We start from the raw sequence: 288358 nt of genomic DNA, 5'->3' as shown, positions 1-288358 counted from the left end.
CTCTCCCACTGGTTGTTTTTGTCAGGCATCTGCACTTTATGGGAGCCTTGGCTAGCTGTTCCCTCTGCCTTCTCTAATGCTGTGTTTTGATCCATTCCAGGTTTTCTGGTTGGTTTCAGCAGGGAGGGCAGCCAGATATGTGGGAAAATGTTGTAGCTGTCTCCCCAGAAAATGTGTGTTCTCTGCCACTATCCCGGGAAAGAACTGAGGGAGTTGGTCAGCGTTAATGGTGAAGGAACCAGCTAGCTGGAAAGTATGAGCACTCCCAGTAACTATGCAGATGTACCTCTTGAATGTTGTTCAGAAAGAATGTATTGATTGCAAAACCGGGAATGGTTGTGCAGTAGTAGAATTGTGTAGTAGGGTTTGTGTTGGGGAACAAAAAAAGCACAATGGAATGTAAGATTTTAAGAGAAACAATTTTAAATAGGCATAAAATTTACCTAAAGAAAAATTTGACTTTGCTTTAGTGTACTTATGTACTGGCTGGTGCACAGTATACTAGGTTAGTAATTTTTTTTTCTACTAACTCCTCTCCTATCCTAGAATCCTGCTAGTAATTAAATAATTTACTTAACAGGTACATGACTTGCTAAGGCACAGGCCTAGCAAGCTAACAAACCTTTTTGTTTAGACAAATGCAGGCTGTGTGTCAGAATTTATTCATTCCATATATTGTGCAACAAGCGTAATTTCCGAACCTTGATTCTCCTTAAGATGATGCTAAGATTTTTGATTCACTGACAAAAAGTTTTAAACTATTTATGAAAACCAAAATACAGATAATTCCTATCTGGAGTCAACTGTAGTTGAGCTAAGACATACATGCTCCAGAATAATGGAATTTGTGAAAAAATGTTAAACTTCTCTTTTTTTTTTTTTTGATTGCTCCAGTAGTGAATAAAAATACACAAGGAAAGAGAAACTTGGAAATTCTCTGATGGTATTTTTCATCATCTGCAACGAAAAATTATTCACCTACAAACATTAAGTTTTGTGCTTCCTTAACTGCTATTATAGTAAACAGTGGTATTTCCTGAAATATGATGCTACGTGTTCACTTACTTCCTAACTTCTGAAAAGCAACTCCAGCAAATACCATATGATCTGGAGTGACATACTTCTTAAGTGCAATATAGTAGGAAGTGAGAGAAGCAAATGTTACTGACAGTGATCACTTGCATTGAATGATACATTTGGGAAATTTGTACAGTAAATGTAGCATCTTTAAGAACATATCTCAACGGAGACAAATTCTTAAAATGTGAGAGAGAGACATTTTCTTGAATTGTTTTGACTGTCTGTTTGCTACCATGCATCTATACACCAAAGTGAACTTAAGTTTGTGTTTGTAAAGATTTACTTAGTTGACAATTTAAAAAAAAAAGGGGGTAATGGGGTGGGTGCAACCTGCCAGCAGTGTGATTGCAGTAATCTCATGTAGCTCCTTTGACTGAAAAGACTTTTCAACCTTACACAGCATCTCTTAATAATACCTTAATGTGATATTTTAATTCTTCTGTCTTACTGTTTAAAAATGTATGCAGACTTTCCATGAGAAATCTATTTAGTCTATGTTTAACTTTGTAGGCATTTTATAGAACTCACATGATCCTTGCTTAAATTATTAATTTAAATGAAAAAAAATCACATTTGTACAGCATTTTGGAGATTCACAGAACTATGGAGGCGGTTCATATGCTAACCATATCACTGATATTTACCACGTAACATTTAAAAACAGTTCAAATAACTCACACATTTCTTTTATTTGTCATTGTTGATTAAATGGCCTGTCTTAGCCTGATTTTCATGAATGGCTGCATCCCATTCTGTCATTCCCTAGGTGCAGGACACTATAAAAAGATGCTTGCGCTGCAGAGACAAAGGAGTGAGAAATGCATAGTAAAGTAACTGGAGCACATAATCTGTATTCGAAACAGTTACCAGTTCACATACAGCAAGTGAGATTTCAGTGGAAGTGACTTTGATTTGTGTTTCCATTTGTGACTTCTCATAGTTTGGTTAATGGTTGGAATGTTCTTCATTTGAATGTTGAGAGTAATTCAGGATATTCAATGTTCAGATTAGTGTTTATGTTTGTAGAAAACCTGCAGATTGTTCTTGTGTGTATATATAGGATAGTCTGTTTTCTAGCAGACCTTGTGCGTCGATTGTCTGAGTTCCAAGGCATTTTGTCCTGCGAGTTTAAGGATAAGACTGATGCTTCGTCTGTTTATCCCAGAAGACCATTTCATTCCTTTCTCTTGTCTTAGTTTCTCTAGCTGATGTTAACAGTAGTGACTGCCTTTCATTCTCCTGCTTCAGATGTGAAGAATTGGGTGATAGAAAGGTCTGGAATGGAACCCGGGTGTTCAAGTTTCTTTCTTGATACTTAGCGTAGGCCTGAAAAATCAAGCCAACAACTATATGATAGCACAGAGGAGAATAGCTTTTTAAATATAAATCTCCCACATGCCAATACATTTGCTTTCAGCTGGTAAATTCTTTCATTGCATCTGAAAAGAAAGTGAGAATGGTGATCTGTGTTCTGCTGTGCTTAGAATATCTGCACGTGACTGTTGCAAGAACTAATCAATGGCATTAATTCAGTGTTATACAAATATCCCTTGTAATGTTTGTGTGCAAGAAAATTACATGGGTGAGGGAAGAAGGGGGTAAGGGAAGAAATTGGGGAAATCAGTGCCAAAAGCAAGAAGAGAAGGAGGGAGCTTCTGTCGGCTGGGAGTGACTGATATATCTTGTCACCTTTCAGATATATCTGTTGGATGGCTCAGCAGTTCCTGGCAGATCTGGCCTTTTCTGCTCCACTTCCCCAGACTGCCCACCAGTACTTCTCGATGCTGTTTCCTTTTTCTGGGCACTCTCTGGGGTACATTATAAATACAGCCTTCCAGCAGCTCCCCATGAATAACCTGTACTTACACAGTGTGTTTTGTTTTCTAGTGGGCCCAAGCGCTATGACTGGACCGGACGGAATTGGGTGTATTCTCATGACAGAGTATCCCTTCATGAACTACTATCGAAAGAGTTTTCAACAGCGTTAAAAACTCACTTGGATTTGTCCTGCTTAATATATTCTGGGAAAGAAGACACTTGATGATATTCTACCTCATGGAAGTTTAAAGACTTTAACCACAAGCCAAGCCCTTCCTTGGTTTCTGAAGTACCTGAGCTTAATTCTGTTGTTTCTTTTCTTGACATCGCTATGTTGTGCAACAAAAATGAAAATAATACATTTTTCTCTAGTGCTCTTTGAGTTTCTGTGTCACTGCTTGAATCTGTGTCCATGTGGTACAGGTGGTTGAGGTCTCCCTTGCTGTCACTGCATTTCATACTTTCTCACTGCAGAGGTAAGTCATGAATTCTTACTGTCTGTAGTCTGTTTGGATGTAAGGACTGACTCACCTGGTGACTTCTGACCAGCGCACAAATGCTAAACTTCCTTTGGTGAGATACTCACCTAAAACGAGAAATGCCTGCGAATCGCCTTGACATAAGTTGTGGTACTGTTAATGCATTGCATTACAGTTTGTGGCTATTGCAAGTGAGTAATGCTTCACAGTCAAACTGAACGTGTCATAAACAATGTGACTGTGGCAGGTAGAAACTTTTCTTTTTGTGTAATGTATGTAATAAGAGTTTTTCTCTCAGTATTGCAGAACTTGCTCTTTTGTCCAAATTCTAAATTCTAGTTTTTTTCACATTCAGATTTTTTTTGAGCTAAACTTTAAATTACTTAGAGGTCTGTGTGGCTGTAAGCATCATATGGAACTGGAAAGGCTGGTACATGATGTTTAAGCTGTGCAGCAATATCTCTGCAAACACTTCATTCTGTTACTGTGTATTTCTCCTTCTGTTCCCTTTTGTTCTTCAAAGAGTAAAAATACATAATTTATTGACTATTTTTTTGTTAGTTGAGCAAAATTAAGATTCTCTTATGATAGCAAAAATTTGCACTAATTTTGTTCTGCCACATTTCTTAAGTGGGCTTAGATTATCTTTTTTCACCATGATTCAACAAGGCTCCCTTTAGTACCGTGCTGATGCAGAAACTTCTGCCTTTTTGCTTCTTAGAATTGAGTATGGTACTTAGGCTGATGAAGCTGTCTGTTTCAGGCTGTTAAAAAATTAGAATGAAATAAATTATATAGTCTGGATCTTAAACCAAAAAACTTTAAAAGAAATCATGAACTGCAAGAACACTTCCACACTTGCACTGTTGTTTTATTACCAGTGGTGGTTTTTAATTGCCATGAAATGGAAGCACAAAGTTGTTGACTAATTCTTGAGGAAACAGTTATGCCATACTCTTACAAATTGTTTATCAATGTATGAAAAGATGTTCAGTGCAAACTTTTTCTTCTTGGTTCCTCTGATGCTTGTGGTTAGTTTGGCATGATTCTCTGGCTAGCTAGAGTTACTACAGATGTGATTAATTTTGTCATTGAAAAACAATAGCTATATAGTATTGTTGCCCAGTATTTGCATTTAAAGTAAAAGTGTTGTTACCTGCTTTTTCCCACTGTTAAGCAGAGAGTAACATTTCACTGGAAGTAGCTCTTGGTTAATTGTGCACGCTGTTCACATGTTTTCCAATCAAGATAAAAAATATGACAATTATCTGAAATTTCAACTCTACCAGATGAAGTAAATACAATGACTATCAACTCATATGAGTATGAGAGTAAAAGATTTTTTTTTAACAAAGGAAAGCTAAAAATATAGTATCTTTTTACTGTTTTGAATTTAGAACACTGAAAATAATTTGCAGCATATAGAAAACTATAGCGTTTAGCTCAGTCTCCTAGTAGTTCAGATACCTATTTAAACACATTTGTATAGATGTTAATGACTTGATATTTGAATCAAGGATACTTCCTCCTGGTTCTTGGTTTGCCTGATGACGTATAGCTTGTGTAATTATTTTCCTGATTGACTTTTACAAAAATTGTTTTCTTAAGTAATTTGCATGCAACGTATTCACTAACATCTATCTGATTCGTATTTGGAGGTTCGTTCTCCATTCCCTTACTACATCTTGTGCAAATGTTTATACCAAAATGAAGTTGCATGTAGAACTCTTAATTCATTATGTAAAGGTGTGATTTCAGGCTATGATGATAAAGCTAAAGACCACAGACGTGTATTGTTTTGCATTCTTTGTGTTTCTTAAAACACTGGAAAGATTCTGTTCAAAATTTGGCCAGTTGGGGTGGATTTTGTAAGAGCACTTCAGCTTTCACATTTGAGGTGCCTTGCCGTTCATCTATAATGCTACTGCTATTTATGCAAACTATTTTCCAGTTTTAGGTAGCTGAGTAACAAAGGGATTTAATCTAACTGGTGAAGATAAATAGCATCAGCAAGTTAGAATGAGTTTTATCTCTGTCTACAAAATGAATCATAGGATGTGACTCATTTTTTGCTCTAATATGTGCATCAAATTGTAAGTAAGGGCAAGGACTCTGTCAGCCATCGTGCTCGTACAGCGGAGGCAGAGGATGAGGTCTGATCCTAATGTCAGACTTTGCATATTGCCCCAAGACAAATAACTCTTCCATACTATTTTTCACTTCTGTAACTTACTCGAATAAGCAGATCATTCTATGGTTACACACCTGACATCATGTCGATAGTTTATTGCTTCACCTCTTCCAAAAGAAATAGCTGATGGAAAATCCTTTGATAGATATTACAGACAGTTAGTATCGATAAGAACCGTCATGTTACCGGCAGCCTTTTTCCCACAAGACAGTTGTTCCATCTTCAGTGAAGGAAAACACACAGAGTACTTTTGAAAGACAGTATTGGCATTTGTAGCTGTATGGGATGCTCAGACTCAGCAGAGAAAGTGGGGTATGTTGGGGTTTTCTAGGTATATCGGAGTCTTCACCAATAGCGAATCACTCTTTCTGATGATTCTCTTTTTCTGCTTCTGGCCTACAGTCTAAAAGACCTAGCATGTCTAACCTTGCTAAAATTCATTGTTTCCTGTGTGCCAGTGAGTTCTGGAAGTCTTGACCGATTCATGTAGTCAAGCTTACTGCAACTGCTCGCAGTCTGTATCGGTCACAAAATACTGTGTTTGTTTCACAGGAGTTACGTGCCAAAATGCTTGTCTGGTGTTTGTTGGTTCATTTTCCTTTCCGCTTGTGGTAATTCTTAAGAAGCATTACCTCTTCCCTGCAAGACTGTTCCATGTGATAAAATCATCCCATCTTGTTTCCTTGAAATTCCCCATGTCTTTTAGCAGCTTCAGTAAATGGGATAAAGACCTGTCCTGAAGAGGTGGCAGCCGAATAAGGGAAGGGGGATTCGCAGGGAGGTTTGTGTTTGATTAGTTTTAGTGTCTGGTTAATGGTTGAACTCTGTGATTGTGCTAACCAGCTCTGGAATGCGTGGGAGTCCTGGGCAGGAAGGCGGAGGCTTGCCAAAATACCTGGAAGAGCATTCAAAATAGAAAAGGAAGCATGGGAGGGGCAGAAGCAAAGGCTATCGGGAGGAGATTAACATTACCCAACGGCTGATGTCGTTGGCAGGGCAAGGAAAGACTAGGGGCAAGCTGCATCATGTTGTGGCCACTTAGGGGATGGTATTTTAAACCTACTGCACACCACTATTTATAATCGTAACCAATCAAACACGTTCCAGTCCATTTTGCTATTGAGATTTTGTTTTTTAAACTCCTGTTTAAAGAGAATAAAAAGTTGTTTGGAGTTAACGTCCCCCTCTGTCCCAAATTGTCTTTTATGTAAATTGTACTGTTGCCAGTCACAGAACAAAGACAAGATTCATGACCTCTAGCAAAGGAGATAGCCAGCTGGGGGTGGAATAAACAGAGCTATGAACAAATAAAGTTCTTGAAACAGTTATTAATTACAAACTTTTTTTGGAGTTCAGGTTAAGGGAAGACAGACAAGTTTAGATAAGGAAACAATAGATCTTTAAACCAAGCCATATAATGTTGCTGCCCTCTCCAATTTGCTAAATTGTTTTAAAAATTGTTTGTGTCATGGTAATTATGCTAAGTGATCAGTATTACAACGAGTAATTTTGTAAGCATTGTTAGTTTCCAGATGTAGGCCCTTCTGCTAGCCATCAATGTTCTCTACTGTTCTCCTAAAAAAATTTAGGAATATGTTAAATATGTCAATAGTACTACTCCTCTTCGCAGCATTTTAGAACCATTAGCCAAGCATCATAAGGCCACTACTACAAAAGTAGCTTCAGAAAAAGGAAAACATTTAGAGGACTAACAGACTAAGTTTTTAAACATTCATTAAGGAAACAGACCCCCAGCACAGTGTAAACCAAATAATCTGACACGTATCTGGAAGTAAGACTCGATTTCCACTCCTCATGCCTTGATTCTGCCTGAATGCAGTATTGTATCACGTACTGATCGCTGAGTCTGTCTACAGCTGACAGAAAACCTCAAGTTACTGAAATAGTATTTCCCCCTTGGTTTTGCTGTTCGGAGCTTTTAGACTGCAGCAGTCACTTGAAGACTACTGCATGCGCATGCATGTTAATTATTAGCTATAGCTACAAGCAGGCTTTTTCAATACAATGTCTGAATGCAGTTCGTATTTGCTGTCAATAAAACAGGCCTTTCAGTGCCTCCTTCCAAAGTCCAGCACCTTCATGAAGAACACTGTTTGCCTTCTTTATCGTAATCTCTGTATGAGGCATACTGCACAAACATCACCTGCACCTAACGAGGAAGAAACCAATCTGCATTACGAATGCTGTGGGAACCGAGAATGTTTAGCATCTGCTGAAAAATCATCTGCCCTTTCTCACCGGCAACTAGCAACAAACCAGAAAAGTTGTAAGTAGATTTGGTTTCACAGGCCTGATACCGGGGGAGCACACTGTTTAATTTTAGAGGGTCTTGCACTGGGTCTAACCGCCCAAGAGAGCAGATAAGGAATTCCTGGTGACATTTAGTGCTTTGCAATGCAGAAGAAATACGACTCCAAAGAATCCTGTCAGGGCTGTTTGGCCTTGCCTTGCTCATTTCGGCTGCAGGACATCACTGATGCTGGAAAGCTGATACCTGTGGAATGCCAGCAGTTCCCTGTTGGTAAGTTAAGGTTTCGGGAACAGTATTGGTACGGCTCGCAGAGTGACGCTGCGTGTTCTGGCCTGGAAATGGAGCTGCGCTGCTTCTGCTAATCTTGGGTGTCTCAGCTGTGAGTGATGATGTGAACACCCAGCTCCTCAGAGCTGCCAGAGCACACACCACTAAAGCGGAGGGAAGCTGGCCGCAGCCCTTCCGTGGTAAAAGGCAGGGGGAAAGCAGGTTCAGAAGCGTAGGTGGAACACTGCACCGCGGCTTTAAAAGCTGTTCCAGAGATCTTCCAGTTAGAAAAGTTTAGGCGGGCAATGATCCTAACGAAATGTTGATGTGAAAGGAACAAACGCAGAAACGCAGGGCTGCCTGACAGCGCACCCCGAGAGCCGCGGCGGCGAAAGGGCTCCGCCAGCCCCGCCCCGGCCCCCAGCAGCCGGCACCGGCCGCGGGAGCTGCTGCGGCCGCCAGCAGGTCGGCGCTCCGCCGCGGGGGCAATACGGGGCGGCCAAGGCAGGCGGGGGCAGAGCCGGGGCCCCGCTCCCGGCAGACGGGACCGGCTGAGAAAAGCCGGGAGGGCGAGGCCGCCGTGGCGGCCCCGCCGCGGTGACTCAGCGGCGGGGAGTACCGGGCCGCAACCGGTATTTCCTGTTCCCCTGCCCGCCGCCGCGCGTGTGTGTGCGTGTGACCGCGGGCCGGGGACAGCCGGGCTGTCCGGGGGCCGGGGACAGCTGCCACCCCTGAACCTGGGGGGGCGGCAGCAGGGGGTACCCGTGCCGGGGTGGCGGGGGGGGCAGCAGGTGTACCCGCGCCTGCGGAGGGGGCGCGCTGCCCGCCGCCCGCCCCGTCCGGCCGCCGCCCCTCCTCTTCCCTCCCTGCCCTCCCTCCCCTCCCCTCCGCCGCCCCACCTGGGGGCGAGGCCGGCACCTGCGGCGGGAGCCTGCCCCGGTGCGGCCGCGCTGCCCCGCCCGCAGGAAATCGCCCGACGCGGCGGGAGCAGCCGCAGCCGACCCGGACCCGCACCCGGTCTCGGCCTCGGCGCCGCCCTCGCACCCGGACTCCGACTCGGCGCCGCCGTCGCAGCCCGCTCCGGGCGGCGGGGCAGGGCGGAGGGCGGGGTGGGGCGCGCAGTCCCAGCGCCGGGCCGCCTCCCGGGACCTCTGCGCCCGCAGCCGGACGCCGCCGCCGCACCGGGGCTGCCTCCGCGAGCAGGCGAGTATCCCCGCGGGGGGCGGGCTGGGCTGGGCCGGGCTGCCGCCGCCTCCCCGCTGCTCCCCTCTCCTCGGGCAGGTGCGGCGCTCCACCGCCCGCCGCCGCCCGCCGCCGCCCCCCCGTCCGGCGCCGCCGCTGCCTCCGCCGCCCGCGCCAGGGGCCGCGCTGCGGGGAAGAGCGGCGCGGCTTCTCCCTGCCCCTCCTTCGTGCGCTTTGGGTCCCCCCCCGCGGTCCTCGGGCGCACTTTGCCGCCTTTGTCCGCGGGGGCTGCGCTCCCGCCGCGGGGGACCCCCGGCCCGGCCCGGCCCGGCCCCGCCGCCGCGCACCTGGGGCGCGCGAGCAGCCGGGGTCGGGTCGGGGATCGGCTTTTCCCTAACGGGATTAAGCGGCTCTCGGTGACTTTTTCCGTGCTAAGTACTTTCCGGGAGAGTGCGATACTACGTGGGAAGCGGGAGAGATGTCGGCGATGAATCAGGGGTTTGTTTACCCGGGTTTCTTCCCCTTGGGAGGGGCGGGTCGCCCGACGGGCGCACGCCTCTGACGGCGGGGGCTTGAGCTGCCTTTGTTACACACAGAATTCCTGAAATCTTTATGTTGGCACATCCCGAGCGGATTCCAGCCGTGCCTTGGGCTTTGGCTAACTGGGTCAGGGGAAGTTTCAAGTTAACAAGGGAGCTGTAAAACAAAGGAACAGGCAGTTCCAGGAGCCAAATGCTTGATGGCCCTGTTAAAGTGCCTTGGCGTCGGCCTTGTTTGCGGTGCTGGAGCCCAGGTACATTAGATCTGCATCGTGGTGTGTCAAGGTTGATCTACCAGTGGCATGCGCTTGCTTTATTAGACAGCTCTGCCCTTGCTTTCCCCCTCCTTGAAAGCTGTTTCCTCTGCATTTTTTTCCAGGATGAAAAAGTACGTGCTGTCTGAACATGCTTGTGTAAGAGTCATATACTCACCTTTCAGATTAGTTAGCTGAAAACTTCCATACCTCCAATGTTGCTTTCTAATAGTTACTCACTTAAAACAGCTGGAATCTCTGAATAATCTGCTCCTTAGTTTGGATTTATAAACCGGTTGTCCCGTCCAGTCCCTCACACTGGTGTCAAATCCAACAGCTAGGACAGTATTTGAAAGCTCTCAGCCCCACAGCTGGGCTCCAGCAGAGGCCACCAAAGGTATGCTTTGTTTTAACCTTTGGGTGTAATTGTCAAGGTGGGATGGTTTGAAACAAAATGACTTACCTTTTCTTTTGCTCAGCAGAGTTTTATTTTAAAGGTTTAGGACTGTATTTCAGCTGTGGCTCAGAGAAAAGAAAAGAAAACAAACATGTCCTATGACTGGTAGAATTGCTTCCTTTGTTTCTGAAGCGTTCATACTCTAAGGATCCATCTGTAAGCTCTTCCAAGCAATGACCCTTGTCAGGATCCCTGAGGTCTGCATGGCAAGGATCAGGTACTGGAAAGCATGGGAAGTTTGCTTGTGTGTTCATTGATAGATCATTAGGCTGCCTGAAGAGACTTGGAAATGCTTTGCATGTAGTAAGCATGTGTGTGCCATTTAGACGTGGTCAGTAAGATTTATACTTGGTATAACCTAGTGCTTATGAGGGCTTTAATCAGGCTTCTGAGGAAGCTTTCTGCACGTGTTTGACTTTTAGGTGAGTTTACTGTTATAATTGCTTCCAGACTGTCACATGCAAACATCTTCTTACGCCCTAAACATTGCATTCAAGTAGCGGCAGTGACTCCTCTTCCCTTTGCAAAAGGAAGTCGCTATGGATTGGAGAAACTGCGTCTAACTTTAATTGCGTTCTGCATTGCCCTGTATCGCAATATCAGTAGCTGCTGCTGTGCTCAGTGCCACTATCCTGGATTTTTGTGAGGCTAAAGATGAGTACTGGGAATTATGCAGTGGGGCTAGGATGATCCCCATACTTTGCATGAACTATAATCTCAACAGAGCTCTTCAGAATGAAGCATCAAAGTAATTAAGTGTCTGATACTTTTTTGATTGCTTAATCCCCCCTTTCCTGGTTCAGTGTCTTCTAAGGACAACCAGGAAATCTTCCTTAGCGATTAAAATAATGTTTAGGCACTGAGATGGTTCACAAAATGGGATGTGTTTTACCTTTTTAAAACCTAGATGCTTAAAAGCGTCAGAAAGTTCCTGGATCATAGTAATCCTCAACTGGGGAATGGCCTAATATTCCAGGGCTACTTCAAAGCTGCATTTAACTTAGAGCAGATTTAGATGATAGCATTTGTATGTGTGTTTTAACAGTTACCAACATTGTCTGTCTCCAGAACTTCCTTGTAGGGTAAAGGAAATCTCTTGTTACAAGACTGTTCTCTTTTAATTGCTGAAATAACAGTATTTACATTCTCAAGGACAGTGTAACTTTTGTCATGCCTTGGCTGCATCAGTTTCATCCTATTGTAGTAATCCTGGAACCAGTCATTCTGATAACAGGGGAAAGAAAGCACCGACATGGTGTAACAGCTACAGTTTGAGGTTAGAGATTTTTCATGTCTGGTTTGTTTTCAAACAAGTATGAAAATACTCATTGCTGGGAAAAAAGGAATTTATTAAATCTGACAACTGATCCTTGACATCAGCTGCATAAGGCCTGTGAATCTTAATCCCAAATTGCAGTGAATTTCTGTGAACTTTAGAAGACTCCTCAAAAATGGGATGATCTATTTGTAAAACAAACATTTATGGCAATAAGGATATAGGGCATAATTTTTAGGCCTATCTTCTAATATATGGATCTTGCCATAGTGAAGAATGTTTGCAAATGGTGACTTACCTACAAAGATTGCAGCACCAAAGTGAGTATGACTGGTTTTGCATGGCCATGCTGACATATGCACACCGGTGCATGTCGTCCTTCACAGTTAAAGGTTTGGTTTCAGTCCTGTGACCAAGTACTCTAAGTTGTTTGGGAATCCGCAGAGAAGTACTCGGTTTAATTTCTACACAGATTTCTCTCCCAGATGCTTTTGTCGTAATAGAGCTGTTCGACCACGGGGTGGTTTTCTCAATTATTCGAACCTATCCTCTTCCTCAGGAAGAGCAGCACTGAGTTAGTTCCTTATGTCTGCTCCCTTGTAAAGTGTGCTTACTTCTTGTCCCCAGAGTGTGTGGAGCCTTCTGTTGCCCTTTGACGGTCTTCTACCAGTACTAGGGCTATCCTGGTCCCACTTCAGAAAGTAATTTTTTTTTTTCCCCCCAAACATGTAAATTGTGATTTAGAACTTGCCACAATTTTTTTTTTTTTAACCAAACAAAGCCTGCATTTAACAGTAGAGGACTGACGTTATTTTTTACTTAAATATTACATAATTAACACAGGTACTGAGTGCAGGATGGGAGTTAATCAGCTTCATCCAGTAGCGAAGATACTCCAGGTCACTTCACAACTTAAACTATTAATGTTTGGGTTGTTTTTTAGTTGTTTTGTTATTGTTGGTTTTTGTTTTCTTTTAAATCAGATTATTGCTTTTTGAAAGTGCATGTTTCTAGGGAGTATTGTAGATTTCTGTTTCAAATGAGAATGCAGACTGTGGCAACTTCTTTCTGTCCAGCGTTAGATGACTCTTGTAGTTGTGAACGTATTTAGGATGTTTATGATCCAAGCCTAGTAATGACAGAGCGAGCTGTGGGAGCTCTGGTCTGGTATCTTGTACGGCATCTGCTCTGGTGTGTATTCATCAGCTGCAGGCTTTGTTTTTAGGAAACATGAGCTACCCAAGTCTTCCTGAATTTAGGTCAGCATTGTCATTGTGTATCTGAGTGTTGACCTCAGATGCCCATGGTTCCTAATCTAGGAAGAAAATGAAACTCATTAGTGCTGTATTTTCATATGTATAACATGAAAATGACAGACAAAAAAATACTGTGTGATGCAATAGTAGGGCCAGTAAGAAGTGTGCAAGGAAAAATACAACTCCCTTTTTGTTCTGATTTTTCCCAATGCCCGCTCCCTTTCCATGCTGTTGTCTTTGCTTCTGTTCTGCACCAGCAATCCAGAACTGCTTTTGAGAAATTTCTTTTTATTTCTTAAAGGTATGCAGATTATCTCGGGTGTGGTCTTTATACGTGTGAAATGTCAGATTTAGGATGTCTAGTTAGGTGTGGGTATGTTTTCATTAAGCTAGGCGTGAGTTCAGATATTTTGGACCACTTTGTTTTTTCCCTCAGATTGGCTCAATAACACCTCTCCCAAAAGAGTTTTGTTATCATTACTCTGTCATACCAAACTAATTATTTAACATCAGCCTGAATTGTATTGATAAACTGCCTGTACTCAACAATGTTCGACTTCATCTAAACCAAGATTTCACATATTTGTTCAAGTTATTTGTTATTTGCTTTGCCTTGTTAGTCTTCCCCCTGGCCCCCCAGCCCCAGCATTAGAGAAAACCCATAAATCTCTCCTGCACGTCACTGTTAACAGCAAGGCTGTCTGTAGTCCGGGTTGCTCTCTCTATTCTAACATCTGCTTCATCATCTAGCTGTGCTTAATAGCCAGCAGATTTGACTGCTGGTGTCTCTAGCCTCCTTAGCACAACTTTGTGTAAGCTGATTCTGAGAATCTCCAGGAACATATGGACTGTTCAGGCAAGGGCCGATCTCTAAGGAGGGGCCAAAAGCAACTGCGATCCATGAAGCTGCGTGAAAGAATTTTCCAGGTCCTCCTCTTCTCCTTCCACAAAACCATTCCCGCCACCAATCTGATCCTTGATGCTCCTTTGCCTCAAGATTGTTTCAACAGATCAAGCTTTACATACGCATTGATTGTTTTTCAAGCTATTTCTTAGCTATATCGTCTAAACAAAGCACACGTATGTTCTGGAAGTTAACAACTGTCTGTCATAGTTACTCTTGTCACCCGAGAAAAAGCATGTAGTAAGAGACCTTTGTTTGTTTGCTCTCTTCATGAGAGAATTCTTTGGTCTGTAGGTGTTACAGAGATTTTTGTTGAGAGATGAGAAAGAAAATAATTTTGTCTCTTTCCAAAGATGGAAAGTAATTTGTGGCTACGTTGGGCAGTGGTTTTCTCCTTTGTAGTTGGGTCTGACGTGACTGAAGATGTGATCGTGCTTCTGTCATCAGTTTTTACATGAAGTATGCTCTACATCTAATTAAGGGAATATGACTCTGTTTTCATCTGTCAAGGATTAGAGCAAAAGGAAGCTTTCACTTTGATCTCATAAATGTTTCTTTAATGCTGAAAAGAGCTTCTGTCATTCTTTCTTCATTCCCTGAAATACGTCTTTCCAAACCATCCACTGCAATTGAGTCTACAGTTTTTACGATGTGAATGAAAATAAGAAAACTTCAGAACTGCTTTTGCAAAAGTCATTTGTAGAATTTCAGCCAGGTTGAAATCACTGCCCCAAGACTGAAACACCCCCCCGTTTCAGCTAAGGAAGCACAGAAAAGAGTAGGGGACTTTGGAACAGATAAAGAAAAGCTGACAGTTTTCTTGGAGTCCTCTTTCCTTATAGACACTGTAGCTTGGTAACGCTATGACAAGTGCTCCAAGCCTTTTGGTACATTGCCAGAATGCACTATATCAGTTTGATAGAAATGCATGTTATTGGATTTTCTTTGTTTTGTAAGCTGATTAGTAATTAATGTGAGAGATCCGAAGGGAGAAGGTTAGCAGAAAATGCAAGTATAGTGAATAAGCAACGAATCTTTTTAGCTGAACTGTGAGGCAGTTTCTTGCTGTTATCTTTTTGGATACGGTTGAGGAACATGAGTTCCTGAAGTTGACGCAAATATTTTTTTTAGCAGCTTAATTCTTAGATTATGTTTGTTCACTTGTGTGTTCCCAGTTAGGAAAATTGCGCTTTGTTCTTTCCAATAAAACTTGGTGTTTGTTCTTCCTGAAAAAAATAAAAAGCCAGAAGAGGGGAGTGGATGATAATTCCCCAACAGGAAACAATGGATGAAGGAATGTTTTAGACCTTTTGTTTGCTCTGCAAAAGCCATCCTTCACTAACAATGGATGTACTAGCAGCTTTGAATTTCTTTTTTCAAATAAAGTTGAAGGAAGTTTATCAACTGAGTCAGTTTTACTCCCTCTAGATATCCAGAGATTTAATGAACCATTTAGCCAAAAGCAGTACTTGGGAGTAACTTGTGCTTACTGTGTGAGCTTGGCTTCTCTGTGTATGAGGCTAGCTGCGGGTCACCTGTTCTAGTCAGAATTAATTGTCTTTGCCCAAAGAGACAAAAGATGGACCAGAGCTGTGCTAAATGTTTTTTAGACTTTGCATAGGACTCTGGCTTTGAAAAGCACTTTTGTGAAGTTTTTGTAAGAACTGTTTCTTAGATCTATAAGGGGAAAATGTAGGGTTAAAAAGTGTTAAGGGGCAGACAGAAAGAAGTACCAAAACTTGATAGGAGAAACTGTAGCAATACTGATGTTGCTAACAAAGCTGACTTTGAGGGAAGACTGGATTTTATCAAAATGTTTCTGCATTTAAGTAAAATTGAATATTGTCATGGACTGCTACAGTCAGAAGGTTCTTAAAAACTGGAATATTCAAAAAACTGCACGCTTCTTATCTTGTCTTTGCTAGTCAGTACTGCCTTTGCAATAGAGCTGCCAAAGCTATCAGAAGTCAGGATGCATGCAGGCTTAATGACATTAGCTGTGCTTGGAAGCTTCTAGTAGTACTTTGCTTTCCTAAGCTTCTTAATACTTTGTATACAGATGTTTGAAGTTGTAGTTAAGACCTGGATAAGTAATTATTTGCTTAATTTAATTTCTGTGGTTTTAATATATTAATTAATTTCCTTAATACATCACAAACTTTCAGACTACATATTCCTTACGTATCCACATGCAACTAAGGTAGGTGAAAACTAAATTTTTCCCTCTGACAGTTGTTTGTAGTGGTATTCCCTCAATCTAAAAAATGCTTAATTTTATTTTGCTCTTCTAAGATCAGTCCTACGGATTACTGTTTAGTAATAACTTGAGAGACTTCAGTGTGTTCATGTGTTAACCTACAAATTTGGCTGAATATTAAATACCAAATATGGGTAACACAGGATTGTAATACAGCACCTGGCAATGGTTATATGAATCTTGTTGTAAAATATTCAGCTCTTAACAGTATAAGTAATGAAAGCTTGTGGTTCTAAATAAGTAGCATGCAATACGAAGTCACCCCAACAGAAAGACAGACATGTCTAATAATACTAAGGAATAACTAAAATGTGCAGTTTACAGAGGAAGTCGTAGCTGAAGTCTTCAGTCTTCCTGCCCCATCTGTTCTTTTTACATTTTCATATTACTGCATAAATACATAGTATTTATATATAATTCTATATAAAACTTTCATATCTTACTATCTTAGTATCTAAGTAGCATTACAACAGCATTTCCTTAGTCTTTTTGCAATCAAGTACATCTTTTTTAATACTGCAATTTGGCAGTGCTGCAGCACGTCCAAAATGTCACTGTTACTTCAACATGTACCTCTGTCTCCACCTTTGTAGTTAATACCTGAGGTCTTTGGCATGCAGCTACTTAACCTGATGGCTAGAACAATTTTGACATGGAAAGTGGCTCCTGACATTGTGTGAGGCACATTTGAATGACTAGTAGGTATCATAATGGGACTCTTCAGCTTTCTTAATTCCATACAAGTCATGTAAGGAAATATTTCTCCATGCCTTTACGAACAGATCAGATAAATCCCTTATAACACTTCAAATATACAGAGCTTTCTGGTGCTGAGAGGAAAAGTTGAAGCAAAAGCTATTTTTGTCTGTCACAGTGTCTAAAACAGTCTCAAGTTTACTGTGGAGATCTCTCTTATTCCCTGGATGGATTTGACAGAGAACTTACCTAGTGCTCCATTAGTACTTGAAAGATTATAGACAGCAGAGATTTAGCAAAGGATTAGTCAATTGGAGAGTGTGCATTATCCGGCCAGGCTTAGAACCGTGATTGTCTCTTCAATCATTTTCATTAGTGTCTTATTCAAAGATCGAATTATGTAACAATGACGTTTCAGGGGAATCTGGTAGGAGTTTTTCTTTTCTCTCTCCTGCTAACTCTTCAAGCCTGGGAGAGGGGAAAAAGCATTATTTTTACGCTTCAAACTCACAGCATGTTTTGAAAAGCAGCAGTTCAGATAAGTGAAGAGGCATGGCTTCAGTTGCAGCATCTGTGTTTGGATGGTAATTTAGCGTGGTGGAACTCTTGAGAGGCAGGATGCGGTACAAGAAATATATAACTATTTTAGAAGCAGCGATAGGTATTACTCCCCTTAACAAGAGGGAGCTGCTTCCTGAGGGTAGACATGCAAATCTGTGGCAACATCCAGGGTAAGTGTTAAAAAGCAATCAGTGAGTAACTGTGGGAAAACCTGTGCTCACCTTGAATCATGCAATTTTAAAACTTGTTATCAGAAAAGGGGAGAGTCATTCATAAAACAGGTAATCTTTTTTTTTGTACCTTCCAAATGGTGTACCTTCTGCAGTTGTAGTTAAACTTTGTGGTTTCATTAGAGATTTCTGTGTACTACTTGTCCTTGGCTAGTAGAATAAGTAGGAGAAGGTGTTATTTCTAAATCAGGAGTTTGCTGAAGGACAGAGAGGATAAACAGGTGTATACTCATCAGAATGAAAATTAAGTGGTTGGTTTGTGTTTATTTTGACTACTAAGCTGATGTGCCTATGTTTGTGTTCCCCCTCCCCCCATTTAAAAATATACATATTTTAGTTTTATCCATGAGAGAACTAGCAGCTTCTAAAAGTCGAAAAGAAAAACACTTTTCTCTGTGTGTGCAACTTTCCTTGTCTGCTAGGAAGCAAGGGTTCATCATACTTAGGAATACTGTTTCCCTGAAGGAAAGTTTAGTTATTAAAAGAGAAGGCAATTAAGGCTATTAATGTTAAAAATTTGAAATAATGAGCATTCTGGTTTTGTTAAAAACAATCCAGGCTGCTTTTCTGTACCACACAACTTGGGTATTAGGCTTCAGAAAATACTTTCTGCTCATAACTGTTTCCCTCAAAAACTTACGGTGTGTGTGAAAGGGGATTGTCGTTCTCTCCCACCTTCCCCTATACGAGTATCATCAATGGATAGGTGTCTTCACAGCCCTTTACTTTCTCCTGTTTTTGTTACACATTAGAGTGCTGTCACTTTGTTTCAGACATTGCAGAGGAGTGCAAAATGTGAGCGGCTTTTGTTCAAGAGCAATTAATATGTTTGTACTGGTTTGGAATAGTTTTGTGTAAGCAAGACTTCAAAGAAAAGCTTGGAGTAAAACTGTGACTGTTTGGCTATACCTGAACTCAGATTTATCCCCTAATTTTTCCACAAGAGCACATCCTCCAATGGTGGTAGCAACAGTAAAAGCAATTAAAATACAGTGCACCATATGATATTTTGTTGTTGTTGTTGTTGCATCACCAAAACCACACGAACTTGTCTAGAAAATATGCTGATGCCAACAGTTTCCAGCCTCTTATCAACATAAGTATTCTTCAAGTTGGTCCTAAGTTTCTGGTATCGTGTTAATGAGTGCTTGTAGGGCTTTTTGTTAAAAATCTGCTCATTAAAAGGGGTTCTCAGTACAATGTATCTGGACACAGCACAGTGGAGTGTCCTAGACTGTGACTTCCTTTGATTGTTTCATCTAAGTTGTCTATGTGCCAATCTCTTTGAATTTTGCGGCGATTCTTTACATGTTGATAAAACAGTGCATGATTGCTCTTGATACTTTGAGAAGCTGCATTGGAAAGTAATGGTACATTCTTGCAGAATTCCTCTTTGTTTTCAAGTAGATTTGTTTGGCCAGAGTCACAGCTTGAAACAAGCCATCTAAATATGAAACTTGCTAACTTTAGAATCCATTATTTTTTGTTTTGTGGCTGGGACTGCTTGGCTTTCATCTACCTAAACACAATCTGAGTGTTAATCAGTATCAAAGTGCAAAAGACACTACCCTGTTAATATTTGTTTTTATTTCCAGCATTCTTAATCGGGCATCTCCCTCCTTTCAGGGAGAGGTTTAGTTGATGCGATTGTTGTACACGCTTGGAATTCCAAACTGGTTAAGATGTATTTGGATTATGTTTGGATTTGCCATTCCAACAGTTTCATAAAAGCAGAAAAGCTGTTGTCATTGGACTGTAATAGGGATCCCATTTATGTTTTCATTAAAACTTTCAGGGAGCTAAAGGTTGCTAACCAGCAATTGTGGCAAAGTGAACTGTGAGTTGAAGAAAAAAGCGCTGTTCTTTTTGTAGCTGCAGACTGCTTATTCTGTCCAACTGGCATAAGCAAATCAATACCTCACTTTGCTAACATCAGCTTATCACTCAACTTCTAGAGGTACCCTGTCACATCCTTATAAAAAAGGTGTTTTAAAAGTGTGTGTGTGTATATAGTGGGGGAAAAAAATCACCATAATGAGACGTTTTCCAAAACCTGGTACTGACTGTAGGATATAGAGGTCCTCATCTGTTGTCTCCTCACTGCACAAAATCAGGTGCATGCTTGACTCAAATACTTCCTTTATTTATCTTAATCATCTCCTAAAATAAAAATTAGCATTCGAGTGTGATGCCAGCTCCAATGCCATCACTTGAAAGTTGTGAAAATCCTGATTAAAAACCCAGACTGAGGTGCAAAAGAAAGTGGGAAAGGTAAATATGCTATCTTGTTAAGGCATTCATTTACATTTCCATATCAAAGGCATTATAATGTATGTTTTTCTACTTCCATTTTTGCTTGGAAGAGTGATGTGATTTCTGTGACAGATCGATTTTTATAACTTCTGGCATCTTCATGCAGAGGCAAAATGATGACAGCGGTGGTAGTTTGGGTTTAGCTTGCTTCTGTAACTTCCTTGCAGCCTCCGGAATAGTATTCTGTGCACAACGTGGAACAATAAAGCTGATGTTTGTTCATAATGCACAGCATAGCTCCTTGCTGCTCTTTGGTGATCACAGAAATTCATATTAAGCATCCTTTTGTTCTGTGACTTCAGAAACCATGCCTTGATCTAAAACGGTAGTTTATTACTTTTAGAAGGATGCTTTTATGCTGGTAGAATCATCAGAGAGGGAAAAGGACTTTCTAGTTTCACAATGTGATGTCTGGCAGGTGCTTCTATTTTTGAAGTTTTTAAGAAGTTAATCTGAGACCAAATGTATTTTTTAAATATCTTAGAAGTTTTAAATTTGCTTTTTTGAACCTGGCACCTCATTATGATTGTGCTCAGGAAAAAGTTGATGCCACACACAAGACACATCCATAAAATGTGGGGTAGACTTGCATAATTGGGGAAGTTCTGCAGAATTCTTTCAGTATCTCTTTCTCATGGCTCTCCTGCTATTTAGAAATGGCTAATGGAGTATTAACCAGAATTTTAAAAAACCATATACATTGGAGAGGAAAAAAAAAAAAACCACAAACCCAAACCTGTTAGAAGTATGGATAAGATATTATTCTAGGGAAGTCTGGCTATATCCTTCTTTGAAGATGGAACACTTTGGAAAGATGCACTTTGAGAGGAATTAAGATGATCAAGATGTGTGTTGGTTTTCATTTAAAATAAAACCCAACCAACACACCCTAACCACTGGCTTCTGTTTCTATTTCTGTCAAAAGTTCCTCCTTCATCTTAGTTAAACCATTCATTTTCTGTTTTCCTACACAGGATAATCAAGCGCTAGGACATGGGGTGGGGGAGAGGAGGAGCCCTCTGACAGGGATGCTGAACAGAAGCTAACATACTGCTTGTGCAGAAGTGGGGTAGCTGAGTCCTGTTGAGCAGGGGAAAGAGTAGAAAATGACATTGGGAATCGTTTCTTTTCTGTCATTTGGCAACTGTAGTTGTTAAGTTACCAATTTAAATAACTGGAGCACATGTATCTGATTGTTCTTACTGAGCTTATGCTTACGATACAATGCTCTTACTGGCTTAACTTTGTACAATCTTGTGCAAACTAAGCTATCAGACTAAGACTAAATTAAAACAAAAAGCCCAAATGCCTTGTGGAGAGGACCAGTGCAACAAAGGGAATATAAGCATGCTTCCTGTCTGTACCCTATTTAGCTTGCAAAAATGCATTGTTGCCTTGTGTGCAGGCTTGCGTGGATGCCTGATGAGGGACAGTGCTTGAATTGAAGTTTGCAGTGTTGCTGCAAGTGTAAATATTGCCAACTATCTCCTTTATTCAAGCACTGTTTCCACTCGATTGCCAGGGAAGCTAGAGCATGCCAAACTAACCAGGGGAATATATTTTATATCCTCTTTATCTCTAGGACTTCAGTGTCCCAGGCTTCACAGTCACTCCTTTGTAATTATGCATGACTTAAATGAAACTTTGTTTTTCAGGGAGCAAACTACTGCACTGCCATCTCCTTGTGAGTGGGACTGGGAGCACAGCTGTGTATCAAGCCCAAAGCATCTCACAGCAAGTAGACAGAGACACTCAAAAATCATCATTCCTCACAAGGTACTAGTCAAGTTGCAACAGTTAGAACTGGCCATTAGTTTAAAATGACAGATTCTTGTCATGTGCTAGCTATAATGTTCATTCTTTTAGCTGTGTTTTTAAAACGTTTTAAGAAACTGTACTTAAGAGCAATACGTTGAAATCAGAACTAGTTCTTTTGGATTCCCAAAGCAACTTAGAATGAGCACACGCACATTTGCTGAAAGGTTGATGATATACAACAGGCCTCCAGAAGAGGAGAGACTTCTGCAGTGAACTCAATATTCTGCTAAAGTTATACAAATAATAATGCACAGGCCTGTACTAGTTCATGTCTTAGCTAAACATTGGTAAAGAGTGGATTTAATCTATGGTGATGTCTTCAGCAAATATAAATATTTAGCATGGGTTTGGGACTTAAGCACAGAGGGTAATATTAATGGGAATTGCTTAGTGAGTCAGTAGAGTCCTGGGAAACAGAATAGCCACACACAGGGAGAGTTGTTTTGCTGCATATTTTCTTGTAGTACATCATTAAGGTAAATATAATCCTTTTGGCATCTTAACCTTGCTTTTGAAACCTTTTCTCTAGTGCTTCCAGAGAGAATATAAAATGCGTCCTTAGTCTTATGTGTCAATCAAACATGCTTGGCTTGTTTTTGTAAGTCATTAACAGATGACAATTTTAAGAGAGCAAAGGTTTTTTATGCTGGTGAGTCACAAAACTATAATTGACTTATCTTTCATTCTTGAGAGGTGAATAGCTATTGCTGCTTTAGTAATTTACTTGGAAATGTGGGTGTCAGTTGTCCTGTGTTTCTAATTTGTGATATACTTAACCAAAGCTACTCATCTATTAGTTTAATGTTCTGGGAGTTAGGGGGGGAGGATGCTAGTTATTAAGACTCTAAAGACATGATAGCAGAGCAAAAAAAAAAAAAAGGGAGACATTGACATTATATAAAATAACAAACAAGCAAGCCCTGTTCACTTAGGGCACTGTGTGGCGGAAAATATGATACGAGAATATCAGTGAAGCATAGCTAGGCAGGAATGTCCCAGTTGAGGTCTCAGGCAGACTCTAGCATTTTCCTCAAAAAACTTTCAAGAATATGGTATGGTATGCAAACCTTACAGCAGGGAACGTGGGTACTTGCAAGCCCAACTCTTAGTGAAAGAAACTCCAGAACCATGTATCCACTAGAGAAAGACGCCTCAGAAGCTGCATCCAGCCACATTGCCTGTGGGCTCCCAGGAGTTGTGGAACTGGCAAGTGAATGACTGGGGAGGCTGTGTCCATCTGCTTTGTCCCTGATGACTGTTCTCATGATTCTCCCTTGCTGCCTTGGACTCTAACCAGCTCATTTCAGTCCTTCCTGAAGAGCAGCACCCAAAAGTGAGCATAGTACCTTCACTGGGACCTTACTGAATAGAGCTATTACAGAATAGAGCTGCAGAACTGCTTTATTTCTTAATGAGCTCGTCAGCCGGAGGTTTGCCAGTATAAATGGGATGGGGAGAGGCAGAGCTTTGAAGCATGGTTTTAGTGCTCTAAAGGACTAACTTGGCTGAAGAACTGCTATCTGGAGCTTTATTTTTTAAATTAACCTCTGTATCAGAAAAAAATTAACAATAAAGTTTTGTGTATGTTACGTCTTGTACATTCTGCATATTCTTTTGCTTGTTCTTAATAAGTATAATGATCTCCATGCGAATGGGATCTTTGTTTTCTTTACTGTCTTGTCCTAATTAATTTGAGCCCTAAGAGTTGATTACCATGGTAAACTTTTTGATGTTGTAGGGCTTGATTTGTAGTGAGGGAAGGCAGATAAATTGCTAAAAGCAGACGATTGTTTCACAGCCTTGCAAGGAATAGTCAAGAAACATGGAGAAGAGAGGAAGGAAATGAGATGTAAGCAAAATGCATGTTCAAACAGAATGTGCTCAATGTGGCGCCTTCTATTTAAAATGAACAAGTTGGGGGTGGGGAAGAGATTTCCTTTCACATGTTGATACACACTTTTGTATGGTATTTGAGAAGAAAAAGAGTACACACTTGTGTGGCTTGGATCTGTTTAAACTACTTCGTTATTTCATTCTTTAGAATAACAGTACTAGCTTTTGTAGCTTCTTAAATTAATAGAGGTCAAAGTGCTTATGCCAAAGAAAGTTGCTTCAATGTGCATAGTCCGTAGAGGAAGAGGGGGGTGTGTGTGTTTTCAGGTAGAGTCACTCTTCAGTCCCTGTTTCACTCTCTAGCAATAGGTCACACTATTTCATTTGCTTGCCTTACCAGTGTAATTTTCAAGACACTGCAGTGCAGTTTAAAACATTGCACAGATGAAAATGTGTTTAGAATAAATAGACTGTCTGTCTTTATTCTCCCCACTATAATTTTCTGTTGACTGTTATCAAACACCTTTGCATATTTTCATGCTGCTTTTTATCTATTCTGTGAAACATGCTATATGTCTATATTTTCTAATTCGCATGTTCTTTGCAAAGATGTAGCAACAAACAAAACAAGCAGTCTTGTGCTGTTTTTCAGCAGAATAAACCTGTGATGTGTGAGATCTAGTAGAACTGATGGTTAATATTTCAAAACTGATGAGAAAAGTATGCTATATTACTGTATTTCATACTGTTAATATCTCTAGCGCTGTTCCTAGTTGTTCAGCATATAACAGTGTTTGTCACAGTAAATTTTTTTTTTCATTTTTGTTAACTTGAAATTGAGTTTATAAATGGCTTAGAGCAGTGCTGCTTCTTGCTTTAAATCTTTACCTATGTGTTTTAAATTTTGTTGATTTGAAGCATCTAGGTAAATCTGTATGTCTAAAAAAAGAAAAATCCTCACCATGAGAAGGTCCAAATAAGTGGCCAGGTGAGCCACAGAGGATTTTGTACTGTTGATTACCCCAGAAGAAGTATGTATGAAGTGTGGGATGCTGTTTATGTTGGGCTCTGTGTTCCTTCCAGGGACATCTGTGCTTTCTAAAATAATAGCCTTCAAATTGCTGCTTTGAAACCTGGAAAGTGTGCAGAGCTGTGCATCCTTACACTAGACCAGAGATGGCAAACGTACCAGACCCTGCAAGCTGCATGCCAAAATCTTTATGCTGCATAATCACAAGCTGTACTTTGGAAGCAGAGACAAGGGGGAGGATAATGAAGGTGTTGCTCTGCTTTAAGCTAGCACTTGAGTCATGCAGTAACCCAGGAATTATAGGTTCCTGCATAGGTTAGGTTCTGGAGGCGCCTAAGGGGGAAGGGGGAAGAAGCCAGAGATGGAAAGGGGCCTCAGGAGGTTTCTAGCCCAACCTCTTGCCCAAACCAGGGTCAGCTGTGAGATCAGAATAGGTTGCTTGGGGCTTTACCCCGTTGGGGTTTGAAAACCTCCAAGGACAGAGATGGTACAGTCTCTCTGTGCCCTGGGTCCATGGCTTGGCTGCCCTCATGGGGAAAATTTTTCTCCTTGTATCCATCTGAACCTCTCTTGTTTGAACTTTTGCGCATGATCTTCTACCCTCCCACCCCACACCACTGTTAAGAACCTGCCTGCATCTCCTCCATCTCCTCCTGTTGGCACCAGTGCTGTTAGGTGTCCTGAAGCCATCCTTCATCCAGGCTGAACAAGTCCAGCTGCCACAGCCTCCTCTTGCAGGGCCAGTGCTTCAGCCCCCACCATCCTGGTGGCCCTCCATTGGATTCACTGCTACACATGGTAACAAGTGCCAAGATAGTATTCATGGCTCCTCTTCTCCAGTTCCCTCAAGATGGAGATTAAGATTACTGTGCTATACATGTGACTTAACCCAAGTGTAGAGCTGTGTGTTTGAACCACATGTAGCTCCTGAGCAGTTTAAGAGTCAGAGGTCGGCTACCTACACATCCTCTAATCCTGCAGGTTGAATCTGTTAGGGCCCAGCTTACTGTATAAAGAAGCAGACATAATTGGATTTATGAATCATTTAAGTAGGACTGGGCTGACTGACTTGTGTGATTTTGCAGGCTGATGACAAACAGCAGTCTAAAGAGATTGCCTGGAAAGGAAGGGGGGAAAGGCTGTTTGGCAACATGGTATTTTTAGAAACTTCTACAGTGCCTTTCATCGGAGGATCATGAACACTTGCTTGAAAACAAAAGCAAAACTGACATCTCTGTTCAGACAGTTCAACAACTGGACTAGCAGCCTACATTCCCAATATCTCTCGCTGAAATCAGTTCCCAGTTCTTTAAGGAGGTTACCTGTTTGCTATGCTGTCCAGCAGCATAACTACCTAGTGTTGAACTCTTAACATTTAAAAAAAAAAAAAAAAGAACTGGTTGTAAGAGGGGCCCCTGAAAAGGCTTGACAGTGGGGAGGAGGCAAGAGAGAACCTGAATCACAACGTGGTAACTGATCTTGGTTGCTGCAGGCAAGTTGCTGAATAGCCTTACTTGGTTGGCAGGAGCAACTGTGAGAGGCAGCTGCTTCTTCCAAATTTGCATCCTGTAGTGTAGTGTTAAATGGGTGTTCCCTCTGCTGATGCTGGAAGTAGCACAACTGCTTCATTCACAGTAGCATTAGATAATTTATGGAATACATCCTAGGTTTTGCATGACTCAAGCTACAGCAAGTGATCTCTCTAAATTAGTGCTACACAGACGGTAGATTCAATCTGATTGTAGGCAAACAATGTCTGCCTTGATTACTTAAACTGAAAATCTCAATGGGAAATGTGGTCATTTGAAGTTATTTGCATGTTTCTCATAGAGTTAATACCAATTAATCTTTCCATGGAAGTTAATTTTAAAATCTCTACACGCCTACATAACATTTCGTGAAATCCCCTGCACGTGATTCTGCTTTGTACAGTTATTGCACATGCAAAATAGCTGGTCCTAAACACTGCAGAGGACAGAGCTGCACATTTATAGCCCAATTCATGTGATTTTGACATGGTGTTGGTACCCAGCCTTTACTTTTCATGATGCAGTATCCTTTCCAGGACTGACTACAACTGTACCTGCACCTCCCGTTTCAAAGGGAGACAATGAGTGAAAAGTGCATGCAGCCATGCTTCCAAACACTCTGAAGCACACATAGACAGAACAGACCATTTTGCTGGGTCTCCTGTCCCTCTTCTGCTTGTGCTGCTGTCCCAGGTCAGTTTTGGCTAGTTTGTAGGTATTCTGTATAGTCACTCATGATGCACAATGGAGAGTCTTGTGGCATTTAAGAGAAGCTGAGTCAGGAGGAGGAGTTGTGTCTAATTATACACTTAAAGATACGCTCCTTTGAGCTGCGGTTTAGGGGTTTGGTTTTGTTTTCCTTTGGCTTACAGGGAAAGAGAATAGGGATGCTGTCCTCCCATGGAATAGCTGTTAGGTGTATTGGGTGCTTTAAGTACCTATTCTCCCTTTTCCTGCCATGGGAGGCAGGAACTTGTGGTGCCGGAGGAGTTCCTGCAGCTCTTGTCACTGGTTGCACTGCTATCTTGTATCCTTCCATTTTTAGTTTAGGTGGCATCACCCTCCCCTCATAAGGCCTACCTACATATCCACCTTGGGAGGATAGCTCAGTCAAAGGGCAGAAAGTACCTAGGAAGGCCTGAAGGTCTATTCTCTGCAGTTGAATTGCAGGATAAGTAACTTGTAAATTGTGATTACGTTGATAGTTACATCAGTCCATGCCATCAGTATGGGCATCTGGGCACTTGGCCAAGCTCTAGCGTGAGGATGAGCGCTAGAGGTCACTTACTGCTCACATTTGCAGGCTGGCATGGGATGATTTATCTGCCTATTGTGGCAGAGTAGCTGTTTGGTTTGAGAAAAGAAATAAGAAAGCAGGAAAAGAGATGTATCCTCTGTAGTCTTACAAGTGAGAAACTTTATGAACAAACATGGGAAATACTTTGATAAGCCCAAATGGATTGTTTTCCATTCTGTTTTTGCAGGAAACTGAATGAGACAAACTGATAGGCCCTTCCCAGGTGATGATGATTTGTGGTAAGGGATTGAAAGCCAGCCTATTTTGCTTGCATAAGGGTGGTCAGTTCCTCCATCTGTGTTGCACTTACCTCAGGCTAGCTAAGTGTGTTAACCTTGGTTGCTGCCCTACAGCTCAGGGAAGTACAGCCTGATAACCCCACTGTTAGTGATAGCACCGCGTGGCTTTGTAAGTCACAGAACATGCCAAAACGAGGCTTTAGACCAAGCCACAGCTTTTGTCTGCAAGAAGTAATCCTCCTTGGCCTTGGAAAGGATAGGCAGACCCTTACATTGCTCTGACTGGCACTGCCTGCACTCCCCAACAGGCTGTGTCTAGTGGGGGAATCAGAAATGCTACCCCTTCATCTTCTGCCAGAGCCTGCATGGAGGGAGGTGGCTGCAGGAGGCTGGTGCTCTACCTTATGCTGCCACAAACTTGATACGTGTGTTAAGAGACTGTAGTCACAGGGATCTAGTGGCTTTTCCTTTCTCTGTCCTACCTTATGTCTGACAGTTGCTCTCTTTGAAGAAGTATATTGCCATCTGCCTAAAACAAAAAATTGATCTTTCATCTAAAACTACATAGTAATCTGCAGCAAAATCCTGCCATATCTTATCAAAGCAAAAACCAGCTCATGTTGTTTTCATTGTGTCTTGGCATTTCAAGGAGGTATTATTGGACAGTGGCTTTCTCTGCTGATGCCGTGGCATAATATCCTATGCAGATGTTGCCAGCCAGTGTTAGCTCTTTGGAAAGTTGGTTGCAGATTGCAGAGATGTGCAGAAACGCTCAGCAGTGCTGAGAGGGGCAGCTGTTTTGCCCTGCCCTGCTGTGCCTCACAGAGAAATTCTTGATGCCAGATGCTATCACAGAACTCCATATGCACAAGGAGCCTGGCCCCTGTGCTTCATTTTTCCAAGCGGTCTTGACTTTGGTCGTGTACCAGACTGCTAGTGTTGCAACAAAAGTTGGACGGTGTCACTCGCTTGTAAAACTGAGAGGAGGGACCAGATGAAAGAAGAGCAAAGTTCATGCTTTGGCATTTTTCTGCCTTTTCTCTCCAAATTTGAGGCTAGGCCATACAAAGTAACATGCTGTTTGCATTCTTCTTTTAAAGCGTTGGCTTAAGAAAGCTCTTCCCTTACAGTTTGTCCTCATTCTTAGTTTCTTCCTTCCAAGAGTTGATTCAAGTATTGACTCACTCACTGAAAATAATGTAACTCCAGGAAGGCAGTAGCACTGGGAAATCAATCTTTATTTCTGAATACAAGTGTGGTTGAACTTCTGCCAGTCTTCTCCTCCTTAGTGCTTTTAGTGACCAGTCATTTCTTCAAGCTTTTGAGAATAGTTACCTCAAGAACATGCTTTTTAAAAATATGTAATTATGGCCTCAAAACTGAGCAATTCAGCCTCTGAATTAATAGCAGCAGTGTTGACTTTGAGATAGATGTGGAAGGGCTGCTGGGCAGTGGGAAGGAAACCCCACCGAGGGGTTTGGATCAGGTGCTTGAGGGCCTCCTAAAAACACAACAGAAAGGTCAGAAATGACCGGTGCATTCCTGTTTGACAAAACAGGGCTGTGGATACTGTCCGAAAGCCTCATGTCAGAATTGCTGCCCGGGCTTGGACCTCGGAGCCTCTCTCTCCCTTTTACCCTGTGACAGGCGTCAGCTACTGGCTGCTGCCAAGGCAAGAATACAAGAAATATTTTTGTAAATGGAGAATAACAATTCCTTTCTTCCCAGGGAGAACGAAAATGTTTCTTCGCCTCCCCGAGGCGTTTGCAGGCTTGATTGGCTGGCGGCGGAGGGCGGCTGGGCCCCGGCAGTACAAAGTCGCTCTGTGGCGGGCTCCTCAGTGCCGGCTTTGTCCCTGGCGGGCTCCGGCCGCCCCCGCCGCCGCGCCGCTCGGGCCTCCGGGGCAGCCCCTCGCCCGCGCCGCTCCCGCCAGGGGCTCGACCGGTTTCCTCCGGCCTTTCCCGGGCAGCGGGGCCGAGGCGGGAGAGAAGCGTGCCCGGGGCTGGCGGATTTGACCGCTAGCGGCCGGCGGGGCCGGCGATGTTACCATGGGAGCGACGCAGGGCTCTGCCGGGAGCGAACCACGGGAGCCCGCAGGGGGGGCGGAGCAGGTCAGTAGCCTCCCCCGCGCCCACCGCGCTCCTCCTCCTGCCGAGCTCGCCCGCCGGCACCCCCCCGCCCCGGCCGTGGTAGTGTCCCCCCGGCCGGGACCCCGCCGCGGCAGGGGGCGGAGAAGGGGCTCCGCGGCGGGGCTGGCGCCGGCCGCGGGGCGGGGGCTGTGAGGTGGGCCGCTTGCGGCGGGTGCACCTGCGGGAGCGTGTGCGTGTATGTAACGCTCGCTTATAGGTGTTAACTTAACCCGTATTCCAAACCCGCTTAACGTACCCGTGGCCGCTGAGGCGGCGCCGCCCGCGAGCGGCCGGGACCACCCGCCCTTCACGGCGGCGAAGCCGCTCGTATGAGGGGGAGGGCTTCGGGTTTGCTCCGTTCATCCCCGCCGCCTCGGGCTGGCCGGCGGCACTGCTGGGGCCGAAGGACGGTGGAAGTCCCGTGTTTTTTCAGTTAAATCGGAGCGGGGAGCTTCGGGCCGGCGAGCAGGAGCAGAGGGGCGTTCAGCTCTCGGGTGCGTGGACTTGCCTCTCTGTAATGCTGGCCTGTTTCTTACGTCTGGAACGCCGGAAGACAAAACGTAATTTTATATTTTAAATACTGGTTGTGCTCAGGATGCAGGTTAGTGTTTTAACAGAAAATACCCCCGTTTCTGTGGAGAAACAAACTCCCAAGTTTGAAAAAGAAAATCCTATTCTCCCTGGCCCTGCTTTGGCTTTTTGTTTTTGTTTTTTTTTTAAAGACTGTTCCGTTCTTATGCGAAGACGTGTTTTCCTACACCTACTGCTGAACTGCAGTAATCAATATCGCTACGAAGCCCCTGGAGGTAGCAAGCAGCACCTGTCGGGACCGGAGAGGCTGTGTGGTGTGCGTGTTGCCGTGCAGGAAGCTGAATTTATCTGTAGTCATCTCCCCCACCCCCGCTAAAACGTGGATGGAAGTCATATACAGAACTTATTTATGCCTCATAGTTTGTTTTGTGGCTTGTAGAATAGTCAGTACTGTAAGCATCCTTCTTGTGTATGGAGTCTGTGTGTGTTAGCCAGTATCCCATATTGCACGTTACGGGTATTTATTTGCCATCAGTGAACTACCAGTTGATACTTACTTTTATGTGATTATTTACGAACTACCAGTTGATACTTACTTTTATGTGATTATTTCTAGAGTGTGTGTTTTGGGGTTGGTTTTTTTGTTTGGGGGGGGGGTGTTTGTCTTTGGTTGGTTGGTTGTTTTGGGTTGTATTTTTTTCAGTAAATCACAAAGGTTGATCTGTGTAACTGTCCCTCTCTTACTCCACTCTTTCTTCTGTTATCTTCATCATTTCCTGTATTTGTCTGTTTCATCTCTTCTGAGTCCATCTTGTAAACTCTTTGACACAGATCCCATTGTATTTGACACTTCTGTTGCCGCAAGTAGGTGTAAGTAAGTGTAATCGTCTGCTGATGGTTCTGCTGAGAGAAACATAAATATCCATGACAAAGTGCGGGTGACCTGCCTTGCCGGCGTCTCTTGGGGATGAGGTTTAAATGTGTTGACCTGAGATGGATGGAAAGCCTGACTTGTGAGCTACAGCAGTTACAGAGCTTTTATTTACAGATGTATACTTTAGATGTACACTTTATATGGCTATTGCTTAAATACTTCATTTAAACAAAATCATAGTGAGTATGGACTGGTTCCTGAAGTAAGAGACCTTGCAGTATATTTCAGTAAATGGTGTACTGGTAGACTCTGCTGTCAGTCTGCTCCCACTTGTCTCAAATAGCAACATTTTTTGGACCTGCTTTTATCGATATTGGTGGAATCCTTGCCCTTTTGAAGTTAATGGCGACACTTCTGTTGGCTTGATAAAAACTGTGGGCTGTCAGGTCTCTACTAAGTGTATGGGGTTTCTTCAAACTGTTTTAGGGTCTGCCTTCATGTAAAGAAATAAACATTGAATTGTTTGGATACAGCTTCTTTTTGTTTCACAGCTGTGAGTCCATGCAGTATGGAAGTAGGCTGTGTTGGCTATGAATGCAGTGGCAGCTTCTCTGTCAGCAAAAAGGGAGCTTTGGCTGATCTTTCCTCCTGCCTGTTGTTTGAGACTATGAGAAAGCTTATGTTTCTTATGTGTACTGAACTTAAGTAGGGAAAAATAGTCAGTGTGGCTCCTGCAATGGTTATATTCCTTACATTACAGTTCTTAATAGGACCACAATACTGTTTCTTCTATAAAGACAACAGTTTGTTCATTATTTTGTAGAAGACGACAGAAAAATAATCTGGAGAGGTACTACAGCTATGATTTCTAGTTTCCTCTTTATTTTTTCTTAATAAAGGTATGCAAACAATATAAAATTTATGACTGTACTAGGAATTCTATTTTTCACAGCTCGTGATTATTACAAGTATAAGACAAATGAAGATTCAACTGACATAGGAAACATTTTTTGAGTCCTTTGTGTAACAGAAAGTGGTAAGTTGCAGTATTTTCTTAGGAAGCTGTCATTGATGGTGCAGGAATCTCTTTTGAGTGACCTGAACTGTATATGGTTTATGAGCCAAATAGTATAGTGTAATTAATGACTGTGTTACAATTGCAATTATGTAAAATCACTTTGTATTTTAAAATTGTATTTGGAATGTATTTCTTACCATCAACATGAAGAACTTGCCAAGAATTTTGTGTGATCTGTGGTGATAAGGCAGACATGTACTGCAAATACCAGCCTTAAGGCAGAACTGTGTTCCTGAATCATCTTAGCTGGAACGTGCAGTGGAAACTAATATATACATGCAATTATTCTTGATGCTGTGTAAGAATAAAACATCATCTAACTTACTAAACAGCAGGAGAGATGCCTTCATGAACCCTCCAAGGCATCTGTATCCAGTAACTTAGAAATACAGTAAAGATTAAAATGCTCCTTCAAGGCTGACAGTGGTAGCAGTTAACTAAGCAGGCAGATGATCGTCAGCAGCTTTCCAGGTGTTTGTGCCTTGTGTTGTGCTCTGTTAGATAATCAGAGATCAATATCTCTTTACGTATTCTGCTGCCCGAGTCTCTAGATCTGATTAACAATACTGCATTAGTGTTTCACAACTGAATTTTGGATAAATGATTCTTGTTAAAAAACCCACAATATCAAAAAAGAAAAAAATATTGCAAAAAACCCAGCTGTGATCTAACTGCTTCTTTATATAGCTACAAGAAATGATACTCCTATCCATTATTTATTTATTACTTAATAATGTATGTACTCAGCCTGCCATATCTTTCCCTTGCACATGCATGCCTATTCTGTGATGGGAAAACATTTCGGATGCTTACCCCTTATGATTCTTAGTCAGTATGAGCTTTTCGGAGAGAATGCAGGATGTCCAGCTAGGCTGTCATTCCAGGCTCCACAAACAAAACTGTGAGAGGCAAATTGTTGGCCTTTGACTGAACTGAGCAGCTTGCTGCCAGGGTCAGCACTTGGCACTGATTGCTCTTCTTTCTATGTTCCAACACTGCAAAAATCTGCTGGATAATGTGGGTTTCTTCTAGTGGCCAGGGCTGAGGATTCTTCTGTCCAGTCAGTGTTTCAGAAGCTTTCTGAAGAGTTGCAGAACAGGATGAAGAACAATTTACCTTTTTGATTAGTTTGTTTTCCTAAGTAATTTTTATTCCAGAAGTAAAAAGTGGTCAATGGTTTTGGTTATTCTGTTCATAGAGTTAAGTTGATATATTTTTAAAGCAATTGAAATGCTGATTGGTAGCATGCATGTGCGTGCTCCTTAGATGATGCCATCAGAACTCCTGTTTCTGTGTAGAATTGTACTTGCATTGTTTTGTCTGTGGACTACGTAGTGGTTACAGTTTGGCTGTAAATTTTTATTTTCTAGCACTTAGTGTCCTGAAAGTCTTGCAGTTTAGTGTCCAAGTAAGGATGTTGTTCCTGACCCAGTACTTTGGCAGGAGCTCATTTTCAGTTGCTGACAGTTCACAAATACTTGTATGTGCTTTACCTTGGTAGGATGTGTTACAGTAGGTCAGCTTGCAAAAACCCTGGGGCCAGACTTTTAAAGGCATAATGTTGATTACAGATGGGTGCCTACTGGCATTTCCAGTAGCTGCTATGCACTCAGTTCCCCTTCGGCAGTTATGCTTCCCTAGCTATTTGTGCGCAGTGCCCAGTGCACCTAAAAGGTTTAAGGATAGGTTAAGACAGGGGAAGAAGGTGGGGACATCTTCAGTCATGTGCCTCAGACACACTTGTCAAGCCATTGGTAAAATGTCAAAAGTCCTGTACCAGAGTACTGTTGGTACATCAGTCTTTGCTGTCCCTTCGATGTATGTGAAATACTTATAATCTAGTCTGACATATGGGAATGCCTTGAATCTGTTTTGTCATTTTCTGTGTGGCTTTTCATTTGATAGGTTATTATGATGCCTTCTTAATTTTAACGTTGCTATGGTGTTAAACTATAGAATTTCATTCATTAAATTTCATCCATTAACTTTGTTGCCTGTTGTAATAATTTGACTTAATTTTCCATTCTTTTCCAAGCTTTCTTTTCCTGATTGATCTTGTAGAAGCCAGTAGATGTGTTCCTAATGTCTTCTGCAGCAATAAGGATGGACTAAAAACTCTTGGATCATAATGATTTGAAAAGGGATTAAATTTTTCTTATATTTTTGTAAGGTTTGTTTGTCTATAGGCAGGTACATTACTTCTTTTTCTTCCAGATGGGAAAAAAGCAGAACACTTTGTCATGGTTTGCTTCTGCTTTGTGTGTCAGAAGGTCCTTGAAGTGTATAATGTTCTTTTATGTGGCTCAGACCACAAGAAGAAAACTTTCTGTTCCAAATCTCAGCTGAGAATGAACTTTCAGTTGCTACTAAAGTGAGCTTTGCTCTGGGTGGTAACTTAATGGAAGCATTTCTAAACCTTAATGATTCTGAGATGTTTAATTTCCTTTTAGCCACCTATGCAAAAGGATCCTCTTGTTTTTCTTTCCCAGTTCTTTTCAAAGCCTCATGTGGTTTATGAAGGTGACTAATAGCTGCAAAAGGAGGAATAAAATTTATTCTGTCACTTGCTGATCTTGTTCTGGTCAGCTTATTCTTTGTGTACTTCAGATTGTATTTCAGTGGAAATGGCACTACCTCATAGGGATGTGTCAGTTTGGTTTCATTTAATGGTTGGAGCAAAGTCTGAAGTTCCTTACATTGACGCTATATGCATTTGAAGTGTTGACTTGGTAGAAAGATTGCGTCAAGGGTCCTAGTTTCAAATTGTTCTGCTGGCATCCTTTCAAGTGAAGGAGGAAGAATGTCTGCAGATAGACTCGGATTAATGCTTTGGGAATGAATCAGCGAAGTGAAAGTTACTATCGTGATACTAAAGAAAAGGGGCAGCTGACTTCACCCCCCTACCCCTTGTGTTGATTTATTGGTTATTGGTTGACTGCTGCCATTACACTATTGGTAGGAATAATTTCTACGTAAGTTGGGTGGTGTTTGAAATGTTCTTTATAACAACATGTTCAGATGTTAGTGAAGTCATGCGCTAGTACATAACTGCATTGTATACTTCAACTTCACATCCAACTTTGCAAAAGGATTGAGGAGAAGGAATGGAGAATACTTGAATTTTACTGCTGTCATCTGCCCTTCTGTTGTTTTCTTACCTCAAAGTATTTTAGCAGCGTCAGCAGGTATGGAGTGAGTTTCAGTGTAACACAACTGTATAGTGGATGATAGGTTGCTGGTGATGCTGTCCCAGAAAAATTCAGAGCTGTGGGGAGCATTTACACTTAGTTTTATTGTTTGAAAAAGCAATTATACTCCTTTGGAGGCCCTGAGGAGGAAACTTTGCTGTGAGCAAAGGGATTCTGAATGTGTTTTACTGAAGCAGGTGCCGCTGGCTTAATCAACTATCTCATAGTAATTGAAATGTTGGGAGGAGCTTGGTGATTTTTTGTTTGTTTGCTTGTTTCCTCTTCTTCCAAACGTACTGGGAGGAGTATTAGTATAAGACATACGGACCTAAACCCTTCAGATGCGATCCCCAGATTTTCATTTGCATCCACGCATCCCACTGTATGGATGACAGAACTACTGAACTCCCTTTTGCACCTGATTTTGCTTTCGTTTTAGATATGTGAAAGACACATTAAAGTTTAGGGGTGGACTTCAGCAATGCTTTCTGGCGTGACTGAGTAGGTGGTTGAGACATCTTGAGAGGGAGAGGTGAGTTGCTTAAGACCTTTAAGGCAGGAGTATGGTGGTAGAAGGAAAGGAATGCAGAGAGGCATGACTAGTGTGACTAGAAAACAGCTAGGAGTTTGCTAATAAATCAGGCTGGCTGTTGTGGCATGTATTTGAATGATGCTGAACATGACTTCAAGCTCAAAACAGCTTGATTTTACAGAGATTTGGTATCTTTTGAATTGTCGATTTTGAACTTGTTTTTTAACAGAAATTTGAATTAGGTTCTTATTGTTACGGATGTTTAAATGCATTTGAAGCTTTTGTTTCTCTATCTTGTGTATCAGTGACCAGTTTGACGTTTATGTTTTGTGAGGGAGGTGATATGGCATTGATAGTTGTATGAAATGCATTGTATTGTGTAAATTTTATGGGGTTTTAGTCTTAGGTGTGGTCAAATGTACCATTAAAATTTATGCATTATACAGAACTGTATTCAGGTTTATTTCCATCAGCCAAGAAAAGAAAGCTAATGTGGCAATAGGCAATCTTACTGCCACAGGAATGCTCGAACAAAAGTGAAATGCTTCCAAGAATACGGCATATCATTCTTCTATTAATAGTTAGAACAAAGGATACTAGAAACCTTAATAGGCAAAGAAAATCTAGTTTGGTTTAGGACTAAGCTCAGAAACTAACAATTGTACCATTGTTTGAATTGTCTTGCATTGTGACTGGATGATTAAATATAAATGCTGACCTGATTGGATTGTGTCTCAGCAATGAAATGGCCTTTTAAAAACCAGTTACAGGAGCAGTAGGCAGGTACCCAGCTTGTTTTTCTCAAATTCAGGAGCTGTAGTTGTTGAATAACAAAGTTTATGCAATCAGAGAGTCTGTAAGGACCATGGAATAGCAGAAATGCAGTTTCTTACCAGTAGTCGCTTGATGCTGGAGTTGGTCACTTATACTGCTTGGTTTGCTATTTGAATATGGGTGCAGGAAGCCGAAACATTTAAAAACAGTGCAGTAGAAGGTGTATCACTGAAGTTGAATACAATTGTAATCAGTGCTTTGGACCATGTAATGCATATGGTGCTTTGGGTTTTTTCTTTCAATTTTTTATTTTAAGATGCTACAAGAGCAAAAGCTGTGCTTTGGTTGCAGAGAATAACTGATTCTGAAATGAGACACTGAAGGAATGGCAGCTGCACTTACATTTTCACAGTTAACTTAAATTTTTTTTATTAGTTTATCTAGCATAATGAAATTGATTATGCACACCTAGTGAGTTTAATTTACCTCCCCATCAAATCCTGATACTGCAAGTACATCAGAACAAACTTTTTTTTTTTATGATGCCAAGCAAAAAGTAGCTTGTGTCTATAAGCTTGAACTTAGCTTATGTACAAACTGCTTGAGCACTTTGATTCTCAGACTTCATTTGCATGAGCATCTTAAGGAGCAGAAGGTACAGAAACAGTGACTGGAAAGAGACGCATTAGGCTTTAGAGTTAAAGTGAATGGAGGTGGTTAAGTCAGAGATAGCCTTTAAAGCTGGCGCTGTATTAGGTGAACTGAAAGTTTAGCGTCCCTTCAGTAGCGTTACCTTCTTGTAGTGTATACAAAAAAACTTATTGGCAGCTTAGTCTGTGTGACAAGGTGAAAGTCTAGGAAAACCATTGGGGAAAATGTAACAGCAAATAAACTCTCTTCACTTTCTAGTGTGTATATCCGTATGCTACATACACAAGTATAATTGATCTGTCAGCCTTTTACCTAGATTAATTTTGATCTTCAGTTGAAATGGCTTGGCTTCCAGGTTTTTATCTCCTGAAGCCTTGCTGTTTTTGAAAAAGGGGTGGTGAGGAAGTCTACTTTATTGCAAGATTGGGCACATGCCTTGCCCTAAGATGTGAGGTTTGTTCTTCTCTTTAGAATCCCCTTCAATACCTATGGGAAACTCAATTAGCATTTCCAAGGCTCCTACGCTGGACTGGTGCTGCATGTCCCAGAACACTTGGGAAAAACAGCTTCTGGTTTTCCTCTGTGAAGCAATGTGTGAAAAGGAAGAAAATTTTGGTGAAAAAAATGTTAGTTCCCAGAGTTATTTCTCAAGAGGCAGAAATTGTTTTCTAAAAAAATAAAATAACTTAAAACATTTCTGCCTTTTTGGGGGGAAATGGGGTCTGTTTTCTTCTCCAAAATGGCAGTTTCATTTTTCAATTGAAGCTGTTCCCTCACAAATTTTGAACAATTGGTTGCTTCCTGTTGGGGGAAGCACTGGAACAATTGCAGTGTAATTTCACCAGGGTAATGACAGTACTGTTGGGCAAAAGGTAGTGGAGGGAACTTGCTCCTGAAGTAGATCTAAGCTTTATTTTTATGAGTTTTAGGTTTTCAGTAGGTAAGACCTGTGTATCTTGCAGCTGTGTTTTGGATACAGTCAGTTTCTTTTTTTTTTTTCTCCCCATCTTGAATAGGCTTTTGTTTAGTTTGTAATGGGATATTGTACTGGTTTTTGATGATGCATATGTATGCATCTAAGCTCAGTAGAATTCAGCTGTAACAAGTGTAAACTACGCTGCTCGTGTCTTCCATCCCATCCTGGAAAAGTTTAGAAGTTTTGCATGTGTATTTTGAATTTGTATAGCATGCAAAGGTTGTAAATTGATGTTGAGTTTCATGTTCTCAATTTGTTACACTCTGCTGGGTAAATCCTGCCTTTGATGCTTCTCACCATTCCCCCCTCTCCACCCCCGATAATGGTAAATGAGGACCTGCTCCTGGTAGCATACCATCAAAGCAGTTCAGGTGGCTGCTTTTGCATTTACCCTCTTCCAATAGTTAGAGAGGGAACAGGCAGATGTTAAAAAGCTAGTTGTTCAATAAGCATCATAGTTTTAAAAAGGCACCACACAATCCAAAGTAATTTCTGGGCACTGAATTGAAGTTATTAACTGTTGTTCTTACTGGCAGAGATCACAAGTGAAATACAAGTGAATGAATTTTAGAAAATTCCAATGTGTGTGTGTTGCTTGACTTCTCTGGTGTGATGAGAAATGATGCCTTCATGTCAGCAAAATCAGGACCTTAAAGGACCTCATGGTACTTCTTGAAAGTATAAACTTCTTATGTTCAGGTTAAAAGTAGCCTGGAAGAAAAAGCTTCACTCCAAAAATGTAACTATAATCTCCTTCTTATTGTTAGTGCTAAAACGTAGCATTTCTAACTTCAGGTGCAACTGTCATGTAGTATTGGTTCAAAATCTCGTTGAGAATTTTTCAGCTACCCATTTCCATGGTGTCTTGGTGTGACTGATGAGTAATATGCATGGTTTATCTCTGGAGTACCAGATGTTTCTCCCTTTTCAGAACATAAAACTGCTTGGGGAATATGTTTATTTCCTTTGTATAAACAGTGCAATTAATTCTTGAAATAATTGCAGTGGAAAGGCACTTAATAAAGCTGGATTTTTTTTTTTTTTTTAAAAGAACAGTCTTTTGGCTGACGATAGCATATGTGCTTGAGATAAAAGAAACAAACCAAAAAACACCTAACACCTTGTTTTAACATCACATATCCTGCCATTTTTAGTCTGAAAGAAAAGTTTTGAAATAGGATTTTGGCCTAACAAGATGTTAGGCATTTCTCTGAATTTTTTAACTTAGACAAATTGTATTTATGAAAATCACTCAAATGCCAACGTATTTGAGAAAGAAATAAACGAAGATACTGTGTAATATTGAGTCTAATTCTTCAGAGCAATAATACCATGCTGTGTGCCAAAGCAGTAGCCTGAAGTTGTATTTCTAAAACTCGAAAGAAATGCTGGATTTAACATCTTTATATGGGGCAGGGAAGCGGTGCGTGCCTCGGTTGCAGCATCACTGCCCCACCTAGTGTCTCTCTGGGTTAGTTGTGAGTCGCACACCTTGAATGTCGGCTCTGAGTTTTGCTGGCTTGCATGGATTGCCTGCATTGTGCAAAAACAATTTGTCAAAAACCTGGTGGGTTTCTTCTGGAATATGAGGTTTCCTACTTGTTTTGTTGGTCTGCTCTAGACTTCTCAGTGGCCTGCAAATTCAGTAGAAGATGGAAATGCAGCTCCTGGTGTTTGTATGCATTTTTAATATGCAGCATGAAGGGGAAAAAGAAGCTGCCTTTCTTTCTATTAATCTATGCTACAGGGGCAGATATATTTAAATAATAAAAATATATTTTTATTACTATATCTTAATATATTTATATATCAGATTATATCCTAGTATTACATTAATACCTACAAATTCTTAATAAATATTTCTCCTAGAATATCAGCAAACAGACAAGATACACAACTTGTTAATGGCTATCAGGATATGCTAGGGTAAAGGATATGCATGAGGGTAGTAACCTGTTGTTTTATCAAAGGTGGATTAAAAAGCAGGAGAGAATATATTTACTCATAGTCTTAAGTACCTTTAAAGCCACTCAGGAACTTTCATTTTCCTCTCTTTTCCATTAAAAGTTTTTTCTGTGTTACATTTATTTCCCTGCTCCTGGCTGGATGGCCAGGCTCAAAGAGTTGTGGTGAATGGAGTAAACTCCAGTTGGCGGCTGGTCACAAGTGGTGTTCCCCAGGGCTCAGTACTGGGGCCAGTTCTGTTTAATATCTGTATCAATGATCTGGCCAAGGGGATCGAGTGCACCCTCAGTAAGTTTGCAGACAACACCAAGTTGTGCGGGAGTGTTGATGTGCTTGAGGGGAGGAAGGCTCTGCAGAGGGACCTGGACAGGCTGGATCAATGGGCCGAGGCCAACCGTATGAGATTTAACAAGGCCAAGTGCCGGGTCCTGCCCTTGGGTCACAACAACCCCATGCAACGCTACAGGCTTGGGGAAGAGCGTCTGGAAAGCTGCCTGGCGGAAAAGGACCTGGGGGTGTTGGTTGACAGCCGGCTGAATATGAGCTGGCAGTGTGCCCAGGTGGCCAAGACGACCAATAGCATCCTGGCTTGTATGAGAAATAGTGTGGCCAGCAGGACCAGGGAAGTGATCGTCCCCCTGTACTCAGCACTGGTGAGGCCACATCTCAAATACTGTGTTCAGTTTTGGGCCCCTCACTACAAGAAAGACATTGAGGGGCTGGAGCGTGTCCAGAGAAGGGCCACAAAGCTGGTGAAGGGTCTAGAGCACAAGTCTGATGAGGAGTGGCTGAGGGAACTGGGGTTGTTTAGTCTGGACAAGCAGAGGCTGAGGGGAGACCTTATCGCTCTCTACAACTACCTGAAAGGAGGTTGTAGCGAGGTGGGTATCGGTCTCTTTTCCCAAGTAACAAGTGACAGGACAAGAGGCAATGGCCTCAAGTTGTGCCAGGGGAGGTTTAGATTGGATATTAGGAAAAATTTCTTTATGGAAAGGGTTGTCAAGCATTGGAACAGGCTGCCCAGGGAAGTGGTTGAGTGACTGTCCTTGGAGATGCTTAAAAGGCCTGTAGATGTGGTGCTTAGGGGCATGGCTTAGTGGTGGACTTGGCAGTCCTAGGTTGGACTTGATGATCTTAAGGGTCTTTTCCAACCTAAATGATTCTATGATTAAATATTTAATCTGTCCCTTTAATAAAATCTAGCTTTCCTACCCTGGTGCATTCTTGAAAGCGAAGCTTCATCTGATGGCTGAGTTGATCTTAGGTGCAGAGTTCTAACATTCCTTCTGCTTCATCTCCTGGTATTTAGCTGGTCCTTGGCAAGCCAGTTCAGCTCACAGAAATGGCAATAGAGTAATCCAGTGGGAAAAAATGAGCAGCTTTTTGATGCTTTAGGAAGCTGTTTTGGCTTACTTTGAAGAGCCAAACAGCAGAATTCATGGAGTGAGTCAAGGGGCCGCATGTAAATGAGCAAGAGGAGTGTGGAAATTGTTATGGTCAAAAGGAGGTTGTTGTTTAGGTCATATCTTGTGAAACTGTACCCTGCCTATGAGGCAGATGCATATTTGGGAAGACAAACCTGCATTGCCGACGTTGAAAAGGAGTGGTGTTCTTCTGTGAACCTTCCAAAGGTGCTCATTTCTAGAGGCGAGGAAACCTTAATGAGCCTGTGAAGAAGAAAGCATCTAGAAAGCAAACAAACAAACAAACAAAACCCACCTTGGATCTTTATTAGCTATTTCTAAGGTGAATTGTGACTTTAACTCAAGATGTTTTAACAAAATCCTGATTCTCCCCTTTCTTTCTTTCAAAGTGCTTGTCTTGCTTTCTGAAAGTCTTCAATATAATTGGTAAATGTTTGCCTTTAAATATACAGGAAACACAGTTTTCCTAGGCAGTATCTCACTGGCATGAACAGATAAAAATTTCCCTGAAAAACAGTTGTGTTGGGGTTTTTTTGTTTGTTTGTTTTTTTCAAAAGAGACTAGTGTATGCATTAGTCAGATATTTATACGTACAGCCTCCCCAGTTTTATTTAGGTGTTTCTTGAATACAGAGTTGAAACAATTAAAACTATTCAGAGATTATATGCTTTACTCGGTAATCCAGCAAAAGGATGCCTAATGCCACATTCTTTACTAGCTTCTTTTCAGTGTCCAGGTTACTTGTTATTCCCTTTATTTTTTTGAATTGCAGAATAATATTTGCAAAACTCAGATCCCATGCCTCTATCTTGATGTGTCCTTTCCTGTGCTTGGGCAAATTTCTGCAAAAATTCTTTTAACTGAGGATGCTATTTCATCACTGTGAATCATTCGAATAATGCTAGTTCAGGGACTGCTATTACGGGCAGATTGTGTGATATCCTTCATTACGTTTAAGCATCGTTTGTCATTGACATGCTGTGAGCTGGATTATGTGATATATTTTCAATTAAAAAGCACACAACTTGTCAAAGCTCCAGATCAGCGGAGATGTTCTGCATGTAGGCAAATTTTTTTCCATCTCCTTTGGCTTATTTTTTAAAAAATGTTTGTACACTACAAAATCTGGGGTGTTATGCTGTGAACGTTAGTAACAGGGCTACAATACAAATAAGACCTAGATGTATCTGTCAATTAGTATTCTCAGTCTAGTGAACAGTGCTGTTGCCCTTCATCTCCTCAGTTCTGCATAGGACTGGATTCTAGTTCAGTTTGCAGTCTGGAAAGCATTTGGAGTGTCAGTGCAATGAGCGGTAGAAAGGAATGCAAGTTCTGCCACCCTGGAATTTTTCCCCATCTGTTAGCTGGCTCAGACTCCCCCAATGGGAGAAGGTTGACCCCTGTCTTCCTATTGCAGGGGCTGTTTTGGTGTGAGACTTCTGTTTGACAGAAATGGAGGAAATCTGTGTGTTTGCTTCCTTGCATAACACATTTCAGTGGATCGGCTACTTGACTTGAAGTCAAGAAGCCTGAATTATGCTCTTGGCTCTGCAGCTGACAGCTTTGGACTGGGTATTTTTAAGAAGGAGTAGTTTTGCTAACTGGAAGCAAAATTCATAGTGAAGTAGCGCTGAGCACAGTGTCAAGTAATGACTGTGGGCATGGTCATCATGCTGGATTCAAACTGTTCCTGAAAGAAGTAAACAAAAAAACCTTAATTGTTGTCAAGTAAACAGTTCTCATTTGATGGTTTTAAAAGTTTTCATGCAACTTAAGAAGTAAAGACTGGTCTTTGAATGCCTGGAATAGGCATGTTGTACTGATGTAGCATTTGCCAGTGCTGTTGTAGATAGAATTTACAAATTAATAGCAAGTGAATAGTGTAATTTTTAAGTGAATATGATTAAGAAAGGTTTTTGACATCGTCACTTCTTTTGCATTAAAAACCATTCTGTTTGTGTTTCTGTATAATGACATGCAACTTATCAAGTCTGTGAAGAACAAATTGTTAGAAACGTTATGCTCAATTTATGTTTTCTTTAAATAGGTCTTTTTAGACAACCGTTACCTTGAGATTACTGATTCTAAATGCATTTTGGAAAAAAATGTTTCTCGCACAAAATCTGATAATACGTGACGACTGTGCTTGTTACAAGCAAAATACCTTTGCTTTGTTAGCAAGGTGTTTGTTCTTGTCAAGTAATTTGGGAGAAAGCAAAGGCTCTATCTAACTGATAATTATCCATTGGGGGGAAGGGGAAGAAAGGATTATCTACACAGCTCATTTCTACATGAAATTTTTTTTCTCCTTCAAAAGTTGTCATTCCAGTGCAGAGGTATACTTACTTGTACAGTATGTGACTTTTTAAAAACTTCCTGCATCCTGATAATATAACCATCTTGATGTTAACAACCATTTTGATTTTACTTGAGTGTGAAAGTAGAACTAATGATCTCTTAACATTGAGTTGTCACTTGTGTGTGTTTCTCCTTCATGACCCTACGAGGAGAGGAAAAAAAAAAAAGTGTTTCTGGCCTGTTGAAGAGCAATTGTATGTTACTCCTAGTGGGTATCTCTTGCAAACCATTTTTAATCACTTCTCTTCCTTTAATATTAGGCATTCATAATTCTGTTTCTTCAGGACGATCTGTTGCTCTTCTGAGGGTTGCTGTATTGGTGCAGGAGCCTACACAAAAAGTAGGAAATGCTTCTCTGAATTAGAGCATTTATTGGTAGAAAACAAGGTACCTCCTTTTTGTGACATGTTGGCTGTATTGTAAAAGATCCACTGGTAAATAGTTTTTCCTCATCCTCCTAGATCCTAATCAAAGATCTGCTGTACCATATGCAGATACTTCATGAAAACACTTCAGTCAGAGCCTTCTAACTTCAAAGTGGCTTGAACATCTTTCCTTACTGCAGGGAAAAGACCTGGTAAAGGTCCTGTTCCTCTTCAGTCGTTTTTCACTATGTTAATTAAGAATGCTTTGCAGGCTTTGGATATGCAGCTTGTGTTACGTGATCATCTTTTCATAGTCATCTTTAATAGCCTGGTAGGCTACAGCCTACAGCTGAAAAAGAGGAGGTGTGGACCTTTACACCACACACTGATGTACAGATTGCTTCTCATTTCACTCAGCTTCCACTGTCTGTTGAAGGGATCTCTTTGGGATCCTCCAGAAATTTAAGTGGATCAGCATCTTTGAATGCCTATAAATCTGTGGCCATCCAATTTTGTCTGTCATAATTGCCTTTATGCAGGCAGGTGACACGTGAGGACAGTTTCTGAATCCTCTGATAATATATCTGGTCTTTGAGACCAGGTATGCTGCCGACACCTTGATGCAGCTCTGGAGTCCCTCTACTTGGCTGCTCCTACCAGTGGTTAGAAGAGGCTCTGCACCCATCCTTTACAGATGGGTGACTTTCAGTTAAACTTGAAGTTCTTGATCATCTTCAGTATAGGAGTCTGTCTTTAGGGAATACCTGGACTCAGCTTTCAAGGTTTTTATGCTTAAGTCCATGGTAGCAGATGAAGGGATGGGGGGCGGGGGGGGGGAGATGGACCTCTTTCTTGTGTCACTTCTGTAACGGAGACAACAAGACCATTTCAGGTTTCCCTTCTGTTTACTTACACAGCCTTGTCTAGATTATGTGTGAGGAAACACCCTTTTTCTTCACTGGTTAGAGAGGAAGAGATCAAAACAGACAGTGATAGGTGTAAGACTTCTAGTTAGCTTTTCTGCTGGGGAGACCACGCCGAGGTAAGGAAGTTCTTCCTTCACCAAGGTGAGTGGAGGGATGCTGCCTTCTGCTATAAGACTTTGTTGTGACATTCTGAGGTTGCTCTGTTGAGTTTTCTGGGAGCTCTGCTTTTCTGTCACAGTCCTAGTTTATAGAACAGATCATCATGCTTAGGTTTCAATTTATTTTTCCCCAGATGATTCACAAACATTTTATTGTCGGGATAGACTCCCACAAAGAACCAAGGTGTGTGTGTCTCATTGGAGTTGAGCTTGCTTTCAAAAAGAGTTTCAGTTTTAAATGTGTGTGGATAATAGATGTCAAATAGGTGTGAAATGTGGAAGGCTTGTAATTGTGTCTGTAACCTTGTGCTGGGCATGAAGTTAGGTTTTAGTTTCCTTTACACTTTGTAAAGAGGCATGTAGGTAAGGTCAAAAGACAGTGTCTGGGACAGTGCTTGTTTGTTAGTTTGAAAAAAAAAAAATTCCATCTCACTTAAAAAAATTGAATAGAGGAATTCCTATCCTGGAGAAATTGTTTTCCTCCAAAATGAAATATCCAAATGCAAAAGCCTTCATCTTTCTGTTAACTCATCAGTCTCTTCACAGCTCCTGTTCTGACTGTGCAAGAAAATTTGCAGTAACATTCCTAGACTTCCTGATTTTTTTATTTATTTTTTACTAAATTTCTTTTTAGGTTGCTTTTAAATTTTGGTGGAGTCAATACATCCGTCTTTCTCATTTTCCTTTAGAGAAAAGACAGTCCAAAACCAAGGAATAAGAGTCCTTGCTGTTATAACCACTACAGCTCATGGACAATGTTTCGCCATTTTTGTTCTCCATGTCATCACAGTCTTTTTTTGGTGATATTTCTCCATTTGGAGTGCTGTTGAAGCTTTGTCAGAGCAAGGAGGAGGAGAGCTAAGACAGGGCTAGAGAAGTCTCAAATACATCTTTACATTTGTTTCTGCTTCCTGCTGGTTTTGTAAACATAAATTTAAAACACAGTTTTGGAAGCTGTGAATGGAGTCTGTTCAGAGGAATGAGTTTTTTCTTTAGAAGTGTTGATGGAGATTCTAAACTATTTTGACCAAACTCTAATGACAGTCTTAAACTACTTACATCCAAACATGTGCTCTGGAATGGGAAGCCCTAGTCAGAGGCTGGTGTCAGTACACTTCTCCTGGACCCTCTCGGTGCAGGCTGAACGGTGTTCACCCTCGGCAGCTCAGCACTGAAGGTGCAAGCCTGTGTTCATTCTACTTCTGCTGGCTAGTGCAGAGATAGGTTCACAGTCGAAACACAGGACATTGAATTCAGTCTTGATTTTAAATGGAAAAACCTAAAACACCCCCCCAAAAAAAACCAAAAAGCCCTCCACATTTTCCACTGCTGTCTGAATTCTTACTCTTCAGCAGTTAAAATTGTTCCACTAATGAAAAATGCAATCTGCAGATGGAGGTTTTGGTTAGCATTGTGTACTGAACTTGGCATGTGTTCCTATCTGTTCACTGCCTGTGAAACTTACATAAAGTCTAGGGGAAAAGTTCACTTAAGGCTTAAATTTCACAGCATTCATGCAGCATAGATGGAACTGATAGCTTGACCTATTTTCCAATAAAGTAATCTGTTTTGCTGTATGATTAGCTTATCATTCTTAAAATATCTTACTAAATGTTTGAGGAGAGGGAGTGTCTGTTATTTGTGGCAATTATAATTTTGTTTCTCTCTCCCTTTTTGCTTGCTGGAGCCCAGTCCACAGTTCTGCAAGTGTTTATATGTAATTTTACATGTGCAGTTGAAGGGATTACTCACATGTATACAGTCATTTCTGCATAAGGACTTCCTGGATTCAGCAGTTAAATTGTTAAGACTTGATAGAGGCTACTAAACCAGAGCATTACTCAAGATAATGGAGTCCAGTGGTAATTTTTACTATAAAATATTATAGTCAGAATATGAATTTTCAAATAATCTGCACTCTGCTTCTTAAGCCTTTTTTCTTTAAAGTTTCAAGTAGGTTCCTGGTGGGACAAACCCATATGTGCTTGGAAGAAGAATTACTTGCTACGTATCGATCTGGTTTTGGCGCTTTACTTTTTTAAAAAAATGTAAGATTACAGTACCGCTTTTTCCTGGGGTCTTTTAAAGTGAGAGTTAGTTAAACTCCTGGTAGGTTTCCCTACTGTGGTTTTGATGTGTTTCTGTGTGAAACTGATGGCAGGATTTGTTTGAGTATGTAGGCCACTATTGTATTAGAATTACATAACCATGTTGAGTGGTGGAAACAGATGAAAAGACGGGGATGTACTGCGTCCCCTCACAGATTATATCCTGCAACAATGAAGGCAGCTCAAGCTCTGCAGAGAATGTGGTCACATGCAGTCAAAAAGTTGGGGATTTTGAAAGGGCACGTGAGTTGCTTTTTGTTGCATCTTGCTGCAAGTCTTTTCTCTCCCCCGCCCCTTCCCCCCCCCCCCTCCCCCAACTCACTTTTATAGCCAGATTACTGTTGTGGCAGGTCTTCTGGTTTTGTTCTTCTTTCAGTGTGAATGAAGTTGTCTTTGGTGATCTCTCAGTAGCAAGTAATTGCATAAATCTCTGATGACTGTCAGTGAGAGTTGCAACAGCTGCCTGTTCGTAGCACACAGACGATTTTAGCACTTCAACTAGTTTCCTGCCAAAGATTCTGTTAAGCAGTTTATTTGGGGTATGTAGAAAGCACCTGTCATTTTGGTATATGAGCATTAGGCAGATTTAAGCAAATCCTGACTACAGTGTTCTAATTAGAAGTGGACTGACTTTAGTCACTAATGAATTTAGACTAGCTAATTACAATAATTTGCATTTACTGCAGGTAGCCTGCTATCTTTGTGAAACCTGTGTAGATTTGCAAAACAGTTACTATTAGTAGCTGGAGGTGGGGGTTCTTAACCATTTTGCCTGCCTTTCTCTCTCCAGTGTTGTGGTGTGCAATCTTGCAGTGAAATTGCGATCCTGTAAGGGATGCACAGGCTGCTCAGGATCCCTTTGTGTTTCCTTACAGATGAAGTACGAAGAAATTGGCAAGGTGATGGAGGCTTTTTGTAACCCATCACTTGATGCATTCTGAGGAGAGTCATGTTATTAGACGTAGGGTACAGGAATTTTGTGATTGTGGTTGAGACTTCAATCCTAGTTTTGATCAAGTCCTCAGCTGATGATTTATAACATTTGTAGTCTCTCCCTCCCTCTCAATCTTCTCTTCTCCATTAATCTGTCAGTATGGGTTAGCATTGTGGCAATGGCAAGCAGCAGTACATTTTATAATGTTAAAGAGATTATTGCTTAGAGATTTGAGGGAGTATAGATGTGTTTTGTGCCGTAATGGGCTTCCAAGGTGACCATTCAGTTCTCTGAACTGTGTTACAGAGCCTGCAAAGCTTTATCAGTATGGCAGAACTAGTCCTGTTGTCTTGGTAATTATGTTGCACAAATCAGCTTTGCAAGTACATAGTGTACTTTCCTTCACTAATATAGCATACAGCAAATGGGAGACAGTTTTCCAAGGAGCAATTTCTAAAAATGTGTGACTTTAACAAATACTTAGGAATTTGAAAAATGAATTATTTAATTAGATTTTGTTTAATGTTCAGTAACAGTTTCAAGCTAAAAATAAACCCCCAAAATTTACACAGAAAGTACCTGATACAGTCACTGATACTATGAGGAACTTTCTCTAGGCACAGATGAGATCATACTGTAGGCTCAACATCTTGCAAGACCTTAATTGTAGTGTCTGTAGGCAGTAGTTTCTCTTCCATTCTTATTACTTATTTTTGTGACCAGATACCATGAGACTTATTTGTCAGAGCAAAATAAACTTAACCCTCTTAGTTTACAGTGCTTTGATTTACTACACAATGCGTGTCGCCAATTGTGCATAAGGTACTTGTGCCACTGCTCATGGGAGGCCTAGTTTTCTGGAAGGAAATTCCTGTAAGCTTACCTGTTTCATACCCATAAATCTGTCCCAAATATCTTTACTGTGCTTTCCTCAGTCCTTTTTTCTGCAGTCTTGTACTGAATAAGCAGTCATTTCCCAGGCCTTCCTTTAGTAGATAGTGTATTGAAAGACCTGGTGTTAGGAGTTTCTGGAAGAGAAGGCATCTGTGCTGCTCTTTGTCTCTACGGGTAGTAAGCTCTTGTCGATTGTGTCCTGCCTGCCTTGCTATTTTGCTTACGCAGAGCTGGACTCAGTATTCTAGGCTGGGAGGTAGTGTTGGTAAGAACTGCATACAGTGCAAATGGAATTTAAGTGATGTTCTTGTTACATGTGTCAGTTGTTGAGGCTTTCATACAGTGAGAAGGATGGAAAAGATTTTCCGTCTCCCCTGCTTCTACAAAATTTGAACCCACCTGCTTGTCCTTCAGATTTTACCCATCATTTGATACTGTCTTTCATTTCTAAAACTTTCTTCAGTGAAGCCAACTGGAATTTAAATGACACTGAGGCCCTTCTTTAGCACAGACTGGTTTTCTGCAAAGCTTAAAAATATCATATGGAAAAGCAGGACAGTGATGGTGTAGTGTCGTGGTTTAACCCCAGTCGGCATCTAAGCACCATGCAGCCGCTCGCTCACCCTCCCCTCTCCTGGTGGGATGGGGGAGAGAATCTGAAAAGCACAAGTAAGAAAACCCATAGGCTGAGATAAGAACAGTTTAATAATTGAAATAAAATAATAATAATAAATTGTAAATGAAAAGGAAAATAACAAGACAGAGAGAGGAACAAAACCCAGGGGAAAACAAAAAAAACCAAGCAATGCAACTGCTCACCAGCCGCCAACCGATGCGCAGCCCATGCCTGAGCAGAGCAGTGGTCGCTGCTCCCCGGCCAGCTCCCCCCAGTTTATATACTGAGCATGATGCCATATGGTATGGAATAGCCATATGGTATGGAATAGCCCTTTGGCCACTTTGGGTCAGCTGTCCTGGCTGTGCCCCCTCCCAGCTTCTTGTGCACCTGGGAAGCTGAAAAGTCTGTGCATGGGAAGCTGAAAAGTCCTTGACTGGTGTAAGCACTGCTTAGCAACAGCCAAAACATCAGTGTGTTATCAACATTATTCTCATACTAAATCCAAAACACAGCACTATACCAGCTACTAGGAAGAAAATTAACTCTGTCCCAGCTGAAACCAGGACTTGAAGCCAAGGTCAGTAGCAGGTAAACTGTTTTCATACACGCCAGACAAGCAAGCCTAGCCACTTCTATTTATCACAGCAGCTCAGAAAAAGTGCTTAGTTAAAGATAAATTTTTTACTTGTGGAAGGTTCTCTGTGTAATGGAATATATGTAGTGAGACAGTTCAGTGTCAGCTAGTTGAAGGGTTAGAGATGTCAGCTGATTAAATGGCAATATCAGATAAAATAATTTCACTATATGCTTCAGCAGAGTAATTCACTGACCCAAGACACATAGGTTTTAATATTATCAGTTGTAAATGCTGCTCATTCTTGTCTGATCTAGACGAGTAGAAATTTAGATATACTTACTTGTATTATTTTTAATATAAGCCATCCTCTGCTCCAGCTATTTTATATTAATTTTTTAATTAGACCCAAAAGATTCTGGAAACTGGAGAGCATTGTTCATTTTCTGGGAGGACAGTGGAAATTTAACACTGTTCAGTGTTGTAAAATTCCTGGTAAGAATGCTGAATGTTTTGTGTATTCCCTCAGGAACTCTGAGCAGGACTTACATTTTAAGTTTGTTTTTCAGTACAGTAAATGTGCAATGCAAAAAGTAAACCTAGTTCCTTTCTGGGGAGCTCGGAATCCACTGGAAGAATACATCATGGGGTTCTTTGCATTCAAGAAAGAGCATCCATAGCTTGCTAAACAGTTGTGTGCTGCCAGAAGACTTTTACTCTGGAAGTACGGGGGATGCTTTAAAGTACAGGCATGTACTTTGTGTCACTTCTTGTGTCACTTCTCTGTCTATGTTTTGGACTTTAGTTGCCAGTAATCCCTTTAATGCCTTTAAAAAGACTGTTAACTCAAAACTGAGCTTCTGTCTGTCTGAACTTCAGTTTCTGAGCAAACTCTTAACTTCCCAAGAAAGAAGACCACCTTTAGCAGTAAAAGCAGATAAACCTATGGCTTGAGTATGTGCATGCACGTACTCATGTGATGCGTGGATTTTTCTTCTGCAATGGATGCTTTGCATTTTGAAGTGGTTGCAGTGCATCAAATATTGTGGCTCACTTTTCTCCTTATTTTACAGGGCAGGCTCTGAAGGGTCTGGCTGTGTACTATATGATGCATCACAGCTGGGTGATTATTCTGTATTATATTTTAAGCTGTGATGTTGGAAAGATTTCAGGTTATATGATGTAAGATAACTGATCAGTTCAGGATCAGTTTTAACTGGAAATGTGGAAAAAAAAAATATTTCTGAGAAGTGTCACAGAAATGGATATACCGGTGCTGCATAGTGATACACTGTGTTTTCCTGTAAAATTTAATTTCTTGAGGGGAACCTAAATGCTCAGTTATGTAATTCATAGTGGATGAAACATTTTGTTAAATCCACATGAGCAAGAAGCAAAAGATCTGAAGGCTAGTTCGTTTTGAAAACCTCAGTTTCAACTGCTAATCTTATTGCATACTGGATTGGAGATGTCTTCCTTAAGTATTTTGTGTGTTACTTGAACCAGGGCTGTATAATGCTAGCATGATCTGAATTAAATGCTTTTACTGAATGAAGCTTTTCCAGAAAATCAGAACGAGCTATTAAATCAGTAAAATATGAAGGGATTTTACCACCCCAGACCTATTAATATTTTTTGCCTTTTTAAGGAAAAATCATCATTAATTGAAACACATACATTTCATACTAACCCAATCAAATTATTAGAATATCCATATTATTTTTATACCTGTGTTTTAATGGAGTATTTCACATTTTAATTTAGATAGTTGAATGCTTTCTGTTTTACTAATTGGTTTCTGTGCGCAACAGGCCCCAGGCATGGAAGAGCTGATATGGGAACAGTACACTGTGACCTTACAAAAGGTGAGTGAGTGCCTGTTATATTTTTAGTTTTCAAATATTCAAGCACTGGTTTAGTCTAAATATGTTTTATGATAGATGTTATTAGTATATCTGAGTCTAGAATAGGATTAATTTGTGGTCCAAATCAGATATGTTTTCCATTTTAAAGCTTAATTGCTAGTTACTCATACAACAGTGTGACTCTTTAATGTTAAGAGTCAATTAAATTAACAATTTAAGTGTTCTATTTGCTATTGTTTGGTCTTTGTAATGACAGTATAATATACCACATGCCAGCCACATCGCTAAATTCATCATTGAATAACCTTAAAAACAAAGCAGATGGTTCTATCAAGCAGTTGTGGTTAATGTCCAGGCTTTATAATAATCACTGAACATGATTCCACTTATTTTTTTTTTTCTTTTTTAATACTTTAATATCTACCAGTGTAGAATCTAGTGGAAAACTACTGTCGTCAAAATTTCTAAAATACATGAACTATAGATGTCACATTTAACGGTTCTAAGAACAGAGGAAGTATCTCATTATGTAGAGTCCTTTTGAGTTAAAGAAAGTAGACCACTTTTTTGAGTTCTCTAATGGCTAGGCTGCCACACCATGGTACAGGATGTGCGCTTTGGTGGCAGTGGTGGTCTTCCCAGCTGTGCTGATGATCTGGGTTCAGTGAGCAGCCTGTCCTGCACTGCTTACGGTTTTTTACATGTTCTGCAATGAACTCAACTTGATGACTCAAGGTAAAATAGCAATCTTTCCTACACAGCCTGTTTTATGTGCTGAATTGTTGAGAAAGGGTTGTTTTTCACGTTACAGAGGTGGACAGGAGAAACATTGCAGAAGCAGACCTTAGTACCTGTAGCTTCCAACTTTTCAGATCTTGAATACTGTGTAAATGAGCATTACTTCTTTGCCTCAGAGACAGGCTTATACTACTGAAGTGGCAAAGGGCTATTGGACCTGCTGCATCAGCCACTACCAATGAATTTTACCGTTATTTTGAATTCTGTATTGTTTTGGCTTGAAGCATCAAACTGCTTCCTGTAAAACTAAGGTGCAGTAAGTGAAGTGCTGTTTAAAAAAAAAAAAAAATCACTTTTTTTCTCCTCAAAGAAATAACGACTTAATATTGACATTAATGGTACACGAGCTGGCATGTGATGAACTACACACGTTGAGTGTGAGTTGGGGGAAGACCACCACTTTAATTTGGTGTATTACTTTACCACTATGTTGAAACATTTTGTTTAAATGTAGCATAATTTTTATTTTATAGTGATAGGCGGTGTATGTTAAATGGCTGATAAAATTAAACCTGTGTGTTTAACAAAATGTATGGGTTTGTGCACACCTTTTTGTCTGCAGTTCAGTTATGCTAACAGTTCTCAGGTCTAGTGTTATAGACATGCTTCCTTAGCACCCTATTAAGTATTTCCCTGATTTTACAAATGCCATCTTAGGGCTTTTATGGATCTGATATTTCTATGACAACAGGTTTGACATAAATTACATATTTAAAGTAGTTGATTGGGAGAGAGGATAATTATAGAGAATTCACAAGTTCACTGCTTGCTTTTTGTAATCAGCCATGATCTTGTTTAGTTTGATTGAGGAGTAAGTAGTTATTACAAAGTAAATAGCAATCATAATGAAGATGAGATCCTGGAAAAGCTGTTCCAGTTTCCCAAGCATCACTAACAAAATAGATTTACCTAATAAATGGTTATTCATGGTGGAGCAAAATGTGAGCTCCGTTAGTGAGTCCTTTGCTTAATTACTAACCATCGCAAGGCTGTAGACTGAGGTTTGGAACTCAGGAACATGTCGTCCTGTTACATGGGTTGGTAAACCCGTTCCTTTTTAAATCTAGAGGTGCTATGTATTTCTGCAACTCTGCACACAACTATCGTATTTTAGCTAATATCTAGGTAGAGCACCACAGGAACATTCATGTTACTCTTCTTTCTCCCTATCAAAATTACTACGGATGGAATTGAGTTTTATTGTATTTGTTTTTTGTTGTAAAGGATTCAAAACGAGGATTTGGGATTGCAGTTTCTGGCGGCAGAGATAACCCTCATTTTGAAAATGGTGAAACATCGATAGTCATTTCAGATGTTCTCCCAGGTGGTCCAGCAGATGGATTACTTCAGTAAGTGATTTCTTATTTCTCTGTCTGGCATAATTTGAGGGACATGGCTGTAGAATAGGTAAAACCTTCAAACAGGCTTGGTTGAAATCCTGGTGATTTGATGCCCTCTTGAAAACCTAGATGTCAGTTTTAAATTAAAAAAACCCCAAACAACCAGAAAACCCCCACAAACAAACAACAAAACAAACAAACTCCACCTGGAGATTTTTTTATTCCCTATTTTGTAAGAAATTAAATTTCAGTGGTGTTGAAAAGCTTTTATAGTTAAGTATGTTTCTCTTAAGATTGCATTTCTTTTAAAGAAACAGCAGAAATACTTGGTATCTTAAAACATTCTCCCTGTTCTTCCTCTAGGAAACACATTTAGTGATCAATTGTTAGTTTTAATGTCTGGCTTATGTCAGTCCAAACAAGGATCTTCACTCCTAAGGTGTCAGGAGCAATAATGGGGGAAGGAAGAGAAGCAAAAGTGTTTGCTAAATATTTATTTTATATTTGAAAGAAAAAAATGGAAATAAAGTGTTTCTGTAGTCTTGCTAACATCATCCTTGGTGAGGCGACATCTATCATGGACAAGTAATTTTAAATCTGTAGGCTGAGGTAAACAGTTTCTAGCCCACTGCTGATCCATTTTTCATCCTTGACCTGGAATACCTGATGAGGACTAGACAATCTGGAAGAATGCCAAAGTTGTGCAGTAATAGTAATTCAAAAGAGTAGGTTCTGGCCATTTTGCCAAACATTAATTTTTGGTGAGGTAATGAAAAGGCTGTCATGGGAGTAGTTATTGAAGGACTGGATAAAAGGATTATTGTGAAGCACGTAACAAACCATTCTGAACATAAACATACAAAACCTTCATTTTATAGCAGTGATCCCTGCACAACACCAGTATCATCCATCCTGTTCCATAATCGCCTGTGATTTGGGAATAAAATCATGTCCACAAATTATGTAAGATCCTAGGTAAATTGATGATGACAAGGCAATACCAAGCAATTTGGGTACATTCAGGCAAAAAACATTCTGAAGAAAACTGAATGCAAAGCCGTTCCTCCAATGAACCGAGGAATATAGGCCTAACCTTCAGAGTGTGGGGGAATTACAATCCTGCAATCCTTTTTAGGGTGGAGTGAGCATAAATAGGTGGGAGCTGTTGATGTAGCGTTAACAACATTAAGTTTGATACAGTCTTTGGATGTATGGACTGTGAAGAGAGCTATTTTAACTCTCACATAAAGCCCGGATGAAACTGATAACTGGAATATAGCATGCGGTTCTGGCATACTCATTCCATAAAAGGAATTGGAAGGGTATGAAAAGAGGCACAAAATCATTCAGGAGTTAGAGAAAGTGACTTACAAAGAGAGGCTTAAAGTATGTAATCTACTTATTTAAAAAGAAGATTGTGATGTGACTTGATTACAGTGAAGAGAAAATAATGGGTACTAAAGATTTCTTTTATCTAGCAGAAAATGGCACGGTAACCAGTAATTGGTTGAGCTAATGCTCTGACTGTAAGGTTAGTAACTGAGTAGTCACCAGAATAAACTAATATGAGGAGTGGTAGATTTTTTTTTTTTTTTTAAAATCTCCTGCACTTCATGCGCTGAAATGCCCTTCTGGAAGATGATGTTTTTTAACTAATCATGTGTTACAAGGCTGTCTCCTGGGGGTGACTGCATTAAGTCTTAATGGTCTATTTGACATGCAGGAGGTCTGAATAGACAAGTTAGTAATCTCTTTTGGCCTGTGTTTTAGGACAGGGAGGACTTTTTGCGTATTATAGTTTGGTTGGTCCGTGTCCACCCCACCCCCCCCACTCCACCCCAATCATCTTACTTAAGAGTAGATGGGACCTAAATACAGTCTTTCAGAAAAGTGTACTAGAGTGATACTTGTCAAGATTTGTCTGAATACTGCTATGGCTGCAGCAATTTGAAGCTCTCTTGAAATTCTTATGTTGGTGTGAAAAGAATCTAGAACTAGGTGTGAAAGACTAGTTCTGAAAGAACTTAAAAAAAAAAAGTTTTTATGGTCATTACAAATATTCTTTAAAAACCAGAATCTTCTCTGACAGTATGGCAAGGTACTTAGCTGCATGTAGTACATGTACAAAGATACGCACCACTGCCCGAAGTCTAATTTTTAAACATACTGAAAGCTTCTTCTAATATTCAAGTATTGTAGCATTTGTATAACTAACACAGGTTTTTAAGCAAAACTCCCTGTTAAAGTAAATGAAATCCATAGTTTCCTCCTGGAAAAAAAGAAGAAATTTTGTTCTGGTGTTTTCATGAAGACTCCTCTTAAATCCTTTTTTTCTCTTTTTCCCGCCCCCCTCCCCCCCTCTTCCAGAGAAAATGACCGGGTGGTCATAGTTAATGGGACCCCAATGGAAAATGTTCCACATTCTTTTGCAGTCCAACAGCTTAGGAAAAGTGGAAAAGTGGCCACCATTGTAAGTAAATTACCAGTGTATTCACTCTAAAATGGTATGTATCTGTGTAACCAGTCAAGATCTTGGTTTTCTTCTAGGAAATGTACTATAAATTCATAAAGCAAAGCACACCTTTGCCCAATAGAATGTACAAAGTAAATAAAACAAAGCAAAGACATAGTTTCTACAGGTAAAACAAATGGAAATTAAACAACAGTGTCACGAAGTTATCCTGTTGAAAAACTGGAAATAAAATGTATGTCCTTGATCTTTAATTTTACTGAATAATGAGTGGTAGTTGGAAAAAAACAAAGTTATGTGAGGCAATCGATGTTCGGCATACACAGACCTTGTCCAAGGATTTGCTGTCCAGATAGGCTTCCATAGTTGAGAGAGGAATCTGCAACTCTCTCTTTTGGGGGCTTGTCACATTTTTCTTTTTCTAGATGACTTCTAAAAAAAAGTATTCATTACTCACACTCTTGCAGAGGTAAAAGAATGTGGTTGCTAATCTGATTTTTTTTTTTTTAAAAATTCTCCTACTGTTCTTTATCCTCCCAATTAGTAAGTATTTCTTCTGCACGTCTAAATAATCTAATTTACTGGTTGTTCTATAAATAGAACATTGTGTCTTGTGTGTGTGTGTCCCTTTGAAGTGTGAAGAATATTCATGTGTTGAATTTAACATTCTGACCACTGGAGGGGTTTTTTGTTTGTTTCGTATTGCACTGAACAGGTAGTGAAAAGACCAAGAAAAGTGCAGGCTGCTGCGCTGAAGAGAAGCCCCTCCCTTGACTATGAGGACAGAGCTTTAGATGTAATGGATGACCATGCCGAATTTGATGGGAGAAGTGCTCAAAGTGGATATAGCAACAGAAGCTGGCATAGTGGTAATGGAGGGCGCAGCCAAAGCTGGGGAAACAGCCTGGATCAGAGCTATAGAGATGAACAAGACAGAGGGCGTAACCGAAGCAGAGACCGTGATAGGGAATGCAGCTACAGCCGTGATCGAAGTCGTGGTAGAAGCGTTGACAGGAGCTTGGATCGAGACTATAGAAGAGATCGGAGCAGAGGAAGGAGCATCGACAGGGATGGTGGCTATGAACGGGAATACAGAGGAGACTACAGCCCACCCAGTTATAGTCATGGATCTCAAGCTGATCCTAGATATGGGAGGGAAATGAGGAGTCGAAGTCAGGACAGGCTTTGTTCCCGAAGTCCTTCGCCTGAAATACACCATCAACATGAGTACCTAGGACCGCAGGATCAGAATGGACCAATCAGTGTTCTCTTAACAAAAGGCAGACATAATGAAGGTAGGTATAGTAGGAGAGGAGAGGAACTGACTTTTAATACAGCATGTTATGTTGGTGGGGGAGGGAGAGGAGCTGAATATTCTCTGCTTTTACAGGTTAAATGTTGGGTTTTCTAACTGATTGCTTAAGTTGTTCTTTCATTCTTCCTGGCTGGTTTGGGTTGCTTTTTCCCCCAGCGCCTTGAACTTTACCTTTGAACAAAGAACTGTTCACCCACATCATTTCAGTCTTTTCAAGCCACTGTGTCCTTTGGTTTTCCATTTTCTCTGCCCTATTCTTCTGGTTCTGGTGGGAAACATGGATCTGATCATGATTCATATTACACTTGGCACATCTACAAAAGGGTCAGCTACACAGGGTGAAGCGTAGACTCTGCCTTTAATAGCACCCTTACTTCTTTCCTTCAGTATAGTTAAATTAGTTCCAAGGATTGTTTGGTTCTGAATACTTCAGAACGTAGTTAAAGAATACTGAAATAGCAACAGCTGAAACTGCCTTTCCTTGCGGAGTACTGGAGTGTGTAAATGAAAGCCAAAAGCCTGATCTTTCCTGTGCTGTGAAATAAAGACTCTTCTGCTAAAAAGCATATCTGAGATTAGGTTATGCATTCTTTTCTGTTTGGGTTTTTTCAGGGGAGTGTGGTGGTTTCTTTGTGGTGATTTTGTGGGTTGTTAGTTTTTTCTAATCAGTCCTGTTGTGATTTGTAAGAATTTTCTGCTCATGTAAGCTTTGTATGCAGGAGCTAACCTCTTTTTTCATTGACTCTGGCAAGGATCCTTTTCCCTTCTTCCTCTTCTTCCCCTGCATATAATGTTTCCACTTGTAAAGATAATGCAGATAGGTATACAAATAAGGAGAAATTTAAGGTGTCTGTTAAGTTTTGTATGTAGTTAGTAATTCCGTAATAATTCCTGCCATTCATATGGATACTTTGCAGACTCACTCAGATGTGATGATTTTTTAAAGCAGATAACTGTTTCTTTCCTTTTCCATTGTTCTAGGATGTGCGTGTTTTAAGAGTGTTGCCTTTCTTTTTACATAGCAAATATGCTGATCCAAGTAACATGGATCAAAGGGGAAAAAAGGCAGGGGGGGATCCTTTGCCTGAAACAGAGACACTGGGGTACAGATAGGACAGGGTCAGCATGCAGCAACTGGTAAAAAACCCAGCTCTTCTGTTAGCGCTTTTTGACCCTTTTCCCTCTCTATGCCATGCAAAATATGATACAGAGCGAGAATCTAGTCCAGCATGTTAATAAGCACCTCCAGAACAAAGGCGTTGTTTTGCTGTTGAACGTGCAGACTAATCATCCATCTGTGATTTGGTTTTGGACTGCTATTTGTTCTTAGTGTGGTGACAGCACAGATATAGGAGTTAGCTTAGGGTTAAGCGGCTTTACTAGGTCCATGTTTTTTTAATTTTTGTTTTCTCATGGTGTAATGGGGTGTGCTGCATGTACACTGTGTAGTTTTTAAAAAAATGCATCCTCGCTCATCTTCTAAACTACAGTCGATTATTCCCCTGATTCCAGAATATGGTCTCCGGCTTGGAAGTCAGATCTTCATAAAAGAAATGACCCGTACTGGCCTAGCAACCAAAGATGGCAACCTTCATGAAGGGGATATCATTCTCAAGGTCTGTTCTGGTTATAGTGCTGGCAGTTTAGCAGGCACTTGTTACAGTGGTTACTCTGGAGTAAGTTATGTTATAGTCAAGTTTAACTTGAGCACAATATGGACTTGTTTACTTGTAGTGTTATTGTTGCCTTTTTATGTCCAGATCAATGGTACAGTGACAGAGAACATGTCTTTAGCTGATGCCCGAAAATTGATTGAGAAGTCACGGGGGAAGCTCCAGCTGGTTGTCCTCAGGGACAGAAAGCAGACACTGCTCAACATTCCTTCATTGAACGACAGTGACTCAGAAATGGATGGTGAGGTTTAATGTGTATAAAAAGTTTCGGACTCTGTGCCGGAACAGAATGGAGCTTACAGTGTTTTGCTGTGGTAGAGTGGTACTAGGTTCTTTTAAAAACAAACAAACAAAAAAACCAAAACCAAACAAACATAAGTAATAGCCAGTTAAGCATCAAGCCCACATCCTTTAGGTGAAAGAATAATTTTGTAGTAATCATATAATTACATTTTGGGCAGGGGCAGAGATAGAAGAAGCAGTGTTGGTCTGGCAAAATCAATCTTACTTCTCAGAACAAGCAAGTTGGTTGCTTTAATAAAAGACTTCAGTTCTAAAAACAACTGGATTGGACTGGTCTCTCCTTCTGAGGGCATTAACATTAATCACAGCATTCAACGGGAGGGGAAAAAAAATGTCAGGACAAGAGGAAATTAAGTCCCCCTGGACAACGGGTTTCTATTCCAGCATCTATTCTGTACAAATGATCTCTCACAGCGTATGAGCTATTATCTCTCAACATAATCTTGTTTTGGGAAGAGCTCAGGATGTTTGAGGGAGCAGGGTGTTACATTATTTAGTGCAAGATATTTGCTTCTCTGATGTCAGAATACTGGGTGCAACTTTTTGTAGGTTTTACTGTGAAGACTGAGATACAGTTCAAGTCTGAGGGCTACTCTGTTTCTTTTGTCAGTGAAAAGCAATGATGTGAGGACTGTTGATGTGAAGGTGGTCTTCTGTTTGGGGAACCTCCATGAGACCTCAAATAAAGGGCTGCTAACACTAGTTAATGAGTCTATGGTACATTCAAAGTAGTTGTGTGATGTGAGTGTGTTTCCTAAAAGTTGTGTGAAACCTTCCTGAAATATTTTTAGGGGGAGGGGGGTGTCTGGGGGAGGGGTGGAAGCACTAAAAAGGCATACAGCACTTTTTGAATCCTAGTCAAATCCAACTTGGAACAGGAGTAGGCTTAAAGGTTCAGCATATCTTATATGTGAAAGCTTTGTAAATAAATGTGGTGATCAGATGTGCAGATAATTTAAACAAATCCTACATTTCTTGATTTGCTGCTCTCTTTACAGACATTTCTGAAATAGAGTCAAACAGATCATTGTCCCCTCAAGATGACAGATTACATCATTCTGATCTAGATTCACATTCATCCAATGAAAAGCTGAAAGAGAAACCGAAGTAAGAAATGGTCTTTTCTAGTCCATTTTTTTCTAATGCTTGTCAAAGAAATTCTTAAAATATGTGGCATTCTTATCTGATTTCACTACGCCTTTTTTCTTTTTTCTTTCCTTTAGTGCAAAAGATGATCCATCCAGTAGGATGTCCAGGATGGGAGCAATGCCTACACCATTCAAATCGACTGGTGACATTGCTACTCCTGCTGTTACAGTTGTAGACACAAACAAAGAACTGAAGTACCAAGATGACCCGGCAGGTCAGAGTTTGAAGTTTTTAGTTGCTTTTTTTTTCCTGGCCACAGAATGTCTACTCCCTCAAATTGTGTTGATATATCTAGTATACTCTTCATGTCAACCCTGTCCTGACACACAGAGAAGAGGTCTGTCTTTGCTTTGTGGTGCAGAGGGAAAGGAAAGACCTGAGATTATTTGAAGGGAGTTGCTTATTAGAATTACCACTTCAAAAAGCAAGTATTCTCCTAGAGCATCCACTGTAGCCTGTTGCCCTAAGCAGCCAAATGAAGCTAATCCTGAAGTCTGATCTGGCTTGCCTGAAAGAGTTGCGTATCCCTCCCTTGATCTTTTTATTCTTTTTCAAGAATTTAAAAAAATAATGGAAGTAAATAAATTCAGTCAGAGATGCTTGACATTTAAATCTGTATTAATCTTTGGCATGGAGGGGTTTGATTGCTATCTGATAGCTAAAAATTGCTACCATTTATAACTTATTTAATAGCTCAGTAACTTCTATTGGCTTTTACATATAGTGTCTCAACCAAAAGCAGTTACAAGAACGATTCTTAAACCCAGCCCTGAAGATGAAGCAATCTATGGGTAAGGCAGCACTTGCTGTGTTCTTTTGCACTCATTGTTCTTCCAGTGACCTGTACCTGGTTCTTGGTTGCATGGGTTTCGGGGTTTTTTGCCCATTTGGAATGATATTCCCTTTATAGCTTAATGCCAAGGAGAGATGACATGGCTTCTAACTGACCTTATTTGAGTTAAACTTAGTTTTAGAAGTATCTGCCTGGAAGGTATAGACTTGCCTTCTACCTGGAAGGTACAGAACACCCTGTGTTTCTGGGCTTGCATGGGAATGTACACAGTGGTATATTTTTATTCTGCTCTGGTTGGCACTTTGAAATAGTATTTGGAGTACTATGTCCATTTTGGGGCTCCCTAGGACAAGAAAGACATTGACACACTGGAGCGAGTCTAGGGAGTCGGTGGCTGCAGCATATGATGTGAGAAAAAACTGAGAAAACTGTCTTGTTAAGCCTTAAGAATAGAGGACTGAAGGGACATCTTACTGCTGTCTGCAATGACCTAATGGGTAGTGGGTGTAGAGGAAACAGAGCCATACTCTTCTTAGAGGGGTACAGTAGTAGGACGAAGAGCAAGGGACACAAGCTGGAATATAGGAAATTCTGACTTGATATCAAGACGACTTTTTATTATGAGTGTGGTTAACCACTGGAACAGCTTTCCCTTGTAGGCTGTGGTATCTCTACCACCAAAGATACTAAAAAACATAACTGATCAAGGCTCTGAACAACCTGCTTTGAGCAGAGGGCCATTCTAACCTGTGCAATTCTATGGAAATGTATTTTACACCTCTTCTGTTATTTTATATGTACACAAAAGACAACCCTCCCCTTCCCCGCAATATTAAGATACAAAGAGAATGTCCTCAATTTGATTTGTAAACAAGCTTGTTGCAAGACAAGGCCAAGCATACGTGTGTTTCTGTACAAGCTGGAAACTTCTATACAGAAATTTGTGTCTTTTCTTCAAATCCAAGCCTGTGCAGTCCATATTGCAGTTCTAGTCTCTGCTTAGAAATGAACAAAATACTGCTTCCAAAGTTTAGGGGGGGGGGAGGGGTTGATTTTTTTAAAGTGGTCAAATGGAACCTGGTCGATTCTTTAACAATTAAGATACTAAAAGCTGGAAACTGTATTAATAGGAAATCAACTTACATGTTTTCTTTTGAGAGTTTCCAAATACAGAAATTGAAGGGAGAGGAGCACTGAGATTTTAAGCAGAAGCCTGAAGATAAGGTTTTGAAGATATTCTGTAGCTTGGAGTATTTTCTCAGATGGATTCTCGTCTCAGATCTTTTCTGGGTTGGACCCTGCATATGTTGTCATTGATGTGCAAAGTAATCAAGTGATTATTTTGTTGAAGGGAAATTCATAATACAGGCTTAGGGTATTACTGAGAAAGGCTGACAGATAAGTACTGTCCTCTGTGTGGAAGGTCACTCGGGCATACAGCTTTTCTGACAGCAAAAAAGTTGAACCTAGTCCAGTAGCCTCTCCCACTGCAATATGAAAGGACTGATTGTTAACATACCAATAGAGTATACTTGGAAATATTTCTCATTACAAGAAAACTTGAAGCATTCTGTCTAACAAACATGTTAAACTGCAAAGAAAAGTGGTATAAATTTAATTCGTATGACAGTTCTCCAAGCATATAGAGGAAAAAACAATGAGTATGATTACTTATAACTCAGGCTGTTTTCACAAAAAACCCAGCTGCTCATCTGAGAGAGTATCCAATAAGTAGGGAACTATCTGGGGACTTCAGGAACAGGGAGTTGTTTTCCTGCTCTGTCAAGTCTGTGTGTGCCACTTGGTCACTCTTCCTAGTTCAGTTTCTACACTGAAAAATACAAATTCTCTGCTTCCTTCCCTCACAGAAGAGTTACCTGGGTAAATACAGCCTATATAGTGAAAGAAAGGGACTAAGAATATTAATATGATTTTGTTGAAAGTGTTGCAGTGTTTTTCTCTTGACAACCTGTTACTGTCATATGCCTAACATCTGGCCTTACTTCCTTTTTCTGCCTGTAAATCTTGTAGTCCTAATACAAAAATGGTGAGATTCAAGAAAGGGGACAGTGTGGGTCTACGACTGGCTGGTGGAAATGATGTAGGGATATTTATCGCTGGAATTCAAGAAGGCACCTCAGCTGATCAGGAGGGACTGCAGGAAGGAGATCAGATTCTTAAGGTATGAGTTACAAGTATGTGGCCCTGAAATGCAAATCACTTGTGTATTTTTTGGTTTGCTTTTTAGTGGAAATATGGAGGAAATTATGATCTGAGGAAGTCAAGTTATTGCTTTGGAAGTGTGTATGTGTGGTGGAGGGATCTTACTGAAATGAGTTTTTGAAGGAGACTTATATATCAAGCTTTAGTTTGTTTAAAGTTCTGTGGAAGGGGTAGGTGGGAGAAATATTAATCAAGAAAAATGCCCCAAGATGGGAGTATAAATGTTCTGTACAATGCTTCTTCCTAGTCTTGGAGGGGAAAAAATTGAGGCCAGCATATTTTTCTTCTTTTATCTTTCTCCGGTTTCCTTGGGTACCAGTGATTTATTTTTCCAGTTTGTGAATTATATCATCTATGCCATTTTGTTCTCTTACATTCTCCTTTTTTTCCTGAAAATTCTAATAGGAGGCTAATGTAATTTTCTCTTCTGCCTCTTTTCTTTTGTGATAGCCTTGATTTTCAAGGCCTTTTGGAGCCTGTTGAAGTAGAAGAAACACTCTAGCAGTGCACATCCAGGACCTTGTTATTTCAGAAAGATTACTGTTAATGGCTGGATTATTTGTGGCAACAGACATCCATATTGACTTAAAAAAAAAGTGTAATAAGGAAAGAGAATATTTAAGATATTTTAGATGAAACAAAAATCTTTGGTTATTCCTTTTATTGTTGATTTTTCAGGTGTTGATTTTTTTTTTTTTTTTTTTTTTTTTGGTACATAGGTAAACACTCAAGACTTCAGAGGCATTGTTCGGGAAGATGCTGTTTTGTATCTCTTAGAAATTCCCAAAGGTGAAACAGTGACAATTTTGGCTCAAAGCAAATATGAAGGTAGGTGCTTTGAACAAAATGTGTGTATATCCATGAAGCTTTTAAGCTCTGTTTTGTTAGTGAAACTACAAATAATCTCCCTTGTGCTTATTCTTGATAGCATTTTAGTTACCCTCCTTTTCAGCAGTTTAGACGATAGCTGTATTCCATACCATGAGGGCCATACAAATGTGCATGTATGATGCATTTTTCAGAGCACTTTTCCATCTCTTTCATTGTTAGCAAATAGCATCTCATCTTAATCCCGAAGAGTGGCAATGTACTGTTTGCTCCTTCTGCTTTTCCATCTGTATCAGCTGGTCCAGGATCTGCTGTTAGCATTCCATTTCTGCTGTGCCTTGGCAGTCATAAGGGGTTCAGTCAGATAGCAGCAAATGGACAGTTTTATTGATGAACGGTTAGGGAGCAAGCAAAGCCTATTGGAGACACAGCCTACTGTAATATTGAAGTACCATTGATGCCTTTTGCGTTCGGAAGGTGTAAGTACCTCCTTCCCTCAGAGCTGTAAGGGCTGTACATGTACAAGTATAGAACACTCTTGGAAATGTGTGTGTAGGGCAATGGATGCGAAGGCTGGTTTTTTGCATCTTTTTGAGTGGAGGGGAAGAATTTCAAAACTATTCTCTAGAATGACAGCTTAATCTTTCTTTCAAGTTTAAAAAAAATAAACTGAAGGGGAGTTCCTGTTTTAGTCTACAGAGACATCATGGCCTGTGGCAGAGGGGATTCATTCTTCATCAGGAGCCACTTTGAGTGTGAAAAAGAGTCACCACAGAGCTTAGCATTCACCAGAGGGGAGATCTTTAGAGTAGTCGATACACTGTATGATGGCAAACTGGGAAACTGGCTGGCTGTGAGAATTGGAAATGAACTGGAAAAGGGCCTCATTCCAAATAAGAGCAGGTAAGGTGGCACCTGTCTTCCTACCCGTTGTTAGAAGTAAGGTTGTTTTTTCCAAATGATTTTTGCTTCCTGTGTCATACCTTTCTTTCTTCCCGCCCCCCACCCCCAAGAATGAATAAATTTTTGTCTTTACTTTCACAACAATTGTGCCTGTAAAGCTGTAGATTTTTAGAACCATGGCATTATGTGAGGAGAGGATGGTGTTACCTACATACTAGATCAGGTATTTGCAACACAGACCTAGAGCTCCTGTCTCAGCAATCAACCAAGCTTTGACCACTAGCTGCTTCAGTTCCTCTTCTAGAAAATGGGTGGAAGGTCCTATTTTTGCTGCTTTTGCCTTTTTTCCCCCATTCCCCCATCCCCTCCAATGAAATCAAACCAACCAACCAAAAAAACAACAACAAAAAACCTCTACACCTTAGGAAGCTCATGACTGTGTGCAAGAATACTCTGATGATTAATTTTTTAAAAGAACTTTAATGCTTGAATTTCTTTTGTATATCCTTATGGAAAATGTTTCAAGAATTTATTCCAAGGCTAATATTTCTTGGTAGCTGTAGTCCTTATTTTTGTGTGAAATACTGAGTGAACCACAGCAATGGTTTTTGCTTAAATATGCTTTCCTAGTCAAAATTCACGTAAGGTAATAAGAAGTGTTCAAATGTGCACAATGAGTAAAAGTATTAAAATTCATCAGCAAAAAAATCAGGGTATTTTTAGACTGTAGCTTTTAAGTTCTTGAGCATGGTTGTGATTTTAAGATGGAGGAAAAAAGCTCACAACTGCATTGTACAGAAGTTCCTGAAATATGCTTCTTATGTGACTCCTCTGCCTCTTTCCTGGTTAGTACATCTGTCCTCTCCATTAGTTGATCTGACCAAACCAGGCTTTGTTTCTATGCTGTAGTAACTTAACTTATTAAGGCCTAATGGAGAAGAGAATAGTGACAGTAATTTCTTAGGCCTTCAGTTCTGAGTTGCACTTGCTCACCACCTCTTTGCAGTTGCATTCTTTTATTTATGCTTGTGTGAGTTACCAGTTTAAGACCTGAGGACTCATTCCTGCTCAGCAATCTTGTAGCTGTGGTGAGTCAGAGCATCATTCTGAAACTGTGTTTGCTCCAAGGCAAAAGAACCTGGACTTCTCTATTCTTTCCGCCAGTCATGGTTGTCTGTCTGGCAAATTACCTGTTGCAAATTCAAAATCTGTTGTACTTCAGTGAAAGCGCTTTTGCCCTCTTTGACTAGTTCTGTACAAATGAACTCTGTGCCTTTTCTGTCAGAGCTGAGCAGATGGCCAGTGTTCAAAATGCCCAAAAAGATGGCTCAAGCGATAGGGCAGACTTCTGGAGAACACGTGGCCAGCGATCTGGAGTGAAGAAGAATCTGAGGAAGAGTCGTGAAGATCTGACATCTATTGTATCTGTGAGCACAAAATTCCCAGCTTATGAGCGAGTTCAGTTGCGTGAGGGTAAGTGAGACTGCTGTGAGCCAGCTGCCCATTTATTGCTGGCTGGTTTAGTGTCCAAATGTTTGGTCAGCTTAGTACGTGATTTTGAACAATGTGGGTTCAATGTTAAATTTGAGCAAGAGGAAGGGATGACGTTTTTCTCAGAATGCAAATTTCTGGATGCTATTAACTATTCTAAGAAAAAAGCTTTTTATGTTTTTAAACTGCTGCTGTTCTCCTTTGCCTCCAAATTACATGTGCCAATTTCAAGGTTTAAAATGAAAAAAAGGAAGAAACAAGCAGGGTTTTCTTGTTTCCTTAGCTTCCCCTTGGCTAGCTCTGAAAGTACAATCCATATGCCTGAGATCAATCACAATCTTTAGCTTGCTCATAAATACCACTTTAACATTACCTTAAGAGCAAATAAAACCCAAGTATTTTCAAAAGGTTGTCCAAATGTAATCAAGGTTGGTGTGGTCCATCTCCGTGACTCTAAACTAACTATATTACGAGTGATGTTGAGCAAGTCAAGATAATTTTCTGGGTATTCACACATGACGGTATTGTGGAAGAAAACAAATAAACCCACTGCGTCAAGGTTCATGCTGTTTTGCTGGATGGAAAGATTACTGAAGATCTGCTGTATGTTTTCAGAATGTAGAGTCCTCTCAATACATTTTCATTAGAAGGAATAAGGAAGCTGTTCTGTTAGAACAATCTCTTTTGCTTTCTCACCTGATAAAAAATAGCTTTCTGTATGGGTGAGGCTGTTGCATGAACTTTTGAGAAATAATTTTTTTTAAATATGTTTTTTAATATATTCAACTTATTCATAACCTTGTATAGTATGTGTCTTATCTGTGCCACTTCACTCATACATAAAATCAGTCTTATCCTACTTATCTTTTCTCCAAATATTTTTCTTTCAGCTGGTTTTAAGAGACCTGTGGTGATATTTGGCCCTATTGCAGATGTCGCTATGGAGAAGTTGTCAAATGATTTGCCTCACCTGTACCAGACAGCAAGTAAGTTGTCCCCCTAGCTTCCTTATCATCCTTAACTGAGAAAAGGGATAACTTAATAATCACAGCTGCCCGGCCACTCTAGCTAAGCTAAAATGTTGTCTTTGCAGAGACAGAACCCAGAGACGCAGGTTCAGAGAAGTCAACTGGGGTAGTGCGCTTGAACACTGTGAGGCAAATCATTGAGCAGGTAGAGTATTTCACTGTGAAAATTTCTGACACTCAAAGGCATGTTGTTTCATTTGTTTGCTCCTAAAACTTGTAGAGTCCTCAGAGCTTCACTGCATCTATTTCTGCAATAAGCAGACTTGTCTTAATGATAGGGCTGTTTTGAAATTGTTCAACAAAAATTTTTATAATTTTGATAGCTGTCCTCCAAGTGGGAGGGTGAACCTGATATTAGAAATTAAATTCTCCTTCCTTAGTCCATTCTAAATTTGAACAGAGGGGCATCTGTGTTTTACTATATGCTTTCTGAATTTGCCATGGAGGCTTTATTGTCATGCAGTGCTCTACTTGCTCTCACTGTCATCAGAAACTTAACGTTCTAGATTGCTTCAGAGTTACTACTGTTGAACTGAACAGGAAGTGACTGTGATAGCTAAGTGGCATCTACTGAGACTGCATTGACTCTTTTTATAATACTGTTTAGAGATCCAGTAAATAGGTGGTAATCAAGAAGCCTAGAAGACTTAGGTGAAAAGAATGTACTCTGCAGCTTATTGCCCTGAGCCCAATTAAGATTGATGTCAGAAGGGCTAGAATGTCACACAGAAGTCTGTTCAGAGCTCAGGCCCCACTGAAGCACACGTTTGAAAATCCCATTCATCTTTGCACTGGAAGTAGCTAAGAAGGAATGTATTAAATGAAAAAAGTGAGATTTGCCTTAGCTAGTAAGCGTAGATAAAAGCTCACAGATAGCACCTGGAATAGTTGTGGTAGTGGAAGCTGTAGTAGAGAGAAAAGCTAGTTAACTTTCACTACCTATTAAAAAAAAAAAGTGGAATAAGTGCATTTTACTTAACATGAGAGTTAGTTAACATAAGAATGTGGACATTCAGGCAAAAGCTGTTCAGAAAAATGGAGCTCAAAGAAAAAGGCTGCCTGCTGTGGCTTCTGAATGGTATAACTGTGGGAAAAAATCCAACAAGTTGTGGTCTTATTTGGACAAAAATATCCTGGTTTTCCTAGGATGCCATATTCCAACCACCTCCTCTTGTTCCCCACAAGCAGCACACTGACTGGGCTTTCTTGTTAATAGGATAAACATGCTCTGTTGGATGTGACTCCTAAAGCAGTGGACCTGCTAAATTATACCCAGTGGTTTCCAATTGTGGTCTTCTTTAACCCAGACAGTAAGCAGGGTGTGAAAACCATGAGACAAAGGCTATGTTCCACATCTAACAAGAGCTCAAGAAAACTTTATGAGCAAGCAAACAAACTGAAGAAAACTTGTTCCCACCTCTTTACAGGTAAGGAAGAATGTGTGTCTAACCTGCTTATCGAGAGAGTAGTGGATGTGACTGTGAGTCTTGAGACATCCACTTATTACCCTGCATATTAACTCATGCAGGCTGGAACTAAAAGGGTGCAAAGGTATGGTCATGAGCAATCTCTCCCTTGACTTTTTTCAAAGTTCCTTGTTCTGCCAAATTCTAATACAAGAGAAATGGTGAATTGGTGTCCTGTCATTAAAAGATAAGTGATTTAATAAGCTTGGGGAATGGACAAACAATAAAATAAAAATACCATGCTTCTGTCAATGACCTAAATGAAATGGCTGTTTAACATTCTCACATAACTAAAACAAAGAGTGTTTAACAGCAAAGACTGGATAAAGTCTTTGCATTTGCTGTGTAGATACACTTTTTCCTTCAATTTTTACAGCCACCATCAATTTGAATTCAGCCAACGATAGCTGGTATGGTAGTCTGAAAGATACAATTCAGCAACAGCAAGGAGAAGCAGTATGGGTATCAGAAGGAAAGGTAAGCTGTCAGTCCATACCGTACTATGGACTATAGTAAAAGTATATACAGATGTATCAAGATATCTCTTGCCAGTAAAAATCGTTCAAAATTTTGTTTGCCAGTGCTGGATAGGTTAGACAAGTAGACAGTTGATGTCTGTCTTGGTAACAAAAAATTACTTCTTATTGTTCTTCCTGTTATACTTTGGCGCTTTCATCACTAATGCTGTGGCTAGGGGAGAATGGTAAGGAAGGATAAACTTTTACAGGACTTTCCTTTATGATTCTGCATTAGACTTTCAGTTCTGCGAAGTCATTCTTAAGGAGTTGTTTGGCATGATGTTGAGACCTAACTAAACTCTAATTCTTATATATTTAATCTTTGTTCCTTAATTCTTACTGACTTTTCTCTAGATGGACGGCATGGAAGATGATGCAGATGATCGTATGTCTTACCTTACTGCAATGGGTGCTGACTATTTGAGTTGTGATAGTCGGCTGATCAGTGACCTAGAGGATACAGATGGAGAAGGAGGTGCATACACTGACAATGAACTTGATGAGCCGTTGGACGAACCAAGGATTTCATCTGTTAGCCGGTCCTCTGAACCTGTGCATCATGAGGAGGTGAGATGATTGGATTTTCAACAAGACTGTACTTTGGACTTTCTGAAAGCCCTGTATGTATGGCTTAAAAATGAGTTTTTTAAACCAGCTTTATCTTACCTGTGATAGTGGTTTAGAGCTACATTGTGTAGAGCAAAAATAGTAATAGCTCTGCTTTTCTGCCTAACTCTGTAAGTTTCCTGATGACGTCTCATCACCTTGAACTTTACAATTACATCTGCAGTGATTGTGGTCAGGTTGCTGACAGTCATTTGACTCCTGGTTACTGTTCCCAAAATAGTAAACTTGAGAGAGAGAAAAAATGATTGAATTTCTGGATACTGCAGTGATTTTATCTCTTATTTTCTCTCATAGAGTTCAAGGGCTCAGTTGAGAAAAGCTGGTAGCAGGGAGATCCTTAGAGAACCAAGTCCACCTCCAGCATTCAAGCCTGAGCCACCTAAGGTAAACTTGTAGAAACAAATCTAAATACAAAGTTCATCTTTCTGGAGAACTCTCCAGGGTGGCACATTAGGAAGAGCAATAGGAAAGATTAGATACTAGAAAACATTGTAAGTGTGGAGAGAAGGAATGACTGAAGGTATTGCAGGATCAAGCAGAGAGAAAAGTTTAAGGATAACAGTTGTCTTCAAGTATGTGTGATCTCTACATGGAATAAGAAAGTAGACTCCTTTTTGTGTCTGCTAACAAATTGAAAGGCACTTTTTTAGCTCAGCAAGAACAAATGTGGGCTAATCATCAGGAAAAGCATATCTGATGGCCTTTATTGTGAAGCACAAAACCAGAATCTACTACCTCTGAAATCAGTCTCCATCACTAGAAACTGATGTTAACTGTTGATTCAAACCTTGCTCAGGAATGATGCAGGGAAAAAAAATTATGACGTTTGGACACCAAATTCTATTTTAGCAATTCCTGATTTTCCCTGAGCCCAAAGTCCTTTCTTTACGAGGATGGGTGCCCACACATACTGCATATATTCAAAATATATTCAAGTATGCCTTGACAATGGAGACTGGGCAGAGTAGGACATGTATAAGGAAAATAAAGATGGAAGATAAAACAGACTTGGGTCCTGTGCAATTCTAAACTCCTGGTAGTGATATTCTACATTAGGTAGTACTGACAAATCATTTGGGAGGTCAGTTTTCTCTGTGCTGTCCCCTAACACACATTGTAGTTCTGGTAATCCTTAACAAATGGGACAAACAAGTCTAAATGTGCTAGTCTTCTATAGGTTGATGTGTAATGTATGAGCGTATGGCCAGAATGTTGCAGCCATTCAAATACCTTTCAAGTGTTACTTCGGATGAAGACTGACACTGTTAAATACATAGGCAAAAAGATTAATTTCGGATTAATGCCTTCATTTGAAATGAAAATTATGAAGTTTCTGATGTAACCTTTGTTTGCGTATTTTGTACTTACAGGGAAAGTTACAAAACAAAGAGGATCTGTATGACTTCCCCAAGAGCTATGACTCCAAATCAAGTAACATTGCTGTCAGCAGTGAGACTTCAACTGTATCAGCTAAAGCAGCACCACCACCTGTTTCTGTGAAACCTGCCTTTGGGCGTCCCATCCTGAGAAACTCTCAGCCAGCAGTCCCACCTGCAGAGGAGGAGGAGGAGGCAAAGTTGGAAGAGGAAGGAAGTGAACAAGAAAATACTCCAAAATCTGTATTGAGGAAAGTAAAAATATTTGAGGAGATGGATCATAAGGCAAGGATGCAAAGAATGCAAGAGCTACAAGAGGCCCAGAATGCCAGGGTATGAAGAGATGCACTCTCCCCCTGCTGTGCTGTCCAGCATATAGAACAGTGTGCGTCCTGAAAATGAAAGTCATGCCCTTGTGTTGCTTCTGGAGGGAGAAGTTTGGAAAACCACATGTACAGACATAACCATTGTGTGAATTTGGATGTGAAAAGAGGACATATTTTAAGGCTTCCTCCTGTAACTATAGAAAGCTGACTTCTAGTAATCCTGTTGCTTTTGGCAATCCATTGTTTTCACGTGCACTTTCAATTACTACTCTAGCAAAAGATTATAGAATTGTAGGAATATGAATAAGATCAGTTATCAATTTGTGCTTTAATTGTTTGAGATGTAACCGTGACCTGCTAGATCTACAGTCTAGGATCCCTAATGGATAGACTTAAAAAGAACAGTTATTTTTCTCCTGTTTTCTTTTAAAGCTTGAAATAGCCCAGAAGCACCCAGATATTTATGCTGTCCCTGTCAAAACACAGAAGTCAGAACAGAACTGGCCCCAGCCTATGAGGTAAGGTGTATCCAGTTTAAAGCATTCTGTCTTGATTGTTTACTTCACCAGCAGGAGAAAAACTGATCTTGCCAGTTTTTATTCATACAAGTAATCCTGCCTTAGTATATTGCTTTGTTGTTTTCTTTCAAAGATTACTGTAAAGGTGGGGCAAAATTTCAGTGAACTCTTCTTGTTTTTCAGGATATTTTTTTCTTTTAGTTCATTCATAGTATTTGAGTTACCTAGGAAGAAACACTATATTCTTTTGCTGAAATATTTGCAGAGGCAATTTTTTGCCCCAATCAGTATTACTCAGAAGCTTTTCTGCATTCATGTCCTCTGATGTCCATTATTCTGGTGCTAGGTACTTGATGACTGTTAGTCTATCCTAACAAATAATTGCTGTTGTAATTACTTAATAACACTCAATTACTTAAATGCTTATTCAGTTACAGATGTATTATGTGGGTGGGGAAACTGAGGATGAAACTTGCTTGAGGTCACCCATCGAGTCTCATGAAAGTAGTAGTCTTTCATTAAAATTAAATGAGTTCTGGACTGGGTCCACATGTGACACGATGGTCACATTTTACCCTACACACTGCATATTTCCATGGCTTGAGCAGCCACCTATGCAAGAGCTAACACACTGTATGATGGATTTTGTTGTCTGCTCTGCAAGACTTTAAATTTTTCTTGCCTCTTAATAATAGCCAATAGAAATGGGACTTTTTTTTCTATTGAATCAAATCGTTTGATGTCATAGTATATAATCTAAAATGCAAAAATGGAAAACATGAAGTGATTATTTTCAAGTTTTCTTGGTGGGTTCAGAAAAGCATACTTTTTTAATATAGCCTTGGATGCTTTTTCAAAGTAGTGAAAAGTAGTATTTAACCACATATGCAGAGTGTTTGCTTACATACAGAAATCAGTGCTGTTGTCTTTTTACAGGAATGTTAATGATTGGCCTAAAAGGCGTGTTTAAGCACTGGGGCAATATGGAAGGAGGATAACGTCTTGTTTTTGCACAATGTGGGATTGCAAAAATCATGGCTTTTGAAACTGAGGAAATGCCCTTCCTTGGGAGATTTTATTTCTATATATCTGCTTAGTGTCACATTAAATGGGTAGCACAACAGTGTATAAAAAGCAAATGCGTGGGTTATTTCTGCCCACTTTTAAGGATGAGACCCCTAGTGAGAGCCTTGAGTGAGGAGAGAAGGCTATCAATTTAAGAAATGTCACATAAGAAGTCTTCAGACTTTGAGACAGGAAATGGGGGGTGCAAAAGAAGAAGCAGGCATAGAAAGAACCTGGTGCAAAAATAATGGAGGAAAATGTCAGTTGGGGTAGCAGCGATGGCTGAAAACGTCTCTGCTCAGGGAATAAAGTACTGTAAAGCTCTTGGTATGTGTGTGCATGTGGAGGGGTGTTTAATAATTTTAAATTTGGCATTCTTCAGGTAGGTTGAGTAGATCAAATCTGAACATGGGGATCAAGCTTGATGGAAATAAAATGCCTCTCCAGATAGGCTTACCATGGCCATGCAATTGTTTGTGGGCTAGAAGGGGTTTAACTTGCTCCATGTGCCTTTCTAGGTTGTACATGGCCATAAGCCAATACTAAGTATAATTATTTTTCAGCTTTTCAGAATGGAAGTAAACATTATCTCTCTCTCCTTCCCTGTCTTGCTGTGTTAGCTCCAGACCTCCAGAACCCCAGAAACCTCCTATTAGACCTTACCTAGAGAACAGTGGCAGCTACGGCAGTGATGCAGAGGAGGAGGAGGAGTACCGTCGGCAGCTATCAGACCACTCTAAGAAGGGGTATTATGGACAGCCATCCAGATACAGAGACACAGAATTGTAGGCTTGCTAGTATGTGCATGTGTAATGCTCTTTTGAGGTTTCTTCCTTCACAGCCAAAGTGGAGCAGTAGTTAGTCTTGAAAAGCTATGTTTTTATTGGGGGTGGTGTTAGAGGGTACGCTACTCAACTTAGACATATCTATACGCTGGAACTGGAAGAGTTCATTTTTGGGGATATTATTTTGTTAGCGTCTAAGAAAAGAAATCACTATTGCCTGAATGCTGTTGCCTGTTTTATAAGGACCAAATCCTGAAAGTTTGTGTTAATTCTTGGTATTTTCATATTTCAACATAAAAAACCCTTTTATCCTTTTATTAATGCTGCCTTTTTGGACTGTTCTGCTGTGTTATGAAAGTATGATCCCAGAGATACACTTATTAATGCAATAGAACTAAATTTGAAAGTGTATTTGAAGAACAGTAAGTGCCTTTAACAAGAAGCATCTTAAACTGTTTGTTTTGACATCTGATACGTGGTGCAAAGCCATAACACACTAAAAGGGGATTTGACTGTTTTACCTTTTTTTATCCATTTCATGGTAACAATTTCCCTTGCATGTTATTTTTCTAAGTTCATGGATGCATATGTAATATTTCATAAATACTGACTGTATATAATAAAGGTGCAATTAACTGGGTTGTTGGAAAAGACCAGGATGTGCTTAAAAAGAGAAAATGATGTAGAAATTCAGTCATGTATTAAAATTTGCACAGACTGCAAATAATAAAAGATATATTCTAGACAAACCTTGTGTATCTTATTTTTCTTTTGAGCAGTATTAGTCTTCTAGAGTCTCTGACTTTGAGTATACTTACAGCAGTACACTGCGCAGTTCAGGGTCTCATCTCCTGCTGTTCAAGTAACTGGGAAACGTCACTGTTGATGTTGCTTCCCAGTGTTCTGAATGTTGTTTTAAAATTTGTTGTGATTTAGAAGAAAACTAACGCAGAACTATGGACTTCCTGCAAGACACTTCTCTTTTAGAGTATTAACTTCTGCCTCCCCATTCCTGCTCTTTATCCTTAATTCTGCTGTATAGAATAAAAATTCTTGAAAGGGTCATAGAGAAATTTATTTTTGCTCATGCTATAGAAAAGATGGTTTTCTAATTCTCTCTTAAAAAGGTAGAGTTTTCTTGTTAAGCAAAGGAATAGATGCATTTCAGATGAGGAAACTTGTGCTGCTCACCATAGATTAGAATCATAGAATAGAATCATTTAGGTTGGAAAAGACCCTTAAGATCATCAAGTCCAACCTAGGACTGCCAAGTCCACCACTAAGCCATGCCCCTAAGCACCACATCTACAGGCCTTTTAAGCATCTCCAAGGACAGTCACTCAACCACTTCCCTGGGCAGCCTGTTCCAATGCTTGACAACCCTTTCCATGAAGAAATTTTTCCTAATATCCAATCTAAACCTCCCCTGGCACAACTTGAGGCCATTGCCTCTTGTCCTATCACTTGTTACCTGGGAAAAGAGACCGACACACCCCTCGCTATGACCTCCTTTCAGGTAGCTGTAGAGAGCGATAAGGTCTCCCCTCAGCCTCCTTTTCTCCAGGCTAAACAACCCCAGCTCCCTCAGCCAATCCTCATCAGACTTGTGCTCTAGACCCTTCACCAGCTTCGTTGCCTTTCTCTGGACACGCTCCAGCACCTCAATGTCTCTCTTGTAGTGAGGGGCCCAAAACTGAACACAGTATTCGAGGTGTGGCCTCACCAGTGCTGAATACACGGGGACGATCACTTCCCTGGTCCTGCTGGCCACACTATTTCTCATACAAGCCAGGATGCTATTGGTCGTCTTGGCCACCTGGGCACACTGCCAGCTCATATTCAGCCGGCTGTCAACCAACACCCCCAGGTCCTTTTCCGCCAGGCAGCTTTCCAGCCGCTCTTCCCCAAGCCTGTAGCGTTGCATGGGGTTGTTGTGACCCAAGTGCAGGACCTGGCACTTGGCCTTGTTGAACCTCATACAACTGGTCCCAGCCCATCGACCCAGCCTGTCCAGGTCCCTCTGCAGAGCCTTCCTACCCTCAAGCACATCAACACTCCCGCACAACTTGGTGTTGTCTGCAAACTTACTGAGGGTGCACTCGATCCCCTTGTCCAGATCATTGAGAGAGAGATTAAAGATACCAATGTAAAATCGATATAAATATATAGAAATATAAATATCTAGAATAGAAATATATCAAAATACATATAGAATATATAAAAATAAGTATCAATATAAAATATTGATATCAATATAAAACTATTGATAAAGATACTACTTTCATTAAGCCTTTTTTCCATTCAGCTGGAGAGAATTTGTTCATGTTAAAACTTTTTCTGTTCCAGCTATGTTTTTAGATATGGGTTCATCTGTACTTCAGTGGCACAACTCTTTATCTTTGAAATTAATAAGTACTGCCTATATTAGAATGTAGTTTATAGTTTGGTTGTGTAATAAGAAAGCTAAAATAAGTGTCATGATCATTAGTTCTTCAGTGTGATTTTCCCCAACACAACCAAAGATCCTTGACTTATTCATTTAATGGACAGTTCTTATGTAGTGGGTAATTATTCTATGTTTTTTTTTCTCCTTGGTAGTCAGTATGTGGATACCCAACCCTTTATCCCCATCAACAAATAGTATTAAAAAGTATACATTTGTTTATTTTCATAATTTCAAACAAAATCCTCAGTGTACTCTAATGTCTCAGTTATCTCTGGAAATCTAGAGGGAAGCATCTATTGAAATACAGTGCTTCCTGATCAAGCTGCTATGTCTTAGTATCTGCTTGCTCCTGAGTACCTCTACAAACATCAGGGAATACACTTTCAGAGCAACTGTGCAGTGTAGGTGACACAAAACTAAGTGTTGATATGAAGCTCATCTGTTTGCTTTCTTTGGCGTAGGAGTGAGAGAAAATAATTTGGGATTGCATCTTTTTTTTCTTTCCCTGCAGAGAAGGAGTGGTCCAGAGGGTTGGTAATAGAGGGGTGGGTTGACTCAAAGTTGATGAGGGAACAAATCAGAAGCAAAGACTGAGCTATTTTTCCCAACCAGTTTCTGAGTCTGTAATCCAGTCTGAAACCATTCTGGTGCTGTGGCTTTGTTTTGCTCAACCAAATCTTTAGGGATAGATGTTGATTCCCTCACTTCAGAAATCTTTTTAAGGTGCCATGTAATGCAGAAAAAGTACTACTCCTTCACAGTCTAACAAAGGAGTTTAAAGGGAAAAATGTTCAGCTTTCATTGCAGTATCAGGGTGTCTGAACTCCGGAAGAATGTTACAGTATTCTGTAGGGTGCTGGGAGTCTACGCAATGTTGCTAATATATCCTCCTTTCCCTCTGAGTCCCAAGGGAAACTGAAATCTCAGCATCCACAGAATAGACTTTAGTCTTGGAATGACCAGCTTTCTCTCTTTGCCCATATGATGCTGAAGACAAAATAGGTCTTTTTTAATTGTCCTATTTTATTGGCTTTTGTACTAGCTAGCAGTTACAATTTGTGACTTATGTTCAATAGATTCAAACTTTTTTTTATGAGCCTGCCCTATTCTTGTGCTGTTTGACATGCATGAGTTCACTGCTGCTATAGAAAAAACAAACAATAAAATCGCACTTCTTCAACCAGCATGGAATTTGCTTTGCTATTTCCCCTTGAAAACGTTTGTAGGCAGTAATTTTACCAGGGGATTTCAACCTTGGTTAATTCCAGAATATGGAATTTAGTACAGAAGCATTATAATTAGGATGCTGCCAAGTCTGTCAGCCCAGCTGTGCCCAGCTCAGGAAAAGCAGTAGCATTTTCACAAGTATTGTGGTGAATATTACTATGGGCCTCAGACTAAAAGAGTGTTGTAGTCAGGTATTTAAATTCTGTCTATCCTTGCTATCCTTTGCTGTGTCAAAATCTAACCTAGAAAATCTAAGCCCTTTCAGAGGACACATATTTTCAAGGACATTTTTATCTCAGCAGTTGCTCTAAAATATCAGAAATTCATTAAAATAAAAGGGATGAGAAAGGTCAGATGATGAACTAGAACATGGTAAATCCTTCAAGATATGAAGCCAGTGACTTTAGAGAAACTTGACTTTGTTTTGCTATAATGCTTGACTCCATCCACCTTTCTACTAGTTAGGTTATCTTTTTGCTGACATTCTTAAATATTCCTTCTTTGTATGTGATTTGACATTCACGTATTTGTGCACTCTTGTCATTGCTTTCCCACAACTACTGCCTGTAGAAGATTGTGTTGACCTCTGAGATAACTATCATGAAGAGTAGTTAGAAGCAGAAATATAAACTGTGAGGATGCAGGGATTTTTCATCAAACAAGTCGTTGGATTGGTTTTGGGGTTTTTTTGGGTTTTTTTTTGCCATGAGCCTAACCACATGTAGTTTTTAATGGTTTAACCCCAGCCAGCAACTAAGCACCACGCAGCCGCTTGCTCACCCTCCCCCCGTGGTGGGATGGGGGAGAGAATCTGAAGAGTAAAAGTGAGAAAACTCATGGGCTGAGATAAGAACAGTTTAATAATTGAAATAAAATAAAATAATAATAATAATAAAAGAATATACAAACCAAGTCATGCGCAGTGCGAGCGCTCACCACCTGCTGACCGATGCCCTGCCAGTCCCCGAGCAGAGCAGTGGTCGCTGCTCCCTGGCCAACTCCCCCCAGTTTCTGTACCGAGCATGACGCCATATGGTATGGAATAGCCCTTTGGCCAGCTGGGGTCAGCTGTCCTGGCTGTGCCCCCTCCCAGCTTCTTCTGCACCTGGCAGAGCATGGGAAGCTGAAAAGTCCTTGACTGGTGTAAGCACTGCTTAGCAACAACTAAAACATCAGTGTGTTATCAACATTAGTCTCATACTAAATCCAAAACATAGCACAATACCAGCTACTAGGAAGAAAATTAACTCTATCCCAGCTGAAACCAGGACATAGGCATGTGTCAGCAGCATTTTAGCTGTGGATTGATACTTTTTGTGGCTTCAAAAAATGATCACTTTTAAAAAAAAAATATGTAAGCAGTCTACTGCTGAGCTAAAAGACTGTATTCTAGCTGTGTGATCTCCACCAGATCCCAGTAAAGATTCCAAATCTTTCTGGAGCTCCTCAGCATACAACTTATTTACTTGGGCTAGACAAACAGATTAAGAAATCATAAATAATCTGAACTTGCTATAGCAGTGGACTTCCAAAGGCCTCTGCTGTCTCAAAGATACTAAAACATGTAGGGAAAAACAGAGCTCCACCAATTTAAATAAACATTCCACTTTTCAAGACAGTGGAATGTTTATTTAAATTGGATTTTATTTTAATAACTGCTCATACTATTTTGCAGATAAAATTAAGACACTTAAAACTTTCTTGGGCTTCTTGAATCACATAAAAAGAGCGATGTGGGGGTTTAGTGTTAAAAAGAGAATAATGTTTATCTGATGTGGCACTGTTACAGGAAAACAAAAACTAAGTTTGCCCTATTTCAATTTGACATGTTTGGTATAACTTGTCATTAAAAAGTTAAAATAGCTGGTGCAATGATGTAGCCACCTGCAAACACTTAACTTCTGATTACCAGCCAGAGATCAGAGGCTAGTCATGCAAACAGTATGCTTATGCTGCCTTAGAAGGTTCAGATGCCAAGTTAAGAGACATCACAGCAGGTAGAGATGATTTATTTTTTAGGTACAGAGGCTCAGTACGTAACATATTCCCAAGCTCCACAAAACTGTTGAAAAGAAGGAAGGAGAAACCTTAGTAGGGAATAAATCTGCCCTGTATGATTCTTACTTTTGATAAGAGCTTGCTCTATTTCCTGATAGACAAACACATAGCACTTTATTCCTTCCAAAACCTTTATAGTAGCTTCAGATATGTATTCTCATGAATTACATCTGATATGAATGTTAATTTCATAATGTCTAGACTGCATCTCAAGAACTTAAAAACAATCTTTTACTTTATTTTTTAGGATGCATGCATTGCAGTAACTGAAGAAAACCATATGTAACTCATCTTAAGAGTGTACAAGGCTTCTCTAGAAATTGCCTTGAAATCACTGTGGATGCTTATAAAACTTCAAGTTGTATGTATTGCAGTAAAATAGCTTGTTCTATGCAAAGCAGATTGCAAGATTATGGTCCGTGATTTTTAAAGGGATGTTCAAATAATGAAAATCCTAAAAAGTTATTACTTGGTTACAACTTTTAATTTAGAGGGTTATGGGCAGTTATCTTGTCCTTGGTTTCGTGATTAAAGATAGCGTCAGCTGAAAATGAAGGTCCCTTATGATATGCCTACAATAGCCAGTAATATGCTCCAACAGGAAAAGAACCTATTACATGCAACTAAATAGTGAGTGAAACCGCAGATTATGGGGACCTGATGTTATTTGATGCATTTCAGCACCATTTTAACCATGGGCTATCCCTAGTTTGGTCCCATGAACTCAATGCCTGTTAGCAGTTGTAGCATTATCTTTGTATGATTTAGTTTCATCTGAAAGGAAACACAGTTCATGCATTCCGAGATGCCTCTGTGACTCCAGTCGGGGACAGGAATCTAGAAAGATGTTTCACTGAGGGCACATCCATTTATTTTGTCCCCATTGTTGGCACTCTTCAGTGATCCAGGAGAATCACTGAGATTCTCATGTGGTTAGTCAGTGAGCTAGACTTCGAGGAGCCTGAATGCGGTTTCTTAAGACTAAGGGAACAGGTACATATTCATAAAAAGGGTGTTCCAGTGTATCTTGCAGTACAGAGCATGTACGTGTGGAGAACATAATTTTTGTAAATAGGGGTTTACATTCAGGACACCATTCAGAATATGAATTTAATAGAACTACAGAACTTTTCAGATTTAACCCATAGTACTTATTGCTCCTATTGTGAAACAGCAAAAATTTGCATTTCAGTACATGCAATACCAGAGGCAGTGTTGTTTGTAAGAGCCTCTAGGATATTTTTCACCTTTTGCAAAGGCTGGATAGTTACTCTGAGAGTTTTAACATGGTTCTAATGATAAGCAACTTTAGTGGTCACCTGCCTTTGTATGGTTTGGCTGCTAAGTTGCCTACGCCTGACTAACTTACTCCAGACAACTTCAGGATCTATGGTATTCAGGGTTGCTCCTGCTGTTTTGACTGATCCCCAAACCGTTCCAAGTTCCCTGACCTACTTCAAGGTAGTAGTGAGCTTGAATTTTCCCAAGCCAGTGAAATTGAATTTGCCTACAGAGAGCACCATTGGTGTATTTTATCCACTGATGGTAAGCCTTTCTTGCTCCAGACTTTCCCTAGGGTCTCAGGGACCTGGGGTTCCTGAAAGCTGGTCTTACCAATAAACACTGAGGAGGGAAGGCATTAAGTATCTTGACCTTTTCCATGTCATTTGTCACCACGTCCCCTGCACCATTCAGCAGCAGGCCCATGTTTTCCCTAGTCTTTATTTTGCTGTTTATGTACTTTTAGAAACCCTTCTTGCTGCTCTTCACATTTCTTGCCAGATTGAACTGAAGGTGAAGTTTTGACCTATACCTTGTTTCTCTTGTAGGGAAGCAGGACTGACTCAGGGAAAGAAGTGGGGTTCACCAGTCCAACACAAGTGTGGATTGGGCAAAATCGGGCTCCTCCCAGTGTAATCGACTTGCAGCAGCAACTAGATCCCACCCAGTGAAAGCAGAGTGTCTCCCCATCCAAACCTACGTCAATGTCTGAGGAAAAGGCGACCTGCCAGAGGGTCTATCTTTGCCAAAGCCACTATGCTCTCATTCTCACCCGTGTTTCCGGCAGAACATCCTTACAGTATCATACATGAAAACAGAACCAACAAAGGGGGTATTCAGACTAGGTGCCAGCAAGGGGACATGCAGGCAGCTGACGGAGGCCCTGTACAAAGGAGGTGGTGGTGTCCTGGAAGGCCAGTCTGTGCACCTGCTGGCAGTGATCTTGAAGGTGACTTCTTCTGTCTTTAAGCAGTGAGAGCTCCTTGTGAACCTGCAGGAGCCTGCTTCAGTGACTGGGTTTGAGCCATCTGGGACTCCTGGCTAAATCCACAGTGAAGCGAAATGCCATGATTCAGGCTTAGAAAAATTTGGCATTTTGCTTTTGTCTCCTGTTCTGTCCCTATTCTTCTGCCCCTGATTTCTGGCAAACCCATGGGAAACTCACTTCACACTCTTCCCCAGCAGTCTCCTTAGGGAGGCATGATGAGATTTAGGGGTGAAGAGAAGGCAAAGAAGAGCTGTGTTCTGTTAACAGACTAATACAAGTTTGCTTGGCACATAGCCCGGAAGCTGCCTGCTGTGGCAAGGTTGACAGAACCTGGAATTCTACGGCTGTTGGGGGAGGCCCAGTCACAGATAAGAATTGCTGGGAATACCACAACTCTCTGGATTTTGTGGACAACCCAGCTCTTCCAGACCTGTCTTTGCCTGCTGTTCAGGAGGACTGAGGTGCCAACAGGGACGGTGTGACAGATGTTTAACTGGTCGTAAAGCTTCCCAAGTGAAACCAGACACATAGTTTTTGGTGACCAAAAGGCATCACTTTTTCCAGGGGATGGAGGACACAGAAACACTCCTCTGTGCACCCAGTCTCTGTTGTTCCAGCTGCCATAGGCTGTACAATGGGCATGTTCAGAAACCTTGCATGTCCCCCTCCCTGATCTGAACGTGCCTGACCTCAGAGAGGACAGGGGTTGAGCACCCTACTGTACTACCCAACCCTGCCATGGGATGTGGCACCAAGACCCACTGGAAAGTGGCAACACAAAAGCTGGTGGGCTAGGTGAGGAAGAGGGAATTCAGGCACGCTGTGCTCAGTTCCTCCTCCTCCTCCTCTTCATCCCTAGCGACCTCCTTTCCATGGCTCACCACCTGCAGCTCACCCAAACCCAGCTATTGCTGAGGGTGCGAGGTTGTGTCATGTCTGCAGAGAGGAATGACCAAAGCTGACTTTGAGGTTGCCTCCTCAGGGGCTTCCCAGCAAATCCTGCCCAACAGAGCCATTTCACTGGGGCAGAGACTGAGGAATGGGGGCCTAGAGTTTCCAGTGGCACAAACCAGCCACAAGCACTACCTCGGGTGCATGTGGACTGGTACTATCCTGGTTGCTGACCATTAACATACCATTTCATGGGCTTTGCTCTATCCAACATCTATATCACAGAGGCCTCAGACAGATACTAGTGTATCACTTCCCCAGGTCTCAGGGCCAGCAGTCAGGAGGAAAGGCAGCTGTGGTTTTATACACTTACTTTAACTTGGCGATGATGAGGGAATCCCTGAAGAGGCAAGTGGCCTCTTCTTACTCTTCAGAGCCTGGATCACCTGCTCACATTCACTCAGGACCAGTTCTGCCTTGCTGGGTTAAACCCAACGTGGCCTGGTGCTGCTCCACAGGACCAGAGGCCGCTCTGCAAAGCAGACAGTGGTGGGCCTGAGAAACACTGCTGCTGTGGAGCCTGGGCTGCTATTCCACAGGCCCCTCAGCCGGAGAGGGAGCACACCCGCAGCAGCAGCAGTTCAACCGGCCCATCTCGCCAAGGCCAAGAGGACTGCCATGGTGTGTGGCTCTCACTGACACCAAGGACAAGGCCCAGCTGGCCTGAGTGAGGCTGAGAAGTGGGGTCCTGGTGCAGGGGCAGCGCTCGTTGGCCAGACCATCCCTCTCCCCAGCACCTCCCTGTGCCGGCATAGTTTCATCCCTGCTGATGCCGGGTCCACGGCCACGGCCAGTGCTGGGTCCCAGGGTGGCACATTGTGGCATGCAGGCTGGAGCACTGAGGAAGCTGTGGGAGAAAAGGGGCCGTCTCCCCGGCACGCAGCTTCCCCCAGCACTGCCAGACGTCTGTCTCTGCTCTCTCCAGGGAGTGGGGGGAGCCAATTGGGCTGCCTGTCACTAAACTGCTCCCTGGGCACTGCGGGTCTTTGCCCCATATGCCCAGCACCCTTTTCTGCAATTAACATGTTTGAAGGAGCTAATTAGACCTGAGGAGTCTGCCATTTAATTCCTGGCCAGTGTCTCATTTTATCTGAATGCTCCCTGAGAAAAGAGGGGAGAAGCAGTCAGTGAGGGAGGATGTAATGCATTCAGTTGTTGGAGTTGGTTTCAATAACCACCCCCAAGCCTTCCCAAAGATCCACATTATCCCAGCATCCTCTGTTCACTAAGTTGTAATGTAAACACTGGCTTTGGAGCATGAAAACAAAGGTATCTTACAGGCCAGGGAGAACGCCTTGAGACCCTGGCGAATGGCGTGGATGTCCATGATTGCAGCTGCACTGCAGCATGCTGTGGGCACACTTCGGCACGCTTGGTGCTCGCTGGGGATTTAGGCCAGGCAGAAATGGTGACTGTGCTGGGCTGTTGCTGAGATCCCAAGCCACTGTGCTGTGAGCACCTGAGACAGTCACCCTGGGGGAACGGATGGGCCATGGGTTTGTGTTGACCCTTGCTCAGTCCATGGGAACAGCTTCACCCTGCATCAGGGCCTGGGCTCTGCTGTTGCCTTTTGGTCAGGAAACTTCTTGGGTTTACTGAAGCCCTTTTGAGCCCCTGATGGGAGGATGCTGTCTGTGTATGAATGCTGGGGAGGTGCCTTCTGGTCTCTGACAGGCTGAGTGTTACCCAAATAGCAGAGGTACTGTGTTTTCTTTTGGTCTGAGCTTGGTGGATCTCCTCTGCTCCCAAAGACTTCTGTCCTGAGCTTGCAGAAAGACAAAGCTGCTGCTGGTCCCCTGCTGGAGAAAGTGACCTGCCCTTCCTCTCCAGAGCTACCTGGAGCTGGGGTGATCTCCTGCTAGCACAAGCTGTCCTGTCCTGAGCTCACAGGGAGATGTGGAGTCTGCTGGACCTGCCTGGGGTCAGTGTGTCTTGTCCTGGGCTTGTAGAAGGATGTAAGGAAAAATGTAGGACACCCCCTCCTGTCTCAGAGTGTCATGCCTTGAGCCTGCAGGGAGATGGTGAGCCCGGGGCATCACCTCGTCCTGGAGCAACCTGCCCCTTGCACACAGAAGGCTGTTGTGACCCCAAATACTGACTACCTGTATTATCTTCATAGGCAGAGAAGATTTACAGAGGGGTTAGAATAGCTGGGGGAGAAATGTGCAGGATTCGTGGGAAAACACCCATAGCCATCCATGCTCACCCCCCCATACATAGCCCTGGATGCCTGACTGCACGCCACAAGGCCCCAAGCAGCCAGGGGAAGTGGAGTGGTGGGGGAGAAGTCCCAAGGGCCCCCTGGTGCCCTGATGTGGGGCACTGGGGCTGGGGCTGCCCCAGGGCGCAGGACAAAACACCCTGCCTATGGAAGAAGATCCCCCTGCTCAGTCATGTGGGGATCTTCTGGTGCAGGGGTGAGAAGCTGGCTGTGAACACCTCGGGTTGTCAGCTTGGAGGAGGGACCAGGAGGGGTGAGGTCCCTGCAGGGAGTCCAGCAGGGCAGCTGATGAGGGTGATGGTGAGCACAAGTCTTCCTGAAGCACCTGGAGGATGAAGCAGTCCACATCCTGGAGTATGGATCTCCTTGGAAGAGTGACCTCCCTGACAAGGGCTGGAAGGCAGGGCAAGGCATGGAGATGCCTTCAAGTGGAGGGGTCAGGGCTGACATCTTAGCACTGGTGCTGGCTAGGCCATACAGGGGTTGTGCAGGGCTGGACCTACTGCTGCCCCTAAGGCAGAAGTGACTGGGGAGGTGATGGTCAGGGGCCACCCAAGCTGCAGTGCCCAGGCTTTCTTCTGGAGTTCATGATCCTGCAGGGAGTGAGGAAGGGAATTAGCAGGTACCCAACACCCTCGGCCTCTCCACGTGTGCCCTGCATCCCCCTGCAATCATGGAGACCCTCCACTGGACTTGCTCCCATGTTTCAGTGTCTGTCCTGTGCTGGGAGCCCAAACTAGGGGATGGTGTTCCAGGAGCAGTCTCACCAGTGTGAAACCACAGGGCAGTATCCCTTCCCTGGGCTTCTGGCTGCACCCTTGCTCATGCAGTCCAGTATGTAGGGACCTTCTTTGCTGCCCAGGTGCACCGCTGCCTTGTGACCACGTTGTCCACAGGACCCAGGACCTTTTCTCCAGAGCTTCTCCCAGCTGTCAGCCCCAGCCTGTCCTGCTGCGTAGCTTTATATGTCCCAGGGGCAGGACTTTGCATTGGCTTTTGTCAAATCAGTGCCCTGAGGTTCCTGTCAGCCCATTTCTCCAGCCTGTTGAGGGAAGCAAATGGGGCCCCACACTGTGTTCACCTCTGTTTAAACAGAAAAGGTGTAGTGGCACACTGCCTGCAAAGGGGAGGACATTAAAGAGTACTTCTTCCTGTACTAATCCCCAAGGGATGCCACTACTTCCTCTCTGCCAGCTGGACTTTGCACCACTCCTTTGCAGCTCTCTGAGCTGACCTGAACCCCAGAATTTTCCACTCACCTTCTTATCCCACCTGTGGAAGAATGTAATGACACTGTGAAGGAGCAATGTCCTGCAAAACGCAACCCATATAGTTCGTTTGTTATTAGGTCAATACTGACAGGATGAGGATTTCCCTGCTGGATAACATAAAGAATGACTACAAAATTACACAGGGCCTGCTATCTTTCTCCCCATGCAGAGTAGGAGTGGGGCTGCTTCCTCAGGGACAGGGACCCAGGAGCCACAGGTGGCCACAGCACTTCCCACACCAAAAGGCACAACTCCACAGCACCAGAAGCAGGAAAAACAAGATGCTCGATGCAGTTGGAGAGCCCTTGCTGTGAAAGGCTCATGGAGGAGCATCCCTGGAGATCTCCCCTCCTTCATCCAGGTTCTCAATAACAGACAGTTCTCTGGGCAGCTTCAATGGCTCCACAAGACTGCTCTCAGCTCATGGCAACTGTGCTGGACACTCTCCAGATAACTTTCCCCAGGTTAGCTGCAAGGAAAATGACAAGAAATGCCACAAAGAGGAAAGAGATCACCCACATGGGAATGGCATGAAGACTTTAACAAGGCCCTTTGTTCCTGCACCTCTTGTATTCATTGCATCTCAAAGCTAGCCTTCACTAAGAAAGGAAGAGGAACGATCACACTCTCCCTTTCATCCTTCTTCACCCATTTGTGCCCACTGCTACTGGCAGGCAATCTCCTGCTACCTCCTGGTAGAAAGAAAACGCTCCTTCTCCTCCCTCACCACCTTTCCCATGACGATTGTGCCAAGGGAAGGAGGATACTGGCAAAAGCCAGGGCCAGTTTGCAAAACTGCACCCACCCCTTCTACTCACAGGTGACAGATCTGCACACATCCTGCAAGGCATCAGACAGGAGGGCACAGAAAGCAGAGAAGATGCCCCCATACCAAACTGCTGGAGTGGGGAGGAGGAGCACCCTCAGTGCCATCGGTCCCCCTTGGTGCCCTGACCCTCCCTGCTCAACCCTGAAACTGCTGGAGGCAGCACCATGGCCCCTTGCTCCAGCTCTGCCCTTCACCACAGCTGCCTCGTGGCACCATTCTGCCTTTGCTTCCAGCAGAGCAAAGTCAACAAGGACAGACGGAAACTTCTCGCCCACCTCGGCAAGACCTCCCTGGCCATTTCAGGTGCTGAGGGCCAGCTGGAGAAGGGCTTGGGGCAGTGGGGCAGCTGGGGGAGTGTGGGACAGGAGGCCCCCAAGGGGAGCTCACTGCCCCGTCTCCTGAATGTGGCCCCTTTAAAATGCCTATGAGGCTGCAGCTCCTTCCCTTTCCTCTCCCAGCTCTCTCTGATCAGCAGCCTGTCTCTGCACTGGCCTCTTCTTACTCCTCCAGCCCAGGCCTCCACCTCCAGGAGCAGACTACCCTGCTTGGCTGCCTTGGACCTTTTCCTCAGGGCACGCCGTCGTGTGTTGGTTACCCTTGTGGTGCCAGAGAAGGGAGAAATCCAACCCTGGCCTTTGAATGCATGCTACCAACCCCTGCCTGTCCTCACCTGCCAAAATGGTCTGAGCCAGCTCCTGCTGCTTGTCTCTGTAACTGAAAACTACAAATGCCTCACATATTTTCCCATTTCCTTATGTATTTGCCTCATATTTTATGTTCATTTTCAGGGTTATATTTATATGCATTTAATTTTTCCCATTTTTGTTTTATATGCTCAAGTATTTTTTATGACCTTTGTCATGGTATTCTCCAAGGCTGCCTTTATACTGTTTAGGTTTCATGAAAGTCACTATTCCCATGCAAACCTATCTTTGAAAATGTCTGGCTTTTTGAGATAAACAGAAGGGTTTGAAAAGCATTTTTGGTTTGCTTTTTTAGTACCTCTGTTTTTTCTCATTATAAAATGAATGTGAGAGATCTTCCATTTTAAAAAGGCAGCTGTCACTCAGAATAGTCTGGTAATTCTTTAGGAATTAACTCATTAAAAAATGAATGCCATGTGTATTCATGAGTTTAAAGTCTGAGCACCCTTTCACAGCAAATGACCATTCAATGGGATAAATCATGTGATATTCCAGCAAAACATCCAAAGAACCTGTCTATGCCCAGTGGTTTTGACAGTTCACATTCACAAGATGTAAAAGCCTCGGTGAGGGCAAAAAGACAGCCCCAGTGTGTGCTGATCTCCAAGTTGTAAATACAAGAAAGTAAATATACTCCCAGGTAATTTAGTTCCCTCCAAAAAGGACTGCAGGTCCTGCTCCTTTTTAAGCAGAAAAAAAGTCCCTGACAATGTTTTTATATGTTTTTATAATTAAGGTAACAAACCTTTAGTAACATAAATGGAAAGAGTAATTTTTTTTACTTCGGTGCTTCTGAAAAGTAGCTTATGATAACACCCCTTTGCTGCTACTTCATTGAGGACTGCTCTGTTAAATTTCTTTTCTGGTAAACTGAATTTGTAGCACTTAGGGGTTTTTTAGTTATTAGTTAATACCCTTATTTGTAAAATTGTACTTCTTGAAACAAAACTTTGGAAAAGCAAGCACGTACTGCACAAATGGTTTCAGTGAATTACTCAGCATAAGATAAAACAGTTATTTGGATTGGGACAGGTCAATGGGATGCCAAGAAATGATCTGCTGAGATGGGAAGGTCACGTAGCTAAGTTAGACCTTAACTTCTTAATGCAGACTGTAATAGCAATTGTGAATGAAATTGTAGCATATGAGCTAAATTAACTGTGCTCTAATCATTCAAAACTGAGTAAGGTATTCGTCTTCATGGCAGATTTTGAAGTAAAAAAAAAATATAAATTTCTTAGCTTTATCCATCCATGTGGAGTGGTTCCGGCTACAGTATTAAACCTGTACTATCCCATTTCTGACCAGTGCATGGGCACTTTTGGCTGCTCCTGCCTTTGCCCATCACAGCACGAGGCTTGCGCCTGGCCAGCCACATGGTCTTAGGATAAGAGCAAAGAATCTAATCTTGCCTGTATTTGAAGTTTTTGCCTGGAAAAAGTAATAACAAAGAAAGAATTTAGATGTATAAGGGAGAGGACTGGCAAGTTATAGCTGTGATGGAAAGCATAATGGAGAAAAACTATTTTCCTTTAACTTGGGCAGTGTCCAAGTTAAGGTGGTGAGGAAGCTATGTTGTGCAGTGACAAGCTGAACCTATTTGGACTCCTTTGTGGCATGCTGACTTACTTGTTAAAATCAGTGTGTTTTGAATGAATTAAAGGAGAAAAGGAACTGGTAGCTAGAGTAGATGAAATGAAGAGGAACTGGTTATTTTGATTTGAGAAAGCTGGTGTAAGGTTATAAGAAGTGATTTAACATGGGGTAGTTATGAAAGGCCGAAAGCACGCTATTTTGCAGGAATGTTCTCTCGCGCTGCTCCACTTGCCAGATATACATAGGCTGAACTATACATAGACTTACCATTTGCCTTAGTGCCTGAGACAAAAGAACCCATGTCATAAGGGACAGTGAATATTCATTTCAATCCCCTGTTGCATTATAAAATAAAATGGAAAACTTCCATTAGGGAAGCAATTTGTGACATTTTAGAAAGACATAAAATTGTGCATATGTTTAGCTCTCATCTTACACTCCTGTAATGAATACATATATAGCTAGATTACCTTTTAAGAGCAGATCTTTCTTGCATGGAATGGAAGATCAGATAATCTTTCTAGAATAATGATCTGTTAGGTCTACTTGGAAATACAGCTGTGCTTTGTAAACTTATTTCCTCTTTTCATTCTAGGTTAGAGTGGTCTGTGCTTCAACCACAGGCAGAGAAATAAACGGCAATATGTGCTGCAACTTCGTATCGCTCAGTTACCTCTTCCAGTCATTACTTTTAATGAGGTGTTTGTTTCTGATTTAAGCAACAAAGATAGATGATTAGGGGGGACCGTGTCCTGAATCATGCAATGTTACTACTATGCTTTGCTCTGTGCAATAATCAAGAAACTGGCTGAGTGGGGAAGAACAATTTGTTGTTGTTAAAAAAAAAAACAAACCAAACAAACAAAAAAAACCCAACCCCAAACCAACAAAAAAACCACCAAAACCTGGTGGACTAAGTCAAATGTAACTGTTCTGTGAGGAATAGTGGACAACTGACCTGTTAACACAGACAAGAGAATAAAACACCTGGACCAGCTCTATCTTTGTAAGAAATCTGGAAGAGATCATCTTCTATTTTTCCCCTTTGTAATGTTTGTGACACCCAGAATGGCATCTCCAACTCTTCACTGAGAGGGAAACATGTAAAAAACTATTTTGCAAGAGGAAAGAAATAACTTGTGTGTCTGGGAGATATAATGAATGTGAAGAAGTTTACCTGTTTAAATCAGTAGAAGGATTAAGCTCATATAATGATTATAGTTTGGAAAAAAATACTTGTGTATAATTTATGGAAATAGCTGTAGCATTATTTAATATCCTTCCTGAACTAAATACATTTTTTATTGATTTCATGATGATTGTAATATGTGTTTACCTTCTACAGCTGTATTTTTGCAAAAGTGATACATCTCCATGGCCATTTTGTATCTAACACAATAATGCACTTCAGGCCAGTTTTTCCAAAGTAATAAACATTCCCACTAAGTGAAAAGATTTGGTCCCATGTTATGCATTTTATTGCCCGCTCTGATTGTTCTTAGTCTTTTTATTTAATACTGTCGCAGGTGATAGGGGATTCATTTTTTCCTCACACTGGCAGTACATCCACTCCAAGGTTGCTTAAGAAACATCAGGGCACCCAAGGAGTTTGCTCATGTGAATAATTGTGCTCAGCTTAATTAATGACTTTTTAAAGCCTCCAAAATACCTATATGCTGAACACAAAGGAAGCCCTAAAATAGTATCATAGATCTGCTCAGATTGACTAGCAGATTGGGAAGGAAGCCAACCACATAGTAATGGGTGCAACAACAGAACAAAAACAGAGAGCCAGGTCTCAGACTAAAAAACAGTTTATCTATCTGACCTCTTCATCAAGACATAATCACCTGCAGAGAATTGCCTTTGCAATGACATATGTTTGCACAGAAGGCTGGGGAGACAGCAAAATGATCATTTAAGACTAGCTTTCATCAAAATAAAATCAAAGAAAGACTGGAGCCAGATTTCCCAATGTACTGTGATAGTCCTAACCTCCTCTATTATATGGCTGATCCTACTTCCAATCTTAATAAAGAGACTTCTGACTCATATATACAAGAAGTGGGTAACGAGTACTATGACCACGGCTGGAGGGGCCCTGCCTCCAGCCAGGTGGAGGAAAGGGACAACTGGCTTTACTGGGCTGTGTGGATTCGATGGCCTGGCACATCAGACCCACAGGAGTATAAGGCTCTAGGGGACACCGGTGCACAGTGTACCCTAACGCCATCAACCTATAAAGGGGCAGAACCCATCTGTATTTCTGGAGTGACAGGGGGATCCCTCCAGTATTGGAGGCCGAGTGAGCCTAACTGGGAATGACTGGCAGAAGCACCCCATTGTGACTGGCCCAGAGGTTCCGTGCATCCTTGGCATAGACTGCCTCAGGAGAGGGTATTTCAAGGACCCAAAAGGGTACCAGTGGGCTTTTGGTATAGCTGCCTTGGAGACAGAGGGTATTAAACAGCTGTCCACCTTGCCTGGTCTCTCGGAGGACCCTTGTGCTGTGGGGTTGCTGAGGGTTGAAGAACAATGGCTGCCGATCACCACCGCAGCAGTGCACTGGCAGCAATATCACACCAACCGAGACTCCCTGATTCTCATCCATAAACTGATTCATCAACTGGAGAGCCAAGGAGTGATCACTGAGACTCGTTCACCTTTTAACAGTCCCACCTGGCCAGTGCGAAAGTCTAATGGAGAGTGGAGACTGACAGTAGACTATCGTGGCCTGAATGAAGTCATGCCACCGCTGAGTGCTGCCATGCTGGACATGCGAGAACTTCAATATGAACTGGATTCAAAAGCAGCCAAATGGTATGCTACAACTGATATTGCTAATGCATTTGTCTCAATCCCTTTGGCAGCAGAGTGCAGGCCACAGTTTGCTTTCACTTGGAGGGGCGTCCAGTACACCTGGAATGGACTGTCCCAGGGCTGGAACCACAGCCCTACCATTTGCCATGGACTGATCCAGACGGCTCCAGAACATCTGCAATACCTTGATGACATCATCGTATGGGCCAACATAAGGGTGTCCATGGCACCTCAGGCCATGAAGGAAGAGATGCAACATATTGACGGGCTCATGATTGAGGGGTGGACTTGACCATGGACACTATTGCCCAGGTTATCCATGAATGTGACACATGCGCTGCAATCAAACAAGCCAAGCGGTTAAAGCCTCTGTGGTATGGAGGGCGATGGCTGAAATACAAATATGGGGAGGCCTGGCAGATCGATTATATCACACTCCCACAAACCCGCCAAGGCAAGCGCCATGTGCTCACAATGGTGGAAGCAACCACTGGATGGCTGGAAACATATCCCGTGCCCCACACCACTGCCTGGAACACTGTCATGGGCCTTGAAAAACAAGTCTGATGGTGACATGGCACGCCAGAAAGAATCGAGTCAGACAACAGGACTCACTTCTGAAACAACCTCATAGACACCTGGGCCAAAGAGCGTGACATTGAGTGGGTATATCACATCCCCTGTCATCCACCAGCCTCTGGGAAAATGGAACGATACAGTGTACTGTTAAAGATGACACTGCAAGCAATGGGTGGTGGGACATTCAAACACTGGGACACACATTAGCAAAGGCCACCTGGTTAGTCAACACTAGGGGATCTGCCAACTGAGGTCGCCCTGCCCAGTCAAAAGTTTTACATACAGTGGAGGGGTAGAAAGTCCCTGTAGTGCACATAAAAAACATGCTGGGGAAGACAGTCTGGGTTTACTCCTGCCTCAGGCAAAGGCAAACCCTTCTGTGGGATTGCTTTTGCTCAAGGACCTGGGTGCACTTGGTGGGTGATGCGGGAGGATGTGGAATTGCGATGTATACCTCAAGGAGATTTGATTTTGGGTGAGAATAGCCAATGAACTGAATGGTATGATGTTAATTGCTATATAGTACTGTATGTCATCACTACTATGGTTGCTACATGCCATCTTAACGGTATTTCAGTAATAATGACCCAGATTAATGAAGAATGAACTTTGATGAGACCAAGCAAAGTGCAGCAGTGATGGAACCAGAAGTGGCTTCAGCATGCAACAATCCAACCCCACACACCACCTCTCCTGCCCTGAAGGACTGTTATGACAGATGGAGCCCAAAGTCATGGACTAAATGAACTCAATGGACATCTTAGAGGGATGACCCATAGACTTAGGGAATGATATCTGTGTGCATATATGAAAGGACAGGAAAGGTGGTGGTGATTAATTGGGATGTATTGGAAAGTGTGGGACCTGGGCATGACGTAGATGGTATAGAATAAGGGGTAGATACTGTCCCGGCTTCAGCTGGGACAGAGTTAATTTTCTTCCTAGTAGCTGATATAGTGCTGTGTTTTGGATTTAGTATGAGAATGATGTTGATAACACACTGATGTTTTAGTTGTTGCCGAGTAGTGCTGACACTGTCTAGGACTTTTCAGCTTCTCACACTGCCCTGCTAGCGAGGAGGCTAGAGGCACACAAGAAGCTGGGAGGGGGCACAGCCAGGACAGCTGACCCAAAGTGGCCAAAGGGCTATGCCATACCATATGATGTCATCCTGAACAAAAAACTGGGGGGAGATGGCCGGGGGGGAGGCAGCCGCTGCTTGGGAAATGCTTGGGCATCGGTCAGCAGGTGGTGAGCAATTGCATTGTGCATCACTTGTTTTGTATATGCTTTTATCATTCTTTTCCCTTCCCTTTCTGTCCTATTAAATTGTTTTTATCTCAGCCCACAGGTTCTACCTTTTTTCTGATTCTCTTCCCCATCCCACTGCAGGTGGGAGTGAGACATTGGCTGTGTGGTGTTCAGCTGTCTGCCAGTTTAAACCATGGCACTAGGGAAAGCAAATGGCTGAATTTTAGAGTAATTTTTGTCTTCTCAGTTCATTCTCTTCCCATTTAACGCCAGAAATCAGAGCTGTGCTCTGCTGGCATTGATATTAATTTTTGCTCAGTTACTCGTATGGGGGAAAAGAGTATTTCGTCCAAGTATCTAACCTGTTCCCATGTGAGTATTTGTATTCGCATGGCACTTACCGTCCCTAAGTGAGATCAAGGCCTCATTTAATCAGCAGTGTGTATGAATTAAAATACTAATACTTATATTAATGCATATACACATTTTTTAATATATATATACACACACATATTTTAATGATATGACATCTGTCCTTTGAGACTAAATGGTCAAGATAAATAAAGGTGAGGAGAAAGAAAATCTTTTCCCTGAATGAAAATAGGTAGAGAAAGCTTAACTGAATTTTGAAAGTATAAATCATGCTGAGGAGACAGGATGGCAGTAGTATTCAGCAGTTCCCTGACCCATCATTGATAGTGTTATTTTATTTCATGTTCTTCCACTGCTAAAATATTAAGAAAATAAGGATATTTCTGTAACTTTTTTCTTTTAAATTCTCATTATACTTAATGTAGAATTTTTGAGGGGAGAAGGAATAGATAATCTAAGATATATATAACATTCTAATATCCAGCTGAAATAAAAAGAAAGTGGCAAAGAAAAAAAAAGACAATGAAGTCATAAAGCAGAAAATGAAAGTGGTAAGTGTCAAAAGCATACACAAGGGGGAAAACCTTAAAAACCAAAAAATGATGAAAGAAAACTTCTCCTACAGAATAATTAAATTTCAAGGTTTTTGAAGAAACGGGAGCCTACGAATGACCTTCAAAGCATCCCAGCCTGTCTCTCAGAATTTATAAACAGGAAAGGAGGAACGTAAGAGCTTATCTTTACCATGAACGCTTTTGGCTTGATACAAATTGGCCTCATACTGTTGTGCACCACCACCATCTCCAGTCTTCAATGCAATCACCTTCCTTTACAGCAAAGAAAAGTGATTGAGAACAGCCTGCAACTTTTGGACAAAATGGGCAAAAAGTTTCCTCAACAATGTCTAAGAGAGAAAATGTCCTTCAGATTTCCTGAGCAGGTTCTAAAGCCCAGACAGAAAGAGACTGTCAAAGTGGCCATTGAAGAGATCTTCCAACACATCTTCTATATCTTTAGCAAAAATCTGACTCTAGCTGCTTGGGATGGGACAGCTTTAGAACAATTCCAAAATGGACTTTATCAGCAAATTGAGCAATTGGAGGCATGTGTAATCAAGAAGCAGACCCACCACTTTCGGAGTAAAGAAGTCAACAGGCTGAAACTGAAAAAGTACTTCCGAAAAATAGACTGCTTTCTTAAAGACAAACAACACAACCTGTGCTCCTGGGAGATCAGCCGTGCAGAAATGCGGAGATGTCTTCAATTGACTGATAAAGTCCTAAGGAAGGTTAACAACTAAGGTACAAACATTTTGACCTGACATAACTTAGCTTTAAAAATATCCATATTTATTATTTGTTCTATGATCCATCTTGTGGCAGTGTTCATTTTCTAGTTCATCTGCTAGTTCATTTTGATTGTATTTAAATAATTGTGTTGCTGAAATTTATTTTGCAAATGTAATGTATTTTTCAATTTAAGTTTTTCCCTTGGTAAGCAAGGTGTCTACACTAGCTATAAATTAATCTATATGACTTTTCAGTGAGGGTTACTCCATAGGAAGGGATTGTAATCTTATGACAAATAGTGTCATCCTATGGTGTTTTCTGCTGAGAAAATGTGCTGCTACTTTCCATCTCTATTTCACCTACACGTAGGGAATCGTATATTTGTGGATGGAGTACACATCCCTCACCTTACAGGAATTGCTAGATTTGTACCGATTGAGAGTGTGTCAAAAATAAAGTAGTATATTGTTTATTTCAGTGGTCCTGGCTTAGGTTGAGACTATTCATTAGTCTTTCAAAGTTTGTATGCTCTTTTCCAAGAACGTTTTGGTTTTTTTTTTTTTTTTTACATTTGTGTCATCCTAATACTTGCTTTGTTCAAAGAGGTAAAGTAATTCTAGAAAGATTTGTCTACATCGGATATTGTTTGCAGTAGCTATGCTTCTGCAATAACTTCTCAGTTGGACATATTGTTACTTTTAATTGAAGTATCTTTGCCTCCTCCAACTATCTGGGGGAAAGGCTTTTTTACCTTCCTGCTGTGTTTCCAATTCACTTTAACTTCTTTCACAAGCTTATTTGAAATAAGTTCTCTACATAAAAGTACGCTAAAGCCACATCTGCCTGTGGCACATCCTACTTGCTCATGGATGTATTTATCCTGGCTACTGCAATCTCAAGCATCACCATTCAGTGCTGTGTTTTATTGCTGCATGAGATTTTCTGCCTCTTTCCCTTTGCTCACAAATTGACCCACAGAAACATATAGCCCTTGGTATTCCAATGAATTTCACCTCCAAACCACATAGCCTTGAGTAATAATTGCAATATAATCAAATTCTTTAAAACACCTTGCAACAAACTGGGCAAAAATCCACTAATTTCTGTGAGATCAAGACTGGATTTTACCCTTGGGGAATTGTCCCTGGGTAACTCCATTTCAAATGGTTGTGTTTTCCCTAGTCACTTGCTGTATGCTAGTAAGGGGGAAAACAGAGTTATAGCCAGGCTCTGTTACCAAATGAATATTGGTAAAAATTTGGTAAAAAACCCAACAACTTAAAAAGCAAGCTATTTATTTCCTGTGGCCAAGGCTGATGTACTTTGGCACAGGCTTCTGGGTCTGGCATAAAGAAGCAGAGGAGAGAGGGCATGGCTGTGGCTTCCAAGAGAGGGTGATGCTAGTCCCAGAGGGTTGAAATTGCTAGAGGTTCGTTTAAGCATCAGGTGAGGAACCACTTTAAAGCTTTCCCTGATCGCCAGCCATTCCGAAGAGTATCATTCAAAGGTTGATAATGAAAAGATACCTCTAAACAAAAAATTGACTGGTAAGAACAATAGCAATGGTACACCAGATCTCAGGTACCATATCTATGACACAGGTCTCTTTTGCAGGGTGTACATACTCTCCTCTCTGCCACTCATGGATGCGAGCTAAAGAAGTGACGAGAGACGTGGGTATCAGGTCTGAAGCTAAAACACCAGAAATAAAACCAGCTAACAACTTCACCGTGATCCAGAACAGCAGAAAAGACCAAAGAAACAGAGCGAACTGTCAGAGCCATTTTTCCGCCTGGTCACACCCTGCCACAAATGTTACAGCAAAATGCGTATTTCTTGGGCTTTGTAACTAACAGCACTTGAAATAGCCTCACTGCAAGACTGTTTCAAATCTTATTTCTGCTGCTTGTTTGGTTTTGCACTTCTTTAAATCTGTACAATAAAAGGACATTCAGACTACTTACCTTTCTGGTTCTGCTATCCTAGACGGCTTCTGCAATGCAGTAAACTGTTATTGAAATGGCCTCATTTTTACTGAAACTTGGAAATAGCATGAAATATTTTCAGCTGCTCTCTCATGAAGGATCCCAGTTTTTATTGCCTCACTCACCTGCAGTGGGAATATGTTAATTCATGGCCCACTAATTGTTCAGAAACTCTCATACCATTAAGCTTTTTTTTTTTTTAGTTCATAAATATCCTTAAAAATCTCATCACCAAATAAAAATATGTTTTGACATATTTCTGTCAACAGAGTACTTTGCAGTGCAGGGAAAAAAAACAGAATGGGCACTAGAGGGCAAAGTGAGATTATAGACAAGTGTAAGAATTGTAGGTGAATGTATATGTATTTTGGCAAGACAGTGTTTCAGCTCTTTATGTGTATGCTTCTTATCAATAAACTGCTATTGGGTTCACATTAGGTAATTGAAAGAAAAATTAACTATTCTTGAAAGAAAGAAGAAGATCTCAGAGCTGATGGACAGGAGCTCATAAACCAGCATTTGTTTTCAATTACTTTTTGGCTAACTGTGAGGTAATAGAAATTATTTGTACTGAGACAATGCCTAGAAGACCCATTTGAAGACGGGGACCCTGGAACAGACATAGTTGCTGAACAAATAAAAAGGAAAAAGAAAACTGCAAACGACTATATCTTTGTTTTATTCTTACTTTTTAATGAAAGGTAAAGAGTTAAAGTAAAGGAAGAAAGCTGAAGAGTCAGAAGAGCCTCTCCCTTCTCCTTGCCACTGTAACGTTTTGGAGCAACCGGTATTTTATCACCATTGTGTTACCAAGTCAGCTGTACGTTATGACCCTGTCTAACTGAAACCCTCTGGTATTTCTTCCAGTTAGTATTTTTCCGGAAGTTAAACAAAGGTAGCAAAATATAATTTTTAACATGCATTATTTTCACATGGAAATGAATAAAATAGTGAATGTGAAATCTCAAATCCTGGTCAAAAATTTAAATGAACAAAATGATGAAACAAAATCCTTCCAAGGTGGGACTGCTTGTAGGCCAAAAAGTTTCTTAAATTTTCTCATAAGACTCATGCACCAGTGCTGTGCAGCACAGGTCCCAGTCACAGTTGCGGCTGTTCTCATGGCTGGTCTCACAGCACCTTGTTTACATGTGCTGTGCTGCACTTTTTGGGAAACTGCACTAGAAGTGGTAGGGTTTCATCTATGTAGAGTCTGATTTCTGGAGTGGATTTATGGGACTGGGGTCAAACGCCGTGTATCCCACATGAAACTTCAGAATAGCTACAGCAGAACTGAAGAATGCTTATTCCAGAGTTTACTCTGGAAAAAAATATTCACAAGCCACAGTCAGCTGCAGCTGTCCAAAGCAATTCTTCCATGGGTTTGGCCTGTCCTGTCAGCTCCGGCTTTACTTCATTTTTAAACTGGGGGGCGGGGGGGAAGCAAACCCAAAACAGAGAAAAAAACCCAAAGCAAAACAGAACAAAAGCCTGTGAAGTAACTTTCCAAATAACCATCCAGGATTAGCCCTTGTTGCTAGGACAGAGAGCTGTGAACTCCTTCAGAGCAGCCACAGGGAAGCTGCAGCGGTGGCCGTGGAGGGGCAGGCGGACAGATGCCGGGATGAGGGCTGTGGGCTGGAGAGGGGGTCAGGAACTGCTCGTGGGGAGACGGCGCCCATGGACTGCTGCGTCCTGCCTGTCCTCACCTCTTCCAGCCCAGCCTGCCCTGTCAGGGGCAGCCCTAAACTGTTTTCCCCCTCCCAGTTGTGGAGGAAGACTGGGTCCTTCCAGGGAGCAACCAGAGGGGAGACTGAGAAATGAGGGTGACAAAGATACAGGATAAATCTTAAAAGAACGTGTCAGTCCTCCGTTTTGACTGACAGAATGAATTCACTTTGCTTTAGAAATGTAATGCAAAGCAAAAAAAAAGGTGCACAAAGCAGGTAAGATTGCATTTGGTACTTTCCAATAAGATGACTGTGCTTTTTAATATCCAAAAATCTTCCTACTAATCCTCATACAGGCCAGGATGAGTCATGTATATCAGTGTTTCCCACACTTCTACTGACATCAAGAAATCCTGGGAAGGTGCAAGGGCTTTTTCAGTGCTGAGGGTTCCTAGAGGAGCAAACTCTGACAGGGAAAGCGAGGACAATCTTTCTTCTCAGCCTGCAGACATGCCAGCGACACAGCCCATTCCGCAAACTGGAGGGCAGCTGCAGTGCTGCCGTGGGGCCTCCCCGCTGCAGCACTGCACCGCCAAGCCCACCTTGCTTCCAAACACAATTTAGGCTCTTCATCACTTGTGTCCTGGATGAATTCCTTTTCTCTCTGTACAACATTAAAATTGAAATCCCCAGCTCACATGAACTGGCAACCCTCTGTTTTAATTTCAGGGGGGCTGAGGATGAAGCAATGGTAAGTGATGAGCAGCTGAGCACAAAGAAATTCATGTCCTGCCTCAGTTCTCTCCTCAGGAGGCTGCAAGGTTGATTCATTTTCTAAGACAACCTTCTTGAGCCCAAGTGCTTGCAATTAGGATCCTAAAAACCACACTTCAGCAATGAACTTACCTTCAGCAATGAAGAATTCAATCTTCTAAACAAGTAGTATAATCTGCTTTTGAAAGTGTGGAAGTAAACACAGTTAACACTCCCCTCTACAAAATAACTGTTAAAACATAGTAATGCATTTGCAAAGTCAAAATCCACATTAAGGAGATTAAATACTGAGATTTCAAATAGCATATTTGCCCCCTGCACACCAGTTACCACCATGTCCACTCACTGCAACTTATTGTTGGCTGTATTCCTCCAGTTTCTTATCTTGGTTGGCCAGAACCTACACAACTTCCTCTGGACTTAGCTGGACTACTGTGTGTTATAGTTCATTTTCCCAGAAAGGAAATATCTTGACAAACATATTTATATAAAACAGAAAGCTTTTCTTCTACAAAGAAAAAAAAGCCTCTTTGACTCAAATATTTTTAAAAACGTTGCTCTCTCTTTAAGCAATTAATATACTTTCTCTTCAAGTCTCTTTTGCTTCGAGGTGGACTCAGTTCTGGTCTCCACTTTTTGGGAAAAGCTCACATTGGCTGTAACAGATCTTTTCCTGTGATTATAATTTTTTAATAGTTAAAAATAAGCTCCTGCTGCTTGTAGTAGAACTGATGCTGTTGTCCTCAGGACAAGCATCAAATCCTGTCACAGCTACTCACGTGTATTTAAAAAGGATTCGTGCTGAACGTGGTTACTGGTCACTGGAAGTACTTCAAGATAGTAAACCCTTCATTTTCTCTCTTTTTTCTTTTTTTTCTGCCTTTTTTTTTTTAAAGAAAAATAGGGCACATCTCCATCTCCCTCCCAGTTCCCCATAGCAGGGTAACGGTCACTATTTGTGCAAACTATTAAACTCCTGGAAAATGTCAGAAGCTATTACCACAACTTCCTTTATGAGTGACTTGGTAATGGCTAACACTTGAAAAAAGGGAAATCTCCCAGCCCATCAAGCAGTAATTCCTCCTTATTATTGTAGTGGCGTATTTGACGGGCCCGTGGGTCTCATCCAGCAATGAAATGGTGTGCGGTGAACTGGGAGGCACAGAGACTGTAGAAGCATGACTCATTTCAGAACTGGGTATGTCTTTGATATTTAGTTAATCCTTTCACCGCCTCCCTAGCAAAACCAGTGAATTTCCCACTCTGCTGAAAAGAGGCTGGTTGGGAATGAGAAGGAAGGAACCTCTACTAAAGGATAAGAATATTTTTTTAAAAATGTAAAATGAGGGATGCTATTTACAACACTCCCTGTAAGAAAAATAAATTGTAAAAAAACTGTTACCCTAAAAAAATACATTATATTGTCCCTGAATATGCAGATTCAGATTCTTTAAGAACAGTAGAACCAGATCATAATAATCAGCCTAAAAAAAAGTCATCCTTTGCATCATAAAAATAAGTTGCTTCCATGTAGAAATAGTTTTAGGAAAAACAGAATTAAGGTGTATTACAGAAACACAATGGTTTGCATTTTTATCCTATGCTGAGAGCATAGTCAGTAGTTTTCCGTTGATTACCTCCACCTGGGGACTGGGGCAATACCTTGTAGTCTGGGAGATCAATGCTTGGAAATAACGAATCCCAAAAATCAACATATTCCTACGGAGTTGTAGGGCTGGTTGCCAGTACAAAGGTCAATCTAGAGGCCAGATGCCCAGGTCCCTCAAACGCTCCCAGGAAGCGACAAGTAAGGAGGGTAAGGCTGTCACATCTCCTCCGAGTGACATTCTGGGAGGTCTGGACAGGAGCTGCCAGGAGAATCTTGTCTGGCTTCCCTCAGCCTTCCTCTTGTTCTGCTCCAGCTGCAGGGCAGTGGCAAGGAAATGCCACCAGCCTGCTTCTTCTGAAATACCCCTGCCTGCATTGGAGCTGAACTGTCCTGAAAGATGGGAAATGCAAAAGATCACTCATAGATGGCCAAAGCCAAACAGACTGGCTGGGAAGTGCTCCAAAAGCATTTCCAAACTTCATCCGTTTTTCACCTGATTAAATTGTAAACCTAAAACTCCTGCCAGCTCTGTATCTGTTTGGTGGACCCCTGTGGCAGAATGCATGCTCACCCAGTACACCTCTCCTCATCCTAAAGCAGCCAGAAACTTCGTCTGGTGTGACTTATTCTGTTAGATGATGCCAGCAAGTCAGCTCCAGTCAGGCAGGACCTGTTTGCAAGCCGGGGTCTCTGCTGAATTTACAAAATTGCCAGGGTGTGAGAGGCCTGAAGCTGGCATGGCTGCTGCTTCCTCTTTTGCCCAGTTTGAGAGTATAGGCAAAAACATTGACACTTTTCCCCGTTACTTGCTTGTGTATGGAGATGACTTTGCTTCCTCTGCTGCCTCTGCAGCCTTCCTTTTCTCACTGGCAGTCTTGTTCACATGACATAAATACCAGCCAGCACTGTGCAAGTACTCCGCCTACTAGTGAGAAAGAAGAGCGTCCAGGACTGCACCACAGCAGCCCCACAGCCCCCAGATAGCCCAGGATTTACTCTTTTACTTTAACTGAAGTCAACAGTACTGGAGTGTGTGCTTCCAATTAAGCACGTGTTTAAGAGCTGTGATTTACCAGTGCTTAAACTAGTGTAATCCACTGGCCAAAACATAGGGTTGAATTCAGGTAGCCAAAAAATCTATTCATGGAGGAAAGGAGACATAAAGTTAACTGTTAGGAACATTGAAAATTAATTTTAAGACACATGGTTTCTTTTCTTAAAACACATCTGCATATTGCTTTTATAGCAAGAATTTGGAAACAAAAGCTATGCATAAAAGGAGCAGATGGTCCTTTATCCTGGTCATGTTTCCTATTTGAAGAGAATGAAAATCTTTCCATATCACATGAAACATTTCAGGGCTGCTGTTAACTTTACGCATAAAGCTTCCCCTTGCAAAGGTTCCTGACATAAGCACCGTGCCCAGACAGAACATGTTTTTCCCACCTCATGACGCAGGGAAACCAAACATGGTTACAATCTGTTTAGATTTTGAGAAATCCAGGAGACTCACACTTAACATGTGCTGAACAGTCCTGGAGCTTGTTTTAAGAGATGCCAGAAGTTATATACAAGTAATTTTGATGCCGGTTAAGTAGTTTCTAGACAGAAGTTTGTCTGCAAGAGAAGTAGCTGGAGTGAAGAAGAAAGTCTATTTTCCAAAAATAAAAGCTACATTTTTTTCCCAGGACTTATTCTAGTCTTCCCATATCTGACTAACATGTGTTTCAATAGTGTCATTTAATATTTGCTTTCATCTGAATGTCTTCGCAGCTTACAAAATCGTTAAGTGTTTTAAGCATAAAAGACTTTCTCCAAACCCTGTACGCCTGGAAGCATTCCCACTTCCATCTAGTCTAATAAGAGCTGTTACCTCTTGTTACTGATCTTCCTTTCTCATATCCTTACGACATCACACTACAAAAACACCACTGCAAATCACACAGCTAAAGAGATCTTACATGCATGTTCAACTGCAAGTTGTAAACAGAAAAAAACTTGTATTTCAGAGAAGGATTTTTCTTGTGAAAGACAGATCCTAAGAGCTAGCATCAGGTCTGATTGGCCAGACCTACTACAACCCACTGGCCGAATTGTATTCTACACCTCCCAAAGAAGAAATTGAATATCCATGTAATAGTGGGTTTATGAGCCCTGTGCTTTGGCTCCACTGCTGCAGTGCATTGCCACTCAAATGGGTGTATTTATAATAGCATTACAGTTCAGGTCAGAAGCACACCTTTGAAGCAATTTTTCTAGTCATTGCCCCTTGCAATGCCTTGTTCCTCATCACAGGGCAGGCTTGGAGTGCACCAACGTCATTCCTTTTGGAGGACAACATCACTCCTTTCGCGTGCCATCACACCAGGAGATTTTTTTCCAGCAAGCAATGGGCATCCAGTCCACAGGGCCAACCTGCTGTCAAAGGAAAGCCCTCAAAATGCTCCAGTGGTGGGCACCACCTCCTCAGCACTGGGTGTTTTGCTCTGCCTGGGGCAGGGTAGCTCTGGCTGGTGCAGAGGCCCCAGCATGGGGCAGAGCCCCCTGCGCAGGGGGCTGCAGGCTGCCAAGACAGCCCCAGCTGCCCCCCTGCCTCTTGCCAGGCTGTGCCAGGGGGTGGCCAGCGCTACGGAAGGGAACCGGTATCCAGCTCGCAAGCTCTTGCAGGTGCCCTTGTCATCTGTGGGAGCTTTAACTTGGCAGCTGCCCACAAGAGGGATTTTCCACATCACAAAGCTAGGTGAGCTTTTACATATTTGCCCGATGTTTGAAAAGAGCTGTTCGTCCTACTGCTGGATCTTGTTACAGCCGTGAGCTCAACTCCTGGCAGTATTAGTCACACCAGTTGTCCTCCCAGAGGCACAAGTGTGGGAGCTGTTTTGCAAGAGCTATGGGTTGAGCCTTTCGTAAGTGCTTAACCCTTTATTTAACGCTGATTTATTATTTCCTCCTGAGAAAGAAATACATTCTTTAGCCTAGACGATGGCTCTTGGAGCAGTGAAAGTGAGCTGCCACACCAGCAGGAAAGCCAGGCATAACTGCGTGTCCCTTCTGCTAAGGTCCCAGATGGGAGACATGACCAGGAAAAACATGGTGTGCCACTGTGTTTGCCAGGAAATCACCCGCTTGCCAGGGAGGCATTTCTCACCTCTCCAGGACACCACAGGGAGTGGAGATGGTCTTGCCAGGAGCTCAACACCACTCGCAATAGTGATGAGACCCAGTAAGGCACATTTTATTCCCCAGACTTTATGTACTTGCACATAACATCCTATGCTCATTATGTCCTTGGTGACTTCTTCAGTCATAACATCAAACTTAAACCTCACTGTAGGATGGGATGTGCTTTCAACATGAGTGCCAGTGGGAGAACTTATTTATTGGCAGAAGGGAGTTTATAAACATGTTATGACATTCTTCTTAATCTGATTTATGCTGAGATATCCCAGACGCTTAAGGGCAGAAGTAAACTAGGATGCATACATACATTTCCTCTGCCAGTAGTGCCCATATTTCACAGGGGCATGAATAAATAGACATTCCGAGATAAGAAGTGGAAAATTCTTTCCTCTGTCTGAAGGAATTTAAAGTACTCCTTTTATGCTATGCTCCCAGCCTTCCTTATCATTTGATAGTGTTGTTAGCATTCTTGTAGTGCTGATTATTTAAACAGAAGAGAAGAATAAATTTTTAATTTTGCATTTCTTCTCTCCAGTAATCCTTCAAAATATTGCTCTGGGTTGAGAGACAAAGTTAGTGGGATTTACAGACTTACTGATACAACAGCAAGAAACCAATTTAGGTTAGGTTAGGCTAGGTTAGGTTAGGTTTCGTTAGGTTAGGTTAGGTTAGGCTAAGCTAGGCTGGGTGAGGAGCAGGGCAAATGGAGTGGAGATATTTGGGGTTAGAAACTCCTTTCTCGGGAAGTGCAGTGTTGTTCCTGCTTAGTACTACATACAGTGACGTCACGGGGTGGGGGAAGAGGAAAGAGGAGGGGTGATCTCCTAACAAACAGCTGTTGCAGCTGTGGAGAGAAAAAAGGAGAAAGATCAGGAGCAGCAGCAGCAATCCGACCCCTGCAACAGGTAATATCTCTTGAGCACAGGTGACCTAGACTACTCAAATGCGAAAAGGAAGGGGGAAAAAAAGTGGCGTGGGATGTGCCTGTGAGAGATAAGTACATCTTTTGTACTTGTTCTCAGCAGCTTTCTTCTTCCTGAGCTATAGCGCTTGCAGCTTGTCACAGGGGTGGGAGGGGGAAGGGGTAGAAGTTCAGACCAATATGACTTAAAAGGAAACCATGTCAGCAGAGGGGCTTTTCTAGCAGACCTTTCCTGCAGAAAAAAAAAAAAAGGAACATTGCTCTCTGGTTTCAGCCTGAAGGTTGCTTCCTCATGTGCAGCCAGCCAGTATGGGCGCAGGGGAAGGCAGCAGGGAGGCAGGCAGCAGGGCACAACAGCTCTGCAGGCAAGGAAGTGCTCAGTGCATGCAGGCCTGGGTGGGACCCCCATGAGAGGGACCTGTGTGTGGCCTTCATCCTGGCACCTTGCAAGGGACACCCAGCCGGACCGAGGGCTGCCCTGAGCTGGGTGCCGCTGCTGTGCTACCTGTCACCTTAGCTCAAGGGGGACATGGTCCTGACCACCTTCAGACACTGAGGGCACCTACCTCCGTACTTACCTCAGAGGACAGCTACCACAGAGACACACTGAAGACCTTCATGCTAAAAATAACAAAATGCAACAATTATACTTACGTGATTTTTCTGCCTGTGGAAATATGTCAGGCTTCGCAAGCTACAACTATTATCACTGGTAAAATCTCTGCTGGTGAATAAAAGGGAAAAGAAGATGTTTGAGACCATGCTGCTGTTGTGTGCTAGTTCTGAGTGGTTTTATGTTTCATCTACTTTCCTAGGTTTTGAGCCCAGAGAGAAAGCAGATAAAGTTTTCCACTAAGTAAGGTTGATCCTAAATATGATAAATGCATCCCATTAATGTAGTTGGTATAAAATCAGCCACATTAAGTAACGTGGAACCAACAACTAAAACAACAGACAGCAAGTCCAGCCTTGTGGGTCTCTCTACTGCAAGACCCACGTGTGTTTCTTTCTCCTGTTACCAACGCAGGCTGAGTGCTGAAATGTGCAGTGCTCCCCCAACGCCTTCAAATGAAAGCAACTTGAAAGTGCTAAAGCACATCACCCTGCAAGGAATAAACGCAGCAGCAGGTCCAGTTTACAAACCAGGCACGAGGGAGGCTAGGTGAGGTTTGTAAGGTCAGCTAAGTCTGGGGCAGGGTCAGGAACTGCACAGCTACCTGGTGGGTTGCTAGTCAGTGCTTGGTCTGCAAGGGTGCTGCAGAAGCAGGCTCTGTGAGGTAAACGTGGAATGATGCCCGCTGTGAACTGAGGGGAGCAGGAAATCTAATTAAAACCCTTCTCTTCTGCCCGTGACCTTTCGAATAGAAGCAGATGGCTGAATTTTGTGTTGTGACACATAACTGTCAGGACACTGAAGCAGGTTATCCTCAGTCTGCTTCTGGTTCTCTAGGTAAAGAGATCAGTTTTTGGATGAGAAAGACCTTAGAGAACAGTTACATTTCAGTTTCCTTTGATTACAGTGAAATCACCTTTTATTTTCTGCAGATTTCTTCACTTCTGTCAAAGGCTTCTGTTTGGTCTTAGGTACCTTTTGTGTGGGGATTAACACAGTAGGATGAAACCCCATTTTGAGATTAGGGTTGTTCCTTCACACAGTGGAGAGCATCACCAAGTGAGGGAGCTGTGCTGCTTGCAGCTCTGGGGCTGGGGTCGGTCCTCTAGGTAACACCGGCACGCTGTCCACCAGCACATCTCTGCACTTCACTGGGAATATGGGGCCCTCCTTAAATGCCATCAGTGTGTACACATTTCAGTTGTTGCCAGCACATTTTTAAGATGATGAATTCTAACATGCAACGGCTGCCGTATTGCCAAAACACTAGTGTGAAGCTGTGTTGGCAAATGTCTTCTTGGTTACGCCCTCTTTAGCCAAGATTAAGCAGTTTAAGAATTGTAAAGACAAAAATTTTCTAGCCAGCCAATGGAGGAAGAGTTCAGAAAATAAGCCCAAATCACTGAAAGACAAGTTCTGAGGATGAGAGGCAGATGTAGCAAACTAGACTCCAGAAGAAGAGAGAAATGGTATGCTCAGATTGCATTCCTGTACAAAGCCCACATGGCAATATCAGACCAAAGAGACTGGCGGAGGTACTGACTGCAACTTTCATACCCATTACAGCAATTGCTATCCATCCATTAATAAGGCTGTTTCTTAAATCAGAACAATGTTCTTCATTTTTTGCCCTTTTGTAATGTACAGTGCCCCATCTTTTTTTCTTACCACAAGAGAGAACAAAGTGTCATTCAGTAATACAGCAGATGGGATTTGGGGTCAATATTTATAGAGCTCACTGGACTTTACTCCAATTCAGTTGTATTATACTTTTTCCAAAAGGAGTGTTTATGGAATGCATTCCTTTGTCTGGGTCCTCATATGTCTTATTTTCATAGTATCAAAGGGCACTGATGCGTCTTGGGAGGTACATTATGCCAACAAATCTTTCTGTGCTTATAGCAGTGACGATATGAAATAGCAGCCATCCTGCATAACAGGAAGAGAGGAAGAAAGGCATTTTCTGTGACCTCCCTAAGATATACTTAGATTAAAAATTTAGAAGATCAGTTTATCTAGATCAATTTACAGAAGTGTGTATTGTTATTTATGGTCTTGGTCCAATGCTGGGAATGAAGAATATGCATTTATTGTATTTAGATATTTCTAAACACAGAAATTCACTGTGTTTGTTAATGTACAGATACAAATGAAACAATTTTGATGGCAGAGGCATACCATGTGAACAAACTGGATCAAAGGGCAACTTAAAGAGATCTTACTACTTATTGGGGCAGGAAATTAATTGGTCAAACACAAGAGATAAATTCTAGTACAAAATTAGCAAATTCATTTCCCAAAAAGGTGGACAGTCCTTTTCATAGCTGGAGGACAGGCAAGCCTCTCTCTCTGGAATAAGTCAGAAGAAAACACATTTATGGGAAAGGGAAATCAAGTATCTCCAGAGCCTATGAAGTTTTGCAAAAAGTCAGATTACCTATGAAAATTAGGTTAGAATAGCTACAAAAGTTAGTCTGCTCCAACAGGAGAAGATTCACTTTATTGAATGCAACTTGAAACACAGGCTGTGCAGAAAGACAAAGACCCTAATTTAATGTTTATCTGGAAAACCTGTAGAGCAAGTCGGTTAAAAAAGGGAAAGACAGATATCCTTCAGACTGCATCAAATAAAAGCAGATTGAAATGTGGCTTTCTTTTCCATTTCTTCACATACATTTTTATAAATACTTACAACTATGCTGTCTGCTGGAGGCACTGCAGATTATTTGCATTGTACTTCAAGCTGTCTTCAGTGCATGCTAGAGGCATGTCTTCTGGGAAGAACAGGATAAACCTCTCCCAGACGCAGAAGTCCTGAGGCTGGCGTCTGCGGGAGTCCAAGACCCTCAGCAGGGCTGCAGCGGGTGCGACCCCAGCAGTCCCTCAAGTCTGGTCACACCCTCAAGGCAGAGCCAAGCCAAGGGGCTCAGGCTTGAATCCAGCACTCAATGGAGTGTCTTTGTTTAGTTACTTTTTCCTGTGGAGGCACAAATTTCACCGTCTGGCCACAGATCAGCCTAATCATGGGTGGACACTCATAAAATTTTTCTGGGCATATCCTAGGTATACCAACAAAGGGAGCCTTTGATCCATTAGGGAGAGTACTGTTCTGTCTCCACTGGCAGACACAGGCAGTTTCCACTGATCAGTTTACATTTCAGCTGTTTTCCTTTGATTTCCTAACATGTCCAAGGAGGGTGCAATTTCTACAGGTCAAAAAGCTTGAACACTGTAGTAAGTCATACAGTTTGCTTTATCATTTTCACCTCCACAGCTTTACCATGAACACCTACCTCTTTGTGTATGACTTAATGCAATTCTGTGGGCATTCCTGGATATTTACAAATATGATCATCAGGTTCATGTCATTTGGAAAAGGTAGGATTCCTTCTATATTTTTCTTAAACATTTTAAGAGGCAGTAACACACAGAAGCATCAAATTAGGGATAAAGTTAGGATTCTGAATGGGTGTACGTCCAATACCAGGGCCTGTAATTTCAATTAGAAAAACATTGTTTTTTCCATTAAAAAGGATGAACAAATTACTGGTACCTATGTTCTGCCTGTATCACATCATGAATGAAGCTCTTGTTTTGCTGGTGAGCTTTAATATTCAGCAGCGTGCTAGTAACATTTGACTTAGACATAGACCTAAATGTGACTAGATCCAGTCATTACGGTGAACATTAATCTTATTGAAGCCACTATGAGGGAACATCTTTGTGGTTATTGCACATGACTATCTCCCAAAACATCACAACGTATTTCTCTTTCCGTTGCGTGGGGTTAAGGTACGAAAACAGAAAACCAGTGACTGGAAATTTAAAATTATTTATAATGGTGGACAATTGTAGGCACATTAAATACCTGCTTTGTGGTCTACTTGTTTTAGGAGGTGCCATGGGTACAGATGCAGGCAGGAACTCAACATCTCCTCATGTTTAGACATTTCTCACATATTTCCTCAACATTTCCTCATATTCAGAAATATCCTAAAGTGGTATCTCTAAACCAACACATCCTGCACGTGTTTGCCAGTGCATCAAGTATAGGGGATCCCATTATTTTCTCAGCTTCCTGCCTCTGTGTCAGAGCCACACACACAGAGGGGACTGCTTCCTCCCCGCCCCAAAGCTTTGCTTCTGCTACCCAAAATTTTGGTACTGTGTGAACTTGTCATCTCCAGTGGTGATAGGGCAAGAGCAAATGCAGTAGTTGGTCCAGACTTTTACTATATAACCACCCTCTAATTTTCCTCTTCACTTTGTCTGTAGACTCATTGGCCGACACATTTTACTCCATAGGACTTGTAATGCGCCTTTGCCAGTTGTTATCTGTATTGGAGATCCTACACATCCTCATTGGCATTGATAAAAGCCGTCTCTTCCCCAGGTTTTTGCAGGTAAGTCTACTTCTCAGGACCCTCCTCCCACGACCTACACGCTTCAGCCATGGCTGCCGCTGGGGACAAGCCCAGGCTGAACTACCCCGAATGGTCCACCTGCACCCTTCCTCAGGGAGCTTGGTCTGCTAATGGTTTGCTAACTGCAGGAACTGAGGCCTCAAAACTGGGCTGGGAAAGAGCTGCTTGCTCAACTTTTTTCTTTTTGAGTGAAACTGAATAGTGAGTGCCCTATGCCCAGCCCACAGCAGCAGGGACCTGGAAGATGCCCTGAGGAACGTCGATCTGCAGAAATGAGGCAGCCCCCATTTCTAAGGCACCACACGTGGCTGAGGATACTACCTCCCCAGCCAACTTGTTTACAGCCAGAAGACAACATTTCAGAGCCTAAGTTTCAGTAGCTAATTCTTTTCCATGCCATTTCCTCACTGGCAAGTGCATATTTATTTTGTAGACAAGCACAACACAAGATTGTGTGAGGTAGCAAAGGAATGGCAGTGAGAAAACCACCTGCGTCAAACCTCCTGAAACAGGGTTTGCTGGCAGTCATGGAGTGTGGAAGGAAAAGAATTGATTAAGAAAGAGAAATTAAGGGACTGAAGAAGAATTAATGCTGGGAGGGGAAATAAAGGAGAATTGTCATATACTTGCTGTAAGGGCCTCTGCCCTCTCAAACCTAGACATGGGCAAACTGTGGCAACATCCAGAGGTTCTGACACTGTTAAGGGGTTTACAGGGTATATGTTCAGCTATAGGCAGAAAGCCAGCCAAAAGATCACATGCTATAGCAGAAAACAAGATGATTCTCTGACGTTTTCCTTACCACACTCTTGTTTTCTGTTGGGAGTTAATCTCAGGTTTTGGTATTTTTCTTAATGCATTGGAAAAAGTAAAAATGTTGAGTTTACCTTCAAACCTTTCCAATCCTTAGTATTTGAATAATGGTGAAACTGGTATTGCTCTCAGCAGTCAGAAGGTAGAAGACTAAGAGTAGTTAGTTATGTTTTTAGTTTTCTGGATAGCCCATTTTTGTCAAATGACATATTGCATGGGTGAAGATGTTCCTCTTTTTAAATGCCCATTAGAAATTGATTGACTAATACAGGTCTCTGTTCTTTATGCTGCTAAGTATGGTAGCAAATTCGTCAAAATGCAATTAACTTTTCTTCCCTGACTAATCGGGGGGGGGGGGGTATCCTATCTAACATGTCCTGTAACAAATCTCATGTCATCTCTGGGAGAGAAGAGCAGCCTGCTAATGGTAGTAGTCATTAAAGCAAGGCTTGTCCTGGCAGAGTTTACACATTCCCCAGCCCTGACATAGTCTGTTCCTTTCCTACCCAGCCGTACAGAAGCAGAGATCAGGGAAGCCTGCACAAACACTGCTCTGTGTTGCTGCAAAAGACACTAAATACAAAATCAATACTCTGAGCAAGAAAATGGTGACCTTTCTTGGGTAGTGCAATTACTGCAGTGCTCTCCAGGGCAGCATGGAGAAGGTGGGTCAGGGAACTATACGGCACCGTGACTCCAAACATTTGCCTCACAACAACAGTATCTTTGGATCTTTACTTGGCTCTTTACCCAAGTGTTCTCTCACCACAAACGCAACTCTCTTGCCTTGATGTTAGCAGTAGTCTCATGCTGTCCAGGCATGGTGTACAAGCTCTTTGGTGCAAACTCTGCTTTCACTTGGGTTGCCCTGCTTTTGCTGTGAGGGTGCAGGTTAAGCAGTTGTGTGCCCACAGTACTCCCATGTGCCTTGCCACACTTTCCTCCCTGCCTTTCAGGAAAGAAAAAAAAAGATATATTTTCCACAATGCACTGGGGAAGGACTGTGAGAGATGCTTGCCTTACTGCAGCCTACTGGAGTACAGTACATAGTCAAGGCACTGGTAAAGCTTTAAGAATTTGATAGCGACTGCCCTGTTCTGCCTTCCCACCACCTGTTCTGACTCTAAGCTTAAAACGTATCCCTAGATGTATCCCCCAGGCCATGCACACGCATGCATATCCACAGTGAAGTTCATCTCAGGCAGTCTCTAGGATGAGAGAGCAGGTGGCTATAGCAATGTCAGGGAAGCACATGGGTGGAGGTAATGCCACCTTGAATAAAACAAGCTCTGAAAGCATCCCTGTGGTGGTTGGTTGTTTTGTAGGCATTATAGCAGAGACAAGATTTAAGCAGAGTCTGAATGAAGGATTTCTGCCTAATATCCCATTTATTGTGGTTTAGTAGCGTTTACAAGGAACGCTTTGAGATATGCATTACAGAGAGTGGAAAAGCAAATTCACAGGTGTTTTCTGGAAAAACCCATCCAGGATGTCCTCATTGAGGGACAAAGTCTCAGGCCACCAGGCACCTGAGAAGGGTTAGGTAGGCCAAGGCCAAGTCGCACCGTGAAAGAAAGATGAGTTCTGTGTGATGGATGCTCTGGAGGAAGAGAAGACAAGGGAGGGTCACAAAGTTGGTGCAAAGGGATGTCTCTCAGGGCATTTGCAGCTTGAATGATTGAGAGGAGGACAGGAGAACATGCCACTGCAATTGCCAAAACAGAGGATAATGAAATTTAGTAGTCTGGCTAGGGAGTAAAGGCTGATGGGACTGGCACTTTAGCAAAGGAGAGAGTAGGAAAGATGTAAGAAAAGACTGGTGTTTTTGTGAAAAAACCCCACCAGTTCTTCATCCTGTGCAAACATGTTTGGATTTACCAGACCAAAAGCAATGTACTATGGCTTTATGACAGGACCATTAATTTTTAACTTAATCTAAATATTTAGTAACACTTTTCTTACTTCTTTTTTTTTAAACGTTCACTAAACTGAAGGGCTATGTAAGGGTTTCAGGTACCAAGTATGATTCTGCACAGTCATGGTTGTTCAAAAATGGAAATGAACGTGCTGCCTGCTCCTGCCCTAACCTCAGCTAGTCTAATTTGCTCTGTTTCACTCAAGTGCTTCAAATGCCCAGGCTGCCTTGCGGAAATTTATGCCATTCTACAGAACTTGCTGCATCCTGTGAGAGACCAGTGCTGGGAGAGGAAGGAAATTCCAGTTTGATTTTAACACAAAGAACAAGAAGAAATGAAAAATGAAACCATTGTATTTATGCTTTGTGAGGTGTCAGTACATACTTCCTTTTTATGAACATGAAAACATAGGACTTCTATTTTGCCTTTTTTTTTTAATCAAGAGAGTAGCAACAGAGAATACCGTATTTTCATTCATGCAAGGACAGAGGATCCATAGAAGAAATGAGCCGTGGCTGAGCAGCAGCACATGCTTTTCATATGTATGTGTATATATGTATGTGTGTATACACATACATGTATGTGTGTATATTAATATATGTAGATGAGTCCATGTATATACGTATACAGACGTGTGTGTATAGGGGCACAATATCAACAGACATTTACTGGAATATCCTCTTCTTCAAGTACCACCCTGCCTTATCACTTGCTGAAAAGGTCCCCAGCCTCTGACTAACCGCTGCATCTACCTTCAATTTGTGTGGGTTACCTAAAGGTGCAAGTGCTATGAAAGAAAAGAGCACAATGTCTTGAAGGGGAATAAAGGCAAGCAGGCAGGCAACCTCCTGACTTAGAGGAAGGAGGTAGGATGCCACTGTCCATGCCACTGAGGCTGAGTGATGCCACAGATGCCACTGAGACTGCAGTCTAACAGGAACAGAAGACCTACAGGGGACCTGCTTTGTGTCAGGTCCAATTCCCTGCTCTTGCAGGTGCTTATAACCTACTTTACACAGTCTAATTACTGACTTCATCATCTGCAACTAGTGAGGCTGAGGGCCTCCACTGCTCCCCTTCCCAAACATCAGTCCTCTGATGGAGGAAACCTGCTGAGCCCCAGCTCGGTGACACTCACTGCCTCTTGCGCATCTCCATGTGCCCTGGGGAGAGAAAGAAATCCACAGCCTCTTCCCCTCCCAGACCATGAGGCTGAATTGTGGGTGTCCATAGCTGCCCTGTCTCATTGGCCAGTGCTCATCCTTTTGAAACTGGGGAAGGTACCTGCCTGTCTGCTTCTTATCCCTTTATCTCACTGAAATGGGATGAGCTCCTGATCACTTGACCCGTGCTGTTTTCTAGCACTGTTCCACCCAGCCACCTCTTGAAGAGCAAGCGACCGTTTGGAAAATCTGCCAGCTCTCACATCTACAAACATGTCAACTTTTTCATTATCATGATAAAGCTTTGATCTCCAGATGAGACAATTCCCTGTGGCAATTCCCTGAAATATCTCTCATATTAACAATGTTGCAGAACTCTCTCTCCACATACCAGTCTGATTTTAGGGTTGCTAACAAAATGCTGACACTACCAATACTGCACCCTTCACCAAAGTTATTTTAACTCAGGTTCTATTTTATTTATTCTTTCCAGCACACAATCCTGTTCAATGCTCACACTGCTTTTACCTTTGTTTTGATTTCCCTCCTGTGATGGTTGTCCCACCATGCTTCTCCTATCTCTGTTGTATCTGGTTTCAGATCCTGCATCAATACTTCCAGTTCCCACATTTTCTTGCCAGGTTCCTCAGCATCAGCGTACAAACACAGGACTTACTACCTCTCACTCTCTGTTTCCTGGCCCCTCTATACAGAAGTCTGTCAACATCTGACCTTCTTAGAAATCAATTCCTCAGTTAGGGACCAATGGGATCAGCAGCATAAGATGACAGTCAGGGCAGGGCGAGAGGCAGCAAAACCATTTTTATCTGTTGTGGCCCCTCAGCGCTTTTCAAGATGAGGAACCAGATCCCTAGGGGATGGACACACTCTCTTTCTGTATGAAAAATTGCTCTCACGTAATTTTGCTGAATAGTGAAGTGATGGCTGCTTTATCCAACAGATGTGGTTTGCAAATAAAGCCTGTAGCCAAAACGTTCCACACACGAGCCAGTAAACATTATACAGCAAAACTGCTGCACAAACTTGCTCAGAGGCCAATTTCTGATTTTGTTTAAGGTAGGAGTAAGGGGAAGGGGGAAATCAGTGAAGAAGAATGACTGCACTTATAAAAACCACCTTGTTCATCTGTTTTCATTTCATGACTTTTCACTGACTTCACATCTTAACCCATAAAATCATTAAACCTAAGGTACCTTATGGAAGAGATGGCAGGTGTAAAAAAAACTGAGTGAAGCTATATTGATTCATATCAACTGAACAGATGCATGTTTTCTCCTTCAACACTTTCAAATAGAGTGTAAATCAGAGTGAACTGGTACCGTTCCGGGAGAGTTTCACAAGCAACTGTTGGCAGTACTGACTACTACAGACGTATTTATTTTACAGAGCAGGCCATGGATACCGATAGGAAACTTGTCCAAGAAAGCTGCAAAAAGACACACTTGTTTTTAATTTCTCGAGCTTTAATATTGCCAAAGTATTTTTTTTAAGCTGGAAACACTGCCTGTTTAATCTACTTTTGTATCTTTGCATTTGTAAAGGCATACCTTGTGGGTCAGATAAGGTTCAATCACTAGAAAAATGTTATGACATAAATATTATGGCAGTAATTCACATAAATGACAAGCTTAAACCCACTTCTCCTAGCCAGGAATAAGGAGGAAAGACAAGCAAGAAATTCCACTTTTCCTCCTCCTTTCTGCAAATCTTACATGAGGGAGATCCCTTGGGGTGCAGATCTCCAAGCTATGGAAAGCAGGGCCGGGACTGTGCAATAAGCACTGTCTGGCACACTACCCACCCAAGGGCCCTTGGTATCCCACAGCCTCCCATGCAGCTGACAGGCAAGGAAGCTACCCCTGTCAGCCCTCCAGGCACCAGGGCGCAGTGGGAGAAGTCCTTGCTCCCATGACCTCAGCCGGCTCATCCCCAGGTTTCCTGGGCTACAAACCCAAGTCATCCCCGTTGGCAAGCAAACCTCCACCCTTCCCATAGCAGATCTATGATGATGCAGCCAACAGTTTCCAGTTCCCCAAGCTGGAGGACAGTGGGGCCTTGAACAAAAGGAGGCCGAGAAGTGAAACATTCACTGGAGCATTTGCGTAAAGCAAACTGGATTCGCTCGTGGCCTCCTATTTTGCCAAAACGGCACAGAAAAGAGGGCTATAGAAGGGGCTACCTGAATTCACAATTCTTTTTTCTTTTCAGATCACTGAGAGAATAATTGTTTTATTTGTCGTGATCAACAGTCAGGAAGAAGTTCAAGGGAAATATGTCGTGTGTGTTTTATTTTTCCTTTGGAATTTATTAGATGTGGTCAGGTAAGCAGTCAATGGCAAAACTATGAGGGGAAAATGGGTCATTCTTGTGAGCAGAAACCCACTTCCACTGTGCTGCAGGCTCATTTCAATTATTTTGAAATTGGTAGAAAAGCTTATTATCCATTTAAAAAAAAGCTTGGACCTTATAAGCTACTTACTGATTTTTACAAAAATCTGCATAGTTGAGAGGCAGAGTGACTTACAGAAGTAAATCACTGCATTAACATTTGTGGTTCAAAGGATGTGACCTTTTAAAAAAAATTTAGAAGGAAATCACAACTACCTCCTGGGGAACAGCAATTTCCAAAACTGATTTACAATCCTATTGCTTTATTATTATTTTTTTTAAACATCTCACTTCAATCCAAGATCGACAGCACAATAAGGCAGCACTGGCAGAACTTCTTACTAAGACAGAAAGACTATTCTGGTTTAATTGCGCTGTGCTTTCCAAAAAGCCAAAAGCTCCTGCTGCAGAGACTGAGAATTTTGGTGTAGTAGGGCATATATCACACCGCAGGGACAATGCACATGAGGCAAAATGGATAGGAATACAATTCAGGATTTTTGTTTCAGAAATTTTGTATGGTAGAAGGTTACCAGTACCTCCCTGTGGTAAAAGTATAATGGTGAAAATTCCACATTACTGACTTTTGCATCAATATCTGAACTCAGTAACATTTCTCAAATGTAACTTAAGCCTCTATGGACCTCAGTTTGTAGACTTACAGCAGGGAAGACATATGAAATTAAGAAGCATTTTAACAAGACACAGCCCTCATGGCAACCTCTGTATGGGAGCAAATTTTTTTCTTAACTTTTTTCTTTCCGCTAAAATAGTTTTCTGCTATTTTAAGTACATTGCTTTGGGGACTGACTGGGGAATATGGATTTAGGCAGCAAATATTATAAAAGAGATCTGAAAAAGGAAAGTGTCGGGATTGATAAGAAAGATTTTAAGTCAGCTTCAGGGTATTTGTACTACATGCGTTAACAAACTACTACTTGTATTAGTTATTTGGATTATTGCTCTACGCCATTTCTTTTTGAAGTTTGTAAAGCTAAAATAGTAGAACCTAATCCCAAATGAAAGGGTTCTGTGCAGCTGGAGAGAGGCCAAAAGTGTAAACAATATCAGCTGTAAAGTCCTGACATCGCCTAACAGTCCTATCAATGCATCGTTGTTTTCTATTGCTGCTAAAAACCACAGTCCAGCATCATAGCAGTAACAGTGGCCATTTAATAGGCAAGATACTGTGGTCTATAGCAGCAAATGACCAATTCAAATAATAATGCATAGTGCAACTCATACAGATTTAGAATTCTTACCTGATGTATTTTACAGCATCTTTGCCATGTCCTAGCATCTCAAAGAAGCCGCCATGTCTAAATGTGTACAGGAATCTATCCAATCCCTTAGCCAACTAGTCTTGAAATATTACAAGTTCTTCCACATAGTTCTTCAGGGACATAAATATCCTGTGCATTATGGCTAACAATATACTGAAAGCAAATTCTGCAAGGTTTTCTATAGCTGATGTTTCCTGCTTATACCATAAACAGCCCAATAAGGTGTATAGAGAGGGAGTAGCTGTTTCCTTTTAGTCTTGGGTTGAGATTATGCCTTAAAAGCAATAATAATAAAAAATGGAGATAATCCTGAGATTGCAGAGGGCAAACTTGAGAGAAGATGGTACATTTATAGCCTATCAAACTCTTCTACAGTCCAGGAATGATGCAAAATTAGTCAAATGAATTAATAAGAAGGGAATACAGAAAGTTTGTTTAATGCTAGTTCCATCAGAAACAGTCCTGGCTCACAGTGGCTTAAAAATTCTTATTTTTGTATCTCTAGTAAGACCACAGGGCAAAAAGCCTTTCAGCTGACCAAAAATGCAATCAGAGCTGTTTCTCTGGTGTTTGGAAAGCTGCTGTACCACTTTTAGATCAAACTAGCTAGAATTAGCTCACCTTTGGAGACTGATGTCCTAGGCATTCTGGTCTCCCAGTGAGCAGCAGTAACAGTCACAGTAAGAATAATACTGCAATACACTGGAGGGCAGCTGCTTTTTTTTTGCACCTACTTCCCCTTCTGAGGTCTAGTGGAAGAGCAGCTGTACTACAGAAGATTAAGTACCTGCGATTATCTTGCTGCTTAGCCTCCTCCCAGCACTGGTTTAGCTGGTTCAGCAGTCATAAATCAGCATTTTCTCAGTCCCAAGCAAGAGTCATATTCTGCCTGCCCCTCTCAGTTGTAACATCCTTATCTGAAATTCATCTTCTGATGGCCCAATATGAAATCATACTGGTTTCTGATAGCCTTCAGGCTGTATTGCTGTCTGCCTGCTCTAGGGTAGCACCACAGACAACCCTTCTGAAACAATGAACCATCTACGTTCAGACATCAATTAGAGCCAGAACAAAACTGTTGCAATATTGCTCCGAAATAGTCTCAGATAGGCAGCTCCAAGCTCTTCTGCAACTCCCTTGGACTTATTAATAACACATCTTTATTTTAAAGACATGATCATTCCCTCTGAGCTCATCTGCTGTTCCTCTTGCTGCAGGTACACTTACAACATGTTAGCAAGGACAGGAATATACTACCTACCACTGACATGGCTCAACTTCTCACTGTGCATCCCACTCTATCCCCTTTCAGTTCTGGCTAAAGGTAAGAAGATGGGAAAGGTACCAATGACTTGCTTCCTTAATCTTCTTCAGTAAAATTGTATCAGTTCAATTGTCATTTGTGTTTAAGATACTTCGTGTTGCCAAAGTAGTCATAAATGTTTATGTACTCTCATATTAACCTGTATGTCACCTATCTTTCTCTTTTCTATGCTTTTTTCCTTAATAAGGGTTCTCTAGGTTTTGCCTGTTTTTTTTTTTTTAATTTTGTTTTTTAACAGTGTGGGAAAACATCCATTTTTCTGGGTAAAGCAGGAAAATACCCCCACAAAAGACACACAGATTCCCCCACTCCAGACTGACCACATTAGACAGCAAGTCCGAAAGCTGCTTTATCCCCGACTAAGGCTGACTTTACTGGCTCAGACCATACTTAGCAGCTTATCATACTTACACCAGGAAATGTGCCCACTGAGATCATATTGAAAGCAGTGCAACCTCAGGTTGCAATATTATATTATATTATATTATATTATATTATATTATATTATATTATATTATGTTATATTATATTATATTATATCATTTTATTTATTATTTATAAATAATATAAAATTTTATTTATTATATTATATTTATATTATTTTATATTATATTTATTTTATATTATTTATATTAGCAATACTTGCTAATTCTAGTATTAAGAGCAATTAGTACCTCAGACCTACAAAACTGAACTCAAGGAGAAAACAACATGTGCATATGCATACGAATGACATGGTAAATTCAGCATATAATATAGCTATCTGTGCCTTAAAGGTAACTGACTTTTACATGAAGCTTTTTGATGATCTTCCACCTCCTTTTGACTAAAGATTTACCATGTTATTTTACAGCATTTGCAATTTGTGTATCACTGCCTTATTTTGAATCCTTTGGCACATATTCCATCAAGCTACCATTTCCATTCGCCTTCTCAATCTACTTCCCCTATGTTCTGAAAATGTACCTGCTAGTGCTGTTTATAGGTAAGTATCTCATCTTCCAGAAAGCTGGGTCTCAACATAACTGGGATGCCTATGGCAAGAAAAAAATCAAATCAGTATACCTCCTTTCACAAACTCTAACTCTCTCTGCCACATCTCCTGCAGACTACTGCAGGGAAGTTCATCACCAGCTGTTTTGATTTCCCATGTCTTTCAATACAAATAATTGAATTTGGAAGAGACATTGTGTGTGTGAGGCACAAAAATACAAAACAAAAATACAAAAATTGCTTCAATGACCCTGGCCTTACAGCTACTTACTGAAGTTGCCTTTTTTTTTTTCTAAATCAATTCCCATTTGATCGTACTCTCATTCTGTGCAACCCCTCCTCACTCATTCCTCCTAGGTGGTATGAGAAGTTATATCTAAATTGAGACTTTTACAGCTCAATTATCCAAAGGGAAGAAAAAAAGAGCCCACCCCAAAACCTGCATGTAAACAGACCCCTTCTTCTCCAGAAAATACTTTTGAAAAATTTGAACGGAATTTGGCTACATTACAGCCAAGTCTTCATTCTGTCATTGGCTTTAACACTAATTTGAAGGATCTCGTCTTTGTGATGCAGTGTTCTGTTCCTAAGTTCATGGAAGGAACTGTGCAAGGTTGCCAGATGAAGGCTCATACTGTTCCTTCTAAATGAACTGAAGACACTTTGGACTCTACTCCCTTGTTCTTACGTAATTTTGTGTTTTGATTCAGGTATGTGCTTTATCATCCAGAACCTCTTCTCCGAAAGGAAGGCACACCTAGGGACAGGAAACATCAAAAAGAAAAGAAGCTAAGTTGATCATCTGTTTGGAAATAAGAAATATATTCCCAGTGAGCTGCTGCATATCATAGGTTAAAAAGAAATTAGACAAAGATTTTCAATGCAAAACTCCTGTCTGCATGTACATTATCTGGCTGTGTAGAATTTTCAGAAAAGGCAGGTCTCTCTAATGCACCTCAAAAATGGAGCAGCTCAAAATAACTAGTTACTTTTGAAAGTTTTGACTTCAAATGGCAGGAGTTTTAAAAATGAATATTTTTTTTCTAACATATATTAGAGAACTCTGAAAAAAAATTGAAGAGTGCCTCCACTCACAATCACACTAACAACCCTTATTTTGGTGTTAATTCTTGCCTCAGCAACAGATACTCTGTAATTACAATATCATTTTATCTACAAGATTATTTTATATGAGGCCAACATGTATGTGCCTCATATATATATAAATGCTAAATTGACTAGAACTGGAACCTCTCAAGGAGCAGATGCTGGAAACTTAGCAGCCTTTGAGATTCACATGCTGATTAGCCCCAGGCATTCATGAAGGATCCCTCACATTCTGGCCCAACCTTCACTTCGCCAAACAAGATTCCAGAAAACGCAGCTAAACTACAAAGGCAAGTGATCACGTACTCATCTACTATATATTCAAGGGGATATTCAAGGCTCAGGAGTAAAAACTTATAATCATGTGTTTGGCCGACATTTAAGAATCTCTTTCCCCACAATTCTTCCATGCTGAACAGCAGACAGATACGCAAAAGAAGTGTGATGTAGTCAGGCCAAATATATGTTGTTCTTTAAAGGGAAGTGAATGACTATCAAAAGCCATGTGCAAAATTCTAGCCATGTTACTCAAGCGCATTGCTCCTCACACTTCTGTAGGACTATCTGTGAGAATGCAACTAGAACACAGTCTCTTCAAAGGCTGGGAATGAAGAATATGGACAGTAACCCAGTGGACTGTACAGGCAAAAATGGACAAATAACTGCTTAGATGCTGGCAGAGGCTTTTCTGATGTTTCATCCATATTGATTATCACCTACGTTTGAATTCAAGCAGGTGGGGGAGAAAAGTGAGGCCATTTTTTTGAGCTGGACTGAAAATTGGGGAGAGGGAGGAAATATAATAGATGAAGGGAGGAAAGAGAATAGTTGGAAGGAAGATAATATTTAAAGGGAAAATGAACACTATCACAATACGAATAGGCTTTTGCCTGTATGACTTTCTAAACCATGCAGCCTAAGAGGGCCTATAAGGAAAGACTGAAGCTCGCCTTGATGAACTCAGTTGTTACAGAAGGTCACCTACTATCATTTTTATTTATTTAATACATGTGGCAGACAATGCCTGCAGACTATTGTGACCACAGGAGTATTCACAAACCATAAGCAACAAGGTCATGCATGCAATAGTGCAAGGTCAACCCTGGATTTTTTTTCTGAAAGCACTGCAAACAGAGGTAGGAATCTGGAGCTTATGAGAGAAACAGAAGTACTTCCACTTTGGACTTCTGTCTGACCCAAACTGATTCAAATGTGGACAACGTGAAGAAATGTATAGAGCAGCTGAGTAGGATGCCAGCTTTGAAGAGAGCCAGAATAAGAACACTTCACATCAAACCACTATATAACACGCTAAAGGTGAAACATGGACATTTTTCCCCTTGGAAATTGTCTAATGTGTTTGTCATCAAACTGCCTGGAGTTAACATACCTTGTAGGAGGAAACATGACATACGATACTGTATTGGGTCTACGTGGCAAGGCTTTGGCAGTGGGGAAGCTGCAGGGATGGCCTCCCTGAGAAGAAGCCAGGAGCTTCCCCCATGCGAGACCACAGCTGGCTCCAGTCAACTCCAAAACAGAGCCACCGCAGGACACTACTGAGTGAAACAGCAAAGCTGATGGTCCCTCTGTGAAAACCTATTTAAGAAAAGGTAAAAAATGCTACGCAGTAGCTGTGAGATAGAAGAATAAGAGAAATGTGAGAGAAACAGCTCTGCAGACACCAAGGTCAGTGGGGAAGGAGAGGAGGAGGTGCTCCAGGCACCACAGCAGATTCCCCTGTGGCCCATGGAGAAGACCATGGTGGAGCAGGTTGTCCCTCCACAGCCCATGGAGGACCACGCCAGACAAGATATCCACACTGCAGCCTCTGGAGGACCCCACACTGCAGCAGGCGGATGTACCCAGAGGGAAGCTGCAGCCCATGGAGAGCCCACACAGGAGCAAGTTCCTGGCAGGAACCGTGGCCCACAAGGGACCCACACTGGAGCAGCCTTTTCCAGATGGACTGTACCCCATGGAAAGGATCCATGCTAAACCAGTTCTTGAAGAGCTGCAGCCTGTGAGAAGGAACCATGTTGGAACAGTTCATGAAGGACTGTATCCCATGGGAGGGACCCCATGCTGGAGCAGGGGAACAGTGTGAAGAGGAACAAGCAGCAGAGATGAAGGTTTATGAAATGACTGCAACCCCCATTCCCTACCCACCCTGCACCACTTGGGGAGGGAGGAGGTAGAAGAGTCAGGAATGAAGCAGTGAGGTTGAGCCTAGGAAGAAGGGAGGGGTGGGGGGAAGGTGTTTTTAGTTTTGTCTTTGTTTCTTACCACCCGACTCTATTTTTAATTGGCAATAAATTACTCCTCCCCAAGTCAAGTCTGTTTTTGTGCCAGTAAATGGTAAATAATCTCGCTGTCTGTATCTTGACCCACAAGCTTTCTCATCCTATTTTCTCCCTGTCCTGTTGAGGAGGCGGAGGCGGAGTGAGAGGAGCAGCTGAATGGGCATCTGGCAGCCAGCCAAGGTCAAACCTACCACAGATATTTATATTAAGCCATGTTTATTGTTTTATGTTAAAAAAAATCAGGATGTGGTGTTCTCCCTTTGCATTGATTCTTACAGCTGGCTAAAAGGCTGGAATAGGAGGATTCTTTAAAATTCACTATGGGGAGGACCCCCAAACCTAAACTGCATGTAAAAGGCATGAAGTTAATGACAGAAGACTTCCCCACCTCTTTCTGGTGCAGAGGTAACTTGGGGCAGGCAACTGGGAGATCCAGGGTATAAGCCTTCCATGTGTGACCATAGTAGGCCACTGTAACTTCAGTTCCAATGCCTTACCTTAGTTTCTGGAAAAGTTCAGGATTGGGCAGGCAAAAAGGTGCTTAAAAAGTTGTCCAAGTCTCTCCACCTCTGGGAACTTAAATCTTTGTTCAAAACCTGTTTCAGTCTTGAGATCCCAGCTTATCTGTATCTCCATTTAGATCATCTGATATCGGAATCAAAATAAGTGTTGTTCTTACATATCTCCATAAACACAGGCAAAATAATGTACTGTATAGACAAGGGTGAAGAAGTATTACTAGGGAAGTGATATATAATTTAAAGTGATTAAACAATCTCGTAGGAACAGAAGGGTATCTGACTACTACATTTGTCTGACATTTAAAAAAACGCTAGTTTTAGTACAGCTTATGTACTGTGAGATTAAATTCATAAATATGCATATGAAACACACACAGTGTGGAAAAGAAATTATACCTAAGTGCTAAAGATAGGAAAAAAAAAAAGATCCCTTCTGTTTGCCCACAGAACAGCTATGCTGGAGTCACAAGAACTTGTCCCACCAGTATCTTCACCACCAGCTGCCTTTACTGCCTTCCCACACATCTAAAATGCAGTGGCAACTAACTTGCCCACCTCAGTCCTTTAAAGTCATTGTCTCCAGAGCAGCGTACTATTTTGAAAGAGATCACCTAGAAATAAAAATCATATTCATTTTTCCAACACTAGCACAAAACAGGAGGAATAATCTCTCCATCATTGGCTATGTGTATACTTGCAGGTACAGCAGCCCAATAGGAATGGAACTATAGAGTGAAAGGATACACAATTAGGACCCAACAGGCAACTTACCTGCCTTTCAGAGGGTTTTACTTCAAACCAGCTCTAGTTCAGCCCTGTGGGCTAAACACACAGAATTGTAGAGTACACTGGAGTATTTAGAATAGAATAATTCCAGTTGGAAGGGACCTAAAATGATCATCTAGTCTGACTGCCTGACCACTCCAGGGCTGACCAAGTTAAAGTATATTATCAAGGGCATTGTCCAAATGCCTCTTAAACAGTGACAGGCATGGGGCATGGACCATCTCTCTAGGGAGCCTGTTCCAGTGTTTGACCACCCTCTTGCTAAAGAAATGCTTCCTGATGTCCAGTCTAAACCTCCCATGGTGCAGCTTTGAGCCATTCCCATGCGTCCTATCACTGGATCGCAGGGAGAAGAGATCAGCACCTCCCTCTCCACTTCCCCTCCTCAGGAAGCTGTAGAGAGCAATGAGGTCGCCCCTCAGCCTCCTTTTCTCCAAACTAGACAAGCCCAGAGTCCTCAGCCGCTCCTCAGAGGACATGCCTTCCAGCCCTTTCGCCAGTTTTGTTGCCCTCCTCCAAGGACGTTAACATCCTTTTTAAATTGTGGGGCCCAGAACTGCACACAGTACTCGAGGTGAGGCCACACCAATGCTGAATACAGCGGGATGATCACCTCTTTTGATGGGCTGCATATGCTGTGTTTGATGGTCCCCAGGATGCGGTTTGCCCTCTCGGCTGCCAGGGCACACTGCTGACTCACACGGAGCCTGCTGTCGACCGGCACCCCCAGATCCCTTTCTGCAGGGCTGCTCTCCAGCCACTCCTCTCCCAATTTATACTTGTCTCCAGAGTTACTTCATCCCAGGTGCAGAATCCATCATTTGTTCTTGTTAAATTTCATGCCATTAATGATTGCCCAGTGCTCCAATCTATCCGGATCCCTCTGCAAGGCCTCTTGTCCCTCAAGAGAGTCAACAGCACCTCCCAGTTTAGTATCATCAAACTTACTAATGGTGCACTCAATTCCTGCCTCCAGATCATCATTGATAAATGTATTGAACAGAACTGGCCCTAGAATTGAGCCCTGAGGAACACTGCTGGTGAATGGTTGCCAGCCAGCTGTAACCCCATTCACTACAACCCTTTGAGCCCTGCCCTTCAGCCAGTTCTTCACCCAGCGCACTGTGCACCTGCTCATCTCACAGTTGGACTACTTGTCCAGAACAATGATGCTGTAGGGACAGTATCAAAAGCCTTACTAAAATCCAGACAAGCTGCATCCACCACCTTCCTTTCCTCTGCTAGGCAGGTGATCTTGTTGTAGAAGGGTAGCAGATCCGTTAGATAGGATTTTCCCTTTGTGAACCCATGTTGACTGTGCCTGATGACTGCATTGTCCTTGAAATGCCTTTCAGTAGCACCCAGTAGGATCTTCTCCATAATTTTTCCAGGCACTAAGGTTAACTAACAGGTCTGTAGTTTCCTGGGTCTTCCCTCTTAAATCAGAGTAATGCTGGCTAGATTGCAGTCAGCAGGGACCTCCCCTGACTCTGAAGACCTTTGGCAGATGATTGAGAGGGGTCCTGCTGTAACAACTGCTAGCTCCTCCAGTACTCTGGGATGAATCGCATCAGGCCCCATGGACTTACAAAGATTCAACTGATCATTTACAATTTCAGGGTCCACAAAGGGAAAGTCACTGCTCCCACACGTCTTCCAACTCAGAGGACTGGGCAGCCCAAGGTCTATCAGTATTACTAAAGACTGAGGCAAAAAAAAAGCATTAAATGCCTCTGCCTTTTCTTCATCCCTTTTTGTCAGGCGACTATCTTCATCAAGTATTGGTCCAATATTTTCCTTAGATCTCCTCTTGCTCTTAACATACTCAAAAAAGAATTTTTTGCTACCTGACCCAACACTGGCCAGTTTCAACTCTAGTTGACCTTTGGCCTTTCATGTTTTCTCCCTACACATGCTAACCACAGCTCTGTAGCCTTCCTGTGAAGCCTGACCTCACTTCCAGAGATCATACAATTTCTTTTCCTCCCGAGTTCCAGGAGGAGTTCCCTGTTCAGCCAAGCTGGTGTTCTGTCCCGCTTGCTTAACTTTCAGCACAATGGGATTGCCTGCTCCTGTGCTTCTAAAAGGTGGTTCTTAAAAACTGACCAGCTCTCATGGATCCCTGAGCCCTCAGAAGAAGATTCCCAGGGGACACTGCTAACTAGCTCCCTCAGTAGCTTAAAGTTTGCTCTCTTGAAATCCAGGGTAGCAACTCTGCTGACCTTTTTCCTCATTACACCAAAAAATTTCAACTCAACCATTTAATGATCACTGTGGCCAAGACAGCCACCTACCATCACATCTCCCACAAGTCCTTCTCTGTTCACAAACAACAAGTCTAGGAGGGCACCTTTCCTAGTTGGCTCACTGAGTACTTGTGACAAGAAATTATCTTCGACATTCTTCTGGAATTTCCCAGACTTTCTTGTCACAGTGGTCTGGTATTCCCAGTTATGTCTGGAAAGTCGAAATCTCCCATAAGGACAAGGGCTAGCAATCCCGAGATTTCTCCTAATTGCCTACAGAATACATCATCAGTGCTATCATCCTGGCTGGGTGAGCAATAGTAGACACCCACAATGACATCTGCTTTGTCTTCCATCCCCCTAATCCTCACCCAGAGGCTCTCAACCACATCGTCCATAACTGTAAGGGCTGTACAGTCAAACCTTTCCTGTACATACAGTGCAACTCTTCCACCTTGCCTGCCCTGCTTATCCCTCCTGAACAGCCTATAGCCCTGCATCCCAGCACTCCAGTTGTGGGACTCATTCCACCAAGTCTCACTAATACCAACAACATCATAGCTCTGGGAACTGACCAACGCTTCCAGTTCATACTGTTTGTTTCTACTACTGTGTGCATCAGTGTACAAGCATTTCAGACATGCTCTTAAACCATAAGTGCTCCCTGGAGCTGCATTAGCATTGCCACCCTCAAGCAGTGCTATGCCATCCCTTGGCTTACCTTTTCTGCTGTATATGAGTATAGTTTAATTCAGATTTCTGTATACTGCTCCACTATGCAAACTAAAACACAGCATGTGGGCATTATCCAGAGATTCCCTTTAAGAAAAGGCAAACTTTTAATCTGAATTAAAATGCTAACACACACGCAAACTGACATGAGTAAAGGTGTAAGTTAGTTTGAAACAGTATGCTAGAGATGGCACCATTAAAACATGACATATTCAGCTTTGTTAGAGGTTACTTTGAAGTGCACACAAATGGAAATGTCATGCACTCAGATACTGACTGGGTGACAACTACTTTCAGTGAGTCCTACTGTACATTCACCTTTAGACTGTCTTCTTAGTATATAGCTGCATACAGAGGAGGAAATTACCATTATTATACACTATTTTGGAAATACAAATGAAGTACTGGGTTAATCCTCCACACACCTAATCGCTGAAGAAATGTCTAGTCACTGTGGGAAGCTCACTGCCATCACACAGTAACATTGTTAGATGAGAAAAGCCTGTAAAGAAGTCAGAGGAGAATTTCTTCTGCAGAGGAAATGTTATCAGTCCTGAAATGAAGATAATCCCTGCAATGGGGTGTGGCTTCTAGATGTAGGGCGATAACACTTCATGCAAGCTGGTCAAAATCAACAGTGCTCGCAGTAGTACTGCTCTGGAAGACATCAGGGACCAGTGCCCAAGCAATTATATTCAGTTAATTTTTGTCTACTCTAGTGAGGAGGATTGCTAAATACAAAACTCCTTTTAGGTTCTGCCTTAGCAAGACTGCAAAGTGGAAAAGTTCTCTATTCCTTCAGAAAGAGAAGAGTATTAAATAAGGAAAGTGGCAGAGGCTAATCTATTTAAGATGACAAAGGTGGAGAAGAGTTGCTGTATTGTCCCTTTTGCCTAGAGGCAGAGAAAAACTATCCTTATGTGCAAAGGAGGGTAAAGGAGACAAGAACAGTTATAAGTGGAAAGAAAACTGCACCTGTCCTGGAGCTGGGAACATAGCAGCCATTAGGATCATTGACTTATTTAAATGATCTTGATAAAGCCATTGCAAAATTGACAAGCATACTACTCCTTTCAGAAAACCTGCTCCTATTATATACCTTCAATGTGTCGTCACTACTGTGCAAGAGTGTCGCGTTATTACTAAAAAAGGGCTATCAGTTAAAAAAAAATGCTCATTCAGAAGTCTGTTACACTAAAAGATACTTTAGTAAATAGGCTACATCCAAACAAATTTTACAAGGTTTTTTTTTCCACCCATTCCTACAAAGCTTCCGTTTGTTAAAGGAATATTCCACTCCAGCTTTTGAGGCTCCCAGGTATCACTGAAACAACTCAACTGAAACAACTGAATGTGTATTTCTCATTTAGATTCAGCACAGCTCAAACCATGCTAGGTAGTTTGTAACAGAACAACACCCCATCAGTGAAAAACAAAATAGTGGTTTTCATCTTATGAGTCTTTGGCAGGAGGTAAAAGGAAAAAAAAAAAATCCAAAACATTCTGATAAGAAACCTCTTTGAAATTGGTTGTCTTGATGCCTGAATAGTAATATTATGCTTTCAAGTATGAACAGTCTTCTTCATTGGATAAGATACAGCATGCAGCTACCACCCATAAGCTTTAGTCCACACTGCTTTCTTCTTGAACTCTGCGAGAGATCTCAAGGCCAGAAGTGTAACTGTGAAGACAAGGACAAAGGACATTAATTTGTGCAGTCCAGACTGGAAAGGATGCAATTTTCCCTAGTCATTTTACTAACACAGGTACAGATTCAGTTCTCCTTTTACTGACTTTTTTCATGACTTTTTCACTTCCTAGCCTGACAGTTTCTGATGCTACTTCTGCTGTTCACAAGATACACTAGTCTCTACACCCCTCTGAAATGTGATGTTATACTAGGCCTTTCATCTGCTTTATGGCATGCCTCCTACTGAAATGGTATCACATCATCTGCTAATTAGACCATCACCACTTTGAAGCGGCACATAGATCAACCAACACTGCAGAAAGTTTGAATTCAACAAGCAGTGATGCAAGAGGGGAGATAGGAGGCACTGGGAAGGACAGAAACACAAAGTACAATGTCTTAAGTCCTCTGTGCAATTCACTGATTGGAAATCCAATTCACTGATTTCTCAATTCAACTTGACAGGATCATGCATTTAGGCAAAATCCAGTAACCAAACCAGTCACATTCTAGCCATCCAGAAAGGAGTTTCATGTTCTAGTACTGGAAAGCAAAAAACAAAGGAAAGCTCAAGGGAAACAAGGACTCATCTCAGTCAGGGCATACTGAGAATATACTGTGCATATCAGAATCCTCTGATGTACAGAGGAGATTCTCCAACAATCCTTAGCATTGTTTCTGGTGGAGATGAGCAAACACAACCAGGGAATTTTGAAATTTATCAGAGAGTGACTAAAGATTGCAGACCCTCAAAACAAGGCTAATTATCCTAGTAATGCAAAGAACTTGTAACCAGATTTCAAGAAGCCATGTTTAGGTCCAAGAAATCAGGTGATTCAAGGGAAGTGCCTTGTGTTAGTGGAAAGAAGCACAAGCACACTCACTTCACTTGAGAGTAGTTGTGGTGTCCTCTTAAAATGACTTGCACAGATTGTATTCACAATCCTACACCTCTAGGTGAGCAATGGGGTGCATGCTAGGGCCACAGGCCATTACTGTAATTCAAAATATCATGTACTTTCCATCTCTCTTTTCATACATCCCTCATTCCTCTATCCTTTCTTGTTAGACCACTCTACTAGGCTGTCATTGCCTGTCTCCTATCTTTTCCCCCCAGTTCAGTCTTCAGTTGCACCAGAATAAATTATTGTGTGATTTCTTTTCTAGTACTGGAGGATTTCCAAATAGTATGTTGCATTTTCTTTTTAAGGGTAACTTCAAAAACAATTGACAGATCTATCACTGAGATACACTTGTAGGACCAGATGTACCTTTATGTCTTTTGGATCTTCAGTGGTACTTTGTAAGCATCAGCAGATGAGACAGCAAATATAAGAATATGCTGCAGACAGGAATGCTAACTTACCTGTGAAGGCTTCCTTAAAGACAAAATATAGCTCTCCTACATGTGCTAATAGTATAGATTCATCTCACTCCTTTTAACAGCTGGATTTTGATCTGTACTGATAGTTATGGAAAAATAAGGACCCAATTGAAAATATCCTACCTTTCAGCAGGTCTGTGGATGATTTTGATAATGCTTCCTTAGGACTTTCCATCATATTGATCAGCCAGTCAATAAACTAAAGATTGAAATATAAAGGAAAATCTGAATCAAAAGAGAGTCTGTATCAGAACACCACAAATTCTTTTCAGTTTGACTGGCAACATCTGATTGCTGTTAAACTCATAGTTATCTAATCAGAGGCAGTGGCCAATCAAGCTTCTGACTAAACTAACCAAACGCCCTAGAGTACATCTCACTGTCAGTGCAATTTCTGCCATGGATGGACCTGAAACTCCCTTTGTTCCCTCTCATTACCTCAGCAATAATTCTTTGTAACGAAGAAGGCACAGTAAATAATTTACCTCCATCTTGCCTGTTCATGCCTTTTGCCTATTAATGCCTTTTGCCTTTCTTATCAGTCTCTTGCGCAAACATTTTACTGCAAATCCTTCAGAACTCTTACTGCCTTTGTCCCTCTTTTGACTTTCCTCATTTCTCATTGTTTTTCTGGCAGTACAGTATGCCTGGAGGACAATGTGGTGTTTCAAACTTACCAGGATGATTTTCAGGGCATAGTCTCAAATTCTTCCCTAAAGCCTAATTAGGCACTTGCATATCAACAGCCCACTCCTGCATTCCTCCCACATTCTGAATCCTGACTTCAGTGGTAACCCTGAGCACAGGAGTGTACAGGAGCCAGTCCTTAACGGATTCTGGTTTGCACAAAACAGCTGACTATTAATCTATAGTTTTATAACAATATTTCCACATATCTCAGCCACAAGCAATCTACAGTAGGCTTGCCAAATTAGGCACAATTTTCCACATTTATTTTCAACTTATACTTGAAAATAAATGACACATACTACAAACAGCACAGAAGATCAGTGATTGCCCTAAATTGCCACTGTGGTGATGCTGAACAGCAGAGGATCTGTCTTTCAGTGTTTAAAAGACTGACTTGCTGCTAGCAGCTGCCAACTCTCCTCTCCCAGCTGCACCCTCTTAAGAGTTTGACTCCCAACACTGGAATGTTTTTTGTTCTTTGCAACTCTCACATTTTACTGGAGAAACTACATTCAGTCTTCTGAGACAAGGCATATCTGATTGCAAATAAAGAAAAACAAGATCACAAAGCAGATACAATAGATATAGAGGAAATAACTGCTCCACCTAAGATTTGAGCTGACTACTAAAAATGGGGTGCTTTCTGACTCTTGGAAAATGCTTACCACTACATACAATTTTACCTTTGGTGTTTGTTCTTTCCAAGGCTCTTTAGCCAGCAAAAGCGAAATGCTGCTTGGAAGGAGAGTGAGAGTCTCTTGCACAGCAAGCTTGTCAGTGGGGTGCTTGCCAATGTGATCCTCAGATAATTCCGGTAACACCCTTTGGTGCTTCCATGGTGACCAGTTAGCACTAAGGCCAAGCAGTAATGGTGCACTATGGTCAGCCCAGGCCACCACAGAAGCTGCAAACAGCCACAGGAGGAAATCTATGCACTAAACAGGAAAAAGGCAAAAATGCACTTTATTAAATGAGTAATACAGAAGGGGAAAAAAAAAACCAATAAAAATCCCCAAACAAACAAAAATTTCAGATGGTGGCTTGCTGTTCAAAACAATCATCTGAAAATTCAGTTAACATTCAAAATGCAAGAACTAAAAAGTTCTTAATATTCTCTTATGCTTTGAAGCAGCATAGCCTTTTTCTAAACTCCAAATCAAACTAAAATGTCTACAGAAAGAAAAGCAAAACCACACTCTTCTAAAATAATCCTTTAGATTAAGGCTGATCCACATTTTATTTAAAATGGGAAAATAACTTCTTTACAGCAAGCTGACTGTTGAGTGAAATTAGAGATGGTCACCCTTGCAGTGCTACAAATGGTTGGGAAATATTGCAGCAATGTAATGAATGCCTTTCTGATCTAAGCAGCAGCTTATTTTATGTCCTCAACCAGAAGACTTAAACAGGTGAACAAATGTAACAATGAACAATATTAGTTCCCTAAAACTGTCCAAGCCCTCTTAAAAACAGCAGCTGCACATTTTTGACCTGCTTAGACAGTTCTACTGGTGAATTCAAATTATTCCTTCAATTTTTCTAAATACAGTAAATTTGAAGCAATTATTTCCTTTAGTTGCCTTTAGCTTCTATCATAATTTAAATGTCATGGTTATTTTAAAGTAATCTAAAGTACATTCACAAAAATTGAGAAGAATTTCTCTATGGAGGTAAGATCACAATCTTCTAAAATATAAAAGCATGGGGAATAATACTTATTACTGATGAATAACATGAAATACATCAAAACCTCCTTTTTTCCTGAAAGCTGCAAATTATTTTCACAGCATGTACCTCTTTAAGATCGACATTTTGTAAGGGTGTTGACTTGTATGCTAAGTTTCTGATGTAGCCCATAAGGTCTAGCAGCCAGTCCATTCTTTTCAGCACTCCTAGAAGAAGAACAAGGACGTTGACTCACATAAAACACTAGAATGCACCATTTTTCATTAAAAAGCAAGCATAGGGAATCACTATAGCAACAAAGCAGTGACTGTGGAAGAACAACCATCACATCACCAATACCGCTATCACATTTGATTCATGATTGCCACTAACAGAAGGCATACGGGCACTTAAACAGTACAAAAACTTTGCTTATAATGCAGGCAGCATACTGAATGCACAGAAAAAGGAATGCTGAGCAAGAATTATTTCACATAATGGCAGCCTGCAGGTCCTACTAATCCAGTCTGCATATATGACCACTACAGAATCCTAAAGCCTCCCTGAAGTTTTTGCCCCAGTACTTCATCTAAGTCTAGCACTGATGTCACTGTACTCTGGGCAAGAAGGTGGGGAGTGCTGCAAAAATCCAGTGCAGAGAGGATCAGTAAAATACAGTCAAGGCATGCAAATAAAATCAGCCCTCAACCCAAGGATGGAACATAATTCATTGATTCAGATTCTGCTGTCCAAAACCTGTTCTACCTCCTACAAACTAACAACCATCTTCACGTTCAAGACCATGTCACTTCATACACCACCATTTCCTTGTACTCTTTACATGTGCCCTCTTTCATGTTGCCTCCTCTTTTACCCAAAGGAGCTTCACTTCACTCATCCAGAACTCACTACTGTTTGAAGTTCTTCAACCACACCTGGCAGCTAAGGCATCTAGCAATGTAATGCTTTGAAGTTGTTCTGTGAACACAGGCAGCCAAAGATCCTTCTGCCATGAAAATGAGGAGACCTCATTCTTGCCTCCCTCTGTTCTTGTTTCTTCCTCCTTTATCCTCCTGTGTGATTCTGCTACTTCTCCTGCATCAGCTCCAGTTTGCTTTAGCAAACCAACTGAGCCAGCCCAACTCATTAACCCACCAGATAACTATCTGGTATGGTTATGAAGAGGCGGAAGGGCAATTTGTTTCCTGTGTTAAACTCAGTGCAGGGAGTTCAGAAAAGCAAGCTATCTCCTTGGTTCAACCAGTGTCACGGGAACACGCCCCTACCTACTGTGTCACACAACAGTAAGTCAGATATTAGATCTGAAGGTTAGCAGAATTGCACTATTACTGGGTCTCTGATGTGCTATGTACATTTCTAACACTACCTTACACTGAACGTCTTAAAAAGACTAGGAGACACAGATCTAGTCAAAACTCTGGTCTGCAAACCACATGGCTGAGATAAATTACTTGTAGCTGATCCACAGAAACATGAAGAATTACAGAAAAACATAAAAACAATGTTTGATAGAAGTATTTGAAGAGCAGAAAAATTCTGAAGAGTGCAGTTTCTAATATGGAAAAATTTGGAAACACTTGGGTTAAACCATCTTAAAATTATTTTAAAAGAATCAGTGTAGATCCATTGGTATCTGTTGATTTTGTTGCTGATTCTTCTTTAAGCCTGTCTTACCTGTGTTTTCATGGCTCACAATACGAGCATGATAGAAACTATGCAAGAGCATCCATAAAATATTTTCTTTCTGGTGATATCCTGCAACAGTATCAATCATGGCACTCAGGTTCATCAGAGGCAGTCTGCCTTGAGAAATTAAATACACTTTCGTGAATATGGCCTTCTCTATGTTGTTCTGCAAATGCAATTAAAAAACATGTTAAATTAAAACATACCTTTCTTGTGGGAACAGTAGATGCTGCATTCCTCTTTATATAAACAAAGGGGAGAAAATCTTTGATTATCTAGCAGGCTTATTTTTCTTCCAAGACACATTATGAAACAGAAGACTGTACATATTACTTTAATTTTACACGCCTCTAAACAGTCCAGCAAACTGCAAATCAGTACAGCTTGACTGTTTTCATACTGCTTTCAATTTTACATTCCCCTTTAAATTGAAATGAGCCAGCTTGACAGTTCTGGAGACTCAAGTGCTCTTGCAAGACAGATTCACTGCAGTGACAAAAAAGTTTTTCTTAAATGGCATTTTCCAGTCTGGAAATAAGAACTCAAGGATATAAGAAAATGACAGTTCAGCTTCCCTAACCTATTTAAATGCTTGATTCTCTAGTGAATCTGCCAGTAAACAGAACAACATGGTTTTATGTCATGGATGTTTGTTTATAACAATCTGATCTGAAACCATCAAGTCCTTCTACACACGTCATTTCCTTAGCATTTCAGCTGCTAAGAATTCCACTGCTAATTGATTCCACTTGTGAGCTAGAAACTGAAAGCTTTTCTATTCCATTGTCATCCTTAGCCATCTTGACCACCAGGAAACATTCTGAGTGTGAATGCAAATATAGCACATTAAGTCAAGAATGAAAGATTGTTCAGTCAAAGTATTTCACATTTTTAACAGAAGCAAGGATCCACCAGTTCAAGCACAGCTAGTCACTGGGATGCATTTACAGTCCATTTCAAGTAGGTAATTATGCTAACCAAAGAGTTACTATGGTCTGCTGTTTGCATCATTGGTCTGGGATTCAGAAGATCTAACACCATTCCTTTTCTGCCAACAGAGCCCTGCCTGAACTTGACCAAGTTACTTAGACTCCTCAGTTCAAAGCTCCCAGGTGAAATCAGTAGTATTTCAGTTGCCTTGAGAAAGTTTTGGATATGGGCTCTTATTGCTTTTGCTTCTCTCTGCTGCCTGCGAATTAGAGCGAGAACACTCTTACTTGCATGGCAGATAAAGCAATCAATGCTCCCAATGAGCTAAAACACTCTGGTGACAAGAAAAATGGTAAGACATGCTTGTTTCACATGATTTGGTGAGAAAAGACCAGGAGTAAAACATCATTACCTTAGAGATCTGGAGAATGCGATCAATCTCTGAATCAGCCATTTCTGAGATACATTTTGCTACAATGATATACATCTCCAGTTCGCCTCTCTGGAAACAGAGAAATAAATACATTTTTAGATGTATACTTCCAGGTTTCTTCATCATTAAAACTGGTGAGTCCAGGAACTTTGTTAATGATCATGATGAATATTTAATCTACTCTCTAGCCTTGTTTTATTTATTCTATTTTAGAAATTCTGTATTTGCTGGGGACTTCAACATACTTAATTATTAAGGAATAACGGCATCTGAAATCTTTCAAAGAGGTTTTTTTTTTAATGGAAGAATGCACTTCCTTGGAGATACTTTCTGTAGCTAGATAGTTTCTTTAAATCACTGTGAGAAGCTGAATCTTCTGTGGGGGGAAAAAAACCCCTTCTGATTGTTCTCTGCTTCTATTTTTCCATTACCATATCATTTAGGAGGGAAAAGTGTACATTAAATTGGTTTCACAACTTAGTCATATTCTAAAGAATATCCAAAAGTAACTTAAATTGAAATTATGCAGGCATCTTAACTAATATCACTAAAAATTTTATGTCTACTTCGTGTTTCAAATCTGATGGGTCAGTGCAAAAAGATGGGACCTACCATCAGTAAAAATATCCAGTTACAATGTTCATACACCTCATACTTATTCCTTACCTGAACCTCATTTGGTAGAAGCTCAAATATTTTCTCTACAGCCTGGCATAGAAAGCTCCAGCAGTATTGGGCTGGGTTTGGAAGTTTCATTGCTTGCATGAGCCCCTGTAAAACACACTGGCAGATTTCTGGGTTTTTTGTGCGATTCCTCACTTCAAATTGTTGTATCAGAAACACTTCTGTAAAAGACTGTAGTTTGTCTTCTGCAACATGTTTCATCCACAGGGGCAGGGATGTGAAAAGGTATTTCTGGGTTTTCATCTGAAAAGCAAAAACTTTTGCTTAGTTTCAGATTCTAGCTCTTCACTGACCTTCAACTATTGTTATAAAGGATGAAATTATAAGAAAGTGGCTCAAACACCACTTAAAAAAGCACTCAGTCATAAATACTTCTCAATTCTTCTTCCCTCTTTTGATGAATTGCTTGAATTAAAATGAGTTCCAACATGTCAATATTATATTTTCCTTAAAAACTGAGGAACTTTCTCTCAATGAACCCTAGATATCATGTCTCTGTACTGGCAGGACAATTGCGATTTCCCTATATGGTGCCCACTGCATTCCTATATAAAGCATACAGACTAACTAGACAACCAAGGACAGAAGTATGGTACTCCTAGCACCATTAATTTTGCTAGCTAGTGAGGAAGAATGAATAATTACCTTGAAGGAATCCAAAGATTGCACACACTGTGGCTGAGCTCATTTTGTGACCTCAAATCCCCACTGCAGTGAGAAACTGGTGCTCAGAAATAAAATCTTTCCTTTCTTTGGTACCTTACCAGTTATGTATCTTAAAATTGACAAGTATTTATATATCTGTGAATACTAATGAATTAAAAATTACAGGATGAAAATACCCCTTGAAGAACTGAAAAAGATCACAGAAATCCACAATGGATTTTCTGAGAATTGTCATGAACCTGCTCCTCAACTTGTATAAACTGACAGAACTGCATAGTCAAGTGCACTGTGGGATTCAGTTTTACATACTCTATCATGGAGTCCATGCAGTACCTCTGTAAGAACAACTGCACTGTAGTGGATGATAAGACCAAATTTGATTATACTATAGGTTAGTCTGTTGACTACCTACGGAATTAAGGCAAGGTTTTCAAGAAGTAACACGTTTTACTAGATCAAGAGACATTGCTGGAAGAAGCAGGCAAGCTTTTGGACAGATAGGTGGGACTTTTTTCTAAGACTATCAGCTGGTATAATAAAAGATACTTTTTCTCCCTACATGCTGTGCCTTCTTACATCTTTAGGTTATCAGAGCTATAGCATGAAACGAGAGAGAGGAAAAAGGTCTTAAGCAATTTAAGTAAAACCAATGTAGCAGATCTTAAGTCTGCCCTGAATTTCAAGGCCCCAGAATAGCCCTTCTCTCACTATAAATATTTGCTAAACAGTATTTCTGCAGAACTCTGAACTCATGAATCCTTTTCTGGTGACACATCCCAAACATCATCACTGAGAAATCTTATAGGAAAGAGGTGCTGAGGTCCCACAGATTTTCTGACATACGTACACTGAGATTGTAGACAAGGGGAGGTGCTACCCACATCCCCAAAAGCATTGCTGCATTTTGAGATGACTGGGCCTGTGTCACAGCCACTTGAAGGCAGAGATGTTTTACCTCATCACCTAAAGCAGAAGAAAACAAACAGAAGTTACGAAGAAATTATTTTTACTTTAAACTTGTTCTCAACTCATAAAATAAAGGAGGGTTATTGTTCTACTAGAGCACTACATTAAGATTTGCTTTTCTAGAGATGCTGCTTAAAGCTTTTAACACATACATGTTAGAAGTCTCCTCTTCCCATTCATGCACTTTCAGGAAGAAATCTCAGGATTTGTCCAAGTTCATTTCAATTCACTCAAGAACAAAAATGTGGGAATGGTAAGAGAAGTAAGAATTAAAAAACACCTTGCCAAATAAAGAGAAGATTTAATCTACAGAAGGAGAAATGAGTCAATATTCCTTCCTGCTAAATGTAGGAGTAATTTGCATTCGACCACATGTTTCTCCTCTTCCATGTACCCCATGTTCATATAACACATCACAGAACACAGGTTAGTCACTGTTACTGCTGTGGTGATTCGTTGCAGCATTCTCCAGGTTAACACGTGGGAAGAGCTTACTGTGCACAGAGGTTACGATGGTTATGGAATCCTTATTGGTTTCTCTTTAAAGTCCCCTTAATGACTGGAACAGCCTGTTTCTTAATAGAATAACTAGTCATAAATATGTTGAAGAGGTACTTTGAGCAATGGCATGGCTTCCATATAGTTCATGATTGCTACAGCAACATAAGGACAAACAATTTAAGTATTATACTAGCATTTGACCCATTAGACAGAAGATACATTACTGTTAAACGTCAGCATAAAATTTAAATAGGTGCTTTGCAAGTTAAAATGTTCTTACAGTAATGAAAGTGGCAATCTACATAGCATGACTTTTTATAAAGTTCACTAATGTTAGTGCATGAACAAAGCAAAGATTTAAGAGTCTAGTATCAGGCTCTTCAAAATAAAATATCTTATATGAGAAGTTAAGTCATTTGCAGAACTTGGGAAGGGCGAAATTCCAACAAGATACTTTGGTAACCAGTTCAAAAATTCTCTCTCACTAGCTTGGACTGCTAAGACACAAATTATGATTTGCCTATGACTGTTCACTTCAGAGCATTATTGAATAACAAACAGGTACTACTTCAATGACATTATATGGTTTCTGCTCAGCAACAACTGCAATAAACCTTGTAAGATGGCAAAGCAATCTGTTGTCTTCAATATGTTCACAGACGAACACATCTCCACAGTAGAATGTGAAACATTTAAGGTTCATAAAAAGTCATGAATTCTTAGACATGAGTAACAGTGACGTAGAGTGTCCAAGAGAACTGAGCATATAGTCAATTTTCATAAAAATATTCATGATATAGCTGTTCCAGAAGAAGTGTGTTAGAGTGCCACATTTCTAGGTGGACTGTTAGGTCGTAATACAACTGTTCTACATTATACTTTCTAGCACAACAGGAATATTGCTCATTAGCACACAGCAAGACCTATTTCTGCATGTATATACAATCTCCTATTTCTGCATGTACATATAATCTAGAGAAGGGTGTGCAACTTCCACAACATTACAGAGGGTCAGTCGAGAAATTATGTATAAAAATGCAGACCCTGATGCTGTCTGAAGTCAATAAAAACATAGCCACAAAACCGATGTACTGTTTCCTCTGGAATTTCCCTGATATACAAAAGTAAGACTCCTAAGTGAAAAACAGGAATAAAAAAATCCCCCATTACATTTAACAAGTTTCAGCTATTCATAAGGTTGCACACAAATTTGCATCAGCATGGACTGCAGAGCTCAGTATAGGAAATTCTTTCACTTATTATCACAAAAGACTTTACAATCAGTTGCAAGAATACCAAGTAAGACAGAAGTTGCAGCTCAAGTATAAGCAAAAATGTTTAATATGTAGCCAAATCTTTCTGTATCTAGCAAGGAGTTGTTCCTCATGGGACAGTTCAATGATTGCTAGTGCTTATACAAGCACTCTGTATAAGTAAAATAAACACCAGAAAGAAATAAGAACAACCTTCCATATTCTGGGCTCTACAGCACATCAATTTAAACACAAGAGCAATTGCCCAACCCCGTTGTAAAAGAATCTGCAAGGCCAGTAGTAACAGTTACATAAATCAGGAGAAACAAAACTCAGTGGGATCAAACAAAGGAATACGGAACTTTGTGCAGTATGTTGGGTTCTTTTAAGGAAATGAGTTTTACACTTAGACACTTATATCAAACAAAACAGGCACTGACAGTTATCCTGAGTAGAAAAATATTATACAAACTGCCCAACACATTATTTCAGAAAAAAAGCTACTCTCCAGTATGAAGAAAAAATGCTCTTAGAAGCACTGACAAAATCACGATCATGATGGAAAAAGGGATATGCTTTCCTCTGTCACCCAGTGTAGCTTAGTAGAAAGTGTATTTCAGACTAGTGATAGCTAGATGAACTACAGAGCAGTTCAAACTTGTGATAAAGCTGCCTGCAGCCTCTGACACAGGCACTGGACCAGCATTTAGAGGGTACTGAAAATAAGATACAACTAGTTGAGTTTCATGATGGGCTCTTCTTACTGTAAATAGTTCAAATGAGAAATTCAGTCCAATTTCACCAGTGTTTTAGCAAACTTCCAATACTGCTCCAAAATTCTCAGCTCTGATCTTCTCTAGTCTTTTCTTGAGTTAAAACAGTGTCCACATGGTGATCACAAATATATGTGCTTGCAAACATTAAGAAGTTGCACTTTTGCTTGAAAGCATAGTGAACACTTCAATCCCTGCAATAACTTCAAGCCCTGAAGTGGGCTCTAAAGTTTGTGAAAGCTGTATTAGTAAAGAAGTCTTGTGACGAGTGCAAACGACTTAATAGAAAACTGTTAATCTTACCAAAGTTTAGCCTCATCAAAGGAGAAAGAATGGATGCCCAGTTTACAGGTGGATACTGATGGCTTTCTCCAACTAATGCAATGGGTGCCAGTGCTACTTTCACCAGCTCAGCTGGGACAGATTCAGGGCCTACAACAGAAGATTGAATCACAGTCTGAATTTTATACACACACATTTGGCTAAACAGCTCAGGAAAAAAATGTTAACACTGCATTAAAGACCAATCTGTAGTGAAGAACTGAAAAGCATTATAAAATTACTGTAATTTCTTTTTGTATCTGAGAATTACCTATTTCTGTTTGTAATCAACAGTTGTATTTTTAACATTACGTCCTATCAAAAAAGCTTTTTGTTACTCATAAACAGAAACTTTCTGGTTCCTTCTCCTTGAACCAATTTATAAGTTAATTACAGATAGTGCTTATCTAGAAGGGTAGTATTTTTGCATTTGTTAGTAGGAGAACAGCAAAGTTTTCTGACACTGCTCTCCTTCACCAACCTGTAGGTGCAGGCAACAAAAATTGTCAGACAGGTGCTAACCCTTGCTACATACTGTGTTACTTAAACACAGGGAATTAACTCAGTGAAAGTCCTCCTGGAGGCAAGGCATGGACCATTTTACCTCCACTGAAAGCAAAGCCTGCTTCATAGGACAGTAGTGCGCTCACTTAATTCCACACAGGAATAATCTCCTCTGCTTTATCTCCCTTAAGACTGTACTCCAAGACACCTCTCTTTTACTAGCACTCCTCATGTAAGAGCATACTTTCTTCAGGTTCCTTTGCATTTATCGCTCACAGCAGTAACCCATTTGAATACCACTCTGTTACAGAGAATCTTAACCTAGGATCACTGAAATAAGGGGGAGCATAAAGTTTGCCCGATGATGGACTATTCCTGAGTTAGTATTCATTCTAATACTTAAAGTGATTTGACTTTCATTCCCACAGGGAAGATACATCATCTCACAGACACAGAGGGAAGGGGAAAAGGTTTAAAAAGTCATAAAAAATCAGTGGAGAAAGCTAAAGCCCTAACTACACAATGCTACCTTATCTTTTCAAGTGTTATTCAATTTTTTGTTTAGAGATTAAACATCCCACATTAGTGAAGTTGATATTAGCATTTAGAAGAGTCCTCTTAGCAAATAAAAGTGGGTTATTAAGGTCACCTTTTATAGTCATAGCAAATTTCCCAGAGGGATACTGTAGTTTGATTCCTTCTTACCTTTCTTTCCACTTTCAATGGCAAAGTCAATGGCAGCCCTGATAAAGCTGTTTTCAGGCAAGTAGCTAAAATCTGGAGGAACTGTGAAGACAAAAAGACTGTTTATATACTAAAACAAGTCAGCAAAAATTATAACTTCCAGCTCCCATGTAAATTCAAAGGCCAAACTGAGCTATGTTTGAGCTTACTAATTCTGTAGGTGACTCAAAGCATTTAGACTGATTATTGATAGATGCATTGGCCTTTCCACTTTTAAGGCAAGCTAAACATTTGTGTTGGTGAGAGGTTCCAGGTCTGAAAAAACAAATTCATTGACCAACTGAAAAGTCAGGGATAATAACTTCCTTCAAATGTATCAGCCACTGTGAGTCAGCCATTAAAAGGGAGAGCTTCAGAAGCTTAGTAAGTTTAAGACAACAGAGACATTCCATATCTATCTAACCTCAGGCACATGTGCCATGAGTATACAAAAATAGAAACTCCAAGAATCTTTTTTCTGTGATGAGGAAGTTTATCTACACTTCATATTATTTGTTCCCAACTTGGTTCACACTGAAGTGAACAGCTTCCACTTCATTAGTTGCCTCCTATTACTGGTATTTCATCAATGATGTAATCCTGCCTTTATTTTACTAATGGATACTGAAACAACACCAGAAGGTAATGATGTATTGAAAGAATATTAATTTGTGTGCTAACTGCTACACTGAAAGGGCACAGAACACCAGTTTTTTACTTCAGCTGAACAGAGAAGATCTCTTCTAGAAAAATACTTTTGAAAAGTCAGCTTGCTCTTGTTATGGACCAGTTTTTAAGTGTTGGCTTTTTTATACAGTGGGAAGTACTAAAACAAAGAGTAGATTAACCAATTCTCAGGACACGGCGTGGATAATGTAGATGTCAAACACATGTGCCATTTGCAGTGTAAAACTTCTTTACAATTTATTCTATAAAAGAATAAAGACAGAAGCAACATACAAATTTGACCAGAACAACTTAGAATCTTACTTTAATACTGCAAGTAAAAGCAGACTGGGGGGATCTTGTTCAGCACACTGATTCCTGCTTCATGTTCCAGCCTTTAGGTCTGGCACACAGGACCATGAGGTCTCAGATTCAAAGGCTGTCATGTCATTTAATAGAGCTACAATGTCTAGCCTGTATTGTCTAATGTGTCCCTTGCTGCCTTTTTAACTAGGTGCTACTTCTATATGTTCTTTAAGCAGCAATAATAAAGCATCTTACCGGATGCCCTGTTCTGGGTAGAAGACAAACAGGACATATGAAGGCGTCCCAAAAGTCCTGCTGCATTCGTCTGAAGGCCAATCTGCCCCGAAAAACTGATTATCTGTTGAGACAATAAACCACTAGTTAGATAAATTTCCCTACGTTTCCTCATTCACACTGGACACAGACATTATGCAGTTTCTTTGAACAGATTTGTCCTCTTTGTGCAAGGTGTCACAGTGCACTCATGCACTATCCAAAGCAGGAAACAGAGATTACCTTCTTACCTGTGTAAGGGTTCTGATGACTTCATTAAGCTTACTTTGAAACTGGGAGGACTGAATGCTCTCAGATTTCAGCTGCCAAGTTAAAAAAAAAACGTGAATTTTATAAGAGAAAAAGAGAAACAACAAAACAGAGAACTGTGCTGAAAAGACAGATTACATGTGCACACATGCCTTTTTGTGGGGGAGTGGAGGAGAAAAGCAGAAAATCTATACGTCTGTAAACTCTTCCCCAATGGCACTGCACATGGGCCATATGATGGGAAAATGGAACAGACCCCATTTTACACACTGTAATTCTATCCCGCTTGGTTCATACCCATCATGACTCACTATTGCATAAATGGGATGCCCTGGTATATAACCACTGCTGTAAGGATGCAGAGGATGTCATTCCATCTTGCCCTCTAGCCAATTTTCTAGAAGACATAAAGGTACCACTAGCTTGCATGTTCTCACCTGTATCATGCCTCCTTCAGAGCCCACCAGTGCAACCAGCCCACTGACAGCAGCCAGACGCTGCATTGTCGGAGAACCCTGGAAGTGTAATTCAGGATCAGTGAGTCAATGCGGTCACACAACACTGCTGTAGGACAAACCACTTGTTTCTTCCAACTTAAAAACCCTGACTGCTATCATTTGTACACCTCTCATCCCAACAACCTTTTCAGGTCAGACTCCACCATGCTGGACACTCACTTATCCCTCTCTTGGTGAATGAACACTTTATATGGAGCTTCCCCCCACTCCTCCCCCAATCTGAAATCATCATGCATTTCTCCCTGACAAATCACTTTCTTCTAGCAGTCTGTATTCCACAAAATATGCCAGTGCAATTCAACTCTGAAACACTGTTTCTTTATTGATACTTACCTTCAGCTGCAATCTTAATGTCAATTTCAAATCATAATTTGAAATTGATTTCAAATACGCAATTTTGGTTACAATGAGATAAATTAAAAATATTATAAAAACTAAGGCACTATAATCACCATTCTGTTAGTCTAATTTTGATAAGTAGCACCTAATTTCACAAGGCATCTTCATTTAATAACCTAGATTTTATCCTTGGATATTGTTCCAAGTTAGTAAAGATGTAATTGACATGTAATTGAGATAAGCATCTCCCATAAATAATCCAAGCAGAACAGAAGAAGAAAACAATTTTTTTTCCTTTAGCAAACAGCCCAAATATACATTTTTGCTTCCAAATATCCATCAAACAGCATGTTCTGATAGTCCTAACTTTTCCTACCATCACTCCTGCAGAAGCAAGGAAAATTACATCCCTACTGTTTATTTAAAATCACCCCTCCTGCAAAAAACAGGGTATGAATTCAAACTCCTTTACCTCTGCAAGCACAATTTTTATCCAGGCTGGCATTAGTCTGTTACTCAGGTCTTCGGCCTTCCCATGACCACAAGCTGACAATCCATGTACTATTGAACCTAGAGCTAAAGCAAAACTGTGGGTCTGTAAGGTGAAAAAGACACATTAAAAAACAGATCTTCTCAAGGATTCTGTATTATTTTTAATATTTATTATTGAAACATTACTTAAATATTTATTATTTCCCAATAATTGGAAGTAATGCCTTTGTCTAAAGTACTAGATGCTTTTTTATTTCAAGTATTTTCTCATGCCAAGTGACACAGGATTTTCTGAGATTAAATACTGATCTTTGGCACATAGATTGCTCTGCCTTTATTTTACAGCCTTTATTTTAGAGCAGACTTTCTGATATGAAGATTAAAAAGCCATAGGAAAGGTAGTTTGTTTTGACTTCCTATTTTCCACATAAACATTCTAAACAGTTGATTAGTGTAATAGCAGGCTTTGATTCGAAACGGTTGCCTTTTTTTTTCTTCTTTTTTTTTTCTGGCAAGCATTTAACAAAAAAGAACACGCACTGAAATACAGAGATTTTTTGCCTTTTTAGAGGGTAACCCCAGGACACTGGGGATGAAACAGACACCTGGAGGAAGCTGTGGCTGTGGTTATGATGCACTGTTTGGAGGCTAAGGGAAAGCAAAAATTCAGAAGAGCACAGTAGATGTATTTTCCTACCAAGAAAAAGAATTTAAGAAACACATTATTAAAGAGACAAAAATTGGCAGGACGCAGGGACTAAAGACATGAAGAACTCAAAAGTTCCAACTTCCCTTCAAAATGCAATCAAACATATAAAATCTGTTTTTATTTCACTACCTGGTAATTGCTATACATCTGTAGACAATGCATTAATGGATCAAGTGATAGTCTTTGTAATTGCACGGTATGCACAACACGCTCAATGTTAGTTAATGCTAGCTAAAAGTAGATCAATGTTATTTTCTTGAAGTTACAGTCTGGGTAAAGCAATATCCAATATTAAATAGATAAGAGAAAAACGGAACTGAAGCAAAGCCCAAACACTGAATTATGACCTGCTGATTATTTTCCACTAAGGTTCGTAGTTTGTTCATGGTCTCCTCAGCCTCAGGTGCTTCTATGATTCCAACACTGAAAGCAGAGACACAGGAACAGGCCACAGAATAGGCAAGTACCTGAAAGAAAAAAATTATTCAATTCTGTTAGCCAGTGTCTGATCAAATTCACTGTGGCAATGTGCACATGGAGCAATGTGCTAGCATGATAAAAAAGCTATGACATTTTCAATTTATACTTTCAGATATTTATTCCCTCTCTGGAAGATTCTTCATTGATGCTAATATTAAACAAATACAACTAAAGCTTGGAAGTACTTCTGGGTTTATGTAGGTCAAACTCCTGATCTTCCACACAAGTGTAGTTTATTCTTCTCAACACAAGTATCTGATCGTTATTTATGTGAGCACACACAGCATGCTGTGATCCCATCAGGGCTACAAGCAGGTCCACAAGGCCAGAAGAGGAGGATGTAGTAGAACTGTCTCCCACACACAGTGCCTGGCACTAGCCTCATGTCCTTGCAGAAGGATTCCAAATGACACTGCTTTTCTGTTCTTCAGCCTTAGACATGGAGAATAAGGAAATGAAGTCTGAACTTTCAACAAGGCAACCGTGCCAACTGTTTAACTTCCTTTGTACCAAAGCTAAGCAACAGAACAACACATGACTATAAGGGAAGTAGAGAGCACCTATCTACTGTGCAGGACTGACAACAATTTGACTTGGAGCAAGTAATGCTCAGATTGTCCCTCTTGCTGCAACAGGCCAAGTTACCTCTCAAGTACAGGATTATATCCCAGCCATTTATAGCTCTGAAAGAGCTTCTTGTGCATCTCATAAGTATAGTAGCATTCGTCCTAGGGTCCTGGCCAAATTTTACTCATGTAATTATCTGTACAATTCCTTACAGAGATTTTAATTGAAAAGGGTAGGTTTTGCTTCTCATCTCAAACTATCTCATGATGTTAAACAGCTGCTGCCTTTCATCTCAGAAGTTGCTGTGCTGAACCCAGTTTAAGTTCAGTAAAGCACTTTGAGATCTCTGGGGAGAGATAATGATTTCATAGCTGTAAGTCATTTTAATGCAGGAACCATAAACTGCAAAAGGCTAATCCCCAACACGTATGTACTGCCAAAAAAATTAAACTCCATAAAAGGAGACCTTTAATAAAGAGCTTTCAGAGCAGTACCAAGAGGGGAAAGAGAATAGTACTACCAATCTCTGCTAACTCCCTTAGAAAAATAGAGGATTATGCAACTCAGCTGTTCAGCTGCTGCAGGCTTGCATACATCAGGTATAGGGTTGCTTTTTTTGTGCAAAACACCTGCTTATTCTGATTTTTGTTTTCTGTCGCAAACTCCTCCAATTTCATCAGTTTTCATTCTCAAGTTTTACCTCAACAAGGTTATAAACTTAGTGCATGGACCATGTCAAAACTTACAAGACATATCTTGGCAAAATAAATTGAAATGCATGCTCAAACTTAGCAGAGCTCAGTTTAAGTCTTCAAAACATAGTTATAAAGACAACAGCAAATGGGGCCACAGCAGCATTCGTAAGTGCAAGATTCACATTAGCTAGTGCCAGCAGCTTTCAAAGAAGGAAACAGCAGGCATATTGAAAGAGGAAGTATTAACATTAAGGTTCTCTCTGAGAGTAACTTGCTGTCTGCTTTCTAGTAGATCAGATGAGCAGTAAACTACTGCATATAAGAGAGACCCATATCCACAGTTACTTGGGACCCAACTTTCAACAATTTAATTTGAGGTTAAGGAATTAAAGGAACACTTTAAAGAATGATGTATGTTATCTTTTCAGGCGGTTTCCTAATGTTTGTGCAGCATTACAGGTTATTCTATTATTATTATTATTGTTTTCTTCAGCAGATATAAAACCATATATTGTGAAAGATATAATAGAAACCATGCATTGCAGTACTACAGATACAAAGCTTCAGTAAAAAGTCTACAGTTATTAAAGGGAAGCAACAAAGTAAAAGGAAAATTTAAAATTTGCAATAAAATAGGTCATACCTCCTGGACCCATCTGCTTTGGTCCTCGCTGCTGTCCAGGTATTTGCAGAGTTTTCGCAATGAAGCAGAAACATGCACTCGCGATTCTGTTTGGCTACTGTGACTCATAAGTGAAAGAACAAGTCCTACTCCCAAAATACATCCAGTGCTTAAAGAGAAGACAAAAGAAAAAGCATTAACTATGATAAGGCTGCTCTAAGGATTAACTATGCTATGGCTGCTCTGAACTCTCTTTTCACCCCAACATGGGTTGCTGAGCAAAAAGACCTCTTGGCCTTAACTAGCCCTGTGGACAATTACTTACCACAGCCAATTTTACAAATGGTTTTTATTTCACACATAGGTGACGCTTTTTGGGAGACACAGGATGAAAGAAAAGCATAAGAAGAAAATGTGTGTTTAAAATAAGAAATTCCACACATACAGCCTCATTATTCCTTCTGCCCCTGAAGAACCAATAGCTTCATCAACAAGCACATCAACTAGTGTGAAGGAAGTATGGATCCAAACTTCTACATCTGATTTATACTGATATCACAAACTCTGATATCCCAGTTAAACATACTAATTGAAGGTTCGCTGGCTGTATTAGGGTCTGTTGCTTTCGGACTCCTGCAAGAGGTGTTCCAGTTTGCAAAAATAATGAAATTAGTGATTGAGCCAGAGAGCGGCTAAGATGGCTGTACAGATCAAGGTATTCACCGGCATTTCAGAACATGAGTGTTAGGTATACATTCTAACCCGTATGTACTAAAATATGCATATGCAACAGTGGACCAGCTTCAACAGGGCAGACATATCCAGCACAACTAACAGTTTGATGCTGAAGATACCTAAAATTGCAACAACAAGAACATAGCTTCAAAGTACATAATTTAATAGGGCAACTGGCACGAACAGCTTTATGGTCTCTGCCTCTTTTTCAGATTTAACCAGAAATTCCATTCTGGACCAGAGAACACTTACTAAATTCAGCACCTGTGCTCTCACAAGTTTCAGTTTCCACAGGTCACCAGTCATAATACTGAAAAGTTTTGTCAGAAAATTCTCAAACAGTTCTAGCTGCCATCATGAGATACTAAAAGCATAGCAAATACTCACTGCTCTGAAGGTGATCTCTCACTGACACACATACACAATAGCTTAAAGAAGCAGCTCTTATCTGAAGATGAAGATTGGTTTTTTCCCCTCATGCATCTCCCTGAGCACATAAATGACATGCACTTGCACACTGTAGCGAGCTGTCAAATGAACGTGGCTAGGATCTTGGGCATTATTCTAAGCTTCTGCTATCCAACTTAAAAATGGGAAGAGTTACTGCTTTTACTCAGCTAAGTAAAAAAGAAACTTCTGAGGATAACTTCAGTCATATTTATAAGCTAATGTTTTTCAGCAGCTGGGGAGGAAGATGATGAGCATGGCTAGAAGACTCTGAGTGGTGTCTTGGCAGTGGTGTCTTCTTTTTCCAGCAAAGAGGAGGAAACAAATCTTTGGAATCAACATTTTTAAGTAACTGGCATATCTGAATTAATGAACAGCCAACAAAATAAGGACATGGCTTATACACAAAAGTTTTAGACACAATTTTACACTATTGATTGTTGAAAAAAATACACAGAAAGAAAACAAAGTTCCCAATTAGAGATACAGTTTTTTATGTTGTTGACTCTTAGCAGAGACCCAAAACATAAGTAGGGACTGAAGCAAGGGTAAAACTTCACCTCCTCTGCTCCCCTTTTTGTAACTAGCAATTGTTTTGACTTGGCAACCTTGTTTGTGATCTACATGAAATTAATATTTAAGTGCACTTCATCCACATGATATCTCAGATTTCCCAGCACGTTTTAGGTGTTTTACTGCCAGTGCATCAGACAAACTGCACTACTGTCATGACTCATCTTTGAATCTACTGTCATTTATCTCAATAAAGTAACTTGGCAGTGTCCAGGGCAGTACAGTCCATCGCATCACAGAATAAAGGATTTCATGAACAAATCATGAAACAAAATAAAAGGTTTGTATTTTAGGATGAAGGAAAAACAGGTATTTTCCTGATAATCCTGATAATACTGCGGTGAGTGGAGTCTGACAGGTTTCTGTACAAACAATATAAAAGTTTGATGACAGTTTTGATTGAAAATGCCTTAAAGTCAAATCAAACAGCTACTGACCTTGCAAAAAACTCCATAAAACCCAAGTCAGTTTAATGCTCCACACAGCAATTCAAAGGAAGGCTACTGTGTATTTCAAGTTTCATAACAATTTCCTCTTTACCACTTCTTTACTCAACATGTATCAGTGTTTATCATTTGCTCAATATTTCTCCAATATTTATTCTTACAGATGCAAGCTAGTTCTGCCATGCCATAACTTTATACAAAACGCCATATTTGCAAAGGTCTGGTAGAATTCATCCTCAATATGGGAAATGTAACAATGCAAGCCAGAAAACTCTATTGCCCCTTGGTATTCTCAAAAGCTTTTTACATGCAAGCCTTAGAAAAGGTCAGAGTTAACCCAAGCTTCAACATGTTTTTCTTTGCAGGAAGGCAGGGGGGTGGGGGTGTGTGCAAAACCTTCCAATACAGGATCATATGTACTGCTATGTTTGTTACCCATATGCTGTACTAACTGGAACACTGCCTTTGTTTTTAAGTTATTTATTTATTATTTTTTCCCAGTACACTAAGGTTTTGATCTCACAAAAATCTGTTGAATATAATCTACATGAATGACTGGAAAAATTAACAGACATGAATCTACAAGCTTGCTGAACCTATGCTCTATGTAAGTTAGGCCTGGGAGAAAAAGTGAGCTGTTATATAGCTTCTGTAATCAGTAAGTCCGACAAAATCTAGTAGCATAAAGAACTGTATAAATCACCTGTTGTACACATTTTCCACACACGTGTATAGTGAAAAGTGGTGTATCAGTATATTTCAAAAATATATTTATTTCAGTTTCTGTCTAACATAAAGGCAGATTTAAGGTCTCACAGATCTCTTGATACTGTCTGAGTGCATTCCATTTAAAATCAGAGTAACTGCAAAGCTCCTAAGGCTCTGCAATCTATGAAACTCTGTTTCAGTTAACAACTGAAGAAGCATCATATTAACATGCTTAACCATCTGAAATGTTTTTCCCCCTTTAAAAGATTGTGAGTTTCACTTTTCTTTTTCTTTCCTGTGTGGTTGCAACAGATAACAGAGTATTGATTTACAAGCATTATTCTCACAGTAACCTTTTCTGGGGGAAACTTTAAGTTTAGAGTACTCTGTGCAACTTACACAGACATAGAGATTCTTACAGAATGTAAGTGAACTCTCACCAAGCTAAAGTACTGGCTCAGGGAAAGATTCTTACTGCTTATTGAAAACGACTCTGTTTTCTTCACTCCTCTTACCTCTCCCCCCCCACACCGCAGTTTTAAAAAGAGAATTCTCCTTATTAAATGAAGAAAATAATATATAAACCCAATATTCCTATGAAGGCTGACATGATCAGTGAAGTGTGGTTGTGTGAGCTCCAGTTTGCACAGCACACACATCGATAAACCACTTTCTTATCTCAAAGCAGAAAAACAAAACAAAACAAAAATTCAGCAAAAGCCTCTCTTTCTCAACAACTTCCTTCAGTGTGTGAGACATCTCACTGAACACCCTGGAGAAGCGTGTTCCTGAGCAGAGGACCACATTTTTTAAAACAATCTGGAGGCATGCCGTGTCGCACAAGTTTACAGCCGGGCCGGCGGGGAGCGGGGGGCCGGCAGGGTGCGGGGGGCCGGCAGGGTGCGGGGGGCCGGCAGGGTGCGGGGGGCCCTGCGTTCCGCTAGGGGGCAGCATGAGCCCGGCCAGCGCCGGCCCGGCGGCGAGAGGTGGCCGCGGCCCGCAGGGCGACGGTCTGGTACCGGAGCCCTCCCGGCCCTGTGTAACCTCAGAGCAGCCGCAGGAGAGGATGTGATTACTGCTGGCATTCAGAAAAAAGGGAACTCCGTCCTCCCACATCTGCACCGCATTATGAACCCACTCTCAAAAAACTTGCAACCTATTTTAATGGAAAAAGAGAGTCACTGGTTTAGCGCAGGTGAAACACTGATGAAAAGGTCAGTGTTAATGCTTACATCCCACAGCTGGCTGTGCCTGTCATACTGGATGAAAAGGCTGGAAAGGCCCTTGCTTTGGAATAGCAGTTTTAAAAGTGGACAAATGCCAAACTTGGCCAAGTCTGCAACATGTACAGCTTTACATTACTTCTTTGCTCGCAAAGAGCGCTCACACTAGACACCAACTTACCATTAAGCTTTAAAAACATGTAGCCATTACACCCAGCATAAAAAACTACCCACCCTTCAATCTTCCCTCTCCTGCTTGCCATTGTTTCACGTTCTTCTGGCAACCTCTCGCTGCCAGAGAAGTATAGTTCGGCTGTTCTGTGAAGCATTTATCTCCAGCTAACAGGTTGCACGAACAAGCAGCAACAGGTGTAACAAAGCAACGCAGCCGGTACTGCCCTTGTGCACCATGGCTCTCACCCTGTGCCACTCCAGAGGCAATGCAAATCCTAAGCTATACAGGTTCACAGCCCAATAGGTGCAACTGTGACCCCTCGCAGCTTTTCAGAAGGTCCACTGGAGCAGGGGGGGCAAAGGCAAAGAGGAATTATTGCTCTGTTTCCTTTGAACAGGGAAGAGCCGGGCAGAATAACGTTCAAAATCAAATAGAACCCCGTGCACCCACACTGAGGCACTGAAGATACTGCATTTCCTTCCCTGATCTAAAAGGGAAATGACTACTGTGGAAGGCACATACTACTATGTTATGTTAGTTGTTTAATGGCAACTGACACGTGTTTTATTGTTCAATTATTTCAGGTTTGCCAATGCTAGTAATTGTGCAATACCTTTCAATAATTTCTTACCCTGCTGGTGGGCTGTTCCTCTCTTTGGGACATATGAGACATAACCTCAGCTGGTTAAATGAAATATATTTGCTTTACTCAGTATTCAACATGCCATCCACAGCTGTTAAATTAACAGCCTGGCTCTCCCAGATAAATAAGCCATGTGAGGCAGCTGCTCCCAGAGCTCACACTGTATTGTACACACATACACATTCCAGTAACAGGCTCCAAGGCAGAAGCAGCTACACTTCATTAAACACCTTGGCAACTGCCCAAGAGCACCAAGGAAGGACTTTCAAAAACACCTTTCATAAATGAACATGTGCAGGTAAGATGAGCAACCCTGCTCCTAGAACTGCTGGTATCTTCCCACTGCCTGTAAGCAAGACTGTGTGGTTCTCTACACATGCCCAAGGTTTTTACTCGTGGGTGGGCAGGGATTAGCAGTGGTGGTCATTGCTTCTTTTCACCTCACATCAGGGACCGTATGGAAAAAACTCCGTGTGTGTGTTAGATATATGCATATATGCATACACTTATATATGTTCATATATAAAGTATTCTATATATACATATATTTATGGACACACTCACTTAGAAGAGATGGTACAGCAGGAACATCCTGAAATTCAACAAGCACCAACTCACAGTCCTGCACCTGGCAACAGACAGACTGGGACCAGAGGGGCTGGGCACCAGCTCTGGGGGACAGCCTTGGGCACTGGTGGGCAGCAAGCTGAGCTGGGGCCAGACATGCACCCAGGCAGCAGTGAGGGCCAGCATGCATGGGCAGCATGAGCAGGACACAGCCATGACAGCCAGGGGAAGGATCACCCCTCTACTCTGTCCTCACCAACACACCTGGAATACTGCTCTGAATGCAGGAAAGACACCAACAAAACTGGAACAAGTTCATGGGAGGCTACTGAGGCAGTGAGGCTGGAGCCCTTGCCCTGAGAGCAGAGGCTGTGGGACCACAGGTGTTTCATCTGTGAGAAGGGATGGCTATGGGGGTACCCAACAGCATCTCCGGCACTGACAGAAAAGGACTGAGGAGATGTAGCTGGGCTTTTGCATGGTGGGAGGCTGAGAGGCAGCAGGCACAACCTGAAACATCAGATGTTCACACAGAGATGAGGACAGCCTAAAAGTGGAGACAGGGCCCAGAGATGTTGTGCTGTCTCCAGTCTTGGGGGTTTCAAAGCCTGACTGTAAAGCCTTGGGCAATGGAGTCCAAGTCCATGACTGAATCTGTCTGGGGAGGGATGTGGACCTCCGAAGGTCCTTGCCAGCCTGCACAAGTTGGTGATTATATGGACGTACTCAGAACACGCTGTCTCCTTATCCTATCCTTACACTCTTCTGTATAGAATTAAGGAATAAAGGCATGAATTAAAAAGGTGGAGCTCAAAATAAAACAAAGTATCAGCAGTAATGAAGAAAACTCACTTGTACTCCAGACTGGTGTCAAAGCAGCAGTCTTCCAGTACATCCAGGGACTTCATTAGAACTAAGTTCATCTGTTGACCAGGTACATCACTACAAAAACAAAACAAAACAGAAACAACAAAAAAAAATCCAAAACACAGCTCTGCTCTTTAAATCATATAGGCTATTAAACCTCCTTCTAAGACTGGATGTCCCAGTAAATAGAATTCTTTTCTTGCTGTAACAGGTTCTCATACTAGTCTGTAAGCAGTAACTATATGACTGGTCATTTCTGCCACATTCATATAAACATACTTATATACAAATAATAAGAACATATTCAGACCTTAACTGGCAACCATTATTGCTACAACACCCAGAAAGAAACCCAGCACCCAGGATTTGTAAAACATGCCTGATAGTAGGAGGATACTGATTGAACATGGTCTCATGTTCAGCTATTTATAAGCTGAAAATTCATGACATTTTAAGATATTAGCACCATAAATCTCTCTCGCCATCTCTTTGCCTAAGTTATTAATAAAAAAGGAAGCATTTACATCTCACTTGAAAGACGACATAGGGACTCCCCTCTTACAAAACATGTACATGGTTTTCTTAATGAACAGGACATCTTCAATGCAAACTAACTGTATGATTTGATATTAGCTATAGCTACATCCCTACAAGTTTTGCTGTTATTCCAAGTCAATTCTTGGAAGAATGTGTGAGATTAAGCTTTGAAATTATGCAGGGCACTAGAAGAGTAAAAACTGATATAGTCCATAAGAAATTTCTAGATAAATTTATTAATTTCAACACCCCTTGCCAAACAAACAAAAAACCCCCAAAACCCAAAATAAAGATTCACATACTCCAAAATAGCAAAGCTGATCTAATGTCATTCTCTTTAAGAGCTTTTTAACGTTTGTGTGTAGCTCAGTTGTCACCACTGACTAATCATCCAGAGACAGTCCATCCCCAAATTATGAGGCTGAGTCAGAGGTGGCAAGGCATCAAGACACCAAAACACGAAGATTAGAATGGAGCAATGCTGCACAGTTTTCTCACAAAGGCAGGTGCGTCGGAAACATTAGCTTCACAGAGCAAATTAACAACTGACAGCCAAATCTGTCTGATACCTGTGCTTGTGCACCAATTAAACATTTATTATGGGTATACAGGCAGACAGAATCCCTAGTAGTCAAGAAGCGGGAGGAGTATAAAGCCAAAGCTACTTCTTAAACTGAGGCCAACCCTTCTGTAAAGGAGGCATTTTCTACCAACTGCAGGAACTCTCTTTGCTGCCAACATAGCTGTAACAGCATGCCTTAAAGACACCCCATTACACTACTTCTGTTGTAGCTCCGTCCCCATATGTGTAACTCACATGATATAAGTGGACACTATCCAGTGTCCAGAGCACCACTTAGAAAGGAACCAATGAGAATTGTGAATTATTTTACAATTAAGTCTCCTACGGCAGGTAGTCGCCTTTACAAGTATACGTGTGGCTCTTCTAGCTGACTGCTTTGCAGATGTACTGTAGGATATTATGAAAATGAATCATTCATCCTGAAAGAATGGCAAAATATCCAGGATAGAACGTGGGGTGAGTGGGTGGTGAAGACTCATAATAAAAGACACTTTTCGAGAAATGTTGCAAAGCCCCTCAAGAATCATTTGCCTATGATTTGTAAATACTTTAACTCCAAAGAACTTAAGGCCACATGCAGGAAAAAGAAGAAAGTTATTTGCACACCTACATTACATATGGTAATCCTTACCTGACTTTTTCTTCATACAAACGTGAGATAAACATCCCCAAACCAAGGCCCATGTGGATTTGAACAGCTTGAGACTCATCAGCATTTGGTTTCCCAGGTAACCTGTCAGTCAGCATATTCAGGACCTCCTCAACCTTCTCCTTGCATGATACAATGAAAACTGGCACCAGGAGAGACAAAGCAGTGGCTGCACAGGAACGAGCTATAATACTAGCAGTATTTTCACCCGAATAAGATTTCTAGAAAAACATAAAAAAAGAATTTTTTTTTCCTTTCCTCTTGGGGGAGGGAAATAAAATTCCTTTCCAGGTAGTAACACTCAGCACTTTAGGAATTTAAAATAAATACCTATACAGCAAACAGCAACACAGATGTATTGCAATCTGGCAATAAACAGTATTTCATGGAATTGCCTATGGTAACTTTTCCATTTGCCTTACCTTGTAAACAGCTTAAAACTAGGGTAATTCAGAATACAATTTCTAAGTGTAAATAAGATTGTTAAATATGAAACTGTAAACAAAGGATAAGACAGGATGCAACCAGAATTTAACAGCTAGTCTGCATGTAAATACACTGGCCTATTTTAGTTTTCACCTTCCTTGTTAAAATATCCAGCAGCGTGATCAGACGGACAAACAGAAACCAGCCATGATGCTAATCTATTTCTGTAATTATAACACACCAAGAATTTAGTGAGTTGAAAAAAGCATCACACCGAAGGTGACAAAATAGCATGAGATTTCGCAAGATAACCAGCAGAGAAGCTTTCTAGAAGGAAGATCCCCTACAAAGGTTTTTAATTCCTTTCCATTTTGAAAGGTAAAACCCAGCTTCCTTTACTTACGAAGCAATGGACTGATTGTAAGTCATAGCCTAATGTATATTTATTCACTTACATGTGCAACTCTGAAAAGAAAAAAAATCCCATCAGGATGCAAGGCACTCTGCAAGACAGTGATTTCTATTGTGTGCTTTAGAATTTTACAAGCATAAGATTTTTTTTAATTCTTTTTTTTTTTAAAACAGAGTGGATTTTAGAAATGAAACATTGTTACATTGTTCCATCTCAAAACCACCTTTTTTAAACAGCTTTATTTTCAAAGGCAGGAGTCACAGAACAATTCAGCAAGAACTGCTAGTGCCAACCAAGTAGTTGAACCTCCTTACATCCAACCAGTCTAGCGTTTATTTAACACTACATTTTATTTGGTGATCTATGTCCCCTATCAGTGATGACAGGGGTCACATGCCAGAGCTGACTCAGGTCCATCAGTAATTTTCAGCTTTTTGATGCGAACATCTCACTACTGGACTAAACATAGTTCATGAATGCAGTTAATGAAGTTCCAGTTAGAAAACATAATAATACATCAGCAGGTTGGTATTTGGCCTTGTAGGACCCACGTTCCCTTCTGCATCCATGACACAAAGATCTCCAACCTGGTTGTTTTGACCACAGATAGTCAAGAGTTAGCAATACCTATTCCTTAAGGTCTATAGTAAGCTTTCAGTCCATCTCCAGGTCCTACTTAAGAACTGCCTGATACCTATATGGCTTGAGAATTTCAGGCTGGTTATCACACTGCAAGCACGTATGATACAACTTCTCCTAGCCTTCAGGGTTTCAAGAGATACTGTAAAATAAGAATCACTGGCTCCATAACTATTAGATTTTGAGAAAGTATGCACTTCAGAGCCCTAAGGAATAGTGTCAGAATCACTCAGGAGTTTGATAGTGTGGTCTGAGGAGAGTCTGTTCATGTTAGAAGGTTTTGTTTTGTACATACATGCAGAATATTCTAGGTTTTGAAGGTTTTTTTTGTTTTTAAAATTTCCTTCATTCATGTACCCTCACATGTGGTTTTTACTATTTTGGTAGTAAAGACAAACACTCAAGGCAAACCCAAACATAAGCAGAAAACACAACGAAAGAAAAAAGAACAAAAGCAAGGGAAGTTTTGATTCTCCCGTATTAAAACTACTACAGGGCAAACAGAACCATGTAAATCCACGCTAAGAACTCCAGGTATGAAATACAGATATATTCTCTTGCCTTTAACACCACAACACATACCTGGTAGAACCATGGGAAGACTTGACCTTTAGGGTGATAGCGGCTATTCACAATACTAAAGAGGGTCTCTGTGACCATAGAAATCCAGTGTTTTGTGGGAAGAAAATCAGGTTCAGTCTGCAAAAATCAAACCCAAATATTTATTGTTGTTATTTTTCTTAAATCAGGTCCTACCTGAATGAAGCTCAGCAGCTGATGTTCCAGCTATGATCCATCAGGAATGAGATTATTTTGTCATTCTTACGTACAGTCAGTAGCATGATTTACTTGCCAATGCTGACCCTCCAGACACTACTTTTGATCAGGTACTATTCAGTGAACACAGAAATGATGAGAAAAGAGGCTGTCTGGATTTCAGTGTCCATTAGACCTCTATCTCATCTGTCAAAACCAACAAATAAATGTTAGTCATTATGTTTCTTGTGAGAAGGCGCCTACACACTCTGACTGCTTTTGTATAAATCACACACCAGCTACAAGACGGCATTCACTGAGCAGGGTGAAATTTGAACTTCAAAATGTGAAGTACTTCACATCCACTTAGCAGCCCCCAGACACCTGGTCATATTGCTTCATTATATTCCACTAAGAGTAAAGAATCTCTTTCCCAGATTGACTCACCTCAGGCATCCCTTCAGTGTCTGAGGAAAGGCTGCTTTCATACTTGGCTACAGCAACTGCAAGACCAGTTAACGCAAAAATAGAGTTTCCTTTCACCACTGGGCTGTCTCTGGACAGAAAAAGGCAAACAGTTAAGCGTAATAGAGATGCAGGCAACAAAACATGTATCTGAATGCAGGAGAGTTATGGTACAGGTGGTCCAGGAGGGAAGGCCTTTGCACATAGCAACTTTATTGGGCTGTCTTCTATCTCAGCAAGTCTATGGCATTTCATCTTCAGGAATTAGAGAAAGAATGGGGGAGAGAAGTGTTTTAGTCTTTTTTCTTGTTTGTCTTTTATATAAAACCTAGTACACACACAGTTGTATAAAAATAGAAGCTTGCTTCTGCTATAATGAGAACTGCCACCCTGTAGAGCAATTAGCACTCACAGAAATGCATCAGTTGGTCTTAGCTAGTACCATCTCTACACAGGACAACACAAAAAGCTCTTCAAACAAAGAATGCTAGACAGGCAGGTGCCACTTCACTGCAACAGCATCTGTTCAGGAGATTTAGCAGAACAGCCATCACTGAAATCTCAGCTTAAAAAAAAAGCTTTTAATTACTCCCCTATGCTATGAAAACATTAACATCATGGAAAATTACAGGTTTCAAAAAGTACTAACTTCTACCACAGTGCAAACCTTTACTTTTAAGAAACTCAAGAAAAAAAATCTGCAACCTATAAATAAGAGAGAGAATATAACTGTGTTCAGTTTCATGAAAAAAAATCTGCAACCTATAAATAAGAGAGAGAATATAACTGTGTTCAGTTTCATGAAAAGATAGATGTTGATATCCCAGTCATTCCCAGAAAAACATATTGCAATATAATCCTGCTGGAACTCTCTCAGTTGTTTTACAATACCAGCTGAACAATACAACTGTACTAGATCACTTACAGTCTTACACTAGACCAATACACAATGTACTTACACTTTTTGCATCAGTCTTCCATTTCTAAAAACTTCCTCAACTGTTGCTGTAAAAATACACCTATGCTGCAAATGTAGGTATTTGTTCCAGATTCAAAGGTCTCATTTTCACAATAAAAATATGTTCTGGATTTCTGGTTTGCTTTTTAAAGTAAGACACACAGGTCTTAGTGGAATGTCATTGACGTCTCCGGTTTGGAACACTGAAACTATTTCCTTTCAGGTAAGAGATACCTACAAATAATTACAACTAGGTGCCTAGTTAAATTCTTTGAAATCTTCCCGTATCTCTTGCCTTAAATAATTTTCTAATCTATGTATAGAACCTTTGTTGTTGTTGATCATCAACTTCTAAAAGGTTACATTTCATGATGTACCTCAAACAGAGAGAAAATTCTAAATCTACACACTCGTGAAAGCTGGATGATTTAAATTTAATGAAGGTAAAAATAATCATCCTAACAAGCCGCAGGAGGAAAAAGAGCAGTGTCTTACTCTTTATAGAAAATATGGGGAAAAAAACCCAGTATTTTCTTAAAAGAAAGTCAGTAAACACAAGAAGTTCTAGGGATGTGATCTACGCACAGGAAATCCTGCTGTTACCTAAAGAAAATTCACCACTCCCTCCCAAATTAGGCAATACTTCTACCTCAACTAGTTTTGCTAATGAACTTCTATAACTAAAATAACTTTAATTCTGAGACACAGAATATGATATATCTAAAGTTTATTATTTTGTTCCTCCTTTATTTATCTCTTTCTACTACCTTACCTTAACACAGGTTATTTATTGAGTAGCTAAAATAGCAAACAGATCTTCCAATTTCATCCCTCTTTGAATGGTTCCTTCAAGATGGACTGACACGTACAGAAATGAAGCAGCTGGGAATACTTTAAATATCTGAACAATAAGTTTAAAAAGTTCAAACCTTTATGGGTTTGGGTCTTAATTAAAATCTCCAGAACTCTCAGCTCACAAAAGTATTTCAAACTAGTCTTTTATACATTTACAAGAATAGCAATGTTGAAACGGTCTGGGAGATTTCACCGTAATTCTTTCACTGATGACATCTTTATGATTTAAGATTTTCTAAGTACTTGTTCTTATAAGGATTCACTGTTTCTGATGCTTTTGCTTAACCTGGGGCAAGTGGCCAATTTCAGTTTAACCAAGGGCAAAACATAACAGGAAACTAGCTGCCAGTGGAGAGCGAAAGGAATAAGTCAAACCACTTTAGCAGCCTATGAAGGAAGGTTAAGATACTTATTGCTGCCTGAAAGCCATGTTCTAATTCTAATAACAAATGAACAAGACTGTCACAATCTGAAAACATGTAATTTCCTGCCTCTGGGGGCATCTGGGCACAAGACAGACACCTTAACAGAAAGTGGGACAGTTTTGAAGAGCCCATACTCCACTAAAGACCAGCCAACTTCTAGATAAATGAAGCTACTTGAGGCAAACAGTCTGCCAGTTAAAAAAATAACAGACTAATAGTGCATATAGCACTATCCAGGCTTTACTCAAAACATTAGGCACGAGCCTTTCTAATAGACACAGTCAGTGCTAAAAATCTCAAAGCACAAGGTGGGGAAGAGTTTCTTTCCTGAACAACAGTCATGTGAAATTAGCAGAAAACCAACTGCAGAAATATCATCTTACATCTTCTGCCAACTCATTCTCATCTGTAATAAATTAGCAGTTCTTACTTGGAAGCACCTTTGATGACATCGGTCAACATATCTCTGACCCTGCAACAGAAACAGAAAGAATTTACACCACATTCATTATACCATAGCATTTACTCAGCTAATTTCCCCTTATGCCTCATACATGTCCGTTCTAGGTTAACAATTATCTCATCTAGCTATCAGAATACTTAGCACAAATTAATCACAAGCACTAAAACTGTAAAAGTGCTTACGTACCACCCAACATTTCTTCGTGCTTATGTGTACTACCAATATTTTACAAAGGGCTCTTATTTGACTTCATACCACTTTTTGTAAAATGCAGGCTCATGCAATAGCCATTATCTGTTCTTTGAGCTGTTACACATAAATTTCCAGATCACTGTGCTATGTCTTAGCATAATAAAATGAGAATGTTTTACAATGGACAACCATAACAATTTATCCAACACTTGCTATTCTCCTGGAAACCACTATGGGCAGTTATGCTATTAGGCAGTATAGTAACCTGAATCCATTTAAATTAAAGCCATAGGAGTAGTTAAAATTTCTTACACATTACTGTAGTTGATTTATAATAGGCTACTTGTCTATGTTATTTAGTTTTGCATTCATATCAAGACAGAAGCAGAGATGCAGTGAATCTTCTGTATTGCCAGGTTTGGGTGAGGAAAGAGATCCTCTATACTACAACATACAATACTATCCTGGCCATGACTGTCATCCTACAGAAAAAGATACATTCCAATCACAGTTCCACAACACGTGATTAGAAGACTAAAAATGTATGCCTCGTAAAGTAGGGCCATATGTTATAAGACCGAGTTATACAGTCATGCTTTAAAAGAAACCTACTCAGGCTTTCTGTCATAACCACACTGGTTTTGCATGCAGCTTCAAACCCACGTACACTAGAAACACTTAAACCAACTTGGCAAATACCAATGCAAAATTGCACAGTACTTATACAATAAAGCATTAACACTAAAGTTTATATTAAGCTGTCCACAATCAGGTTAAATCCAGTGGGGAACACAAATGCTTAATTGATACTGAAGTTAGAGCCCTGAAGCATCAAGCAATTAAGGGGGAACAGGAAAAGACATGAAAGCTAATACCAGGCTCCCAGTTCACTTATTGTTTTGATTTCTCTAAAGGGAATTCTGTTCATTTTTGACATAGCTTACATTAACACTGTTTAGGAATTACAGAGCAGAAATTGGTTCAGGAGAAATCTACAAAAGCAGCATTGCTATAGGCATTCTTCTCACCTGGAAAATGTTTTCTCTTTATACCGTATCAAGAAAGGGATCAGGCAGCGGAACAACAGAAAACTGTAGAATTTCTTCTACAGTTTATAGAATGATAGCCACATCATTCTGGATCTTACTATGAAACCCTCTAATCTACACTTACATGGAATAAAACAACAGACACAAATTTTGCATTCCTGTTGAGTGGGACTTAGTAACACCTTTTTGATTGAAACGGGCAAAGGGCATTTTGCTTTTGTTTGTGCATACTTTGTTCCCAATGCACTTATGAACAAGCACAGAAACAGATATTTATACTGTCCATGGATACGTAGTTATTCCTCTCTATGAAGCCTCCCACTTCCCACCTTGTCCCCTTGGTCATGCACATACATGGCTAAATCCTGACAGACACTCCTCAGCTGACTGAAACAGAAGTAGTTGAGGATATGGATCAGGGTGTGCTTCATGTGCTTGGTAAGGAAGGGGTAAGAAAACCACTTGGTAAGAAAACAACATCCTCAGGCTCAACATTGCCAACTGACCATACGAACTGAGGTGTGTCTCAGTTCACTACGACATACATCATACCATGGCTTACATTTCTTTTATCAAGCCATTTTCAGTGAGACAGCTCACTTAGTCTCTACAAGTAAGTTTTGCTCTTTGCATAATCCTTCTGCTTTAACATGACACAAAACAAATACAGTTTTCCATTCCTTCCAGTTGCTCACACTACGAAGTTTCAGACACTGTAGAAAGGAAGGTACCTGTGAACCCATGCATATAGGAATCCTTACAGAGAGTTACCCAGTAGCCTCCTTCTTCACGCCCCTCACCCTGCCTTGGTCATTGTGTCTGGTGGTTTTTTTTTTTTTCATTAGTGCTCATACAGCCTTTAAACTTGCAAAACTAAAGGCTTTGAAGTCTTCCCCTCCTCTGCCCCCTCACTTGCCATTACAAGCAATCAGGAGCAGACAGGCACTTCCTTACCAGAGCCAGGCTGTAAATTGTTTGTACTGCACCTCTTCAGGATCCTCTTTTCCATGTTTTAACTGCATCTCCAGCTCTGCCTGCCTCCCCTGCAGAATTACAGAATAAGTCAGAAGTGGACCTTACATGGCCAATCACCATAAGATTTCTTCAGAGAACACTGAGGTAATGAGTGTAGCCTTTCACTTGAGGGCTACTTCATAGGTGAACTTGACTGCTTTACATATGGGATCCAACTATAATACACAATTTATTAAGTAAAAGAATTCATGACTTTTTAGCCTGAGTGAGGAAAACAAGCTGCAGATGGCACAAACGGCCACAGATACTGAGACATCTCTCCTAGTCCACGCAAAGAGACAAGTTCCCTTGGGACGCAGTACAACAAGCAGGGAATGAGATATAGAAGTCTGCTAGCTAAAACGGATTCTAACAGCAGAACATCACTTTCTTGATTCACTACTTAAAGCAGAATTCCTCATCCTTTTCCTTTCTATGACCTCAACCTCCCTGTGACCTCCTACAACAGTTCTTTCTGTACCTTAAAGGAGATTATATGGATTCTGGCCTCTAACAATTGTTATCTAAACATATTAAGCAGCTTTGGTTTAATGTTCAGCCTCCAACAGTGAGACAACTACATCTCAACTTGTTTAGGTCATCAGTTACTGCACCTTAGTAGGTTCTTAAGCCTTAAGTAAAAAATATAGGCACATAAGCTGTGTTTTTCAGGTATTGAATGCTTGTAGTTTGGGTGTGCATAAAAACCTGAGAAAACAAGAGAGTCAATCCTGTAAATCCAGATGTCACTCAAAAGGTGACTCTCCACAGAGATTAAAGGAGCATATACAACACTGACTAAAGAGAAGGCTGCATAAAAGCTATGCAAAAACCTATTGCAATTGCAATTTCCCCAAATACATAAACATCAGCTTAAGTTCTGTACCAAACCAAGACCTGTAGGATCATCATGATGAGGTTGATTTCAGTCTCAAAAACATGCTGAACGCACAAATTGGCAAAAGTGCTTAAGCATGTGAGTAGATGTTGTGGTTTATACACAGCTCCCCCCGCCCCCGGTGAGATGAGGTAGAGAATCGGAAGAGCAAAAGTAAGAAAACTCGTTGGTTGAGATACAAACAGTTTAATAATTGGGAAAAAAAAATTGTAATGAAAAGGAAAACAACAAGAGAGCGAGACAGGAACAAAACCCAGGGAAAAAACAAGTGATACAACTGCTCACCACCCCCTGACCAACACCCAGCCCATCCCTGAGCAGCGATTGCTGTCCCCCAGCCAACTCCCCCCAGTTTCTATACTGAGCATGACGCCATATGGTATGGAAAAGCCCTTTGGCCACTTTGGGTCAGCTGTCCTGGCTGTGCCCCCTCCCAGCTTCTTCTGCACCTGGCAGAGCATGGGAAGCTGAAAAGTCCTTGACTGGTGTAAACATTACTTAGCAACAACTAAAACATCAGTGTGTTAACAACATTAGTCTCATATTAAATCCATAACACAGCACTATACCAGCTACTAGGAAGAAAATTAATTCTAGCCCAGCCGAAACCAGGACAGTAGACACAGTAAAGGACAAGGGACTTTCAGGTGTCCAAAGGGGAAAAAAATCCCCACACAAGTGTTTTTGTGAACTGGACTCTATGAACGTCTGCCTCCAAAGTGTATAAATGATTACTGTACTAGCTGTTCAGAAATACTGAATTATGTACTATCCAGACTACTCATCTTATACTGTAGTCTCTTTTGGCCATCTCAGATGAAATGTACTACAGAAGCATAAGGAGTAAGTAAAGATACTAGGTCTTCAGTGAGGGACTTCAGAAGCAACAAAAGTAGGCTCTATTGCCCTGTAAAATGGCATGAAATCCTAGAGAGGCTTTCAGAAACCAGTTTGGTAAATGCCAAGCTTCTTGTGAAACCTTCCCTCAGAGGGGAAGCAAAATAGGAAAGTAATTAAATGCAAGCAACAATGGCCCCCTCTGTAGTTACGACCTAAAATTACAATTTGAATAGCTGCTGCCTGCTTTGTAATGGGGCTGGCTCGGTATAGAATGTAATTATTTTGCTGATGGCCAAGATAAAATTTGTTTTGAAAATGTTAGAGAAGCATATGTTTTGCAGCACAGCAAAACAAGGAACAGTCAAAGTTTCTAGAATTCGCTCAGCAACCTGAGCTGCTCACACTGAAAACAGCTGATGTGGCCTTGAAATACAACAAATAAGCCCTTCTAGTAGCACAAAGAGAGCCTTCTAGAAGGCAGCTATTTGTTCAAAGTTTTTTTAGATAATTTTCCTGTTAAAAAACAAATGACACTACATTGCTCTAGATATCAGGTCGGCTAACCTAATGAAAGAGAGGTTTTAAGATATTTCCTAATCATTAGAGAGGGTGAAAAAAATCAAAAGACTAATCCCTCACAGTGTGACAGCATTACATGCTGATTAAGAGAAGGTCGATTTAATGAATCATTCCTCGATAGCTTCTGTTCTCCTTTGTGATACCATTATTACAAAATTCCTACCCAAAATAACAGGTTAGAGCTCTAGCTAAAATTTCATATTCTAAAAATTCTAAGAAATGATACATTCTGCAATTTGACATAGGAACAAGACTGCAAGTACCTGAACTGTAAGCAGAAGTTACACATCTACAAAGTATCCCAGATTGTGCTGCCATTAACCGAAGACTCATTTTTATTTCCTTTTCATAAATTTTATTATTAAACACCTCAAGCTTTATTTTTAAATTATTGTAACATGCATGGATGCTCTTCCTGGTAAAAACAAAACTCATACCACTTGAATAAGCATTAATGTGGACAATACTATGTACCTCGAAATTACCTGCAGGACTGCACTGTAGGTTCGACTCATAAATCCTAACCAGGACTGTGGCAGCAGTATGGAGCGGTGCCATTCAGAAGGTTGAATGTTAACCTGTGCAGCACATCAGAAAGGGTAGAAGCAGTTACATTAAGTCTAACATATGCAGAATGTACGTTCTCCAACCTGTGATTTGCAGGCAATCTTTTGCTCATGCCCACAGGACATTGCACATGGCTGCAGGAAACTAAAATGATAATGTACTTCGTTCTCTTTTCTGGTTTTACCCACACCAAGTTTCAACTTCGTTACCCAGGCCAGACAAAACTGGTTGCTTCAGGTAGTTCAATAGGTAATTGATCCCAGAGAGAGCAGTGGAATTGTATGTGGCAATAAGCACAACACTTAGTAGCACTGGTAGACAAAAACACGTACATAACAAAGCTGTTAGTGCATTTTAAGTTTGTCATTGTTTTTGTAAATCTTAGGTGCTTCTAAAAGCTTTAAACAGACACTTAAATACAAGTAGATGACTATCTAAATACAGGGGAGATTATTCAAAAGGAGTCAGTATCCATGACTGGGGTATATATAACTATGCCTATGTGATTCTCTGAGTAGAATCACAGAATCATAGAACAGTTTGGGTTGGAAGGGACCTTTGAAGGTCATCTAGTCCAAGCCCCCTGCAATGAGCAGGGACATCTTCAACTAGATCAGGTTGCTCAGAGCCCCGTCCAACCTGTCTTTGAGTGTTTCCAGGGATGGGGCATCTACCACCTCTCTGGGCAACCCGTTCCAGTGTTTCACCACTCTCACTGTAAAAAACTTCTTCCTTATATCTAGTCTGAATCTACCCTCTTTTAGTTTAAAACCATTACCCTTTGGCCTATCGCACCAGGCCCTGCTAAAAAGTTTGTCCCCATGTTTTTCTTTCTTATAAGCCCCCTTTAAGTACTGAAAAGCCACAATAAGGTTTCCCCGGAGCCTTCTGGGATGAGCCCAAACAGCTTCATTCAGGCTGAACCACCTCAAGTCTCTCAGCCTTTCTTCGAAGGAGAGGTGTTCCATCCTTCTGATCATTTTTGTGGCCCTCCTCTGGACCCGCTCCAACAGGTCCATGTCTTTCCTGTGCTGAGGACTCCAGAGCTGGATGCAGTACTCAGGTAGGGTCTCACCAGAGCAGAGCAGAGGGGCAGAATCACCTCCCTCGACCTGCTGCCACGCTTCTTTTGATGCAGGCCCCAGATACAGTTGGCCTTCTAGGCTGCGAGCGCACGTTGCCGGCTCATGTCCAGCTTTTCGGTCACCAGTACCCCCAAGTCCTTCTCCACAGGGCTGCTCTCAATCCCTTCACCCCCCAGCCTGTATTGATACTGGGGGTTGTCCCAATCCCAGTGCAGGACCCTGCACTTGGCCTTGTTGAACCTCATGAAGTTCACATGGGGCCACTTCTTGAGCTTGTCCAGGTCCCTCTGGATGGCATCCTGTCCCTCAGGCGTGTCAACCGCACCACTCAGCTTGGTGTCATCTGCAAGCTTGCTGAGGGTGCACTCGATCTCACTCTGTCATTGATGAAGATATTAAACAGTACTGGTACCAATATGGACCCCTGAGGGACACCACTCATCACTGACCCCCATCTGGACACTGAGCCATTGACCCACTACGCTCTGGATGCGACCATCCAACCAATTCCTCATTCACCGAATACCCACCCATCAAATCCATACATCTCCAATTTAGAGAGAAGGATGTTGTGGGGACCATGTCAAAGGCCTGACAGAAGTCCAGATAGACAACATCTGTAGCTCTTCCCTTGGCCACTGATGTAGTCACTCCATCATAAAAGGCCATTAGGTTGGTTAGGCAAGACTTGCCCTTGGTGAAGCCATGCTGGCTGTCCCGAATCACCTCCCTGTCCTCCATGTGTCTTAGCATAGCTTCTAGGAGGATCTGTTCCATGATCTTCCCAGGCACAGAGGCGATGCTGACAGGTAGGCAGTTCCCAGGGTCCTCCTTTCTGTCCTGGGAAACTGTCCCTGAGGGCAGTTTCCCAGGGGGTCCTATTGACGAACTCCTTGAACAGCTGGAATTTTGCCTTCCTAAAATTCAGGGTCCTGACTTTACACTTCGCCTGACCCATATCCCTCAGGACTGTGAACTCCACCAGTGCATGATTGCTGCAGCCCAGGCTGCCTCCAGTCTTGACGTCACAAATTAGCTCACTTGCGTGGGTGACCAACAAGTCCAGTATTACATCCCCTCTGGCAGGGCTGTCTATACCTGGCTTAAGCACATAGATCAAACTTCCTTTAAGGAAAGGAATTGTTAAAAAAAGAAAGGAACCACAACGTTTCTTTCTAGGAAGCACCAGTATAGAACAAACAGGAGGAAAGCAACACCACCTCAAAGATAATTTAAAGAAATATGTAACAGCTCTCTCTGCCTGCCTCCAAATCTCACACAGGTATGACAGCCTCAACTTCACAACAAAAGAAAAACAGTAAACTACACAATCTGATGTACGTGCAGAGACTTTCCTGAGGAGCCCAAGGTTGTTCTCTTCACTAAGTACCACAGCAAACTGTCTCAAAGACTTTTTCAAAGCATGTTGAAAACCAAAAATGAAGTCAAGTGATCTCAGCAACAAGCCATTTTCTAGCCCTTGGTAGTTTAATGAAGTAATTACAGGGGTAAGCTAAACAGAATGGGTCACAAATTCAAGGCTGCCAAGAAAGTTTTTCCAGACATCAGAGTCCTGCATGGTATATGTACCTCTCTCCCTGCAATTTGCATGTTATGCAATTTATAAATCAAATATATTAATTCACAAAAAACGTGTATCACAACTAAACAGAAGATTCCCTATTTCCCTCTCTCCATGACTGTCTTAATTGCAGCAACATTTTATTAAAGTAAGATAGGACTTCAGGTGTCCTTTCCTTTTAAACTGCTGTGTTTTCAGACCCACAAACAACATAAGCTCCGTAATTAAAACGATGGGTGTGCATTGTTTTATATATTCCACAGTGGGGATACAGAATTGATTTTTCTTGCTACTGTCCAATTATTTCTACTGTCTGCCTCTACCAAAAAGATGAAAAAATGCCATCACAGCCATTTGGACTCCATTGGAAATAAGTTATTTAATCTCAGCAGTTTCCAGGGTAATCAGTTTTTAATAAAGGAAAGGCAAGCATGTCAGGTTGAGGTGAGATGGGATATATCTCCGTATCCACTGTTTAAGGCCCACACTTTCTATTTCCAAATTAAAAGAACATGCCAGTCTTCCTGAGTTATGGAAAAACCCTGTGAGCTGTGATCAAAAATTCTGCAAAGCCTACCTAGAGTAACTCATCTTGCCAGGCTTAATCCCAGAAGATTACTATTCTTCCTTTTTATTCCTCCTATTTTATTACGGAGACTAGTCACTGTTAACGTGTAAAACACTCCATGCCTCAAGGTATGCAAAACCCTCCTTCCTCCATCATGTGCTCCACTGGCCTCCTCTGTACAGAATGGTTAACCAAGATAAACAACTGAACTCCCCTTGTCTGTTAGTTATCTTCCTAAGTCTTCCTGCTTCATCTCCTCTATTTTATGCCCCTCATCATCTACATAAAGCAGTCAATATCTTTCTTTACATGGATCTTTACATGTAACAGAAAACAAAGGACTATGCTAAAGCTTCATGCCCACTGTCAGTGAACTTAAAACAGTTTTGAGTAAGTACTAATACATCTATACAAATAAGTCAAATCTAGAAGTCAACCAATTAAAAGAGATGACCTACTCCACCCCACCACCAGTACAAATACACCCTGCAGAAAAAAAGAAATCTCATCTTTAAATTACTCAATTAACACTAGTCCTTCCTTTTTAGCCAAAATTTTATTCACACACCCCTTTCATCTCTGCTCATCAATTCCTCCAACAAGTTGATGAGCAGTCAAGGCTCCAGTCAGAATTGTTTGCCTTCAGTTCCTGAGGCATGTGCAGCAACTCCAGTCTTCCCCTTTGGCTCTACTTTGAAACTATTTTAGACTTGTGCATTTAGATTTGTCTGGGCTCATGGTGATCTATGAAGTTCACCATGTAATCCACACTTGTGCACCAGAGCAAAAGGAGGCCTTCAAAACACTTCAGGTGCTCACGCAGGAAATACAAAGCTTTAGGCATATTGTTGCAGTTAAAGCAACTAGACAACATGGTCTAATCAGGAAGGTATTATTAGCACCTTGCACATCTTACCTAAAATTTGCAGATGTGCTTGATGACCAGCAGAACTGCTGAGCAGCTTTTGATTAATTAACTTTCTTCATGGCAGTAAACATTTTGCAGATACGTGGAATGAGAGGATGACAAGAGGGAATAGAACATCTTCACATAACAGAGAAGACTCAAGTAAAATTCACCTATGACTGAAAATGATTGGACGTAATGCTGAAGATTACCACATCAGCAGTGCTGATAACCACTATTTCAGTACAGGAAACAAGCAGTCTTTACTTCTCTTCTATCACTAGATACACAATGATAACAACAACTACATCAGACATTGGTTAACTAATACTAGCAAGCACAGACAAAGCTGACAATAAGTGAAGTTCAGATTCTTTTGAGTGTGCAATTTATATGTAAGAAGATACTGGGCAGGTGGGAGGCACAGGGAAGGAGGCTCAAGGGACTTCTGAACCAACAACGAGTGGTTCTGAAACACTGCCACACTGGTCCTGGGATGTTCTTAGGAGGAAGCATAGCCAGATCAGGCTGCCAAGTAGTTTTCAAGGAAGACCTGTAGCCTGACATCTGAGGCAATAAGAAACAGCATGAGCTAGGAGCTAGTAATCTGAGCCTGGTGATTGATGCTTAAGAAGGACATGTCTCCCTTAAAAGACACACAAGCATAGACTGTGTGGGTGAAAACCCAGGACAGGGAATGCTGGCAAACCACAGGAGATACTACTCCTGTACATCAACACTTCTGAATACACATGGCACACGTTTTTGCATGCTTCTGCAAGATTGGAAAGTTATTTCAAATGAAATCAGAAGCTCATTTCCCCTCTCCAGTGCACCCCCAATAAAAATCAAACACCATGGCAAGATCTGGACGAGCTTTCTTTCAGCACTGGTGCCTTCGTGCTGCCACAGATGTTTGTGTATCGCTTACTCATTTTGCACTGATACATAGCCAGCAGAGGGCACACAAAACAAATTCAGGGAACAGTGAAATTAAGCATGTTTCTATCACTTCCCTGGGTATCTAATTGAGATAATACTGTTCAAAGAACCTAGAAAGTATGATATCATTAATGTTTATGGCCCATCTTAAAATTTGTTGTGGAGCAGGGAGACTGGAAATCACAGTAAGTTCTTTTGCTAAGTACAGCAGGTTTCCACCTAGATAGCCCTGCCAACTCACACGGTCCCTAAATTCAGCTCATCTCTAACAAGCACGTGGCTGTGAAAATGTGTTTTAGACAATACCCATATTTCAGTGAAATGTTTAGGCATGTAGTTAAATGATCTCTTCTCAGATGGGACATAGGAACTGCAGCCTCAGTGATTCCATACATACGGCTAGCTTTACATATCCATATCAATGAAATAGTGAAGTAGCATCTCTTTTCATCTCAAATTTTGCTTAGAGGCTCTTTTTAACGTACTTGCACACACACATTTCCAAATCCTCCTCCCAGCATTCCTTTGTGAGAAAAAAATAGCCTGTCTGTCTCCAAGGCACATTAGACTGAGGGGGAGAAAAGCAAAAATCTGTCAACAAACTTACTTCCTGAATATCGTTTCATCACTGGAGGAGACACATTCAGTGAATTCAGTAATGGAAACCAGCACAAATTAGTTCATAATCTGAACTACATCCATTGAAATACATAGGCACAGAAGAATATACTACAGCGAATTCTGTTGCAGAAAATCCAATTATCATCTTAAGGTACTTCACATACAAGGTTTGAATAAGCCCTTGAATCTCTTGATTACATCAAAATCAAACCAGGAAAGAAATGTACACAAGGAGCTTTCTACTGTAGTGCTCAAAGATGCATGTCATCAGAGCACATCTAATGAACACACTTAAAATAGGAGCAGGGAATGCTTCTTCCATGAGTATATAGAGTGCCTAACATTATTATTATTTATAGAGCAGTATTTAATACTGTACAACTCACCACTGGCACCCAACTTCGCAACTGTGTCTGTAAATATTACTAATTATTAGGGCAAAATAACTGTGCTATTTCCAACACAAAGAAAGCACTTGAATATTGAGAAACATGCAAAGGCAAGACCATCCTCCTCTATTTTAAAAACACTGCACGGGTTCAGACTGTCAAAGCCACCATTTACCACACCCGTATGCCAAAAGCAGGCCACCTCTGTGCTTTATGCTTGTAGCATGAACTGTTCCCTTCACCTCCACTAAAGAAAGAAAAGATGGGTAGCTAGCTGAAAGCCTAGTAACTTTAACACAAAACATACATTTACAGAACCAGCAAAACATACAGTACATGATGTGAACACATGTGACTATTCATCCTCATTCATTTTCACAACAGGGATAAGTGAAGCTGGTCAGAGATTATTCCTACAAACTCCTAAGAAGAATTACTCCAAAACCTGAAACAGTCACAGGTAATTATTAGCTCATCTAGCCCAGGTGACTGTGATGAACCCCAGGGACTTCCTGTGCAGTGTGATCCAGGCAGCTGTAGAGAAACCAAAGAAAACCCACAGTCTGTGTGACTTCTGATCGCTGTGACTACACTAACTTACATGTCCTCTCAAAGAGAGGTTAACAAGCTCTGTTTAATAATCAATCAAACAGCACATCCCTATGTCTGGGGCAAAGATGATCTTCCTCTTTCAAGTCACTAGTGACCAGCGCATTTCAAACGCACCACTGTTTATTGAACATATGTTCTGCCTCCCATGAGATACCAGTTCAAATAACATCAAAAAACCCTTCTGTGTCTTAATCTGATCCTGCTGACAGGTATTACAGCTGCATCCAATCCCTCAGCTAGAATAGCACCTAGGAGGTAGAGTAAGTCTGGCCAATTAAGGTTTAACAGTAAATTACTTTTTTACTCTTGTTGTTACTGTTAGATTTGAATGGCAGCTAAACCCAGGTATTTGTTATTTGTATGCTTTATAGACTTTTAAACATATAGGAAGAAATTCTTTCCTCTGCATACAAACCTCATGTAACTTGGTTCTTTTGGTAGCAGAATCTCAGGCATCACATTTTTACACATAAAGAATCTCACAAAAATGAAACTGGTTGCCTCAAGCCCCTTCCCATGCCCCAGTTTTCAAAAAACTAAGTGTAATAATGGCAACTAACCATATGCAGATACAGACAGATATGCAACCTGTAGGTTCATATTCTACAGATGTGAACATAGATCAAATCACTGAAGAGAGAAATACATTATTATGCCAGTATGGCAAATATACTGATGACTGCTAATCCCTAACTAAGGAAATGACAACTGCTGGGGATTTTTAGAGATAAAATAAAAGGATGCTTGCCATCTCCCAATTAAATGTAATTTCTTGGTGTTTACATCCACCTCATGGTTTTCTCACAGCTTTATGCTGACTGCAATGCTTCAAAGGCAACTTTAAGTCTTCTTAATGAAACGCTTCTTAAAAAGTCACTGTAAGAATTAAAAAAAAACCCAAAATAAAAAGGAGTCAAAGCAGTACCAAAGAAGTGTCATCCTGGTAATTTAAAATTCCTAAAAAACCTGCTTAATGCGCTGTGTTGAACTCTGAAGCAACTTTGCAAAAACACGTTAATTCCTATAGCCACTGCAGCAAAAAGATGAGCCTAGGTCCTACTAACTCAATTTTCTTAGACCAATACTGCTATTTGATAGTTTTATAGCTTAAGCTCCCTGTTTTTACTGTTAAACTCTGCTCCCCAGAAGAACACTGATGACTAAACAAACACTAAGGCATGAAATTCAGTCGGATGAGCCCAGGGATTTGTTTCTCTTCTAGCCAAAGGCCCAAATACCTTTTTCCTGACAACCCTAACTCCAACTGTCTCTATGTACAAGGGAAAAAAAGGCAAGAAAAACCTTTTTTGTCTTTTAAAGCATTGTAAGCTCAGAACAGAAATACTGCTATATTTTGATCAAAATTTTATAATTATTGTGAATTTTCACTAAAAGGGTGCAGTTAGGATTGTCTGAAGATCGTTTGTGTTTAGGTTTATACTTCAAACATACTTGGATTTCTTTTTAGTTTATTACACCTTGAATCAATTGACTATGTAAAATACTGAGATACTTAACAAAATATTTCTGTCTCCAGTCATTGGTATGTATTCACTAACTCCACCCTGTTCACCACATTCAATAAAAAAACCATACTTTGTCAAGCAAACCATTTTAAAATTGTGTTTCTATGAAGGCAGCTTGTTAGCACAAGAAAAGTAAATTTTTGATGTGCTGCTGGATGTTATAATCACTGCTAGTACGCACATATAAATGATTTAATTTTTTTACCAGATATTGTATTTGGTGCTTTAGTAGGGCAACAGGCGAGTGTTTACAACATAGCAGTTTAGAACTGATCATCGTCCCACTGTAATTTGGCTTATGTAACACTTTAGTACATGCCTTTTATTATAATATAATTAAATATGTTTTTTTCCAGAACCTCTGGCACCAAACCCAGGTCGCACTGAATTAAGCAACTACATAGAAGGCAGAGCTTTTCTTTCTGGATGCTATGCAAGCCCACACTTCATTCATAACTCGTTACTCTAAATCTGCTCCTCTGACATATTGTGCAATATCCTTGTGGACTTCCCCTGGTGCTCTCCACTGGAGCATCCAAGTAGCTAGAAAACATCCATTAATTTACTTGCACACTCCTGTGATGATGAGGGGTATTATCTCCAGTTTCTGCTTTCATTCTTTAGCAGTAAAGATGTCAAGATGGAAAATATCTATTAAATTTGCATACATGATTAGATACCTTGAGATCTGTGTTTAAGGGTGATTTTTGTTTTTTTATTTTTACTAGTTTGAGAGAAGAACTTGCCATCTGAAGTACTTCATAACCGTGCTGACACTGCCTTCATAACACAGTGTCAGGGAGGGATGTCTATACCCCAGTCCAACTGGCACAGACTGGCTTTCATCCTTGTACCACTTGGCCTAACTTCTACTGGGATCCATGTGGTGTCTCTGTGGCCACAAGACATGACTATTACTTTTTGTGGCTCTTCAGTTCAGAAGGACCAAAATGACAAGATGTATGATAGGTAAAAATTTATGTGTATGCTGGCACGTGGAAGTGTTTGAGAAGATGGTACAGAGCTGGAAGACTGCACTAGGTAGAAGCAGACAATTTCAGCATGGTGCACATTCACATTGCCCAAGTGGAAACTTCAGGCAAACTATGCTGCAGACAGGTTTGCTAGAGAGGGAACTACTTCATTTGCTCCAAAGAGACCAAGGGTGTGAACCCATACAAACGCAGTGTGAACAAGCAGAGAGCAGGATCTGAGAGCAAAGCCAGGAGGGAGCCACATGGATGCATCACAGGATCAGAATGTAGTGCCCATGCATTTTCCACTGCAGATACCTGCGTCCTGTGTCAGGCTTTCAGTTTGTAAACAGAAAACTCTCCAAACTCTGTGCACACAACCTTCCACTCAAACCCTGTGCTGTACTTATTTCTTAACAGAAAATGTTTGTTGTCAGTGATTTTATTAGCATCATAAAAGAATTTCGCAGCAGGTAGGCTCCAGGTCTGTTGGGTGTCAGTCACAAACCAAAATCAGGACCCAGACATGCTCCCACCTGCAAACCATTTCTCATTAATTCTACCTCTTCCAACTTCTGCAACAAGCACAGTATGAGTGTTGTTGGCTAAAACACTTCTTCTTACTGCACAGTTCTGGTTCACTGTCAACAAAGTATCCATGCTGTGCTCTGAAGAAAAGGCTCCTCTGTACAAAACAGCATACAATCAAATTATCTTTAATAGCACCAAATAGCCTGTACACAGGACAGAGAAAGGAGTAGTAATGGGACTGTTTAAGCTTTTCTACCTTTGAAAAGTAGAACACGAATTGGTATTCCTGTGGGGTGGACAAAAAAATATATTTAAAATGTCCAGATATTCATACATTGTTTTCATTTCTGGACATACTGCCTAAGACTCAATCTAAATTTTATAGAAATTTCTTTTATTGTCATCTATGCTCTCTTGCTCACATCAGACTGATAGAATTCATACATTCTTATTTATGTCCTGTGAGCAGAAACTTCACCCTCCAATGCATGTAATTTACCTCTGCAGCAATACAAAATGATCATATTAACAGAATTATTTTATGAACTTTTAAAGAGATTAATACACTTCCACTTGTGTTAGTAACTGCTCTCATTGGCATAACATTGGGAAAGGAACACTTATTTCCCTAGATCCAGTTTAACTACTTACTTTGCTTTACTGCTCTCCAAAATTTTCACAGATCAACTTTCGTATCAACCAGAAAAGTACCGTAATTCTAAACTCTCTGAAAGATTTTGTTACAAGCACTTTATTTTCTGTAATGATTAAGTGTGGGCTTATTTCATGCCCTTTTTCCAAAACTGCACCAAAGGTAACTGCATAGTTTCAGTGGCGTAGGCCTAATAAGTCAGGGAGCTGAAACATTTAAGAGAGAATAAAACAGCAAGTCTTAGCAAGGTGTAGATGTCATTTCCCCACAGAGTCCCATCATTGTTCAGACCTGCTATCCACCTACAACTGGTTACATATGACAGGTATAAGGCAGGTATAGTAGTCTGCAAGGCAGATAAAGACAAAGGTCAGCTTCTGTTTGTTCTACTGATTTTCAGAGGAGGTACTTCAGCAATGAACACTTGAAAAAAAGTATTTACATGTTCAATTCAAGTTCATTGTCCCTCACAGCAACTTTAGTTAATTATGATACATTCACGTATGCCATTTGCTAGCTAATACTAATTCCTAATTAGCATAAACAAATGAGGTAGTAAGGCAGGGAAAGAAGCCTACTACTTCTGGAAAGGGAAGAAAACCCTCCAACTTACCTCATGAATGAGGGCTACCAACATCTGCTGGAAATTGCGTGCCCTGCTGGCCAGAAATCGACTAATAGGCTTGCCATCTTTGCCCACATGGACTGGAAGGTCGTAACACAACAACATGCCAGCTTAAAGAGGGAGGGGAAAAGAAAGGTCAATACCAATACTCATGCTAATATTTCAGAAGTCTTGCATAAGTCACTGGAGAACCCAAAGCAAAATGAAGTTAACTTAACAAAGCCAACAATTTAAAAGCATATGTAAGCATATGCAAGTGGCATAAGATGTCATCGTTTCTTAAACTGATCCACTCTCAGATTCATAGAAATCTTTGCGTCAAAGCATGCATACTTGTCTAACTTCAAGAAAGTGACAGCTTACCTGCAAGGCCTGGCGTCATGCCTGGTTGTTTGTTCCTCTCATACATTTTCAGCAAGAAGTTTGGAACACCTGCCATGGTCTTCCCCTGGTCTGAGCGTGTGGTCCCTCCTCTCAAGGCAGAATGATACACACCACGGGGCATGTTGGTCATCTCCTGTTTCACAAGTGATGCTGCAAACTCTTCAAATGCTGGATGAAGTGCAAGAAAATGAGGAGAAAGGAAAGGGAATGTCAGAGTCTGATGACTGAGAGACCAAACAAACCCTGGAAAACCCAAAATGACACCTGTGCTTCAGGGGAGATATGCTTAGATAAACTAGTAATGACACATTCAGATGAAAGTTCAAGGTCAGAGAACTGAGAACTCCTAGCAAGTCTCTCTGACACCATACTTGCTGCCACTGCAACTTCAAGAAGCTCTAAGTCATGTCAGATACAGAGGCTGGGAAGAAAAATAGCCTTAACTATTCCATGAGCTGTTGATTGCATTCTTCGATTGCTACACCAATAACACTGGCACATGCTGTCGGGACAATGAGAAATAAAACTGATGTTTCTAAAACCAGGTTGCTCTTATAGAGATTTAAAAGAAGCACAATGCAAAGAGGGTAGATGGAGAGAGAAAGTGTATATGCAAACAGGGGATACAGAGAGAGAGAAGTATTACCTTGATTTCTGTTACCATAGCACTACAAATTTTTTATTAAGTTCTGTGCTCTCAAGCTATGCATTTTATAGTCTAACCTGGTATATTAATTCTGCATAATTTTAAAAAGTTATTGTAGATTTGTGAAGTCAATCTGAAGCAGCTAACTGCAGAGACACATTAGAAAACTGGTCATATCTCTGGTCATACCCTGTATGTACATATACATGACTGCATGGTGTTTGTTACCACATCACAACTGAGAGCCAACATTGTATCAGCACCTTGCAAACCTGATATGTTTAAAAGTCTGTTAGTGCTTTCGTTATACAACTGAGTTTCAAGGGGGTTTATAACAACTGTTTCACACTAGGCTTGAAACTTTGGCATACAAGTTCCCAAATCACATGCAGTCCTGCTTTGACTAGAGGACAAAGGAGACAAAAGGGCTCTCACTCATCCTTTCTGGGTCCAAGAAATACCTATGACAGCTTGGAATAACATAGTTTTATACTGGAACTTCCTCACATTTCCTGTTTTCAGCAAGTTCCCGTGATTTTCAGTAATGCTCTTTTCCAATTCAGCTTCATAGTGGAGTAGTAGCAGTCTAAATCTGATAGGTTTTTGTAGCGTGGCAGGAAGGGCACCTACATCTGGGGTTTTCTTTTTCTCCACCTGTAATGCCTATACTCTTCAAACAAAAACCTCAGAACGCAGTTAGCAATTTTCACTACAGTGATTCAGACAGAAACTGTAAATCTTCGTCCCCAATCCTCAACACTATATACTCTACCAACAAAACTAAATGTATTGACATGAAAATACTATCCACCTACCTGCTCTAGACTTTTATAAAAGCTTTTTTATTTAGGGTGGCTACAGTAATAGAGAAGAAATTCTCCGAAAGAGGACAGCTCTTTCTCTGCTAGTAACCATCCACATTGACAGAGACACCCTAGCACAGGTAGTATCACTGCTGTCATACTACTGCACTTGCTAGTTATGCCAAAGGACTTAATACTTACAAGCCATCCAAAAGCAATTCTTAAAGCAAGAGATGCAACCAAAGGATCTAGGCTGCCAGATATAAATCAAACTAGAAAATCTGGATAAATTTAATGAAACACCTAGATGTGCAGCAAAGGCTAGAATATCATCTTTTAATGCTTGGAATCAGTCTGAAGGAAAAAAAGAGGTAACTAACAGCACAGGAACAAAATTCTTAGCATCCTTCCTGCAGAGATATACCTCTTAATAATAATAATAATAATAATAATAATAACAACAACAACAACAACAACAACAACAACAACAACAACAACATAGCTGTTGTCTGAAGTTTATAGTTTGTTATATGGGATTATTTTTAATTCTCTGACTACCAGGTTTCAGACATCCAGAATTTAAAACTATTAAAATAAAAAATAAGGCTGTCATACCACTTCTGATACTCTGTAGACTCTAACGCTTTGACACAATGTGGAAACTGAAATGACAAATCAGTTTTAAAGGAGTTTGAGAGAAAATACTACCTAAAACTTCACTTTCCAATGCTTCACATGAGCAGACAGCCATGGTAAATTGAAATTACAGTATGTTCCAACCAACTGCCATAGAAAGTCTACTTTTACTTTGTTTTCTAATTTGTCCTCAGCTCTGTTCCAGAAATAGCCCCTACAGATTTGTTTGCAAGCTTAGACATTTTCCTCCCACAGAGCTGGAGAATGCACTTGGAAAAAAGCCTCACAATTCAATAGTAATGCCTGCACCAAGCCCACATTCTGGTTGGAACCTTTTAACTGCAGCTGCCATAGAAGTGTGTTCAACTCTTCAGGAAGAAGCGTGTGGAGGCTGAAAAAAACTAAAGATTTTCCTCCTGCAAGGATTAAAGAAGAAGGTGGGAAGAAAAAGCAGCAGCAATTCAGAGTTCAAGGAATCAGCAAGGAAAGGCAAGAAGAAGGGAGATCTCGCAAGCAGTGAGCTAAACTTCCTTTAGAAGTTTCAGCTGACTTGGTGTGCACTAACAAGGACTTCGGGGGAAACTCTGAGAAACACAGACTGTCTTCTTAAAAAGCATCTTGGTCATTCTCCTTCTAAGCAGTAAGGAAGCAGTGAATTAATCTCAATAATGTGTAATGGCAGGATTCCAGCAGATGAGATGGCACAGACTGAGCTCCAATAGAACAGAGACTTTGTGGCTCTTGGCCTACCTTGGACATTGTATCATGCACCCAGTTTCATATCCTTTCAGTGGAGCAATTAACTCACAACAACCACCCCTGCCAGTCACTAAAGTTTTTACTCAACTGTTCCATGTTAACTAGCAGTGTTACAAGACGACGACACCTCTGAGGGAGAATCTATTCAGTGATCGTTTGGGTTGGAAAAGCTATTTGCATATATGTTTTTATATCAGTCTGTGGTAGCTGCATCTTTTTATTCAGTCTGTTCTCTCTAAAGTCCTTTCTGGTTTCCCATCCTTCTGGTAAGTTGCCTATCTCAGCATCCGTTACACAGCTTGAGTTTTCTGCCCAGATACATCACACTCTTTCATTGAAGAAGGTTATGTCAGTCTTCCCCACAAAGATTCCAGAACTTACTAGTTCTAGTACTAGTTCTTACTAGTTCTAGCGCATGTAGACTCTCTTAAGTGAGGCTGCACATACTCTGGACTCCAATGCATGGAGTATTTAATGAATGGATCTTTCTAGGAGCACCCCCTGGGGGAAATACTGCAAAATATCTGTGTTATCTAATACTGTCTCATGGCAATGTTTACAGGTTGCAATCACACATCAAGATCCCCAGCATTCTGCTAACCGTGAAATAACAATGCCTGTGTCCAGGCACTAATGTCATAATCTTGTAATTGGAAGTGAAAGATAGCATTAATGAGAGTAATCAAGTGAACATTAAAAATTCTAAATACTAAAGGTGATTCAACTGCATAGGTGTCAAAACAAGTGCATCAGAGACCCTCTGTTGAAGCATACTTCAATATGCTTCACTATCAATATGCATCACTAAAACTAAGCATTAAGCATAGCACTAATATCTTTACTGATTAAGTAGATTTTGTATACAGCATTGTTTTAATACTATTAATACCCTATTTATAAAACACTATGGTTTTGGGTGTGGGGTTTTTTCTTCAGTCCGTGCTGGGCTAAAATACAAAGCTGCCTTTAAAAACATCTGCTCAGTCTTCCTTACTGAAGTTGCACTGTGATGAAACAATGGGCGCTTGAAGTAAATAATAAGTAACTGGCTTTTCCTATAGGACAGATAAGGATTTTAAAGTTATATTATAAGCATTTTTTCCACCATCAGGGCCTCTGACCCACTGTCTTCCTAAAAATGGGTTGAGGGTTTTGTTTTCCTCTGAACTTCTACTTTACATTTTTTCCTGCAATTTGGAAAGATATTTTCCGGGGGGGGGAAGGCTGCACTTTAACATACTTTAACATGACACTCCATTATAAGAAAGTAACATGTTTGTACAGTCACTGTGATTATAAATCTGCAAAGTAACCTCAAATACTGAATATATTATACCTCCTAAAACAGAAGCCGGCGTTAGAGACAACAGCTTGATATATGAAGAACCTGGAACAACAAGATCCACCTCCTTCTCCTCTTCTTCATCTTCATTCATGTCTGCCTCTTCCAGTGAGACAACTTCTGGTCGTGCCTGAAAGATTAAAAAAAAGTAAATGTCAGCACAAAAATTCCGAATCCTCATTACCTTTCATGATTCCAAGTGTCAACCAAGTGTCAAAAATACCAACTAAATATGAAAAGTTCCCCATTTCATTAATTTCACTCTATTTCATTAATTTGAAGCTGAAAGAATAAAAGCTTTTCTTCTACCTGAATGAAAGGCAAAACTGGTTGATAAAAATCACATGGGTATGTAAATCCATATCTGTAATAGTAAAATTAATCTTGACACTTATAGACTGAACTAATATTACTAAAACTTCATTTTCACTCTGATTCTTCTTCAATTAGAGCAAAACAATATTTTATATTGGCACTTTAATATACACAGAGCATTTCTGCTAGACGTTATTTTTCCATACGAATTCTCAGAATTTGAAAAACTGCAACACATTTAGAATGCTTTCAATGAAAACATATTTACTAATTTTCTAACAAGTGTCAAGTAACAGCACCAATAATAGAGAGCTACGTATTACCATGAAAGATTCAGTACTGCCGCAGTGTTTAGAGATTTCCTCATTCTATCTTGTGCTCTTCTATGCAAAACACATTTTTCATTTGTAAGGTTTATGCTGAACTTTTCTCATCGATTTATATAAAGCAAGTACGTTTTTTAATTTTAAAGTTCTTATTCCGACCTTTTCATAATAGCCAGTTACAACATGCAAATGGAGCCAATCTTGTAATAATGCAGTAGATAAAAACTTACAGAAGTATTTACTACGCCATAAAGTACTAATGGACTAGTGATTATTGCCTAGTCTCTCTTACAAGGTTATTGTAAAAAAAAAAAAAAGTCACACAGATGACCTTATATGTTCATCCCCTTGCACTCTTTCATTTTGTAAGGTTATTGAGTCAACTGATCAGACTGAAGTTCCAGAGTTTAACAGCCTTCTACATACTTAAAAGCTTTCCAATAGGTACCTCAATTTCTTTCTGGCTGCCTTTATCAACAAAAAAGCACAATGTTATGCTGTAAAAGGTCAGAACAGAAACACATGAGAAGTTTTCGGCTTACTTCCAAAAATAGCACCTACTTTTCAAACTGACTTGCCCATTTCAGGAACAAAAGCACTAAGCATGAGTGTGGCTGCAATGGATGAAGCAGTAATCACAAAAGCTGCTTAGTGTCAAGACTCAACTGCAAACATTAACAGAAGAGCATAAAAAACAAATCAGGTGCCCAAAAAATAACCTGCTGATTTAACTAATGAAATAAGAAAAACTACCTTTTGACTGCTTAGACCTCACTCAGCTCCATTTGTGCCTTTCCTCTCTCTTAAGTCTTAGTTACACTAATCATACATAATATCATCCCATTTCACCAGCAGGAGCTCATATTCCTTCTATGAGGCTCTGATGGTTGTCTGGTAGAGATGGCACAAGGCGCTCTTTCCCTTCCAAGATGACACAACCCAGGTCAGATGGCAGTGTCAGATGTCCTTACTATTAAACATAGAACATTGCTACCTGTTCAGGAAGATGAAGAATTGTATGTTCTTCAGAGCCAAATGATGAGAGTGATTTATAGGCTGAAATGGCTACAACAGCATCCTAGAAAATTAACAGGAAGAAAAAGAAAGTCACAAGCACAGCGTATGGTATTGCTACCTACTGGAAACTCCACATACAAAGAGCCTATCCACTAACCACTGAATGGTGGAAAAGACTTGAAAATAATAATGTTTTCCTGAGGCACACTCTCAATTGCTTACTTTATATATACAGTGCAAACTAGCAAGACCAATTATCCAGTCTTGATAGCAAACATTCTGATTGCTACACTCCATTACTGCTGTGACGTACAGTAGTAATGTACCATTACTACATGGTAGTTCATGTAGAAATATCTGAGTGTTGTGGTTTAGCCCCAGTCGGCAACCAAGTCCCACACAGCCATTCGCTCACCCTCCCCCCGGTGGGATGGGGGAGAGAATCTGAAGAGCAAAAGTAAGAAAACTCGTGGGTTGAGATAAGAACAGTTTAATAATTGAAATAAAATAAAACAAAATAATAATAACAACAACAACAACAATAATAATAAACTGTAATGAAAAGGAAAACAACAAGAGAGTGAGAGAGGAACAAAACCCAAGAAAAAACCAAGTGATGCAACTGCTCACCACCTGCCAACTGATGCCCAGCCAGTCCCCGAGCAGTGATTGCTGCCCCTCAGCCAACTCCCCCCCAGTTTATATACTGAGCATGACATCATATGGTATGGAATAGCCCTTTGGCCACTTTGGATCAACTATCTTGGGCTATGCCCCCTCCCAGCTTCTTGTGCACCTGGCAGAGCATGGGAAGCTGAAAAGTCCTTGACTGGTGTAAGCACTGCTTAGCAACAACTAAAACACCAGTGTGTTATCAACATTATTCTCGTACTAAATCCAAATCACAGTACTATATCAGCTACTGGAAAGAAAATGAACTCTACCCCAGCCGAAACCAGGACACTGAGCTATATTTAAACTAAAATACTTTGGTTCCACTACCCCTGTGGTGACAATGGTCCAACATTCCCACTGCATTACAATATCCCACGAAAGAATTGAGTTAGTTGTCACAGCTGCAGCTTTGCCAAGAGTGCTTCACCATGTCAAGCCTGAAGTCTACCAGAGGAGTCAAACTACTTTGTGTTACAACTCTCCTCGGCAGTGGCAGATGTTAGGACCATCAGTTACCACCTTTCATATGCATTACATTGCTTCAAAAACACTGTTAAACGGTCAATGACAAGACAAAAACCCTATTAGAAAATGAGATTGCTGACACTGATAACCTTGTCTTGACAGAAAGGTATAAAACTTAATATCCAGTTGCTGACACCAGGAATTAACATTCTCAGTTACATCACCTACCTTGTTTTGGGTGTTATTCCAAAGGAAGCTGATAACTTGAGCTTTGAATTTCTATAAAAGCAAAAAAAACAGGCATTCAGATTTTTTTAACCAAATAAGCAGCTGAAATAGAGGCAGTTACCTGAAGCAAACTGCTGCTACATCAACATGCACTGAGCTAGGAAAGTGGAAGGGGCACAGGTTTGAACTGTAGATGCATTCACATGTCCTCACATTCTGGAAGACGGAAACCTCTGATCAACCTTGCACTGGAATTTCTCACCTATCTCCCAGGACTCACTAACACAAGCTAAAATAATGAAACTGTATGGAAATGTGCATTATGATTAACCTGAATTAGGCAGTGGGTGCATATTAAAAACAAGCAGGCAGATTTAAAACTCATATACAAAGATACACTAAAAGAAGAGACTCACCTTAGTCCATGAGTACGTACCTCATATTCATTTGTATTCACTGTTAATGAGGGAACCAGGGCAAACAATTCATTCAGAGCTTTTAAAATGAGGGGTCTTGTATCACAGCTCAGCTTTGGTGACAGAGCATTCCATGTAGAACGGATGCAAACAACCTGGAGGGAAAGTGGGAGGCACCATTACTAACAGTAATTCCAACTTGACTTAAGCAACATTTCTTTCCAGCATTTGCCTTCTTTCTTCCTGCTTGGGAACAGGAATTGATATAGGGTTCATAAAAAGAAAAAGAAAAAAGAAAGCAAGCATGTTAAAAATTCACCTGTATTAACAGTGTCGCAGTATATTAATTGACATCATACAATAATACTGCACAATGCTTCACTAGATAAAGCAGCTTACATAAGCCCTGGCCTTCCACCAGCTCCTGTTAGACTACACTGTTAGACTACACTACCAGTAGAAATAAATAGGACACTGTTAGCAATACACATAAAGCTTTAGATGCGTCTTCATATAACACTACTGCTCTATTCCACTTGTTCAAATTAGCTTACAAGCAAGCTACCTCTGGGAGTTCAACGGGATGAAAGCAGAGGAAGCTACAGAGGAAGCTATGTTCCCTGGGAGCCCTCCAAAACAAAATGCCCTTTACCTTTACACACAAGCAAATCCAACCAAATTTGCAGAACACAAGAAGAATGCAAAACTGCAGGAATCCAGAAATCGCTGGGAAAATGTCAAACTAAAATAAACACTAATACCATGTCTTTATTAGCTCTATACTAAGTAGGTCAGTTCTTACAATTTATAGTGAGAAATCACTTCAATGAACCAGAAACATAAAAAAAAAAAAAAATCTGTCAGGAAACCACAGATGATAGTAACATCATGCTTCCAATTGTTAACTTACAAAAACTGTGAAACTGGTTTGAAAATCATAGAATTTATTTTTATTCTGTTAATAATGGATTTGGAGTCTTGTCATTTCCTTCCCAAGTCCTTAGAACACAGTAACTTCAGCCTTTTAAATCTGCCTTTCCAGTTATACTAAAAACCAGAAAGTAACTGTGCATTAAATAGAAGCTGAAATCACTTTACATACACTGCTGCAATCCCAGCTGTTAGGTCCTCAAGAGAGAAGGAAGGGGGATGGGGTGGGGTGGGGTGGGAAGCAACCATAAAATATTGGCAATGGCAGGTAAAAACAGAGGTATGTGCAGGCTTCCATGCTACAAAGAATCCAATATAAACTAGAAAAATCATGCTTTTCCTGTTTTTTTTTCAACTTCGGAGGCCAATATTTGGTTATAGGACAAAGATATCCTGAAAAGCAATGTAAATTGTTATTGCAGATCATAAAATTAAATACTCAGAGCACGTTGCAGGGTATGGTTCTAAGGTTGGTATTTTTTCACAGATTACAAATCACTGGGAAAAAACAACAACAAAAAATTGAAATCTGCCAACAGAAAGGTAACACTCTGCATAGAAAGAAATCTAAATTGCTCTTTAATACCTATAGAGGGTATGGAAAGCTGAATAATTAAGTTTTAAAATTTAATAGTACTAGATACATGTACCCCGGTGGTTACATAGCAAAAAGACTATCAGAAGAGAATTCTCATGCAGATCCAGCATACACTGGGAAGCATTACAGCATGGTAAAAAGCATTAGTTAGCCAGCTCAACAGATCTGAATATTTATTTTAATTATATACACCAAAAGCCAAAATCCATATGAGATTGTCAGCTGTAAGAAAAAAAAAAAAAGGGGGGGGGGGGGCGCGGCCGGGGGTGGGAGTTCTACAGCTTGTTTCTCACAATTGAATGGTTTCATTAGCACCAAACAACAAACCCTCTCCCCACTCACTCAGTGTTTGATAAGCAACAACAAATCTCTTGGCTTTTTTGCCCTAGCCAGCTATGAGTTCTAGGGCTCACAGACATTACACTGAGTAAAAACAAGAACCAAGTGCGTTATAAAACATATTTACAGCAACCTCTGTATTACAGTGTTGTTTCACAGAAAATATTAAAATATTGGCTCTGTTTATCAAGTCAGTAGCTAGTTCACTCCCATGGCAAGCTGTCTGGAAGAATATTCTAGAGACATGCTTTACTTTTCAGACCTCAATTCAAAAAGGCACTCCACTTTTGGCCTAGCTTTAAATACATGAACAATCCCACTGAATACAAGATCACTTTTTGTGCTTAAGTTCATTATTATCCTTAAGCACTTTACCAAACTACCCTTCATTCAAAGTCATGAGTCTCCGAAATTGTTAAGTAAATTGTCATCAAGGCACTTGAGATATTGTTCCTGGAAACTCAGTGCCACACATAATTAGTACAAAATTTTACAGTATAGATAGAAAAGAGTTATCTTTTTGGTCATATGAAAGGATGAGGAGGCAGATACTGGAGTTTTATTTTGTTGAAGCTTTGGAAGAAAGTGAAGGCTTTGATTTCTCCCAGCGGAAAAAAGGAATAATCACAGGAGAGTTGTACAGACTAATTGTTACAAAGGCATTTTGATTTCTTCGGACAGAAGGTCCTCCTAAACTAAAGGAATTACTGCTGTGCAGCAGTAATGCTGCACAGAGATGAAATGCAAGCTTTTATTTTTCTCTTCTTCTAGTGTTGCAAGTCAGCACAGCACAGCATGAATATAAGTACAGAGGGATTTTTTGAAAGCTGCAAGCAGTAACATTCAAATGAAAAAACTGGCACTGTTCCACTTCACCCAGAAATTCCTGATGCTCAGCTGTATTTCCAAGAAAACATGATTCACGCTTCAGATGACAATAAAACCTGCTTTATTCAGAGCACTCACACACAAAAAAAGTATCCACACAAATGTGAATAGTTCCACTTAGGGATGCTAAAAAAAGCCCTATCTGTCTACTGCTTATGTTCACCGCAGTATTTTACGAAGAATAACAGCAGCGTACAGGAAGATTTCAAGCTGAACTGTGGCCTACTCTATAGGTTCTTCTTCAAGTCTGAAAGTGATTTGAATAATTTTATACATGCTGGAAATTCTTCAGACTGTTCCTCACACCAATCCAGAAGCTTTTAGAAATCTATGATGACTTACACAGTCAAAGCAAATGGCCTTTCTCACCTTCCAACTTGAGGAAAAGGAAGTTCAAGAAGTATCACTCTGGTCCTTTTGGAAAAGGAAGGCAATCCAATGAAACACTCATCTTCAACTTCAAATCCATTCACGGCTAATACCCCTATTCCCATTATCCTCACCTCATTACTCCTTCAGTAGGAAGGGAACAATTTACACTGCAAAATCAGCTCAAACTACCAGTTTAACTCACCTACCCACCTGATAGTCAAATAAGCACCTTCACATTCCTCCATGTACTCTTAGATGAGAGTTTGTCTTAAAAATTCACAGTTATTTCACTATTTGCTTACTGGTTCCTCTTTGCCCTAAGACCTAAAGTAATGGGCAACTACTAGACTGATGATGCACACAATCTGTTCATCATGCAAGTCATCTTTTTTGTATGCTCACAGGTTTGTATTCAGCTTCTAGAGCTCAGACTGAACCCTAAGATGTCTGGTGAAAAGATCAGCTTTTGTTCTGCAGGTAGGGCACCGTGATTTCAAAAGCTGATTTCACCAGATGCTGCAGTGATTCTTTGCTGAGCAAAATAGGGACACTGCACAAGCCTGTTCCATATGCACTCATTCTGGTGTAAAGCTTATCAGTCTTTTTTTTTTTTCCTTTTAAACCATTAATCTATGCTCTTTATTAAGTATATCAAAATAATGTCAACATTTACCACTAGGACTGATGCACATTTGAGATGAAAAATGAGCTGTCTATATATCAATGAGCCCGTGTTTCAGACCATCCACACGCTCATTGCTGTGTCAGGTCACATTCAAAACATTTGGGGTTAGGTGTTTAGAATGTTTCTAAGGATTAGAAATTATGCTGCTGCCATCAGTGATGTCTTCTGTATTCATCCTACCTTCTATAAAGCTGAAAGACAGTATACTAGGCCGTAACTACTCTCTAGCTATTCACCACAACTTAATCAACTTTGTATAGTGAAGAAAATAATGACTACACATTTACACTATTACTCTAATTACAGCACAGCAGTGAGACATAATTGGTGCTGCTTAGCCCTTCATGGATAAAAATAAGCCTCAACTGGCTTATTTTCACCTTTAAAGATCTGCATGGCAGCTCAATGAGCAGTCACTACAACATTTTGCTTTTCTAGGCACTGAAAAACATATGTAAGATGCTCAGCCAGTAATACAGGTCTAGCTGAAGAATTATACAAAAGTCACAAAAAGTAGTAGTCAAGTTCCACAGGAAACTTGACTAGACAGTAGTATTGGTACTAAAACCTTCTCATTTTTCCTTGTGAGATTTTTCTAGTTGCCCATGCTCTCTCTCTGTAAGGAGCCATGTATTCTAGTGAAAACTTAAGTAATTTCCCTGCAGCATTTGGTCAAACCTCACGTTGCTCCCTGTGGAGAATTTCACTTCTCAGATTTTGCAACAATACCTAAAATAATTCTGTCTGGAATTTATCTGTTGCTACCATTTGTCTTTCAGATTTCACGCTCCACTGCAACAAAAATGGGGCAAAACAGGAAGAGCCACAAAGCAAAAAAATGCAAACCCCAACAAATCCCAACAAACACCAACTTCCCCCCACCCCACGAAACCACAACAACAAAACAAAGAAAAATACCAAACCCATACCAATGCAGGCTTAGAACCAAAGTCTAGACAAAAAAGAAAAAATAGCTATGGCAGAGCAAGGTATGAGTATATATACTCAGCCTTTTAAAGGGGAAAACATACCAGAACTGCAAATCAAAACTCTTCTTTAAACAATCTGAGAAAATGCCATGAAAATTTCCTCCTAGTCTATGAAATTAAAGCAAAGTAACAGAAGACTCAGTCAAAGAGAAATACAAATTCATCTATGTAATGAAATCAAATGAAGGAATGTTTATGAACATATTCCACAAAGGCATTAAGAAAGATAGTTTTAATGTTATTCTTCACTGAAAAAACCAGTATGCTGGGTATCACTGAATTCAGGTAATTGCCGGATTAAGCAGTCACTTCAGTGAGTGCAAAACACATTTTAGAGTGCAATTTAAAAAACTGAAGATGCCTTTTGAGTTGAATCCATTTCAAGAATAGCAAACCCATGAGGATATTTCTATGGTAACGACCACTGATGGCTAGAAACACCTAATCTGATAACATTCCAAGAGAAAATTATGCCTCTCTTTCCCATCTTTCAAAACACACTGTTTGCAAGAATAAGAAAATATCTCTTCCAGTATTCAGAAAGACAGACGTATCCGTTAGCACTATAGGTTTTTACCAAACTAAACTATCTAGAAATTTTAACTTTGTAACAAGCTAGTTGTCTGGAAATGGACAATACACCTTGTATTAATATGCTGAGAAACAAAGTTATGTGTTCATGGGGTCTCATTTGATATTGTCATTTAGGAAGATTACAAAATGATTAGCTAGCCAAGAACGTTTCATTTCATTATTTCCTATAGTATCACACACATTCTCCAATTTCAGCTAACAGGTGAAAAAAAGGCCATAAAAAATAGGCAGCAATCCAACAGAAGTTTCAGATTTAGCAGATATCCATACCACGCCTAAGTAATGGGAAACTGCACTCTGTGATAATTGTTTGGAACAACTAGACGTATTAGCATTTTCAGTGTTAAACCCCACGACAGATGGAGCTAGTGAAATCTGCAAGAACAACATATCAAATGTCTTTTATCAGCTACATTGAAACAACATATTGGTTTTGTACCAGGTATATTTGGTATGCCAAAAACATGCCCTCCATTAAGTCACACATAAACAATAGTATTAAAACAATCATATGGTACCTTACACAGTGTTCCACTGAGAGTTGTTTTCCACACATATTCATGTACATGTAAGCATCATATGCACTAAGTGCAGTATTACTGCCATACAGGATCTAGTACTTAGCAGACTGTAGTGAATAAGTAGTATTTCAGTAGTTTTTTCAACACCAAAATACTTTCACTATAAAATCAATTTTAACTATTTTTTTCTTTTCACAGACAGAAAGGATTTATTTTCTTTACTGTATGTATAAAACATTCATACTAATAGCAGAGATTATATTAACTTACTACTGATTTGAAATCTATTGATATATGTCTATCTTGAGAGGTGGAAGTCCAGCAGAAATTGTTTTTCTACTGGCTAAAAGAAACAGGCTATGTTTCTAAATCAGTTTGCAAATGCTAAACATTTTATTGAAGAGCATAGGCATCCTTTACTTTCAGAAAAATGCATTCTTCAGTACAGCAATATACATATGCCAGCATATGCAACTTTTGACTGTTCTGTTTTTGTAATCAATGACTTGCCAGTCTCTAGCATGCTCAACATGTGCTGAAATGTCTTACTAGACTGCAACTGTCAACATGCTGTCTCAGTCAGGATCACAGCATACAAAACATAACACACAGTCCCAAAATACACCAAGTCTAACAAGTTGTATTACTTGAGAGATGAACTCCTTAGGAAAAAAAAAGCTGGATCATACTAAACAAAAAATGTTAAGATTACACTCACACTTTTTTGTGGGTCTTTTCAGTCTTTCACAATCAAATGTTTCAATTTCCTCACTCATCACTGCTCTTGTATTGTTCTGGAGGGGAAAAGGTAAAGTACGCCATTTTGTTTGTTTCCCTGATATTTGTATTTAGGGGGTTTGTTTTTAAATAAAAGGAGATCCAGACAAAAGAAAGTGCTTTAGCCATCAAAAAATGTTGCCAGCAAAGTTTCAGACTTGACCCTTCATCATAACACTGCCACTATCTGAAGCCCTAAAGTGAGGAGAAAAAAAAAATTAAAAAGAACCTACAGTTTGGATGAGGTCTTGAGGTACTGGCCAGGCACTGAGACAAAATCCAAGATACAGTATATCAGTTAGTTGTCCAAAGTCCAAAGGTGTGCAGCTCCAGTCTTACATAGATTATAAACTCAAAGAACTGAAGGCTCAAGTCCTGCAGAACACTGAGAAGCTGGCAGGAATGAGCAGCATGAAGGGTCTTAACTGTAACACAGAACAAGGATGCTCCTATCTAAGGCATTCTCCTGTCTTTTCAGTATGTGGCACTCTGGACCTCTGCTGAACACAGGATCATCTTCACCACAGTCCTGTTAAACAGCTGTGCATGAAGCTAAACAACACAGATAAGAATCAGTGGAATTCTCCAAAGACAGAGTTTTCTCCGATTAGAAAGGCACATATTATTCTAGCAGCTAGTTAAAAAGCTCTGAATTGAGGAACTGCTCACATTTCTAGGATCCATTGACCACACTGGGAACACAGTGTTCTGAATTGCAACCCCACTTCACATTGAATTCAACACAGTGACAAAAATAAGCATCAGCCTATATCAAACTCTTTATTAAATGAAACCACAAAACTGCAGAGACATTATCATAGTTCGAGTAATAATATTTTTCAGTTCTGTGGTGTTCAATTATATAACCACAATTTAGAGCCACTGAGCAAAGTTCCTTTGCCATTTCTGACAAAATTAAAACTCTCCTACTGTATGATGGTTCTGATCTTTTAAGAGCACCTTAAATTTGATGGAAATCCAGAAACTTACCAACAACACCTGGAATGTTTCTGCTTTTGCCAAGAACACTTGCAATAGAGTTCCAAGTCTAAAGAAGATGGTCCTATAAGATGCCACTCTGATAGATGCCAGCTCAAACATGAAAACTTAATTCAATAATCCAACATCCAAATGTCAGATCTAAAAATGTCCCAACCAAATTTTGGTCCTTTGCAGTTAAGGTGGGAATGTTTGAAAAATTGCTTTGCTGCATCCAGAAATCATAAAATACTAGCATTTTGGAAACTGTAGCTCTTCAAGAATGCAAAAGGGAAACTTTTCTAAATATCAAAAAAATAACTTTAAAATAGTGCAGGTGTATGTTTGTGTGTTTCACTTCTCATCGGATGCCTTTAAAATAAACACATCCTTCAAATGATTACATTCTCTTCTGCTACAATATCAGGCATGTTTGCTTTGCATGCTTCCCAACCAAAAATAACACATTGCCCTTGCATACTCAGTTAATAGCAGAGGAGCTTGCAGGAAGTCACTTTTTTCCTAATTTTAAACACTGTTGGTATCAGCAGAAGAAGAAAAATTTTTCTTTGTTACAAAATGACAACAGAACCAATATGAGTTCATTCAGGTTGTTAAATTCTACTTAATTTTAAATTAGGACAGAAAGAAATTCATTAAAAGCAGCTCAAGGAGACATCTGTTAAGAAGGGCATGTGTGTGTGTTTTTTGTCTCAGCTAAAGAAATAGTGCACCCTGGCATATACCACAACTTAAAAATTTTTGTTGCATTCTGAGAAAAAGGAGAATTTACTGTATGTCTCACCTGTCCAAACACTGCTGACAACTAAATGCTTGTTTTTGAAGTGGATCTCATACAACTTCATACTGGGTAATAACCCAAATAAACTTGGTGAATTGATCGGAAGAAGGAATGTGATTTAACCTGGCTAAACATCATCTGGTACACAATAAATACAGAAGCTAGAGGATATTAAAACCATCACTGAGCACAGCTGTGCATTCTGACCTGTCATTAATGGACTTGATCCTCAGTTGCTGTAACACTTAAAAATTCCTTTAAAAAGGAATTTTTTCTTTGTTCCTTAAAAAAATATTTTTTTACTCTTAAAAGGTTAAGACTGTAGAATTCCTTTGACTCCTTTCAGAAGGCATTTTCTAGACTCATAACATAATGGTAGTCCCACAGAAAACCTCCTACCAAATGACGTAATGTGAACCAATGGAGCAGGGGGATGGGAACAGCGGGGAAGATAGGAGAGCAGCACTTTACACACAAATTTTTTAAAAGTACATTAAAAAGTTATAAAAGCAGTAATAATCTTGACATCATGTCTTTCTGGAGGAATAGGTGACTGTGATAAACATCTTGTGATGAACTTTCTCTGCTAGTCATGAATCCCCAAGGAAAAGCCCTGTGATTCCAGAGTCACTGCTGAGCTGGACAAAGCTGTCCTCTGACAATGCAATACGCTCTAGGAAACTAGCGAGATAAGAGAACTTTATGACACTGATACGCCAATTACTATCTGCAGAAAAAGAATCAGTGCTAATCAGAAAATGTATGTTCACAGACCTAGACACACTAGTGACACACTTTGGTAAAAGTTCTTTTTAAGTCTGTTTTCTTCTTTATGTTCTTTGTGGTTTTTTTAATTCTGTATTTATTCAAATTGACGTATCATTGTCATCTGGAGACATGAACAACCATATAACTTACAAGCTCTCAGTTCTGGTACAGTACATTTTGTTCTACATTTGTATTCTCTTGTTATTTTTTAAATTTATTTTAAAATAGCAAGCTTACTGCTGGACAAAGCACTGACTGGAAACATATTTGCTAGAGGGGAAAAACTAAAAGCTAAGCTTTACTGATGTCAAGGAGAGAAAAAGCGCTCATTCCAGGTGACCTACTAACCTTAAGAGGGTGTGAAATCATGGGAGAAAATAGGGAACAACAACATTTAAATCAAATTTCACTTCTGATCTGGGGCAGAGCAAGTCAGAGAAGCACATCATTTTAAACAATATTTCCTCTGAGACAAATATCCATTCATACCAAATCTCAGCAAGGTTGGTGCACCAAGTCTGTAACAGAATCCTTGATTCAGAGAATAACTTAGGTTGGAAGGGACCTCTGGAGGTCACCTAGCCCAACCAACCCACAAATGAGGGCCAACTGGATTAGGTTACGCAGGGACTATTTAACTTGCTTTGTAAGGAGGAATGGTGGCTTTAATAGTGGTAAAATAATAGGTACAAAAATTGCTTGTAACATTCCTTAGCTCTTTATGGTTGTTTGGGTTCACCCTTTCATACCTGCAGGTATCACAACCTCTTCCAATGAAAGCAAGTTACAAGATTCCTCTCCTTTTGGGTGGATCATGGACCACAACACTTGCATAACAACAGCTCTCAAGCCTTTTGATTGCGGTTGGCATAGCTGATCGTTCCCTGTGATCACAGTTCTGCAGCCATCATCTTACAGCCTATGTGTTTTCTATCCTAAAAACATACCAATTGAGAAAAGGGGTTTTCTTCTTGATTTTTTGAAGTCAAGACATACTTATACTGCTCAAAACTTCTGGCACTCTGAAAAAATGACTTAAGCAGAACTGGGGTCTTCAAATAACCTAGAAAACGCAGCTGGGAATGGGTCTCATTTAACAGCTTTCTAAACAACTCCATCACCTCTTAGCAACCTTAACATCTCTTCCTAGAGTATGCACAACAGAAAAAAGGGTATCCCAGTACAACTGTAATTCTTATTAAAACAATCCAGTAGGTTCAGCAGAAATACAGAACAGATTCCTTACTGTGTCATTCTCCCAAAATGATCTTCAGATAATTACTCTTGAATTATTTGTCTTCCTTTCTAGCTTTTTGGTAAAACTTTAAAACTGAATCAGTATATCCAGACAGTAAACATGTCAGTAACCAAGTCAACATATGGTATTCATCATTTATTGCAGAGCAGCTCCACATCTTTCATTATGATTGCTTGAAATTCAGAATCTCCTCTAAACTACAATTAGGATCAAACTTATCAGAATCTTTCCAGAACATGTAATTGCAGCAAAACCCACCAGACACATCCTCTACTGCTAAGTGTTACACTTAACAGCAAGCTACAGAAATACCTGCAACCTGCAAAAAGTAAAGGGCATATCATTGCTTTGCCTAAGTGCTACACACTGTGACTGACCAATAAACCCCTACAATAGAAGAACACTCACATGGGCAAAGGTGATGTGCCCATGAAGCTCACAGAATGATGCAGGGTGGGACTGACCACAGCTGTTGCAAAGAAACTGACTCAACCCAAAGAGGACCTTTGTTTTAGATACACAGCTATAAACAGTTCAGTGGATCAACTGATGGTGTTAATGTTTCTCCCCAGTTCATTAAAAGAGTGTGAACATGTCCCTGAGTCAGTCAGATCAGCCTATGGGGGAGTGAATATGTGGCTCAGCCCAACATAGAGTATAAAAACTAGACAGCCAACAAAAGAATTTCGAAGACAGCAACGGGCTTGAGCTGGCTTCAACCCACATATTCCTTCCTGGTGACTGGGGACACTCAGCACCGTGACAGTGAGCGTATTATAGAGACCAGTAATGGGAATCACATTGGTATTGTGATTGAACTGTATATTGCAATTGCCATGTTTTGGTAAGTGTTACTTACATTTGCATTGTGATTTTGGTATATTTTGTATCACTCTGCTGAATCAGAAATCCTGTGTAACAACTATCTTCAAATAAGTAAATATGATATTACACATTACATCCTCCACGCATGGAATATCTAAAATAACCTGGTCAGAGAGTATTGGACTCTTGACACACACTGTGATAACAAAAAAAGACCCTGGCCGCCCTGACATTTGTGGACAATATCATCTAGGAATAAATTAGAGTAAATAAAACCATTTTCTTTTCAAAACAAATTTTGCCTAACACTCCAAAACCAGCTGACTTGACAACGTGATGGTGCCACAGAGGCAGAAGCGCTACTATTAATCCTGAGGATTAACAGCCAAATCACTCCTCAATGCCATTTCCACGGTAAAAAGTTTGGCCATGATCATTCTGTCTATAGAGTTTGTCCACATTCAGATGCAAAATGCTTACATTGAAATTTCAGCTACAAAAGGGGAATGCTTTTTGTGGACTACATAAGCAGTTTTCCAGTTTCTGCTAACAGATTACAACTACTTGGAGCAGAAGTTTCCTTAATTTATTTTGTGTCTGCAATGACTCCAACACAAAGTTGAAGACCAAACAGGAGAAGTAACATGCAAGTTAAAAGCCACTGTTAGTGTTTTAAATTACAAAGTTTAAGACAACATTTATTAAAATTTTAAGTCATATTGTGTGCTCTGAAGAAAATAACATTTTCTTAAGCTTAGAAAAAGTAGTAACTTCTCCACCTAAAATACACCGACGAATTTAGTCTTCCTGAAGCTATTCAGTGTCCCTCAAGCTATCACTGTATACCATTTCCTACAAAAAGTGCAAGAGTACTATCTATCTTATTAGCAAAACCAGAAGACAAGGTTAGAATTCTGTTCTGGCCCCGAGAAAAAAAAGCAAACAAAGTGCTGAAATACATAAAATGGCAAAGCCTGGGAAAGCAAAAATAGGGAGAGGAAGAGAAGAAAACAATATGGTAACATCAGCTAGACTACACTAGTATGCCACACATCCTAATCAAGTGACAGAAAATTAAGTTGCCACTGTAGTGAATGTTTCCAAGATGAAAAGAGGTTGGGTACAGAGGCAGGTGCAGAAGGAGGAACTGTTTGTGACTAGATGACCTTTAAAGGTCCCTTCTAACCCAAACTATTTTATGATTCTATGTTGTAACATAATGCATTCGTAAGAGGAAAAATTAAATTTACATTGCCACAATATCTTTGACATTTCCAGCTTTCAAAAACCAGAAATCACACCAGTGATGAAGATGCACTGAAATGGATTTTGGTAGCCGACTTGAAAGTGGAGCTAGTAACACAATTTTCATTCAATGAGGGCATAAATCACACCGTTCAGATGGAAAAAAACCAAGAAGCAGCAGCACTTTTAGGAGCAGTAGCAGCTAATCAGGAAATCAAGTAAAATGGCAAATATTCTGATGGTAGGTGTTCACCAGAACAATGAGATTGAACACAGGCCAATAAGGTTCCTAATCAACTTATTTTACTCACTCATTCAGTATGTGGAAAAAAACCTTACCTATACAGAGTTCACCCTGTGAGCCTGGCAGCTCCCTTCAACAGCAGATCTGCACAGGTAGGGAATCACACCTACACTACTGGCTAAAGAGTTCAAATAAAAATTATGATGTTAACTATGTACAAGGCCAAGGATATAAAGTAAAGCAAAAAGAGAACGAGGAGTAAATCAGACCTGAGAAAGTGAAACTGGCAGAAGCTTGAGCCCAAGAAGGTGGTAATGATCCTCTGACAACATCACAACACAAACCCACCATTTTAAGAGTACAGTTTTTAAGTGTACACTGTTTAAACAACATCCAGCTTTGTAATTCCTACTAAATGTTAAACTTAGTCAACATAATTTGTTCTCACACAATTTTTCAGTTCATTATATTACTATGTTATGCTGGTTTCTTTCTGACCAATAAAACAAATAAATGTGGACTGAGGGAATAAACAGCAAGAAACCACTTCCACAAAAAGCTTGGAAAAGGATTTTAAATACTATGCTTAGCATTTTCATTCTTGAATGTTTCTTGGCTTGCGTGCATTACTTGATACATGAAATCAATTAGATGCCAGGATAGATGGCCTCATAGGAAGTACACTGGCTTCTGTTGAAATCACTGGAAAAAAGCCAAAATATTTGCCCAGCAATAGGAAATGTGGCCTGGCAAGAACGGTGTGTATTTTACATTTTTGATGTGCAAGTCATTGTGAACTATTCATTAAAGGCCTTTTGTTATACCTACCAAAAAAAGTGGGGGGGGAGGGAGGGCTAGCCCTTCTTGTAAGTCCCACAGAAGCTAAGCTAATACTCTTAATGCTATTCATGTAGTACGTACTTTGGGTAAAGCCATTACCTTTACACAAAACAATTACTGCAGTCAATAAAATGGAAAACTATTCTTCCACAACAATCGACCAAAAAAATCCATGTTACAGCATGTTTTAGTATAGCATTATTTTCTGAGACTCTCAGAACTCAGCTTTGACAAAGCCACATGGTGTATAGGGTTCCATCATCAACTACATCAACACTATACATATGAAAACATAATTTGTTATATTGGTTGACTGAAAAGTAGGTGCTCACTAAAATCCTACACCTAAGCAGCTGCACATGGAAAAGCTCAAAGAGATTAAATCCCTTTCTCATGGTTATCTACTGAGACAGTGGCAGAGAGAGAAAGCACCAAAACAAAACCCTCTGACCAACCTCTATGAGTATGCCCTTTAAGGTTTCTGCCCTGCAAACTGAAGTCTGAATACTAAATAAGGGACAGACTGTATTACTTAACCCAAATGGCTACCCGCTTTACCAAAACACAAGAGAATTCTCTATTAAAGTTTCAGTATACCTGGGTGGTAGATCTGATCTCACAGAACATTACACTGGCATGAAATTGGGGAAAAAAAGCAAGCTGAGGAGGCCCTGGAAAAATTAGGACAGGAAAAATTGCTACCTGTCCACAAAGTGATTCTTTCCTTCCTTCCATCCTGAGTACCTGGAGTTGTCTCAGCCTTCCACTTCTCAACAGTGGTACAGTATGTCTATTCTAAAATTAGGCTTTTAGAGTAGGACGTGACATTTGTCATAGGCTTAGCTCCTGCTTCTTTGCAGGAAACAAAGTCTAAATGTAGTCCAGCCTGGGAAAACACTGCTTAAATACTGAGGCCAGGATTCAAAGAATCTATGTGACTTTAAGAAGAGCCAAACTCCATACCAAAAGCAAACACAGTAATTACCCTGAGTAAGCTGGTTCTTAGTAGACACTGTCTGAAGCTTTTTAGCTATACTGAATACTAACGTCTATGGATTGCTAACCATTTACTATGTTGTTCTTGAACTGCTGACGTGATTTCAAACGTATAATGTGGCAATGGCTGGATTTTGTTGGATTGGCCTCACTGCAGTAAATAATGCACTAAAAGTGAAGAAGTGGATAAACTTAAAATTGCTGTTTGGCAGAGAATGGGTAACCAAATATTCCTGCAGGCTATCATTAGTCCACTAACTCAGATGGCCTGCATAGTCCACAGTTTGTTTATAGTGTGATTCACAGAATGTCTGTGCCTGCATCACCACGTCTGGGATGTCACTGTGGAAACAAAAAAGCCTTGGCTCCTAACTCAGGGATATTGTAGGATCATAGGACAATTAGGGTTGGAAGGGACCTCAGGATATTCCTAGTCCAACCTCCTGCTCAAAGCAGGGTCACTATGAGATCAGACCCAGTTGCTCAGGGTTGTATCCAAAAGGAACGTGAAAACCTCCAAGGATGGAGAAAGCACAACCTCTCCGGGCAGCACGTTCCAATGCCTACTTGTCCTCTTCATCAGTAAGTAATGAATGCATTAGAGTAAAACAGAAGCCTCCCCATTACAAGTGATTTCATTCCCTATCAGGTACACTGTGTGAATGAGACCCAGCAGGGCAGGCCAGTAAGAAGGTATCAAAAATGAGATTATTTACTTTTCAGCAAATCAGAATTATGTGCCAAACAACTGTTCTTTTCAAATCTCAAAGAAAAATGCATGGAACATTTGATGTCTTTGAAACAAACTGCAAAGCTGACCTAAAATTCCAACCCATGCACTGAAGGGCTGACATGCAGTAGTAGAATTTCACACTACAGTTTCCCAGGAGCAATCAACTGATGTTGGAAGAGAGGAAATAAATTTGTCAGAAGTAAAAAAAGTTCAGCAACAAACCAATGCACTCTTAAAAAAAACAAAGCCAACCAGGAAAAATGTCCTTGACCCACAAGCAGAACACGAAACACAAGGACAAGCCAATTTAATCTTACCTCAGCCTCACAAAGTGCCTGAAGACCCTGTAACACTATGGCAGCAGGTGAAGCTTGATCAGGTTTTGTGCATTCATTTAACACCTGTGAAATTGCAGCCAACATGTCTGCTCCATGCTGGTATGGCCTAAAGGAAAAAACATGAGATACAAGGCAATATTCATGCATACGCACAAGTTCTATTCTATACCCCAAAATTCATTAAGTATTGGTTTTGTTTTAGTGACAACTAAAACAGACTAAAACTGGGAGGGAAAAAAAGATACAAGGGAGAATATGATAGAAAGCTCTAAAGGCTGAGTGACATGGAGAATTAAATCACCAGGCATCAAGTTCCAAATAAAAGATCACCAAGTGGTTAAGCTATGGAAGTTTTTGTCCAAGGATGCTGTGTATGCTAAAAGATTACATCATTCAGGAAGCGACTGAGAAGGAAAATCCACGTGTGCTATTAAAGACACTATTCTTTGCTTCTTTGTTGTAGTCTTCTCTAAGTACTCACTACTGTGTATTGGTGGACAGTCTGGCAGCAAAAGATTTTGTCCCTCTTACATCAGATAGGAGCTTTTTTCCAAATCTGTTGCTGCTGCAATGTCATTTGTCTCTTCTTCAATGACTGCATGGGCTGCTTGTTTGCTTTCCAGTCTTTTAGTATCCATTCTGTTTTACTGGGCAGTGGTGTGGGAGGTGTCAACTACTGATTCAGCAGTTCCTCATACTGTTTCTGTAAGAACTTGGGGTAAATAGCACCTGGCTAGATGATTCACATGCATGGAACATTCAGGCTTCCTCTATTTGCTCTCACTTTCTTCCAAATAATTTCTAAATGCACGAAGAACGTGCATACACCTGAACTCTAACTACACCACTTACCTGGCAAAAAGAATATTACAGCTGCATTGAGATTTATCTCTTGCTTTTAATTTTTTTTTTTTTTTAAAATTTATTGAAAAATGCTGTTTGGCAAAATTAAAGAAGGTTGAAGAGGTAAAGGAAAAGGTATTTTCTTTAAGAATTTTATTTTTTAGTTGATGATTGAAAGATACATGAATCTTCCCAGCTGTTAGTAACAAACCCCCAAGAAGGAAAGGTAAAAGTGGAACCCAAAAGATAGGTGACAAAGAGAAAAGATGGTACTGTGCACATAAAACCAGGAAGTAAATGATAATGTGTTTAAAAATAATCTTTACAGGAACTGTAAATTATTATAAAGTACTGATATTCACGGATTGTTAGAGCTGGAAAGGATCAATGTATCATCCAGTTAGACTTGTACAACTGTGTTCTGTGGTCAGTATTATGTCTGAATAAAGTCCAGTAATTTGCATGTGACAAAATATAGTTTTCAGAAAAGCACCCAATCTTCCTTTGACTAGATCAAAAGACAGACAGATCATTAGTTGTTTCTTCTAATGTTTTACCACTCTCCTTTTATACTTTGGAAGTGGTGTGCTTTAAGTTTCTACTCTGGATCAGTATAGGAGGCATGTTTTGTTTCAGGATGAAGACATATTAATTTTAACATTATTTATACATGCTTTCTATTAGTTATAGTATAAAACCCAAAACTTACTAGCTGCTGAGATTAGCAATGCCTGAGTCAGTATCTCATACAACTAGAAAAATATTACCCACAAATGATATAATAGAGTAGGTAAAAATAATTATGCAGCTTTTCTGGGGGGGGAAAAAAAAAAATGTTTTCCCTTGCAAAGACATAAGATGGGTAACACTTTTGCTTACCTCTGCCTACAAATATCTCTTATACAAGCAGCTTTAGCAATCAGCTTTTCCCACTGAGCATCTTTATCAACAGACAAAGAGGGCATATCGGACATTGCCAAAAACTTCTGCAATTCTGGGTAAATTCGATCCTAGAAAAGATATAATTTAAACATTATCATCACACCTTCTAAAGCTGGTGACAGGATTTTCAATGGCTAGCACTTTTACATGACTTCTAAATACCACTTTTATTGCATACCATACTTTGCTTTTCTTCATTATTGGAATCTAATGCTGCACTGAGAGTTAACTGGCTTTTGTAGATCAAATCTCTATTGCTACTTTATATACAGAGAAGCAAATTATTGCCATGTAACTAAGGTATTGTTCTTACTACACATTATGAAAAGTAGAAAGCTGTCCTTCGAACTATTTTTTTTTCCTAATTTCAGTCTGAGACCTGATGAAATGAAGAGCAGGTTTCATGAAAGACATACTACTGAAATTTTTCACTAAAACAGAATCCGTATAGGCACCACTTCCACCATTTAGTTTATACTGTTGATAATGAGATACTAGTATAAGCAATGTTCCAAAATTAATTTCCTTCTTTGGTTAGAGGTAATGAAGTTTTTCAACTACACTTATCTTAGTGACACTACAAGAATTTTCTAACCTGTCTTTCCCATAGAGATGTCATCAGCCGCAAAGTAACTGCTCTAAGCTTTGGTGTGCTCCCCAGCATGTGTATGGCACGTAGAATCTGAGCTACACAAACCTGAAAGAAATTTTTTAACCAAATGTCACTGTTACTTTTTACGTCCAAGAACAAAGACTAATCTACAAATCATTATTTTACAACCAAGTACAACAAGGAGATAACTGTCCAACTGCAATGTCAGAAAGAAACTGCAAGTTGTTTTCTGAAAACTTTAGTGCATAACGAGTCCAAGAGCATCTTCTTATGATATAAAGATGATACAGTGCAGACAATAAAGCATAATGAACATTTCACTCTTTAAAACAAATGTCATATCCCATCCAAAATATCAGAAAGTTATGCTGAAGCTTACAAATCAGTTATTTTAAGCAAGCAATGCATTGCTCAGTCTAAATAATTTTTTAAAAATAAATGACCTTTATTGATATAGTTTTTGGTTTACTAAATTTTTTTCATTCTGACCTTGTGTACACCCAGTGTAGGCAATGTATACAATATATCCCTGTAAAGTGCAGGCTCCAAAGGTCTTCCCAATTTAAATACCAGAACTGGGATCAGATTTGGGACCTAAAATAAAACAAAAGCAGGAAATAAACTTCAAACTAGGTTGCCAACACTGTATCTTACATAAGACACTGAACTTGTCAGAACATATTAGAAACTCCTACCGTTTCGCCTTTTTTTTCTGCTAATAGGAAAGAGAAAGGAAAATTCCAAACTCTGTAATTTCATAGGACTTACAATTTATTTCTTTTTAAGTTATCATCTTAAAAGCACCTTGTTATGTATGTTCAACTGTAACCACTGCAATAATCTAATTTCCACAATAAATTCATTTTTACTTGAAATTCCATTACAGGCACTGAAAGGAACATGTAATTGAAAATGGTACATTAAAATACATAGCAAATCAATGAAGAAAATATTCCAATTCAGTTCTGTCATTACAGAGGAATTCTGATATGTTACAATCATATACCACAAACCTGTCATATAATACTATATAATTTACTGTATTCTTTATTATATGGTACAAAACTTCCAGAGAGCTGCCCCTGAAGTGACAATGAAGGAAAGGAGACTTATTTACCTCCATTCCCCTTTTATTCAGATGAGATTTTCAGTATTTTCATACCTGCAGGGCCTTCAGTTTTTTCCTGTGAACATTCATATCACTCCATTGTAAAATTAAATCTACTCATGATGGCCTTGCTTTTTTTCCCCACTTGATTTTATGGATACTTAAAAATCAATTACACAGCACTGGTTTACATTCTGCCTTTATACAGTAGTAATGATTTTCACTTAGCCACATGGGTTAGTCTTCCACAGATAAAACTTTTGTTAAAAGATAATGTAATTCCCAAAAACAGAAAGGCTAATTAGAAAATTTAGTATTTAGCAGTAGTCAGTGGATACAATTATTTCTGAGTCTTCCAGCTTACAGAAAATTATTTTCCTTACATGGTATACAGGTTATAGAGTTCTCCATTTCACTTTTAGTGTTTACCTCTGGAGTGAGTCACCCTTGGAAGAGTTTTCTTCCTCTTTAACCTCAAATTACTTTAAGTCTAGAAAACTCATTCAGTAAGTCCAAGATTGGAGGCTTAAAGCAGGAGAACAAATGTGTATTAAATCCCATACATACTGGTCTCAGCAAAAAGACTGAGCAAGTCTCAAACCTAACGTTTACAAGATTAGGTCCAACCTTTAATCCGATCCATATTTCAGCAGTCTTACACCTCTGAGAATTTATCCTGGTAATGCTGACCCTTTATATACATATATAGGTGGTTTATACAGCCAGTGGTTCAAAAAACTATTAATGGGACATTCTGCTACAACATTCTCTCAATATGCATTTTTACATGAGCAGATGTCTTCAGATGATAAAATTTTTCACTGTACAAAGGCCTGTCTCACTCCACAGAAACTACAGAGCAAGAATAATGAATAAAAATCCGAGAGCTCTGGGATTTTGCGTACTTCCCTCTATAATTACCAGTTCCAAATTACAGACGAAAAAAAATACTGTTTGTTCTACAAGATACCGCTATCTTTACAAGTGAGCGATCCAAATTCATCCTTCCACAAACTTAAGAACTTTGTTCTGGAATCTATATTTAATATCTAAGGAATTAACTATAATACATTATTTTTTCAGTTTTCCAAATACTACTTGACATTCTTAAACAGAATAAATCCCTTTATAAACCAAAATTTCCCCACATTTTTGACTAATTGACTAGTCTGTCTCCCTCTCTCTATTTCCTGAGGTACTCATCACCCCATCACCTGCTTAGACAGAGGACTGGCTTTACTGTAAATCTTTCAAAGCAAAATCCATAAAAGTGACTGAGAATTTAAGGTAGTATTCATTTGAGAAGACTTTCACACCCAGGAGCACTTTCAGTACAAGTTTAACAGTGCCTTGCTTTCCCACCTGTTTATTCCAAACTCAAGGCATCTTCTTAGCAAGCACCCTCCCTCCCCTTTCTTTCAGACCTTTGAACTGAAGATAAGTTGGGCAGTTTTCCAGTTTTTGTTGTGTACTAGTTTTGGCTAGGATAGAGTTAAGTTTCTTCACAGTAGCTAGTATGGGGTTATGTTTTGGATTTGTACTGGAAACAGTGTTGATAATACAGGGATGTTTTAGTTACTGCTGAGCAGTGCTGACACAGAGTCAAGGCCTTTTCTGCCTCTCACCCCACCCCACCAGCGAGGAGGCTGGGGGTGCACAAGAAGCTGGGAGGGGATACGGCTGGGACAGCTGACCCCACCTGACCAAAGGGATATTCCATACCATATGTCGCCATGCTCAGCATATAAAGCTGAGGGAAGAAGAAGGAAGGGGGGGACATTCAGAGTGATGGCGTTTGCCTTCCCAAGTAACCGTTACACGTGATGGAGCCCTGCTTTCCTGGAGATGGCTGAACACCTGCCTGCCCATGGGAAACAGTAAATGAATTCCTTGTTTTGCTTTGCTTGTGTGCGCGGCTTTTGCTTTGCCTATTAAACAGCTTTTATCTCAACCCACAAGTTTTATCACTTTCACCCTTCCAATTCTCTCCCCCATCCCACTGGGGAGAAGCAAGCAAGCGGCTCTGTGGGGCTCAGCTGCCCTCCAGGGTTAAACCACAACAGATACAAATCAAATTTTTTTAAGTTATCTTTTACATAAAAACTGAATGGCAGATAAGGAAAACAGAGATAAGGTATCAGAGATTCAGATGAGGCAGGATCTGTCAAGCTAAAACTTCATATGAAGCACAAATATTTCAAAGAGAACCTTCAATCCTCCAATTATATACACATAATGACTAGTTTTCTAAATAAAAGCTGTAGGAGTGAGACTTCTTCCATTAGATGAATTAAAAGTTTTTGTACACAGAAAATGTAAATTGCAAATGGGTTAATTAAACATCCTGCCTTACACGTATCACAAGACTTAGATTTATGCAAATAGAAGACTGGAAATCTGTATAGATCCTTTTGTAGGAATCTAGGCTGCAACTGTAGGTTTCAAAAGCCAATGTGTAATAAAATAAATCAATCAATTTTCAGGATTTCAGAGATAATTCAGTGGAGGTTATTTATTTATCTAACTGTGCATATCTTACAGCATAGATCAGCATACAAGGTGGCAGTGAGAATAGCTCATCTGAATACGCAAAGCTCTAAATGACAAATTTAGCTTTTCACCTCAAGCATTCCTCTGGCTTTGTCTTTTTGCAGGGTTTTTTGCTTTTGCTTCTTCACTCCCAAAAGCTGAATCTATAATAAAGACTACTATTACCTTAAAACTAAGGGTAGAATAGATGGACCCCAAGAACGAGTCACCCACCAAGATTTGGTTTTATGTCACATTCTCTAGAGCCTTGCCCCAGTGTGAACATTCACAACCAGCATTCTTAACCAACATTCTCTCAGGCCAACCTAACAACCTTGTCTCAGTAGACCGAAGTAGCCCAGACAACTGTATGCGGAGGTAATTTTGACATATTTCTAAATACCATTAACTGTATAAAGTAACACCAACTTTGCAACAATTCAAGGTAGGTTATGAGATGGGTATCACTCCTCCTGTTCAAGTGGCCATAAACCTGACTTTCACCACAACAGTGGTGGTGCTTTGCAAGTTGCTCTGAAATCATAAACCTGCTTTTCTCTCATCAAAACCTTAACTCATCCAGAATAAACAGTCCCATAAAAGAAAGACTAAAATATATTGAGAAGTGAGATACTTCTCAGAGTAACATACTCCCCGAGAAGCAACCTGCCTTGCAGTTCTTAGATTCTCTCAGATTTTCTCTTGTATGACAACAAGTAAGAACCTTTTAAACCCCAAACTCCTTTCAGACCTATCACATGGGTTTACACCACGGAATTCAAAGGAGTCCACATACAACCCACCTCAAAGCATCACCTTGGAATGGGGCTTTAATGAAACTTGGGGAAGGGAGCTCCTCAGTAATTCTCTGAACTACCTTTTCTTCTCTGTTCAAAATAACTCCTTCCCGCCCCCCTCCACCTGGCTTTATTCTCATCACAGCTCAAGTGCTATTTGAGAGGTACATAGCAATTGGGATCTTTCTCCCCCACCCCACTCTCTGGAGGCTTCGTTAAATTAACCCCTCATATGCCTTAATCACCACATTCCTCCTAGCTTAAACGTCTTTGAAATGCTTGGTCACACTTTCAAGACCATCCTTACAATATTTTATAAATCCTGCATCATAAGGAGTATTCCTTGTTATCACGGTATTCTTTAAAGTACAAAAGCAGGTGGGGGAAGCAAGTCATTCCAAACTCACCTGCACATGGCAGAGTTTGATTAACTTCAATTCTGGTCCCAGTCAAAATTCAGTAATAAGATGTCTGCCTTAACATTGAAAAACAGAAAAATGAAACCTTCACTCAAAACACGAAATTTAATTTGCTGCCCTACCTCTCCTTCCCACTCCCCAATTGTAATTATTTGTTTAGACTAACTTATGCACAATGCCATTGTATTCCCCACTTTACCCATGCCAAAGGGATAACAGCACTGCCTAAGAGAAAATTATGTTCATTAGTACACAGGAAGAAAACTAAAATTGATTTCCTGATTAAATTAAATAGAACCCAAAAGAAGACTTGAGTACCAAAGGCTCAACACCCTCAAAGGAAGAACCTGTGTTGGTTAAATCAAGTCTTAGGGAAAGGGAAGCTTGCACAGAAACCAAATCATTCAAGAAGAAAAGAAAAATCCCCTTGAAGCTAGGAGACTTGATAGATGGAAGAAGTTTTATTTCTGGGCACCTGCTGCACCTTGAGTGTTAAGAAAAAAAAACAAATCAGCTGATTTTCTGTTACCTAAATCTTTGAATGATACAACGTAAATCGCAGGGCAATGAGCAAGCAATGGACATCCCATGCCTCGGGGGGGGCAATCATTAACACTAACACAGCAACCTGCATCATCATTTTAACTCCCAAAATTATCAGGGAGGTCCCATGTGCTCCTCCACTGAGATATATAAGTTTTCCATACTACTGTTAACACAATGTGTGAACAGGCAAGAAATGTCTTCTAATAATATTATCCAGACAGCTTTGTATGCAGCAGCATGGTTGGAAGACTCTCAACTCTAAGAATAAGAGTGTTTTCTTAATTCTTTAAACAATAGCCATCCCTGATAAATGCTGTCATTGGTTTACCCTGTGCTGGACAAAAAGGCTACATAAAACATCAGTAGAGATGTCAGATATGTCATTACAATGATCAAACTCCTTACTTAAGTTCCTTCCTTCCGATCTCTCCCCATAGTGCCTCTTCCTTTCACCAGAGGCAGGGTCTTACACAACTCCATTTGGTCTTAAGCTAGTTCTCTATTCAATAGTCTACTTCCTGCAACACTCTCAGTTGTAGCTACATTGGACTATACGTATGGCAATTAGATCTAATCAGACTAAGGATTATAAATTACATTCATAATCCCTAGTTATAAAAGCATTCAAACCCTTTAAAGTCAGTCTGCTCAGTCCTATCCTTCATCAGCTGTGATGAGAAGTTCATTCCAAGTCCTGTGTCCACATTAATTTTCTAGTTATGAAGTTTATTCTACACTAAACAGGTATTAAATGAAAGTTCTACAATGACTTTTACACTAACACCTAGTAAACAGATGCTAAATTTGATTTACAAAATTCTCAGAAAAAGACTAAGCATGTCCTACTATAAGGCCAGTTATATATTTCCTTAAAAGTATTGTCCTTTGAAGTTTACTTGTTTTGAACTGTATATTCAAATTATAAGATTAGAAAAAACCCAAAATGTTCTAGTACAGCAAAGCCGCTCCTCTCTCCATCTCCGTCATGTAATGGATAAACAATGCTGTAACTAATTTAAATATTAAATTTATGCTAAACCTTCATCAAGGGCTTAACAGCTCCAAAAAGCTGATACGACATTCATTAGCTCCCAGTAGGCAAGAAGCAGCTCTGGAGAGGGAGAAGCATGCTGCCTGGCAAGACTGCCTTCTGCATCCACCATGCTCCTGGAGGATGCAGCTGTTAGGTCAAGTCTGTCATTAGCAACCTGAAGAAGGGTTTCAGGATTATGTTTTTTGTTTGCAAAATGAGTTTGCAGCTCAAAAATGATGCCAAGATATCTCAATAAATCTCCTTTTTAAAGTAAGATTAAACATGCGAGACAAAATGCTTTTATTTAATAAATAGGTCTGAGACCCGTTCTCACTCTCTGCAATTGGGTGGTCTGATTTCTTTTTTCTAAGCTACAGGACAGTTATTCTTCTTCAAAAGCACAAGCTAAGGGAGGATAGCAGGGGAGGAAGATAATCCTTCTCTTCTGTTCCTTCACATTTCCTTACATTTTACTGAAGAGAAATTGTCCTCATGCAGCCCTTGTGTCAGAACACAGAATGAGAGACAGCCAGAAAACAGTAAGTCAAGTCATGTTCAAAAGGAAAAACCCATTTCAAAAAATATAATCCAAATACATATTAACATATGCTGTCCCCATTTTAAATTCTAAATGTAGGCTATCAGTTGACATTATTCCCACCACACTTTCTTTGCTCATATGCCTATCCCGAAGGGTTCTTTTTGGTCAGTTTTAACACTAAGAGATCATTCCAGGCCCCCCACAAAAAAACAACCAAAAGGCAGGAAAAGAATGTCACTGCAAAGTTCCAGGTTTTATTTCTGGGAAATGTTGGGCTGAATTTTGGAAGAGAGGTAGCACCAATCTAGTTCTCCAGTAGGCAAGGCAGTGAAATAAGCAGGTTTTCGAAAGCATTCAGTACTCTGGCATTTTCAGTATTTTTTTCTTGCTGACTGGAGCAAGAAAATTCACACAATTGAAGGAACCAGTTTTTCACATAAGTGCACAAATGAAGATAAGGTTTTGTTTTTAAAAGCTATGAAATAAACTGCTCTCAAAAAATCAGAAGGACTTTTAGAGAACATAAGATAGGTTATCAAAAGTTCCATGCACTCCAGCAGGATCCTAACCAATACGCTTCAACTATGAAGAATCTGTCCACAAGATCTGAGACAGTTTCCCTACAGCTACTCTCCAAGCTTCATATAATCAGACATGGAATAATACCATCAGGCACCACCTGAGTGAGCCAAATCCAGTTCAACATGTCCTTAAACATGTCTTCTACTTGAATAAAAATGTATTTTACCTTTTTTTTAAATGCACTCCCAGCCCCCAAAGAACACAAAATAATGCATCTTCAGATGGATTTCCCAGAAGGGTGTCATTTACTATTAAAATATTTCATTCCAGCAGTTGAAAGACCATAAAAGAACGGATGTCCTCTAGAGCCTTATAATCCTCTAATAATGGTAATAGATTTTGTGCTACTATTCACCAGTGACCTCTCAGTCAGACAATTTAATTTCTTCCCCTTGCAGCACAGCTGATTTCACAGAGTGTAGTAACAGTTTTTGTACAATAAGAAAATTCATCCGATTAGAAAGACTATTAAGCCTTTCATGAACAGCATGTGTCAGTGCGGCCTCTGCAGTGATTTAAGACAGCCTAAAAGCCTATGTACTACTCTTAATTTGTCAGCCTTTTAAAAAGATTTCTGCATTTTCTTCCATAGCGTTTCAGACCATTACTCCAAAATGCCTCAGCTAAAAACAGATCTGATATAATTACTAATCTTGCACCACAGAAAGGCTTTTACTCAGTGGGGAAGGAGGAGGTACATACACGGAAGTCCTCTGTAGGCTCTCTTCATGGAAAGGGTAAGAAAAAACAAAAATAAAGCACAACCAGAACAATGTCTGCAAAATCAATTAAGGTAATTATTTTTAAACCTAGCAAGGTTTTTAAAATGCTCCATTAATTTACTGCAGAGACAATAGACTCGTTATAAAAACAACATTCAGTGTGGAAATGGGAGATCCTGTTTGTGAACCCTCTCTTGTGGAGTTGTAATAAACATGAAAGCAATGAGGACAGCATTCTCAATGCACATTCTTTCTGACCCTGTTTTGTTTTGAAACACAATTCTTCAACTCAGATTTTGCATGGCAATCACCAACAGCTTTTCAATTCAATATCCACAGCTACAACCACTAATCATCTGAACCACAAAGTAACAGAATTTCACTAGCAGCAGAATTACTGATTATCTTGATCGTTTAAAAAAAAAAAAAAAAAAAGGCACTACACAATTCTTTTTATGCTATGATCCTCACCATGACATCTCAGCACTCCCGTATATTCTGCTGTAGTACAGGTAGTCCACAGTTTGGCTGCAAAGTTGACACTTTTTTTATTTTGCCCTGTGGACATTTTATTTACCTTTTGCAAGGCTAAGCTCTGAGGTCTACTAGCCCAAGTTTACTTTGATTTGAACATGAATCAAAGACATGGAATTGGGAATGTACCTGTATTTATGTGGTTTGATCTTCTTTCCATTACAAACACCTGGGTTTAAACTGAGTGTTCAATTGCTGCTAACACCAAAGGACCAGATTCAAGTTAATATAGGTGACTGTTTAAAAATACCCTTGGTATTAACAGCCATTTTTTGTTCTCTTCTTTCCATACCTAACCTCTGACTTTGTTATTCTCTTCTTCAGAACCGCCTTCTAATTACTATGCTGCATGCCACCTTCCACTGCGTCCTTCAGAAAGTGCCCTATGGAACTGAAGACTCAAAACATTTAACAAATTTGTTGTGATGAGCTTTCTGCTTTCTTAACTTAAAGGACATTCTAATCACCGTTTTACCACTTACTTTCCCCATCTTTTATAAAGCACCATTTATTTATGTGGGACTGAATAAAACACAGAACCAAATAAAGCAATTCCCAAAGTATTACTTTGCGATCAATATGTTATCAATATTGCTGCCATCAATATTGTTGCCATCACAGTGCCCACTGAGTTTATTAAAGTAATCGGTTATTTCCCCCATCCATGAGCTTCAATGCTTTCTCCCCCTGTAGTAACTACTTTGACTGCAAGAGAAAGACCAGACAAGTCCTAGGTAATTCTTCCTGCCTTACAGAGAGCATTGGACCTACAAGAAACAATGTGATAATCTTTCACTGCAGTGCTGTGCCACACTGTAATAATCTCTGCGGACCCATTACGCAGCCTCAGAAGTAAAACAGCTTGTCAGAGTCAAGACAGATGCCAGGTGATCCCGAGTTCAACTAAGCCAGACAGTAAGTCCCTGTTTTAAAGCGTTAAGATACTTTGGAATAAAACATGCAATTTAAAAGACAGCAATGCATTAGATATTGCTAACTGGAGAATACTGAGGTGTTCTTGGTTGCATTTACCTAAGGACTGAGAAGGAAGTATCATCCCAATTAAGCACAGTATTTATCTCATGCCAAATTTCCAAATGTTACCCAGCAGAATGCCTGCTGTATAACTAATTATACTGATTGCTTTATATGTTACTACTAAAAAAGATGCTTGAATACTTTACGTATTTTGCAAAGAAGTATTTTAAAGCCCACAGTAATTTAAAAGACTAAAAGCTCACCATTTGCAGTCCCTGTTAGCAAATGAAACTGAAACATGAGCCAGTTAGACGATATCAACAAATTATGGTTTGAGTTCTGCATTTTAAACAACAGTTTCTAATTCACATGGACTTCCGCTGATCATTAGGGAAGCAGAAAATATGATGCAGTTTGAACTTCACCTTCTCTTTGCATTTGGGCACAAGCCATTTTTCCCAATGCCAGGAAGGACTTTTTCACCAGCCTGAAGGGCTTCTTATTTCTGAAGTAGTCAGACCACAATAGTTAGCTCAGGAGGCTATGTTCATCAATCTTATTTACTGTATTGGTGAACAAAAGCTTTGCCTTAAAATAAGCAGAACAAAGTAGGTAAACCCATTCATGTCATGCCAAACATCAACAACTTTGTGTTAAATTCCTCTCTCCTGTATCTGTCTAAAGCTTCTGTAACTCTGCTGACTTGCATTTAAATTTGTCTCTAAAACTGTTAATTTAAAGTCAGTGGAGCTATTCCAGATTACTCCAATGAAATTCAGAAGAGAATCATGCCTACAGTCAGAGTTCAGGCCATTCTGCTCAGGTGCCATATTACTTCAGTAGCTTTTTTTTCAGCAAGTTATTGCTTTTTTGAATGACTACCAAATTACGTTTTGAACAGCTATATCAAATAGTTAATAAACAAAGCACTATGCCTTTCCTCTTTCTGTAATATGCCACTGATTCATCACACAACTCAAAGACCTATTGCAGCAAATCAAGTTAGAGACAGTCTGCAGACAAAAACAGGAAACTCACAATAAAAAGCCTGGAGTTACCTTGGTGTTTTTTACGCAGCTAGCTAGTCACAAGAAGAAAACTAACTGACTTGCAGCAGTTTGGATCAGAACTGAAGAAAAGTTTCCCAGGATAGGGCAGATGTATGTCTACTGCAGGTGTCATAACATGTAGCCATAACTTACCTACCATTTTCCTAGAGGATAATTAATTCATTTACAAAGCCTAGGGCTTGTATCCCTGTCTGCAGACTATTTAGTGGACCTGTCAAACTAATCATAGTTGGGGTGTAGTACTCACACTAGTTTTGAATGCTGACTTTCAGGAAGAGATTTTCAAGAAGAAACTAAGTTAAAGAAGAGAAGAACAGGTCGTTCTACATCAGCTCAGCTTTGCTTTTACAGACAAGTGCAATTCATTTTGCTTACTCCTGCCCTTTGAACACAATTAGGTGCTTCCCACTTAAAGTGAGAAAATGAAATTTTAATAACTACCTTGCCAAATAAATTTAGGTAAACAAAGCATCTATAAGCTACCTTAAGCTTTGTGTCTTCCCTCAAAAACCTGTCTCTTGCAGTTACAAGAGAAAATACATCTGGAAGAATGATTTCTGACTGCCAGCTTAGGATCACGTTGTCATGGTCGGATCACAATTTTCATTACCTGTAAGTTTTACATTCTTCCCCTTGTCATTGATGAGCTCCACACCCTTCCTCTCAACTGGAGCTCTAAATGGCATGCAAGAAATAAAAAGTGTTATTTTCCAGCAATACCATCCTATTCTTAACATGCCTGCTTATTAAAGGATTCCCTTCTTTTTCCTAGAGATAAGACACTGAGATTGCTTACTTTATGCTACCAGCTTTCCAACTTGTACTTAAATAATATGGTCAATATTTCATGCACTTAAAGCATTGTACGCAGCACAATAAGTAAATTTTTTAGCATGGGCTAAAATAGCATACAATAAGGCTACTTCTCTACTAGAGTTGGTAAAAAAAAAAAGTCTTAATGGGTGATGTACTTCATACAATGCTCCCCTCAAATCTATTACAGTGCATATAACCCAAAACCCCAGACCTCTGATGATGATAAACTCATGAATGAAACACTTCTTAACAGAAACCTTAGCATTGTTAGTAATGCAGAAAACCTTTTTCTAGCTGTGAATTGGATGACCAAGGCAAACCTATATCCTCAGGTCAGAACACTAACCTGCACTTTTAGAAACAATATTCAAATCTATGGTTTCCTTTACCTTTCAACAAAGAAAATGTGGGGGTTTTTTTTAATATATTCTAACTTAAAAAGCATAAAGCCACTTGTTAAGAAAGGCTTAAAAAATGCTCAAGGCTTCCATTTCTTTCAAAGCAGTTAAGTAACAACTTACTGAATGAACTCTACACCATGCTCATTCCAAAAATATTAGAGCATGCCATTGTACCTGGTGATAAGCAGCAATACCACCACCATTTGGTAAATGGCTCTCCTAGCATAGGTTGTTTGGAGTTTTACCATGTCAGGAAAAGTAACCTAGGAACTCTTACTGCAATATATTTATTTCTCCCTGCCACAGACCACCAGAGCCCTTTGTGATCCAGTATTTTTCACCATAAGGTTTTAATTTTAACACACAGCATTGGTATCTTAACTTAAATGGAGTAATAAGAAGCAGGTGACAAATTAAAAGGAAGCTAAATATTGCATGAAGCAGCAAAAGCAGCTTCAAGTGCCCTCTTGCCACAGCTGCCTGAGAAAGAATCTTTTGCTCTGGGAAGAGTACTGTGAGGTTCTGACTTGCTCACATATTTTGTTATGCCTTTTTTCTGCTTTTTAATTCTCCCCTGTTTTGTTTTATTTAACCAGACAGTGGTAAAAGTGGTACCTCTAGAAGAGGTACAAGGCTATAACAGAATGGAAGAATTTTAAACCTGTAGTTTAAGAGAAAGAATTCATCCACGTGCGAGAAAATAACAGTCATTCTAAGGAAGTAAGAAAGAACCATTACGTGGACAAAGTAAAAATGGGAAAAGATATCCTGAAAAGAACAAAAAGCACTTCATTTTGCACATTTCCACCAGATGCCTAACTTTGAGGAATCAGTTCTAACTTCTAGCAGCACAGAATTTCCACTGACGTCAGACTTCTAACATCCCAGGGCAGCTGTTCTACACACAATTCAACAAGGAGTATACCAAGGGCACTGAATAAATACTTCAAAAATAATTATCTAGGAACTAGATCCTGTTCTTATTTTGAACTGTAAATGAGCTGTGTAGCCTTCCAGGTTCTTCCTAAAGCAAGTATCAATACTGTAATTCAGGCTTTGTATAAATACTCTCATCTTGAATCTGCAACTACCTGTGTATTAACTAAAATGAAATACCGTGCTAACATTAGCATAATGATAGCAGCATGCACAAGACAAAACAGGAACTTCAAGATACAAAAAAATGAGCAAAGCACAACACTTCCCTATTCAATTCACATAACAGGCATGGATGTACTATAACACCAAATTGCCCAGTAACTTTTCTCAATTCAACTGATGGCTACTTGTGGCTTGAAGTGTGCTGCAGATGTGCTGCAGACAGCTCAAGCTGGCTGCACCCTTCAGTTTAGTTTGCAGTTTTCTCTTCACTGCTCTACCTCTTCCCAATATGCTGCATCCGTATCTACTACGCTCTAGTGAGACCCCACCTGAGTACTGCATCCAGCTCTGGAGTCCTCAGTAAAAGAAAGACATGGACCTGTTGGAGCAGGTGCAGAGGAGGGCCACGAAGATGATCAGAGGGATGGAACACCTCTCCTATAAAGAAAGGCCGAGAGAGTTGGGGTTTTTCAGCCTGGAGAAGAGAAGGCTCTGGGGAGACCTTATTGCAGCCTTTCAGTACTTAAAGGGGGCTTATAAGAAAGATGGGGACAGACTTTTTAGTAGAGCCTGTTGCGAAAGGACGAAGGGTAATGGTTTTAAACTAAAAGAGGGTAGATTCAGACTAGATATAAGGAAGCAGTTTTTTTACAATAAGGGTGGTGAAATACTGGAACAGGTTGCCCAGAGAGGTGGCAGATGCCCCATCCCTGGAAACATTCAAGGTCATGTTGGACGGGGCTCTGAGCAACCTGATCTAACTGAAGATGTCCCTGCTCATTGCAGGGGGCTTGGAGTAGATGACCTTTAAAGGTCCCTCCCAACCTAAACTATTCTAGAATTGTTCCAGTCAAAAAACAAAAACCAACCAACCAACCAACCAAAACGGGGGGGTCGAGGGGGGAGGGCTATGCTACAGATGCCACAATGAAAAATCCTTTAAAGATCAATGAAACCTTCCCTTTTTTATTCCTCCCTCCAAAGTATTGTATGTGTCTATTTTCTCAAGCTGTAGCGAGAAACACAATGGGTTAAATGTGTTTGGAGGTTACGCACTTCTTGGAAACCCAGCTACAGTTGGTTTGGCTAAGATGTAAATAATACATTTCACTCTCCTTTTCAGAGCAGTGGTCTTACAGTTCACGTAAATTAACATATTCTACTTGTTCTTCCATGCTCACATAACACTTACAGTCCTGACCAGTAATGCTACAGCGAAACCCTGCAATTTTCCCCAGACTGAAAACTGGACTTTTCAATCTGTTATTGTGTGTCTGAACAGGAGTCAGAATTATTTTTTCCACATACCATCCAAAAACCAAACCTTTATCTTTAATACAGAGGTTAACAAATTTCAACACTTGAAAAGACAGAAAACAAAAAACCTGGAACTAGCATCATTTATGCCTAGAAATATAAAATAACTAATCCTCACAAAATCTGATTACAAAGCAAAATTATGACTGAATACAATGCTAGAAAGACAATAAAGAAAATTTAAAATGCAAAACATTTAGTCAAACTGAGAAAAAAAATTAAAGAAATCACATGCTCCCAAATCTGTATCAATTTGAGTGCATTATGAAACACACCCATACAAGAAAACAACAAAACAAAAGGCCAGCCTGAAAGAGATTTGAGAATAGACATACAGAAGGTTAACAGCAGGAACAGATGAAGCTGTCACCTGGTTTAAAAACTACTCCGGCTTAAGAAATACAGTCATCTCCAAAAGTACTGTATAACAGGCCTGGTTTAGCACAGCATTTCAATATGTGTTCAACAGCAAGCACATCCTGGACTGCTTCCCTGGATCAGAACTACAGTGCTTAGCACCGTAAGTCATCAAGTGCATATCCCATAAGCTGTATCTTTTTCCAACTCTTGTGCTGCAGAAAATTATAGCTCTTTGAGACAGAAAGCAATTTTTTAAAAAATGAAGCAAATAAAGCTTGTCTTTATGGCACATCTGAAATTTGAAGCAACACTTCTCCTTTCCCTACATTTTTTTTTTTTTTACAAATAAGATACGATTGTTTCTGTATAACACTTCCTGCACTACCTATTACTGTTTCTAGATATCCCCATTTAGGTTTCCAGGTTCTAAGTATAAGCATACTGTACGTAAGTATAAGCATACCGCAGGTAAGTATAAGCATGCCGCATAATTCTGGCTTGAATTCAGTACTGAAGCGGACAAAAGACTACGCACATATTTTTAAGAAGCAAGAACAGAAATATCAGAAGGGACTTGGCAGTCTTCCAGTAACCACAAAAGAACACAGAGAATGATTTATGAGGTCACCGAAAGTCAGAAATGGTTTAGTAGCCTCAACTTCTTCATGTCATATTTTCATACTTATTAGACAATATCAACAAATAAGCCAGTCTTTTTTCCTAAGCCTACACGACTAAAAAATACTCAGAGACATAATACATATTTTGCTATAAGTGATACACAAAAGGTGAGTTCCAGCCAGCTTGGGGTATATGCGTGTGCATGCATATGTGTGTCTAAGGGCGAGACCGCAGCAGGGCTGCCTACTTGGGGGCCAGGGGAGTTGCAGACAGTGGGGGCAGGGGGGGGAGGTGGTGTGCATGTGTGTCTCTCACTCTGCAGGATGGGGGGCAGTCTGCATCAGCAACTGCAGTGGAGCTGCGGCCTCAGGGGCTTGTATGTCCAGATGCCAGCAACTGGTGAGACTGGGATCCCGGGGCCACCTACTGTGCACTCTATGCCCCACTGCTGGAGGGATCCACACTGTACATATCATACATATCCATACATTGTACATATATTCCTACTAGTAGACCTCCATCCTGCCCAGCCAGAAACCAGAGTAAGATGGGGCCTCTGGCGCTGTTCTGTGTGTTCTTGTGAGCACTCTGTGTGTCTGTGTTACATACATAATAAGCACAGGTATGTGGTATATGAGTGTGCTGCATATGCACGGGGAATACAAGCACAGTCTTGCCACTTGTCAGACCTGGAGTCACAAAGCTGTGGCCGCCTTGCCTCTCTTGGGCTGCAGAATCCAGCCCAGCTGCTGTAACAAAATGTAACAGTAAGTTTTTACCTGAGAACAATCAGCCTTGGCTATTTCTGTAGCAGCCTGGAGTACATCACAAAGACTGTCTCCATTTTCTTGGATCAGTAGATAAGCCAGCAGAAGAAAAACATGGGCAGGGACTTGAGTTGTAACAGGCAGCAGTGATTTCACTGAAGATAACCAGTTAGTAACTGCAGACTTCTCTTTCATGAGCTCTAAGATCTTCCAGGTTGTATACAATGAGCTGTAAGAGCTGGTTATGGGAAAAAGCAGTTTGCAGGACACCTGAGAACAAGTGAAACAAACAAAATTCTCAATCAAGCAAATAAGGTACCATGAAAGAACAAAGAAAAAAAACTAATCCAGTTCTGTCATCCAAACCACATCTTTGTTTTAGGGTCCCAATGTCATAAATGTAAAGAATAAATTGCAATACATTTCTTTACAATCCTTTATATGAGTTCTTGCACTAAGGATGTTTGAATGGGTTGCTAATTCCCTACTCAGGAGTTCCCCCTTTATTTGGCACCCATCATTCCTGTTCCTGCTGGTAACTACAGTGCTCCTTCCTCACTAAAATGGGCACAATAAAACTGGAACACATTAACAGCTTCTGTTCCTGACAATGGCAGGTGCACCACAAAAGTATCACCTACATTATTTTAAGGAAATTCTCTTAATTTTTGATAGTACTTAATAAAACATCACAGTTAAAGTTAATCTGATTTTACATTTTTTGTTTAACTGTTTCACTTCTCAGAACAAATCTTCTATAGATGCAGTGATGGAAGGCAACATTTAGAAACAGAAAAGTAGTAAAATACTGTCATGGCTTAGTCCCAGTCTGCAACTAAGCACCACACACCATTCGCTCACCCTCCCCCCTGGTGGGACGGGGGAGAGAATCTAAAGAGCAAAAGTAAGACAACTCATGGGCTGAGATAAAAACGGTTTAATAATTGAAATTAAACAAACAAACAAACAAAAACACAAAAACCCCCACCACAATGTAATGAAAAGGAAAACCACAAGGGGTGGAGGGTGTGGAACAAAACCCAAGAAAAAACAAGTGATGCAACCACTCACCACCCGCTGGCCAATACCCAGCCCGTCCCTGAGCAGCAATTACTGTTCCCTGGCCAACTCCCCCCAGTTTCTATACTGAGCATGATGCCATATGGTATGGAATAGCCCTTCCGTCAGTTTGGGTCAGCTGTCCTGGCTGTGCCCCCTCCCAGCTTCTTGTGCACCTGGCAGAGCATGGGAAGCTGAAAAGTCCTTGACTGGTGTAAACACTGCTTAGCAACAACTAAAACATCAGTGTGTTATCAACATTATGTCACACTGTATCCAAAACACAGCACTATATCAGCTACTAGGAAGAAAATTAACTCAGTCCCAGCTGAAACCTGGACAGTATCCACCCCTTATTCTATATCATTTACATCATGCCCAGGTCCCACACTTTCCAATACATTCCAATTAATCACCACCACCTTTCCTGTCCTTTGGTATATACACACAGATATCATTCCCTAAGTCTATGGGTCATCCCTCTAAGATGTCCATTGAGTTCATTTAGTCCATGACTTTGGGCTCCATCTGCCATAACAGTCCTTCAGGGCAGGAGACGTGGTGTGTGGGGTTGGATTGTTGCATGCTGAAGCCACTTCTGGTTCCATCACTGCTGCACTTTGCTTGGTCTCATCAAAGTTCATTCTTCATTAATCTGGGTCATTATTACTGAAATACCGTTAAGATGGCATGTAGCAACCATAGTAGTGATGACATACAGTACTATATAGCAATTAACATCATACCATTCAGTTCATTGGCTATTCTCACCCAAAATCAAATCTCCTTGAGGTATACATCGCAATTCCACATCCTCCCGCATCACCCACCAAGTGCACCCAGGTCCTTGAGCAAAAGCAATCCCACAGAAGGGTTTGCCTTTGCCTGAGGCAGGAGTAAACCCAGACTGTCTTCCCCAGCATGTTTTTTATGTGCACTACAGGGACTTTCTACCCCTCCACTGTATGTAAAACTTTTGACTGGGCAGGGCGACCTCAATTGGCAGATCCCCTAGTGTTGACTAACCAGGTGGCCTTTGCTAATGTGTGTCCCAGTGTTTGAATGTCCCACCACCCATTGCTTGCAGTGTCATCTTTAACAGTACACTGTATCGTTCCATTTTCCCAGAGGCTGGTGGATGACAGGGGATGTGATATACCCACTCAATGTCACGCTCTTTGGCCCAGGTGTCTATGACGTTGTTTCAGAAGTGAGTCCTGTTGTCTGACTCGATTCTTTCTGGCGTGCCATGTCACCATCAGACTTGTTTTTCAAGGCCCATGACAGTGTTCCAGGCAGTGGTGTGGGGCACGGGATATGTTTCCAGCCATCCAGTGGTTGCTTCCACCATTGTGAGCACATGGCGCTTGCCTTGGCGGGTTTGTGGGAGTGTGATATAATCGATCTGCCAGGCCTCCCCATATTTGTATTTCAGCCATCGCCCTCCATACCACAGAGGCTTTAACCGCTTGGCTTGTTTGATTGCAGCGCATGTGTCACATTCATGGATAACCTGGGCAATAGTGTCCATGGTCAAGTCCACCCCTCAATCACAAGCCCTTCTATATGTTGCATCTCTTCCTTGATGGCCTGAGGTATCATGGGCCCACCAAGCTATAAATAATTCACCCTTATGTTACCAGTCCAGATCCACCTAAGACATTCCAGTCTTAGCAGCCTGATCCACCTGCTGGTTGTTTTGATGTTCTTCAGCGGCCTGACTCTTGGGTACGTGAGCATCTACGTGACGTACTTTTACAACCAGGTTCTCTACCCGAGCAGCAATATCTTGCCATAATTCAGCAGCCCAGATGGGTTTGCTTCTGCGCTGCCAGTTGTTCTGCTTCCATTGCTGTAACCACTCCCACAGGGTGTTTGCCACCATCCATGAATCAGTATAGAGATAGAGCACTGGCCACTTTTCTCATTCAGCAATATCTAAAGCCAGCTGGATGGCTTCCACCTCTGCAAACTGACTCGATTCACCTTCTTCAGCAGTTTCTACAACTTGTCATCTAGGACTCCATACAGCAGCTTTCCACCTCCAGTGCTTTCCTACAATATGACAGGACCCATCAGTGAACAGGGCGTATTGCTTCTCATTTTCTGGCAATTTATTGTACACTGGGGCCTCCTCAGCACGCGTCCCCTCCTCCTCTGGCGATATTCTGAAATCTTTGCCTTCTGGCGAGTCCATAATTACTTCCAAGATTCCTGGGCCATTGGGGTTTCCTGTCTGAGCCCGTTGTGTGATCAGTGCGACCCACTTACTCCACGTAGCATCGGTTGCATGATGTGTAGAGGGGACCTTCTCTTTGAACATCCAGCCCAGCACCGGCAGCCGGGGTGCCAGGAGGAGCTGTGCTTCAGTACCAACCACTTCCAAAGCAGCTCAAACCCCTTCATATGCTGCCAATATGTCTTTTTCAGTTAGACCATAGCGGGCCTCAGATCCTCTGTATGCCCAACTCCAAAAGCCTAAGGGTCAACCTTGAGTCTCCCCTGGTGCTTTCTGCCAGAGGCTCCAGGTAGGGCCATTCTCCCCAGCTGCGGTGTAGAGCACATTCTTTACATCTTGCCCTGCCCGGACTGGCCCAAGGGCTACAGCACGAACTGTCTCCCGTTTAATTTGTTCAAAGGCTTGTTGTTGCTCAGGGCACCATTTGAAATCGTTCTTCTTCCGGGTCACTTCATATGTGATTGGGCCTATGATCAGACTGTAATTTGGAATATGCATTCTCCAAAAACCCACACCACCTAAGAAAGCTTGTGTTTCCTTTTTGCCAGCTGGTGGAGACATGGCTGTTATTTTGTTGATCACATCCACTGGGATCAGACGATGCCCATCTTGCCATTTTATTCCTAAAAACTGGATCTCCTGTGCAGGTCCCTTGACCTTACTTTGTTTTATGGCAAAACCGGCTTTCAGAGGGATCTGGACTATTTTCTTCCCTTTCTCAAAAACTTCTGCTGTATTGTCCCACACGATGATGTCATCAAGGTATTGCAGGTGTTCTGGAGCTTCACCCTGTTCCAGTGCTGTCTGGATCAGCCCACGGCAAGTGGTAGGGCTGTGGTTCCAGCCCTGGGACAGTCCATTCCAGGTGTACTGGACGCCCCTCCAAGTGAAAGCAAACTGTGGCCTGCACTCTGCTGCCAAAGGGATTGAGACGAATGCATTAGCAATATGAATTGTAGCATACCATTTGGCTGCCTTTGACTCCAGTTCATATTGAAGTTCTCGCATGCACCACGGCAGCACTCAGTGGTCGTGTGACTTCATTCAGGCCGTGATAGTCTACTGTTAGTCTCCACTCTCCATTAGACTTTTGCACTGGCCACGTGGGACTGTTAAAGGGTGAACGAGTCTCAGTGATCACTCCTTGGCTCTCCAGTCCATGAATCAGTTTATGGATGGGAATCAGGGAGTCTCAGTGCGATATTGCTGCCGGTGCCCTGCTGTGGTAGCGATGGGCACCTGTTGTTCTTCAGCCCTCAGCAACCCCACAACACAAGGGTCCTTCAAGGGACTGGGCAAGGTGGACAGCTGTTTAATACCCTCTGTCTCCAAGGCAGCTATACCAAAAGCCCACCGGTACCCTTTTGGGTCCTTGAAATACCCTCTCCTGAGGCAGTCTATGCCAAGGATGCACGGAGCCCCTGGGCTACTCACAATGGGGTGCTTCTGCCAGTCATTCCCAGTTAGACTCCCTTCAGCCTCCAATACAGTTAGCTGTTGCGATCCCCCTGTCACTCCACAAATACAGATGGGTTCTGCCCCTATATAGCTTGATGGCGTTAGGGTACACTGTGCACCGGTGTCCCCTAGAGCCTTATACTCCTGTGGGTCTGATGTGCCAGGACATCGAATCCACACAGTCCAGTAAACCCGGTTGTCCCTTTCCTCCGCCTGGCTGGAAGCAGGGCCCCTCCAGCCGTGGTCATAGTACTCGTTACCCACTTCTTGTAAATACAAGTCAGGTGTTCCTTCATTAAAATCAGGAGTAAGATCAGCCCTTCTACTCTGTCTGGAGAACTGCCCACTGGTAACTGGAGCAGCAATTTTCCTGGAAGAACCCCCTTGTGTGACTGTTTTTCCTTGCAACTCACATAGCTGTGACTCTAGGGTGGAGGCAGGTTTTCCATCCCACTTCCTCATGTTCTCTCCATGGTCACACGGAGCGTGCCCCATGGTGTGTACCCTTCATATCCTCTCTCTTGAGCAGAAGAATGATGACTCCTAATAGCTGACTGGTCTGTACAGGTGGAGAGTAGGACCTAGCCTCTCTGAGTTGCTGGACCTCCCAGCACAGTTTCTCCACAGCCGAGACAAGGGAGGAAGAGAGACGTTCTTCGTATGCCCCAAGCTGGATAGCTGCTTCATCCACCATTGTCCCTCTTCATCTTTCCAGGTCACTACCACCAATGAGTTGGCATACGATGCTGGTGCGGTCCGCACCAACGTCCGCCACATGGGTCGTGTGCACCGGACTTCATCTGGATCTTTGGGTAACTGCTCGTTGTCCAGGTCACCATAAATTACCTCCAGGACAGCTAATTCCCTCAGGTACTGGATACCTCTCTCTGTGGTGGTCCATTGGCCTGGGCGATATATAACATCTTCCTTGAAGGGGTATCTTTCCTTCATAGCTGACAGGAGTCACCTCCAGAGGCTAAGGGCTTCTGCCCCTTTTCCAATCGCTTTGTCAATGCCCCCTTCCCTAGAAAGGCATCCCAGCTGTTTGGCCTCCTTACCCTGTAATTCCAGGCTACTGGCCCCATTATCCCAGCATTGAAGCAGCCAGGTGACAACGTGCTCGCCTGGACGATGGCGGAAATCTTTCTGCATATCTCGCAGCTCACTCAGGGATGGGGATTGGGTGGTTTCTGTCTCATCCATAAGTTCTTCCTCTTCCTATCTTTGTGATGGCCCTGCTCTTTCATCTTCCCTTTCTAAATGAGCTGACTATTGCTTCCAAGTTTTCTTTTTGTGTATAGGAGTGACTGATACCAGCATAGGTTGGTTCCCTGGTTCAGCTGCAGTGCCTGTCACGGGGGTTGGAGTAAGTGCAGTGCACTTACAAAGCGCAGTGCCTTTCGCTTTGTCGCCAGATCCAGAGACCTTCTCTTCCCCCTGGGGGTACTGAATAGTGTTGAACAGGGCTCGGTAGGCATGGGCCAGGCCGCAGCACATTGCAGTGATTTGCGTCTCCCTAGAATTGCCAGGGTGACAGCATACTTCTTCCAAATATTTTACTAGTTTTTCAGGATCCTGCACCTGTTCAGGGGTGAAGTTCCAAATCAGTGGAGGTGCCCACTGTCCTAAGTACTTGCCCATACTATCTCACACTCCCTGCCACTCAACTATCCAGCCTTGGGGCAGATCTCTGCGTGGTATTCTTAAATAGTTGTTTAACCTTAAACAAGGCCTGAAACACATTCAGGAAACATAGCAATAGGAACATGCTGGTTTGAACATCCCAAGGATATTTACAATTCTCAAGAGCTATTGTAATAAAGCCTGGAGGAGAAGGGGAAGGTGAAGGAAGGTGTCTCTCCCATAGATTGGCTCTCTGAGGAGAAGAGGTAAAAAGCGTAATTATTAATAGTTTCTGTGAGATGGCTCCCAAAGCATGGGGATGACAGCAGTATGGAGTACAATCTCACGACCAAGAATTTTATCATACCATAAGCCAGTGTCACACAGTACAGCAAAGCGATAACTTTAATCCAACTCGCAGAGGTGATAAACAGCACCACAGGGAGCGCGTATGGCAAGTAAGGTGTTGCGTAACACAACTCTGAGAACAATGAATCAACATTGTCACCAGCGACTATTAAACTAATATAATGAATGCTTATTACAAATTTATTTTAACATGCTCTGGTCAGATCTGCTGTTATCTCAATCCTTTGAGCCCCACATTGCGTACCAAAATGGACTGTCGTGGTTTAGCCCCAGTCAGCAACTAAGCACCACACAGGCGCTTGCTCACTGCCCCCGGTGGGGATGGGGGAGAGAATCTAAAAAGGTAAAGTAAGAAAACTCGTAGGTTGAGATAAGAATGGTATAATAATAATAATAATAATAATAATAATAATAATGACAACAACAACAATAATAATGATGATGGTGATGATTATGATAATGATGATGAAAAGGAAAACAACAAGAGAGAGAGAGGGGGGAACAAAACCTAAGAAAAAACAAGTCATGCAACTGCTCACCACCCACCAACTGACGCCCAGCCCATTCCTGAGCAGCGATTGCTGTTCCCCAGCCAACTCCCCCCATTTATATACTGAGCATGATGCCATATGGTACGGAATAGCCCTTTGGCCAGTTTGGATCAACTATCTTGGCTGTGCCCCCTCCCAGCTTCTTGTGCACCTGGCAGAGCATGGGAAGCTGAAAAGTCCTTGACAGTGTAAACATTACTTAGCAACAACTAAAACATCAGTGTGTTATCAACATTATTCTCATACTAATCCAAAACACAGCACTGTATCAGCTACTGGAAAGAAAATTAACTCTATCCCAGCTGAAACCAGGACAAATACATATGAGGAATCCTCGTAACTGAGGCTTTTATATACGTAAAAATATGTAATTTTAAATGTCCTGCAAATTAATGCAGAAGTTCAAAGCTTTTCATTAAAACAAAAAAGCTTAATCCAAGGCAAACCACCTTTTTCCTACTAATTCTTTGTTTCCTTAGAAAATGCAATGTTTTCAGAAATGTCTTTCCATTATCTTTCCATGAAGACAGTAGTAGGCAAGCAGTATTTAGATGAAGAACATTTCTATAAAAATCAGGTCAAGAAAGTATTTGAAATGAGGTCTCCAAATGAACATTAAAAATGGAATTCAGACTCCAACAGGGCAGGTCCCACTCACCTTTAAATTACCAGGGGAAAAAGAGATTTTGAGCAGCAAAAACTGTTCTCCATAAAAGTGCAGAACCTCATTTTAATCACACTGTTCCATGCAATGTAAATTTATTTTGGGTAATGGAAGGTAGAGTGCCCCGTACTTTAGATTACCTTTTTAAAATAACATTAAAATTAGCTTATTCCATTACTTATGCATTACAATTACTGTATGTGAAAAATTCAGCAATCTATAATGCCATCTCTCTGGCCGGCAAGATCACCTGGAACCAAAAATCTCTTCTGGAGACTGTTGTGAAACTGCCATTTATTGATAAAGGTATTTAAAATTTATCCAAGGACATACGGACATACAGTGGGCTAAGAAGAGCTTAAGGATCTGTAAGTTGTACTGTTTAGTTGCCTGCCCCTACAAGATCATAGGACTTGAAATCAAGATCAGACTATTACAGTTTTTTGGGTTTTTTTAAATGCTTGGAAGAAACTGCTAAAATTCATAGAGCCGGAAATGTTATATTGATATTTCGTATTCCACATTACTTCACTAAAGGTGTTGCCATACAATTGTACTCACTCTCTTCTCCCTTTATTTCAGCTGCATGAAAATAAGCTATCACCAATTTTCACTTTAATGCTGCACCCCATTCAAGCAGGTTAGGTAGAAAATTTCAGTTTGCCAACACTGAAATATATATATAAAATCCCTGAATTGCAAGGTAGAAGTGCAGGTTAGCCACATCCTAATATTTTTCAAAATCTTGGAACTACAAGCAGAACAACTCCCCATTACCATCACTGCCAAAAAAAAAGCCATTGAAGAAAATATAGTTTTTGAGTGTGGTTACAAGCAAAAAAGAAGCATACCGGCTATGGAAAGGCAACCACATACCCACTGAGAACTACAAGAACCTTGCTAGGGCAGACAGGAAGGTTAAGGCTCTGCTAGAACTGAAATTGGCCAGAGATGTCAAGAAGAAGAAAGGGTTCTTCAGATATGTGAGCAGTTAAGCAGGAGCACAGGGAAGACATAGGCCCATTACTAAACAGGGCAGGGAAGTGAGCTACTAATAATGCTGACAAGGCAGAGGTTCTCAATACCTCCTTTTCTCCGTCTTTACCAGTGTAGCTGGACCCCAGCTCACAGGATCAAGCAGCTACAACAACTCATGTGTTGACCTACCAGTAGCGGCCCTCTGCAAGGGCTTAACCCACATAAATCAATGGGCCCGGAGGGAATCCACCCCAGGCTGTTAACAGAAGTGGCTGACATTGTTGCAAGGCCACTGTCTATTATCTTTGAAAGGTCTGGAGATCAGGGGGCATCCCTGATGACTGGAAGAGGGTAAATGTCACACCCATCTACAAGAATGGCCCAAAAGAAGCCCCAAGAAACTACAGGCCTATTAGCCTTACTTCAGTCCCTGGGAAGGTGGTGGAACGAGTCCTCCTAGAAACTATTACAAACCAAATGAAGCAGGTGATTGGGAAAATCCAGCACAGATTTACCAAAGGCAAATCATGCCAGGCTAACCTGATCATCTTCTACAACAAAATAACATCTTCTCTTGACATGGAGAGAGCAGTGGATGCTGCTTACCTGGACTTCAGCAAAGCATTCAACACTCTCTCCCACAGCCTTCTCCTGGACAAACTGTAAAGATACAGATTGGATGAGTGGTCGGTGAGATGGGCAGGAAATCATCTCACAGGCTGCACTCAGAGGGTGGTGATCAATGGTTTTTACTCAGCCTGGCAGCCTGTCACAAGTGAGGTCCCCCAGGGATCAGTACTGGGCCCCATGTTGTTCAACATCTTCATAAATGATCTGGATGATGGGACTGAAAGCACCCTCACCAAGTTTGCTGATGACACCCACTAAACTGGGTGGTGAGGTGGACACGTCAGAAGGGAGAGCCATCTTTCAGAGACCTGGACAGGCTGGAAGAGTGGGCTAGCAAGAACTGTATGAAGTTCAGCAACGACAAGTGCAAAGTCCTGCATCTGGGACAGCACAACCAAAGACCCCAGCACAGGCTTCCCTGTGTGGCTGGGGAGCAGCCTTGCTGAGAGGGACCTGGGGGTCCCGGTGGACAATGAGCTGAACGTGAGTCAGCAGCGTGCCGCTGCAGCAACCAAGGCAAACTGGATCCTGAGCTGCATCCTCAGGGGCATTACTAGCAGAGATTGAGACGAGATCATCCCACTTTACTCAGTGCTTGTCAGGCTGCACCTGGAGTACTGGATCCAGTTCTGGTCCCCACAGTTCAAAACAAGATGCGGACAGGCTGGAAAGGGTCCAAAAGAGGGCCACAAAGATAACCAAAGAGCTAGACAACTTGCCCTGTAAGTTAGGTCTTTTCATCCTGGAGAAGAGAAGGCTCAAGGGGGATGTCACCACAGTTTTCCTGATCTTGAAGGGCAGCTACTAAGAGGACAGAATCTCTCTCTTCACAAGGAGCCACATGGAGAGGACAAGGGGCAAGGGGTACAAGTTGCACTGGGAGAGGTTTCATCTTGATACAAAAAATAAATTTTTTACAGTGAAAACAATCATTCACTGGAACAACCTCTCCAGGGACATTGCTGGAGGTTTTCAAGATGCGATGGGACAGGTTGCTAGATAATCTCATCTAGGATCCCTTTCCCACAAAAGCCTGGACCAGATGATCTTTTGAGGTCCCTTCCAACCTGGGCTGTTCCGTGATTCTATGAAAATATAGCATAACTTAATTATGTTTGCTCTTAAATACTCTTATTCATAGCTTGCTCACAGTGGATATAACACTTGCTTTCTTCTTCCTTCCTCTTTTCTTGCCCATTTCCAGTATGAGGAAAGTCTAAGTAAGGAAAATTCATTCAAGATTGTATTCTCTTAGCACTGATATGATCCTACAACACAAATGGACTGAACCAATGGAAACATTAAATAGAAATTCTACATTTTTTAATCTTTCAGTTGAGAAACAAAGGTTATTGGTGTACTTTTTACAAACAATAATCAGGCAAAATGAGTGTCTGTCTCCCCATTGTCACTGCTAAACATGTATTACCAAAGATCTGCCATGCTACTTGCAATGAACTCCACAAAGACGCCTATCAGTGAGACAGAAGTGAAGAGACTGTTAGAGAATTCCCAACAAAAAGAAGTGTCTTTTCAGTTTAACATGGCTAACAGAAAAAGTTAAAGTCATCACAGATTTTTTAAGCCCTTAACAGAAAAGCTTTCACATGCTTTTTGAAGCAAGGAGAATACCGGAATTAGTACAACCAAGTTCTGTTACAGGAAGCCAGTGTTATACAATGTACCATAATCTGTGTGCTACAGTAGTCCAGTAGTCTTGTAAAACATTAAACTAGCTTCTAAAACACCACAGAAAACAGATGGGCCAGTGACACAGAGCATAAAGGACTGAAGTACTTGCAACACCTCTCACTGAAACAAACCTCCAGTGACATCTGTACAGGCTGCTACCTCGAAAGTCCCATTAAGAGGAAGTGAGCAGTCTTCTGTACTTAAAGCCATCCCACAGGCTAACCTTTCAGAGCAGAATAGGAGTGTAGGCTTTAGTGAACTTTAAAACATTTATCTTTCATTAGGAGTACAAATAGACTTGCCTTTTCAGATTTGTGGAAATGGAAGATGAAGTTGGAGAGGGATTTCAGGACAAGGAGATATGGTAGAACTCAGAATTAGCATTCTTTTCTGGCTCCAACTCATCACGTCACCACCCTCCCTACACCACACAACAGGGGTGGAAAGTAGAAAGGGAGCTTAGCTTCTGCAGTGCTAAGCACAGCTTGATCAAAGAGACTTGCTGTCATCTGTTCTCAGAACAGATGGGACAAATGGGTGGAGGGCAGCTAAGTGGGACATCAGTAAATAAATAAAAACAAAAAAACAACAGCACAGGTAAAAAGATCCAGCATAATGAGCTGAAATTTGGTAAGTGGCACTTATGTGCTCTGTAACTCTCTTTAGCCAAAGGAGAGAGAATGGTAGCTAACAGTCACATACGATGGTAAGGAAAAGGATATAGATGAGTAGAAAAAGCAAGTCTGAAAGAGACAAAGTAAGTATACATAACCGTGTTTTCTACTAAGTCCTGTTACTTGATTAATAATGCAGGTGAATTCTTTAATCTATACAGTCTCTAAAAGTAAAAAAATCCCATCTCCTAAATAAAACAATACCTAGCATACAAACACACTTCCACTTTACCAGTAATCTAGTTTTATGGACTATACATATTTTTGAGTGTTTCCATACAATGTGTTAAATAAAGAAGCTCACACATGTAGAGTCTTTCCCAAGTAGCTAGGTGTAATGCAGCAAAATTGTTAAATGCATCCCCTACCTGCCCCAAAAGAAGGAAAAAAAACCTTACAACTTTACCGATTCCTTTTTATCCTTCACACCTTCCTCCTGTAATATTCCCAAAAGATTTACAGCCAGCTGCTGCCTGGTATTTCCAGAATCATCCTCTGATAAGCAGTCCCCAACCGTTGCAGAAGATAAGATCTGTAGCACAGGCATCACCAAAGTAAGGGCTGTGGTTGAGAAGTTCCGGGGTTCTGAACAGGAAAGGAGCTTGTAGGCTATTTAAGACAAGGTGGGGAAAAACAAAGATAACGTAGGGAAAAAAGAACTAACATAATTTGTACTCCTAGGCATGACACAAACATTTCTAGGAAACACTCTGGTCAAGCAAAGTTAACAGTCCCCAGAATTACAGTATGTGCGTACTAGAGTTAAAATGCAGAAGACGTTTTGGTAAAATTCCAATTCTATTTAGAGACCCATACATTTCTGTTGTTTATAGCAAAGTAGCTAATGGCAGCAAGAAACAATAATGGAATGTAGCACAGCCCTTCGCTTTTACTGGAATAACTCCACTAATCAAAACTGCTAAGTCGAAAGCTCAGCCAAACATTGCCATGACTGTCAGGCCTGCCCTCTTAAGATCTGTCAAAAGAAACCATTCAGGATGCATGAATCTCAGCTGAGAACATCCTGTTGTTGGCTCAAAAATGAAACAGATAAGCTCCAAGATAGCAGGGAGCTTAGACTACAGTAACATCCATGGAAAAAGTCAGTGTAGCAGGAAAATTTATCTTTATTGCAGTTAGATCAAATGTTACTTTTTAAATTCAGGAAAAATCCTGCTTATAAAAGAACGTTTCACCACCCAGTCCAATTTCCAGGGAATGCACTGTTTATTTTCATAAACGTGAAGAAACAAAGACACAGTCTCAAGAGTGTGGATTCCTCTTTCACAAGAAGAGCTTTACCTAGACTCAAGACAGACTTTTGCTGACTTTCTGGTGTTTGCAGCAGTAGAAGCGCTAGCCCAATTATAAACTGTTCCACTGGAAATACCTACAAGGAAAAGAGAAAGAGGTTCAAGTCTTCTTTGTTTTTCAGCGGCATTAAACAGTACAAATGGGCAACAACCAAAACCTTGTAAGGAGTTTCTTCATGAATCACAGTGAGTGTACACACAGCAACACAGCACGTGCAATGAAGAATATGAATAGTGTAAAAATAGTATTTTAACTGAATAACTACAACATTTTAATTTGTTACTTCGTTCAAACTGTTTTAACTCCGTTTAAAACAACTCCCATACTAAAAGGTTAACTGATATATATAGAACCAGTTAACTTTTTGCCTTCTGAAGGTCTTCAACCAAGAAAAAAAAATTAGAAGCTTTGGAACAACACTGGTCACTTGCAGGTGAATGCCATGTATCAATGTCTCTCAATACTGTCTTAAACATGACATTCTTTAAATTTAATACAACTATTTTATTTTTTTCCCCATGAACTCTTACCTCTTTTAAAAGCTCGAAGTTGCCCTCTATTAAGGAGATCAAAGATGAGCATTCTCCTGTTACATTTAAACACACTTCACAGAAGCATAACAGCTGCAGACAAAACTGGGATAACTCAACTTTCCAAAACACAGGATAGCGCAGTAGGCTGAGGAATAGCTCTTGCAGAAAAAACAAGGCTTCTGTAACTTGCAGTAAGTCTTTAAGCTGCAGAGAGGTAGTTAAAAAACAAGACAAAACCAAAACACATTCTGGTTTAGTTCCCCTTCCCTATCTAAGCAGATTTCCCCAAGTTTAGAATTAGTTCTATTAGCTCTGCAATGTTTCCACTGCAAATATTACTAAGACTTTGAAGAAACACATTTGTAAACTAAACCCAGGAATCTCATCCAACTTCCCTGAAAAAACAATAGATGGACTGCTATTTAATGTTTTGAAGTAAAATAAGAAACATGTGAAAGAATAAAAAGATTTCTTGGTAGCTGATGAGAAAAATCCCTTTTTCCTCAAAATCAATAGCAAATTAATTCAGCTCTCAAGGTTCTCTAAGCAACATAAAACAAATTGTGTGGGGATTTCATATGGCAGGTAAATATTCTTCTAACAGAAGCATCCTGCTCTAGGATATTTCCTCTGTAATGTACCCACGATTTTAACATATGTCTCAAAAGAGAAAGGCAGTGGTGTTATCTGCTTCCAGAGCACCATGCAATCTACCTACTACAAAAATGAAAAGCTGAAGTGCAATACCCAAAAGCAGTCTCTCCACACTTGGAAGCCAAGTAAAGAGGTTTCAAGAAGCAGGTTGCCTCAAAATCCTAATGTGTTAGATGAGAGCATTTCTGCTCTTGAAAATTCTAGTCGCAGACAAACCCAGCTGTTCCAACCCAAACTCTGGAGCCAGCATTAAGGATAACATCCCGATTTTTAGTCCCTTGGAACAAATTGTATGAATGATCTGCTCTAATCAGAAGCCTCATGTCCACTGAATTTTTCAGCAGAAAATTCTGCAGGTGACGAGCTGTACTTTTGACAGCTTGGTTGAAATTGTCAGACAAAATGACTAGGAAGCACTTCAGCATTCATACAATACAGAGTATTAAATAAGGCTAAGCTTAAGGGAAGAATAAGAAGAACCTGAGGTTCAGAGAAAGAAGGAGAAGGAATGACAGGTTATAAAACAGTCCATCAAACAGGCTTCTCAAAGGAAATATTTCCCTTTCTATTGTGAAAGTTGTATCTCAGGCAAGACAAAAACATTCAAGTATTAATCTGAGTTTTAAAAAATGCAACAGATTTCTAGTTAAAAAAAAGTGCCAACAAGCATGGAGGAAAGAAAGGTTCATAACTAATTTTATACGTCTTCTTAAGTGCCATTTTTATGGCTAAACATTACGAAGTCAGAAGCTTGGTCATCCATTCAGGACACAATGTTATCCTGAAGTTCAGGTAGTATCCAGACAAAATCAGAAATGTCCCCATGACTAGAAAAAGTCAGCATGGACCTGTCATCACAAAGAGTAGACCTGAACCAAGATAAATTTGTATAATACAAAGTATTATTCGTCCAAAAGATAGTGAAAAGTAGCTACCAGTAAGAAGTAGACTTTACTAGTAAAAGTCCTCAGGAGCAAGATGCTACCAAATATCCTCATATTAAGCCTATTTAGCTTTACATTATCAATATTATCAAACCTTCTCTCTATGGCAATAATACCATAGCACCTCATGTCTGACTGAATATATTTGAAACTGAAGATGTTGCTCTAATATTAAAGAGGAAGGAAAAAGTACATAGGTACAAAAAAGCTTAACCAATGTCACAGTAAAGCATGAGGCAAAGTAGAGCTATTAACCTTAACCAACACCCTAGACCCCTAACCAAAGGGGACAAAAAGATTAAATCCCTAGCTCCTAGCAAGGATCACTGTGCAACTTAAAAATACATTCAAAAACTTCAGCGTATTCCAGAGGGATTAAGTTTTGTCTTCAGATCCACCAATCCTTTGTTACAAAGAGTGAGAAAGGAATATCTAGGAGTACTTAAATCATGCTTCTCATATAGTTTGTTTCATTTTAATATTATCCATGTTAAGTCAAAAATTGCATGTTTGACAAATATCTTACCACTTGACAACATTCTCTCTCTCATGGGTATCTCTACAAGTTTACTGTATGTTTACTGAGGCAACTAGTGGCAAATAATTACAGTAAACGTGTTTAAACGTGTAAATTTACACCTTAGCAGGTGCATCCGATTTGAACAATTAAAAAGTTTTACCTTCTACCAGAAAGAACCCGTTTGTTAGATTTCTGTACTACCAACAAATCAGGTCTATAGAAAATGGAAGAGAATGCTATATTTGCACACTTGAAAGGCAGTAATAATAATAATAATACTATCATTGCTTTGATAGCATTTATTTGGAAAAGGTGGGGTCAGGCAACACTGTACCTGAAGGTGTGGAATCAAATCACACAGAAGTTGAAGAATCTGGCATTCCAGCATGGAGGGTGCTTCTTTGTGGTTTGGACCATGAGGCTGAAGTAAGACCTTAAGTAAACCCATTCGTAGTTCAGCATAGTCCCGTAACTGAGATGGTTCACAATACAGGTATCTTAGAAATGGAGCCATTATGCCAACACATGAACTCTGTGCCCTGCAGTTCAAGAAATAAGTTTGCCAAGACTGCTTTCAACTGAAAACTTAACAAATGACAAGGAAATCCAAGCAATGTGACATTCCCTGCAATAATTTACAGGATGCCATTAACAGAAAGGTGTTATGAAAGGCATTACTAAATCTCACATAAAACCTTGACTTATTAGTACAAAGTATGGTCATGAGACCTTATATAGCAACCATGCAATGAAGTGCAATTGCAAAAAGACTCAATATTTAAACATGAATACTACTCATTACGTACTTGCAGATTATGACACTCTTAATTTTATTCTTTTTTTTTCTCATCCATTCAAGAAAGTGACTTTCCTTGCTGGATGCCATGAGAGACTAGTGTGCCATTCTGAAGTAGCATTTGGACAAGACTATTCAGAAATATCTTTTTTTAAAAAACCTAATTTCAATTTAAAAGAGCCATGCATTCTTTGACAATTTTTGCCCAATGGTCTTAAACAATTACATGAAAGAGGAACTGCTTTAACCAAGATGGTTTCCCAGTAAAAAATTTACTACAGAACAATTATTTTGGCTTGACCATGTTAGGAATACCAGCTGTTCTTGACATTATTAAAACAATCAAATAAAGCTAATGATCAATACATTAACAAATATACAGGGAATCAAAATTAAAAGTCAGTTTTAAACAAGACTCAGCCCTGATGCAGAGCTTCGTGAAGAATTCCGTAATAGATCTACAGCAACATATGTGGCGCTTGTTGACATCATGCTTAGGGACACAGTTCAATGGTGGACTTGGTAGTGTTAGGTTAATGGTTGAACTCAATGTTATTAAGGGTTCTTTCCAATCTAAATGGTTCTATGATTCTATATTCTCAGTCTAGGACTTTATTCCACAAAAACCTTTGCACAAAAAGCAGCAAAGGAAGTTTAAGATATTTTCCTTTTCAGCAAGAACAACTCCTGTTTTAACTTAAAACAAGCCACCAGCAAAAAATCCACTGTTCATTCCATCATTCAGATATCTGACAGGACCCTTCACAAGTCCTAGAATTAGCAGCTAAGTGGAAGAACAAGTCTGTAAACAGTATTTTAAAAATACTCTAATCAATTAAATTGAACAAAACACACTTTTGCTTAAAAGTCTTACTGCTGATCATGTAGTCCAGGCCCACTAGAAACTTAAGAGATTAATAAACTTGTTTACTCAGAGCAACAGAGTATGGAAGTCAATTTCACTGTACTATTACGCTGTTGGATTTGTATGAGTCTTCCAGAAAAAAGGAGGAGAGAGATACTTTTTATCTGAAAAGCATACATATAGGTGTAAAAATCACTGAAAACATTTGGCTTTAAGGCTGCTACAGCATTTTGTAACTTACACTGAAGCTTTATTGGACAAGTTCCTTGGAGGTAAGCATGAAGAAATGTTGAAATTTTTGGTAGCTTGGATATTTGTTCATCGTTAAAGATATTTTATATTAAGGCTGCGCCACTGATTTTTGTCTATTTCTTTTTTTTAATCAAGAAGCATACATCATTTTTAAAGATGTCATCCTTTACTGTGAGATATAATTGTCTGTGCTTTCCCTTTATCATCCCACCATTTTATATAGATGAGTTATACCTGCATACTACTCATCTTTTTTGACTAAGCAGTCAAAATCTTGACAAAGCAAATAATCAAAGTTGCTTATATTAAAAAAAAATTTTCAAAGGTGCTATCAATTTTGCACCAATTTTTCCATATCCATAAAAATTACATCAACATAAAAGAGTTAAGAAAAAAACTTAAAAAATCGATTTTTGATGGATTATTCTAGTATTTTATTAATATTCTATTTTTAATCTTTAAATGGTGTCATTAGGTTGGTTTTATAATTATCTTTTTTAAAAGACAAGAATTCTTACTGCTTATTGCAGCTGCCTTCAAGAAAAAAGTTAACTGAATTATATCAGTGTATCTATATTTGCTATTTTTTAATTATTCATTCATTTACCTCTCTGGACACTGATGGAAAAATACTGTTAACTGCTGCAGCAGAACTGGCCAGCAATCAGGTCTGTTCTCAAGGACACTGATTAATGGATGAGGAGTGTTCCTGAAACACAAAGAAATCACATTTGCATCTATAATGCAGAAAGTGAGTGTGCAAAATAACTATCTTCAAAATAAAAGCAGCTGTAGAAATAGACAATTTAACCCCCTGGTATTACCAAGTCCCTTTACCAGCTTTGCCAAGACTGCTACGCTGTCAAAAGAGCATGTTTCATAGGAACTCCAGGAAACAAGATTAAACCAAAACCTCTATTCAAAAAGTCTTGGTCTGATTTTTTTTTTTTTTTTTTAAATAAATGTCTAAGGATCACTGTTCAAATGTGTGGCCTGATTTTGGTAGCAGCACTGGGCTCTAGCAGTGGGCTCCAAGTAATACTACAGAAAAATTTGAACCACGTCACACATCAGTCCAGTTTTTCAAGCATAGGTACAAATCTCCGGCACCTGAGACCAATCAAGGTGACTGTCATCCCACATACTACTTTAAATCTGCTCCGAACTTACTTAGTTTTATTTCTTTCTTTTTTTAGGCAGTGAAAGAAGCAGGAAAGGAGTTAGGCTGGCCATACCACCAGCCTAGAGACCTCCACTATACTGCCAGCCCTCTGACAAAGGTTGCATTTGAAAAGGTCACTGAGGCCTAGTAGTCACCTGTTCTTCTCAGATGAATCTATCACCAACACCTTCCCCACCTCCAAAGTCAATGACTGAAGGCCATCTACACCACCTAGAAGTGTGACGCTTGCATCAGTGACTACGCTTCCACAGTAGCAGGTGGAGGGAAAGCTGGGCAGGAGGGGAGCCAGAAGTATATAATTTGTTCTGTCAGAAGCAAAACTAAAATCATTTGAGTAAGTTAGCATAAGAAAGGAAAACAGAATATTAGAGTTTGAACATTAAATTTCCTGCAGCAGTGGGAAATTGGAAAGAACTGGTGATGTGAAGGCAGGTTCATCGATAACTCCATCAGCTCCTTCTGGAGTTTACCCACTGTCCTTGCTGTGACTGGCCCACTTACTCCCACCTGCCTGCTAAGTGTCCTTATTTCCCCCAGTTTCCTGCTTCAGCCAACTACAAGCAGAGTGGTGTAGATTCTTCTCTGGGATACCAACAGCTTAACAGCAGACAACCAGATAATTCCCTGCTCTCAGAGCAGAAACAACTTTCCTAATAGCAAGAGAGAAAAGTTGGAAGAGTCTTGCTGATGCCCACAAATCTGCTAGACACATGTGAAAGAGCAGGGCTATACAAATAAATGCAAAGGGCAACAACTGCATGCACACCACACAAAGCTGGCAGCCACAGAGTGGGGCAGCATAAACCTAGGAACTGCAGATGCTGCAGACCACCACCTTCAGTTTGGTTAACCATCTTTCCCGTTCACATATCCAACAAATCTGTGCTACACACCAGTGAGACTTTCAGTCAGTTTTACCTATACAGCACTAGGTGATCGGAGACCCACCAATTGAAGTGGTACATGTCAAGAGAGACTACCTCAGTTTCAAACACTTACCATGCCTTTTAAATAAAATAATGAGAAAGAATTAAAAAAAAAAAAGAGAGAAGGACAGCACATACCCACAACACCCCACCCCACCCCCCGCAGCATAACATTAAGGCTCCTTGCATGTGTTTACAGGCCAGCTGACTTCCATGCATGTGAGCTGTCTCAAAGGATAGCAGATATGGAACACTGCAGTGAAGAAACTGTTAGTTTTCTTGATATACTGTTAATTTTATTACAGCGAGTGATACAGTCAAATAAGCCTTTTAGAAAGGATTTATAATGGTATTTGGTTTGTTTGTTACTGTTGTTTTAAAAACCTGCGAAGAGCAGAAAGCCCAAGATCTGAAGCAGTCTTTTTACTACAGAAGACAACATTCATTGAGACACACTCGTATTCAATAGCATTGTGCTATGACACAGCCTTCATCTTCATTCAGCAGCACCAAACAAACCCAGCTCCAGGTGAACTGAATGAGATCTGCAAGAATCCCATAAAAGAATTAAAAATATGTATCTAATTTTTTCCATTACATAGCAAATTTGAATTGTGATGTGATGGGGTATTGTGATGTGATGGGGTATTATGATATAATGGTGCATTAAGGCTTCCCCTAAGTGAGCTAAAGGGGTAATACTTACCCTGCTATAAACAGGAATGTTTAGAGTTATGCTACGCCTAGTAAGATACTATTTCCGAAAAAACATCATCTAGCAGACATATCCTTAAACTAAAAGGAGGTGCTCCTTATTATATTATTTTTACAGTCTCATTGTTAACATTGAATTCTGGGCACCTGACTAGTTTTGAGGATAATCAGAGAGTAATAAACACCACCATTAGCTGAATGAAAGGCCCATCAAGTTATGAAAGCTGGTTACAGACTATTTTACATACCTAATGCCTCTTGTTTTCTTCACAATGTGGTCAGAATAGAGCTAATAACCAAGGAAACTGCAAATATCTACTTCAATAGAATACAACAGTCAAATATGACAATACAACCCACTGAACTCTGCAGCTCTATAGCTCAGGTAACAGCATATAACTGCAGTGTCCTTACATGCTACAAAAATTCTTAATAAGAACTCTGAGATACCTGAAGAGAAAATAAGTTTTGGTCAACTGCTTCTCTTCAAAAACTTCAAACTACATTGGATCTTAAGGTGGCAGTATGTAGCAAATTTGCTCTGACAGAGCACTTCTTGCCATGGAAGGATATTCACAAAGCAAAAAGTATTGTTAATATGCTTTTAGGCATCAAGAAAAAGCTTTTATTTATTCAGAGTGACTGAACTGCAGTGCTCAGGACATCAGCCTAGAGGCAGTTGGTCTAAATTAAGAGAATAGTTAGAATATAACTTGTCAGCAAGTAGGTTAAACCAAATTCAAGTAATTTCTATTTAGACATGAAGACAACTGTGCCTTTAAGAAAACAGCAGAAATCCACAGGAATGCAATAAAATCAGATAAAGAAAACTGTTGCTAAGTCTTCTCCATATACAGACACATTAGAGCCTGTACACTACCAAGACCTTGCACGCATGAAAGCATATAGTTTCACACACTTACTGATCCATGTTCTAACAAATAGAACATTAGATGACGTTCTATTTGGAATTGTCAAAAATCACTCTGGGAAGTAGGACAAATACCATTGCCTAATGGGTACAAGGGAAAAAAAAAAGCCGGGGGAGGAGGGGGGCGGCAGGCATGGGTCACAGCAGATTTCAGTCTCAGCACTGAAGTCTTTTGCAGCCTATGACTGGGATAATTCCAAGAGTTGCAGGTGCCATCTTCCTTCAGTGTTGTATGAAGTCTAGAGAAAATTTACCTCAGCTCTCTGTGCAACGTGCTCCAGTGCTCATACTGAAATATTTTTCCTTATATCCAGTCAGAAACTGCTGCTTTTAAACTTATGCTCACCGCCCATTGCTCTTCCACCAAGAACCAGGTGCTGCTATTATTGGTAACCTTTCTTTTTCTTCATCTACCAAAGGTCTTGGGAGTCTGGGGAGGTCCTTGCTGACTGGAAGCTAGCCAGCGTTACTCCAATTTACCAGAAGAGTCAGAGGGAAGACCCAGGGAACTACAGACCTGTTAGTCTAACCTCAGTTTGTGGAAAAATTATGCAGAAGATTATACCAGCTACTATTGAAAGGCATTTAAAGAAATAACGCAAACATAAGGCACAGTCAACATGGGTTCACAAAGGGAAAGTCCTGTTTAACTAATTTGATATCCTTCAATGATAAGGTCACTCACCTAATGGATGAAGGGAAGGTGGTGGATGTTGTTTTCTGCATTTTAGTAAGGCTTTTGCTACTGTCCCTCATAGCATCCTCCTGGACAAGTTGTCCAACTGTGGGATGAGCAGCTTCACAGTGCAGTGGGTGAAAAACTGGCTGAAGGACAAAGCTCAAAAGGTGGTAGTGAATGGGGTTACAGCTGGCTGGCAACCATTCACCAGCAGTGTTCCTCAGGGCTCAATTCTAGGGCCAGTTCTGTTCAATACATTTATCAATGATCTGGAGGCAGGAGTTGAATGCACCATTAGTAAGTTTGATGATACTAAACTGGGAGGTGCTGTTGACTCTCTTGAGGGACAAGAGGCCTTGCAGAGGGATCTGGATAGATTGGAGCACTGGGCAATCATTAATGGCATGAAATTTAACAAGAACAAATGATGGATTCTGCACCTGGGATGAAGTAACTCTGGAGACAAGTATAAATTGGGAGAGGAGTGGCTGGAGAGCAGCCCTGCAGAAAGGGATCTGGGGGTGCCGGTCGACAGCAGGCTCCGTGTGAGTCAGCAGTGTGCCCTGGCAGCCGAGAGGGCAAACCGCATCCTGGGGACCATCAAACACAGCATACGCAGCCCATCAAAAGAGGTGATCATCCCGCTGTATTCAGCATTGGTGTGGCCTCACCTCGAGTACTGTGTGCAGTTCTGGGCCCCACAATTTAAAAAGGATGTTAACGTCCTTGGAGGAGGGCAACAAAGCTGGTGAAAGGGCTGGAAGGCATGTCCTCTGAGGAGCGGCTGAGGACTCTGGGCTTGTCTAGTTTGGAGAAAAGGAGGCTGAGGGGCGACCTCATTGCTCTCTACAGCTTCCTGAGGAGGGGAGAGGAAGGTGGAGTGGAAGAAGGAAGTGGAGAGGGAGGTGCTGATCTCTTCTCCCTGGGATCCAGTGATAGGACACGTGGGAGTGGGAATGGTTCAAAGCTGCACCATGGGAGGTTTAGACTGGACATCAGGAAGCATTTCTTTAGCAAGAGGGTGGTCAAACACTGGAACAGGCTTCCTAGAGAGGTGGTCCGTGCCCCACGCCTGTCAGTGTTTAAGAGGCATTTGGACAATGTCCTTGATAATATGCTTTAACTTGGTCAGCCCTGGAGTGGTCAGGCAGTTGGACTAGATGATTGTTGCAGGCCCCTTCCAACTGGAACAGTCTGTTCTATGCTATATATTTTTCAGTCCTTGGGAAGGCTGGTGTTAGGTCCCTTCCAAGTGGTCTCTTCTCCAGCCTAAACATGCCTAATTCCCTCCGTGAACTGCATGTGCTCCAGCCGTATGACCATCCTAGAGGCCCTCCACTAAACTTGCTCCAGTTTGTCACTTTTCTTGTACTGGGGACCCCAAAACTGGACACAGTACTCCAGATACCGTCTGGTAAGTGCCAAGGAAAAAGCACAATCATTTCCCTCAGTCTACAGGCTATGCTCCTATGCCAGTGCCCATCTTTCAAGTCAATTATTAAAAATCTGGAGAAGTTTAATTATTCTCATGGCTGTCTCATGAAGGCCTGGAAAAACACATCCCTCAGTGTAAAAGCACAAGCTAACAAGGATTAAATTAAGTAGTGTCATTGCAGCCTAAGTACAGACATTGAGAACAGAAATTTCATACAGCAAAAACCGTCAAGCTAGGATAAAAGAATCAGAGGTTGGTAACTGAAACTGGCAAATTCAGACAAAAAAAAAAGAGAAGGTATTTTCACGTAGGAAGAATCAGTCACTGGAACAACTTATCAAGCTCAGAAGATAGGGATTTTTGGTGGTTGTTTTTTGGGGGGGGTTGTGTTTTGTTTTTTTTTTTATGCGGGGTTCTCCCTCTGTTCAGGCAAGTAAATAATTTGAAGACACAGGGACTTTCGGAAAGCTGGCTGATGTGATGGACTACTTGAAGCATGTTCAGAAAATAGATACTAAGATCACAAAGTATGCACATATTACAGGTCTGGTCTTCATATCTGGGGCTAGAAGCCTGGCACTTCCCACATTAATTTGTTAACTTACATACATGGTCTTCATATGTCCACCTTCCTTGATCCTGGAAACATTTTACTAAAGTTACAGTCTTTTACAATCTGTGTACAAAGACTAGAAAGGCTAAGGTTATTGCCTCATTGCAACTTTCCAGGATGACAGCATCCAAAAGGCAAAAAAACTGTCGCTTGTCTAGCACTGGAATCCAGCAAGATCATAGAGAGGATCATTTATCAGGCAGCAAGCTAGAACTACTGCTCACATACCATGTCAGGTCCTTGAAAGTCCATAGTCCTGTATAGATATATAGTGTTATAGCAGCTGCTTATTTCAATAGCTTTGCCATATTTTAAGAACGAACAACCTTTCCTAATGAGAAGAGTATGTCTCCAGTCCTGTAAGTGCTGTTATGACACTGAAGTCAGCGGAACCTTCATAAAGTCAGCACATGTGACACATCAAGTCTAAAATTAAAATGGCTTACTATCCAGAAGGAAAGCAAGCCTTTTATAACAGATTTTGTGTGTTCTGAAACTAATATAACTGCACTAAATTGGATGAGGAAAGAAATCTGTTAAGCTCCATAGTGAACAGTGATTAATAACGAAACACCAAAATGCGCAGCCCAAAAAAGTTCCATTTGATAATGCTATTATTGGTAGGAAAAATGAGGTGTGTAGATGCAATTTATCGTCAATACTAACTTAAGAATTGCTAGCACAGCACTCTAAAACCCACATCTTCAAATGACATTACAGTGCTACCCTAAATTATTGCCAATGGGTTCAGGGTAAAGCAAAATGCACAACCAGACACAGTAGCTATCCACCTGTAAATACATAAGTGTCTAGGGAAACAAAGATAAATCTTATGTGAGAGGCAACAATAAAACAAAAATTATTTTTAAGTTTTAGGTCATCTCAACCTTTTTGTTACATCTGTGAACACAAGAGAGCTCCAATCTGATTTAGAGCACAAATTCAGTGACAGATTGCTTTTTCTGTATGAGGAAACAACATCTGCAGTCAACATACTTTTCCGCGTATGCAGCTGTGACCCTGGCCCTTTCAGAAAGATGGAATAGCACTTTACTCCATCAAATATGAACTCCTAAAGCATTTTTCTACCTGCTTTGAATTCTGATTTCAGAAAGTTGGCAGCTCTTCAGAATTTTAAGACAATAAAAACCATGCATGGTGAATCATTAAGAATAATGTAAAATACTAATTCACTACAAGAAGTTAATAGCTTTCAGAAAAAAATGTATAGCCAAAGTTCTGTACATGCATGTAATAACCCACCTGCACTAAGAATGCTGACAAGCACTCCTCAAAATCCCTCTTCCCTGCCCGCCCACTCAATTCAGCTTGAGCTTAGGTTACTGGCCACTATATTAATATGCATAGAAAACAGACAACCTTATGCCAGATGAGAGATAATAAATCCACCGGTAATGCTCAGTTTTAGTCCACAGGGAGACCAACTTGCAGACTACTTCTGTCTCTGCTACAGCTGGTCCTAACTTCATAACAAAAAGTGCAGATCATCCCATAAGTGAATTTAAAAATCACGTAACTTTTTTCGCACCTCCTTAAAAAAAATGCCAGCATATTTGTTTTGATATTTATCCATCACTGGAATACTAGTTGTTAAAAAAAACAAAAAACAAAAAACAAACAAACAAAAAAGACCCAACAAAAAACACAACAGCTTACGGAAACAATTAGGAATCCCAAAATTCAGTGATGTATGAGGCAGTTTTCTACGAACTTACTAGGGTAAAAGGAACACTTCACACTTTCTGTAGGAACAGAGGTAATCCCTTCTATATTTTCCAAGGTTAACTTGCTTAAATAAAGTGGAGAATCCCAGCATTAAAACTACAGAGGCTTACTCAGATGAAATCAGAAAACCTACGTGGTAGGTTGACCTTGGCTGGCCGCTAGGTGCCCACCAAGCTGCTCTCCCACTCCCCCTCCTCAGCAGGACAGGGAGAAAATGAGATTAAAAACTTGTGGGTCCAGGTAAAGGCAGTTTAGTAAAGAAAAGCAAAGGCCGTATGTAAAAGCAAAGGAAAACAAAAAGATTTATTCTCTACTTCTCATCAGCAGGCAATGTCCAGCCACTTCCTGGGAAGCAGGGCTTCACTATGTGTAGGGGTTGCTTCAGAAGATAAATGCCTTAATAATGAATGCTCCGCCCCTGCCCCGCCCCTGGCTCCTTGCTCTTAGCTTTTATTGCTGAGCACGATGTCATATGGTATGAAATATGCCTTTGGTCAGTTTGAGTCAGCTGTCCTGGCTGTGTCCCCTCCCAAAGTCTTACCCACTCCCACCATACTGGCCTTTGAAGGGGTGGGATTGGGCTGGAGAGACAGCACTGCTCAGTGGTAGCCAAAACACTGGTATGTTATCAACACAATTCTAGCTGCAAATACAAAGCACAGCACTATGATGGCTCCTATGGGGAAAGCTAACTCCATCCCAGACAAACCCAATACAACATAACCAGACAAAACCCCCAAAACTGCAAGACATTATTTTCTCCCATTTCTTTTCAGGAACTGTTCATGATATTACGTCATCACAAGAAGCAGTATTACAAAAGTAATTCTATTGTCCAGAATTAACATTGGTCTAAACAAAATTTATTTATTACCCTGTAATACTGGTTTTAAAATGTCCCAAGAGAGATGACAATAGCAAACTACATGAGAACATACTGGTGCTTTTTTGATTCTTCATTGATGATTTCCATATGAAATACTTTTGCACAGTTGACAGCATAATATATGAACACTGTAATAGGAGGTTACTGTTGGTTATTGTATAAATTCTTTTATTTCTTTCAGAAATCAAGTTTTAATGGCACTGACTACACAACTATAAGAACTATTATGTAACAAGTCGCTGAATAAAGACAGGCCTTTCTGTACACTAGAAACCAAAAGTCAGATCTCAAAAATCACAGGGCCTTGACCTACTAGATATTAAAAACTAAGTCAAACAATCTGACATCTCTCTTCGTTAAAGTTAATGGGAAGTAAAAGGAAAAACAAAAAACGTATTGGTTAAGTTTAAGTCTGCTGCTTATTTTCAGTTGTCTATTACTTTAAACCATTCTGAATGATAAAATTTCACCTTCCTTGTATGTTACTGGCAATTTCTCTTTTGGGAGGTGGGAGGAAAAAAAAAGGTAATAATCCTTCTTCGCCCTACTGGGGAGAGGCTATTTCTTTATTCCAGCCACATCCTACTACCCTCTTTTCCACACGGAGCCTGGATTAAGTTGCTTTAACTTAGCCTCTTCCACCAGGAGACTTTAAATAAGTTTGTTTACTACTAAAGAGAAAGTTTCCAAAAGAGTTCCATCTTACTACCCTTCGTTACCTGCTTTTTCCATTAAAACTGTTCTATAAGAGTGTGGACTTTGCAGAAAGAACTAATATAGCTAGAAAAACAAAGGCACACAGGATTTCAGGAATGCAAGCGCTTCCAGCACTCCAAAGTCTGTTTTACTTTTCTTCACTATTTCATTTTGCTTAAGTAAAGACATGAATCCTGTCTTCCAAATAGTGCCTTTTATATCCTTGAAGTATTACTGCTACAGCCTGCTACAATTATACCTCTTAACTGCATAAAAAGCAACTTGAAAAATGTTCATGACATCTACCAAGCTGGGACCTTCTCCAGCAAAGATACAATAACGGCTGTTAATGTCAGCACTGACTCATGGTTTCTCAAGAGCTGGATGAAGTCACTAAAATGTCCCCTTAGGAAGGCTGCTATTCCATGACAAGCAGCTTTATATGAGTAGCTCTGGAAGCACCTTTGAATTGTTTATTTTTACATGACAACCACTTGTAACAGTAAAAGCATTCAGGAACCTTACTTTGATAACAGGAATAAAGCAGGAAAAACAAGTGAGAGGGAAGTGGGCCACGGTTGTAAAATAAAAGAGTTATTAAAAGGACTATCAGCAATCATCCAGCTACTCTATTTGAACAAATCCCAGTATTTATTTGTTCCTTCTCACACACAGCCGTCATGTTGCCATTGCCCCTTTTGAGCTTATGGTGGCAATCTTATCCCTGTACTATAAAACTCTTTAAAACTTTCAATCAAAAAAAAATCACAAAGTCAGAGAATCATTTAGGTTGGAAGGGACCTCCTCAGATCATCTAGTCCAACCCATGTGCGCAACAGAGTCAGCTAGTGAAGGCTGCCCAGGATCACATGCAGTCAGGTTTTGGTATCTCCAAGGATGGAGATTCCACAACCTCTGTGGGCAACCTATGCCAGCTCTTGATTACCTGAACAGTGTACAAAAAAACAAAAACCAAACAAAACAAAAAAAAGAGACACACAGACTGAAAGCCAGTATCAACACTTACCTATGTTTTTTCTGAAAATCAGGCAAAAAGTTATTATGGTATCTAAATAAAACTGATGTGAAACTAACCTGATTCCATACAGATTCCGAACAGCCTCATCTCCATCTTTTCCCAGTTGAATAGCTTGAATTTGTAGTAATTTCCAAATAGTTTTTACTAAACCATGCACATTCCTGTTGACAAAAAGAAATATATTACTGTAATGAATGTAGTTACATCAGTTGATTCTTCTGTAAGAGGAGGAACCCGGGAACAAAACTGATACTCAAGAAGCCTTGAGTTCTCCTTAAGGACCTCCTCACATCTGCCTACGCAATTTTGGGCAAGTTGTACATCCACGTGTCTTTGTTTTCCTTTTCACATAATGAACAAAACAGCAGAGAGAATAATTAATGCATCGATTAAAAATTTTGATGGTTTGCTCCTACCATATCTTACAAGTACCTTTGCCGTCCCCACTTCACTGAAACTGGTGCTTTCAGTATGTTAAAAACGGAAAATTAGCTCTTCTCTGAATGCAAGTATACAAGTAAGCATCCAGCATGGTACACAAATTTCAACCATGCCACTGTCTAGCAAGAGAAAGCAAGAGAAATCACATTGTCAGAAAAAACATTTGAGACATCTAGTTTGTGCTGACTTTCAATCTCGGGAGCCAAGGACTACATGAAATAGATACATACAGCTATTTTATCTCCCTCCTCCTATGTTATTTAATTTACCATTCAGGAAATTCAAGAAACAACAGTATTTCTGGAATATTTATAGGATTTCCCATATTCTCCTGGGGAGACACTAATGAAATTAATGAAGTCCACCACAAGAGGGGAAAAAAAGCTCTGCGATCATGCAGTAAAGAGCTCAAGAAATCCAGAGCTTATTACTGCTTGGCTGAGCTTACCAGGACAACTTTCAAAATTTTGCTCTCCTTTTCATAATTAAGTGCTTTCCACACCTTTCCAACCAGACCATGCCAGATCCAACCCAATCTCTTCTCAAGAAAATAGCCTGGATTCTGTAATGAAACACTCTTTTACAAGGTGAAAATGTAGAAGCAGAGGAAAAGAAAGTTATGGTCGATTCTTTGACTTTTCATCTAGAACATGCTATACAATTGTATCATCATCCCCTAAAAATCTATTAGATAGGTTACTATTCATGTTAATAAACCATAACACTCCTCACTTTATTCACATAATGAACAGGAAGAGCTAACACAATATACAATTATAAGAGATAGTGACCTGATAAAAAGTTACTTCTATCACACAGGGCAAGATAAGGGAGGAAAAAGAGAATTGTGTGCTGGGCTTTGTTTTTCTTTTTTACTGTTCCCCCTTCTTTCCTTCCTAGCAGAAAAAAATCTGAGAAATCTATTTTATCTGTAATTCCACTTCTCCATCAGTGAATGGCTAACTGCAGGAACTCCTCAGACGGCGAGCTGGAAACAAGAAGTTATGCAGAATTTATGTAACCCTCTCATAGGACAAACAAACCATCATCCTCATTTATCACATGAGCAAACTGAGATACAGTAATATTAACTGTTTGGCATAGAGTGCAGCATGCTCCACAAACATATTCCTAAATTATGTATGGATATACACACATTTAGACTTCTAAGCTTTACCAAGAAGTCCAAACAAAATTAAGCAATTTCTATGAAAGAACAGGGAGACTTTACATGAACACTGTTAAAAGGCAGTTCACACACACAGGCTGGACCAACATCAGCACAATAATGTGTGGTAACAACATGTAATCACAAAGAAATATCATTACTTGATATCTACAAACACTTTACTGAAGACTCAAAAATTGCAAAGGCAAAGGATCATATGATTAGAAAAGCATTACCTAAAAAACCCTCAAATCATTCATAAAAGAAAATGTGAACACACAGGAAAATACCACTCTTAACTGCCAGACCTTTACTATCCTTATAAACACCTGCAGACAGACTCTTTTCCATAAGCTGGTATGGCATACCAGGGGACATCTAGAGATTCCCACAGTGGATCTCCCAACCAATAAATGCTTAGTTTCATATTCCAGATACAGGCAAAGTAGTATATTCTATCTTCTGTGCCTTTCATACTTTTGCTGGAAAACACTGACCCAGATCAAAACTGACAGAATATGCTTCTGTTTTCTTTCTTTCTTCCAAAAATGGACCAGTTATAAGATGTGCCTGTAATCTTGAAAATGTCTGGCTGTTGGCTCTTGAAACACTGAGATCTGACTATACAAGAAAGCATGTGGTTTGACAGAACTCTGCTGCAAAGCAACCAACAGGAAGGCATGTAGCAGACTTCCAAATCCCAATACAGTCAACATAACACACAGAGGAGGAAGGAGAGCCTTTTGGATGGGTATAGGCGAGAGAGAGAGAGAACAACCTTTTAGATACTTCACGGCTAGAAAGAGTCAGTTAAATGGGAATTTGCTAGCATGTTCCCCAGCTTCAATGGGGTAACTATGCAGTAAGGGGAAAAACAAAACATAAAGCACGCGGTAAGAAAGCAGGCTTCCCTCTTCTGAAACTCCTGTATTGCTGGTCCTAATTCCCAGGCAGGAAGTGGGGGGAGAATGGCTGCTTTAGGCTTTGCAGTCAGCTCCTGAACACAAGCAGCACAATGGTATGACATATTGCAAGGATTTCCCCACCTCCTACAGGTATGGGTGCTCAGGTGATAAAAACATTCTGAAAATACATATACACACACAGAAATCCTTCTGACAATTTCTTAAAGGTTACAATAATCCATTGTTTCACAGGTTTTTGACAGATTGACTTGATTATTTACGCTCATTCATTATTGAATACAGGCCAGAGTTTTCCCATCATCTTCTACACAGAAAGCTGGAGACCAATGTTAAAAATGAGTAAAACCATACATGTATATATTTACACATGTATACATATTTTGTATATATGCATACACACACAAACACACACATAAGTGTGATGCTCCCTGAAGTTTAAGCTCTTGGGGCATCAGAGGAAACTGAACACTGGGCCTAAGAAACAGTTATGGTACAATGATGCACCTGAGAAGTAAGAATAAATTCCCATTCATATAATGAGCAGATAGTGTGAACCACACAAGTTAACTCAGATAAACACTGGATGTTCACCTTTGACAAAGCAAAATGTCTTTCCCAGCATGCAGAATTTTATACACCTGACAAAATAAAACCCACCAGGTGCACTAAGCCCCTGCTAAATTCATCATAACAGAAGGAAGAGAAGCAAGAACACAACATGAGTAGTCTTTGCCAATAAAACATTCACCTAACTCCATTCAGCACTGAAAGGTGCTCAACACTTGCAAGTGCCTTTCTGCTGGCTGCCAGTGGCTGCTAATTTCATATTTAAGACACTGTGCACACAGCAGTGTAAAGCCACAGAGCAAACCTGGGTGAAAATTTGGCAGTGAACAGGATGGTGAACAGCAGGTCACAATTCTAAAAGATCCAAGGAAAAAAAAAAGTATCAGCACTGAAGTGAACCAATCTGAAATTGCCAGTTTAATCAGCTCCTGGGGCTACAAACATTTTAAACCTACAGACTTCTGTGGTTAGGCTATATAAACCCTGCTTTGCAATCCCTAGGGGATGTGGTTTGAATAGTGGCAGCTGGGGGGTGGAGGGAGCTACTTCAAAAATACATAAAAGGTTCCTGGGTAATTTGCCAGCACTTACTATAGCAATCAGTCATGTGTTGGTTTCACACATGGAAAAATCTAGGAATGGTGTAGAAAAGGCAGATCCAAGCCCTTTCAGTACATAACTCTGATTTTCAGAATCACCAAATCACAGAATCGTATAGGTTGGAAAAGACCTTTAAGATCATCCAAGTCCAACCATAAACCTAACACTACCAAGACAACCACTATACCATGTCCCCAAGCACCTCATCCAAACGTCTTTTAAATACCTCCAGGGATGGCAACTCAACCACTTCCCTGGGCAGCCTGTTCCAATGCTTGATAACCCTTTCAGTGAAGTAAAATTTCCTAATATCCAGTCTAAACCTCCCCTGGTGCAACTTGAGGCCATTTCCTCTTGTCCAATCACTTGCTACCTGGGAGAACAGACTGACCCCCACCTCGCTACAACCTCCTTTCAGGTAGTTGTAGAGAGCAATAAGGTCTCCCCTCAGCCTCCTTTTCTCCAGACTAAACAACCCCAGCTCCCTCAGCTGCTCCTCATCAGACTTCTGCTCCAGACCCTTCCCCAGCTTCGTTGCCCTTCTCTGGACACGCTCCAGCACCTCAATGTCTCTCTTGTAGTGAGGGGCACAAAACTGAACACAGTATTCGAGGTGCGGCCTCACCAGTGCCAAGTACAGGGGCACGATCACTTCCCTAGTCCTGCTGGCCACACTATTCCTGATACAAGCCAGGATGCCTCTGGCTTTCTTGGCCACTTGGGCACACTGCTGGCTCATATTCAGCCGGCTGTCAACCAACACCCCCAGGTCCTTTTCCGCCAGGCAGCTTTCCAGCCACTCTTCCCCAAGCCTGTAGCGTTGCATGGGGTTGCTGTGACCCAAGTGCAGGACCTTGCACTTGGCCTTGTTGAACCTCACACAGTTGGCCTCAGCCCATCGACCCAGCCTGTCCAGGTCCCTCTGCAGAGCCTTCCTCCCCTCAAGCACATCAACACTCCTGCACAACTCGGTGTCATCTGCAAACTTACTGAGGGTGCACTTGATCCCTTCATCCAGATCACTGATAAAGATATTAAACAGAACTGGCCCCAGCACAGAGCCCTGGGGAACACCACTTGTGACTGGCCACCAACTGGAGTGAACTCCATTCACCACCACTCTTTGGGCCCAGCCACCCAGCCAGTTCTTTACCCAGCAAAGAGTACACCCATCCAAGCCAACTCAATCCTAAATATCCCATTTTACACTTTTTATTTCTTGAAGTTCAAAATTGTATTAACATTTCATTTCCTCATAAAATGCTGATACTGTAACAAACCCTTAGCTGAACAGGAATTTCACATTTCTTAGTCTGCAAGCTACAGCTAATGAAACTTTCCCTCCACCTTACCCCAGGTTCTCATAGTCTAAGCCCAGGTGCTTCTACCTCTTTGTTAACAATGCAGATTCTTCCCTTAAGCCCTAACTGAAATAGTAAAATTTTGTCATTTGGAGGACAGTGGCTTGCAGAAATTATTCATATTATAAAAATCTATTTCTAAAACTGTGCTGGTTTTGGCTGGGATAGAGTTAATTTTGTTCATAGTAGCTAGTATTGGGCTATGTTTTGGATTTGTGCTGGAAACAGTGTTGATAATACAGGGATGTTTTAGTTACTGCTGAGCAGTGCTGACACAGAGTCAAGGCCTTTTCTGCTTCTCACCCCACCCCACCAGCAAGGAGGCTGGGAGTGCCCAAGAAGCTGGGAGGGGACACGGCTGGGACAGCTGACCCCACCTGACCAAAGGGATATCCCATACCATATGGCATCATGCTCAGTATATAAAGCTGGGGAAGAAGAAGGAAGCGGGGGACATCAGGAGTGATGGCGTTTGTCTTCCAAAGTAACCATTACGCGTGAGGGAGCCCTGCTTTCCTGGAGATGGCTGAACACCTGCCTGCCCATGGGAAGCAGTGAATGAATTCCTTGTTTTGCTTCGCTTGTGTGAGCAGCTTTTGCTTTCCCTATTAAACTGTCTTTAACTCAACCCAGGAGTTTTCTCACTTTTACTCTTCTAATTCTCTCCCCTGTCCCATCAGGGGGGAGTGAGCAAGCGGCTGTGTGGGGCTTAGTTGCCGCCTGGGGTTAAACCATGACAGTCCTTTTTGGCACCCAACATGAGGCTCAAAGGGTTCAAGATAACGACAGGTTTGATTGGAATGTGCTAGACTGAATTTATAGCTGTTATTGCTGTTTATCCATTAATCAGCAGGGTTGTGTGCTTGCCGTGGGGCTTGCTTGCCTTACTGTATATTACAGTCTAGCGCTCATTAGCGGCTGCTTTTTGCTTTTGCTGTTCGCTGTACTGTTTATCACCTTACACTACTGTGCCTGGGAACATTTTGATAACAGCAATAGCGATGCACCTGAGCTAGCAGATGGCTGCGGCACTGCTGCTGTTTCTGTGCTGCTGTACTGGACAGGCTGGAACTCCAGTATGAACTCAAGTTGAAGGGGCTGTGACGTGTGGATGAATCCATGGAAGCAGGACACCCTCACCCGTCTGTGGCATGGGCTTATCCACAGCCAGAGCAGGTACCTCTCGAAGCGTCTGTGGCCATGGTTATGTCTGTGCCACAGCAGGAATACCTCTGAAGGGACTGTGGCCCAAGGATAAGTCCACACCAGAGAAGGTACACCTTGAAGCACCTGTGGCTGTGGATGAAGTCCATGCTGCAGCTGGTACAACCTGAAGGATCAGTGCCTGTGCATGAGGTCATGCTGGAGCACCTCAAAGCACGTGGCCATGTAGAAGGCCACAACAGAGCAGGTACACCCCCCTGGAAGGACTGCAGCCATGGGTAAGGCCATGCGGCAGCTGGTATACCTCTGAAGGCACTGTGGCCCATGGAAAAGGCCGCACTGGAACAGGTGCACCTCAAAGTGACTGTGGTTGTGGATATAGTCTACATCACAACAGATAACCCCTGAAGAGACTGTGGCTCATAGATAAGGCTCCACTTGGAGCAGGTACTCCCCTAAGGGACTGCAGTCTGTGGATAAGTCAAAGCCAGAGCCGGGGCAAGGGGAGGTGCTTACTGCATTGTTAAACCCTATGGTCTGGTCCAAAGGGACCAGGGGTGGAGATTGTAATGGAAATACCTTTAAATTGTTGTAACCCAGGATTTGACTTTCCTGGTATAGGAAGTACTATAGCAGGAACCACCTGAACCAATTGAGGACAAGCCTTACAAGAAACAGTGTAAGTGCAGCAGTGACCTGACCTGAGCTGGCTTCAGTGCCCAATAACTCCACGCAACACACAACTTCTCCTGTCCTGAGTGACCACCATAACAGATGGAGCCCAAAGTCATGGACTAAATGAACTCAGTGGACATTTTGTGGACATTTCTGGACATTTTATGGACATTTTACAAGGGTGTCCATAGAGTAAGGGAGTGATATCTATGTATTATATCAAAGGATGGGAAGGGGGGTGGTGGTTAATGAGGAGGTATTGGATAGTGTGGGACCTGAGCATGACGTAAATGGTATGGAATAAGGGGTGGAAAATGCACTGGTTTTGGCTGGGATAGAGTTAATTTTGTTCATAGTAGCTAGTATGGGCCTATGTTTTGGATTTGTGCTGAAAACAGTGTTGATAACACAGGGATGTTTTAGTTACCGCTGAGCAATGCTGACACAGACTCAAGGCCTTTCCTGCTTCTCACACCACCCCACCAGCGATTAGGCTGGGGGTGCCCAAGAAGCTGGGAGGGGACACAGCCGGGACAGCTGATCCCAACTAACCAAAGAGGTATTCCATACCATATGATGTCATGCTCAGTATATAAAGCTGGGGGAAGAAGAAGGAAGGGGGGACATTCAGAGTGATGGTGTTTGTCTTCCCGAGTAACCGTTATGCACGGTGGAAACCTGCTTTCGTGGAGTCGTGGTTTAACCCCAGCCGGCAACTAAGCCCCACACAGCTGCTCGCTCTCTCCCCCCACGGTGGGATAGGGAAAGAATAGGAAGAGTAAAAATGAGAAAACTCGTGGGTTTAGATAAAGACAGTTTAACAGGGAAAGCAAAAACCATGCACGCAAGCAAAGCAAAACAAGGAATTCATTCACTGCTTCCCATGGGCAGGCAGGTGTTCAGCCATCTCCAGGAAAGCAGGGCTCCATCATGTGTAATGGTTACTTGGGAAGACAAACGCCATCACTCTGAATGTCACCCCCTTCCTCCTTCTTCACAAGCTTTGCCAGCAAAAACCTTTCCTAGGGATCCATAACCACCTATTGTAAACTCAGTATAGAATCAGCATCATCACAGCAAGACCCTAGCTGTAAAACAAGCAAGTCACACGGAGTGAAACAGTCTTTTTTAAAATATCTGATTTCTTAATCATTTCACTAGTTTACTCAAACCTAAACTCACCTTTGGTTCAGACTGACTGTGACAAACCTCAGCCTAAAACTGATTATGTGAAGGTTAGAAGGGGTGAAAAACATGTATTGAATAGCATGGTTCTTGCAACCTCTATGCTGAGGCCACCAGCATAATACATCATAGGTGTAGCACCAATTGGCTGGCTTGGCTAAAAACAATTATAGCATTCTCTAGGAAGAGAATAAGGAGGCTTAGCGCAGAAATCCAGTTAGCTGCCAAAAATCAGAAGAGAGAAAGATAACCCAAGGAACTTTATAAGGTTGGCAGATTTGAATGGAACCATCTTCCCAACGATCATTTGACTTCCCATTTATACATTTTATGCACAGTGTCTTTTTCCCACGATAACTGCATTCTCTCAGTATGTTGCACAGGCAGTCCAGCTCAAAACACCATTGTGAGACGTAGGTATTATATTTGCAGAATTTTGTAAGAGGAAGTAGCTGCAGAGTTAGGTAAAATGATTTCTTCCTCAGCAGACAAGCAAACAAAACCCAGCATTCCTAATCCCCACTCACCGTCTTATGGTCACTCTATTTCAGCAACTAGTTTTTTTGGACAGACTGATTAGGAAGCTGCTTCCCTCTCCCATAATGGCAGTTGCTGACATTTTCTTCCTGTTTCCCCATGATAGAGGCAACAAAACTAGGCAGGATTTCCACAGTTCCACAGTTCAAAGCTCAGAGCATTAGTCTGAACTGCTAACAATTTCAGCTTACATGCATAGTATACTCTATGAGTTCTTAAGTCAGACCCACATGGTCACACTGCAAAGATGAAGGCAATAGCCTTCAGCAGAGTGGCAGGGCAATGTCAGTCCTTAATGCTACAGGTTTTTTGAAGATACTGTCATTTACAGAACCTCTCCTCTTCCCCCGTATTTACAAGGGAAAAGCAATGACTGATAACCAGCTGACAAAAAGACACAAAATCAGGCAACCAAACACTACCTTGCTGACGGAATTAGGTTGAGAGCTCCGTGAAGAACGTAGTCAAGCTCAGCATGTTTCTCTGCAACAAGTGCCACCAACCCCTCAGAGCAGGCTGTTCGCAAGGCAACATTCTCACTGCAGCACTTCTCCCAAAGCAAGTTCAGAGCAGGAGTCTGAAGTGAAAAGCATGAGACACAAGCAATGAGAAAGCTGACATGGATTTCTCTTCGTTCATCTCAAACACACTTTTATTTAAAAGTCTGCTGAATAGCTTCTCCTGAAGTCTTAGAGAGCACAAGAGATGAAGCTGGGGTACAGATTGTACACCTAAGAAAGGCCTTTCCCAGGACAGCTCCCACTTTCCTGCCCCCTACTGCCTATGCCCTCAGTCAGGACAGGAGTCTCTGAGAAAAGGGTAAGGCAGACAAATTTTTCAGCTGTGCCTATGCAGGTGGGCTAGCATCAATTTCACTTTTCTTAAAAAGATCCAGATGTAACTGGAGACAACTCAGGAACTGCTATGTCAAGCTATGTTTACAGCAAGGTGTACTGCAAACAGCCAGAGGTAGGCATACAAAGGGCTATCCAGAGGTAAGTTGTCTTTACTCACCCTATGAAGTCCTCAGTTCTCTGCATTTGCTAGTAAGCACAAAGATTTGGCAGTATCCATCAAAACTGCTGCTTGTTTTCATGCTAAATTTGCATTCACAGGTTAGTTTGCTGACTTTGTAGCTTCCAAATGGAGAAATAAGGAACGTTTTTAAACAACTGAACACTGCAAAATGCTCTTCAATAAAAAGGAAGCCTGTAATGTCTAAGCGGCACAATCTTCTACTTCTTAGCATTTTAGATGGTGTTGCTGTATTTCAGTTAAATACCTTCATGGGGCAGCAAATGGGAAGAGTCAACTTGTAGCTCAAAACAGAATGTCATTTGGGAACATGACTATGATCAGGACTGTTGGAGGAGCTTCTGCTAGAGAAACTACACACCTCCAACATTCCTTCACATCAAAACTCAGCACTTTTCAGGTTTGGGTTTGCTAGTTTGGGGGGCAGATTTAAGACTTCAGACTGGAAGGAAAAATCCACAAATCACTTTCTGCTCATTTCTGTACAAGTCAGCTTTTGGGGAGGAAAAACGGAGGAGCAAGTCCTAACTAACACCTCTCCTACACTGCTGTGACACTTGCAAATGCCAGCATTTCATATGCCTCTCAGTTAACAAGACAGACCTGCACTTAAGCGAGCTTGACTCAACTAAAAGGCAAAGTATGCCTTTGCACCATGCTGTCTCAAAGAAATATAAGCTCTACTTAGCTAATATGAAATATAACACCAATACAGGTATGTGAAATGCCATACTCCTTGAAATTTTTACAGTGATGTAAAAGACTTTACTACTCAAGTGATAATGTCTCACCATATGGCACTTCACTTGCAGTAACGTAAATTAACTCAAATAACTCTCTAAACTGAGCATAGCTAGATGTTGGTATTCTGCAGATTTAAGACTTCTGCCAGTAAGACTTCTGATGGAATTAAAACTGCTTTTCTGATCACAGAGATTTACCGTTTCTACCTGTACGGGCAGACACATATTGCTAACTACGCTACTTAACTTCTAGGAATTATTAAAATTACACAGTGGGGAATGGGAAACCATAGAAAAACATAAACACATATGGATAGGAGAGAAGACAGAAGTGAAAGAATGCCACAGACCTGGTCAGAAGCCTGTCTGATCTTCTCTGAAGAAAGATTTTCTTTCAGTACTGCAGCAATCAGATGACCGACTGCCTAAAAGAGAAAAAGAAATAAAGAATACGTGCAGATCAAGCATTACTTTTCACTTATCCGTTAGGAAGAATTTACACTGTTGTTGCATACGATCGTTTTCTTGTGATTTGAAATACCAAACTTACTGGTATGGAAGCTGAAATACATTTTAGGGTCAAAAATCTCCGTAATGCTAGCATACTAATTTTTACTGTTATCCTGAGGCAGATGAAAAACAAACTTCCACAGGGCTCCACACAGATCCAAGGGTCTCTTTGTACAGAACCTCTTATAAAATTAGAATCAGGTACATACTCAGGAATTGCAGATATTTTAATGCGTGAACTGTAATAGACATTTACAGCTCCACTGCTGTACAGATCTCAGTGTACTTAACAGCACTGGTAATTAAGTACTTCACTATATAAGGCAGCAGAAGCAAGAGAGGAAGCGAACACAGCAACTCTAAGCAACTTGCCCAAATTTTTGCATTGCAAGTTTTGCTAAACACTGATGACAAACATACTATCATACCTTAAGCACTTTACATATCCCCTAGCATACCTACTGCCAGAAATGTTTCATTTACTTTAAAGAAGGCATTTGAAGTTAACAGTATTCCTCATAAAGCTATTCTGTGGCAGAGTTCACAAACAAAATCTAATTTTTCAAGGTCCTCAAAAAAAATGCTTCAGTTCTAAAGAATGAGGGCTTCAGTTCTAAAGAACAGAATATGTTTGTTTATTTGAGGTTTAAGATTAAGCATCTCATTCTATTTTAATAGAAGTAATGTCTGATTTCCTCAAACTGCCTAAAAAAATCTAAATGTGGACTGAAATACTGAAATACCCTCAAAGGCTTCAGGGTGTTTGAATCCAGGCTTTTGTTTTCTGCCTCATCTCTAATGCCTTACTCTGTCTTGTTTCATTATCATTGATCCTGTTGTGGGACAATTGCTGGAGATGACTTAGAAATTAAACTTATATTCACACCTTTAGGTAAGGTACAGCATTGAAGAAGATTCCCGGGTGGAATGCAGCTGACATGCAAGGAATCCATTCCATGGAAGTTCCCTAGGCCTGTAACCTTAAGACATCGGTGATGCCAGGGGAACTTGGTATGCTGACTCTAAGAAGGTACTGTTCAGAGGGTGGAGTGGTGTGGAGACGCCGCGGCCAGGCTCTGCTATTAAATGGGAACTCAAAGGTATTGCGTGTGACCAGCAAGCTTCACGTTTGCTACCCTGGGCCAACAGTATGTCATGTTTCTGACAAAATGCTGTCCTTTGATGAACTTTGCTCATTATAACATCATTATAATACCAAAACACACCTCCATCCCAAAAGCTACACGCCTCTAAGGTGTGACCACCCCTCACTGAGCTTGCGCTTTGAAAACTTTACAACAATCCTAAACAAAGGTATGACTAGAGTCACTCAAGCTCCACCTGAAAGGTGAAAGATAGTATAAAATGGCTTAAGAGAATGTTAGGGAAGATACCATCGTGTACCACTCTGACCTCTGCGATCAGTCGACGGGCTGAGCCTCTCTTCCCCCCCATCGGGACGCCTTTGGGTAAGATTCGAACACTTGGTTATTCCAAGTGCCTCCCCGGGCAACTTAAAAATTTCTCTAGAGTTGCTTTATTATCTGTTAATGCGTTTATAGCCGGCAGTGTCACTCATACTCTTGGTATGTGCTTTGCAGACAGTGAATTTATCACTGGTAATCCAAAGAATCTTTGTGTCTGTCGCTTTAATAAACTGCATTCTTCATTAATCTAGCCGTGGTAATTAGTGAACACAATCAGACTCTTTAAGTGTGGCCGTGATAGTTCACGCAACACGACTAGACTGGGGGTGCAGCACATTTAAATTAACGCTGTCGCCTTAACTCTGATGAACAGCTGCATATACAGTCCTTAGAAAATAACCGTTGATCAAGTCTGAGACTAAGACTGGATTTAGCCGCACCTAGACTCCTCTCTGACAAGTTTAGAAAGCAAGGGGGTTCTGTCTGAACCTCATGACTCAACGGAAGGGTTCCCCCCCTTAGCCGCTCCTCAGACTCCTACACGACAGTAATTCTTAATGCAACAACTGCTACACAGAAAACCCTTTCGGTGAGAGACAGAAAGACATCTTTTCATAGTAAAAGTACAAAAATGTTTCAGATGATCAATGTACCTAGAACAGCAGCTGCATCTACTCTTCTATGGTAAGGACAGATCCTTACTTTTGGAAAAAGTAAACTAGGAAGCCAGCAAGAAAAAAATAACAGTAACATTTCTGTTTTGTTAGGGTATAAAAAGACAGGAAGAGATTATTTTAAATGTTTTCAGGTTCATTCTGCTTTCAAGGTTTATTTACACTTCATTTAGATACTAGCTGCTAGCCTGACATGACAAATAGCAGCACTCTGAGATAACAGTTCACATTTTCAGGAAAGATGATGCTTTAAACCTTCCTAGACTACAAGGATTATGCCTTTCAAAGGTTTGGATACGTACTCTAACACATTTGACTTAAAAAGACAGTTAATTATTTGGGAACCTTACTCTCGTGAAAACAGAATGCAAAAATGGGACAAAGTCAGATATTTATCTCTGTTTCTTTGCAGCTATCCCATTGCAACAGCAACATGTCCCCCAGGCAGATTATATCTTTTTTACTGAACCTACCAAGAGAATCTTCTATTATTTTTTCTTTTTCCTGCTTATAAGGAACTTCAGAAACGAATTCACAACCACATCCTTTAAAACAATTTCATTACACTGGAAAAGGGGCTTATCAATAGAAAGTGGCTTTTGCAGTGAGCTATGCAGGGAAGTCAAAATGTAGATTAGCCCACTGCATTCCAAGAACTGGATTCACCAGTAAAACTTCTTGACCTACAAAACTCTGCTCAAGTTCCTCACTTTGCTCATCCTTGTCTGTGTAGGCTACATGCTCTGCAGAGCAGATGTCTTGGTTGGTCCCAGAAAGAGAAGACATCTGTCACAAAGTTGAATCCTGGCCTGATGATACTTTGAAGATTACAGCATGCTTTTCAGGGGCCACAGAATATAAGTGGAAACTAGCAAAACAACCAAAGCACAGCACAAAATCAACCAAAGCACATCAGTAGCCCTTAATGACATGTAGCTATAGCGATGAGCCAAGACATTTCAGCAATACTTGTATCATGGGGACATTCTTCTGCACTGAAGAAAAACGAACTGCTTCAAAGATGCCGAGTCCTACTCATCAAGGTTAGTAGTGACGTGAACTCATCCGCAGTACAGGACACTTTGCTAGACCTTAGATGAACAGGGACATGACTCCCTCACCTAAATGCCCAGTTGATCACAAGGGGACTTCTGCGTCTCTCTTACAAACTTAATTATTGTAAACCAGTGTAAACTGAGCTGAACTGAAAAGGCAAGAGACACCAGGTTGCACAGACTGCATTCACATCAACTTATTCCACCAAACAAATGGCTACATATTTAATACTGAATTCAAAACAGGAAGAGGAAGAAAACAGGGAAGTTAGCAATGATCTTACAGATCTGAAGAGAGACATTTTTAATACTGAAATGAGAGATGGCCAAAGCAAGGAAGGTGTATTTTTTAAACAGAGCCTATTACTTTCTTCATTCCTGTCCATTAAAAATACTATGATAAACACTTTTATGCACATGAGAAAGTTTCAGGTGAACATGATTAGGAGCCAATGCATAGATCTGAAAACAAAGGGGTTTGGTCTGCTGATCAGTGGAGCTGTACACAGTTATTCTTTGATGACATACAAGACTGCAGTAGTTCATCAGCTCTCATCACACAGGAAGAAAACAGATCAGTCCTAAAGACAATACTTTATAGAACTGTCAAGTATTTCGACCCCACACATGACATCTGACAACTCCTGGCTTCTCTTGAGATCACAGGATCACTAAAAACCATTTGGCCCCATCTGAACCTTCAAGTCCTGGAAAGTTTCCAATTTTCCTGCAGAGACTTTAAAGTGATGAGGTATTATGTGCAATGTTTGGATTATACAGAGAGGGAAATTAGCATTTGTTTGCAACTTCTATGGTTTTCTGCCTTTGGAGCACACCACCCCCCCAAAAAAAAAAAGTGTCTTCCTTATCACCTTTTTACCATCAGGCAGCAGGCCTTGGAACAAAGGTTTCCACAGACAATTCAATTTGTTTCATGCTTTTAAAAAAATTACCTGTGACTGAATAACTGCATTAGGAAATTCAAACCGCTTCTTGATGTCATCCAACATTTTGGCTCTGTCATATGACACTAATTCTCACTCTGCAAGAGAGATTAAAAAAATATACTTAGGACTAGGAAAGAAAGTGTGCTATTTACCAGAAAAAAATACACAAGATTTATGTTGTACTTAACAGCAGATGTAAGGACTAAAGCATTTTCTTTCCCCTCCTAAGTCTACCGTATCACCTTGCTTTATGGGCTTAAACCCAAGAAATGCTGAATACTCATTGGTCTTGCACAAAGAATGGGTAATCAACATTTCTGAAAGCTGGAGCAAATGTACAGTTCCATATGGCACAGCATGTGTGTACTCTGAAAGCATTTACCTTGAGAGCATTTTAAGTATACCTCATTGACTTGAAAATGGGACAGCTCAAGAGGAGTGTTCACAGTTTCTAAAACATGGTTTAAAATAAAAAATTCTCCAAAAATTTTTCATTTTTTTCATGCAAAAACAGAAGTAAAACAAACAAAAGACCCACCTGTAAGACTATAAATGGTAATTGTAGTTAGGAGCTGGAACACTTGACAAAAAAACCTTCTCTATAAGTTGGGATATGCAGTCACCCACAAGCATACAGGAACCTAAATTGGAGAGAAATCAGAACTCAGCTTACCTTGCTGGCACACCAGTGAAATTGATGGCCAACGTCAAATATTCAAACATTTCATTTTACTGTAAACACACCTCCAGTCACTTGGGATGGCTTCCTTAAAAAATAAAAAACCTAGCACTTGCTGAAAATGTAAGTGTAATCCTTTGCAATAAGCACTGAGAAAACATATTCATGCACAGTACTCCAATTTCAAGACATGCTATTGGTGTGATGTGTTCAGAATCTTGCCACTTATTTTCAAAAAGACGGAATTAAACCCTGGAAACATGCAAATGCAGCATGTGCCACATCAAACACCATTCACAGCAGGAAAACTCAAAATTAATAGTTTCCACCTCAATGAATATAAATTCCTGGCAGTTAAACAGCAAAATATTCCCATATACTTGTGAATTATATTTCTGAAAGTTTAGGAGAAAAAAAAAAAAACCTGTTAACTGCACTCAGAATGATGTCAGTATGGGTTTGTGTTGTTTTAGAATAGATTTAATTGCATTTTGAGACAACAGGCATCCATATAATAAATGAACACACATTAAACTAGAGTTTACATCTTGCCTTTTTTTTTGAAAAGAAAGACGATCACTACAGCAAATGATTCCAGACATACCTAGATCTGTTGAGTATGTCTAAACTCCAATGGATCTAGATGCATTCAACCTATCTGTATATATCAACTGAGTCACAAAAAACAACCCCCTCCAGTTCTACCTAACAAGCAGCAAAATGATGGAAGGTTCCTTCCTGGGTAGTTTTGACACACTGGAATTACATGCTATCTGCTACCAGGTAGTTTGTATTATTCATATTAAAAGGAGAAACTACAGTAGAGGATCATTAGAAGCACAGTACATACTTTCAATGGAAGCACAAATCAGTTATTTCAGTTAGACTAGAAGTCTATTGCCCCCCCATCAGAAAAAAAAATCTCAATTTTAATCAATCTACACTAAACATCTACAAGATATTTACAATGCAACAGGTATATCAATGCAATTTAATTAATTTAAATACCATCTAAACAGTTCTTCAGTCTTTGGCATTCACCCTCAGCAAAGGCACTTGCGTATGCATGTGGAATGCCTGGAAATTTTACAGGATCACTGGATAATTAAGGCTTGCAGAGACCTAAAGATGCCTTTAGTTCAACCTCTTGTTCAAAGGAAGTTCAGCCATGGGGTCAGACCAGGTTGCTCAGGGGTTTGTCCCATCAGGGCTTGAAAACCTCCAAGAACAGAGAAGGCACCACCTTACTGAGCTGTCCCGACTGACAAAAGCTTTCTCTTCATCACTAGCCTCAGCTTTTTTGCCATGGACTGCTGTGAAGAGCCTGGCTGAGCCTTCTTCATCCCCTTCTCATCAGTGCCAGGGCTGCTGTTGGGTACCACCAAAACAGTCCCTCCTCCCAGATGAACCAGCTGCAGTGTCACAGCCTCTCCTCACAGGGTAAGGGCTCCAGCCCCAATGTCTCAACGGTCTCTCCTGAACTCGTTCCTGCTGGTCAGTGTCCCTCCTATGCTGGGGGATCCAAAACTGGAGGTGTTGATATGAGGTCTAATGAGTGCTGAGCAGAGGGGACTAAATCCCACACTAACCTGGCTCCCCAGACTGTGCCCTGCTTATACCACCTGGGGCACTGCCTGCCAGGGCCCATGGCCATCTCCGCAGAACTGCTCTCCAGCCAGCCCATCCCCAGCCTGTACTGTAAGGGCTGGGGCAAGGCAGGGCATTTGTCATTGTTGAAATTCCTGAGGTTCCCATCAGCCTGTTCCTCTAATCTGTCCAGAGGGCAGCCCCGGCAGTGGGCAAACATCCTACCTTTGACACAAGAACACTGCAGGAGGCAGAGATAAATGACATCTACCCCTCTCCCCTCGTCGACAAATCCAGTTATTTTATCCTTTACTAAATGCAATCAGGTGGGTCAGGGATAATTTTTACTGGGTAAATCCATACCCACATTTACTCTTCCCAATAAGAATCACTGAATCAGAGTTTAGGTTCAAAGATCTCCAGAGGTCATCTAGTCCAATACCCTCATCAAAACTGGTCTGATTAGATCAGCTTGTTCTATGCCAAGTCCAGTCAAGTCCTGAAAACATCCAAGCATGGAGTCTCCCTGGGCAAGTTGTTCCAATATTCAACAACCCCTGTGGTAAAAAAAAAAACAAAACACACCTTTTTCCTAATACCTAATAGGAATTTTGATTTCTATGTAATTTTTATTTGTATATAGCCAGCTTGGGCCGGTTGCCTCTCGTCCTATTGTTGTGCACCTCTGAGAACAGTCTGGTTCCTTTTTTTTCTGCATCCTCCTACCAGGTAGTTGCAAACGGCAGTAACATCTCTCCTTTGCCTTCCCCTCTCCAAGCTGAACAGGCACAGGTCTCTTAGTCTCCCCATGTATGTTTTGTGCTCCAGACCCCTGATCATCTTGCTGGACTTGCTCCAGTGTCCTTCTTGTACTGGGGAGCCCAAAGTCTGGGGGTAGCACTCCAGATGCTATCTCACAAGTGCCACACAGAGGGGAACAACCATAGTCACAGTTGTCACATTCTTACTAATACAGCCCAAGCTGCAGCTGGCCTTTCTTGCTGCCACACAGCACTGCTGACTCACGTTCATCTTGGTGTCTACCAGGACCCCCCACCAGGGCCTTTTCTGCAGACCTGCTTCCTAGATAGTCAGCCCCTGTCTGTATTGGTGCATGGGATTACTTCATTCCAGACGCAAGACCTTGCATTGCTCCATGCTGAATTGCAAGAGGTTCCCATCAGTCCATTTCTCCAGACTGTTCAGGTCCACCTGAAGAGCACCCTACTTACCAGTGCTTTGAACACTCTCTGCAATTTGGCATTGGCCACAAATTTGCTGAGTGCACTCCATCTCATCACCCAAGTCATTAATGAAGGCACTATGCAGTGTTGGGCCCCTCTACTGATGCCTGTGGGACACCATTACTTGTCAGTCTGACAGACTGCACCACTGATCAAGGAAATAAGGAACAAGGAAATAAAATCTCACTGTAGAAAGAGGGAGAAAGCTGCATCCTCAGTTGAACACATACTTGCATAGTTTCTGATCTGAACTTTAGAATTGGGAAACCGATGAATCAAAAATAAAGATGCCACCCTGCACATTGCTGCAAAGCTGAGATGGCAATGCAATTGGAAAACATTGCAAAAAAATGCAGGAATCCACTGCATCCAACTGTAATGGCATTTTTTGAAGAGCACATTAAAAACACATAGTATTGGAAACCTGGCAAGCTAGAGATCCAGTGCCATCACCCTTAACTACAAAAAGAACCTGAAGGATCACAATGACATCATTATTCAACAAAGCACTTCTCTCCATACTAAAGGAGTCTGCTGAATGGGCATGGATTGGCCTACATGCTTAACACTAAGCAAGATGGGTTCTCTTTCTTTAGAGATTACATAAAAGAATTAGAAGCTATAAAATATAGGTAGGCTAAAACATTTAATGCTCAAATATTGTGAAAAGAAAAAAGAGAATAAAGCTTACTCTTAATATGTAGTTTCATTATCTATTTCCCACACAGATTTTGCACAGGTACAAAGACCAGAAAGGTTTTTATCTCAATTACATAACAGCAAATCTCTTCATAACTAGGCTGTTGAATGCTATTATTTCACACTAGTAAAATACAAATGTTAAATGCCATTTTATAGTTCTCCTAATCTATGCATATGATTTCGTAGTTATTCATTTGTGCAAAAATAAGTCTTTCTTCTCACTGTACGCTATTTGGAACACTTACTTTCTCTCTGGTGACTATGCAGCACCAAAGAAACAGATCATGGAAGATGATTACCGGCAGTGTCGTCAGAGTACCATTAACATTTCATCCTTCTGAGAAGAGGTAAAAAGTTCACAGACAATATTAAGCAAATTTAAAAATGACCGTACAGAAAACTTTAAGGAAGTAATACCCAGTCAAAGGGTAGTGGCTACTGCTCTTCAAAAGCTTTGAAGAGATACGCTTTCATGTAACATTTGGAGGTCAACCAAACCTAGCAGTTCAAGACTTCAGTCAGAAAATGGTTAGGAATTGCTAAATCCATTCTTGAGCTGGGCACACCTCCCCGTGATGCTATTTATTAATTTATATCCCACTTCTCAAAGCATCATTTCCAGTCTTTCCAATAGCAAATAACCTCCATGGAAACATCATAGAATCATTTGTGCACTTGGAGAGCAATGATATAATGAGATAAAAACAGAAAGAAGGACATGTTTAGGAGAAGTACAGCTGCTTTTGGTAGTAACTGCAGAGCCAACAGATAGTCAAAATCATTGCAGAAAATTCCAGGTATGGTTTATAAAATGGAACCTAAGCACTACCTAAATCTGGAGTTATTACAAAAAACAAAAAAAACCACAAAACAACCTTATCTTAACCCAGTGTCTTGCTTTTTGGCACCAAAGACATGAAAGCTATCAAGATTAGGTCAAGACTTGGACACTGTGAAAAGAAAGAAATAAAACGAATAGGTGAGGGTTTTTTCCTCTTCTTCAGTTTAGGTGGCTACTTTAATTTGGGGACCACTTTCTATTAATTTAAAAAAAAAATTCTGAACAACTGCTTTGTCACCTTTAGGAACCATGGTTACTACCCACTCTTGTCAGTATGCCAAGCCCCTTCTATAAATAGGTATAAGCATCAGTATTTCTTGCAGCCCCTTTCTCTCCTTTCCAGGAATGGCACAATTTCCACACAATAATCCCAAGAATTGGAAAAGCAACAGCAGAAGAGTGTTTCCCATTTCTGACTGTCTTTTACTGCAAAAACAAGGAGGCTCAGGCTCATGAGAGCTGGCGAGAGTCTCTACAGCCTATCAACAACAGCCTTGAAAACTACTGACAAGCTGTACCCCAGCTTACAACATTTGGGACAGCATTCTGTCTCAAAAAAACACTTAGCAGAAACTTCTTTAACATTAACAACTTAGAGCATTGTGTAATTTATTTCCATGTTGTAGCTGACAGAGATATTAGTGTCATACAAAATACAACCCTTGCAAAGGAAGCAGCATCACCCTGAAACAAATCCATCTCTACCCAAAACAAGCTCCACATGAGCAGTTCTTTCTCATATCCCTGCCTCCAGAAACAAAAAATAATACAGGAATACTATGAAAGGGAATAATTATCTTGCAGATTCTCACAGTAGTCCTCTCCTAACATACTGCAAAGGACCCTGCCAAAATAGCTGGTCTCAGCAGGCACACACTGGCTACTAAACATCCCTAAACTTATCCCGTGTGCCTGAGCAGCCTGCCTTGTTAAGCTGTAACTAATTACATCTCACTTCTCCTGACACCTTTCTTTGCTTGTTTGTCCTAAGCTGTATTTTTCCTAGTCTCATTGCTGAAGAGGCACTCTACACCATCAACCACACAGATAAAAAACACCCATCCCAAATGAACCCCCAACACACATGCGCAAAAGATAAAGAAAAAAAGACAAGGTATAGGAAAGGGACCCTTGCTTGTTTTCCCAATGTAATCAATGTGAATGGTAAGCATCTGTGGTGGGTTGTGGTTGGCTGGCTGCCAGGTGCCCACCAAGCCACTCTATCACTCCCCTTCCTCCACTGGACAAGGGGAGAAAATATAATGAAAGGCTCGTGGGTCAAGATAAGGACAGGGAGAGATCACTCACCAATTACCATCATGGGCAAAACAGACTCAACTCAGGGAAATTAACTGAATTTACTACCAATCAAATCAAAGTAGGATAATGAGAAATAAGAATAATTTAAAAACATCTTCCCCCTACCTCTTCCTTCCTCCTGGGGTCAACTTCACTCACTCTCAACTTCTCTACCTCTTCGCCCTGAGCGGAGCAGGGGGACAGGGAATAAGGGTTGCAGTCACGCTCTTCCCCTGCTCCAGCGTGGGGTCCCTCCCACAGGAGACAGTCCTCCACGAACTTCCCCAAAGCGGGTCCTTCCTACAGGCCACAGTTCTTCACAAACTGCTCCAGCATGGGTCCCTTCCACTGGGTGCAGTCCTTCAGGAACAGACTGCTCCAGCATGGGAACCCCACAGGGTCACAAGTCCTGCTGGAAAACCTGCTCCTGCATAGGCTCCTCTCTCTCCACTGGTCCACAGGTCGTGCCAGGAGCCTGCTCCAGCACAGGCTCTCCATGGCATTACAGCCTCCTTCGGGCACATCCACCTGCTCCAGCATGGGGTACTCCATGGGCTGCAGGTGGATACCTGCTCCACCATGGACCTGCATGGGCTGCAGGGGGACAGCCTGCCTCACCATGGTCTTCACCAGGGGCTACAGGGGAATCTGTGCTCCGGCGCCTGGAGAACCTCCTCCCCCTCCTTCTTCACTGACCTTAGTGTCTGCAGGGCTGTTTCTCTCACATTCTCCCTCCTCTCTCCCAGCTGCTGTTGTGCAGCAGTTTTTACCCTTTCTTAAACACGTTATCACAGAAGTGCTACCACCATCACTAATGGGCTCAGCCTTGTCCAGCTGTAGGTCCATCTTGGAGCCGGCTGGCACTGGCTCCATCTGACATGGGGGAAGCTTCTGGCATCTTCTCATAGAAGGCACCCCTGTACACTCCACACTACCAAAACCTTGCCACGTAAACCCAATACAGCATCCTAATGCTAAGAAGGACAAGCATTGCTAATGCAGCTGAACCAGAGAGGGATTGTCATAGCACTACAATTTCAGATCTGGTCCATACCAGTTCACCAAAAGTAATTACAACAAGGTAAGCTAAGCTAAATAACAGAAAATGATCGCTGGGAGCACTGAGATCACATTTCCTATATTTATTGCCTTTTGCTCATTTTTAAGGACTCCTGATTCAAACCGGTGTTCCTACCAAACCAGCGGAGTGAGAATACCCGCAAACACTCCCATCGCTTGGTATCACATGTGCGGCACTTCACAACTCTTCAAAATAACCAGGCTTAAATAAAAAAAATAAACACCACCACCCCCCACAACTGAGTAACGGCAGCAGTCGTTGTTATTTCGCTGCCGGCCTGACGCCCTGCCGCTGCCCCCGCCGCGGTGACATCCCCCGCAGGCCTCGCCTGGGGCTGCCCGCCCCGCTGCGCGCACGACGCGTTCCGGTCCAGCACGACCAGATCGCGGCAGCCCCCGAAGAGCGGCCCCGAGGGAGCGGCGGCCCCCCCACCGCCCAGCCGCGGCTCGGTCCCCGCGCCCGCCCAGGCGCGGCAGCAGCCCAGCGCCCGCCCCGCGGCCCTGCGCCCTCCGCCTCGGCACTAGCGGCGTCCCCGGCGCCAGGCCCGCCCGCGCGGCCGGCACAGCCGCCTCCCGCCGCTCCGCTCCGCTCCGCGCCCCTCACCTCTCCTCTCCTCTCCCCGCCTCGCCGAACGACCCAGCCGGCTCCCGCGGCGCCTCCCGCCCACTCCCCGGCAGAGAACAGACAGGGCCCCCGCTGTGAGACTTGGCCACACCCCCCAGCGGCGACGGCGACGGCGACGGCGCGGCGGATGGCGCATGCGCACTGGCTGCCGGGCGGCTGCGGAGGGCCTGGGGGCGGGCGCCGCGGCGGTGGATGGGCCCGGGGGGGCCGCGGGCTGTCACGTAAATTCGGCGGTGTTTTAAACGGTGCCGTCACAGCAGGACGGGTCTGAGGCAGCGGGATGCTTCTCCGTGATGTGGCTGTGTGAGCGCACCGTGAGGGCAGCATGGCTGCCCAGGCCCGCCTCGCCTCGCCTCGGCTGCCAGCCCTTCCTTGGCCGCAGGGTTTGGCCGCGTTTCACGTGCTGGGGCGCTTTGGGCCCAGGCTTTTGTGCGGGAGGCAGGGCATGAATTAGTCTTCTAGTGCCAGGCTCGGACTCTTCCTTATATCCAAACTGAAGTGCGGACTTAAATCTGGACTTGAAGCGATATAACTTGTGTTGAAGAGGACAAGGTGATTCATTATATTTTCCCTAAATGTGAAAAACCCAAATCTTTATCAGCTTTAAAATTACTGCAGAGTGAGTCTCTTCAATCTTCTTAATATTTTTACAAGCAGTGATCAGCAAGCTGCAGGGACATCAGGAAGTCACTGAGCATAAAGAATAAGTGATGGTGTCTCAGCTGCATGTTACGCAGCTTTCTCAAAGGCAGAAGAACAGTTTAAGCTCGGCTCTAATGTATTTTGACGACCGCTGTGTTACCAACAGGTTCAAAGCTCCACGCAGCAGGGACTAAAGAGGTTGCATTCTCAATTAAAATTGTTATTTTAACACAAAACATCACTTCCGTTCCTGAACATTGAAGCAAGAGGCAACTTCTACAAGTTGTATAACATCTTGTATAACATCAGAATGGCTCTTACTAAAAATATCTTCAGAAAAGGTCACAAATCTTTTGAAAGGAATTATTTGAAAAGGGCTAGATTATTCTCTAATGTAACTCCAGGATGTGTACTGTGAGTTGGTTTGAGCTGTAAGTAGTGAAATGCTGACATGTGAAACAGAAGTAAATGTAGGCAAGTCCATCTAATTTTTTTAACAGTTTCTTAGTTTTAAAAGACTAGAAAGTTGCTTAGTATCTTAATGTATTGGTTCCAGGTTCACCAACTAAAGCCATAGGCAGTTTATTGCATCCAAAGGGTCCTCCCCCTGCTTCCGTTGAGTTGGTGGGAAAGCACACACTGACACTTCAAGAGCCAGAAAAAGCCCAAAAGTGACTCGGAGAACAAAACTATATTCTCTTGAGCTGCGTACATGTGTGCATGCAAAGTGAAGACCACTCAGATCCCATAGATTATGGAGACTTCTTGTTTTCTCCACGTGACTTCTCCGCAGTAACTTTTTGCAAACGGCACGTACAAGTATTTGTGATGTGGCTTTCAGCTCGGTACACTGAGCCCAAGATGGGCTCACAAGTCCGCTTGCTGCTGGAGCTGCAGTATCCCAAGGTCAGCTGAAAGGACTTGGAGGACCTGTGATGTATTTCAGTCTGTCTCTAGGTAGCCATAGGCAATGGCATAAATCAAAATGCAGCGTTCAGTCTCCTTTTCCCATTCCATCCTTTCTGCTTTGTCTAAGAGCACCTCGCTATTGACAGGTTGGTTTGTTATTGACAAGCTATGTGATACTTTGGGCCTCATATTTTCCATTTAGTTCTTGACACATGGTAGGACATTCAGTGCTGTCTGAAGTGGCTTGGGCCTGATTTATGCTGCTTGGTACCCTGTTCTGTCAGTAACCTAAGTGACAGCTAGACCCAAAACCTGATTGATTGGTCTGCGAAATCACTGAATCTTAAATATGTTTAAAAATCTTTGACAGTGTTTTATAAATAAGGATAGATCTCTATATATTTGAATAGTTAGGAAGTCTTTATTATTCAGTCAGGGTAGAGAAATAAAAGCTGAATGGATAGGGGAGAGTCTGTGCAGTAAACCAGGTAATAATTTTGGCCATTGCTAGTTTTACCTGTAAATAGACAAAGAAATGCTTGTAGTGGTCTTGACTGTCTTTAGGGTTTTGAGGTGTTCACATGCTGATCAGATTAAGGGAAGAGAGGGCATTTGTTGTGGGAATTTTAGTGTGGGTTTTCCCCATCCCATTAAGTTTGACTTGGTGGAAGAGTTGCACAGCCGAGCATTTTCCCAGTAGTGGAGGGTGTGAGTGGGGTGCCTGCCTTCTGTACCAGGGAGTGGGGGACGAGATGGCAGGGAGAAGCAGCGCAGAGCTCTTTCTGGATCTCAGTAAGAAATGCCCGGCAGCAAATGCCTTCGTAACATAGTTGATAGAATAGAAAGAGGAATGTAGATAGCAAATAAATCTTGTGTCTCTTCATAGAGTGGGAATCCTCCATTCGTGCAGCATTGGACGGACCTCAGATGGATTTTCCCATGGCACGCTGCACAGATCCCATATGTGGAGAAAGGTTCCTCCTTTTTGGTTGTTCAAGCTACTATACAATTTTCTTACAGGAAGACAACTCTATTCATAAAGGATGTTTGCATGAGAACTTCATGCAGCACTTTAGATAAGGGCAAGGCCACGCAGGTAATTGCCAGTAGCGAGCGGGAGCTGCTTGCAGGCTCAGTTACAATGCGCTGGCTGAGTTTGTCCTGTGCCAAGGGACCTGTGCAGCATAATACAGGCCTGAAGACCACACTGGACAGGCAGCACAGCGCAGCACAGCACAGTCCTGCACCTGCTCAGGTCAGCTGTGATGTTGGTCTCTGACTCCTCAATGTACAATGGTCTGGTCAGGATCAATACATTCTACCCCTTGATCCATGTACACATTAACTTTCCCAAAGATCTTATAAATTACAGATCACATTAATAACATACGGGCTTCTCTGGCCCAAAGTGTAAAGCCCAATAGAGCAGATATGGCCTGTTCAAGACCACTGACTCCTGGGATATGATGTCTTCCGCAAGACTCCCAATGCAGTTTGTCAGGTCCCTTGTTTCACATGGTGCTGAGGCAGAGAGTGAGTCACCAACTGCCACCACATCCACTCTTGTAGTAGGTAGACATGGGGAGTGTGGATGCATTTGGTATGCTTCATTGTTGTTCTGTTTCCCTTTTTTCCCCCACCTTGATAGAGACTATTTTTGTATGTTGCCACATAGTCTTTTAGCCAACCAGCTTTTCTTTTTGAAGCTGCCTTGTTGCAGAGCTTGCCTAGATATGTGTGCCTCAGTAGCATTTTAACCAAGGAAACTTCTCTAGCTGCGTGTCAGCTCCATGTTACACCCAAGAGAGGAGACCCCTGGTCTCCCAGGACAGTGCTAAGTCTGCTATTGCCCAAATGAGTATTCGCCAAAATGGCTTTCAATTAGATGAAAATTGCAATGAGATCTTTCGAGGGGAAGGGAGCATATAGCCTTCTGAAATATTCTGTTGCTGACAGTTCTGATCCTGTTTATACTGTGTGGCTTCATGCTTGGCATCAGGTTATCAGGGATATCACATCCGTTCTCTGGATTAATTGACTCTGGTGCCTAATTCCCAGCACTGTTTCAAAACCCTGAGTTCCATGCAGGTCATCTAAGGACATTGATGGATGAGGACATTGAGTGTACATAACCCAAACACTCTTGCAAAGGGCTTTTGGTAGCTTCAGAGACTCAGTCCTGGCTTGAGACAGAAGGAATCCATCTCATCTCTATGAAACCATTTACTGTCCTATGGTCTCGATCTGTTTTAATACCATTTTTTTTTCTATGCCCAGATCTCAGAAGCAGGAAAAAAGCAGAAGATACCTCTTAATGGATATGCTTAAATTCACAGATATTGCTTTTAATTGCCTTTCAACTTGCAGGTCTTCTAGAGCCTGGCTGTGAAAGTGAGATATGTTTTCTGTAGTTCTCTGAAGTGGTGTCCCCAGCTTCCAAAGTCTTCCAAGTAAAAGAAATACTTAGGAGTTACGAAGGCAGCATCAGTGCCAAAGTCATAACTGTGTTTGACTCAAAGCAGTTCATACCAGCTGCAGATTATGCTGCAAAATCTTCTTTCACTAGCCAAATTTGAAAGAAATTTGACACCTCTGGGAGGTGTCTCCAACATCATTTCCTGCTGGTCTTAAAGTGGCCTATCTGTTATACAGAAAACAATAAAAGTATAATTCAGTTAGCTTGGATTGGGCTGCCAAATAGGCTTACCACCCTCCAGTTCCTGCGACAGAATTTTTGCAAAAGTCAGCAAATCCATGAAAACTGCCCTGTTCACTGGCCTGTGAATTCTCTTCCAGGAGAGAAACTAGACAGGAGTTCTTGGCTCCAGTTACTCTTTTTCTAGGACATTCTGAGTTGTTTTATCAGGGGACAGTTGTCTCATGAGGGGTGATGCGCTGGTAATGCTCTTCAAGAAATGCCAGAAGGTTCTCTTGGCAGCTTTTGTGATGTGCTGTGAGGTCTTGGATACTGTCTTGGATACTTGGATACTGTCCTGGTTTCGGCTGGGATAGAGTTAATTTTCTTCCTAGTAGCTGGTATAGTGCGGTGCTTTGGATTTTAGTATGAGAATAATATTGATAACATGCTGATGTTTTGGCTGTCGCTAAGCGGTATTTACATTGGTCAAGGACTTTTTTTTTCTTCAGCTCCCCATGCTCTGCCAGGTGCCCAAGAAATGGGAGGGGGCACAGCCAGGATAGTTGATCCAAACTGACCAAAGGGCTATTCCATACCATATGATGTCATGCCCAGTATATAAACTGGGGGAGTTGGCCAGGGGGTAACGATCGCTGCTCGGGGACTGGCTGGGCATCAGTCGGCGGGTGGTGAGCGGTTGTATAATTTTTTTTTTTTTTCCTTTTTTTTTCCCCTCCCTTGGGTTTTGTTCCTCTCTCTCTCTCGTTGTTTTCCTTCTCATTATAATTCATTATTATTATTATTATTATTATTATTATTATTTTGTTCCAATTATTAAACTGTTCTTATCTCAACCCACGAGTTTTCTTACTTTTGCTCTTCCGATTCTCTCCCCCATCCCACCGGGGGGGAGTGAGCAAGCAGTTGCATGGGTCTTAGTTGCCAGCTGGGGCTAAACCACGACACCCAGTGAAGGTTGTTATCCAAATGAAAATCATAGGGTAACAGTACTGATAATGGCCTAATCTGCATATCTCTTTTTTTATATGGAGTTTTATCCAAGCTAGAAAGCAATTGTAGCTTTAAAAATGAAGGAAAGGAATAAGGAAAGTCACAGTTTAGAATATATTGCAGAAATCAATAGCAGCAAAGCCTGCCACTGTTAAAATTTATTTATTTTAAATCTCTTAAGCCTGATAATAAAACGTAGTTTTAGAAAATGGGCATAGTCAGCTATGTCTTTAGCCTTTATTGCTAAGATTAAGGCTTATTTAAAATGCATTAAACTTTTAGATGCAGCTGCTTTTCCTGAAAAGAGTAGTCAGCTATGAAGGACCATCACTCCACACACACAGAGCTTCCATGGACTTCAACAGAAGTTCAGCATAAGGGTGGAATTGAGCAAAAAGACCCTGATTCGTATCCTCAAAGACTGTTGAGATTAATGGGAGTTGAAATTGCTTAACACTTGCTCTTGTGAGTGCTCTGCAACTCACAAGATTAGGCTTGAAATGCCTTACTGAACCTTATCCTGTAGCAGTTCATAGATAAAAACTCCCTTTGTATTAGTGCAAGCAAGGCCCACAGAATAGCTTGGGTATACTCTAACTGTACAGCACTGGCTCTGCTGAAGGGTAACGTAGAAAGTTTGAGACATGTCCCTGGCAAAGACTAATTGCTATCACTGTTGGAGCATTTCAGTTGACCATTGATTGTAGTGAGTGGGAGAGACCACTAAGACACTGAGGTATTAAACCCTAAATATGCCAATTTTTTCTCTAAAAAAAGAAATAAAACCCAAATTGCCTTTTCTTATGATGATAAGGTCAGGTGCTTATGGGTAAGGATGACGGAGAAGGCCAACAAGGCAGATATCCTGCTGGGTGTCTGTTACAGACAACCCAACCAGGATGAAGAGACAGATGAAGCATTCTATAAGCAGCTGGGAGAAGTCTCACAATCACTAGCCCTTGTTCTCGTGGGGGACTTCAACCTACCAGATGTTTGCTGGAAATACAGCACAGCAGAGAGGAAACAGTCTAGGAGGTTCCTGGAAGGTGTGGAAGATAACTTCCTGGCACAGCTGGAAAGTGAGCCTACCAGGGGAGGTGCCTCGCTTGATCTGCTGTTTACAAACAGGGAAGGACTGGTGGGAGATGTGGTGGTTGAAGGCCATCTTGGGCTTAGCGACCATGATATGATCAAGTTCTCGATTCGTGGTGAAGTAAGGAGGGGGGTGAACAAAACTACTACCATGGACTTCTGGAGGGCAGACTTTGACCTGTTCAGGCCACTGGTTGAGAGACTCCCTTGGGAGACAGTCCTGAAGGGCAAAGGGGTCCAGGAAGGCTGGGCATTCTTCAAGAAGGAAGTCTTAAAGGCCCAAGAGTAGCCTGTCCCCATGTGCCATAAGACGAACCGGCAGAGAAGACGACCAGCCTGGCTGAACAGGGAGCTTTTGCTGGGACTCAGGAAAAAAAGGAGAGTTTACCACTTTTGGAAGAAGGGGCAGGCAACTCAAGAAGAGTACAGGGATCTCGTCAAGTCATGCAGAGAGAAAATTAGAAAGGCAAAAGCCTAGCTAGAACTCAATCTGGCCACTGTTGTAAGGGATAATAAAAAATGTTTTTACAAATACATTAACAACAAAAAGAGAGCCAAGGAGAATCTCCCTCCTTTATTGGATGCGGGGGGAACATTGCCACCAAGGATGAGGAAGAGGCTCTGGTACTTAATGCCTTCTTTGCTTCAGTCTTTAATAGTCAGACCAGTTATTCCCAGGGTACTCAGCCCCCTGAGCTGGAAGACAGGGACGGAGAGCAGAATAAACCGCCCATAATGCAGGAGGAAGCAGCTAACGACCTGCTACAGCAACTGGACACTCACAAGTCTATGGGGCCGGATGGGATCCACCCGAGAGTACTGAGGGAGCTGGTGGAGGAGCTTGCCAAGCCACTCTCCACCATTTATCAGCAGTCCTGGTTAACAGGGGAGCTCCCAGACGACTGGAGCCTTGCCTATCTGACGCCCATCTACAAGAAGGGCCAGAAGGAGGATCTGGGGAACTACACGCCTGTCAGCCTGACCTCGGTGTCGGGGAAAATTATGGAGCGGCTCATCTTGAGTGCACTCAACAGGCATGTGCAGGCCAACCAGGTGATCAGGCCCAGCCAGCATGGGTTCATGAAAGGCACGTCCTGCTTGACCAACCTGATCTCCTTCTATGACCAGGTGACCTACCTAGTGGATGAGGGAAAGGCTGTAGATGTTGTCTACTTGGACTTTAGTAAAGCCTTTGACACTCTCTCCCACGGCATTCTCCTAGAGAAGCTGGTGGCTCATGGCTTAGGCGGTGTACTCTTTGATGGGTAAAATCTGGTTGGATGGCCAAGCCCAGAGAGCTGTGGTGAATGGAGTTAAATCCCGTTGGCAGCCAGTCACAAGCGGTGTTCCCCAGGGCTCAGTTTTGGGGCCAGTCTTGTTTAATATCTCCATCAATGATCTGGATGAAGGGATCGGGTGCACCCTCAGTAAGTTTGCAGAAGATGCCAAGTTGGGTGGGAGTGTTGATCTGGTCAAGGGTAGGAAGGCTCTACAGAGGCATCTGGACAGGCTGGATCGATGGGCTGAGGCCAACTGTATGAGGTTCAACAAGGGTCAGTGCCGGGTCCTGCACTTGGGTCACAGCAACCCCATGCAACGCTACAGGCTTGGGGAAGAGTGGCTGGAAAGCTGCCTGGCAGAAAAGGACCTGGGGGTGTTGGTTGACAGCCAGCTGAACATGAGCTGTCAGTGTGCCCAGGTGGCCAAGAGGGCATTTCTTAGTTTCCAGTTCCCCTTTCATGCTCACCAAGGTTTCTTCTTCATCCATCCAGTCATTATTTGGTCTTACTTGGGAGCTGACTGAAAATAACCATCTACAACTGAACTGTTAATACAGTGTTTTTCCGGGATTTACTATATGAAAGATCCATTTTTTGGAACCAAAATGAAATAACTGGTTGTATGACAAGTGAAGGCTATTTAGGACCACGAGTACATTTTATGTTGAGCTTGCTACATTTCCAGACACATGATGTCCCCTACATTCCTGGATAAGGTACAGTTTTCCTTCTGGTTTTGTTAAAGGTGGCTGTAAGGTGCTGCTGCACTGACGAAGGGCTTGACGGTCAAGTAGAACTAGAGCCAGTAGAGTACTTCTTGCTGGTGGACTTCAGACCATTAATGAAGCAAATCTGGGGCAAAATTCAGACCGAGTACATCTCTTTGTAGATTTCAGGAAAAGTAATTAAGTAGCTGTGTTGTATGTTAACATAATGATTATTTTACACTGGGGAAATAGTGCTAAATATTTGGCTGAGGGTTCCTGGGTTGTATATGCAGACTGAATGACAAGACAGGGAAACTGGCCTTCAAATGCAGACACTTTGCGTGCAGGGTAAAATGGCTTTGGATTTGGAAGCATCGTTGTATTTGAGATATCGGCTCATGGACCCAAGTGGCTAGATGGGAAGTGGTGGGAGGCAGAAGCTTGTTTACCTTGAGTTGTCCACCCCTCTCTGGCTGTAGAGTGTTTAGTGGATGGGTCATGCACTCACCCATCCTGTCCTGACACAACATCCAATGTCCATTTGCTAGATGCTGAGACGTTCTGTACAACACAGTTCTGCGTCACTTCCTGCATGCAGACCCTCACCTTTCTTGTCTCCCACACCTGCAGCTCCTTAGTTAACAATGGGAGAAAGAAGCTTCTATTTTGCATAGACTGATTTAAGTATGAAAAAAACCAGATAAAGTCCAAACCCTTCTGGAATGAATAGATGTGAACTGAAAAGAATATTCAGATATCCAATGTTACATAGTTTCTGCTTGCCAGAAGACCAGCAATGTATCCATGACTAGGTTTACAGTAAGAAAAAAATTTTACAACCCCCTAGAATCTGTCCCTGAGATCCTGAACGCCATTACCTGGATGGAGCTGAGAGTATTTCGCAGTTCAGAGGGAACAGCTAAATCAGCTGAAAGAAGGCTTTACTTATGACCAGGGAGCAGCCAGAGCAGAGTCCCACAGCATACACACAAGAAGAGCTGAAGAGTCTGGTGAGGTGGCCAGGGTCAGCCGCTGCCCAGCGGTCCCGGGGCAGCAGTGCCTAGTGATGAGGAGCGTCTGGGACCCAGCCAGGAGGTCGAGCCTCTGGGTCAGGGTCTGGACACGCAAGGTGCGAGGCCAGGCATATGCTTGGCTGCTCTGTAGCTCAGGAAGGCCCTGGGTGAGGGCTGTGCTTAAGTGCAGCTCCTAAGCAAAGCGGTGAGGCCCCCACTGAGGCCCTTTCTCACACAGCTTGTTCCCAGCAGTCAGACCCCATAGCGGGGCTTGAGCACAGACAGTCTAACCCCTGGAGAGGGGGAAGGACCCGGCTCGTTCTACGTGGATGTCTGTTCCTTTATTCCTGTGATTTGCCCTTAGATCTGAGCATGCCTGGGCATTGTTAAGTCATTTATATGTCTGAGGAATCTCATGGTATTTATATATTTGCTGATTTGTTAAGCTGATTTTGGTTTCGAGCACATGAAAATGAAAATTGCAAGCAGATTTGGATTGTTGAGGTGCAACTGTAGTTAAAATAAAGGGATCCCAGGAAGCTTTTAATATTGTGCAAGTTCTCTGTAAATATTTCCTTTCTGCATTTTGAGGTCCATTATTCTTGAAAAACTCTCATTTCCTTCCAGCTTTCCTGTCTGTAAAGGTCTCATTGGCTTTGGAAGCCCATGGTGGCATCTGTGAAGAGTTTGGTCCCAAAGCAATGTACTTGTCATCTTGTAGGCCACATTTTAAATACTGAATTGCTTTTTGAACCAAAACTTGCACAGGTCATTCTGCTATTAATTTCAATAAATGTCTTTAGGTAGTTGCTCAAACTTGCTGATTAGTAATTACATAAAGCTGTCAAACCTATCTGCAGCTGCTGCAAATAAAGGTACTCCTGAAGTCTGTGGAAAATCTGTATCTTTCTCTGTAATCTTAGAAATGCATTTGTGCATCGTGTCATGAGAACTATTATCTACGATCTGACAGAAGACAGCTGGGACTCTTCCCATGTATTATTCTGTTTATATCAGGTCCCTGTGGGGTCAAAAGCACAGTTATGGTTCATAACTAAGTTGGGGAAGTAATATTTAATGCTAAATTTCAGAGCACTGTTCAGATACTAATTCCAATATTTTTATCCCATTTCACAGGTAGGAAACTTGAAGAAAAGAGAGAAAAAGATCTGCCCATAGCTGCACAATGAAACTACAGCAAGATAAAGTGAAGAGATTTGGGTTAGTTCCACATACGTTTGATCCTGCCTATGTGCAGAGGGTTATACTAGATGATCTCCTGAGGATCTTTCTACCCCTTCATTTCTATGATTCTACAATTAGTGGCATTTTCCTTTTGGGCTATTTGGGTGTGGGGAGAGTGCAGAAATGTGTGTATTTTTCACCAGGATGTAATGTGTATACTCAACATAATTTTCTCTGAAATTCACATCCAAAACCAAAAAATTGGCTTTGCTCCAATGAGTAATTTTGCACTTACTGTGTGGCTAAGATGGAGTAGGCAGACTTGCAACTATACTAAGGGTTGCTAGTACATTTTCAGAAAAGGAGAGCACTGACTGGGTGATTCCTACTGACAGCAAGAATTTTTAAGGTCAAATGGGTATTCTTTCCTATTTTTCCAAAATATGGAAATAATTTCCAACTCTGCTTACTATTGTCGAGACTGTATTCCATTAGCATGGTTTTAATTGATAGGTATGAACACCCTGTGCATATATTAATGTCAGGAACTGGTATGCATTTCAGTGCACTGCCAGACTCAAAGGTTTGTAATCTGCAGCAGGACGCCTAGTTGGAGACCAGTGACTAGTGGTGTACAACAAGGGCTGACACTGGGGTCAGTACTGCGTAACGTCTTCAAAAGTGATTCAGATAACCTCAGTTACAGTCTCAAAGACAATTTCTTGGATCAGGTTTTTAGAAACAACATTTAATATCTTTCTAGAAAGCAAGACTTCTACTTTGAAGTAAGAATAGATGTTTCATATGCATACGTACTCAAACATAAAGTTAGAATCTCATTGGTGTTTTCATAACATGGGATGATCAATGTAACAAGAGAACATGTCTTCCAGATACCCATTTGTTCTCTGTGGCCATTAATAATTATGAAAAGTCTTTATTCAAACATCAGAATCCAAGTGGGAAATTCAAACTCGAGAAGTGACTTTCAAAAACATATTACAACTTTAAACTGTCAAGTGTTTTGAATATATTTCTGCAAATCCTTTAGACAACCTCGCTGTCTACTTTTATATTCCCATCAGTTTATTGAAGTCCCCTAAAGCTGTTATTTCAAAATGATATTTGATATTATGGCAACACCTTAATCAGTAACAATCTTCTAGATTACGCATTCAAGACAAAAGATTGCCAGCTGCAGCAAAGCAAGCCATGAGACTGGGATATGAGTGACTTCAAAACAACAAACTGCATTCTACTTTCACTTACCCAATGCAGCACAGTAAAACCTGAGGAGGATTCAAGGAATGCAATTAAGGATGTGATTTAGATTGTTTTATGCCTCAGCTCCACTTTCAAAACATAAAAGTGCCTATTTAAAAAAAAATTATTTTCTACTTAACGCATTTCAGGCTACATGAGATTAAAATTACTGTCTTCATGATCCACTTGCCTAAATGCTTGGTAGTTACTTGGTAACCTTCAGTTCCTGGATAGCTCATCTCAGAGCAGTATGCCTGTATAATTCCGCCAACTGCAACTGTACAGGTATGTCAGAGAGGAGGACTGTGTTGTGTCTGCCAGCGTGGGCATTTCAATTATCGGAATCATGCTCTGTGATTATTTTCCAAGAGCAGCAGAATCTAGTCAGTTTCTGTGGCCAAGAGTGAAGCAGTATTTAAGTATTAGGGGGTAAAAGCTTATTTTACAAAATATGTAAAGAATGGCCTTTGTTCCTTGAAAAGCGCTGTTAGCTGGATTAGTTTTATGGGTAGCTTCCAACTTGGGGTAAAGGACAATATTCAGAATTCCTATGATGAGGACAAGAAAAAAAGACAGAAAAGTGACATAGATCTTCAAATGCAGACTTCCTGGGTGCTGTGCCACCACTTTTCTTCTTCCATGCAGTCAGAGTTAGGAAACCATAGAGAAGACGAGAATGTGGGTGATGCTTGTGGGGCACAGGGAAGCATGGATCAATGGCAGGGATTAAGGTCTCTTTAGTCCTTCCAGTTAATTCAACCTTGCTGACAGACCAGCTTTCTATTTAGGACGTTTTTGGTTTTGTTTTTTTTTTTTTTAACCACAAACACAAGCCTATTAGACTCTACATTTATTTAAATGGACATTAGTTAATGTCATAAACCTGCAAGAAGACTGCTCACGAATAATTTAAAATAGATGAGCATTCCAATCATTGCCATTGAGGTTAATAAGACTACTCATTTATTTAGGTTTACTCAGTGTGTGTGTCATGGTTTAGCCCCAGCCGGCAACTAAGCCCCACACAGCCGCTCGCTCACTCCCTCCTGGTGGGATGGGGGAGAGAATCAGAAGGGTAAAAGTGAGAAAACTTGTGGGTTGAGATAAAGACAGTTTAATAGGTAAAGCAAAAGCTGCACACGCAAGCGAAGCAAAACAAGGAATTCATTCACTGCTTCCCATGGACAGGCAGGTGTTCAGCCATCTCCAGGAAAGCAGGGCTCCATCACGTGTAATGGTTACTTGGGAAGACAAACGCCATCACTCCAAACACCCTCCCCCCTCCTTCCTTCTTCTTCCCCAGCTTTATATACTGAGCATGACATTGTATGGTATGGAATAGCCCTTTGGTCAGTTGGAATCAACTCTCTTGGCTGTGTCCCGTCCCAACTTCTTCTGTACCTGGCAGAGCATGGGAAGCTGAAAACTCCTTCACCAGTGCAGCAACAACTAAAACATCAGTGTGTTATCAACACTGTTTTCAGCACAAATCCAAAACATAGCCCCACACCCACTACTATAAAGAAAATTAACTCTATCCCAGCCAAAACCATCACAGTGTGTTTGCAAGACAAGGCTCTAATTTTAATGTTCTCATTGAAGTCCATTGGATTTCACCTGAACCGTC

The 288358-nt window shown here is 41.0% G+C and overlaps 5 protein-coding genes across 15 annotated transcripts in view; 4 read left to right on the top strand and 1 right to left on the bottom strand.

The window, feature by feature from the left end:
• Positions 1-3280, top strand: part of FXN (frataxin) — an 11316-nt gene extending 8036 nt beyond the window's left edge. For 2 of the 3 annotated variants that reach the window (XM_072858942.1, XM_072858944.1), the window contains exon 5: positions 2968-3280. In XM_072858942.1, the coding sequence (XP_072715043.1) occupies positions 2968-3121 (154 nt within the window). In that variant the 3' untranslated portion in view covers positions 3122-3280. Of the gene's footprint in view, positions 1-100; positions 254-2967 lie in introns of all 3 variants that reach the window. The other variant, XM_072858943.1, reaches the window with a different exon arrangement.
• Positions 3281-8878: 5598 nt separating this feature from the next.
• Positions 8879-76436, top strand: TJP2 (tight junction protein 2). 4 transcript variants are annotated; one of them, XM_072858938.1, is made up of 24 exons: positions 8879-9310; positions 21688-21808; positions 52648-52701; positions 54724-54848; positions 57207-57309; positions 58025-58604; positions 60137-60240; positions 60385-60538; positions 61599-61707; positions 61824-61963; positions 62474-62540; positions 64574-64724; positions 65485-65593; positions 66286-66496; positions 67782-67969; positions 68878-68973; positions 69081-69160; positions 70232-70442; positions 70858-70958; positions 71354-71566; positions 71921-72010; positions 72997-73335; positions 73761-73846; positions 75532-76436. In XM_072858938.1, the coding sequence occupies exons 3-24, from the start codon at positions 52657-52659 to the stop codon at positions 75698-75700; spliced, it is 3471 nt and encodes a 1156-aa protein (XP_072715039.1). In that variant the 5' UTR covers positions 8879-9310; positions 21688-21808; positions 52648-52656; the 3' UTR covers positions 75701-76436. The 4 variants fall into 4 exon arrangements, with proteins under 4 accessions (XP_072715039.1, XP_072715042.1, XP_072715040.1 ...); XM_072858939.1 differs by lacking the exon at positions 8879-9310 and adding an exon at positions 9989-10082; XM_072858940.1 differs by lacking the exon at positions 8879-9310 and adding an exon at positions 10459-10479.
• A 20522-nt stretch (positions 76437-96958) lies between these two features.
• On the top strand, positions 96959-97590 carry LOC140651348 (interferon alpha-2-like). Its single transcript, XM_072860700.1, is given in 2 exon segments — positions 96959-96994; positions 96997-97590. Coding segments are annotated over 2 exon segments (630 nt in total).
• A 10017-nt stretch (positions 97591-107607) lies between these two features.
• Positions 107608-126085, top strand: HACD4 (3-hydroxyacyl-CoA dehydratase 4). Of its 5 annotated transcripts, none has more exons than XM_072859987.1 (7): positions 107608-107702; positions 111607-111710; positions 112608-112735; positions 118878-118990; positions 121558-121664; positions 122518-122649; positions 123368-126085. In XM_072859987.1, exons 2-7 carry the CDS (start codon positions 111614-111616, stop codon positions 123448-123450), a joined length of 660 nt encoding a protein of 219 aa, XP_072716088.1. In that variant the 5' UTR covers positions 107608-107702; positions 111607-111613; the 3' UTR covers positions 123451-126085. The 5 variants fall into 5 exon arrangements, with proteins under 5 accessions (XP_072716088.1, XP_072716087.1, XP_072716085.1 ...); XM_072859989.1 differs by lacking the exon at positions 107608-107702 and adding an exon at positions 108822-108881; XM_072859986.1 differs by lacking the exon at positions 123368-126085 and having other exon boundaries at positions 112638-112735; positions 122518-123206.
• A 5462-nt stretch (positions 126086-131547) lies between these two features.
• On the bottom strand, positions 131548-275100 carry FOCAD (focadhesin). 2 transcript variants are annotated; one of them, XM_072859913.1, is made up of 45 exons: positions 274971-275100; positions 267473-267575; positions 266941-267029; positions 262672-262746; positions 260966-261120; positions 251976-252080; positions 241679-241780; positions 239493-239697; positions 237038-237244; positions 236496-236583; positions 235600-235802; positions 223269-223526; positions 207504-207608; positions 206997-207098; positions 206339-206469; positions 204596-204722; positions 188917-189051; positions 188481-188531; positions 187090-187173; positions 185449-185584; positions 181248-181436; positions 180873-180994; positions 169789-169881; positions 166927-167015; positions 164699-164740; positions 162013-162121; positions 161392-161508; positions 159315-159553; positions 157549-157638; positions 151201-151348; positions 149163-149282; positions 148087-148209; positions 147195-147272; positions 146739-146810; positions 146470-146572; positions 145225-145305; positions 143998-144126; positions 141049-141164; positions 139518-139778; positions 138831-138920; positions 137477-137654; positions 135911-136008; positions 134800-135051; positions 133550-133625; positions 131548-132033 (listed from the first exon to the last, which is right to left on the bottom strand). In XM_072859913.1, the coding sequence occupies exons 3-45, from the start codon at positions 266995-266997 to the stop codon at positions 131960-131962; spliced, it is 5415 nt and encodes a 1804-aa protein (XP_072716014.1). In that variant the 5' UTR covers positions 266998-267029; positions 267473-267575; positions 274971-275100; the 3' UTR covers positions 131548-131959. The 2 variants fall into 2 exon arrangements, with proteins under 2 accessions (XP_072716014.1, XP_072716015.1); XM_072859914.1 differs by lacking the exon at positions 274971-275100 and adding an exon at positions 271392-271411.
• Positions 275101-288358: the final 13258 nt, after the last annotated feature.

The sequence above is a fragment of the Ciconia boyciana genome, chromosome 4 (genome assembly GCF_034638445.1).
Source record: "Ciconia boyciana chromosome 4, ASM3463844v1, whole genome shotgun sequence".
Taxonomy (NCBI): domain Eukaryota; kingdom Metazoa; phylum Chordata; class Aves; order Ciconiiformes; family Ciconiidae; genus Ciconia; species Ciconia boyciana.
Note: the sequence above shows the minus strand (reverse complement) of the source record. Positions and strands in the feature narration are given on the sequence as shown.

Coding starts and splice junctions, on each gene's coding strand:
- TJP2 (XM_072858938.1), top strand. CDS start 52,657: ATGGAAGAGCTGATATGGGAACAGTACACTGTGACCTTACAAAAG. Junction 54,849..57,206: donor CCAGCAGATGGATTACTTCA/GTAAGTGATTTC, acceptor CCCCTCTTCCAG/AGAAAATGACCGGGTGGTCA. Junction 73,847..75,531: donor AACTGGCCCCAGCCTATGAG/GTAAGGTGTATC, acceptor TTGCTGTGTTAG/CTCCAGACCTCCAGAACCCC.
- HACD4 (XM_072859984.1), top strand. CDS start 111,614: ATGAACACCTACCTCTTTGTGTATGACTTAATGCAATTCTGTGGGCAT. Junction 111,711..112,607: donor GTTCATGTCATTTGGAAAAG/GTAGGATTCCTT, acceptor CTTTGTCTGTAG/ACTCATTGGCCGACACATTT. Junction 112,736..118,877: donor TCTTCCCCAGGTTTTTGCAG/GTAAGTCTACTT, acceptor TTTTCTTTTCAG/ATCACTGAGAGAATAATTGT.
- FOCAD (XM_072859913.1), bottom strand. CDS start 266,997: ATGTTGGATGACATCAAGAAGCGGTTTGAATTTCCTAATGCAGTTATT. Junction 206,470..206,996: donor CATCTCTATGGGAAAGACAG/GTTAGAAAATTC, acceptor TATCTTTTCTAG/GATCGAATTTACCCAGAATT. Junction 136,009..137,476: donor TGTGAGCCATGAAAACACAG/GTAAGACAGGCT, acceptor TTCTTCTTCTAG/GAGTGCTGAAAAGAATGGAC.